General features: G+C 36.1%; 15 protein-coding genes and 2 long non-coding RNA genes across 20 annotated transcripts in view; 7 read left to right on the top strand and 10 right to left on the bottom strand.

Moving 5' to 3' along the window:
* Nucleotides 1–2,559, bottom strand: part of LOC124542356 (larval cuticle protein LCP-17-like) — a 7,516-nt gene extending 4,957 nt beyond the window's left edge. Inside the window, exon 1 of the mRNA XM_047120328.1 lies at nt 2,451–2,559. Coding sequence (XP_046976284.1) covers nt 2,451–2,453 — 3 coding nt within the window. The 5' untranslated portion in view covers nt 2,454–2,559. The remainder of the gene's footprint in view (nt 1–2,450) is intronic.
* Nucleotides 1–46,082, top strand: part of LOC124542353 (catenin alpha) — a 71,295-nt gene extending 25,213 nt beyond the window's left edge. For 2 of the 3 annotated variants that reach the window (XM_047120323.1, XM_047120324.1), the window contains exons 15-23: nt 30,907–31,058; nt 34,442–34,514; nt 35,875–35,942; nt 36,479–36,660; nt 37,786–37,891; nt 38,532–38,666; nt 39,934–40,050; nt 44,108–44,271; nt 45,390–46,082. In XM_047120323.1, the coding sequence (XP_046976279.1) occupies nt 30,907–31,058; nt 34,442–34,514; nt 35,875–35,942; nt 36,479–36,660; nt 37,786–37,891; nt 38,532–38,666; nt 39,934–40,050; nt 44,108–44,271; nt 45,390 (998 nt within the window). In that variant the 3' untranslated portion in view covers nt 45,391–46,082. Of the gene's footprint in view, nt 1–30,906; nt 31,059–31,900; nt 31,971–34,441; nt 34,515–35,874; nt 35,943–36,478; nt 36,661–37,785; nt 37,892–38,531; nt 38,667–39,933; nt 40,051–44,107; nt 44,272–45,389 lie in introns of all 3 variants that reach the window. The other variant, XM_047120325.1, reaches the window with a different exon arrangement.
* On the bottom strand, nt 9,934–13,760 carry LOC124542355 (esterase FE4-like). The gene is made up of 3 exons (XM_047120327.1): nt 13,537–13,760; nt 10,512–11,755; nt 9,934–10,145 (listed from the first exon to the last, which is right to left on the bottom strand). The coding sequence occupies exons 1-3, from the start codon at nt 13,714–13,716 to the stop codon at nt 9,956–9,958; spliced, it is 1,614 nt and encodes a 537-aa protein (XP_046976283.1). The 5' UTR covers nt 13,717–13,760; the 3' UTR covers nt 9,934–9,955.
* On the bottom strand, nt 18,071–23,571 carry LOC124542354 (esterase FE4-like). Its single transcript, XM_047120326.1, has 3 exons — nt 23,362–23,571; nt 21,145–22,385; nt 18,071–18,315 (listed from the first exon to the last, which is right to left on the bottom strand). The coding sequence occupies exons 1-3, from the start codon at nt 23,533–23,535 to the stop codon at nt 18,111–18,113; spliced, it is 1,620 nt and encodes a 539-aa protein (XP_046976282.1). The 5' UTR covers nt 23,536–23,571; the 3' UTR covers nt 18,071–18,110.
* Nucleotides 46,083–51,789: 5,707 nt separating the features above from the next.
* LOC124542342 (PCNA-associated factor-like) lies at nt 51,790–62,560 on the bottom strand. The gene is made up of 4 exons (XM_047120315.1): nt 62,416–62,560; nt 59,091–59,159; nt 53,050–53,208; nt 51,790–52,167 (listed from the first exon to the last, which is right to left on the bottom strand). Exons 1-4 carry the CDS (start codon nt 62,447–62,449, stop codon nt 51,863–51,865), a joined length of 567 nt encoding a protein of 188 aa, XP_046976271.1. The 5' UTR covers nt 62,450–62,560; the 3' UTR covers nt 51,790–51,862.
* A 1,865-nt stretch (nt 62,561–64,425) lies between these two features.
* On the bottom strand, nt 64,426–76,883 carry LOC124542079 (zinc finger protein 91-like). The gene is made up of 3 exons (XM_047120012.1): nt 76,571–76,883; nt 75,189–75,326; nt 64,426–74,175 (listed from the first exon to the last, which is right to left on the bottom strand). Exons 2-3 carry the CDS (start codon nt 75,298–75,300, stop codon nt 68,858–68,860), a joined length of 5,430 nt encoding a protein of 1,809 aa, XP_046975968.1. The 5' UTR covers nt 75,301–75,326; nt 76,571–76,883; the 3' UTR covers nt 64,426–68,857.
* A 15,602-nt stretch (nt 76,884–92,485) lies between these two features.
* On the bottom strand, nt 92,486–122,143 carry LOC124542174 (GTP-binding protein 2-like). The gene is made up of 18 exons (XM_047120110.1): nt 121,787–122,143; nt 116,190–116,313; nt 115,586–115,735; nt 114,652–115,081; nt 113,424–113,556; nt 112,681–112,893; nt 111,240–111,333; nt 109,084–109,199; nt 108,441–108,605; nt 107,217–107,378; nt 102,792–102,901; nt 99,674–99,785; nt 97,904–98,018; nt 96,972–97,201; nt 95,948–96,190; nt 94,702–94,797; nt 93,385–93,512; nt 92,486–92,770 (listed from the first exon to the last, which is right to left on the bottom strand). Exons 2-18 carry the CDS (start codon nt 116,305–116,307, stop codon nt 92,728–92,730), a joined length of 2,658 nt encoding a protein of 885 aa, XP_046976066.1. The 5' UTR covers nt 116,308–116,313; nt 121,787–122,143; the 3' UTR covers nt 92,486–92,727.
* On the top strand, nt 104,219–105,534 carry LOC124542176. Its single transcript, XR_006967310.1, has 3 exons — nt 104,219–104,465; nt 104,550–104,669; nt 105,004–105,534. It is a non-coding gene; the product is annotated as an uncharacterized LOC124542176 (long non-coding RNA).
* A 357-nt stretch (nt 122,144–122,500) lies between the features above and the next one.
* On the top strand, nt 122,501–124,302 carry LOC124542221 (ribonuclease H2 subunit C). Its single transcript, XM_047120168.1, has 4 exons — nt 122,501–122,739; nt 123,008–123,135; nt 123,401–123,505; nt 123,978–124,302. The coding sequence occupies exons 1-4, from the start codon at nt 122,589–122,591 to the stop codon at nt 123,990–123,992; spliced, it is 399 nt and encodes a 132-aa protein (XP_046976124.1). The 5' UTR covers nt 122,501–122,588; the 3' UTR covers nt 123,993–124,302.
* Nucleotides 124,303–126,189: 1,887 nt separating this feature from the next.
* LOC124542256 lies at nt 126,190–152,361 on the bottom strand. Its single transcript, XM_047120212.1, has 15 exons — nt 152,189–152,361; nt 151,890–151,989; nt 150,455–150,674; nt 149,144–149,227; nt 141,997–142,120; nt 141,299–141,425; nt 140,066–140,221; nt 138,987–139,144; nt 138,234–138,378; nt 136,895–137,001; nt 135,933–136,027; nt 134,478–134,636; nt 133,286–133,429; nt 128,417–128,961; nt 126,190–127,555 (listed from the first exon to the last, which is right to left on the bottom strand). The coding sequence occupies exons 2-15, from the start codon at nt 151,965–151,967 to the stop codon at nt 126,500–126,502; spliced, it is 3,198 nt and encodes a 1,065-aa protein (XP_046976168.1). The 5' UTR covers nt 151,968–151,989; nt 152,189–152,361; the 3' UTR covers nt 126,190–126,499.
* Nucleotides 145,510–148,137, top strand: LOC124542257. The gene is made up of 3 exons (XM_047120213.1): nt 145,510–146,005; nt 146,625–146,806; nt 148,044–148,137. Exons 1-3 carry the CDS (start codon nt 145,607–145,609, stop codon nt 148,135–148,137), a joined length of 675 nt encoding a protein of 224 aa, XP_046976169.1. The 5' UTR covers nt 145,510–145,606.
* Nucleotides 152,362–153,787: 1,426 nt separating the features above from the next.
* LOC124542282 (4-hydroxybenzoate polyprenyltransferase, mitochondrial) lies at nt 153,788–161,904 on the top strand. Its single transcript, XM_047120245.1, has 7 exons — nt 153,788–154,068; nt 155,128–155,501; nt 155,812–155,987; nt 156,931–157,078; nt 157,752–157,945; nt 158,766–158,954; nt 159,586–161,904. The coding sequence occupies exons 2-7, from the start codon at nt 155,144–155,146 to the stop codon at nt 159,769–159,771; spliced, it is 1,251 nt and encodes a 416-aa protein (XP_046976201.1). The 5' UTR covers nt 153,788–154,068; nt 155,128–155,143; the 3' UTR covers nt 159,772–161,904.
* A 2,222-nt stretch (nt 161,905–164,126) lies between these two features.
* Nucleotides 164,127–166,579, top strand: LOC124542319 (zinc finger protein 81-like). Its single transcript, XM_047120284.1, has 2 exons — nt 164,127–164,504; nt 165,759–166,579. The coding sequence occupies exons 1-2, from the start codon at nt 164,310–164,312 to the stop codon at nt 166,524–166,526; spliced, it is 963 nt and encodes a 320-aa protein (XP_046976240.1). The 5' UTR covers nt 164,127–164,309; the 3' UTR covers nt 166,527–166,579.
* An 18,656-nt stretch (nt 166,580–185,235) lies between these two features.
* Nucleotides 185,236–186,214, top strand: LOC124542231. Its single transcript, XR_006967313.1, has 3 exons — nt 185,236–185,254; nt 185,507–185,566; nt 186,191–186,214. It is a non-coding gene; the product is annotated as an uncharacterized LOC124542231 (long non-coding RNA).
* A 28,451-nt stretch (nt 186,215–214,665) lies between these two features.
* LOC124542359 lies at nt 214,666–220,588 on the bottom strand. Of its 2 annotated transcripts, XM_047120331.1 has the most exons (6): nt 220,477–220,588; nt 219,445–219,578; nt 217,884–218,017; nt 216,797–216,946; nt 215,922–216,039; nt 214,666–214,820 (listed from the first exon to the last, which is right to left on the bottom strand). In XM_047120331.1, exons 1-6 carry the CDS (start codon nt 220,535–220,537, stop codon nt 214,707–214,709), a joined length of 711 nt encoding a protein of 236 aa, XP_046976287.1. In that variant the 5' UTR covers nt 220,538–220,588; the 3' UTR covers nt 214,666–214,706. The 2 variants fall into 2 exon arrangements, with proteins under 2 accessions (XP_046976287.1, XP_046976288.1); XM_047120332.1 differs by lacking the exons at nt 219,445–219,578; nt 220,477–220,588 and adding an exon at nt 218,846–218,939.
* Nucleotides 220,589–223,717: 3,129 nt separating this feature from the next.
* Nucleotides 223,718–228,291, bottom strand: LOC124542284 (DNA ligase 1-like). The gene is made up of 5 exons (XM_047120247.1): nt 228,033–228,291; nt 227,163–227,312; nt 226,571–226,769; nt 224,869–224,957; nt 223,718–224,388 (listed from the first exon to the last, which is right to left on the bottom strand). Exons 1-5 carry the CDS (start codon nt 228,058–228,060, stop codon nt 223,757–223,759), a joined length of 1,098 nt encoding a protein of 365 aa, XP_046976203.1. The 5' UTR covers nt 228,061–228,291; the 3' UTR covers nt 223,718–223,756.
* Nucleotides 228,292–230,368: 2,077 nt separating this feature from the next.
* On the bottom strand, nt 230,369–263,354 carry LOC124542289. Its single transcript, XM_047120252.1, has 9 exons — nt 263,190–263,354; nt 243,391–243,474; nt 240,901–241,662; nt 235,861–236,048; nt 235,404–235,507; nt 233,370–233,522; nt 232,477–232,568; nt 232,026–232,186; nt 230,369–231,597 (listed from the first exon to the last, which is right to left on the bottom strand). Exons 2-9 carry the CDS (start codon nt 243,455–243,457, stop codon nt 230,920–230,922), a joined length of 2,205 nt encoding a protein of 734 aa, XP_046976208.1. The 5' UTR covers nt 243,458–243,474; nt 263,190–263,354; the 3' UTR covers nt 230,369–230,919.
* Between the last annotated feature and the right edge of the window lie 17,665 nt (nt 263,355–281,019).

Below are 281,019 nucleotides of genomic sequence, written 5' to 3'. Positions count from 1 at the left end.
CGGCGTCAAGATGTACCGCTTGCGTTACGAAATTCGTATTCCGTATAACGCGTGCCATGAGTCATGAGCGGAAGCGATTTTGGACCTTTTTTACTCATTGCATATGTATACACGGTACTTATACCAAAATAACATATTTACAATTTTTTTTTGTCTGTTAGACTGTTTGTTTCGGCTAATTTCTGAAACGACTGGGCCGATTTTGACGGGACTTTGAGTAACTTAGGCTACAATAATATTTATTTTTGTTAAAATTAAACGCGTACACGGTCGCGGGCACAGTTATAGTTTTAATATAATCTGTTACGATTATCGATAACTCCATTTGATTTGGTAATCATTACATAGTATAAAACAAAGTCGCTTATGTCTGATCCTATATATGCTTACATCTTTAATACGCAACGGATTTTGATGCGGTTTTAATAGATAGAGTGATTCGAGAGGAAGGTTTTTGTATACAATATATGGACAATATAGTAAAGAAACACTGATAATTTTAGAAGTTTCTAATGTGAGGTCGTAAATAAACAAATTCTGTAGTATATTTAGTATCAGTATTGCACCCGTGCGAAGGTACGGGTCGTTAGTATGATTATTTACCTTATTCATAAATAAGATTTAATTAACGATGTTAATCAAAATAGTAACTAATCAACGCTAAAGCTTCTGACTTGGATTTTGGGATCAATATATGTTTAAATGTCAAATATGTTGTTCGACCTTCCGTGGCTTAATGTAAAGAGTTAAGTATTTAATATGTTAATCTTCCAAGTTTAAATAATATAAAATTAAGTGAAGCTTTTTGGAAGGAGGTTCTATTACGCCGCTTAGAACGAACTGACAGATATATTCACGTATAGTAAGACACAAATTAGATGTAGCATCGGAAAATGCAATGGAATGAAAATAAAACCGATCACTGCCGATTTACACAACCAATAGAAATAGCTCCCTATCGCGCCATTCGACGCTATTCGTCGCTATAGATTCACGCGTCAGAGAAAGCAAGTGCATGTAAATCGACGCGTCAAATTGACGGATATATTAGGTCATATGATATTACAAGTTATTACGTTTGTGCAAAAATCATATTCGCGTGAGAAATAAATATTGATGATTTGGGATAGCGTACTAAATTCGGATGTGATCGGTTTTACGAATTTTGCCTCTCTTTTTTTTAGTTGTTTAATTGTTATTTATTATTATTTATTGTTATTTATTGTGATTTATTTATTTCATAATGTATAGCTTAAGCAACTTCATACCAACCGGATGTCTTACGATAACACCTTTTTTTAGTTTACACTATATTAAGAAATCCCTAAACCGATATACGTAAAACTTTTACCGGAGGATGCATCTTGTTTCGGAGAAGGTTTAATATTTAATATTACTATGAAACTTTGCAATTTAAATTTTTTATTTAAGACGCGGGTTCAAACCCAGACAAGTACGACGGAATGTAATTTTCATGTGCTTAATTTGTGTTTAGAATTCATCTGCTTTTCGTCAGTGAAGGAAAACATCGTGAGGTAATATGCATATGTCTAATTTCGACGAAATTCTCCCACTTTTGACTCCCACATTGGAGCAGCGTTGTGAAATATGCTCCAAAGCTTCTCCTCAAAGGGAGAGAAAGCCAGCAGTGGGAAATTTACAGGCTGTACATGTATTTAAGAGACTCAGAATTGAATTTGCTCACAGTGATTCAACCCCTTGCCAATGTTGTTGTGGTCAGAGATTTCGTGGAGGTCAAGTTGGACTACATCTCCTCAAAATATATTCTAAATTAACTTCTCAATACCAACGTGTCGAAAACTTTAACATGTTTAATATATTGTCAGTAAGGATCGTACTTCTTGTATATTTACTATATGTTTATGTTTCTTAAAGGATTTTAATTTGTTCCTCGTTTAGGTAATTACTAAAACATACAAATCAATAATACTTTTGAGTGTTTTTATAAAATAACTAGCTCGCGACTTCGTCCGTGTTTGAATTTAACAAAAAGGTTAACGGCGTTACTCCTTATTACATCAGCTATCAGCCAGTGTAAGTCCCGTCAAAATCGGTCAAGCCGTTCCAGAGATTGGCCAGAACATACAGACAGACGTATGAAAATTGTAAAAGAAGTTTTTTTCGTATGTATGTGCGAATAATGTGCTACCCTGTTCATGATTCTTTGGGGGACAAAAAGGAACCGGGTAACCCAATCTATACTAATCTGCTTTCATGGTTATGCTTGGGTAAATATTTTTTTAGATTTTTGATTTTGAACTAGAGCAAGGGGCATTTTGATCCCAATTAAACTAAAGACGCAAGGGACGTATGGTAGTGTTGTTGGTGCATTGGTGAAATGAGTGTACCAATGTGGATTTGAGGTGGTGAGAACATAACCAGTGGACTGGCTATTTGAAATTATAATGAAGTAAAAAAAAATTACTCACCATTTTTAAAGGCGGGTCGTACAGTTCAAGAGTTAAGTGCAACTGTGCGGACTGACGTACCGATCCGCCTTTTATAGTATATCTTGAGGCCCTGATGTTACGTTTCGTAGGTTGAATGTTTTAACCCGTTTGAACTCGCTGTCTGGGTCTCGGAGACCTCAGTAGTAACGAGCTCTCATTGACAGCTGATGGCGATATATATATATTTATGAGTGAGCTTTGTCGGTTTGCTAGTGTGTTTTACTTCTGAGAAATGTAGGCTGTGGTTACGTTATTGATTTAACAAATTGCATATAAATATTTACACGAGTGCCCAAATAAGTGGTTTAGTTTGTTTAATCTAATACAAGCTCCGCACGGATGCTATGGTGGTACTAAAAATACTACAGATTCATAATTGTTTCTTTGATATATTGTTCATGTATTATATACAAAAACCTTCCTCTCGAAACACTCAATCTATTAAAAAAAACGCATCAAAATTCGTTGTGTAATTTTAAAGACCGTAGTATACACAGGAACAGCGGTAAGCGTCTTTGTTTTATACTTCTCGTATGTATGTTTGAGTATGTGGTTTGGAGTATCGTAAGAACCGATAAAGCCTTTTGCTTTTAAACATAGCTAGTATATGTTATGTGTTCACATCAAATTCAAAATATATTATTACATTTGAGTAAGATTTTACGAGTACTTTTCGATCGTCATTTTCAAAGGTTAATTGAAAGGTCCCTTTCGAACAAAGTTTCGTTCTAAAAATCATGCTTTGCTACGATATAATGAAGACAGCACCTAGCTTGTTTAATATGTATCTATTTATAAAACAACTTCATAGGTCAGTGAATAACACAGGACTGGATAGCTGGGTGTTAATTATCCAAAATCCAACCGTCTATCCAATCCATTTCGTGGTTCTAAGCAAAATCCCAAAAGTTGTCATGGATCCATGTGCCGTTAAGAAAGTTATACAGGGTCAATGGTCTACCCTGACTATCACGTTGTGGTATACGTACCTCAGCGTTACCACGCTCGCATCAGTGTCTCCTCGATCTTGATTCGCCCGTTAATCATCACCAACAACGGCGATTGATGTCTTCGCCGCATATATTAGTCAGATCGTTTTAACACAGTTCACCACCATTACCCCTGATATCTCATCGAAATTTTATAGGCTATAGAGGCACTTGGGTCTTGAAGACCGATAATAGAAATTCTGTAATTAAATCTAACGCGATTAGACGTAGTGTTGAATTGAGAACTAATAATTAGTCAATTCGGTTAGAAATCCTTGGTGGATCACGAGGGTTTGGACGGAGATGGCGTGTTCTGAACCGCGTCAACAAAGACTAACTAAACTATTGGCGGTGGTCTGACCGCCTCGTAAGAAATGGCTATGCCAAGATATGTTGGATCACTCTACATTTTATAGCGATTAATTGATCTTTCACGAGGAATGTTTCGAGCTGAGATGCCCCTGGGGTTCGAACCCACATCTTAACCGATTGCGATTCAAACCGAGGCAAGCACCACTGATTCATGTGGTTAGTTTATGGTTCATGTTATGTATTCATCTCGTGCGCTGAAGGAAAACATCATGAGGAAACTTGCTTGAGTCTAATTTCATAGAGATTCTGCGATACGTGTATTCTATCAGACTGCATTGAAAGAACGTGGTGAAGTATGTTTCAAATCTACTCAAAGGGAGAGGAGGCCTTAGCCCAGCAGTGGGAAATTTACAGGCTGTTGTTGTTGTTTCGAGGATTTGTTCAGATTAATCCGGACTGCTGAATTTCACCGGACATCTCATCAAAATTTCAAGCTTCACTTAGATGTCCAAAAATTGACAAGAGCGCCACTTTATAAGATTTTCTGCCTCGCACAACCTCTATGTTGAACCAGCTTTCCACATTTTGTTCTCTGTTCTTTTAAGGTCGGCATAGCACCTACAAACCTGCTGCTCCTTTGTAGCCTATTTTTTTATGGGATAGGTTTGCGCCACCTGATGGTAAGCGGTCACTACTGCCCATGGATATTGGCGCTAACAGAAATATAAATCATTCCTTACATCGCCAATGCGCTAACCTTGGGAACGAAAATGTTGTCTATAGTGCCTGTAGTTACACTGGCTCACTCACCCTTCAAACCGGATCACATCAATACTAAGTATACCGCTGTTTGTCCCTATGTATGCGTAGATCTCCAAAATTACGCAACGGAATTTGTTGCGGTTTTTTTTAATAGATAGAATGATTCGAGAGGAAGGTTCTTGCATATAATACATAGACAATATAGTAAAGAAACACTGATAATTTAGTCATTCTCTACTATGTTTAGTATCAGCATTGGCGAGCGAAGCCGGGTCGGGTCGCTAGTTGTAACATAATACTTTAGAAGTATTTGCACTTCGCAGTTTCACGCGTTTTAGACTATGACGTGATCAGCATATTTTCCGTGTTCTAGGAACAGATAAAAAATAATTATTATGATTTAAATTATCGTTACTATCATCAAAAAACACAACCATATAGAGAATACTAAGTCATTAATCATTGAATTACATTTGACACATGGAGGTTTCCTTACGATGTTTTCCTTCACCACCGAGCACGAGATGAGTTAGACACAAATTAAGCACATGAGAATTCAGTGGTGCTTGTCTGGGCTTGAACCCGCAATAATCGGTTACGATGCACGCGTTCTAACCACTGGGCCATCTCGTTTCACTGGGTATTTTCTTCTTATCTCTTCTATATATTTTACTGTCAAACAGCAGTATTCAGCATAGATGTTGGCCGGTATAAAGGATTAGTGACTATAGTATATAACGTCTTAGTTCCTTGGTTTGGTGGCGCACTGGCGATGATCACTTACCACTACGTGGTCTACTTGAACTTACTTAAAACAAAGTTGTTTTCTCTATATATTATGTACAAGCAGTGCCCGCGACTTATAACAAACAAAAAGTTATGTGACCTAAGTTAGGTCACATAACTTTTTGTTCAACAGCTAACTGCCAGTGAAAGTCCCGTCAAAAACGATTCAGTCGTTTCCGAATATGTAAATAAATTTATTTCGGTATATGTACAGTGTATATACACACACACACACACACATATGCATTTAGAAAGAAAAAAGCTGTTATCTTGATGTTACAATCAGACAGTCCAATTTTATTATATGTATAGACTAGCTGTTACCCGCGGATTTACTCGCGTTTTCGAGTGTTTGTTGTTATGTTATAACATATGTCCTTTCTTGGAGTATCTTATATATATATATTATGTATATATGGGGAATAAAGTAAGGGATCATAGTAGTTCCGATCTATGATTTCAGTTCAATCAGTCGTAAATCTAAGAAGATTTATACAAACTTTCATCCCCTATTATGTCCCCTTAGGGATGGAATTTATCAAAATCCTTTATTATCTTCTTGGTGGTAGGGCTTTGTGCAAGCCCGTCTGGGTAGGTACCACCCACTCATCAGTTGTTCTACCATCAAATAACAGTACTCAGTATCGTTGTGTTCCGGTTTGAAGGGTTAGTGAGCCAGTCTACAGGCACAAGGGACATAACAGTTCCCAAGATTGGTGGCACATTGACGATGTAAGGAATAGTTAATATATTTCTTACAGCGTCATTGTCTATGGGTGATGGTGACCACTTACCATCAGGTGGCCTATATGCTCGTCCGCCAACCTATACCATAAAAAAATTATCAGCTGCCTACGTCATAACATCTAGCTGCATGCTAAATTTCATATCCATCCGTCCAGTGGTTAGGGCTGTGAGTTGATAGATCACTATGTCCTTCAGCCAGCCATCTTTGAGTTATATATATTTACATTAAATACCAGAAACATTTAAATGATATTGTTACATAACAACCCGTTTTCAACAAAAGATCAAAACATAATAAGTGTAAATGAAAGAAAGAGAAATACAGGGAAAGGTCACGTGGCTCGTAACACCTTTTTCCAATGTGTCAATTTCTTACAGTTCACTCTTCTGTTAGCCGTGGCTTTGTTTGCGTAGAAAATATGATTTTTTTAATAAATAATAAATATGAGACAACATCACATACATTACTCTGATCCCAATGTAAGTAGCTGAAGCACTTGTGTTATGGAACACCACCACAAACACCCAGACCCAAAACAACATATAAAACTAATGATAATCTACATCGACTCGGCCGGGAATCGAACCCGGGACCTCGGAGAGGCGTACCCATGAAAACCGGTGTAAACACCACTCGACCACGGAGGTCGCCATTTCGAGGTTAGGTCGAAAATATTTACAAATTAACTTAAAATGTTACATTTATGTAGGACCTCTTTGTAAAAATACCAAAAACATATTCCAATTAGTAAAATATTTTTTCAAAAAAATAACACCGACTTTAAAGTGATCACTAAAAAGTAATAAAATAGTTTGATTTAAACAAGTATTATTCAAATCGGCCGATCGTATGTAAATATTTCTACATTTTGTTTTTCAAAATCGTCCGACTTCTCCAGGATCACATCATCAGACTCTAATATTCTCATCATCATCATCAATCACCATTCCAGGAGTATCTTCTTACTAACTAAAAAAATCGGTTTATAAATGGCGAAGTAATCGGCGAACAAACAAAAAATATATACGGGTCGAATTGAGAACACTCCTTTTTTTGAAGTCGCTTTAAAAGTAACCTATGTTCCTTCTCAGGCTCTAGACTGTTTGTAAACCCAAATTTCATTTAAATCGGTACAGTAGTTTTGTCGTGAAAGCTAGACAGACAGAGTTACTTTCGCATTTATAACACTAGTAATCATCCGGCTTTACTGTCATGTGGCAGGCAAGGAAAATAGTCTATGTCCTTCCACGAAGTTAAATTTTGCTTCATACCAAATTTCACCAAATTCGGTTCAGCGGCTTGATTGTCAAAAACAGCGTTACTTTTACATCTATAATAATTAATACATATGGGAAAGTTTGTTTCCGTAATGTTTAAGAACATTATTACATTATATAGGTGGTTACAGGGCTTTGTGCAAGCCCGTCTGGGTAGGTACCACCCACTCTACAGTTATTCTACCGCCAAACAACAGTACTCAGTATTGTCGTGTTCCGGTTTGAAGGGCGAATGAGCCAGTGTAACTACAGGCACAAGGGACATAACATCTTAGTTCCCAAGGTTGGTGGCACATTGACGCCCGCCAACCTATACAATAAATATACAAATATATATAGACATTTGTCATTAGGGGTATAGAAGACATAGGGTACTTGATATCAGACAATCGACTTCCCACACACACAGAGGCGAAAACTAGTTTACTAGTTAACTCCGTGGAGTAGTTGTTAACCGGTTTTTATGGGTACGTCACTCCGAGGTCCCGGATTCGATTCCCGGCGGTACGATGTAGAAAAGCTCATTAGTTTTCTTGAGTCTGAATGTTTGTGGCACCGTAGTTGCTTCTGACTTTCCATAACACAAATGCTTTAGCTACTTACGTTGGGATCAGAGTAATGTATGTGATGTTGTCAAATATATATTTAGTCTGATAAGGCTTCATATTTAAATAAGTGCAGGATAATCTTCGCTCATCTCGATCGACCGGAGGCCGCATCCTCCCGACTATATCCGGTCGCCGTTTCCAAGCGGTTATGTTAATCGACTCGGCGACCCCTACTTTTACTTTCGACTAGCTGTGCCCGAGACCTTGTACGCGTTTGAATTTAAAAAAAATATCATTGTAGCCTAAGTTACTCCTTGCTATATCAGTCATCTGACAGTGAATGTCCTGTCAAAATGGGTCCAGCCATTCCAGAAATTAGCCGGAACAAACAGACAAGCTGACAAAAATTGTAAAAAGTGTAATCATTGTAAATTTTGGTATATGTACCGTGTATATTTATTTAGTATTGAGTAAAAAGGGTTATTTTAATATTACATAAAGACACTCCAATTTTATTATATGTATAGATTCTATGAACCATGGCATATAATGATATGAATTAAGTGTTTTTATGCCTTCAGTTACTCTGACACACCCTTCAAACCGGAACACAACAGTTCTAAGTACTGCCGTTTGGCGAGTGTTTCCTACCCAAAGGAGCTTGCATCAAGCTTTAAGACCAGGGGTTACTGGTATAATATATACATATGTATGTTGCCCAATAATTGTGTTATTGCGTTTCTTGCTGGTTCTTCTCGGTAGAATCTACTTTCCGAACCGGTGGTTTTTTTGATTTCAATATTACAGTGTCATTTTAATTAAATACAATTATTTAAATTAATATATTCTGCTTGGAAGTCAACACTTGTTAACTCGACGTTTATCAAGAATTTTTAAAGATCTAAGCATACATAGGGACAGAAAAGTAAGCGACTTTGACACTGTGTTATGATGTTAAAGTACCTGAATAATATACAAGATCATATAATATAATTTTTATTTGTTAAATAAATATGATCGATCTTTGCATAATAAATGTCATGTCTGTTTTTTTTTTTTGTTCAGAGGATCTGATCGAATGGGGTCAGTGTGTCAGATGTCACTTTCGTTTTCGTATAAGGGCAGACACAATCGGACGGACAAAGATATCGAAATAATTTATGTTATATATAGTAGATAAGAGTGGCATAAAAATTCATGTACCAAGGCACCAATGAATATTCATGTGCTTAATTTGTGTTTATAATCCATCTCGAAGGAAAACACTCTAAAGAACCCATGTGTCTAATTTCAACGATGTTCGGTCACATGTGTGCCCATCAATCCGCATTCGAGCTATGTGGTGGAATGTCTCAGGCCTTCTCCTCAAAGGGGGAGGTGGCCTTAGATCCGTGGGAAATTTACAGGCTACATGTTTAATGTTGTGGTTGTTGACCCAAGGTTGGTAGCGTATTGGCGATATAAAGTATGGTTAATATTTCTTACGACGCCAATTTTAATGGACGGTTGTCACTTTTGTCCAACACATATATATTTGAACTTTTATTGAAAACTAGTTGTCAGCCTCGGCTATGCTCTCGTTTTATGCTGTCGGTACTCGGTTGTCATGTGTCAGGCAAGAAAAGCAGCCTATGTCCATGTTGCTTGGAGTTCAAGTTTGCTTCATACGAAACTTCATCAAAATTGGTTCAACGGCTTGGTCGTGATAGAACGACAGACAAACAAACAGATAAGATTGACATCTGTTGTAGTAACGTTCGCAAAATAAAACAAATAAGTGCTTTACAAATAATTTAATAATAATATATTTTCTATTAATAAGTATGACTTAGATTTAGATTTTGACCAATCGATATAAAATTTTAACAATCGTATAATTATTATTATATTAAGTTAATTTTGAAAAAAGATTCCGAAATACAATCCTCAAATAGAACGCAATGTCTAACTGTAAAACTATTTAACCAATATAGATAATACTTGTACCAAAATAAGCTGCGCTTTTTGAAGGTTATAATAGACAGACAGTTTTGCTTTTATATTAATATTAGTATGGATGTCGTCAATTTTCGTTTCGATATTTGAGCTTCAGTTCATTGGCCCTGAAGAACAGTTCCCAGAAAGCCAGTCTCGCTTGGAACGGTCTCCTCTTCAGAGTCAGTTCATTGTCGATGTCCAGATAGCTGTACGTTTCGTTTGTTACCGGAATCCATTTCAAGGGTAGAAGTTCCGTGGTCTCTGGTGTTGGATTTCTGGAATTATACGATAAATTAGTTTGGGTTTGCTGTTAACTGATTCTCTTTAAGGATTTAAGTTGTTTGGAAATGTTTCGCCTTTGATTGTTGTCCATTTTGTGGAGAAGATGCTTCAATGGATTAATCGCAACGTTTTCTTTGAACGCGAGCATGATAATTATTACTCGTAGTCGTCCGCGGCATCGCCTGCGTTTTAGATTTGCGTCATATCAAATTTGATTAAATTCGGTTCAGTGGCTTAGCAATGAGAGCACAACAGACAGACAAATAGACAGACAGACTTACTTCCACATTTATAATATCAATATTGATGAATTCACGTAGAAAAACTGCATAGAAAAAAGGACGCCACTCTCAACTTACCCATATTTGGCAAAATTAGTCCAAAGTGTGGTGATCTGGTCAATGATCCTCTGATCGTCTTCTGATGGCGTTGCTTTGTCGTAGGACAGGTCGAAGAGGTAACCGATTTCGTCAGCATGCGATGCACCATCGCCAGTAACGTTTCCATCGTTCTTCGAAAAATTCCTTTTTCCATTGTATGAGAAGACGTAATAGAAGATGTCCTTGGCACCATTCTCGAGGAACTTCTTCAAACTCCTCTGGACGGGATACGTGAAACGGAAGTCTGAACTGAAATCAATGATGCCGCTCTTCACTTCCTCGGTCACCTCCTCATCACCGATGTAGAAGTGTCGGACGATGTCCTCCATCGCGACGAAATCGTCATCGTAGTTGAAGAGTATCTTCAAGGCATCAGCGAAATCGTTCAAGTATTCACCGACTGTTCTGTCAGCGTAATTGACAAGTTCCTCGTTACTGTTGAAACCGGTTAGAACTGGTATGTTTCTCACTTTGGGTACGTCCAAGTTCTGTGGGTGATCAGTTAGGAAACCTTCGTCGTCGTCGAATTGTTTTTCGACGCAAGCACGGAATTTTAAGTTCAAATCTTCAGTGGCTGCGATCACCAATTTCGTGTCAACATCTTTAAGGAACGCTATTGCTTCAGATATTTCTTCTGTTTGGAAACCTAAATGTTCAGCGATTTTAAGAGGAGCCGTTGGATCAGACTCTACTAAAGCCCAAGGACACATGGCTGACCCGCTCTGCAAGATTACCTGGTTGAACAACCTTTCTTGGTTTGAGTATAAGTGGTAATCGATAGCCGCAGCGCCCGCGCTCTCGCCCATCAACGTAATCTTATTGTTGTCTCCTCCAAAATAGCCAATGTTATCTTTCAACCAACGCATGGCCAACACTTGGTCTTTGAGACCTTGGTTTCCAGGAACGTCTGGTGTGTCTAAACACATGAAACCATATGGACCCAATCTGTAGTTAATGGTGACAAGGATGACGTCATGTTGAATGAGGAACTTTGGACCGTATAGGTATCTGTTCGCAAATCCAAAAGTGAAGCCCCCGCCGTGTATCCAGACCAGGACTGGCAGCCTATTCCTGCTACTGGCTTTGTTCGGCACGTATATGTTTAAATGCAAACAGTCCAGATTCCCGACGATAGTGTTTCCGAACTCTTCGACTTGTGGGCATATTGCTGAGTCGTCGTAAGCTTCGAAGATGTCATCGAATTTGGGGTAAGGCACCGCGTTCTGAAGCAAAACGTAATTCACACATATATTAAGCGTTTTTTTTTGTTCTAAATATTGGACAACAGCACATACATTTTCTCTGATGCCAATGTAAATAACTAAAGCACTTGTGTTATGGAAAATCAAGAAAAGTAATGAAGGTACCAGAAAATTCCAGACCTAAGATGACATAGAATACTAATAAACCTTCTACATCGACTTGGCCGGGAATCGAACCCGGAACCTCAGAGTGTCGTACTCATGAAAACCGGTGTACACATCACTCGACAACAATGCACAAAAAGATTTAAGATATTGTTCAGACCTGCCATCTTATATAGATCAGAGTGTTAGCCCATAAAAAGGATGAATGAAAGGCAACTGCATGTAGCGGAGATGAGAATGTTGAGAGGGATGTGTGGTGTTACGCGAATTAATGTTAGTAATGATTACATAAGAGGAAGACGAATGTCATGGTGAACGTGGCTGGATAAAGAGGAAGAGGATGACCGAAGAAACGATGGATGGATTGTGTGAAAGACGAGATGGCTGGAAAGAATATTACTTGTAAGATGATGCCAGACGAAGAATTATGGAAGTAAGACATACGCCGACCCCAAATAAAATTGGGACAAGTGCAGCAGAGATATTTCTATACATATTCGTTTCTGTTTTTCGACAGATTGCCTATTTTTTGTTTAATAAATGACAATTTTGAGTGTTATCATTATCAGTAGAAAATGTATATATATTTTCTATAGTAGCTTATTATCTTCCATAACGGTGTAACAAAATCGGTTGAAAATCGGTTCAGTAGTTTCGGATTTTATCACGAACTTATAGACAGGTGCGATCGGAATACTTTGTTTTAAAAAATATGTAGTGATACTGCCTTTTAAAATGTAAAACTATTTGTAACGGGGCAGGTGATGGCGATTCACCACCGAACTTTTAACCATCCCTCACTTCCTACGTCTGTAATTACACTGGGTCACTCATCCTCCATACACAACAATACTAAGTCTTATGATGATGTAAAATCAAAATTGGAACCCGTCCCCTGACCTTCATAGAAGGCGCACCCTGTTTTTATCAAAATCAAATTTTTCATCAGTAATCGCTCTCTGTAGTCAAGTGCTTACTTGACATATATATGTGATAAGATCTCGCTGCTGTGTGCAAATCTTGAGATTATAAATTTAACTAGGTGCTCCGCGCGGCTTCACCCTTAGGTCATAGATTGTTAAATCATTATCATTACATAGTATAAAACAAAGTCGCTTACCGCCGTCTGTCCCTATGTATGCTTAGATCTTTAAAATTATGCAACGGATTTTGATGCAGTTTTTTCTTTAATAGATAGAGTGATTTAAGAGGAAGTTTTTTGTATATGCATTTTATATTTTATATATACATGGACGATATAGTAAAGAAACAATGATAATTTAAGTTGTTTGTAATGTTATGTCGTGAATAAACAAATTCTGTAGTATATTTAGTATCAGCATTGCACGCGTGCGAAGCCGGGGCGGGTCGCTAGTATACTATAAGAAATAATACTTCCCGATATTTTATGTGCAGCTATTGTTCCATAATCACGGGGCAAAAATTGTCTTACGCTGTTAATTTATGATCATAAAGCTTTTAATTGTTCAAAATTAGTTTACGAAAAAATTTACATTGAAAATTAAAAAAATTCAGACTCCTTAATCGCTTGACCTAAGAAACTTTCTCAAAAATGGGAGGCCGTTTTAAATCATTTCGAATACCAAGAGTATCAATGTAATAGTAATATAACTTACCCCAAAAGGATTGTCTTCGTTGACCTTAGCGTATGGTATGCCCAAAAACATGGAGTAGTCGCCATCATCAACCCTCAGACCTCTTATCAGACCCTGCTGCGTGTTCACCAGGGGATCCAATCTGAGGGTACCTTGCGATAACCCAATCACGAACACCAGAACCCAAGCAGTTGCCCACATCTTAGAAACTCGGATAATGAAATCACATTGACTTTGAATGCATCTTAGGTGGTATTTATCAGATAAGATTATCGAATCTGAAAAATAGATTGACACATGTTGTTTAGCTGGAAACAATTGATATTATATTTTGCTATCTTATACTCTCAACACAATAAAAGTAAACGGTATATTTAATATACTAGTTTCTCTGTGCGGTTTCGCCTTTCATGAGGGTGAAGGGGTGTTAGATATAGGTTCAGCTGTACCAGAGATGAGATGGAAAAAAACAGACAGAGACAAAAATTGTAAAAGACGTTATTTTTGTATATGTATTGTGTATACATACGCAATTATTAAAACTCAAACAACTTTATTCAATATAGAAGCATAACACTTTCTTATTGATGGTCAATTGAAACACTACCACCGGTTCGGAAAAGAAAATACCCTGACATGAGAAGAACCGGCGAAAGAAACTCAGCGGGAGACGATCGTTTCATTCCCAAGGTGTGCTATTGATCATAAACTCATTAGTAATAAGCGGTTATTTTAATATTGCAAATAGATAGTCCAATTTTATTATATGTATAGATTTTGCCTTTTACAACGATTCACACTATTTTTATCTGTACTCTATACCAACCATAATAGAAGAAAGCCAAATAAACAAAATTTGGCAGGAAATTGACGTAATATCAGTGATCGAGAGCTTGATTAATCTATGATATTCAATGTGGATTTACGCTAAGATGGCGTTTTGAACGGCGACGAAACTTACCTAAATTTTCGAAGGTAAATTAAAGTGGGTACAAGTATTTAAATGTAGTAATGTTGTATCATACATTCCATCAAAAACATAAATGTAAAATGAGAGCCAAGTTCTGTATTATGGTATTTACCTTGGTTTTTGACTTCAACGACAAAAGATGATCTACATGGGTGCCAATGCCAAGTACAATGGCTGGCCATTGTATTTATAACTACAACTAACTACTTCTGAAATGTATTTATAACTACATATATTATAATTTGTTCCTATAACTTAGACTAATATATTCTAGCCTAAGGTCCGACTTGGCTAGTTCTCATATATTCATAAACTCAAAACATCTAAGAAGAATCAAGGACAGCTCTGTATTGCTTAGTGGGAATTAACATCACATCAAAAACATAAATGTACAATGAGAGCCAAGTTCAGTATTATATATACCTGTATATATATCTATATATATGTATATACCTTGGTTGTTCACTTCAACGACAAAAGATGTTCAATATTCCTTCCTGAAATTTATTTATAACTACTCATAATATCATTTGTTCCTATAACTAAGAATAATATATTTTAGCCTCAGGTCTGTCTTGGCTAATTTATTAAGTAGATAAGTTTGACACGTTATATCAAATAGTTTTATTTTTTTAATTTGAGGGGGTCAAAAATGGCTCCAAATGATTCGTATAAAATTACACACGGTGCTAGTCGCCAGTTCTGTTACCTGACACTCTAACATTACAACAACAGACTGTAAATTCCCACTGCTATGCTTATCCTCCTATCCCCTTAAGGAGAAGGTTTCGGAACATATTCCACCATGCTGTTCCAATGTGGATTGTTGGAATACATGTGGCAGAATTTCTATGCAATTATACACATGCAGGTTTCCTTGCGATGTTTTCCATCACCGCCGAGCACGAGATGTATTATATGCTCAAATTAAGCATATGAATATTCAGCGGTGCTTGTCTTGGTTTGAACCCGCAATCATCGGTTAAGATGCACGCATTTTAAACACTGTGCCATCTCGGCTCGGCTAACATTAACAACTGACACAGAGCTGTGATTGTTCAGTCGTTAGAACACATGCATCTTTATAACTAGGTACCCCATGAGCCCTCGTCATATTGTTTATGAACTACCTTATCTATACATATAATAAAATTGGAGTGTCTGTTTGTAAAATTAAATAAGGCCTTTTTTACTCAATGCATATCTACGGTACATATACCAAAATAAACTTTTTTACAATTTTTGTCGGTCTGTCAATTCCGGCTAATCTCTGGAACGGCTGGACCGATTTTGAATATATTGATATAATAAGGAGTAACTTAGGCTACAATTTTTTTTTTGTTAAATTCATATGCGTACAATGTCGCGGGCACAGCTTGTCACTACATAGTATATATATAGTCGTTTTCTCTGTCCCTATATCCTTTTGTATGTTTAAATCTTTAAAGCAACGCAACGGATTTTGATGCGGTTTTTTTATAATTAATTTTTATATTAATAGATATAGTGATTTAAGAGGAAGGTATAAGATATGTAAGACATGGATAATATAGTAAAGAAACGTTGATAAATTTAGAAGTTTCTAATGAGATTTCGTGAATAAACAAATTCTGTAATAGACTTAGTATCAGCATTGCACCCTTGGGTGGATTTACACAAGAAAAAATTCCTTAAATAAAAAATTCAAAAAATTGAAATCACGTTGTAAGGCTAGTAAAACTAGATAAAACAATCGCAGAATAACTTACATTCTCCTAAAATGTGTTTAGACTAATTTTTAACGCGTAAATCGGAAGATATAAGCATTTATATAGAATAAATAAAATTTTAACAAAAAGAAAAACCGACTTCAAACAAAACACTATTTTAAAACAAATGAATATGCACGAAAAAGTAATAAAAATAATTGCGTATTCAACATATTTTTTAGAGTCTTCCTAAGTTAAATGAAATGAAAAATATTAGACTACTTAAAAGTCGATTAACGATTATATCATGTAGTTATAGTTATTGGTATATTTGGAGCCGGTGTCAGCCACGGTGCCCTTGCCCCAACAATCAAAAGAAAGAAGCGATACGAGCCCCTTGATTGATCCAGTATATTATTGTGTAAAAGGTAATTTGTAAAAAACATATTTGTTAAAGTATTCTCGTATTGTTTTTTGATAGATATACTGCAGGGTTTTATTGGCTGACACCGACTCCAAATATAACAATAATTATAACTACATTATATAATCGTTAATCGACTTTTAAGTAGTCTAAAATTTTTCATTTCATTTAACTTAGGAAGACTCTAAAAAATATGTTGAATACGCAATTATTTTTATTACTTTTTCGTGCATATTCATTTGTTTTAAAATAGTGTTTTGTTTGAAGTCGGTTTTTCTTTTTGTTAAAATTTTATTTATTTTTTGATTTTAAGTGAAGCTGATGTTGACCAACTAATTTTTTTTAATATGGATAGATTAAGCGTTCCGTTTATATGAGTCAGAAACTAATTCGAGGACAATTTCAAAGGAAACTTGCGAATAGAGCAAAAATAGACTTTCGAAAATGCGGATTTAATACGTCACGCGGCGTGAACTACAAGGATCCCTCGAAAGAGCTGTAATCGAACTCAGCAAAAAAACTTTGAAAAAGACCAACTATATTTCGTACATCATATGACATCACATCACATACACAAAATTTGATTAAAGATAGTAAGAAATTCTGCCCCATATCGCACCCTAACTGCGAGCCGTATAGGAGTTCCATCACTACATAGTATAAAACAAAGTCGCTTTCTCTGTCCCTATATCTTTAAATCTACGCAACGGATTTTGATGCGGTTTTTTTTAAAAGATAGTGTGATTCAAGGGGAAGGTTTGTGTATATAATACATGAACAATATAGTAAAGAAACACTGATAATTTTAGAAGTTTGCGATGTGATGTCGTATATAAACAAATTCTGTAGTATATTTAGTATCAGTATTGCACCCGTGCGAAGCCGGGGTGGGTAGCTAGTTGATTATAATATTCGACTATGATAATTACATAAACATAACCACATTACGGAAGGTGACTCAAATATCCAAATTGCAATTGCAATTGCAAATTTAAGACCTATGTCGTTTTCACATGGATACCATCATCGGAAAAAAAATTAAAAAAAATGGGACCCCACGGGAAGCACTACCTTTCAAACAAAAAAAAATTTATCAAAATCGGTCCACCCAGTGAAAAGTTATGAGGTAACAAACATAAAAAAAAAAAAAAAAAAAAAAAAAAAAAAAAAAAAAAAAAAAAAAAAAAAAAAACAGACGAATTGATAACCTCCTCCTTTTGGAAGTCGGTTGAAAAGGTATGATGGTGTGAATGATGGCTGCGGTATGGCGATGATTTACGCATGGATGGTGATGATTTGAGTGTATGGTGACGACACATTATACATGAATTTTCAATTAAATGACAAATTTTAAGGAAATCAACTTTATTAATGATTAATCAACAACAAATACGTATTATAATAATAATCTTAGACATTTTTTGCGGGTGCGAGGCCGGGGTGAGCCGTTAGTATATAATAAAACTAACAAAGATCAATTAATCATTTATTTACAGTTGACATAACTATATGTCTAATAGTATATGTCGTCGTTTATCGTCAAGTCCCTGAGTCTGTTCTCGTTCGCCGTGTAGAAGAGTTCCCAGAAGGCGAGTCTTCTGTTGAAAGGTCTTGATATTATCGTTAGTTCCGAGTCTATGTTCAAGCAGGGGACGGTTTCATCGGTGATCGGATCCCAAGTCACTGGTAGCAGTTCCGTTTCGGATGGGACCGGTTTTCTGGAAAGTTGAAAATTTGTTGTTTACTTGATATTTTCGATGTAATTTTTTTTTAATATTGGACCACATCAGATTCATTACTCTGATCCCAATGTAGGTAGCTAAATCACTTGTGTGGTGTGTTGTGGAATATCAGAAGTAATGACGGCACCACAAACACCCCGACCCAAGACTACATAGAAAACTATTGAACTTTTTCTACATCGACTCGGCCGGTAATCGAACCAGGGACCGCAGTGTAGCGTACCCATGAAAAACGGTGCACACACTACTCGACCACAGTAATCGTCAAATCGAGTTGTCGATTGGGACAGTAATCAATCGCGTCTTAACAGATGTTTTAAAGTTCACCTGGAAATTATTTATTTATAGTAACTAAATACCATTATTCGCACTTACAGCCACGGCTACGCGCCCCAACAATCAAAAGAAAGAAGCTATACGAGTCCCTTAATTGACCTAGTATATTATCGTATAAGAAGTAAAAAACGTAAATTTCTTAAAGTGTTTTCGTATTGATTTTTGATAGATATACTGTCGGGTTTTCTTGGCTGACACCGACTCCAAATATAATTGCTGTATTTGGAGTCGGTGTCAGCCAAGAAAGAGAGATTATAACTTCATTATATATTCGTTAATCGACTTTTGAGTAGTCTAATATTTTTCATTTCATTTTAATTAGGAGAACTCTAAAAAGTATTTTGAATGTGCAATTATAATTCTGTAATATATCCGAAAATATTCCCTTAAATTACACGCAAGGCTCATATTGATCTATATTAATACTATTGATATATGGTCTAATTAATACAATACATGTTACAAACACGAGATGAATTATAAACACAAATTAAGCGCATGCATATTCTGTGCACGCGATATCTGTTAAGATGTACGCTCAAATAAAAATATTTATGTAAAGACAATTTCGACGTATAGCTAGCGTCCCTCTCCGACTAAAACGATAACATTCACTGTTTTTCGTTCGTTTCCATTTTTTCTGCTTAAAAGTAGAGGACGTATACAAACACGGACTTTTTTGAAGATCATTTCAATGTGTATAATACTGTAGTACATTATTGTGAAATCTGAGATGGTCCAGTGGTTAGAACGCGTGCATCTTAACCGATGATTTCGGGTTCAAACTCAGGCAAGCACCACTATATATATGTGCTTAATTAGTGTTTATAATTCATCTCGTGCTCGGCTGTGAAGGAAAACATCGTGAGGTAACCTGTATGTGTCTTATTTCATAGAAATTCTGCCACATGTGCATTCCAATCCGCATTGGAACAGCTTAATAAGAGAGGAGGCCTTAACTCAACAGTGGTAAATTTACGGGCTGTTACTTCTTACTCTTACTTATATTATTGTGATCTGTATCGTAGAGATAAGCCAGCGTTAGCATTGTAACCAAAAACGCAAAAATGTGTTTATTTACGACATCACTTGCTTGGTGGTTAAAAATAAAACTACATCAAAATGTGTTTTGTAATTTTAAATGTCAGTTTCTGATGTGATCTCATTAATAAACAAATTCTGTAGAACATTTAGTGTCAGTATTGCACACGTGGGTAGTCGGGGCGGGTCGCTAGTTAAATATATTTTGTTTTTGAATAATGGGAATTTTAAAGATATGTCAATTAAGTAAGGCATCGTGTAATATTCGTCATGTTTCAGAATATCAGTTCCATGATAAAGAGTAATATTTTTTAGGCAGTTCTTCTCGATAAGACCTGCGATGCGATAGCGTCGTGATCAATACTGTACTATAGGTATCATAAGAGTGTACAAGAATACATGGTAAAATCTATGTCAATTTTAATATTATAAATGTGAAAGTAACTCTGTCTGTCTGTGGCTCTTACACAACCAAACCAATGAACCGATTTTGATGAAATTTGGTATGAAGAAAACTTGAACTTTGTGCATGGAAGGACGTAGGCTACGCCTTTTACATAATACATGACAACCGAACCCATAAAACGCAAGCGAATCCCCGGGTGGACGTCTAGTAATATATAATCTACTAGTAATATCTAGTAATTTATTAAATATTAGAAAAGAGTAGATACTGATTTGCTAGCTGGTAGAAATTCTGAGCCTGTAATATTATGACATTTAGTTAACTTCTGTAAAATGACAATTAAAAAATGCTGGTAAGTCTGGTCTTCCAGAAACGTGATTATTCCGAAACAAACAAATAACAATAGCATCCTGTAATGTTCTCTTCTCCCTTTCGAGGTGAATATTTGAGCATATTCCACCACGCTGTTTCACATGTGTCAGAATTTCGTAGTACACGAAAGTTCATTGGTGCTTGCTTGGTTTAAACCCGTAATTATTGGTTAAGTTTTACGTGTTCTAACCACTGAGCTATACCGGCTCACGGATCCTTCGGAAACGTGAAAACTATTCCTTGATTTATAACGTAAGTGACGTTACGGACTCATCGAATTTTGACAGAAAGGATAATATGTATACCTGTGCTTGTACACAATAAAGGCCTAATGCCATGACCTAAATGGCTTAGGAAGATTAAAACCCGTCTGGGTAGGTATCACCCACTTATCAGTTATTCTACTGCCAAACAACAGTACTCAGTATTGTTGTGTTCCGGTTTGAAGGGTGACTGAGCCAGTGTAACAATAGGCAGAAGGGATATAACATCTTAGTTCCCACGATTGGTAGGGCACTGGCGATGTAAGTGGTTAATATTTCTAACAGCTCCAATGTCTATGGGCGGTGGTGACCACTTATCATCAGATGGCTTATATGCTCGTCCGCCAACCTATACCATAAAAAAGAACCAAAATTTTTGCATCGTACCCGTATTTGGCGAAGTTCGTCCAAATCGTCGCCATACGGTCAATGACCATTTGATCTTCAGCTGATGGAGTTCTATAATCACTCATGATAAACAGGTATCCGAGTTCGTCACCGTGCGAAGCGCCCTCCAAACTAATGTTATATTTATTCTTAATATGATTCAAATTCCCAACGTACGAAAACAAATATTGATACACACTATTGGCGCCATTTTGTAGAAGTTTCCTCAAACTCATCTGTAATGGGTTATTGTAAAAGTAATCGCTCTTGAAATCTATGATATTGCTTCTGTCGTCTTCGCTGAGGTTCGCATCGGCCACGTAGAAGTTGTGTACGATATTTACCATCTGGTCAAAACCCCCATCATTTTTGAAGACATATCCGAGGGTTTCGCGGAAGTAATTGGAACTTTCGAGGAAATCGTTGGGAATTTTCGCATTCATAACTAAACCTTCGCGGCTAGTGTAACCAGCTAACACGTTTATACCGTTAACTTTTGGCGCGTCTGTCTTGTAAGGCATTTCGACCAATATATTCTCGACATTCTCAAACTCCTTCTCAAGACATAGAGTCAATGTTGGTGATAGCATTGATGTCGCAGCGATTACTAATTTATGATTCGCTCTCGATAGGAACGTTAAGGCTTCGGAGTTGTTATCAGTTTTGAAACCTAATTGTTCGGCGATTTTAATTGGAAGATTCAGATCTGGCTCTGATATAACTTGTGGCTTGAACAGGGTACCGCTCTGTAGGATCACGTTGTTAAATAGTTTTTCTGTCTTGGATACGATGTGAGCTTCCACTGAAGCGCTGCCAGCGCTTTCGCCCATTATAGTTATTTTGTTGACATCGCCGCCGAACGCTGCGATGTTATCCCTGATCCAGCGTAAGGCTCTGAGCTGGTCTTTGATGCCTTGATTGCCCGGTACTTCTGGGGTGTCGAGGCACATGAAACCGTATACGCCAAGCCTGTAGTTGGGGCTGACGATGATGACGTCATGCTTGACTAAATACTGAGCACCGTAATTGTTCCGCTTGTTGTAGCCGATGTTAAATGAACCGCCGTGTAGCCAAACGATCACCGGTAGTTTGTTTCTCGAACTGGCCTTGTTCGGTACGTATATGTTGAGGCGGAGGCAGTCGAGGTTCCCTATGGGATCGTCTCCCAGCATCTGAGGGCATTCCGGTGGATCTTCGTACGCCTCGTATATCGCATCCGAATATGGGTAGGGTTCAGCGACCTGGAATGTATATTTGGTTATGTAATACTAGTCCGTAAATTTGCTAGAGTTTTGATGTGTTAGCCAAAAAAGTAACCTATGCCCTTCCTTTGAGTACAATGATACTTCATAGCAAATTTCGTCAAATTGGATCGATTGGTTTGACACTGGAAGAGCACACTACAGACAGACACACAGGGTTACTGTCACATTTATAACATCAGAAGCGTTGCTGGCTAAGCGGTTATGCTACGATTTTAAGCAGTCTCCGATTTGTAACCCGCGTGAGCACTACTAAGCTTTGTGCGTGTAAACACAGATGTGTGGCTGTGTTTGCACACACAAATATTGGTTCATTATCATAATCTGATAACACGGTATATCTGACCGACAAGAGTTCGGTAACAGAACCAAAGGTTTTGCTTGCTTTCCAAGGCAAGAACACACTTCTAACTTTCAGACTCCGGATTATCATTGAGTGCTTTCAACAAAACAAAACACGAACACACTATTTTTCTGGAACTACAGCCTTCTATCTACCAACCAGACAAACGAGGGAGTCAATCAAATATATTTTAGTATGGCGACCCGTCCCGGCTTTGCACGGGTGCAATGCTGACACTAAATATACAACAGAATTTGTTTATTTACGACATAACATTAGAAATTTCTAAAACTATATTGTTCATGTATGATAAACAAAAACCTTCCTCTCGAATCACTGTATCTATTTAAAAAACTGCATCAAAATCCGTTGCGTAATTTTAAAGATCTAAGCATAAGGACAGACAGTGATAAGAGTCTTTGTTTTATACTGTGTAAAGATGATATAAATAATTTAAATAACTAATATGTTCTACTTATCGCCCTGTGATAGTAGGGCGTGGTCATAAATTTTAGGTATAAAAACAACCTATGTGCTTCCTTAAGGTCTAAGAACTAAACATCATCAAATTCACTTATATAATATTAGTACATTAAAGATTATAACACGTACCCCAAACGGATTATCTTCATTGATCCTGGCGTAAGGTATACCCAGGAATAGGGAATAGTCCTCGTCAGTCCTCAGGCCTTTGACCAGGCCCTGGGTGGTGACCACCAAAGGGTCCAATCGGACATCGCCCCTGGCGTAACTAAGCGCCAAAAGAACGATCAGGCGCCCCCACATCGTAAAATGAATAATATCGACAACGCCTAAAACTGATACAGCTGTTTTTATACTGGGTTATTACGAGTGAAAACATACGTGACAATATTGCGTGCGTTCCCGACGCGTTCGGTTGAATTTTTATTTATTATTGAAATGAAAGAGTCGAGATGGCCCAGTGGTTAGAACGCGTACATCTTAACCGATGATTGCGGATTCAAACCCAGGCAAGCACCGCTGATTCATGTGCTTAATTTGTCTTTATAATTCATCTCGTGCTCAGCGGTGAAGGAAAACATCGTGAGGAAACCTGCATGTGACAAATTTCATAGAAATTCTGGCACATGTGTATTCCACCAACCCGCATTGGAACAGCGTGGTGGAATATGTTCCAAACCTTCTCCTCAAAGGGAGAGGAGGCCTTTAGCCCAGCAGTGGGAATTTACAGGCTGTTGTTGTTGTTGTATTGAAATGAAATTACTTTAGGCGACTTACAGCTGATTGAGAAGTTATGTTATTATTATCCAGGGATGTTCCCTCTCTTTTTCAGTTATGTCTGTCTCTTTCATATTATTTGCATCTCAATATAACAGTATTTAAACTATTTTTCTTGTATTGTTTTTATTCGCAAATGAGATGCAAGATACTAATTATCTTGCATCTCATCATAATTAAATTATTCTCATATATATTACGCAACGGTAATAAAATAACGGTATTAAAATTACCGTTTTTTACTGAATGTATATATATAAATAATAGCTAATAAACTAATAGCTTTTACCTCATCATAAAAAAAAATCATTATTGCTACAAATCACTTTGCTTGGATATATTTGAAAATATTTTATTTATAAATAACACTCATTTATTTATATAGATAGGTAGATAATAAATATTTTGTTTGAATAGTAGAATATATTGTAAGTTAGGTTAATTTATGATAAAATCTGTAGGTACATATAACTTGGCTTCGATTTTATATGAAAGAGGATGTGTTTGTATGACAACTAAGAATTCAGAAACTATATGACCGATCATTATGAAAATTAGTATGTACATATATGTTTTGTTCACGGAGGTTTGTATAGTATACCCATTGACTTAACAAGCCACCAGGCGGCGCTGCGATATATACCTAGACATCTACATCGTTCAACCGATTGTCATGAAATTATTAGTATAATCATATATTTTTTTATACAGAAGGTGGAAATACCATCCTCATTTATGTAACTCGCCACTAGGTGGCGTTAACTACGTTATATAATAGTAGACCGACTTTTAAGTAGTCTAATATTTTTCAGTTCATTTAATTAGGAGGACTCGAAAAATTATTTGGAATACGTAATTATTTTTATTTACTATTTATGTGCATATTAGTTTGTTTTCAAATAGTTTTTTGTTTGAAGTCGGTTTTACTTTATATTAGTATAAATAATATATGTATATATATTTGCAGAAACGTTTTCGCGTATGTATAGTAATGATCGTAGTCAACTCCATTATATGAACAGGTGTAACTAACCTTGATCTACAAATAATTTATCTTCAAAACTAAGTATTTCAACGAATTATTTGCCAAATAGAGAATATTTTCATTGTTTTTTGTTTTTGTTTTATATTGTTATTCAGCCGAATTGGCCCAGTAGTTAGAACGCGCGCATCTTAACCGATGATTTCGGATTCAAACCTAGGCAAGCACCCCTATATATATGTACTTAATTTGTGTTTATAATTCATCTCGTGCTTGGGAGTGAAGAAAAACATCGTGAGGAAACCTGCATGTGACTAATTTCATTTAATTACTGCCACATGTGCATTCCACCAACCCGCATTGGTAAAGCGTGGTGGAATATGTTCCAAGCCCTCTCCTTAATAGTAGAGGAGGCCATTAGCCCAGCAGTACGAAATTTGCAGACTGTTGCTTTATTATTGTTCGGGTTCATCTTGTTAGTTGTCAGTTTAAAATGAAAGAGAGAGCAATGAAACTACATATTTTACAGAAACAGTGTTGCAGAAGTCAGTCAATTTCTTTATCACTACACAGTATAAAACAAAGTCGCTTACCGCTGTCTGTCCTTTGTATTTGTACATCTTCGAAATTACGCAACGGATTTTGATTCGAGAGGAATGTTTTTGTATAAAGTGAATTGATTTAAAAATCCTATTTACCTGTCTGCATATCTTCTAAGGATACAGCTCTTCAAAATGATCCCATAACCGACTTTTCACGTACAGCTATCGACCCATAATCACTGGTACAAAAAATGAAAAAATCTATTGATATAACAAAATATCATATTAATATACTACCGAGCTGCCCCTTCGTACTGGTGCAAAACTGTTATATTATGTCTTTGGTATCGACCATAGTCACTCATCACAAGCTACTAACGCCATCTACCATACATTCCAAATATTCAGTTCTTGTCTACGACTCGTGTATTTCAATTAATTAGAAAAACTGATATATACCGAATTTATTTATTTACGACATCACATTAGAAACTTCTAAAATTGTCAGCGTTTCTTTAATATATCGTCCATGTATTATACACAAAAACCTTCCTCTCGAAACGCTCTACCTATTAAAAAAACGCATCAAAATCCGTTGCGTATCAAAGATCTAAGCATACATAGGGACAGACAGCGGTAAGCGACTTTGTTTTGTACTGTGTAATGATGATAAAAGCGAAATTAAGATCCGTATGTTTCGACACATTTGAGTGTTGAGATAAATGTGAGATATATTTTTTTATCTCAACTACGTATAGATTACTCTTGTGTCGAGCCAGTGTATCGCCCCAGCTTCGCACGCGATGAAGAAGTATTATATTCAAATCACATATAACAAGAACAACAGCCTGTAAATTTCCCACTGCTGGGCTAAGGCCTCTTCTCTCTTAATGAGGAGAAATTTTGGAACTTATTCCAATACGGGAAATACACATGTGGCAGAATTTCTATGAAATTAGACACATGCAGGTTTCTTCGCGATGTTTTCCTTCACTACCGACACGATATGAATTATAAACAATTAAGCACATGAATATTCAGTGCTGGCCTTAGTTTGAACCCGCAATCATCAGTTGAGATGCACGCGTTCTAACCACAGGGCCATCTCGACTCATCAATCACATTAAAAACCTCTTTTGCAGACTTTACTCGAATCGTTTTCGAATCGTCATTTGTCGAATTTGAAGTTAAAACAATTCTTAAGATGGTCATGAGTTTAAACAACGATATTCTTCCAGATTCATTTATTGACGCTATTTTCAGATTTATTTCACCCACTAATCCGTGGTTTTACATTAAGTACATCCCGGATTCATATCCAAATCTATATGTAGACTTACTATAAAATAGGAGTGTTAAAATGACCCTTTTTTACTCGATGCAATATGTATGTATACGCGATACATATACCAAAATATTTTTTTTTACTATTTTTTGTTTATCTGTCTGTTTGTTTCGGCTTATCTCTGGAACGACTGAACCGATTTTGACATGACTATCACTGGCAGATAACTGATATAATGGGGAGTAACTTAGGCTTTAGTAATTTTTTTATTTTTAATTCAGATGCGTACGAGGTTAAGGGCACAGCGAGCTTGGAAATATATTTAGTTTGAACATAAAATATTCGAGATTATTTTATATGTATATTTGGAACACTTAAGCGCGATACGAGCATTAAATCGACTGATATACTATTATTAGCTTGCAGTGTATTGTTTATTCAACTGGTGAACCGGTGTAGGGTATTGACATGTCATTATGACGTAGTTGAAACATTGATTACGTAAGAAATGCTATAAAATCTATACCATATATAATGTTATGAGCTATCTGTGCCCGCGAACTTAAACGAGTTTGAATTTAACAAAAAAAAAAATATCATTGTAGCCTTAGTTGCACCTTGTTATATCAGTTATCTACCAGTGAAAGTCCCATCAAAATCGTTCCGGGCGAAGCGATGAGCACGAGATGAATTATAAACACAAATTAAGCACATATATGTATATAGTGGTGCTTGCATGGGTTTGAACCCGCAATCAGAGTCCGATTTAAAGTTTGAGGCCCCGGGGCCACAAATCAGTGAGGGCCCTAGACAAACAGAAGCGTGAACACCCTAATAATTTTTTTTTATTTCAATCAGTAAGCTATGAATGGTTTCGTATTTGTATCGGTAACTTTTAAAATATTAAATGGTAACATTATTATAATTTGACTATATCTCAGTATTTGTTAACTTGCTGAAAACTGTGGCCCGCCCTCATGTGGAGGCCCCCTCTCATGTGGAGGCCCCAGGGCAGTTGCCCCGGTTGCCCTCCCCTAAATACGGCCCTGCCCGCAATCATCGGTTAAGATCCACCCGTTCTAACCACTAGGCCATCTCAGCTCATGCTTTATTGAGATCCATATAATCTTGTCTTCAGTAATATCCTTTATTTATTCATGTTTTTTTCAACAAACAATTTAAATTGATGAATCGACACAGTTAAAATTGCCTGCGTAATTTGTTTTTTGAATGATTTATCGATTTTGCGAAGTCGGAAGTTTGGCGTTATAAACTTATTCTTATGTCTTGTGTACATACAATGATTATCACTGATTCTATCAAAGTGATCAATGTTACTGTTAGGAAATGCCTTAATCATCATTACATTTTATAAAGCAAAGTCGCTTACCGCTGTATGTTTCTGTATGCTTAGATCTTTCAAATTACGCAGAGCATTTTGATGCAATGTTTTTAATAGATAGAGTGATTCCAGAGGAAGTTTTTTGTATATAATACATGGACAATATAGTAAAGAAACACTGATAATTTTAGAAGTTTCTAATGTGACGTCGTAAATAAACAAATTCTGTAGTATATTTAGAATCAGTATTGATACCGTGTGAACCCGAGGCAGGTCACTAGTTGTTAATATAATCCTGAAAAGAGTCCAGTTTTATTGTTAGAAGCCAGTCTATCTGTTATATATTTTAATATTTTAATTAACCTAATTGTTATAGATACAATATCTGTAGCGTTAGCACAAAAATGATAGCCAGTCCCGTACAGACAGCAGAGATTACAAGATTATTAATATTTTATTATATATTAATTTATTTAAATATGTTGTATAATATGAAGTTGTTCCTAGAAAAAAAGAAACAAAACAAATATTCAATTTAAATAAATTAACTGTGAAGGTCTGTTTATAAAGAGTTCAAGGTGCGTATAAATTTATTTAATTTGATCGGTACGAAATATTTGAGAGCCGAGATGACCCAGTGGTAGAACGCGTGCGTCTTAACCGATGATTCCGGGTTCAACCACAACTGGCTAATAGAGCTCTAGCGCTGTTGGACCAATTTTGAAGGGACTTTCACTAACAGATAGCTGATGTGATAATGAGTAACTAAGGCTACTCTGGATACTGCTTAGGATACTTAGGTCTGTCGTTAATAAAGTTTATGTGTCACTAGCTGTACCCGTGACCTTGTACACGTTTGAATTTAACAAAAACAAAGATTGTAGCCTAAGTTACTCCCTACTTATATAAGTTATCAGCCAGTGAAAGTCCCGTCAAAATCTGTCCAGCCGTGTCCAGATTTAAGCCGGAACAAACAGACAGACCGGAAAAAATTGTAAAAAAATGTTATTTCGTTACATATGCATTGAGTAGAAAAGAGCTATTTTAATTTTACAAACAGACACTCCAATTTTATAATAATAGGTTGGGGAAAAAGTTTCTTCGTATTTTATATGAAAATTCAAAAAGTTTTTTTTATACTTTATTTACATTTGACTAAAGTATGTAGGTGCCATTTTGTTCCATAACTTTTTGCCATCTTGTTGGTAGTGACATGATCCCATTGCTGTAAAAATTTTGGGGCTTCTGATCGAAAAACTGCGACAAGTGGTTTTGGCAGTACTCTCGTGATGTTAACCTGACACTGCCTAAGGAATTCTGCAGAGACCGAAACAGATGAAAATCTGAAGGTGCAAGGTCAGGACCATACGGCGGATGTATTAATACCTCCCAGCCAAACTCTCGTTATTTTTGTTGAGTGGCTAAAGATGTGTGAGGTCTAGCGTTGTCATGGTGAAAAACCACACCCCTTCTGTTGATCAATTCTGGCCGCTTTCTCTCAATTTCTTGCTTCAATCTCATCAATTGTTCGCAAGACAGTTCTGAATCGATGGTCCTGCCGGGCGGTAACAGCTCATAATGAATGATGCCCTTCCAATCCCACCATACACACAGCATTACCTTGTTGCGAGTTAATCCGGGTTTTGCCACAGTCTGTGAAGCTTGACCGGCCTTTGACCACGATCTTTTTCGCACGTTCATGTCGTATGTGATCCACTTTTCATCACCAGTTATCAGCTTCTTCAAAAATGGTTCGGTTTCATTACGTCGTAATAAAGAATCACAAATGAGTACACGGTTCATTAGGTTTCTTTCAGTGAGTTCATGAGGCACCCATATATCGAGCTTTTTTGTGTACCCAGCTTTATTCAAATGAGCCAAAACCGTTTTGTGGTCAATTGCCAGTTCTTCAGCTACATCGTAACTACTAATATGCCGATCTTGCTCCACTTTTTCAAAAATGGCATCAATTTTGTCCATAACAGGGCGACCAGAGCGAGATGCATCTTTGATATCAAAATTTCCGGCTTGAAAACGCTGAAACCAAACTTGCGCTACTCTCACAGATACTGCATTAGGTCCATAAACATCACAAATTTTTTTCGCGGCTTGAGTTGCATTTTTACCTTTTTTATAGTAAAATTTTAAAATGTATCGAATTTCTTCTTTAGATTCACTCATTTTAACAACAACAAAAACAAATGAAAATCACACAAATTCCTAATTTGAATTTGGAAGTGCCTTCTTTAAAATTAAAACTTTTTAATGATACCAAAACCAGCCAGATACAAATGGTATAGCCAAAGAGATTTTATTACAAGTTCATACATACTATATGCGAAAAGACTTTTTCCCCAACCTAATATGTATAGATTATGAAGCCGTTCGTCCAAAGTCATCGACATAGCCCACCGGATTAGTAAGCTGAAGTGGCAGTGGGCTGGTCATATTTGTCGTAGAACCGACAACCGTTGGGGAAAACGTGTTCTAGAGTGGAGACCGCGTCTCGGCAAACGTAGTGTAGGACGTCCTCGGGCACGGTGGAGTGACGATATACGCAAGGCGGCAGGAGCTGGATGAGAGTAGCCGGAGAAAGACCACAGTGGCGTGCACTGGGAGAGGCCTATGTCCAGCAGTGGACAAAAACGGTCTGAAGATGATGATGATGATGAAGCCGTTCGTTAGTAAATAAGGTTTAAGTATGTTATATAATTTGTTTATTTAATTTTAATGTTTCTTTTTCCAGTGATGTCAAAGTTCGCCGTTCGTGTCGACGCGGCAGTATCCGCTCTTGGCGACGGCGCGGGCGCAGGTCTCGACGAGAACGATTTCATCGACGCATCACGTTTGGTATACGACGCAGTGCGTGAGATACGTCGTGCCGTGCTCATGAATAGGGTAGGTCACCTATGCAAGCCTGGGAAGGTACCACCCACTCTACCACATTCTACCGGCAAATAACAGTACTCAGTATTGTTGTGTTCCGGTTTGAAGGGTGAGTGAGCCAGTGTAACTGCAGGCACTAGGGACATAACATCTTAGTTCCCAAGGTTGGTGGCACATTGACGATGTAAAGAATAGTTAATATTTCTTACAGCGTCATTGTCTATGGGTGATGGTGACCACTTACCATCAGGTGGTCTATATGCTCAAATAAAAAAAAAAGATACCACCCACTCATCGTATATGGTACCGCCAAGGAAAATCAAAATACTACTTTATTCAAGTAGGCTTTTACAAGCACTTTTGAGTCGTTATTTTACAATTAAGTGAAGCTACTAAGATTTATAGGATGATAATCAGACCTGCTGATTATATGGATGACAGTGTTGGGCCACAAAAAATATAGTTGTGGTAGTTAAATACAATTATATTGTATGTATTTCTTGCCGATTCTTTAACGACTAAAAACGATTTATTGCAAAGATTACTTGAATGAAATATGTTTGATTTGATTTTGATGGATCACTCCATACTCGTCCTTCAGTCTCTGCACGGGACGATATAATCAGATAAAATCTGAGCTTTCATTGTTAACCCATTGAGAATTTAATGGTTTAACAAACGAATTCCAAAAAATATTAAATAATTGAGTTATTTCACCATAAAATTAAATGCCAATAATACAGTCCGAGAGGCCACACGTATAAAAGGTCTCGGATTTATTCATTGGCTGATGATAGAGCTGACGTACAAAAAATATGTTCATTTAATAAAACAATAGATGATATTGCGTGTAGGATGAGGAGGAACTCGATCCGGAAGACGTCGATTTAGACGAACACTACACGTTGGAGACGAGGAGCAAATGTAAGACGTCACGTCTGTACGGATAGCGCTTTTGTCGTTGCATGTTTTCGTTTATGTGTTCGATAAATCAATGTTGGTAAACGGCATGCGTCGCCCGGACTAAGTCTGTGTGGGAATAGATTTATTGTTTTTTTTTTATTACATTACATGACAAAGTGTAAATAGTACGATTGGTATTGATTTAATGAGTTTTTTTTATGAAGTTCTTTACGCTACATCAATAGAAGGAAACAGCGTTACATCCCCTCAGGGTGAGTTGTCCCTTTCCTTCTTTCTCTCTTTGTCTCTTTCTATTGTATACGATTTAATACATAATTATAAAAAAAATACATTGTTTTTGAATATTCTGTGTAAATTAAAACATTAAAGATTATCATTACACAGTATAAAACAAAGTCGCTTACCGCTGTCTGTCCCTATGTATGCTTAGACTATAAAATACCGCAACTGATTTTGATGCGGTTTCTTTTAATGAATAGAGTGATTCGAGAGGAAAGTTTCTGTATATAATACATGAACAATATAGTAAAGAAACACTGATTAAATTCTGTAGTATGTAAGCATTGCCCCCGTTCGAAGCCAGGCGGGTCGCTGTTGTATAAAACAAATACAACTGAAAGAGATAGCAAGAGAAAGAAAGGGATAGATAGTTCACCTTGAAGGCGCATGATACTTTTCCCTTAGATGTCAGCCAGTTCTCCCTACTGTAAGCATTATAATAGTACCTCGTTTCAAAGACAATTAAAACTAACAGTTATACATAATTGATTATTTACACTTTGTTTATTAAATCTCGTTCATTTACAGCTTCCATATGTTGGGATTTTTTGTTGTTGTGTTAATGTTGTTTTGCAATCGCAGTTATTCAGTTCATAAGTAACATTGTGATTGGTGGAATATGACGTATTGGTATCAGGTGAACTGAGGTTATGTTAGGGTAGGAGCAAGGTGAGATTACCTAGGGAGATGGGATGAGATCCGCCGAGACATGAGTGGGGCATGGGAGACGTGGATGCGTTTTTTTTTTGTAGCATTTATTTGTGCCAAAAAGGCACAGATTATTTCGCCAATGTCACGTGCGATGGAGAAGACACGATGGAGATTGATCGGTTCGGTCGAGATTACATGCTCAAATTAATTTTGAAGGCATAATAGCACTAGACGAATTGGAGACCCATAACCTAAACAACACAACAATAATAATTACATAAAAAGTTAATAAATAAGGCAACTACTATTAAAATGCATAACAACAATCACAAAATAATTTACAACTTAATCTTATTACGTTCAATATATTTACATAGAAATTTACAAAATGGACTAAACACAAACATTAATATCGTGGATGCGTTATATTGGCACGATCCCGCAGCCTCTAGTAACGGATATTCCTTATCGTTTTAGTGGGTAGTTCGCACATAACCCGGCTACAAACACCTTTCGCTAAGGGCTCGTTACCACCGAGTGAAGAAAGTATCTCCTTAGTAATAATCAAAATTCATCTACATTAATATTATGTCTGTCGGTCTGATGTGCTATTAATATCCGCTGAACGGAATTTAATAAAATTTGGTATAAAACAAAACTTTAAGACAGTTTAACTTCAAGACAGTAGGCTTTTTTTTTTGCCTGACACATGACAACCAACATCTGAAAACGCTAGCAAAGCCGCGAGCGATATCTAGTACGTGATAATTATACAGTCATCAGCTAAGTAGTACATAATGTTGTCGCTAGATGGCGCTGTACATTAACTTCTACACTCAAATCAATGTTTATCAGACAGCCGTGTTGTAATTTATGTAATCATAACTAATAGTATAATTGCGATATTAAATGTTTGTCTATCACTCACAGCCAACTCGTATAATTTGATGTTGTCTGATATGAACAAGCTTTGAATTTCTAGTTTTTGATGCCTTTTCTGACACCCTACAAGGCAAAAACAGTAAATGTTCTATAACTTAATAATAATATGTCCCAACGCAAAAGTCTGTGATAGGAAATAGCACGTGTTTTTTTTTCATTAGGCGATATCCAATAATTTCGATAAAATAAAAGTTACTTTCAATATCCAACCTTATTTTCTTTCGCTCGAAAAACACATTACGCTCTTACCCTACGTTGACTCCTCGGTGCCCTGGACGCAGGAGTAGCAATTGAAATATCAACGGTACCCTCTCCGTCTTTCGCTGGGCGCTTGGGATCGCTTACGTATGCTACCGTGGCGCCCTGACATTTGACCCGCATATGGGGGCCTCCCAATACCTGGGGAATCCTGGAGTCTCAATATTCAACCTATCCCAATTCAACATAGGTTTATATCAGCTATTCGATAGGATAGGATTACTAGGATATATATATGATAAGGAGAACTTTGAGGAGGGGGGGTTGTCGCGAGTGTATTGATATTCCACCAATGACGTCACTCATCGCATGCCTCTCTGTGTTTGTCTTTGCATGTGTAGACGAGCGACGACCTCGACACCGATACGGAGTTCGAGCCCGTCGAGGATATGACGATGGAGACCAGGAGCCGCTGTGAGTACGACGTGGCTTTACGCGCCAATTTTTTTTTTTTATGGTATATTTCGTAAGAGCTATGTGTATACATTTTGAAGGCTTTAAAGTGCAAGCTTTTTATGTATGTATATTTGACTGGTTTTTAAAATCCATTTTATATTATTTAGTAGATGTTAAGGAACCCCGTAAGAGTTGCTTTTTTTATTTCTAGTATATGTTTACCAAAAAATATCATATTAAAAATTCCATATTTAAATAGCGCGCAAAAACGCTACTTGGACAATATGGCGCTGCAATGGGGTCGGTGACGTCACTTTGCTGTATTTTAATCTGTGGTACACATCGTAGAAAAGCAAGGTTAACAAGAAAGTGACGTCATCATAAGCCCGGCCAATCAGGAGCGTTTTGTGTCACGTGACAAAAAATGCATTTTTATTTATGGATTTTTGAATAAACTAAGTACTTTTTTCAACTTTCGTTAGTAAATAACCATTTTAAAACTCATAATATACAATGATTACAATAATTCACGATTTATTTTTCGCATTGTCAAATAGCCTATTGTTGCTTTGATTGCAACGTTTTTGTGTTACGATTTTACGTATAAAGGTTTCACTAATGTAATTTGTGCTGTATTGTAAGTGTTTGTAGCTTGAGTTGAGAATGGTTTCCGAAATGAGATCAAGTCACCTGGTTTGATCAAAGAATGAAGTGAAAACATAATCAGATATGGTAGTTTATTCGAAATGAAATAAAATAGTTCAGGCACCCAAAAACGTTTTCCTTAAAGGGAGGGGGAGTTATTTATCAGTAAGAAGGCTGTTACTGTGAGAACTAATGATTGTCCAGTGGTTAGAACACGTGCATCTTAACCGATGATTATGGGTTCCAACCGAGGCAAGCACCACTGAATATCTATGTGCTTAATTTGTGTTCATCTCGAGCTCGGCGGTGAAAAAAAACATCGTGAAGAACCTTCATGTGTCTAATTTCATAGAAATTCTGCTACTTGTTTATTCCACTACTCCAAATTGGAACAGCGTGGCGGAATATGTTCCAAGCCTTCTCCTCAAAGGGAGAAGAGGCCTTGGCCCAGTAGTGGGAAATTTACAGGCTGTTGTTGTACAGTGACTGTACGGGATGGGTATCTATCTATCTCTTTATTTAGACACTTCAGTCTCGACCGACAAGGATACAGAAAGCCATATACATTAATAAGGTTGGGGGGGTAGGTCTAATTACATTAAACTGTTACCACGTGACTTGAAAACATTTCCATAACGAATAAATCGATCATCTGTCCAAATTAGTGAAAATATTGAATCAGCTCTTCTGAAAGAAAATTGTAATTTTTTTTAAATTTGTAATAATGTTTCAGCAAGCGCTCACACCGGCGAGCACGGTGTGGACGAATATCCGGATATAAGCGGCATCACTAATGCCAGGGTAAGTTCATTTTTTTAACCGTAGTTAGAATTTGTAGTAGGACTTTAGGCCCATATGGGATCAAAATACGACTTAACTAAATATTTCTCTAACTAGGAGTATTTGACTATATGTATAGCACTCGTCTTAGAAAACATTGATAGCGTGATTCAGTTTTGCTAGAAGTACTTAGAGCAAAAGTACAGCCTGTAATCTGCTATGCGAGCCTAGATAGCTCAGTTAAAGAGAGGGTTCAATTTCAGGAAAACAACACGGAATTTCCATGTGATTAATTAGTGGTGACGAAAAACATCTTGAGGATACCTAATGTCTAATTTGAATGACTTTTGGCTGAATGAGTATCCCACTGGAAGAGCGTGGGAATTAAACGTTCTTCTTCTCTTTCAAGGAGATTTAAACTAAATGTCCCAACCGTCTTTGTTACAATGATTTATTTAAAGTAAAAAATCGAAGACAACTATAGCGCGATTTCAACACCTACTAACGCCATCTATTAGCGCCATCATAAACTAATCATTTTTATCCCACATCGACAGGAGGCGATGCGTAAAATGACGGAGGAGGACAAACGCAAGATCCTGCAGCAGGTCGAGTTGTTCAGGCGCGAGAAGATGACCTTCGACAACGAGGTCGCCAAGTGGGACGACGCCGGGAACGACATCATCATGCTCGCCAAGCACATGTGCATGATCATGCTCGAAATGACGGACTTCACCAGGTGAGCGATGGTTGAGGAATCCTCTTTCATTTTTGGTGTAATTCCTTTTAACAGATAGAGCGTTTCGAGGGGAAGGTTTTTGTATATAATACATGGACAATATAATAATAACAATAATAAACAGCTTTATTGCACACAGAAAATAAACAAAATACAAGAAAAGCTTAAAATCAAAATCACTATAAAAGTATGCAAAGGGCGGCCTTATCACTAAGTAGTGATCTCTTCCAGGCAACCCTACTGAAAGAAACTTACAAGGGATAACATAGTGGGCTAGTGCATTAACAATTTAAAAGTAAATATACATACACACAAAATACGATAGGCAATACAACAGATAGGTGTTATACTTAGCTGCTAGTAGTGAAAGAGTTGGAGGAGATTTAATTTAGTGACAGGTAATGATTAGTTAAGAAACACTGATAATTTTAGAAGTTTCTAATGTGATGTCGTTAATTAAGACATTTTTTGCGTTTACATTGCAAACGATAGGTGAATCCTACGAGATAGATCAAATTATTGTACGGTCAGAGTAAGAAAACCTTCGTCAAATCAAATTAATTCCTTTATCAAGTCTCAAACTCTTAGTACCTTTTGAATCTATACATCAAATCACTGCGACGCAATATGTCATTCTCGATCGGTAAAGCGGATTATCGCTCACACTGAGCACACGAAAATAGATTTTAAGATGACCAAAATCTTACCCCGAATGTAGTTTTTAAAAATGTCTTTAAAAAGGCCGTTATGGTATGTGCTCTCTTAGGGATACATGCAAAAAGCATTTTTTTGTCGTTTAGTTTTTACGGGACATAATGGCTTATTTTCGAATCAATTTTAAGCAATACAGCATTAATCCTTATCCAATTAAGTACCTTAAATTCACTGTGCATTTCATATAGATCAATATATTTATAGCATGTAATTTAAATGTATATTTTCTAAGTTATTAAAGATTTAAATCGCAGGGACATAGTGATTTGTATTGTAAGACATTCTGTAGTATATTTGGTATAAGCAATACACCCGTGCGAAGCCGAGATAGATCGATGCTAAATAAAAATAGACCTTATAACTGAAGCAATAGAACTCCAAATCGTAAAACATGTTCCGTCCTGTCAACAGAGGTCGAGGCCCGCTGAAGACGACCATGGACGTCATCAACGCCGCTAAAAAGATATCCGAAGCTGGTACCAAGCTGGACAAACTGACGCGCGAGATTGCTGAACAGGTGAGCTAGTGAAAGATTTTTCTACCTTCCACTGATCATCCCCTCCATTTTGCTGAATTTGGAAGCATATAGACTTTGGTCTTACACACTATGTTGAGTTTCATATCTTTGCTGTCATATCTTATATGACTGGAGGTAGTTCTCGTACAGGATGTGGCAGGTGCAAAGGTATTACGTGCTCTCAGGGGCACGGTAGGGAAAATACCACTTACCGCTACCAGAGACACGGTATTAGAAATGTTACCAGGCTAAATACTCAATAATTTAAAATAAATAATAATAAATATTGGGCAACATCACATACATTACTCTGATCCCAATGTAAGTAGCTGAAGCACTTGTGTTATGGAAGATCAGAAGTAACGACAGTACAAACACCCAGACCGAAAATAACATAGAAAAGTTAATTAGCTTAATTTTTTCCTCATTGATTCGGACCTCGGATTGGCGCATTCATGTAAACCGGTGAAAAGTAGTTGTACACACTCTCGCAGAGGTCGTCAAAATGTTGTTTTGGGTGCATAACCTTAAGATTATGAAATAGCCACGTTAAATGTTAAATAAAGCTTAAATCCTGATGATCAATAGTCTAGCAATGGCTTTCCAGTAAAAAATTACATTTGTCCCGTTCCGTTTCCAGTGCCCCGAGTCGTCGACGAAGCAGGATCTGCTGGCTTACTTGCAGCGTATCGCGCTCTACTGCCACCAGATACAGATCACCAGTAAGGTGAAGGCTGACGTCCAGAACATCTCCGGGGAGCTCATCGTCAGTGGGGTGAGATGACCTTTCGATTCATGATTCTTAAAGTAAAAAAAGTCTCTTGATTCATGATTCTTAAAGTAAAAAAAGTAAAGTAACAGCCTGTAAATTTCCCACTGCTGAGATAAGGCCTCCTCTTCCATTAAGGAGAGAGATTGGAACATATTCCACCACGCTGTTCCAATGCGGGTTGGTGGAATGCACATGTGACAGAATTTCGATGAAATTAGACACATGCAGGTTTCCTCACGATGTTTTCCTTCACCGCCGAGCACGAGATGAATTATAAACACAATTAAGCACATATATATAGTGGTGCTTGCCTGGGTTTGAACCCGCAATCATCGGTTAAAATGCACGCGTTCTAACCACTGGGCCATCTCAGCTCCATTTCATGATTCTTGATCTCTATTAATACATTGATAGATCTCTTTGGAGTTGTAGTTCAAAGCGCCGAGGCACGCAATTGGTCAGTTCATGCTTGTCGCCTATTGGTGTTTTACTTGTCATTCGACTGTTAACAATTGGCCAAAAGTGTAATGTCTTTTGGCCCCCACTACTGCCATCTGTGCCAAATATAATGATGATCGTCTGTGTAGTTTAGGCGTAACAAATATATAAACTTTCGCAGCTGATATGGCCCAGTGGTTAGAATGTGTGATTCTTAACCGATTAATATTTTTCACAGCTTAATTGTCTATGGGTCCACTAACCATCAGGTGGCCCATATGCCCCTCCGCCAACCTATACCATAAAAATAGATAAATTAATATATATTATAATTTACAAATTTTCCAAATTACTTTTCGTAAAGACACAGATGTATAGAACTAGTAAATTAAGCACATGAAAATCGGTGGCGACTGGTTTGAACTCGAAATCATCGGATAAGATGTTCACGTACTAACCACGAGTCGAGATGGCCCAGTGGTTAGAACGCGTGCATCTTAACCGATGATTGCGGGTTCAAACCCAGGCAAACACCACTGTTTCATGTGCTTAATTTGTCTTTATAATTCATCTCGTACTCAGCGGTGAAGGAAAACGTCGTGAGGAAACCTGCATGTGACAAATTTCATAGAAATTCTGGCACATGTGTATTCCACCAACCCGCATTGGAACAGCGTGGTGGAATATGTTCCAAACCTTCTCCTCAAAGGGAGAGGAGGCCTTTAGCCCAGCAGTGGGAATTTACAGGCTGTTGTTGTTGTTGTTGTTCTAACCACTGGGCAATCCAGCTAATGGTAAGGGTTGGGCTTATTCGTAATTGTCTGATTTCCAGCTCGACAGTGCGACGTCTCTCATCCAGGCCGCGAAGAATCTAATGAACGCTGTCGTCCTCACCGTGAAGGCATCCTACGTGGCCTCCACCAAGTACACGAGGCAGGGCACCATCGCTGTGAGTACCACACACCGCACATTTACTATTCACTTGGTGGTAGGGCTTTGTGCAAGCCCGCCTGGGTAGGTACTACCAGATATTCTGCCGCCAAACAACAGTACGCAGTATTGTTGTGTTCCGGTCTGAAGGGTGAGTGAGCCAGTGTAACTACAGGCACAAGGGAGATAGCATCTTAGTTCCCAAGGTTGGTGGCGCATTGACGATGTAAGGAATAGTTACTATTTCTTACTTCGTCATTGTCTATGGGTGGTGGTGACCACTTTCCATCAGGTGGCCCATATGCTCGTCCGCCACCATACACGACATACCGGCATCCAATCATACAGTCCTTCGATGCCAGGACGATTACAGATAAATATTACATTTATATTCCATAAGATGTTCTGATACTAAAATTCTTCTGAATGAATATATCTTTATAAAGACGAATTTACATCGACCTCCATGGTCGAGTAGTGCGGGCGGTCCCGGATTCGATTCCCGGTCGAGTCCAAGAAGAAAAATTTCAATAATTTTCTATGTCATTTCCATTGTCTATGGGTGATAGTGACCACTTACCATGAGGTGTCGAAATGTTCGTCCGCCAACCTATAGGATAAAAAAAGGCTTTTTAGCCGGGTGGATTCAACCCGCCCTAATGTTAACTGACATACTTAAAATAAAATACAAGTTTAGATAAATGGTTTAACAAAAATATTTTATGAATAAATTATATACAGCATGTGTTATATTATATTGTATTGAATACATCAAGCTTGGATATCGCTTTATAAAGCGCTGGAATCGCTTATAACGCTTGTGATATTGTAATTGGTACTAGAATTGATTAAGCTTTGGATTGCTATATAATATTATATAATCAATACCCCAAAGGACATAACATCTTAGATCCCAAGCTTAAGGTTGGTATTGATGATTTAAGGTATGGTTCAAATTTCGTAGGTAGTTCCTAGGTAGGTAACCCATATGCAGATCTACCTACTTACGAAAAAAAACATAATTATTGTTTTAAGTGGGAAAAGATGATCCTATATGTGGGGGGGGGGGTAAATTTTTATCTAGAGGAAATGAAAAGCTAATAATGCAAATGGATTGATGTGGATACATATAGGGAGTTTGTAACAATTCTGACGCTTTTTAATTGGGGTTGTATAGTACGACACAACTTAGACGTCGCATCGGCAAAATTCGTAAAACCGATCACATCCGAATTGAGTACGCTATCCCGAATTATCAATGTTTATTTCGCACGTGAATATGATCTTTGCACAAACGTAATAACTTGTAATATCACATGATCTGATATATTCGTCAATTTGACGCGTCGATTTACACGCACTCGCTGTCTCGGGTTGAACTGACGCGAGAGTCTATAGCGACGAATAGCGTCGAATGGGAGCTGTTTCTGTTGGTTGTGTAAATCAGCAACAATCGGTTTGATTGAATTTGCCGATGCTACATCTAAGTTGTGTCATACTATAATAAGGATAGATTGCTTCATCTACTTGATACCAGAAAAAATATGATTAATAAACTATTGGAGATTTTTTGGATTATTATTCCATTATTTTACTTGGTGGTAGAGCTTTGTGCAAGCCCGTCTGGGTAGGTACCAACCACTCATCATTTATTCAACCGCCAAATAACAGTACTCAGTATTGTTGTGTTCCGGTTTGAAGGGTGAGTGAGCCAGTGTAACTAAGGCACAAGGGACATAACATCTTAGTTCCCAAGGTTGGTGGCGCATTGACGATGTAAGGAATAGTTAATATTTCTTACAGCGTCATTGTCTATGGGTGATGGTGACCACTAACCATCAGGTGGCCCATATGCTCGTCCGCCAACCTATACCGTAATATATATATAAACTCGTCCTGTCTCGTCATTTGGGTTGGGCTGGCTATATTCTTGTGGTAAGTGATTCAGACAGCCAGAAGTAGTAAACTTAAATATATGTCATAGTAACGCATTTATAATATAAAGCTTTCGAATATATATTAATCGATATAATATATTTTTATTTCCTTGCGGGCAGAACAACTATGTAAGTTTGTGTTTATATTGAATGGTAATTATTATTATTATTTATTTATTGCATGACTTTCTTGCTTTCTTACTTTGTGCAAGCTGTATGGCACTACACAGGCTTGTGCAAAGTTAAACCAGTGTCTGACCGAAGGTGGATTTTTGGCCGAAGTCAAAGACTGTAGCAATGATGGTAGGGCTTCGTGCAAGCCCGTCTGGATAGGTACCACCCACTCATCAGATATTTATCGCCAAACTATAGTAGTGCAAACACAAGGGACATAACATCTTAGTTCCCAAGATTGATGGCGTATTGGCGATGTAAGTAATGGTTATTGTTTATAACAGCGCCATTGTCTATGGGCGGTGGTCACCCCTCACCATCTGATGACCTATATGCTCGTCCGTTAACCTATAGCATGAAAAAAACCAAACCCAAAGAAATTAAATTTATATTTTTCGATTCAAAAATGTTCAATGGCAATTTTCGGAAGAATCGGTAAATTTGTATGAGATTACAACACTAATGACTTGTTCGTTGATCACACACCTCGGGAATGAGATGATTGATGCTGTTTCAAAATAATAATTGTCAAATATTACATTTCAAAAAAACAAGCAGAGTTCCTTCCGCCGGGTCTTCTCAGTTCCGAGGTGCTCGTTTCCGAACTGGTGGTAGATTTTCCAATCAATAAACAAGTCTAATCATGCTCTATTGAATGAAGATTTCTGTCTTTGACTTTGGTCCAAGGTCATACTGGTCATAACTGGAGCAAAGCTTCGGTCAGACCAAGTATTCAAAATAGTGTAACGTCATTCAGCATTCTGTTGCTTAATAGCGAATGATTTGTATTCTTGTTGCCTCTTTAAATTTATTTATTATTTTTCTAACCGTACTCGCACTAGGTAATTGTTTTGCACACTTTTGTTAAAACACTAGTATTTGTTACCGGCGACCTGCCTCGGCTTTGTAGTGCAATGCTGATACTGAATATACTACAGATTATTTTCTTGTTCCTTTACTATATTTTCCATTTGTTATATACAGAAACCTTCCTCTTGAATGTATCTATTGAACCGCATCCAAATAGGTTGCGTAATTTTAAAGATCTAAGCATACTGGACTTAAAAGCAGATCATTATCGTTACACAGTATAAAACAAAGTCGCTTACAGCTGTCTGTCCCTATGTACGCTGAGATCTTTGAAATTACGCAACGGATTTTGATGTGGTTTTCTTATAGATAGAGTAATACGAGAGGAAGGTTTTTGTATATAAAACATGGAAATTATAGTAAAGAAACAAGAAAAATTCTTTAGTATTACAAAGCTGGGCGTGTCGCTATAATGAAATAATTAAAACGATTTGCATTGACAGCAATCTTTTTTCAATGGTTTACAAACGCATGCCGTGTCTTATATCCCCCTTCTCTAAAATCAATGTATTTTAACTTTTATTAACAATGTCTTACGGTCGTATTTCGAACAAAGGGCAAACATTGAATACTTAGTGACTTTTGCTCCGTTGTCTATGGTAACTCTAAACCTATACTCCAGCCACATTCGATCTGGAATTTTAGTAAACAAACCTTGAGTCATTATATATATTTTTCCATATTATTTATTATCTGTTAGCAGTGTGTCAATTGAAGTATTATAGATTACCCCATTCATTTTTATTTAAAACGTTCAGTAATATTTGTTTGAATGTTTTCTAATTTAAAATCTATGTTTATGTTTATTGTGATGTTCTATATGTATAAAACCGTAAAATAAATTAGATATATATAGCACATATAACACTATGAATTTGTTAATTGTTTCTTCCTTAAAGTATATTTGTTTAGATGTATATGTGTTTATATATAAGGGGTCGTTTCAAATCACCCGGTGTTACTGTTATGACGTCATCAAAACCTATTATTTTAAACTAAAAAAAACATTGCCTAAATTAACATACCGCGTGTTTTGCAAACGCTCCCGAAGGATTATGACGTCACACCACAAAACGATAACATTTTCAATTCCAGTCGCCGATAGTTGTCTGGCGCATGAAGGCGCCGGAGAAGAAACCGCTGATACGTCCCGAGAAACCCGAGGAGGTGAGGGCGAAGGTGCGCCGGGGCAGCCAGAAGAAGCAGCCGAGCCCCATACACGCGCTGGCGGAGTTCCAGAGCCCGGCCGACAGCGTCTAGTGAGTAACATGTAACAACAACAACAACAACAACAACAACAACAACAACCTGTTTTCCCACTGTTGGGTGAGGAAACCTCCATGTGTGGAATACAACCTGCGTTGGAGCGGCATGGTCATGTACCAAAAACCTTCTCCTCAAAGGGAGAGGAGGCCTTAGCCCAGCAGTGGGAAATTTACAGGTGATAACACCCTGTTGAAGAGAGTAATTTTAAATTCACTTAAGTAATAAATTTAGCTTTTGAATTTGTGTGTGTGAGTTTAACACACACTAACACTATTCGAGATGGCCCAGTGGTTAGAACGCGTGCATCTTAACCGATGATTGCGGGTTCAAACCCAGGCAAGCACCGCTGATTCATGTGCTTAATTTGTCTTTATAATTCATCTCGTGCTCAGCGGTGAAGGAAAACATCGTGAGGAAACCTGCATGTGACAAATTTCATAGAAATTCTGCCACATGTGTATTCCACCAACCCGCATTGGAACAGCGTGGTGGAATATGTTCCAAACCTTCTCCTCAAAGGGAGAGGAGGCCTTTAGCCCAGCAGTGGGAATTTACAGGCTGTTGTTGTTGTTGTTGTTGTAACACTATTTCACGATCTCATATTGACAAGGAAGTTGTACAATTTTTATTTATTATTATTTAACTTTTTCACCTAAATTTGTAGAGTAAATGCTTCCGAGCTGGCAATACTGCTTAGACGATATTAACTCGAATATTGATAAATCAATTTTAATTTTTAAAATTCACACATTTATTTAGTAACAATGATGTTGTAGTAAACAGATATGTTATTAATGCGCAAAAAGTGAAGACTAGAAAACGTCCTAATTGGGACGTTTGCCTATAGTTGTTTTACATACGTTATAATACATCATAATTACGTAGTAATACGTTTTGCGTAATTAAAACATCCAGTTATCCCTTTTACTTATTGTTTTTATCAAGCTATCCTTTTTACTAGTAACGAAATGTAAAATAAACGGCGCGGCACACTTTCTTCTGTTGTTTAGTATGGGTATAACATATCTGTTTATTAGAATATCATTGTTTAGTAAGTAATCTAATTACAAATATTTCAATGTAATTTTAATTGTGTGTGTGTCTATTTCAGATCGCTTTGAAGTTCATAAATTAAAAAGGACGTGATTTTATTTATTATTAAATAAATAAATATTAAATATGTATAATAATAAACGTGTGACGTATCACTAATATCGCTATCTCGTTCACACCGATGTATTGTCGTCGAATAAGCGAAATTCGGCGTCGCACTTGTGATTGGTTCACAGATTCATATAAAACTTGTATAGTAGTTCTGTCTCCTTCTATTCCATTGTCAAATTAGTGATGTGTGAGAGAGAAAGCGAGTGTATAATTTGTAATAATGACTTAAGTATATAACGTTCGGTCGTTGAGATAGTACGTTATGTTACAGTTGTACAAAACTCTGAGGGGAGTTCGTAATTACCCATTATAGTATTCGATTTAGTAGTTAAGACGTTAAAACATAACAAACATACATACGCATTTGTAATCCACAATACATGGTTTTGTTAGTAGATGTTAGTAGTGTTTTGTTGACTGTACTGTACTGTCGAAAGTAAACCATCTCAACAGCCGGACTTTATAAGGCGATTCATTTAAGGGGGGGTCGTGTGGTGTTCATAAAACATTTTTCAATAAGTCAATTGTTATGAGGACGTGTGTAAATTTAATTAAACATTCGCCCCTTAATATATACAGACTGACAAACCGATAATATATCAGCATTTATGTGTACAGTCAGAATAAGAAAAGATTCGTCAGTTTTCAAATTAATTCCTTTATCGAGTCTTAAGCTCTTAGTACCTTTTGAATCTAAAACAATAAACTGACAACTGTGTGTGACTGTGCATATAAAACTAAACTTACATAGAAATATGATATTTGGTTCAAAATAGTGTAAAATCTTTGGACTACGTCTAGCTTTATATCAACATAAAATAATCTTAATGGCATAATTAGTCATTAAAAATTTAAATTAGATATGATATCTTCAACTGAATTGTCAAAATATGTCTGTCAGTGTCGTATATTCTCGATCGGTAAAGTAGATTGTCGCTCATACTGAGCACACGAAAATAGATCTTTTGACGAACCTTTTCTTACCCCGACTGTGCTATGCATTATGTTTGTATAACATACGCTTATATGTAAAAGTTTTAGTAATTTATTTGGGCAAACATTTGACAATAATTTTGCTAAAGATTCGACATTCATTTGCCTGCCGACATTGGACAAACATTTGACCAAATGTTTACAGTTAGAAATTATTCTTTTATTGTAACACAAAGACAAATAAACGTGTGTTTATTTAATAAGTTATAATCGTATTGAACTATATAAATAGTATTTTTTTCGTTTAATTCGTTCAAAATCGCTCATTTTTTAATTTACTTATGGTTATTCCATAAGTAAATTAAAAAATATAATTATCCAAATATTTTTTTTTAAATTATATTTAAACTGGTGACTAATATAACTGAATTTACTTCATAGCTATTGAATTCTAATAATATTGGAAATGAATTTTATTTGAAATTCATTATATAAAATATGAATTAAGTATAATCGAATGCACTGTTATGGCACATCCGCCATATTGAATATGTCACTCTCCATATTTCTTTGTCAATTACATAATGACATTAGTACCGTTGTAGTAGGAAATAATAATCAATTAATAATGAAATCCTCTTACTATTAACTATGAGAAAATTAATTATTATGTAACTCTACTGTTTAAATGAATTAATTGATTAATTTCATCCAAATCTGTTCAGACGTTTCATAGTTATAGTGGAATAAATTAACATTCATACAAACATATACACATACATTACTCTCTATAGTAGTTGTGTAGTTAAATTAAAAATAAACAATGCATGGTATTTGTTTTTTTAATTTGCACACACAGACATAACATCGATATGATCACAGCTGATGTGCACAGCACATATAATATATTGCATAACTCATATATCTACATAGATACGCTTCTAAATTCACAAACACACTGTAGAAAAAGTACGTGAACTTTATGCTATACTTACTTCTGCCTACTGTTGACTCTTATAGCCTATGTAGTTCGATTAACATAACTTGATACTTTAAATAGACTTTTTAAAAGTGAGTCAGTCAGTAACAAGAGACAGTAAGTAACATTAGTTACCAAGGCTGGTGGCGCATTGGTGTAGTATAAGGAACTATTACTGTTTCTTATAGCGCCTATGGGCGATGGTAATTCAAATCAGATGGTCAAATTGGTGCCACCAGCTTTGGTAATTAAGATTAGTGTCTATTATGTCTGTAATTACACTGACCTTCCGGAACAGAAGAATACTAATTGTGACTGTTTAGTGGTAGATTATCTAATCAGTGGGTGGTACCACCAAGGAAACTATAATAGCAATCATGATAACAATTAAATGTACCTACTGAAGTTTTTGTGACAAACTCGAACGCTCCGTAACTAATTTGTTAAGATAAATGAGAGAGATTATGTCGTGCGTAACATATACATATATATATGATAAAATTTATATAGTATATTACAATGGCAGGCAGTATAAGGATAACTGTGACCTTGGACTGGTCAGATCATGATTGGATGACTCTTATATAATCTGTGGTCATTTTTAAACCCGGCGAAGGTATCATTGCAGCTTATATAATATATATTATATCTATATTATTTAACATATCTTCCGATATAATAGATATGGTATAAATATTAATAACATCAAAAATATATACAAGTATGAAATAAAAATAGTTACTGTATAAATCTTGACCGCGTGGAATGGTGGCAAGAACGCTAGCAGCATTTCCCCGTTGAATCGCAATTCCGATCCTCTGGACAAACGAACCAGCCCTCCTGTCACCAGTGGAGGCAATGAGGCGAGGTGTTATACTTTTGATGAAGCTTTTTGCACCACTACTCCAAGGGCCAAGCGTTTTAACGGCAAATTTTATGGATTAATGTAAATCCAGGTGTGTTTATTTTCACTCCTGCCATTGAGACGTAAATTAACTTAAATTTAAATATATTTTGACTGCTGACGATAATTTTGCTGTAACTTAGTTTACATTTAGTAAACGTTATTAATATTAACCAATATTTAGTTGATTAAGTTCAAATAATTCATTCCCAACAGTGATCATTTTGATTCAATGCAATAGCCTGTCAATTTCCAAATTTCCAATGCGGATGGGTGGAATATACATGTGGCAGAATTTCTATGAAATTAGACACATGCAGGTTTCCTCGCGATGTTTTCCTTCACCGAACACGAGATGAATTATAAAGACAAATTGAGTACATGAATATTCAGTGGTGTTGGAACCCGCAATCATCGGTTAAGATGCACGCGTTCTAACCACTGGGCCATCTCGGCTCAACGTTTTAACGAGTTCAACGAAATTGTAAACTATTTAAGCCTATTTATCGTAAATATAAGATCGCCAAAATGTCTGTATAGATTTCAGGCATAGTTTTCGTATTGTAACGCGTTTTATATCCGATTTTAATACAGGAAACTCTTTAAATTTTGAAGTAATTATATTTAATTCGGATGCTAGTGATGTGTGGTCTATGAAGATGGCAGGACATGACATCGAAAGGAATTCAGCCTTTGCTCAGATGTATGATAAGATACCAAAAATATATATATGTGTTACAGATGCAATAATACTTCGAATTTAAAGGGTTTTTTTATGAAATATTTAAAAAATAAACGATCTTTACGTCATTTTTATTAGTATTACGACACAGATAATAATATTTTAATTATATCTGTTTGGAAACGTCACGTTGACGTTTGAAATTAAAGGAGGTCGGTTATGTTTTAAATAATCGTAATAGTTAAAGGATAGATTTAAGAAGACATTATAAGTATTATTGATAATTTATAAATTGTAATATTCATTCTTGTTGGTAAAATGTTTGATAAATCGAATTTTTTTTTTTTTGAAGATACGATTCGAGTATGTTTCAAAGTTTTCAAAGAATTTTTGAAAAAAGAATCGTAAATAAAAAAAAACTAGCAAGCTACTTCCGGTACAAGAAACGAAAAGAACTATTATTTTTTTTTATGCAACATTTTAATATTTCTATGTATTGATTGGTATTCTAATATCACACATTTTGCTAATAAGAATAAATATATGTTCAAAAAACATTTTTCAAAGTATAGTAAATAAGTTTAGTGACGCATAGCAATATTTTTTTTTTGTCTGTATTATGTATTTATTTAATCTGTGGAGTTTTGAGGTAAGGAGACGCAACTAATCAGGTTTTTTTAAAGAGGTCTGAATAAACAGAATAATTAATGGTTAAGATTTTTATATATATAATATATGCATATTATGAAGAGAAAAGTCGTTTCAAATTTTCTAGCCGGGATTTCTTTTTTTTTATTTGATCTAAAAGTGACTTTCAGAACCTTATTCTATCTGTGTAGTGCTGGGACGGATAGCTCTGTATAAAGACCATACCTGAAAATATATGAAATTTCCCTTATGCTGTAAAACCCAATTAAAAACAGAACAGTTAGACATTCGTCTTTCAAATTTTTATGTTATTAAAATAGTCAATTTAAAAAAATACTCATAACAATAAAATTTTTAACTAATATTTCTCCTTACCTCAATACTCTAATTTATTCTAAGCGCTTGGTTGCGCGACTGGCAGCTCAACCGTATTTAAGCAGCTCATGGCCGCCGACCTTTGTCTTATATAAATTTATTTTTAGAAAAAAAAATACCATAAAGAAATGACAATTTGTTTTTTATGATTTACCTTGCCATATTTTTTTTACAATTAAATTTGTTTTGTTTTTTTTTTATATCAAAGTGTCAGTTATAAATGATTTTTATCTCAAAATTTTGCTTCAATATAATAATGTAGAATTATGATGAAACTTTTGTAGACATTTTCAATTTTCTAATGTTTTAACGATAGTATTGTCGTAACAATAAAATGTATACTCGATTTACTATGACTTTTTATTTCTACCTCCTGTAATTAATTTAAATTATGACATTGAAAAATTAAATCGGTCTACCAGTAATGTCCCTTCTGCCTGTAGTATACTGACTGACCAAAATTCTGCCTTCAAATACCAATTATAACTGTTAAGAAGTCTAAAATAAATAATAAATATGTTAGTAAATAATACCCTTTAAAAATTGTCTAGTGACACCTCAACAGCAGCTTTCCTCTAAATCCAAAATGGGTTCAGTGGCACATATAAAAGAATATACATACATTTTTATTTAGAAATGAATTAACTGGGTATTTCTTTTCGATATGGGAACAAAATGACACGAGGAAATTAAATAAAACAGCTATTTTATTCTTATTTATTTACAACTAAAATAAAGTTTAGCTTCCAATACATTAGACTTACTTAAATAGGTAACAAAATAATACTAATTTCACATAACATTTCTAGTAAAACCAAAAAAATATATAAAGACAAATACAATGAATGGTGTAGTTAAATGTGTTACTTTTTTTCTGATATTTTGGATTAGAGACATTAAACAATTCATTTAAATAGCCACAAAAAAAACAGGACATGTTGCCAGAAACAAAAAAAAATATTAATATTAACAATTAAGGGAAGTATTACCTGTTATTTTTCATTCTATATGTAACTTGTGTAACCAACATATTCAAACAGTGTGGAATAAATTACGAAGTTACTAATTTATAGGAGATTAAAGTATTAACATTTTAAAGTTAGATTTCTTGTTGCTTTATAAAAGAATTATGAGTGATATTTTATGAAGCTTGCCAATTCGGCATATTACAAAAATAAATTGTAATTTTGTGGACGTTTGTGAAAAAAAAATCATAGTAATTTATCAAAATTAATGAGTAGTATAATTTTGATAAACCTGCAAGACTTCTTTTCTAGACGCTTAATGATTTGCAAAAAAAAAAAAAAATTGTTTACTGTCACCCTGTCTGTTATGCTGTAATACTTTTTATAACAAAAACTCCATAATATTCATTAAATCTATTTTATTTCCAAACTCATCAAATTTTACTTGTAAATATATTTAATCATATTAACATTGTCCTATGCCAGTTGAAGTAGTTAAGATACACAAACCCAATATTTTCATTACAAACTTACTGATAGCTCTGCTGTATTATGAACTCTTACTTATTTATAAGACAACACTAGATCGTTACACAGTATAAAACAAAGTCGTTTACCGCTGTCTGTCCCTATGTATGCTTAGATCTTTCAAATTAGGCAACGGATTTTGATTTTGAGTGATTCAACAGGATGATTTTTGTATATAATACATGGACAATATAGTAAATAAACAAATTCTGTAGTATAATTAGTATCAATATTGCATCCGTGCTCACCCGGGTCCGGTCGTTAGTAAACTATTTAACTTTCAAAAATCCATTTAACACCAGAAATGATTCAGATCTTCACTTAAACCACTGTTTAACTTATCTCCTCATTGGGATCGTATACAAAGCTTAACTTGAACATCACTACATCAGAAGTCTTGATTAATTTAATTGACTTTAATCTTCTTAGTAACACGTTCACTGTCATCATCAAATGTATCTTCTAAGTCCCGTTTCACAGAATTCCTCTTGACATTACTGTCAAGATTTTCTTTATTCGCTGTCTTCTTCCCCTTTCCCTTCCCCTTGTCTTTGGTTGCATAGTATTCGTCTATTTTGTGACTGTCTTCCCCTGTTAATGGTTCTAGTTCAATGGTTTCATCCAGTTCTTTGTTTATTGGTTTTTCTGTTTGTTCCTCTTCGTCGTCTGATTCTATTACGTTACGTTTTGGTTTCGGCTTGGAACTGCTCGCTGGAATTAATATTTTTATTATTTTAAATTTAATTATTCCATTTTTTAAATTATCTATTTTTTTATCTATCTATCTTTCCTAAGCATTGGGCTTTGCTACTGATATTTCACTATTAAGAACTTCTTTTTTGTTCCCAAGTGACTAATATAACTAATTTTTGCAGCTCAAATACGTACACATTTACTATTGGTCAACATAATTATAATGAATAATCTATATATCTATTTAAATAAAACTAGTTATAACGGATTGTAATCGCGTATATTAATTATTTTGGACATCCCGACGTTTCGAGCACTTTACAGCGTTCGTGGTCTGCAACTACCGCCAACGATTTCTCAAATAATATTTCTTTGTTCTTCAAATAGACAAATGCCACCTTAGTCTAGCCGTGACCACGAACGCTGTAAAGTGCTCGAAACGTCGGGATGTCCAACTAGTTTTATTTAAATGTGTAATAATCGCGAAACTTTAAGACAACTCTATATATCTATATCTTTATATGACGAGTGACAGAAATATAACATTTCTACATATTGGGAGAAGGTTTGGAACATATTCTACCAATGCGGGTTGGTGGCATACACATGTGCTAGAATTTCTATTAAATTAGACACATGCAGGTTTCCTCGCGAAGTTTTCCTTCACCACCAAGCACGAGGTGAACTATAAACACAAATTAAACACATGAATATTCAGTGGTGCGCGCCTGGATTTGAATCTGCAATCATCGGCTAAGATGCACGCGTTTTAACCATGCGGCCATATCGGCTCTCACCATGAATGACTACCATAATTGAAAAGTACCATTGATATATGGACCTCTTGTGAGGTTTAAACTATTGTACAATTGGCAATAGAGTCTGGATGAAGAGTCTTACCGCTAGCATTGCTGTCTTCGGCGTCACTGCCCTCAGATTGCGATTGATTATTTTGATTCGTTATAAAGAAGTTGGTGATGGGTTTCTGCCATTTCGGGGTCTCCCGGGGACACACGGAGTTACCCCCACTGTAACTCCTTGATGACTTTTCACCATTACCTGTAATGAAGACAAGAATTTGTGGGTGAGCCCCACTGATGGTAAGTGGTCACCACGGCCCATAGACATTGCGCACACAATGCTGTAGGAATGTCAAATTATTTCTTTCATCTCAATTCCGCTACCGACCTTAAGGACTATGTAGGTATGTCCCATGTGCCTGTAGTTACTGATTTATTAGGCGTTTAACTCAATTCTACTTGTTTAAAAATATGATATTATAAGGAGTGACATCCCTACCATAATCAGTCCACCAGTTACAAACTATAAAACGCGTACGATTCTATGACTATAGGCTTACTTTCATTCTCGCGCTCGTGCTTGGCTGACGTCTCGCTGTCGGCACGTGAGCTAATTAAGTGTATCACATTGTTTTTATTGTCATCTTATTAGTGTAAATAAGATTATTGCGTTACTATTTGAATAAATAATTAATAAATTTAAAGTGATTTGTAAGGTAGATTGTTTTTTTTTTTATTAAATTACCACTTCTGATTCTTATAATATACTAAAACCTCCTCCGAAATGCTGCGTTTTCTGGTGTAAGCTTTATGTATATTCCTTTAGTAATATATACAACAACAACAGCCTGTAAATTCCCACTGCTGGGCTAAAGGCCTCCTCTCCCTTTGAGGAGAAGGTTTGGAACATATTCCACCACGCTGTTCCAATGCGGGTTGGTGGAATGCACATGTGGCAGAATTTCTATGAAATTTGTCACATGCAGGTTTCCTCACGATGTTTTCCTTCACCGCTGAGCACGAGATGAATTATAATGACAAATTAAGCACATGAATCAGCGGTGCTTGCCTGGGTTTGAACCCGCAACTATCGGTTAAGATGCGCGCGTTCTTACCACTGGGCCATCTCGACTCTCAGTTAGGTATAAAAAGAAATTCGTCTCTACATTTATTAGTATACTAGCGATCTGTCCGGCTTCACACGTGAAAAATACTTATAATAAATATACAGCTAAAAATGTTACATTTACAAAAACCTTCATCTCGAAGCAATCCATCTATTTAAAAAAAACCGCATCGAAATTCGTTGCGTTATTCTAAAGATCTAAGCATACATAGGGACAGACAGCTGTAAGCGACTTTGTTTTGTACTGTGTAATGAATTATTAATATGAATGTAGATCATTTACAAAATTGGTCCTTTCAACCGGATTTTATTAACAACTATTCCACAGTAAGTATCAAACAGCACAAAAGACGAGATGAAAGATAATCGGTAATTGGAGACAGTGGCGTAAATATGGCGGTGCCCAGGCACAGGGCGTAGACTTTCGAGGGCGCAAGAACAGACAGACTGGGCAGGACTATTGTTTTTTCGTTTTGTTCATGTTAAAATTCCACTGACCCCCTAGTACTCGATTCCAATACAAACGTACTTAAACTTACATGCTAGTATCATTAAAAACATACATCGCGCCCATTTTTTTGGCAGCGCACGAGGGCTTTGTGTTTATCATTAATGGGCAACACATTTGTTTGTTTATTTATTTGTTTATTGGGAAACAAACAGTATTACAGTCAATCAATTGAAAATAATTCATACAAAAATAAATACATAAACCAATTAAGTTTCGACCGATTACAAGTTAATTTGGAGCTAAGAAGAATAAAACGTAGATATAAACACACGTTGGCCAAAATAGAAACCACAGATTAAAATTAAAATATAAAAATTGATGACATTGAGCAAAATAATAATATGATCAATGAAAATTAAGACAATTATTCAAAAAACAAAAAAAAATAAAAATCATGAGTTAAACATAAATTATCAAAAATAAAATTAATTAATTACAATTTACAGGCATTACTAATTTCTTTTCTTAAACTTTTTTTTGTACACGTTGTAAAATCTATATTGGAAAAACATTTATTATACTTATCACAGGCACGGAAAATAAAAGTATTTTGAGCATATTTGGTTTTTATGATAGGTAAATGAAAAAGGGACTGATGCCGCGTATTAATTTTAGGACATCTAAAGCATACATTTTGTAACAGATAGGGTGAATCTACAAAATTTTGAAGTATCTTAAATAAAAACAATTGATCTCTTTCCATGCAACGGTATTCTAAAGATGGAATGTGTGAAACATTCTGATTATGCGGCAAAAACTTGTAACTCAAATGTTTAATAAATTTGCGCTAAATTTTCTCTAATTGCATAATATGGCATTTATAAAAGGGATTCCAAGCAGTTGAACAATATTCGAGGACCGATCTAACAAACGAATTATATAAAAGTATAATGTTGTCTTAAATTTTCGCGATTATTACACATTTAAATAAAACTAATTATAACGGATGAATCGCGTATATTGATTATTTTTAAACATCCCGACGTTTCGAGCACTTTGCAGTGTTCGTGGTCACGGGTAGACCGTCTACCCGTGACCACGAACACTGCAAAGTGCAAAAGCGATTCATCCGTTATAATTAGTTTTATTTAAATATATAAAAGTATTAAAGTATTTGCGTTTTTAAAATCCAAGCATTCGGAAAGCTTTAGCTGTAACGTAATCAATGTGGGACTTAAAAGTTAGTTTGCTATCAATGTAAATACCCAAGTCTCGCACCTCGGTAACTCGTGCAATAATATTGTTATCTAGATGGTAATTGAAGTTAATATCTTTAGTTTTACGAGTGAAAGAGATAACATTACATTTCTTTACATTTAAACACAAATAGTTGTCTGAGCAGTACTTACATAATCTGTCTAGGTCATTTTGTAGGAGTTTGCAATCAGAAGTTTGAGTTACTCGTCTAAAGATTTTCATGTCGTCAGCATATAGAAGAATATTTGAATTCTCGAAAACTATTTGTATATCATTAATAAATATATTAAACAGTAGAGAACCGAGGTGCGAACCCTGGAGTACACCGGAAGATATAGGCACGAAAGAAGAAGTATGTCCTTTAATTGTTACAGCTTGACTACGATTCTCAAGGTAAGAAGACAGCCATCGAAGTAGATCGCCATGTATACCTGATTTCTCAAGTTTATGTACAAATAATGCATGTGGTATCTTATCAAATGCCTTAGAATAATCGGTATACATGACGTCTACTTGGTATCCTTGATCCATTCCAGTAGATATATGGTGGATAAATTCACATAGGTTGCTTTCCGTGGATTTTCTGTTTATAAACCCATGTTGCTGATTAATTAACATTGGCCTAAGACAAGGGTAAATTTGGTCATAAACAATTTTTTCGAAAAGCTTCGCTATAATTTACAATTTTGAAATTGGCCTATAATTTTCAATATTATGCTTGTCACCAGACTTATATATTGGTACAACATAAGAGCGCTTCCAAGCGTCGGGCATAATTCCAGAACTTAACGATTTAGAAAATAATATTAAAAGTGGATAAGCCAAAGATTCATAACATGATTTCAAAAAAATAGGCGGCAACCCATCAGGCCCCGAACCCTTGTCTATTTGTAACGTTTTCAAATATTACTTAATGATGTTAGTACTCAGTGTAACAAAACCAATCGATAAATTACTGCAGCAAGAGGCATGATTACTCGATGTTATTCCGGGGGAGCCAAAGCTGGTAACAGGCTCTGCATAAACCGACTTAAAATAGTCATTAAATAACTGACATATTTTGTTACCATCATTACCCACCTCATTCCGAAAGAACATATGATCAGGTATACCAGTAGCAGCCTTTTTCGACTTAACAAAAGTCCAGAAAAACTTACTGTCTTTATTAATTTTTATCTCAGATTGATATATGTATGTATCATAACAATCAATTTGCACTTGTTTTTGATGATCCCGTAAAAGACTGAACGTGTCGTAGTCTGATGATCGGCCATAGATCTTCCATCGCCTATGAAAGTGCAATTTGTTACGAATAATTTTGATTAATCCGCGAGAATACCAAAAGGGGAAATGTTTATCGCCTTTCATAACTTTTGTTGGAACATGTTGAGATATTATAGAATTAATAGTTTCATCGGCATCGGAAACATTACAAGCGCTCAATAAGTCATACCAATCGGTTCTGGCTATAATGTTATTGATTTCGTCATAGTTGGCTTTTTGAAATAAGCGAATTTTACGAGGAACTGAAAAGTTTTGGGTAGTATTGGAAAGATTTAATTTAATATTAAGTGTCGGATGGTGAGCGTCTTCATTAACGAGATAAAAGTCACTTGGGCATACTGTACAATGTGTGTTACAAATTACTAGATCTAAGTATCGTCCGTTAACATTAGGAACACAGTTAAACTGCTTTAAATCAGAAAAGTTTAAAAAATTAAATATGGAATCAATACCTGGGTCGTTATCATTAAAATAACGTAGATTCATAAATTTTCCAACTCTATCCCAAACAGCATTAGATATGTTAAAATCACCAACTACTAAATAAATATCATCAGGATACAATAATACTTCATTCGAAATAAGTTCAAAACAATCACAAAGAGATTCACTATGGTAACTGCCATGAGGGAAATAACAACAATAAACATGTAATCGTTTTGATATGGGTTCTAAGTCAAGTGCGATAGAGACCTTAATTATCTCGGCTGCATGATTTTTAACCACAATTGATAATGATGAACGAACCGATATGTCAGACTTCACTGCAATTAAAACGCCACCACCCATACTATTACCGAGCTTATCATAGTTACGGTCATGTCGATACACTGAATATCAAGAATCAAAAAGTTCTTCACTAAAAATACCCTCGCAAAGCCATGTTTCGCTTAAACAAACAATATCATAATCAACATTTATTATTTTCCTGAAAAAGGAATTAGTTTTAGTACGTAAGCCGCGTACATTTTGATATAAAATTGAATAATTTTTAATCACTGTAAACACAAAGAATAAATATCATGTTACTAATTTTTATAAATATATTCGCAGGAGAGAGCGTATTTAGGTATGTGTTAATTATTAAAATCAATAATTTTTTTTGTCCAAAATCGTGTCCAAAATAGTAACATAAAATAATTTGACGTCCCATAGTTGGGCTCAAAATACTTGATTCCAAAAACAGAATTATTAACATATATAAAACAATACAAAATATTTGAGATAGACAAACAAAGCTACTTATACAATTTTTTTTAAATCACTAGACTTCACGAAATGCAAAACCGGACTTGTTTTAGAACGCCGGGCCATAATACTGCAGTTTTTGACCCACACGAACTCATAATTTTTTTCTTTTGCCGCTTTCTTCACAGATTGCAATAAGGCTTTATTTAGACTAGTGAGGTGGTCATTAAAAAATATTGAGTTATTGTTACCATTGAAGCCTATATCACAACATTTCAGTTTTAGTTTCCTAACCGCGGACAAAAATTCATCTTTTTTCCATCTACATATGAAACGCACAATAATTGGTTTAGATTTCTTCCCATCGGTTTTTTTAGAAGCGACTCTGGTGATGAAGTCTATATCCGTATTTATATTAAATTGTAAGTTTGTTTTATTAAAAATTGTTTCTAACAACAGATCAGGTTTTCATTTTTTCTTTCAGGAATTCCATAAACTTCAACATTAGATTTTCGGGCCCACTGTTCTCGTTTATTATTATGAAATTCAATTTCTTCCACAGAACTGCACAGCTTACCGATTTCCATACATTTTTGAGATAAAACATTCACTTCTCCTTCGCAGCATTCAATTCGTTTATTAATTTCTTCAAATTTTGAATTTATAAAATCCAAACTATCTTTTATTATTTGAAATTCTTTTTTAAATGTTTTGTAAAATAAGCAAAATGCTTAAATAGGGCGCAGTTATAGAAGCTTGCACAGGGCGCAGAAAAGGCTATTTACGGCACTGATTGGACGTATATTTTCTTTATATTTATTCTAAAATAACTTACTTGAGGAAGCTGCACTGCTTGGAGTAGGAGCTGCACTGCATCTTGCTTTACTGCTTTTACCAGACGACACTGAATAAGAAATAAACATTAATTAATACCTAGTTCAACAGTAGTTCAACCATCATCCTCATGCCCTTATCCCAAAACATGAGATTGGCGCAGCTTCTATTTTTAAATATAAATAAATCATCCCAATGTGAGTAACTAAAGCACTTGTGGTATGGAAGATCAGAAGTAACGACGGTACCACGAACACCCAGACTCAAGATAACATAGAAAACTAATGATTTTTCTGCATCAACTCGGCCGGGAATCGAACCCGGGACCTTGGAGAGCCGTACCCATAAAACCCGTATACACACTACTCGACCACGGAGGTCGTTCTTCTTCGGTCGGCCGCCTTCCACACAACTCTTCAGCTATCGGTGACACTTTCAAACTTCCTCTGATTGTTTACTCTATCTACACCCGTTTTCAATAACCTATCAAGATTACAGATAGATTGCTAGCCCCGATTGTCAGTTAGAATTTATCTATCGTTAGTGTGCGTTTCACAATCAAGGATAAGTGCCATCCATTCAAGTCGCAAGATATCATGCTATGATATCTTCGACCAACGATAGATTACTTTTCCCTCTCACCTATCATAGCTTCTTCGAATGGTTCGTTTTACGATAACCACGAAACAATGTCACGCTCAAAATTAGTTTTTCATATAATTATTTTTTATTTGTTTACTATTTCAAATTGAGTAATAAATTAATTTTAATAAAAATAAAATATCAAAATGTAATTAGGTATTTGTTTTGTGCGATTTTGCATTCTTTTTAACAAAGTCACGGTGATGTTATCCATTCAAACTCAATAACAAAACGAAACGTCTTGACAGTTTGAAGTTTCAATTTTGGTTTTCAGTTGGTTATCAATTTGTGTTTGCTTAATTATTTATGTATTTTTTAATTATTTCATTAATTTAAAGCACCTTTGCTCAGTCTGAATCGATATGCAAATGTGTAATCATTTAGCTTATTCGTGTAATTTATTCGTGTCTTATACTTCTTTTGTGATCGCACAATATTGGAATCACTGTCACTGTCTGTATCACAATAATTTATAATTTGTAATAATTCCATATCACTATCATCACTGCTACAATATTCCATCATTAATAAAAATTAGAGCAAATATATTTCAAAATTTTAAGTCGATCGGCCGAATTTGACGGATAAGCGATTGACGTTACTAGAGATAACTTTGTCTATCCGAGAGTAACGTCAAACGTATATAGAAACGTAACCACGAATCGTATGAGCGCTCCTATCTCTAGTAAGCTATCTGTCATCGGGAGGACAGATAGTTAGTTTCGATAGGAAATGCTCACCGCCGATAGGTAATTGAAAACAAAGTAAAGGTAGAAGGATAGATTAGGTTATCTTTAGTTACTGAAACAAGGGATAGATAGATTATTGAAAACGGTCGCTACTCAGTATCCAACCATGATTATAGAAAAAAATTGGAGAAACATCTTAAGTAAAGTAAAGTAACAGCCCGTAAATTTCCCCCTGCTGGGATAAGGCCTCCTCTTCCATTAAGGAGAGGGTTTGGAACATATTCCACCACATTGTTCCAATGCGGGTTGGTGGAATGCACACGTGGCAGAATTTCGATGAAATTAGACACATGCAGGTTTCCTAACGATGTTTTCCTTCACCGCCGAGCTCGAGATGAATTATAAACACAAATGAAGCACATATATATAGTGGTGCTTGCCTGGGTTTGAATCCGCAATCATCTGTTAACCACTGGGCCATCTTAGCTCCAGATCAAGATCGAAACGAGATCTTAAGTAAATAGTCTCAAACATTTTGTTTCTATTAATAGCACTATAGCTTGTCAATAGCTGAAGAATGAAAAAAAAATTGTTCTACAAACAGGCGAAGAATACACCAAATTGTTCTGTTTGCCTCTTTATGAACAGATGGGGTAAAACTGATGAAACACTTGTCAGCTCATATTAAGATGCATTGATTGCATGCTTATCGTGGAGAAGACAAGAAGATTGTAAAGGCATCTAAGATCGGAACAATATATTTGGAAAATATATATACTAGTAAGTTTATTTGATAAAGTAAGTAGGACTGACCATACGATGATAAGTGGTCGTCACCAAATATTGAAATTACAAATACCCTCATATTAACAAGAACATTTTCCTCTTTTTCCAACCGGCTCCAAATATAGCAATAACTATAACTACATTATATAATCATAAATTGACTTTTAAGTAGTCTAATATTTTTCATTTCGTTTTACTTAGGAGGACTAAAAAATATTGATTTGATTGAAGTCGGTTTTACTTTTTATTAAAATTTTTATTTATTACCTTATATTGATGATCAGAAAAAAATTAAAGAAATCAAAATATAAAACACGGAGCAAAATAAAAACTCTTATGTATATAAGTAATTATTACAACAAATAGCAAGTTTATTCTTTTTTAAGCAGCTTGATATTAAGTCCTGGTCAATCAATAAAAAATATCATAGTTTTTTATTTACACCATGTTTGAGAATTCCAACAACAACAACAACAACAACAACAGCCTGTAAATTCCCACTGCTGGGCTAAAGGCCTCCTCTCCCTTTGAGGAGAAGGTTTGGAACAAATTCCACCACGCTGTTCCAATGCGGGTTGGTGGAAAGAGAATTCCAAATAAAATTTTAATTTGACAAATCTTTTTTTATTTCTTTCCTACTTTTAATTCTTCCTTATGTCATATTAAAAACCCTATAAATTTCCTGTGCATTGTAATTCCCCGTAAAATTAGGAGTAAACACACGAATTGGCATTATGGAATCTGACTTATGTTCAAACTGGGAACAATACTAAAACTAGTTATTATTAGTTTTTAATATGAATATTGTACAGTAAAATTTTATGAACTTATTTTAATGATAAGAAACTTTATAGATTCATTTATATTTTGCAAATAAAGTTATAATAACAAATAATTATTGAACAACAATAATAACAGTAATATTAGATTTATAGATACAATACAACAATTATTACATTTGTTTATACAATTTAATTGTACGAACATTAAATTAATTTTAATGGGATAAATACTTGAGGATTAATTAAGATTGCAAAACGTAATTTAATTAAATATATGTATTTGAGTAAATTTAACATCACAGATCTCAATAATTATATATTTAAAGTGATTAATCATTTTAATCGCTAATTTTAATAACGTATCATCTCAAGATATGGTTGAAGAATACGAAAATAGTTTCTAATAATTTTCATTAGTTAACATTACCTTTAGCGCCTACCGATGCTTTTGTCCTTGCCATAGTTTTTGTTTATCTTTCACACATAACACTAATCAAATAGTTTAACAAAAAATAAATGTTTAACTTTGTTTTTTTGCAATTAATTATTAGTTTGCGAAATGTTAGCAAAATTGGCGCGAAATATGACATTGATAACTGAAGAAGTTTAAACTGTCAAAATAACTACATAGATAATAAAAAAACTAGTTCAATAAAATCAAAGGAAACAACACATAATATTATATTATTAGGTTCCATTTAATATCCCCTATTTTCACAAGTTTTGATAGATACTTATTCCAGTAAGCTAATATGAAATTTCTTTACTTTTACACTCTTTTTTACTTATGACATACAAAGCCTATAAATTACAATATAGAAATAAATTCGTCCGTTCGGTCTTCTAACGGCATCTAAAGTCATAATTATTTATTAGTCGTATATACTTACGTGTTTTTACAGGTGTCCCAGGATTAACGTCATGCCGACAATGAGTGAAAGGCAAAAGAAATTTATGGGGGTTATCAAAAAAACAAAGAAAAAAAATATTTATAATTTAAAAAAATATACATTTATTAGTATATTAGTAGTAAACGTATTTAGATTTTTCTTGTGTAACGGGTGCCTAAATAACCGTTTTATAAATTGTAATTCAAAAAACATACAAAATACCTCTGTTTTAGAAAACTAATCATTTTACTGCGCTACGCAATTACGCAAAAAAGAATACATAATCCATCTTTATGTAACTGTCTTGTAAAGAAAATGTGCTATGCTCCTTTAGCAAGTTGCTTTAAAAGATAGCGCATTTAGTCTGGATACTAAAATGGTACGACACATTTTGGATTACACCTACCATTAGGTAGAAACAAAAAATACCATATTTTATGAGTAATGAAACATTATATCATTTTTATTTATTTTTAATCATATAATATTAAATTTTTAAATATAAAATACAAACATATGTATAAAATATATTTAAAAATATAAAATACAGAGGCCAACCAGTGGCGGGAACAGGGTCTAAGCCACCGGTGGTCAGGGCTCCAAAGAGAGGAACTTCCTCACAATACGCGCCGTGCCGAGGAGTACTGCCTTCTGCATCAGGCCCTTGACCCAGCTGCCTAACGAGAGCCTCTTAAGATGTTTGTCGAGGCTCTTGGCCATTAGGCCATTCGCTGAAACAACTATCGGCACAATAACTGCTGTATCCACATCCCACATGTCGACAACCTCGTGAGCTAAGTCAAGATATTTTTTTTATACTTTATTAATGTAATCTAAATTACATAGTATAAAAACAAAGTCGTTTCCCGCTGTCTGGCTGTCCCTGTGAATATCTAAAATGAAGCATCTTTAATTAAGCAACGGATTTTGATGCAGTTTTTTTTACTAGATGCTTCTTGCAATTACTTACATTGTGCATTTACCTCACCTTAAATAAAATGTGCATTTAATATAGGTCAATGTGGCCCTTACAGCATGTAATTTAAATTAATATTTTTGAAGATATTACAGATTTAAAATGAAAGGACATCACGGTTTGTATTGTCTAACAAAAAGCTGTGAGCGTTGTAAGACATTCTGTAGTATATTTAGCCTTGCACCGGTGCGAACTCGGGTCGGGTCGCTAGTTTTACTTATATCAGATATTTATTAACATAAGAATTAACAACATTAAATGCTCAAATACATAAACATATGAACTGAAACTAGTTACTGTATATATCTTGACCGCGTGCAATGGTGGCAAGAATGCCAGCAGCATTTCCCCGTTGAATCGCAATTCCGATCCTCTGGGCAAAAAACGAAGCAGCCCTCCTGTCACCAGAGGATTTTTATTTTACTTTTTTATTTTTAGATAAACTTGGATATTTTAAAACTTCATATCGGATTTCAATACGATTACCATAAACAAAAATTTTGAGAGCTAGTATAACACATAACATTGAAACTACAAAACAAATTCAACATTTTTTTTATTCAAATGCAACTTTAAAAAGAGTATTCTTACATCTTAATCCTAAGCCTTACAAATACATGACAAAAAAAAAACATTAAAAAAATTACCAACTAGAACATTGAAATCTTTTATTTAATTTACACATGCAATTACATAAAATTTATTAATCTATTAAGGCATTTATTTCTGAGATAATTAAAATTATAATTATTCATAGATCTCGGTGACATATACGTATATCATATTGGTACAGACGTCTCTTTCTAACCCTATACGTCAGAATGAGAAAGATATATATTTTTTTAAATTATTTAATAAAATCGTGTTTTTAATGTTGAGAGTCGTAGAGGAAGGACTAAAATCGCAATGGAAAAGTAACTTTGAGAGGCAAGTTCAGCTAGGGTCTCGGAAAAACTTTAGATTTTTACTAGAAAAGTCCAGTAGGACACAAAATAGTATGAGCTAAACAAATCTTCACCCATCCGTAGGCAGGTCCAGTGATTAGTCAGGAGGCTTTAAAGATACCGTCATTTTATTGAAACAAATATAAATATGCCCAACAGAGAATGAATGGTGAATGTGTGTTGATACATATCACAGAATCAATATTGATAACTATATGGAAAATTTTAATCAAGATAAAGGAAAAGTGACATATTGAATGGAGTTTACTAATTATACAATATTGATGCATTAACAACCTTGGGAACTAAGATTTCACGTCTCTTGTACAGTCTGGGTAAGAAAAGGTTCGTCACCTTAAGATCTATTTTCGTGTGCTCAGTGTGAGCGATAATCTGCTTTACCGATCGAGAGTGACATGTTGCGTCGCAATTTGATGTGTAGATCCAAAACGTACTAAGAATCTAAGACTTGATAAAGGAATGAATTTGAAAAGTGACGAAGGTTTGCTTTCCCTGACTGTACATGATTAAAAAAAGGGTTAAAAAAAAGTATATCATGGCTCATTGGATTTTCTGGTAAGACCAATTCAGTCATTTCTCATTAACAACATACTGTGAACACTGCAACACAAAATTCCTTACAAATATAGCTTGTTCAGACTACATGACGTACTCTTGCAAAATAGTCGAAAGTATTGGTTTTATTTAAAACTAGCTCTTATGTATCAGATTCGATAGGTATTAAATTAAAAAAAAAAGGAAAATATAGGTAATATACAAATAATTAATAGCTTATAGCCATCTAAGGATGATTCTACGTTTTCAGTCTCCTCGGAATGAGATTACTAAATATGTCGGTATATATTTAGTAGTTATATTCATACAAATATGTATGCATATGTAGAACACAACATGATGATGGATAACGAATAGTTTTTCGTTAATGCTTATTAGATAAGTCAAGAGGGCGACATAATAACCACCCATAGTGATCGATGATACGGCAATAATTTTGAAACTTAAACTTTGTCTTGCTCGTTCCTGTGGTCAAGCAGATAATTCACATTTAAAACTGGAACACAACATTACTGTTGCTTATTGGTAGAATAAGTCATGATTGGTTGATACTTTGCACAAATGTACCAACAGGTCAACAATGACGTCATAACTGTCACGATCGCAAACAAATCTAAACTAATATACGTTTCAACTGCTCAATCGATCATTATGATATTTTGCATTCACATTGTCAACTACGGAAAAGGACCTTTCGTCCTTAACACCACCCTAACACCAAAAAGGACAAAAACAAGCTATATTTATAGGACTATCAATGAAATACCATAGCAAGACTAAATATGCTTTAACATAATTAAAATTGTACAACAACTTATTCTTAGAAACGCATTACACGTTCTCTTAATTGGCGTTTATTATGCTGCAATACATCTTCAAAACATTTCGACAGAGCAGACAAGGGGTAGGTATTACTTTTAGATCTCCAGCACTATTCCATAAGAACTCACTTCACGATTCGTGAAACAGTGATAAGTGACTTTTTCGATAAGAATTAAAGTCAATGTCGGATATAGGTATAGGGCAGGTTGATCGATTTGGCGGTATAGGCAACTACTTAGGTCTCCACCCCTATTCTGGTAAGTTAATGAATACGAAATAAGGTTCAAAATTGCATTGTTTATAAAATTGTTGAAGCCATATAATTTTCCATTTGAATAGAGATGGTATATTTATAATTATGAAAGAAAATAAACCGTTTTAGTAAGTGGTCCTTAAATATGCCTCGCCTAGATGCCCAATAAGGTTAATCCATCCCTGTGCATATCACTTTTCACTTACGATAGTGAGAAAATTTGCGACAAATTTCGAATTAGCTGTTACAGAATAGTTGCTCTGCCCTGTCTGTATAAGCACTAGCGCGCACTGGTGATTTTTGTCACGGTGACTGTTTCGTCACTCTTGTCAAGTCCGTGAATATGTGCAGACACAAATGTCACCCAATTGTCACGTCGTAACGTGCGCGCACTTCCATACATATTCATGGACTCGACAAAAGTGACGAAACAGATACCGTGACAAAAGTTACCAGTGCGCGCTAGTTCTAAGACCACAACAACACAGTCATCATTGTCATTTAATATTTAACGAATTTTAAAATGAAACCATCTTATCAACATAGTCATATCGACATTGTCGTGTATATTTCTTATAAATTAAATAATTAATAATCAAATTAATATAAAACAACACATACTAAAAAAATGCATCACATTTTTGACGTAAATGATTAACTGACGCTCATATTTTAGATAACTAAAGTATAATCTACGAGCTCTCTCACAGTTCGTTTCGAGAGAGAGAGACAACAATAAAAGCGATCGAACATAATAAACCTATCTTGTCGCATTCATATCACGTGGTACACCTCGTAGAAAACAAAATGGCACAATTTCAATTTTGTTTTTGGCACTTGTTTCAGCATTTTATTCTGACTATTGAGACATAATTATTATTAAAACGAATATATACTAATATCATAAATGTGATAGTTACTCTGCCTATCTTCTCCCTTTACTACCAAACCACTGAACCGAGTTTAACGATATTTGGTATGCAGCAAATTTAAACTCCAAGGAAGGACGACTACTTTTTTGCCTAACACATGACAATGGACGGGCAACGACTGGTTATTATTTAATTTAATAACCCAGCTGGGAGTCAATTATAAATTCTAACGGTCATTATACTTTCCTCTATCTAGAATGATCCAATTTCAAAAATTCCTCACAATAATTAAACCCGACTTAATCGCAACTGACCGATTAGAGTTATTTAAATCGATCACAATACGAAAACAGTCATGCTTCGATATTTAGTAGTAGTAGTAGATTAGGTGTCCTGGGCTATCTCATATGGCACTCAAGATTATAAGTGATGTTTAAATGGTTATTAAGTGTTACGAGAGTAACCTTAGCCTTAGGTCGATCTTGATCTATGATATTCACTATTATTTTGAGATGAAATGACGAAGGTCGACGAAACTGATCCAAATTTTGGGTGAAATTGAATTGTAAATAAGCAGTACCATATACTATAGCTTAGTTATTAGCAATTCACATGAAATACGTAAATCTAAGAATTGTCTATCTCTTTCCAACTTGCATTGAAGTAGGCTACATCTTTCTTTCTGATATGATTGTATAGAATAGTTCAATACATTTTTGGGTTCTGATATAATTTATAATGGTAACATAAATGATGTCTAAGAAAGTGTTACCTATTGTGACTAAAATGCGACAAGATGCAGGAATCTAAACATAATTTTTACAATCAAATGAGACATTTTATTGTATTGCATAACCTAATTACAAAACCAATATACATAAAGCTCATAGAAGCGACGCGTTTCAGACAAGGTTTCGGTATATTTTACACGACAGAAAAAAATGGTCTGACAGTTTTGCTATTATAGAAATAAATCGCAAGTACATTTAGTATCAAATTGAGTGTGAATTCGATAAATATCGTCGACAAAAATGTGTAAAATGTTCTTCAAATCAAATTTCCGATGATTTGGTTATCACTCCAAACATTTTAATGTTCGAGGGCCAAATCACTTATTCCTACGACTAAGAAAAGCTTGAATCGAGAAGTTAAACACCTTCTGTATTTCTCACAATCCTTTTAGTCCACACTTTTAAACTTAACACTAAAAAAATATCGTTTTTCAATCAAAAATATACTAATTTAGTTTTCATATATCTTTTACGTTTTAAAACAAAGTTTAGAAAGTTCTAGAAACGATATAAGTCTTGTATTTTCTGTTCTTTCTTAACAGTCATACTACGTAAGATTTCTTTTAAACTTCACTGGATTACAGTGCTTACGAAATTCTAAATCTCGTGCAGTCTTATTTGATCTACCGGCTGTATAAGCACATTGTGTCATCACAATATAACTCTGAAGATTTATATTATTTATATTTAATGAATCACAATCGATAGAGGTATATCTAACAGCGATCAAATAATATTTCTAATCTCAAGATATATCCGACGAAATTAAAGAGGTACTCTTAACTTCTAACATATTTTCTGCTTCTGAACTAGGCGCTGTTACGATCTCGACATCATTACCATCTTTATTTACTTCTGCATCATTACTTGGACTGTCGTCATTCGAAATGGCGTCATCGAGATAATTCGCTTTAGATTCCGTAATAGAGCCAGTCGAATCAACTGTGCTCTCGTCTTTTTCATTTTTCTCATCTTCCGTATCGAAATGCGTCGTCGTCGTAACTAGTTTCGATTTCAATCTGTCAGCTGCGGAATACGTATCAACTTTGATTTTTCCATCATTAATATGGTATTCTTCGACGATCAATTCGTCTATACTGAAAGTCTTTTCTCTGTGGCCTTTCATGTGACTTCCGAGATATTCGCATAGAAATTGCAAATCGCATAGTTTACAAGCTATGTACTCTGTTGGGTCTAGTGATACGTGATTAGTCACGTGATCTTGACATGCATCCGCGAACGTAAAGTAAACGTCACATCCGCTACATTTGTACAGCTTGTTTACTGTTTTATTTGTTTGTTGGAAATTTGTCGCAGCTTTAACTTCTTCAGTAACAACTGATTGAATAACATTCACGTTCGCTTCAGCATCATCAACGGACTTATCTATTACTTTTGGACTAGCTGTTTTACGAATTTGTGTTGTGGTATAATCTGGATAGTGGTGCAGTTTAAGATGACGCGTTAATGAATTCTGCGTGAATATTAAATCACACTGGGGGCACTTGAATTTTTTTTCGTTATGACGACCTTCGTATACATGACGATTAAGCGTCCTTCTATGTAAGAAATTTAGGTTACAGATCTCGCATTTGTAAATTTCTTCAATAAGACTATTACTAGGTGAACTTTGCACTGTCTTTTCTGAGCAAGACGCATTTAGTTTAATATTTTTCTTGGGAATTTCAACTTCGATACAGCTTTGTCTTTTAACAGTTACTTTTTTATCATCAGTTTCATCCAATTCAGGATCACAGTCGATATCGACTAATTCATTATTCGTTTCATTATTCAATCCTTTGTTAACACTTCTATTTACTTCGAATTCTAAACGATCAGAGGGTAACGATTTCCTTTCATAATGAGTAATCGATAAGTCGTCTGCATCGTGGTGAAGTTTAATATGACGCGTCAATGAATTTTGAGTGAATATCAATTTACATTTTGGACAATTGAATTTCCTTTCATTGTGACGACCTTCGTTGATATGGCGTTCCAATGTTCTCTTATGTAAAAAGTTCAGATTACATATTTCACAATTGTAAATTTCATCAATGAAATTTGTCACCGCTTTTTCTGAAACAGTACTCAGTTTTATATATTTATTGGGTATTTCTTCGTCGACACAAGTTTTCCTTTTGATAGCTCGTTTATCTTCAGCATCGGATTCATCCACATCATTTACATGATCGACAATATTAACTATTTTATTCGATTGATCTTTTAAAGCTTTAGTCAAACTCATATCGACTACGTCGAGCATTATGAGATCAGATAGACCTAAATGTCTGTCATGGTGGATTAATTTATGCCTCGGACAACTGTGACATGACATCAAAAGATTACAAACATCACATTTCACAGGCTTCAAAACAATGATGTGATCGCTTTTGACGTGATTAAACATGGCTCTGAATGATGTAAAGTGTATACCACACTTGTTACAACGATATAAAGACTTGGTATCGTCATATTTATCCCCATCTTTGGCGTCTATGGTGACGATAAATAATTTACCGCCTCGTGGGCCACATCTTTGCAAATTCTTGTGCATATTTATCATTGATTGATGGAAAATAAGTCCACATGAGTCACATTTGACGCCGTAATTGTCCGTCGAACAGGTGGTCAAGTGTTCCAGTAAGGCGGAAGGCGTTACAAAAAGCAAATTGCATTCTTTACATTTAAAGTTTCTCACGTGTGCGTATCTCAGGAATACCGGATCGTTTTCCTCGGTTCTTGGTTTGTTTTTAGTAAATTTCGTATTCCTCGAAATCACTGTTGCTTTTCTATATTTTGCAATCGTCAAATGAGTTGCTGGTTTTGGTTTTTGTGGGTATTTTTTCAGTACATCTTTGCTCTTGAACGTTTTTATAAGTACATTACTCTTCGTGAAATGCTTATCTTCGTGGAATTTCTCGTGGATTTGCATGCGAGAACAATGGAATGGCATTTCGCATAACCGACATACTTTCTGGTAGTTATCACTGATGCATATGTGCCTTTTTATATTCATTTCTCTATGCAAACATACGGAACAGTCTGAGCACTGATACAGGACCACCTGGTCTTCCTTGCGGCGTTCTCTTTCAATTTTGCCATTTTTAAATAGAAAAACGTTGATATTGTATTTAGTGAGCTTAAATTTATCATGATACATTAGGTGTTTGTTCATATGCGACGATCTGAACCACAGATGACATTTCGTGCACTGTTTCTTCTGCTTGTTTGTACTGCAGAAATGTTTCACGACGTTACTTCTGAAAACGCACACTCCACACTTTTTGCATTTATAGAAATTGTGTACTTTTGACAGATCGGCCTTTTTGTATTTGGAACGAACTAAGAACTTGGGCTGATTCTTGCCTTCCTTTGACGTTTTCTTGGCCATGTAAGTGTGATATTCGACGTGTCTTTTGTACTTTGATTTGTTTATAAGTTTACCACAATGCTGACACCGAATAAACTTGAGACTCTCAGGATTCATCTTCGATCTCAACGAATCATTTACATACAGATCTTTCTCATCATTGAAAGCGATAATTCTGAACGTTTTATTTGTGATCAAATGCTTTTCGTGCAAATAGCAGTGATTATTCAGAGAGGTTTTCGTTGAAAAACTTAAGTGGCACATTGAGCAATTAAATTTGATCGGATTAACGCAATTCAAACTATTCTGGGCATGTTCGGCGACTGCGTTACAATCAACGATGATTTTACATACAACGCATTGATAAATCGTCAAATCAATCGGCCCATCAACCAACAAATCCATTCGTACACTCCTCGTGTGTTTATATTTGCTTTTATTTAAAATCTGATCAACTTGCTCCTTCGCTAATCCTTTAAATATGTCAAACCAATCGTCAGTTAGAAGTGCATCGTAGTTGTATCGAAGAATTTTGAAGGAACTTTTAGTGACACTGTTCGCTAAATGCAATTGTTTATGTTTCTCGTAACACGTGCTGACAATTTGTATATCGCATATCGAACAACGATTTATAGTGATATTGTAGCTTTCCATGTTACAAAAGTGGTTCTGACTATGCTCGACTACTTCGTCGTAATCGTCGAGAATCGTGTCGCAGATTTCACAGAGGTAGAGAATATTCCAGACGATTTTTAGAGATTCGTATTTCTTTATCAATTCCGGTATATTCTCGGTGAAGACTTGCTTCTTCGCGCCGCAATATTCGTGAAATGGAACGTGTAGCTTATACGCGAGGTCACTGAACTTTTCACCGCAATAAACACATATCTTAGCTTCCTCGACGTCACACACGTGGCTCTTGAGAGCCATACCACTGAAGAACTTCACGTTACAATTGGAACACTTCTTGAAATCTGGAAACGGTGGGTTGATTTTCTTCAAACTCTGCGTGTTCTTGAAAGTGAGATCACGAAGTTTTAGGTGGGGGAATTTCTTGTGCTCCTTTTTATGCGTCTGAAAGCTCTTGGTCGAAAATTTGAGACCACACAACTTGCAAATACGTTTCATGAGATCCGTGTTGCATTTCCCAATGTTATGTTTGTCTGGTAACTTATTCACCTTCATGAAACACTGGCATGTGGGGCAGTAGTAGTAGAACTTCTCCTTCTTCATCTGACGTGGCTCTTTCTTAACACGACTTAACGCCATCACTTCGGGTTTCACCGTTGTCAATTGATCGGCGCTGACGAAATCAACGACGACAAACTGTTCCGAACCCAACTCATTGTGTATTCTTTTATGTTTCGTAATCGCATGCTCGTGTACACGAAAATTGCATAAATTACACTGCACTGAATTGCTCCCCATACAGCCGTTTATGTGGTATTTCAGCAGAGTTCTCTCATCGAAGCAAATTTTACAGGATACACACCGACACACTAGTTTGTTCAGAGTATCGTCTTCAATCGTTATAACTTTGAACCGATCGCTCGATTTATGCTGGGTGGTATGACTTTGACGATCGACCAGTTTGAATGAACGTCGACATTTCTTACACTTCCACTCCCCCTTTTTAAGCACACAGCGTTTCGTGTGTTCGACTGCAACGATACACGATACAAAGTGCAGTTGGCATTTATTGCATTTGAACAAAGTCGATTTTGGTATTGGTCGTCGATTTAAGTCAATCTTTTGAGGCGAAATTTTCTTGGGCGACATTGGTTCCAATTTTATCTGACGATTGATGACGTCATTCGGTTTACTTGTATGCTGCGCGGCCCGGTGGATCTTCTCCGAATAGGCAGACGGAAATGTTATATTACAAGGAAGACACTTGAACTTATCGTTTTCAACTTGGTCCTCTGTTTTGTTATAGAACTCTGGATGGTGGTACAGTATGTGACCATTGTAACTCTTATTGTTTTTGAACTTCGCGACACAGAAGGCACACTTATAGTTCGTTATCACGCGCTCCGGTATATCAGCGAGCTCAGTACGGTGCTGATACGTCACGTGACTCAATAATTTATTCACATATTTAAAGTAGCACGAACAAATAGGACAGCGGAAACATTCAACGCTCGAATGTACCATTTTATGTATATTACACGACACTTCACTTTCGAACACTAGATCACAGAAGTCACATGCAAATTTCCTTGGCAACAATTCGTATGAGTGTTTCAGTAGAGCTATCTCATCTGGAAACACGACATTACAATGATTGCAGAGATTGTCGCTCGTTTCTTCCAAATCCGGTTCGAATTTCAATCTGGCAGAAATGGAACTTTTGCTTGTACTCTTAATCGCCTTGTTATTCCTGACTGCTATAAGGAACGAGTGCGCTGTCATTTTGTGGGAGTCGAGCGCATTCTCGGTGGGAAATAAAATCTGGCAGCTATGACAGTAACAGGGATTGTTTGCCAGTAGAATACCCCAGTCTTCCAACACCACAAAAGTTTCCAGAAGTTTTGGCACAGTTTCTTCATCGTCTGACGACGAGTCGGACGCACAAGGTTTTGATCCGAGGATTATTCTGTTCTGATATAAATTAGGGATTTCGTCCTCGAGGTCCTCAGGGTCGGTTTCATACTGGAGCACCCCGTAGTTCTCATTATCGAAATCAATATTTTCTGAAAACATATATTCACGAATTTAAAAGGGATTGTTATTTACACTACCAAAGAAGTTAAATAAGTAAGCTTTGCTAATTATTGTTTGGGATATTATGTTAAGGAATGACTACTGTAAAAGTTCCTTTAGTCCAGTTTCTAGTTTTGGTACCAAATAGATTTATTAATAATGTTTAATGTTATCAATTGGATCCAATGTCAATCCAATATCATTCGAACCTGTCTATACAGGAGGTTATCACCTTTCTATACTAATACTTTTTTTGTATAACAATCTTGTAAGCTATTATAAAAATAAGATTATATTATAAAATATGGCAAAGAAATGGCTCTTATGACATTATTTGGCACTGTAAGAAATATTAATTGGACAACATTATCAACACTCCATGCATCTTGGAGAGTATTATGGTATATACATATTTAGCACAATGGCAATAAATATACACTTGGTGGTAGGGCTTTGTGCAAGCCCGTCTGGGTAGGTACCACCCACTCAACAGTTATTCTACCGCCAAATAACAGTACTCAGTATTGTTGTGTTCCGGTTTGAAGGGTGAGTGAGCCATTGTAACTACAGGCACAGGCGACAAAACATCTTAGTTCCCATGGATTGACGATGTAAGGAATAATTAATATTTCTTACAGCTTCATTGTCTATGGGTGATGGTGACCACTTAGCATCAGGTGGCCTATATACTCGTCTGCCAACCAATACTATAAAAAAAACACCAATTTAGAGAATGCATTAAGGCCTTACCCTCAAGTATATATAAAATAATTAAGTAAACTAGTTAATAATGCCAGTACCAAAAGTATAATAAATGTTAAGTCTCTCGAATTTCCTACCCCTTAGAAGGAATCTAATAACTTAGGCTAGTCATAAGGGGCCTATTTATGTGTGAGGGGAAAGTAAATAATTATTTCAAATACATATCAAAAGTAGTGATAAGTTGATTAGAGAACAATGATTACAAATAGATAAATTAATATTAGCCATAACAAATCATTACCTTCCTCATAGTCAATCACTTCAGTCTTGATATTTGTTATATCCGGAAAGATATTCTTGATATGTGGATTGTCTAAGACATCATGTTCCTCTATATCTATATCATCAGCCATGGTGACAGCTGAAGTCTAGATTTGTGCTGGAAAGTAAAAAATATCAATCAAAAACTTAATTTGTATTGGTAACGGTAACCTTATGTGGTAGGATCTATGTTATCCTTTACGAGAAAGCTTTGAAACAGATTTTAAATATGGAATAAAGATAATTTAATTTTTTTCCTGTGGTTTTATATGTGTGGTAAATGTATTTTTTATTTAGCTTTATTTCTCCTGTTGAACTCAATCTCATTAAACCTGTAACATTGTCAAATTTCAGTGCAAAGCAGACAAGGGAAGCAGACATAACATCTTAGTATACAAAATTGGTAGTACATTCGCAATATAAGAATTAATAATCCTTAGGGCAGGCTTAAATAACATGTAAACACACCTAAGTAGAGAAAATAAGTAAAATGTAAATTACTAAGGCTAATTTCTAATTATTAGAAAATACTCCAAATATCTTTATATGTTGGTTGTTCATCGTGTAATGACTGTCAATCTTTAACTAAATCAAATAACAATATTTTTATTCAAGACCTTTATTAAACCTTTCAAGCCTCAAGCCTTTGCTAGTTTAGAATTTCCAGATACAGAAAAACCAGTATGAGAATCAATGATACACCTTTTCTAGACATCAAATTTTTTTTTATTGTACATTACAAACAATGACTTATTTTCTACATAAGAAATTGTTCAAGTTTACTTACAAATGCTGCGAATATAGCCTGTTTGTTAATAATAACTACACATTACTCTTATAAATTTACTTAGGATTATAGTTATAGTTCATAATTAATAACAGTTAAAGAAATATAAAAAAAATATTATGATATAATAAATAATACTGTTACATATGATAACATACGAAAATTTTTCCATATATATGCAATGATGCAACATACTTAATACAAGTTTTGTAAAATCTCTAGTAAAGCTAGTTAATTTTACATAAAGGACCAAAACTGTTTTTAAAGTTTTTATTGTTATTAATTTTTGTGTGATATAGAACACAATCGAAATTTAAATTAGCTTAGGAAGTATACGTTTTTACGTTTTGTCATGAGCGAAAGTTGTGCTTTAATAAATATAATTCGCCAAATAGTGACCATTACAACTACATAATAATATTGTTGAAATAAATTTAGTCACCGAAACGAATACTTCTAGGTAACAATCTTGACATTATTATATATAACGTATATTTATTACTATAACATAAGCTTTTTAATGTACTTTTAAAAAGCCTTATATAAATAATTTGTAAAATAATAACTTTACTTACGTGTACTATTTAATTCAATGACTTCTTCCCGATTTATAGTTATATACTTCTTTAATCTATACTATAAAAAAATAGGTATTAATAACAGATAGCGTTGTATAGGTAAATTCGTATTATTAACGCCTCTCATAAATGTTGCCTAACGGGAATGTTGATGTATGATAAAAACGTTGACGATTTTATGTTAAATATATTTTTTGTGGTTTCATTTGTAACATTATATCAAATCGACGATTAATTTACTTTAGAAATAGTTTGAAAACAATATTTTATATAAAATTGAGAAGTAATTCTTTGACGTATAAAGCTACAGTTTTTTATAACCTATTTCATGTTTTGATATGCATTCCAGCATATTAATACTTACGATCAGAAAATAGGAACGGAATACACTTATAACATTGCATGTATATTTTTACTTAATGTTACATTCAATGTTATTTTTTTATTATATTAAGAAAGGAATGGAGATAAATTAAATATTAATAAATATTATGTAATACTATTGAAAGTAAATTTTTCAATTACTTAATTTTGTAAAAACGAAACGTAATGCCTATCACTTGCATTCGTACAACTACGATTTGATTTTGACATACTAGAGCTTAGGATTTATTTATTTACCTACTTTTTTTAAATTCAATCTGGGATTTGTTCTACATAAGTACGTTAGTCCTAAGGATTTGATATAGTGAAAATAAATATGCATTTGATGACTACCTTTGTTAATTTAGCTATTTTGTAATTCATAGTATAAATCAATCAATTAACAGAAAAATTAAATGTTACATACATGTTGAAGATTTTACCGAGTCTGGCAAAATTTATGAAGCTTTTTTCTCAAACTAAATCCATCATTTCTGACGACCTCCGTGGTCGAGTGGTGTGTACACCGATTTTCAATGGGTACGCCACTCCGAGGTCCCGGGTTCGATTCCCGGCCGAGTCAATGTAGATTATTATTAGGTTTCTATGTTGTCTTGGGTTTGGTTGTTTATGGTACCGACGTTACTTCTGAGTTTCCATAACAAGTGCTTTAGCGACTTACTTTGGGATCTGAGTAATGTATGTGATGTTGTCTCATATATATATATATTATTTATATTTATTATAATCATTTTTCTAGAAATCTGTTGTCAAATCTTTTATAGTATACGTTGTTACCATAAAAGAGTTATTAATCCTGTCTAATCTGGTAATAATAGTTACAAGTTTATACATGCTTATTCCTGTTGTTATCAGTACGCACGTCATAATTACAGATTACATCTTTAATCTATTTGTATACAACACGATCAAATATAAATTGACAGGTAACAGTAATGATTTTACTTTTTAAATTGATGTCTCACTGAATCTTCTCGGCTTAAGTTATAATTATATACTTGGTGGTAGGGCTTTGTGCAAGCCCGTCTGGGTAGGTACCACCCACTTACCGGTTATTCTACCACCAAATAACAGTACTCAGTATTGTTGTGTTCCGGTTTGAAGGGTGAGTGAGCCAGTGTAACTAAAGGCACAAGGGACATAACATCTTAGTTCCCCAAGGTTGGTGGCACATTGACGATGTAAGGAATAGTTAATATTTCTTGCAGCGTCATTGTCTATGGGTGGCACATATGCTCGTCCGCCAACTTATACCATAAAAAAATGTATGTGCAGAACAGAAATCGTACAAATGTCGATTGCTACACCTCCATGTAGACGATTATAGGATTTTATTGTAGAAATACCTCAAATACACTATAAAACACACAAATATATGGCAAGTCATTTATATTTAAATGAGGAAGATATATGGGCCAAGAATATATACTGGGATCCTCCAGTAACTGACGCACCAGGACATTCTTTCCTTTCACACAACCTACTCAATACAGCTTTTTAATGTGTTGTACCATTCGTACCTCGGTTAGTCAGAGTCACACTGTAATGATACACAAAAGCATATTTTAATGTGATACTGTTTATGTATTTTGTTTTAAGCATTTAATATACGTAGTGGTCACCAAGGCTCATAAACAATTATTACATTAAGTTAAGAATTATTAACCAGTCCAGATGACCTGGTGGTTAGACCGCGTGCATCTTAACCGATGATTGCAGGTTCAAACCCAGGCAAATACCGCTGATTCATGTGCTTAATTTGTCTTTATAATTCATCTCGTGCTCAGCGGTGAAGGAAAACATCGTGAGGAAACCTGCATGTGACAAATTTCATTGAAGTTCTGCCACATGCGTATTCCACTAACCCGCATTGAAACAGCGTGGAGGAATATGTTCCAAACCTTCTTCTTAAAGGAAGAGGAGGAATTTATCCCAGCAGTGGGAATTTACAGGCTGTTGTTGTTGTTGTATTAACCATTCCTTATATCGCCAATGCGTCACCTACCTTGGGAGCTAAGATGTTATGTCCCTTGTGCCTGTAGTCGCACTGGCTTACTGACCCTTCAAACTGGAACACAACAATACAAGTACTGTGTGTGGGTGGGAGCTATCCAAAAGGACTTACAAAAAGCACTGAAAGATTAGCCGGAACAAACAGACAGACAGACAAAATTGTAATTTTAAATATAAAAATAGACATTCTAATTTTATTATATGTATTCTTGGTACAGTCGGTGCGTCAGCTTAAGTAATAAAGGAATTCAATAAAACACCAAGAATATGTACTGTCATTGTTTTTTATTATTATCTAATAATGCGCTTAAAAAAGTTTGTTTTTTTTTCTTTAAAATCGAAAGAAATAATTTATACAGATTAATACTTTTTTTTAAATCTTGAATACACAGCATTTTTCTTAGTTAGTAAAATACATTGATTTAATTTATTTAAACTCCAAATCACACACTTTAGTTACAAGCAAAATTTAAAACTTACATTTTCAATAACAATTAAAAAAACATTTATTCCAAATACATCGTTTGTTTTTCTCACTATTTAGTAGTTTACTCACATCTCAAATTTAAATAATTCAAGCGAACTTCCACAGATTATATAAATAGGTTCATTCGCTGACCATTCGACTTTTAAATTAATACGATTATTTTGATAATTTGAGACGCATAATTGATCTAATAAAACATGTACTTAATACGGACTATTATTGCATGCAGAGTTAGAAGTGTTTTTTTTTAAATTTCGAATATGACAAGGGTAAAGCTAAAATGAGCTTTAAGTTAATTCGAATAAAACACAAATTTCTTGGTATTCAATAACTATAGAAAAAAATAATTTACAAATTATATATTTTCTTAGTAGGACTTATTTTATAGGTATTCTTTTATCTAATATGTTAAGAAATAATCGCAAGACCTCCCGAACATCGAGCGCTACCAAGAATTACCATACCGTGAGAAATAATCACACCATGCATTCCTTGAAGCTACCACCTGTTGCCAGCGTCGCTGCTTTGTTTCGCAAGACCTCCCGAACATCGAGCGCTACCAAGAATCACCATACCGTGGGGACCATTCAGTGATTTACCGATTTCGTATATAAATATGTAATTCAGACTACAGAACTTCACTTTTTGTTCTAACATCGAACAGACTGTCACGTATATTATAAATTAGAAATAATTAATTGTTAAATTAAATTATTTAAATAAACGTATAAGTTAAATTCGTTCGGTTTCATTCTGCATCCTCAACGGCAGCCCTACGTAATTGGCGCAGTCGGTAGGATGCTCGCGGAACGTTTCGCGTAGAAGATTTCCGTAATCGCGTGAAGCCCCGCCGTAGCTTGTCTAGCTGCTGCATCCGTAGCATCCGAATCTACGAGTAGTGCTGCACGAGAGGTATCCAGACATCGATAACGCAGAGAGACCGAAACATGTTCATGTGAGTACACTAGATTCTTTTTAGTGGTTGCTCAATCCTAGCCTAACTAACCTGTGTGTTAATAAAATTTGCCAAGATTTTTCATTTAAGAAAATCGAAGGAACCTAGGATAGTTATTAGTAGTAGGCAAACTTTCGTAGATAATAGAAGAGATATTAGTTTAAGTAGTATAGAAGAACAAACGGAAATGTCTGAGTTAGACACCATTTATAAAGCCTTAAGGTTGGTACCCGAGTTCGACGGGAACCCAAATGTACTTACTAGATTTTTAAAATTATGTGATCAATTGGTAGGACAGTTTTGTAGTGATAGTAGTAGTGAATTAAGTAGGTGTGCTCTTCTCAACGGAATTCTTAACAAAGTAACAGGCTCTGCTGCTCGCTTAATTAATTCTAATGGGATTCCATCCGACTGGCAAGGCATTCGAACTGCTTTAGTGAACAACTTCGCGGACCAACGAGATGAAACCGCTCTATATAACGATTTAGCTATTTTATCGCAAGGTTCTAGCACCGCGCAGGAGTATTATGAGCGTTGCCAGAATCTATACAGTACTATAATGACCTATGTAAGCCTGCATGATACCCTTGAGACCACCATTAATGCTAAACGAGATCTTTATCGTAAATTAACGCTTCAAGCGTATTTGCGAGGTTTGAACGATCCCTTAGGATCGCGCATACGTTGCATGCGCCCTGAGACCATCGAAAAGGCATTAGAATTCGTACACGAGGAGATGAATACTATGTACCTACAAAATCGGAACCAAAAATTACCTGACAAAAAATCTATAAATTCTATGTCCGTACCAAATCATTTTGTAAGTGCCTATAAAATGCCTAACCAACAGTTTTCAATGCCCACGCCTAAACCTTTTAACTTTAATATACCTGGCCCTTCACGCCCTCATTTCGTTCCACCATCTACACCGCAATGGAGACAGAATCGGTATCAACCCCGCCAATTCGGTCCAACACATACGCAACAAATTTTTAGATCGTCACCGCCAAATTATAACCCTCAACAAAATAACTTTCAAATAGGTTCACGTCTTAACCACCAAGCTGTTAACCAACCACGTCCTATGAGTGGAGTAAGCCATTATGTTACAAGACCATTGCCGCCTACACAACCAACAATTACAGGACATAACTGGGCAAAATCCGGGAACCCACCCCCTACGAACTACTTTAAATCTAAAGAAGTAAATTACAATAGTTTCATTGACAATTCTATATACGATGAATATGCCGATTATTACGATCCTTATTACGATATTAGCGAGTACGTAGAATACCAGCAACCCTATGAATATTCCGTACAGGAACCTTTAGAAAATTGTACAGAAACACCCCAAGTGGAAGCCGATAGCGTTAAAACAAACGAGCAGGATTTTTCGAAGGACCGGAAGTCCGACACCTTAAAATAGAAATTAATCTTCAAACCCAACGTCAGCTTCCGTACATTCAAATCGCATCACCTCCTATGAAACTATTAATAGATACAGGAGCAAATCAATCTTTTCTGTGTCCCGAGGTAGTGGAAAGATACTATAGTAACTTACCAGTAAATTACGATCCTTTTGAAGTTAAGAATATTCACGCCACCTCTAGAAATTACTATTCAATTACGTTACCTAGCTTTAAAGAATTTAATGATTCGGATAATACGACATTTTACATTTATAAGTTCCATGATTATTTCGATGGGCTTATTGGTACAGACCTATTAGATAAGTGGGAGGCTGTAATAGATTATAAGAACAAATTGCTAAAAACTAAAACCGCTTCAAATCCGATTAAGGTATATGATTCCCGCAACGCGAATTTGTATGAGGACATTATACCAGCGAATACTTCGAAATTACTTAGGATTCCGATAAATATTCATGACGGACATGCATTTATAGAAGAACAAACCGTTTCAAATTGTATTATAGGCGAATGCTTAACTACCGTTTCGAATAACAGGGGAATAGTTGAAGTAACCAATCCAAGTCGAAGCGACGTCATATTCTCTATGGACCGAGCAATCTCTGCAGAAATGTATAACGTACAGTGTACACCTGCCAATAAACAGCAAGATCGCATAAAAGAAGTAATTTCGCGTCTACGCACTGATCACTTAAATATCGAAGAACGTACGAACTTAGAGCTGCTTTGTGCGCAGTATGCCGATGTTTTCTACTTAGAAGGAGAGCCTTTAACTTTCACCAACAAAATAAAGCACTCGATTAAAACAACTGATGAGGTTCCGGTTTACACAAAAAGTTATCGGTATCCCTATGTCCACAGACAGGAAGTACAAGAACAGATAGGTAAGATGCTAGAACAGGGAATCATTAGGCCTTCGAATTCAGCATGGAGCTCCCCAATTTGGGTTGTAGCTAAGAAAGCAGACGCGTCAGGGAAAGCTAAATGGCGTATAGTAGTTGATTTCCGAAAACTCAATGAAAAGACCGTAGACGACAAGTATCCCATTCCTAATATAGCCGACGTATTAGATAAATTAGGTAATTGCCAATATTTCACAACCTTAGACCTTGCTAGTGGCTTCTATCAAGTAGAAATGAACCCCCAAGATATACCTAAAACAGCTTTTAATGTTGAACACGGCCATTTTGAATTCTTACGCATGCCTATGGGCCTTAAAAATAGTCCATCCACTTTTCAGAGAGTCATGGACAATGTGTTGAGAGAGCTACAGAATACTATTTGCCTAGTATACCTAGATGATATAATAGTATTTAGTACATCCCTTCAGGAGCACATAATTAACCTAGAAAAAGTATTTAAGAAATTACGTGAGTCAAATTTTAAAATACAGATGGACAAATCAGAATTCCTAAAACTAGAAACGGCGTACCTTGGGCATGTTATTAGCAAGGATGGTATAAAACCTAACCCTGACAAAATATCGGCAATTAAGAATTACCCCTTACCTAATACCCGTACAGAAATAAAACGCTTTTTAGGATTACTTGGTTATTATAGAAAATTCATACCAGACTTTGCTAAAATAACCAAGCCTCTGACCCAATGCTTGAAGAAAGGTTCCAAAATTGTCCAAGATCAGAATTATATCCAATGCTTTGAAAAGTGTAAAACTCTACTTGTCAATGATCCGATCCTTCAATATCCGGACTTTTCAAAGGAATTTATACTCACAACAGATGCTTCGAATTTAGCAATTGGAGCCGTTCTTTCTCAAGGCCCCATTGGATCAGATAAACCAATAGCATACGCATCGAGAACGCTTAATTCAAGCGAAATAAACTACAGTACGATAGAAAAGGAATTACTCGCCATTGTGTGGGCAACGAAATACTTTCGACCCTATCTTTTTGGTAGGAAGTTTAAAATTATGACAGACCATCGGCCTTTGCAATGGGTAATGAACATGAAAGAGCCCAATTCGCGCTTAACACGTTGGAGACTACGCCTAAGTGAATATGATTACACAGTCATTTATAAACCAGGGAAAATTAATTCCAACGCCGACGCCCTATCACGAATAGAAATCCATAATGAAGAGTCTAGTTCTATTGTCGTTAACATCTCAGACAAATCTGATTCAGAAAGAACCAGAAGTATCGACTCAAGAACCGACAGTATTCATAGCGATGCAGAAAGCCCTATACTAGAAGTCCCTATTACTGATGATCCCCTTAACAAATTTAGCAGACAAATCGTATTTAACGTTGTTGGCGATATTAAAAGTAGACCTCACATAACTCACCCTTTTGAAACTTACACAAAAACTTGCATACAAATCTCCAAATCAAACCTAGAACAAGATGTAATAGATGCCATAAAAGAATACGTTACACCACGTATAAAAACAGGAATCTTAATTAATCCCCCGCTTGAAATGTACAAAATTATACCGGTTATACAAAAGTATTTCAAAAATTCCGCAATGAACCTAGTTCTTTCCAAATTAGAAGTTGAAAACGTTAAGGATTACCTAAAGCAACAAGAAATTATTAAGAACTATCATGAAGGCAAGACGAACCATAGAGGCATTAATGAATGTTGTTTAGCTCTGTCTAAACGTTATTTCTGGCCAAAAATGAAAAACCAAGTGACAAAATTCATTAATGAGTGTCTTATTTGCGGTCAGGCAAAATATGACCGAAATCCTGTAAGACCTAGATATGAAATTGTACCACCACCTACCAAGCCTATGGAAGTTGTACACTTGGATTTATTCAGCGTAGATAGTAACAAGTACCTAACAATTATCGATGCATTCTCGAAATATGCACAAGCATATTCTTTGAGAGATGCTACAGCCGTTAGTGTAGTTCAGGCTTTATTAAAGTTCTCTTCCCATCATGGTATGGCTCTTAAATACATTACGGATAATGGCCCTGAATTTACAAATCAACTATTTTCTGAATTCATTAAATTACACAAAATTGAACATCATAGAATATGCCCCAATACACCCAATGAAAATGGAATGATAGAACGCTTTCATAATACCCTACTCGAACACTTGCGTATCTTAAAATTAGAACACCGCAATGAATCCGTTACCAACCTTATGACGTACGCTGTAATGGCATATAATAGTTCAATCCATTCTTTCACGAAATGTCGCCCAATAGAAATAATTACTGGTCATTTAGATCCGCGAGATCCTTTAGACATGAATATAACAGAGCACCTATTGCAGGAATATATACTAGATCACCGTAAGCGAATGTTAAAGGTATACGAAATCATTAATGAAACCGCCCTTCAGCGTCGTACTGAAATAACCGAGAACATTAATAGAAATCGCGAGCCTGAGCAAACATATGCACCTGATCAACGAATCTATGTCAGAAATCCCCTAGCTAATAGACAGAAATTAGCTGCCCGCTATACGAACGATACGGTTGTAACAGATTTACCTATACATATTTATACAAAGAGAAAGAGAGGACCCGTACCCAAGTCGCGCCTGAAACGGGTACCTAATAGTGCTCGTTTGTTACAGGATACAGAAAACACTACTCGCGTTAATGCTGGCTCAGATCCTGAAGCTGGGACAAGCAGACGTGATAACACTTGAAAGCTTAAAAAATGGACCGGGTATTCTCCCCTTCAACCTAGGACCTACTAGAATAATTTCCCATTTCCATTCTTTTGTTCAAATTATAAATTTAAATAATGTGCGAAATAGGTTAGAATCCGTTCGAGAGAAGTTAAGCAACCTAGCACCTGACTTAAATAATAAAACTTCGTTACTTTACGCCCCGCATATCAAATTTCTTGCAACGAAATTAAATGACATGTCAGAGCAACTGTTAACCTTTCAAGGAAAACGTTCAAAAAGAGGCCTCGTTAACGGTCTTGGTTCCATAATCAAAAGTATCTCCGGAAATTTAGATTATACGGACGCACTAAAGTACGAAAATGCCATTGCTATTCTACAAAAGAACGAAAATAACTTAGCCATTGAAATAAATCATCAAATAAGTTTAAGCAAGCAGTGGGCATCTCAGAGTTCAAATGTTACAGATAGGATAGTAGAAAACCAGAGGAAAATAGAGAACATTATTAAAACCATCCTAGATAATGATGTTAGGAAAGAAGAAGATGCAATTAAGTATTTTCATTTAGCCCAGCTACTTACAATACTAGGTGATGACATAGACAATTTGTCACAAGAGTTGTCAAAACTACAGAATCTATTGGCATTCATAAGAGCTAAAAGCATCCATTATTCCGTTCTCGATTACGACACTTATATAGTTATGTTAAATAAACTAAAAGGTTTATACAATTCAAATGTAGTGCTAGATATTAATTTTAGGGAATATTTAGATCTATTAAGATTAGGATATTATTATAAAGATAATGATATAATCTTGGTAATTAAGTTTCCAATCATGAATCCCAATAACTACATCCTTTACAAATTGTCCTTAGCCCCTAATAGTAATGATAAAATTATAATCCCTACCTATCCATACGTAGCAATTCACGAGAAAGATCTACTGTATATAGAGACAGAATGTCCGAAGTACAGTCACGGTCATCTTTGCGAGGACAACTTAAACCGACACTATGGAGAGCAAACGAGCTGCATTCAACATCTTATACTCCAGCAACATATCCATGAAACCTGTCGGGTTACTCCAGTAATCTTATCTTCTCAAGCCATGGAACAATTGGATGATCGTCACTATGTTCTGAGCTTTCCCAACTTAACGAAAGTTCATTTAACCTGTTCTCAAGATCAATACAAAAACCTTCTCGGAAGCTATCTAGCTGAAATACCTAAAGGGTGTGCTCTACAAACGTCCATCTTCACCATCACTAACCACCATGATCAAGTAAAAGGACAAGTTTTGAAAATGTTGAATATAGAATATAGTAATGAAGATCCATACAAAGCGACAGCGAAGAACATCTTGAAATTGAACAGTATAGATTTGACTCACTTACATTCAACCAATACCAGGATTGCCTCTCAAGAACCAGTGACTTTGGAATTGTCGAACTTAGACACGCTCTATCACACGACTATACCTGTCTACCTACTCATCGGTGCATCAGTACTCACTATTAGCATCGTCCTCATTCGTCGCAAATGTATGCATTTAAGAAATACCAACCAGAAGGACAATGAGGCAACCAGAACACAAGAAGTCCAGGACAGCCCCAGAGATCCTATGTCTCTATCAGCACTATTTTCGACAAAAGTCTCCAAATAGCTGCTGATCCTGCGGAGGGAGTTGTTAAGAAATAATCGCAAGACCTCCCGAACATCGAGCGCTACCAAGAATTACCATACCGTGAGAAATAATCACACCATGCATTCCTTGAAGCTACCACCTGTTGCCAGCGTCGCTGCTTTGTTTCGCAAGACCTCCCGAACATCGAGCGCTACCAAGAATCACCATACCGTGGGGACCATTCAGTGATTTACCGATTTCGTATATAAATATGTAATTCAGACTACAGAACTTCACTTTTTGTTCTAACATCGAACAGACTGTCACGTATATTATAAATTAGAAATAATTAATTGTTAAATTAAATTATTTAAATAAACGTATAAGTTAAATTCGTTCGGTTTCATTCTGCATCCTCAACGGCAGCCCTACGTAATTAATAAGTATACAATAAATAATTTCCTTAGTATTGTTTGTACTTACGCAAAGCAAAACAACCAATTATTTAAATAATTTTGTTCCCTTAAAAATGTCACAATTTCAAAAATGGCGTCACGTCAAATTGTTGTCAAAACTTATTAGAAATATTAGGCGGCCTAATTATGATTTCTTTTCTGAACACAGAAATGATATTTAAGATATTATGTTTGATCTTTTGATTTACGTCAGCTTACACAGAGCCCATTTCTTATTATCAAAATGGCGGCTTATAATAACGAACTGTCATTTTCAATTTTCTAAAATTGATCAAACGATATTTCTAGAAATATACAAAAATGTAAAATATAATCACAATTTAGTTTAAAATTTTCATCTAACTTCTTTATATTTAGTAAGTTAATAGACGGAATATAACTTTTATTCATAACTAATCACGGATTGGAATATTTCATGTTTTAATAATAAGATCTGTATTTATTTAAAAGACATAAATTTGCATCCACTATTCTTTTTTTATATGGTATAGGTGGCCAGCGGGCAGGATGCTCACCTGATGGAAAATGATTACCACCGCCTATGGACATTTGCAACACCAGAGGATTAGCACATGTGTTGCTGGCCTTTAAGAAAGGTTTAGTCTCTTTTTTAAAATTTCCAACTCCAATCGTCAAGTAAAGTATTGAGTTTCATATAAAATAAATGCCCCCTACCCCTTAAACTGAAAAAAAAACGAAACTCAATTATATGACATAGATTTTATATAAGTTTTTGCCGCATGTAATGGAAGTAGCGTCGATGTTTAGATACAAAAAGGCCCAAGTCCTTTCTTTAGGTTCTAGCTTGTTTACTACGAAACAGAGTTACTTTTATAATAGTAGTTTTATTAAAGTTAGAACTTTAATTGATTTTAAAATTATTATTACCGATACCACAGATAAGAAATAGAGATTGCTTTTATAAATTGACGACTTTTTAAGTCATTGTTATGTCATTTTAATTGAACCTATAATGAAATATTCCGATCAACGGTAGTTACTTATACATAAATATGTATAATTAAATTAAACGCAAGTAATAACCGCTTACAGGAACTAAATACATCGTTGATATTTATTATACAAGATTAATTACTAAATGAAAAATACTAGAGGTAGTGTTAATATTAATCGCGCCAAAAAAAAAAAAAAATGGCGTCGTGTCGTTTGCGTAATTTAAAAAAATCAAGCTTATTTTTTACGAAATGTGTTAGTATTATTTTTATTAACAATAAATAGTTTTTATCTTGTATTCATTTAGTAGCAAGTTATAATTGGATTCTAATATATGAGCGTGGCTTAGCTTAGAGGAGCGTTTGCATAAAAACTAAATTAAATAAAAAAATACCATCTTAAGAATTGATTGTAGATTCTTGGGACTTAAACGGTTACTGCTAGCGCGCACCGGTGATTTTTGTCACGGTGACTGTTTCGTCACTCTTGTCAAGTCCGTGAATATGTATGGAGTTGCGCGCACGTTACGACGTGACAATTGGGTGACATTTGTGTCCGCTAGCGACAAATTTGTCACTCTCGTCGTCAGTCTTGCGCTATCGGCACTTTGACTGCCGAGTTTGGCGCGCGCAAATGGCGTCACCATCCATTCAAAACGTAAACATTCGTGAAGACGATACCGATAATGATGTTCTAATAGAAGAAGTGGAAAAGAGACCAGCTCTTTATGATAAATTTAAAGAGTATTCAAATATTCACGTGAAAATTAAAGTCTTTTTCTGTCGGGTCTCACGAGTACACAGAGAACCACCGTCTCTTCGAAATCAATAGTGGCAAATGACACTTCGATTTCGAAAATGTTTCGTCACTGTCTCTATTAATGAGCGCACTCCGCTTTGTAAACGTGACGTGACAATGACAAACACTTTAGAGTCACCGTGACAAAAATCACCGGAGCGCGCTAGCTCTTTCTGTCATCATTAAATCGATGACATCTGATGTGCCGACGGTGTTAGTTTCGATGTATCGGAATCATGACTAATATATAGTCTTTTCCAAACATAATCGTCACGGAGGCGGCCGAGACGTCAGTAAAATCATTCAGTGTTAGAATCACACCCCACCGACTTCGTTCTGAGCCGAGGTGAGATCTCATAGGAGACACCCTCAGGACGAACTTTAAATTCGAGCCCCGCGCTCAACCTCAGGGCTGAGGACATTAGTTCTCGCCCGAAAGTCCGGTGACGCTGTAAAGGCCAGTAGTGCCACAGCAATACATCACACGTGTTATGTATCCGACCCTATGGAGGTACATTAGGGCATCGCGTGCGCCGAGGCCACCGATGACGGTGGTACCAGCAACCCTTGTGCAACATCACGCCGCCCAACAACGGACCACACCGATCTTGAAATAAAACTAGTTTTAGCGGATTTAAATCGCGTAAATTAATTTTTATCATACAATAGATATAATATCATACAACAGACTGCAAGACCTATAAAGACAGTTAGTGCCTTCTGCGTGCAACCGGAACGTTACTCAAGATAACAATTAAGAAATCGTTGGCGATAGTTGTAAATAATAATTCTTTTGTACATCAAATAGATAAATGTCACCTCAGTCTACCCGTGACCACAAAGGCTGTAAAGTGCTCGAAACGTCGGGATGATAAAAATAAAAATAATTAATATACGCGATTTAAATCCGTTAAAACTAATTTTATTTCAATGTGTAATAATCGCGAAAATCTAAGACAACATCACACCGATCTTTCTTTATAATTTCTGTGTCTCTTAGTATTAGGAAAAGTATTAATATTATTTTATAATAATTGGTTCTGAGGGCATTCTGTGTTACACATGAAGTAGTCTAATTAAATTAGTATCAATAAGTTTTTGAATTAAAATAAATTCACTTTTAAAGTATTTTCGGTTTTTTTAAGTCCTTCTGCGAACGACGTAATTCACGTAAAAATAAATAAATAAGATACGCGAAATAAACAACATCTGACAGCGAATTGAAGCGTTATCATTGGTCGAGAGCTTGATTAGTCTATGATATTCACTATGGATTTGTAATTTTTTTTTACATCGATGAAGCCCTTATCGTAATATTAGCAAAATAAAGTGTATATAAGTAGTTAAGTGTTATTGTGTTGTATTATAAATAAAGATACATTAATGAAGAATTGTTTGCCGTGCAAAATATAGCTGAGTTATTATTAATCGCCTGAAATACGTTAATATAAGGCTTGTTTAACTTTATTCCTATTTCGATTGAAATAGGCTATATGTAGTTAAGTGGGTTAGTTGATAAATAGATATATTTTAAACAATAACGGTTTGTAGTACACAATACTGCAGTTATTAAAAAATAATGAAATATGTAGAAAAAGGTTTGTTTAATTTTTCTCCTCTGGGGATATAATGAGCAATATTAGTTATTGTGTGTGCTTTAAAATAAGGATAAGCTTATAACGCCAAGACTCCTACTCCGCAAAGTCATTAAATCCTTCTTGGGGCAAGGTATCAGTTTGTATAATTAAATTCCGCAGACATTTTTAACTTTGCCGTTTCATAAATTAAAATCATTTGTAAAAAAATACATTATTCAATATCTTGTATTGAATAATGTATTTTTATACAGACGATACAAAAGAGTGGAATTAATACTCGTTGACTTCCAAGCTGGATAAATTACATACATATATAATTGTATTTAAATAACATGAAAAAAGAGTAACCACTGAGTTTCTTGCCGGTTATTCTCGGTAGAATCTACATTCTGAATCCGTGGTAGCTTCACTTAGAATAGTTGTTAAATGACGATTCAAAAGTGCTTGTAAAAGCCTACTTGAATAAGGTATATTTTGATTTATAAATTGTGTGTAATTTTCTTTCGAGACTATTAAACAATCCCATAGAGTAAAATTAAATAAGTTAGCATTTTAACAATTTAAGATATATACGTTCATATGTCGCACTAACGCCACGAAAAGGTAGGTAAGCGAAATGGTATAAGTACAAAAAATCATTTTTTAGAATATATATTTTTTTAAATATAATTCTTATAATTTTTTTAATTTAAATAGGTATATAGATTGGCAGATATGGCTGATCGAACTGGGATTAGTTTCTAATGTTATAAACCTTGTGCTTGTATACAAGCTACATAAACATATTTAATATTAGTCGTTGTTCGCGGATTTGCTCGCGTTTTAAGGGTTTGTTTACATGTGTTAGAAAAAAACGTAGCCAAGTTTGCTTCACACCTAATTTCATCAAATTTGGGTTCATTGGTTTGGACAGACAGACAAAGTTACTTTCACATTTGATATATTAGCATAGATTAAATAATTCTAAAATTGGTATGTTTTTTTGTGTTGTACAAATAAATCATTAGTTCCAAAATGTTCTATTCAATAGAACAGATGCTTTTTATAAATTTTATTTACTTAAGTAGCCTTATCCGCGCCCTTGTGTGCGTTTGAATTAAACAAAAAAAAAAGTTATTGTTATAGACTAAGTTACTCCCTATTACATAAGCTATCGTAGTGAAAGTCACGTCAAAATCGGTCAAGCCGTTCCAGAGATTCGCCGAAATAAGCAGACAGTCGGTAATTGAAAACAAAAGTTATTTTGGTATGTGTGCAGTGTATACATGCATAAGCATTTAGTAAAAGACTGTAATGTGAATAGTACAAACATACACTGCAATCTATATTTCTAAACTAATATTATAAATGTGAAAGTAACTCTGTTTGTCTGTCTGTCGCCTTTTCACTACCAAACCGAATTGAATGAAATTTGGTATGAAGCTAAATTTGAACACAAAGGAATATCAGAGGCTTTGTTTGCCTAATACATGACAAACAGCGTAGCGGCGGGCAACGACTGTTTGTAGAGATAAAACTGTGACAGACAGACAGAGTTACTTTCAAATTTATAATATTAATATAGATTTATCACCTAAAAGGGTTAAATAGGGGACGAAAGCTTCTATTAATATAAGAAACGTTGATATTCCGATGTCATATAATCAACTAATTCCACGAATGGAAGTTTCTCGAAATAAATTTTCAAATTAAGAACACTATCCCCACCCAAACATGTAGTTAACACGACAAGAAAACGTTTATATATAATTAATATATTTAATTTATCTAGAATATTCTAGAGAGATCTCGAATTTTATATTGGAGCTTCGTACTGGATTCATGGTATGTAGGGGAAGGTCTGGGTGACACGGCCGATGGCTCTGTAACAAAGAAAAAAATAAACATCTAAAGTATATTATAATCTTATATATTAACTAGAGCTATACTAAATAAAACAATATATTTCTAGTCTACAACACATGCGTTAAAAATAACAACCAGACGAATTGGGATTCCCCATAAACCGTAAATGAAAAGGGTTGCCAATTTGGGAGGTATGATTCCCCACTATTTTATTTAAAAAAAGCAATATTACTAACGTGTTGTGTTGTTAATACCTGTTGACTTCCAGGCAGGATATATTAATTTAAATAATTGTATTTAACTTGTTTAAATTGTAACTACTGAGTTTCTTGCCGGTTCATCTCTGTAGAATCTACTTTCCAAACCGGTGGTAGCTTCACTTAATTGTAAAATGACGATTCAAAAGTGCTTGTAAAAGCCCACTTGAATAAAGTATACTTAGATTTTTTTTTGTAAGAAAGACCTCCCCCCCTTAGAGCGTTCAAGTATTACGTAACGCACTTTGGGGGGGGGGGTTTTACGTTTTGCGGTTTTACGAGACACCTCCCCCCCCAAAGTGCGTTACGTAATACTTGAACGTCCTAAGGGGGGGAGGATGTCTTCACGATGTGATACCACGCTAGATACGGACCTGGTTCCAAGGCCGGCCGTGAATAGCAGTCGGCGGCCGCGGACGAGGTACTCGGGGCAGCGAGCGAAGCGAAACAGTACGGACGCAGCCTCGCCCGCGCGTAGCACGCTGTTTGGAGACATAATGCCCTGGAACAGTAACACAGAAATCAAATCAAATCAAATCAAATCAATTTTATTCAAGTAAACTTCACAATGAAGCGTTTTTGAATCGTCAATAATCAAATACTACCAAATATGGGACAAATAAATATGGGACAACATCACATACATTCAGTTTAGGAGCATCATTGATGCTTCTTCTTTTACTGAGCGAATCTCCATTTGGTATTGTTGTACTGCAGCACAATTTTTTTTTTTCCCTTTTTCTATTATAATATTATTTTGTTTTTTTTTTGTGTAATTTTAATTTATTTTGTTTTTTATACTGTTTTTATATGTGAATAAGATTGTTATTGTGTTGTAGTGCAACTTGACCAATAAATCTTTATTATTATTACATTACTCTGATCCCAATGTAAGTAGTTAACACTTGTGTTGTGGAAAATCAGAAGTAACGATACCACAAACACCAAGACCGAAGACAACATAGAAAATGAATGATAATCTATATGGACTCGGCCGAGAATCGAACCTCGGGAGTGGCGCACCCATGAAAACCGGTGTATACACCACTCGACCACGGAGGTCGTCAAAGGCAACTTGCCGCTGTCTGTCCCTATGTATGCTTAGATCTTTAATACGTAACGGATTTTAATGCAGTTTCTTTTAGTAGATAGAGTGATTCCAGAGGAAGGTTTTTGGGTATAATACTTGGACAATATAGTAAAGAAACAATGAAAAAATCTGTTATATATTTAAATTAAGCATTGCATCCGTGCGAAATTGGGGGGGTCGCTAGTTAAAAAATGTTACTGTTTTTGTTACACATTGTTTTGTGATTCGAAAGGAAGGTACATAATACATGGACAATATAGTAAAGAAACAAGAAAAAATCTGTTAAAAAGTTAGCTGGTCACAAGTTTAAAGTTTTTTAGAGGTAGACCAATGGATAGACTCCACGGAACACTGCAAACAATCAAACATGACTGGATGGGTGGTGCTTAGCTTGTGTTTATAATTCATCTCGTGCTCAGCGGTGAAGGAAAACACCGTTAGGAACCTGCATGTGTCTAACTTCATAGAAATTCTACCACACGTGTATTCCACCAACACAGATTGTAACAGCGCGGTGGAATATGTTCCGAACCTCCTCAAAGGGGGGGAGGAGGCCTTAACCCAGGAGTTTACAGGCTGTTGTTGTTGTTATTGTTGTTACCTCAATAATGGCGGTCTGTCGTACGTTCCCAACGTGTACAGAACACTGGAACCCTGGATATATCGCCGTCGAGTGTCTGAGCACGTGAACGGACGCCTGAAGAAAACAAACATAGTTATCGTTACACAGTACAAAACAAAGTCGCTTACCGCTGTCTGTCACTATGTATGCTCAGATCTTTGATACGCAACGGATTTTGATGCGGTTAAGGCGGGTCGTTAGTGTATTATATAACAGACTATATATATATGACAGGACAAAATCGTTATCGTTATTATTTATTTATATTATAAAGGCGAAAGTTTGTATGCATGGATATTTGTTACTCTTTCACGTAAAAACTACTGAATGGATTTGAATGAAACTTTACCACAATATAGCTTATACATCAGAATAACACATAGGCTACAATTTTTGAGGTTTCTAATGTGAGGTCGTAAAAAAACACATTTTTTGCGCTTACATTGCAAACGGTGACTGAATCCTACAAGATAGATCAAAACAATGTACTACAGTATTGTACAACTTAAAAAGGTCTACAAAAAAGTACGTGTACATATACCATATATGTTTATCTCTTAGGAATAACCCACAATAACCATTTTTTATCCTTTACTTTGTACGAGAAATAATGACTTATTTACGAAGCGATTTTAAGCGATTACTAGACTAGACGGGACGAACCTGAAGTCCACGCGAACGAAGTCGCGGGCAAAAGCTAGTCGTTATTAAAATCACGTATGAATTGAAAAATTAAAAAAATAACAAAAAAATAGTTAAAAAACAACGTATATCAAAGAAAACCGAAAGCATGAGGCGCGTGCCTCCTCACCGATGTCTGCGGGTTCAAACCCAGGCAAGCACTGAATATTCATGTACTTAATTTATGAAAACAACAAAATTCTGCCACATCTGTATCCACTAAACTGAATTTGATGTTCCAAATCTTCTCCTCAAAAGGGAGAGGAAGCCTTAGGCCGGCAAAAATTCAGCGATGCTTGCCTAAGTTTGAACGTGCAGTCACCGTTATGACGCATGCAAAATCAAAATATACTTTATTCAAGTGGTCTTTTACATGCACTTTTGAATCGTCATTTAACAATGAAGCTACCACGGATTCGGAAAGTAGATTCTACCGAGAAGAACCGGCAAGAAACTCAGTACTCTTTTTCAAAATTTAAAAAAAAATACAGTCATGCGCTCTAAACACTGAGCTATCATACAATCCAGGTGTGTATCAGCTGACCTGGAAGTATATGCAGCCCCGTGGGTCGTTTGGGTCCTCAAGGAAGACTCGTTCGTCGCACACGCAGCGTCCCGGCGCGTACTTGTCGTCGTCGCCCACGAACACGTTGGCGCTCCTCGTGTCCGAACTCTTGGCGAGGCTGTTCTTCGCGTTGGCTATGTCCTGGAGGATATTCTTGTTCTGCCTCCTGGCGTTCTTGCGGTTCTTCTCAGAGGTCTGCGACGATTGGACCAGTTCTGATATCTGTAACGATACGTTCAATGGTTATCGCTGTTATTCAATATAGAAGCATTACACTTATGGAGTTGAGATGGCCCAGTGGTTAGAACGCGTGCATCTTAACCGATGATTTCGGGTTCAAACCCAGGCAAGCACCGCTGATTCATGTGCTTAATTTATCTTTATAATTCATCTCGTGCTCAGCGGTGAAGGATGTCATCGTGAGGAAACCTGCATGTGACAAATTTCATAGAAATCCTGCCACATGTGTATTCCACCAAACCGCATTGGAACAGCGTGGTGGAATATGTTCCAAACCTTCTCCTCAAAGGGAGAGGAGGCCTTTAGCCCAGCAGTGGGAATTTACAGGCTCTTGTTGTTTGTTGTACACTTATTTGTTGTCAAATTAATCTAACACCGATTCGGAAAGTATACCTTTAACTTCGTGGTAGATCTCACACCACGCGAAAGCGATCCTGTGGAAAGATGGCGTGGGTACCGCTGATGGTTTAAGCGGGAATTCCGGTGTACTAGGACTGCTCTGGGTACCGGTGGTAAAGAAACGCGAGATGCGTTTTTCCAGCGAGAAAAAAGAGCCCACACACACTCATCAGATATTCTATCGCCAAACAGTAATACTCAGTATTCTTGTGTTCCGGTTTGAAGGGTGAATGAGCCAGTGTAACTACAGACACAGGGGACATCACATCTTAGTCCCCAAGGTGGTAAGGAATAGTTAATATTTCTTACATTGTCTTTGGCGATGTTTGCTTAAGCCTGTTAAATAATAGGTTGGTATACACACCTGTCGTCCTCTGCACGTTCCAGGTGGACAGCCCCCAAAGGTAGGTCGCTCGTGTCCCGCAGCGTAGCCCCCGGGGCGCGCGAGAAGCACCATCCCCTGCCGCAGCCCCGGGGGGAAGTGTCCCAGGCCGAGCGAGGCAGACTGCCCGGCGCGCACGCTTCCGCACGGAACGCGGTTCCGGTATATCGTCCGCACTGTGATCTCCGCAAACTCGCCGGACTCCAGCGGCCCTGGGGGGGGGGGGAGGTCTACGTATAGTGGTTTCCGAATCCCATACGAAAACATCTCGGTACAGTTTAACAAAATCAAAATATATTTTATACGAGTAGGCTTTTGAAGCACTTTTGAATCGTCATTTAACAAGTATATTAAGTGAAGCTACCACCGGTTCGGAAAGTAAATTCTATCGAAAAGAACTGGCAAGTAACTCAGTCAAATCTTCTTCAGTCAATTCAAGAACAACAACAACAACAGCCTGTAAATTCCCACTGCTGGGCTAAAGGCCTCCTCTCCCTTTGAGGAGAAGGTTTGGAACATATTCCACCACGCTGTTCCAATACGGTTTGGTGGAATACACACGTGGCAGAACTTCTATGAAATTTGTCACATGCAGGTTTCCTCACGATGTTTTCCTTCACCGCCGAGTACGAGATTCATCTCGTATAAAGACAAATTAAGCACATGATTCAGTGTTGCTTGCCTGGGTTTGAACCCGCAATCATCGGTTAAGATGCACGCGTTCTAACCACTGGGCCATCTCGACTCCTTAAATCTTATTCAACATTTAAAAATATAGTCATGTTAGTTAATTACAATTATATATGTATGTAATATACCCTGTCCTAACTCAACAAGTATTAACTTCACGCTTTTTTATCGTCTGTATAAATGATAGGCAGGCAGGATATACAAGTATTAATTCCTGAACGTACCTATGATGAGTTCATCGCCCTCGTACAGCCGCCCTCGCGCGAGCAGGCCCCCCACCACGGGGCCAGTGGAGTCCCCCACGTGGAATATTTCGTCGATTTGAAACTCACACGCCTCCTGCGAAGCAACACCGAAACTTAATTTTGTAACAACAACAAGTTAAAAAAAAATTACCTGTTGCCTGTAAAGTCGGTATACGGGCGAAAGTTTTACGTGACAACGACTTTGAGTGGTAAAATAATTCTATATGTCTGTCTCTCTCGCTCTTAGGCGGGCTAACCGCCCGAGTGGAAGGCACGCGTGCCTCTCACTCGCTCTCGTTGTGAGCGCATACCGTGAGCGGAGCGTAACGCAGTTCCTTGAAGTGTCACCCGGCAAACCAATTTATAAGACGTTGTCACGTCAATATTCAGGTCTGGTCATAGCCGAGTCGACATAGAATAACTTCAATAGTTTTCTGTGTTGTCTTGGGTCTGGGTGTCTGTGGTATCGTCGTTATTTCTGATAATCCATAAAACTAGTGCATTTTGTTAGTAGGGCTTTGTCTTTGTGGTAGGGCTTTGTGCAAGCCCGTCTGGGTAGGTACCACCCACTCATCAGTTATTCTACCGCCAAATAAAAGCACTCAGTATTGTTGTGTTCCGGTCTGAAGGGTGAGTGAGCCAGTGTAACTTCAGGCACAAGGGACATAACATCTTAGTTCCCAAGGTTGGTGGCACATTGACGATGTAAGGAATAGTTAATATTTCTTACAGCGTCATTGGCCCATATGCTCGTCCGCCAAAAAATTAGCACCAACGTAGTTGAATATGTCCTAAACCCTCTCTTCAAAATGACAGATAATTGTTGTTGTTGTTTTGTTATTGGATAGGCACCGTGCAGAAACAATAGAGGGCGTTATAATCCCAACAGTAGAGACACCGTGCGAGTAAAAACAGAAACTTCCCAGGCACATTAGTGCAGACTGGCAGCTGTCAAGTCTGTAAATATGATTTTACAATGATTAAAATTATAAAATATGGTTTTTTACCAACAAACAACGATCGGCAGCAGGGTCAAAATGTATCAAAAGAAAAAAGCTATTCGAGTCAGGACATGTTTTCGATGTCACAGAAACAGTTGGCCAAGAACAAGAAACAATATTAACTGGAAAAATTGTTGCTCAGACGAAAATTTCAAATGTATATGATGTTAACATAACAGTAAGTACTTTTTAAAATTAATTGTTAATACAATATCTTTTGAAAACCATTATTTTTATTTTATCCCTCTTTTTTCAGCAGTCGCAATTTGTCAATGCAAGGAAGGTCTATCAGGACAATGTAAGCACGTCTGTGCCTTAGTCTATTACGTGAATTCTGCAGAAGGTGCAGAATCAAAAACTAATTACGCACAAGAATGGGGCAAACCGTACGACAATTACTGGGTTATGATAAAGGAGTGACAGTAAAATTTTACACCCTTAAAGTTGTTTTTCGGTGTTTTACAGCATCCAGAACTACAACAATACATTTCGATAGCTCAAATTAACAAAAATTAACACGAAAATTCAGAAATTTTTTTCGTGGTTTGACAGCAGAATTTCTGACATTGAGGATCAAAGTTTTGAATATGAGTCACGAGATGGCAGAGTCATCGCTACGCACGGTGCCTATAGATTTCCGATCTGGAACATGTGTTTTGCGTGCTCTCTGAGGCACAAAGTGACAACATTATTTTTCAGTGTTATAGTATGTGTATATGTGTGTGTGTGTGGGGGGGGGGGCACTGACGTCTTCAGGTCGCTGGAGTAAGTCCCGGCGCGGCTGCAGCGCCAGGAGGCAGGCGTGCAGTGCGTTGAGGCCGGCGCCGCGCACGCAACTCACCGGGAACACGGCCACGCGCCTGCGGGGAGCGCCATCGTTACTGACAACTCATTACGCTAATTGTACCATTTATACTGTTACCTACATTTGATTAGAAGGTGTAAATTCCCCCCATTTCGTTTCATAGATCAAGTATATAATGGGGGTAGCCCCAAGTATAGTACGACACAACTCAGATGTATCATCAGCAAAATTTGAAAAACCGATCACATCCGGATTGAGTACGCTATGGCAAATTATCAATATCTATTTCTTATGTGATATATCTTTACACAAACTTGTAATATCATGTGACCGATTATATTCGTCAATCGACACGTCGATTTGATTGACGCGGGAATCTATAGCGACGAATAGTGTCGAATGGCGCGATAGGGAGCTGTTTCTATTGGTTGTGTAAATCAGCAATAATCGGTTTTATTTTCATTTCATAGCATTTTCCGATGCCATATCTAATTTGTGTCGTACTATAAATCTACGGTATGTTTATCTTTATTCCTACTTCCATTGGAATACGTGGAATAGGCTATTTGACTGGTTTTTAAAATCCATTTTATATTATTTAGTAGAGGTTAAGGAACCCAGTAAAAGTTGTGTTTCTTATTTCTGGTACATATTTGCCGAAAAATATCATATTAAAAATTCCATATTTAAATAGCGCGCGAAAACGCTACTTGGATATGGCGCTGCAATGGCGTCGGTGACGTCACTTTTTTTGTATTTTAATCTGTGGTACATATAGTACAAAAGCAAGGTTTACAAGAAAGTGACTTAATCATAAACCGGCCAATCAGAAGCGTTGTGTGTCACGTGACAAACGTTTGAAAAAATGCATTTTTATTTATAGATTTTTGAATAAATTAAGTTTTATTTTCAACTTTTGTTAGTAAATAACCGTTTTTAAACTCGTAATATACACTGATTACAAAAATTCACCATTTATTTTTCGCATTGTCAAATAGCCTATTGTACCATTTTTACTGTTACCTACATTTGATTAGAAGGTGTAAATTCCCCCCATTTCGTTTCAAATATCAACTATACAATTCGGTATTTGACATTGCTAACAATTAAATGAGAATCTAATTGAATTATATAGATTTCAAGATGCTTATTCAGAATAACTATGTCAATTTACAAATTAAACATTATAAATATTTTTATTTCTTAAAAATAAATAAGAAATTTTGCATCTGTTCAATAACAAAACTCAAACGGCTCACTAGCCAATCAGAACGCGTGACGTCACGATTCAATAAACAAACAAATCTTGTTTGGTCTGTCAAACAAATTGCACTGTTACTTTTGTATGGTGATGTTATTTTATTAATAATTTTGTGTTGATTTTATTAGTTGTTCAGTCAAAATGCAAGTAGAGAAAGACTTTATAAAAGCTGATAGTGCTAATCTGCCAAAAGTTGATTCGTTTATGATTGCAAATTTCTTTGCATCAAACCCGGACTTCTGTTCTGCAGAATTTAGAAACGTGAAAACTTAAGTGTAAGTATAAAAAACGGTATCTATCTAATATACATATATTCATAATGTTCTAATTCAATCGATGTCCTTAGCCTTAAAATTTTGATATTTTTTGTCATTATTTACTGTGTTGGTTCTGTTTGTCAAAAATATATTTCGGGTTATATTGCGGTAGGTTATAATTTATAATTAACTGAAGCAGTTTTAGAATGCAAAATATGCGTAACATGGTCTGCTGACAATTTACAATTTTTTTTCATAATTATTTTATTGAAATATTTCTATTTACGGATCATCAAGACAGTCCTATGGTGATGATGCTATTGGTTATGTTCAATTAAAACGTGACCACACTCTGTGCACAGTGAAATGCAGAATATGCCCTGAGCATAAAGTTCGTCAGCCACTTTTTACGAAGATGCCCCGATTGTGGCACATGAATAAATAATTTATTGGGACTTTTTAGTGTTGTACTTGTACAGCAAGGAACTTTGCAGACTTTATATGATGACGAAGCCATTTTTTCGAGATTTCAAGAAAAACAAGAAAAAAACAGTTTACACAGGAACTGTGCAAACTTTGTATGATGACGAAGCCATTTCTTCGAGATTTCAAGAAAAACAAGAAAAAAACAGTTTACACAGGATCATTCACTAACTGTTTATTGAATCATGACGTCACGGCCTAATTTGTCACGTGACTTGCTGTTTTGGCGGGAATTTTGAATCGTATTATTTAAAATGACTGTTTTTGTTATAAATTAACTTTAAAAATGAAATAAACAATTATTAAACGTATCTTTAGTGTCCTAAGAATACAATAAAATACTTTTTATAAAATTGTCAAATACCCAATAGGGGTAGCCCCAAGTATAGTACGACACAACTTAGATCTTATCATCAGCAAATTTAAAAACTCATCAGAAGTTGTTTCGCTTACCAACATTCGTTACAAAAACAAAATATATTTTATTCATGCTTTTTCACATTTTTAATCTTATATCTTAATTCTTGCAGTGTTATAAATAAAGATATAGATAAAGATATAGATAAAGATATATCTGAGTAGTGCACAATACATTATTAGCAAATCGCATGAAATACGTATAGTACGACGCAACTTAGATGTCACATCGGCAAAATTCGTAAAACCGATCACATCCGAATTAAGTACGCTATCCCAAATTATCAATATCTATTTCTTATGTGAATATCTTTGCACAAACGTAATAACTTGTAATATCACATGACCTAATATATTCGTCAATTCGACGCGTCGATTTACACGCACTCGCTGTCTCGGGTCGAACTGACGCGGGAATCTATAGCGACGAATAGCGTCGAATGGCGCGATAGGGAGCTGTTTCTATTGGTTGTGTAAATCGGCAGTGATCGGTTTTATTTTCATTTCATTGCATTTTTCGATGCTACATCTAATTTGTGTCGTACTATATATAAATCTACGATTTGTTTCTCTTTATTCCTGCTTCCATTGGAATACGTGGAATTATTATTATGTATTAACGCAAGCGCGTTCGGATACTCACTCCTCTTCCTTTTTGATCTCCTCGTCTGCATTGTCTATGGTGTCTAGTAACGACTTCTGCGGCGCGACGCAGTTCCTCGCCATGTTTTCGTCCGTTATTAAAAGAGGTTTCTGTAACAATAACATTCATTTATATTAATTAAACTGACCTCTTAATATAATTCATACATGACACTATATACAACTATACATATATATCTTTGTTCATAGTATTATTATGCACAACTTGGTCCACATGGTCAGTGATAAAATACTATGTTATAACTATAGTCTGTTCGCGTTAAGAATGCAGTGAGTTGTCATTCTTTACCGGCCTGACTCCGCCCCCTTTGACCAATCAAATATTTTTAACCGACTTCAAAAAAAGGAGGAGGTTCTCAATTCGTCGCGGCCTTTTTTTTTTTTTTTTTATTTTTTATGTATGTTACCGAATTACTCGAAGATGGCTGGGCCGATTTTGACAATTCTTTTTTTGTTTGAAAGGGCATGTTTTACAGGTGGTCCCATTGTCAGGAGATCAGGATCTGATGGTGGGATCATGGAGAAATCGAGGGAACTCCTCAAATTTTATAGGCACACCTATAGTGATTTCGGTTTTATTCAAAGTGCCTTGGTCATATGCTCACGAAAAGTGACATTTGATGAAGTAGAACTGATGATGAAGACCACAACTGGTAATCAGAACTTATTAGTAAGTAACTATTTTACGGGTTTAGTTCTATTTCTTTAAGATAGTCGTCAAGCAATTGATGTTAGTAAACATGCCTATGATGAAGTCTAGCTGATGGTGGACTACCAGGAGAACTCCTCAATGATTAACGGCATTGCATCGAGAAAAATGGTATTGTCTAATTGGCGATGAGACAGTTAACATTAGGCTATGATAACTTAGGTAACGCTTAATTTGAGTTGCAGTCCACATCGTATTGAAACGGCGTTGAGTTATGTTTAGAGTCGAAAGGCGAAATGTACTGAGTATAATAAAGTGAATGACAAACACTACCAAAGAAAGAAAGAAAGAAAGAAAGATATGTTTATTAGGACACAGTACATAATAAAAGAATAAGAAGTATAAAAATTTAAAACAAAAGGAAGAAAAAACAAACAAAAAAGATATAAACATATTAACTAACTATAACTACTTGCTAACTAAATATACAAAAAAAAACAACAATACAAAACAACACAATGATCTTAACATGTCCTAAAAGGTGTACCATTCAGCTTCCAAGTTGGGTTCCAAGAACCCAACGCTGATTTTCAATGGTACCCTGTGTGGTTGTGACGGGTTGTGACAATATATGATAATATATTATAAAAAAAAAAATAAAAAATAAAAAAAATCTACAATTTGAATGTACATACAATATACACATAATAACAATACATAACTATAAATATATAAATACATACATATTTTATGAACCCATTAGCTAATGACAATTTTGTTCCATTAGCTAATAATCGTTCGGGGGGTGACGGGGGAAGGAATGCAAGGCCTCCCGCCTCAGTGAGGCGCGCGCGCCGGCAGTGTATCGACGCTGTCACGCATCCTTCTATTGCGTATTACTTTCAGTTATTTACTGTTTCCCGTAATAAAATACAAAATAAAACAAAAAACTTTACAATATAAAATCTAATGAGCTTAATCCGAAAGTTGTAATTTGTTAAAACGGTAAGTTGAATATCCAATTATTATATCTTACGTAACTCAATTGTATGCTTTATTATATAATTATCTGTCATTCAAACCATACAGCACAATATGTACGACCACGAAGAAGTCGTACAAAAAAAAAACAAGAAAGCAAATAGCAGCCTTTGCAGCAGCGCGTTGCTAGACCAATCTGAGCTATAAGCTACGGAGCCATACCTTTAGGTAAGATATAAATAATTATTATAATAAATATTAAATTATTAAATTAAATTATACCTATAACATATATACTACAAGTATTTATATTATAATAATAAAAATTATTCATATAACGAGATAAATATATATATATAAACCAACTTGGTCTACACATATATATCATTTTGATATATGCATACTACAATTGTATTTACTATTAATTGCATAATAGTTAACTAAATTAAAAGAAGAAAAGAAAAAAATAATAATAATAATAATAAAAAACAAATTATGACTGAAGCTGTAGATTACGTAAATATGATTTGTATCTAAAACGAAATATATTAATGGTTTCCAGGATCCGAAGGGGAGGCGGCAGATTGTTCCAGCACTTCGTCGCTGCATAGCGGAAACTACCACGAAAGGCTGCTGATCGATGAAGAGGCACGCTAAGCATATAAGACGACGCCCTCGTGGGATATGTTTTGTTACTTTCTTTTGCCCAACGCAACTTACTGTATAGATATAAAGGTGCTTTATTTTGAATAACGCCAAATAGGAGGGTAGCAAGATGTAATTGCCTTCGGTATTCCATCTTAATCATCCGTGCGGTATTAAGGTATGGGGATACATGTGCGCGAGGCGGAATGTGGAAACAATACCTGAGACATGCATTTTGTACTCGTTGTATTAGGTTTTTTGAGCGAGCTAGCAGTCTGGGTCCTAGAACGGCATCAGCATAATTAAGTTTAGACAATACCAGGCTATCACAAAGTTTAATTCGCATGTCTTTACTAAGAACATCTCTTATCCTATACAATACTTTTAATCTGTAAAAGCAATTACGAACTGTATTAATGGTGTGCTTTTCGAATCTCAATTCCTCATCGATCAACAAACCCAAGTTTCGCGCTTCTTTCATGCGCTCGATTTTCTTTCCTTTAATTTGTATGTTAGGGTTTAAGTTACCAATTAGATTGATTTGTTTCTTCGTTCCTAATATGATATACTTAGTTTTGTCCGGATTCAGTACGAGATTATGAGATTCTGACCATTGCGTAATATAACTCAAGTCATCATTCAACTTTTGAATAGCCACGCTAGCTTCAGATGGCTTAAACGATATATAAATTTGTATATCATCAGCGTAAATGTGGTATTTACAGTGTTTAATGCTGTTAACAATGTCGGCACAATATAGCGCAAAGATAATCGGTCCTAGTATAGAGCCTTGTGGAACGCCTGTATTACCAATTGTATAAATTAACCAATTGTAATTATAAATAACAAAACAACACTGAAAAGCAGTAAATAAATTTTTATAAATAAAAAAAAACCGCCTTCAAAAATGAACTAAAAAGAAAAAAATAATCTGTTACATCCATATCCAATTTACGATTTTTTAATCACCTTTTGAAGTCGGTGCCAACAAAGTTAATAAATTCCTATATTGAAATCATTTAATTTGTATCGATAGTAAGGTTTGTCTAATGGTGTAATCTATACAACAAAAAAAAGATTTAGTTTTTGTATGTATGTATTATGTACCTATATTAGCAATGTTGGCACCGACTTTGAGAGGTGATTAAAAAATCGTAAATTGGATATGGATGTAACAGATTATTTTTTTCTTTTTAGTTCATTTTTGAAGGCGGTTTTTTTTTATTTATAAAAATTTATCAAATTACAAAGTCAAGTTCACATTTAATCAATTATTAACTGATATTTTTATTTTTATATATTTATATTTAATTTATTCAAGCTGTACACGTAATAATAAATGTAACCTATAGCTACTAGATGACGTTATGTCAAAATATGTAAATTTCTACATCGCGATGGCAAGATTCGCAAACGATTGTATATAGTGTTAAGAATTTTGTTGATTATTCACCCCAATTCGATTTTTTATTTTAATGTGTATTTTTTAAATTCATTATACTTAGTCTTTAAAACAAATATAATTTGTTGGAATTTTAACACAAATATGCATACACCTTCACCCTGCTGTTAAAAAAGATTTGATTGGTCAGGGGGCGGAGTAAAGCCGGTAAACAATGACAACTCACTGCATTCTTAATGCGAACAAACTATAGCGACCGGCTTCGCAAGCGTGCAATGCTATCAGCATTCACTAATTATACTACAGAAAATTTACGACACCACATTGTAGCATAAGCTCGTTCGTCAAAAAAACATAACCATAATTGCAACCAAGAAGTTTTTATACCAATAACTTTCTGTTTGGTTCCTTCATATTCAATTTTTATTGTTTTTTTTTTTCTTTTAAATTATATCTTTTATCTGTCACTGCTGTCAGTAATGACATTAGGAAGCACTTATTACCATTTCTTTTCTAAGTTTTTTTTTTCTCTTTTGTTTTTTCATTTTTTGTATCACATAGAATAAGTGTCGTTTTGTTCTGTTTTAATAACTATACATTTTGGGTCTGTAGTAGTGTAATTTATTCAGCCAATAAAGGTTATTATTATTATTATAAGTCCTAAGGTCTTCTAGACGTTGTAGACAGTCAGCCTACATATTTAATCTGTCATAAATAAGGCCACTGACCTTATTAGCGGGTTCTAACAACTGCGCCAGCCTCGCGACGACTGCATTGATGTTGTTGACGAGCTCGCACTTGTTGATGACGGCGAAGAAAGGCATGTCCAAGGCGAGTAGCAATCCGATGTGCTCTTCCGTGATGCGAGTGATACCCGCCGTTGCTGATATCTACGAATAAAATAAATATAATATAATATAAATATGAGACAACATCTATCAGAGCAGAGATGGCCCAGTGGTTAGAACGCGTGCATCTTAACCGATGATTGCGGGTTCAAACCCAGGCAAGCACCGCTGATTCATGTGCTTAATTTGTCTTTATAATTCATCTCATGCTCGGCGGTGAAGGAAAACATCGTGAGGAAACCTGCATGTGACAAATTTCATAGAAATTCTGCCACATGTGTATTCCACCAACCCGCATTGGAACAGCGTGGTGGAATATGTTCCAAACCTTCTCCTTAAAAGGAGAGGAGACCTTTAGCCCAGCAGTGGGAATTTACAGACTGTTGTTGTTGTTGTATGAGACAACATCACATACATTACTCTGATCCCAATGTAAGTAGCTGAAGCACTTGTGTTGTGGAAATCAGAAGTAACAACCACAAACACCCAGACCCAAGACAACATAGAAAACTAATGGTAATCTACATCGACTCGACCGGGAATCGAACCCGGGACCTCAGAGTGGTGTACCCATGAAAACCGGTGTACTCACCACTCGGCCACAGAGGTAGTCTTCATGTCACACTACACAACAGTTAATGGGTAATAAAGAAACAAAAAAAACAACAAATGGTGCGCAAAGGCGGTCTCATCGCTTATAGCGATTTCTCACAGATAATGATTACAATTTAAGTATACTTATATTACAGTATAATAATAAACTACATACTCCAAAACTACTGAGCGGATTTTCATAAGGCTTTCACTAATAGACAGAGGTAATTATAAGGAAGATTAGGTATATAATTTATTTGGGTTTTTGTGTAAATAAGTTGAATTAGAACGACAATTGTTAAGCATTTCGGAAAAATCAACTATAGACTATTTGACTGGTTTTTAAAATCCATTTTATATTATTTAGTAGAAGTTAAGGAACCCATTAAAAGTTATGTTTTTTATTTCTAGAACATATTAGCCGAAAAATATCATATTAGGCAATTTGACAATGCGAAAAATAAATTGTGAATTATTGTAATCAGTGTATATTATGAGTTTATTGCTCACAACGAGCATGGCGTAGTGTGGAGAATAGCCCGTGAGGCCGTGCAGCGTGGTGCGTTGGTACTTGCTGTGGCCCGCGAGGTCGAGGAACGAAACCAGTTTGGCGCTCCTCTCCCCAATACGCTCCGCAGTCATCAGCTCGGAACAGCCATAGTTGACGACGTTACCCTGGGTTTATTAATACTAGATACTAATAGATGTTTGTATCATAATACAGATAATGATTATAATAATGATGATGATTCACTTGTTGGTAGGGCTTTGTGCAAGCCCGTCTGGGTAGGTACCACCCACTCGTCAGTTATATTACCGCCAAATAACAGTACTCAGTATTGTTGTGTTCCGGTTTGAAGGGTGAGTGAGCCAGTGTAACTACAGGCACAAGGGACATATCATCTTAGTTCCCAAGGTTGGTGGTACATTGACGATGTAGGAATAGTTAATATTTCTTACAGCGTCATTGTCTATGGGTGATGGTGACCACTTACTATCAGGTGGCACATATGCACGTCCGCCAACCTATACCATAAAAAAAATGATGATTTACATGGCGCTCCAGTTGGCATTTTACCAATATCTTCAATAATCATCCCCATACTTCAACCAATACACACAAAACCTGCTAAAAAAAATATTTCTCACTCACCTGAGCATCGAACCCGAGTATCTCGTGGCTGAGGGAAGACGTCCTCCCGCTCTTCACTTCGTGGAGATGTCTGAACATGTTCAAACGAGCGCTCCCCCTGCCATTATCAAGTTCACCTGAAAAATAGTACACATACTATGTTTAATGGAAGGATTAAATATAAACCTCAGATTGATGTATAGTAAGACACAAATTAGATGTAGCATCGGAAAATGCAATGGAATGAAATTAAAACCGATTGCTGCCGATTTACACGACCAATAGAAATAGCTCCCTATCGCGCCATTCGACGCTATTTGTCGCTCTAGATTCACACGTCACAGAAAGCAAGTGAATGTAAATCGACGTGTCAAATTGACGAATATATTAGGTCATATGATATTACAAGTTATTAAGTTTGTACAAAGATCATATTCGCATGAGAAATAAATATTGATAATTTGGTATGGCGTACTCAATTCGGATGTGATCGGTTTTACGAATTTTTCCGATGCGACATCTAAGTTGTGTCGAACTATACTCTATTCACATTAGCGATCGGTACATGTACATCAATTAGTACGTATTGAGACAGTATATTTACAACAATATTATGTATATTTACAGTAACATTGATCACTTTGATAAAATCAGTGATGATCATTGTATGTGCACTAGGAGTAAGGATAAGCTTATAACGCAAAGTTTCCGACTCCGCAAAGTCAATAAATCCTTCTTGGGGCAAGGTATCCGATTCTATAACAAAATTCCGCAGACATTTTTAACTTTGCCGTTTAGTAAATTCAAATCGTTTGTAAAAAAATACATTGGTAGAAAAGGCATATTATTCGATACAACAAAAGCGCGGAGTTATTACCTGTTGACTTCCAAGAAGGATATATTAATTTAAATAGTTGTATTAAATAACGTGACTATTAAGACATATTAATATGTCATAGCTTTGTAGCTATGAATTATTATAAATAATACTATTTATAAATAATACGATACTATTCCGCCTAAATTATTTCCTTTGTGGTAAGACTTTTTGCAACAACATCGGAGTAGGTACTTACCTTCAAACAGCAATAATATTTAGTTTATTGCATGTTTATTAACCAAGAAAGATAAGAACTTAAATCTTAGGAGTGAATTGTCAACGGATATTTCTGACAAGTAAAATCTTAATTGTCTAACATGGAATATATAGCAAAGACTTTTAGTTATACAGCCTAATAATAAAATAATAATGTATGTATAAGTTAATAATTACTATAGATTCAAACATGATAGTCTATATTATTATTATAAATCCCAAAGTCATTCTATCCGTCTGTAGCTCTTCCATGACCAAACCGTTGAACCAAATGATGAAATTTGGTATGAAGCAAACAGACTCCAAGAAAGGACATAGGCTCCTTTGTTTGGTAATTTGTTAGGCAAAAAAAGCCTATGTAGGTCAAGCTTGCTTTACAAATTACATGGAATTCGGCTTAGTGAATTGACCTTGAAAGAGCAACAGACCACTTTAGCATGTGATACTTAGCGCCATTACTTTGGCTAAAACAACCAACATCCTAAAACGCAAGCAGAGTCGCGGGCGACTACTATAATAAATGATAATAAACGATATAGTAGCGGCACGCTATGATGGCCGTTTTAACGTTTGCCCGCTCATGAAGTTTCGTATTTAATTGTCAATAGTGACGTGCAGTTTGTCATAAAATTTATCGAATGTGAAAATGTGTCTAAACTACAAATGTTAGGATACCGTGAAGATAACTTTTTAACGATTATGAAATAAATGTGAAAATAGATAATATTTTAGAAAATGTATTTATAATTAATGTGAGTGACGATAGCAGTGAGAGTGAAAGCAGCAGTATGGACGACTCCGATTAAATATAGCCACTAGTGTTTTTGGTTTCTTTTTTGTATCAATTTATTTCTTGTATGTAATGTGTTTATAAAGTTATTCATTCTAATTCCAATTTTTGATTTAAATTGATTTCGTTCGAATATTACTTAAACTTATTTTATACTTTGCAACAAAAACTTGAATGAAATGACTTGCGAAAAACAAAGATTTTAATATTATATCGATAATAAATTTTCATTTCACATCACTTTTTTAATGTGTCAAAACGGCCATCGTATCTTGCCGCTAGTATAAGTACCTTGAGTTAAAACGCCAATGAGTGTCGACTTGCCGGCTTCGTTCGCTCCCATAACCGCGACCCGTAGCTCGACGCTTTGCTGCGTGTCCGCTAACTGGGAAACAATTGAAGTTTTATCATTATTAAACTTTTGTCCCCTCTTATCACTTTTTTTGGCAACCGTACTGCTAGTCTTCCCGAACCATCGGTATCAGAGCGGCAAACTTATATTGTGTAAACTGTACCTATACACATAATAAAATTGGAGTGTCTGTTTGTAATATTAAAACAACCGCTTTCTATTAAATACATAATATGTATTCATACACGGTACATATACCAAGTTTTTGTCCATCTATATGTCTATTCAAAGTAATCCCTGAAGAAGCTGATCCGATTCTGACGGTACTTTTACTGGCAGATATCTGATTTAGTAGCTAACATAGGCTACAATTAGGAGTCGAGATGGCCCAGTGGTTAGAACGCGAGCATCTTAACCGATGATTGCGGGTTCAAACCCAGGCAAGCACCGCTGATTCATGTGCTTAATGCAAATGAAGGAAAACATCGTGAGGAAATCTGCATGTGACAAATTCTGCCACATGTGTATTCCACCAACCCGCATTGGGTCAACGCGGTGGAAAGAGAGAGGAGAGGAGGCCTTTAGCCTAGCAGTGGGAATTTACAGGCTGTTGTTGCTTGTTGTTGCCTGAAACGGCTGGACCGATTCTGACGGTACTTTCACTGGTAGATATTTGATTTAGTAGCTGACATAGGCTACAAAAACAGCGTCACAGTAGCATGCGTAAGCGATCCCGTGGCGCCCGCCGAAAGACGGAGAGGGTACCGCTGGTTTTTTAGTGGGTAAACCCGGTGGGCCTGGGCGCACTCGGCGTCCAGGAAACCGGGGAGTCCCACACACCCCCCCACTTTCCATTTCATGGGGGAAGCGTGTAAAGCGTTTTTCCAGCGTAAAAAAAGGCTACAAAAACGACTTCTGTTAAATTTAAACACCCTTCAAGTCACGGGAACAGGTATACAATATGGCCGGTCTCACCTTGCGGATGTAGACCTCGGCGACGGCGCGCGCGTTATGTTAAATTCAAACGCTCTAGCAGTTGCGGGATCAGGTAGTATACAATATGGCCTGTTGTTATAGGCTACAAAAACGGACGACGCATGCATTTATGGTATGGGTAGACTAATATTATAATTTATAAATATGAGACAACATCACACACATTACTCTGATTCCAAAGTAAGTAGCTGAAGCACTTGTGATATGGAAAATCAGAAGTAACGACGGTACTACAAACACCCAGACCCAAGACAACTTAGAAAACTAATGGTAATCTACATCGACTCGGCCGGGAATCGAACCCGGGACCTCAGAGTGGCGTACCCATGAAAACCGGCGTACGCACCGCTCTACCACGGAGGTCGTCGTCGTAGACGGTCTCACCTTGCGGATGTAGACCTCGGCGACGGCGCGAGAGGGCGCCACGCGACGGGCACGCGCGGACACGAGCACGGCGCCCAGCGCGCGGGCCATCTCCCGCAGTGCGCGGAGTGACGCGCGTAGCGGGCCCGCTCGCAATCCGCGCAGCGCTCCGCAGTCGCGCACGCCCACAACGTACACCGCCGCGCCGCCGCCCGAGCGCAGACGCCACTTCAGCTGCGGGCATAGCGGACGACATACTAATGAGACTGTTACTGATCGATGTCGATTGATTAAGCTGGTTAATTAGTTTCTTTTCTAACAAGCAACCCGCTCTGGCTTTGCACGGGTACAATATTGAAACTAAATATGCTATAATACAAATTTTGTTTATTATCGCATCACATATGAAACTTCTAAAATTGTCAGTGTTTCTTTACTATATTGTCCGTGCATTGTATACAAAAACCTCTCTCTCGAATCGCTCTATTTAATAATAAAAACCCCATCAAAATCCGTTGCGTAATTTTGAATATCTAAGCATACATATGGACAGACCATATACATAAATATACCATATACCAGATACCATCTAACGGTGGCAGGGAGTTAGTTGGGTAGTTGAGAGATCCACGGAATAGTAAGAACTTTACTTCATTTAGACTAAAATGAGGTAAAATTCGTACATAGTTACCCCTCCCATTTCCCAGCTACCCACTCCCAAATTCCCTTCCTTAAAGTTGAAATTTCACCTTCCACCTTCTCACCTGCGTCACTAGATGCTGGAAGCGCCTTTCGCACGGCGATACAAGTTGCAGTTTGTACTCGACGTTGCCGAATCGAGGCTCCGGCGGCAGGCTCCCGTAGCACTCGTCGCCAGAGTCATCAGCATCGGATGTTCTGAAGGCGAAAGGGCATATCGTTAGTTGTCCGTCAAATGATTTACATCAAAATAACTTTGCGATTGGAAGTTAGACTAGTCGGTAGAAAACACATTCTTAGCATTTATGATCTCCTGGTACGGTCAGAGTAATAAAACGTACGTCAGTTTTCAAATTCATTCCTTTATCAAGTCTTAAACTCTTAGTACCTTTTGAATCTACACATCAAATCACTGCGACGCAATATGTCATTCTCGATCGGTAAAGCAGATTATCGCTCGCACTGAGCACACGAAAATAGATCTTAAGGTGACGAACCTTTTCTTACCCCGACTGTACATGAATACTGCAATTGTTGTTCTAAAGAGATCTAGAAAGTCGAGTCAGTCAATCCAATATCTGGATGACTTTTCCAGCTTATCACAGTATTTATACGTATTTCATACAAATTAAAGTGCGCTCAATTTTAAAGACGAAAAATTTTACCAAAAAGTTCTTACCAAAAATTTAATTACAGTTATCAGTAACAGTAACAACCTGTAAATTCCTCACTGCTGGGCTAAGGCCTCCTTCCTATTAAGGAGAGGGTTTGGAACATATTCCACCACACTGCTCCAATGGGTTGGTGGAATACACAAGTGGGAGAATTTCGATGAAATTAGACACATGCGAAATTATCGGTTAAGATGCACGCGTTCTAATTACTGGGCATCAAAACAACAACAACAGCCTGTAAATTCCCACTGCTGGGCTAAAGGCCTCCTCTCCCTTTGAGGAGAAGGTTTTGGAACATTTTCCACCACGCTGTTCCAATGCGGGTTGGTGGAATATACATGTGGCAGAATTTCTATGAAATTTGTCACATGCAGGTTTCCTCACAATGTTTTCCTTTACCGCTGAGCACGAGATGAATTATAAAGACAATTTAAGCACATGAATCAGCGGTGCTTGCCTGGGTTTGAACCCGTAATCATCGGTTAAGATGCATGCGTTCTAACCACTGGGCCATCTCGACTCCCAAATTTTTTTTTAATTTAATTTTCATGAAAAGGAACATTTTTTTTTAATTATAATTTTTTTTATTTTTTATTTTTAAATTAAAAACCTGACTCACGTATCATCACAGAAATCCTCCATATCATCAGAGCTGTAGAAGAAGTCACTCTCCAGATCCTCAGAATTGAAGTCACCAGCCAGATACATGTCGTCTTTGATCCTTACTTTCTCCAGCTTGTCGATCACGTTGTAGACACGATCGGCAAACTTCGCTCCACTCCTGGTCGCATCCTCATCATCATTGAACGGTTTTCTCTTATTCTTCTTAAAATCGTCTTCCGATTTCAGATCGTTGACGTTTTTGCCAATCTTCTCATCACAGATCTTCGGTATTGACGACTGATTGTTCAAGGTCTCCGGTGGCTCCGACGGACCGGTCTGCCACGCTGGGCTCGGAACATCTTTCGCTGGCGATATTTTATTCTTCTTGCGTCTGTTCTTGCGGCCCGAGTTTCTTCTGCGTGGCTTCTTCTCGTCTTCTTTTGTATCTGGAAATTATGTTACATTGATGATGAAGAAATAAATTGCCAGTAATATTTTTGGACATGAACTTTCTCATTTTCCTCTTTGGGTACTGTTTTCAGTACCCAAAGAGGGGACTCACGCCCACCTATTTTGTTGCATTTATCCTTAAAACCATACAATTTATCAACAACTGACTAAATTCGTGACATCACATGCTTAAAAAACAGTCCCATAAATCTTTGAAAATCATCACGGAGCTTGCAGAAACAGACTTTGAAGCTTGACCTTATTATTAATTATATATAATTCTAAAATAAAAGTAAGTTATTCCTTATTACATCACTACTATCTGCCGGTGAAAGTCCCGTCAAAATTGTTTCCGCCGTTCTAGAGAATAGTCGGAACAAACAAACAAACAGAGAAGCAGACAGATTTTTTTTTAAATGCAAATGGATTTAGTGAAAAGCGGCTATTTTAATATTACAAACAGACACTCCAATTTTTTTATATGTATAGATCAGACCAACCTTCATCCCTCCTATTCACTTCTATGTAGTTCTCAATGTAGCTGTAGTCCTTAACTAATATCTCCGTGCTGAGATCCGGTTCACACAAGAACGAGGATTCTTCTGGTAGAGTTTCATTCTTCCCCTGGGAACGGCGACCTCTCCGTCTCCCTGTTCGAAAGAGAACTTCAATAGAATCATACTAAGGTAGCAACAATTCGAGATGGCTCAGTGGTTAAAATAGGTGCATCTTAATTTGCGGGTTCAAGACCAGGCAAGCATTACTGAATACCCATGTGCTTAATTTGTGTTTACAATTCATCTCGTGCTCGGCGGTGAAGGAAAACATCGTGAGGAAACCTGCATGTGTTTAATTTCATCGAAATTCTGCCACATGTGCATTCCACGAACCCGCATTGTGCAGCGTGGTGGAATACATTCCAAACCCTCCTTAATGGGAGAGATTATTTTTATTGCTCTAATTAAATTTCGATAAGATTCGACGGTGAATTTCTTTAAAAAATCAAATTATAATATTAAAAACTTTTTTTTCTATGGTAACATTGAACTTTGAACTTAAGGTGAGGTTAGACAAGGTTTTAAGAAATTAGTGAAATAGTCGTACCTTTGGGTGCGTCTGGGTTCTTCCTTACATTTTCTTGATCGTTTTTATGTCTTTTCTTGTTATTCTGTTTGTTCGTATTGCCATCTGACGGATCGAAGAGGCTGAAGAACGAATCCATGTTTGTCTGTTAATTAAAATAAATACTTTCAATAAACAAATAAATTTTAGAGCGGCCTTATGAGACAATCTCCAATTAATTTTAAATAGAAAAATGTCGTGAGACACCTCCTTGGACACTATTTAGAAATAATAACCAAAAAATAATATCCGCAACGTTTCGGAATAATTAATTGAAAAGAAATAGAAATCTTATTAAAATTTTTCGAATGAAAGCAATAACACATAATAGTATAATGTAGAAAGAGACAGGAATAGAAAGGAAAGAGAGGGAAATATGGGCACATAACGCGTTTTCAACCGACTTCAAAAAGGAGGAGGTTATCAATTCGTCTGTATTTTTTTTTTTTTTTTTTTTTTTTTATGTTTGTTACCTCATAACTTTTTACTGGGTGGACCGATTTTGATAATTTTTTTTTTGTTTGAAAGGTAGTGCTTCCCGTGGGGTCCCATTTTTTTTTAATTTTTTTCCGATGATGGTATCCGTATGAAAACGACATAAGTCTTAAATTTGCATTATGTATATGCGCGACAAATAGGTGAATAACTCAAAATCACGTTAACCAATTTCGATGATTCTTTTTTTATTATAAAGGATATACTTTAAGGGTAGTTTGGTGAAAGTTTGGTAAGGTTCTGAGCACAGGATCCATGACAAATTAAGGGAACGGGAGGGAACGGAACAATTCTGAGGAGCACGTTAGCAATACTCGGTCGAATCTTTTATTTATGGGTTACTTGGATATTTGAATCACCTTCCGGAACGTGGTTATGTTCATGTAATTGTCATAATCGAATATTATAATCAACTAGCGACCCGCCCCGACTTCTCACGGGTGCAATACTGATACTAAATGTACTAAAGAATTTGTTTATTTACGACATCACATTGCAAACTTCTAAAATTGTCAGTGTTTCTTTACTATATTGTTCATTTATTATATACACAAACCTTCCCCTTGAATTACACTATCTATTAAAAAAAAACGCATCAAAATCCGTTGCGTAGTTTTAAAGATATAGGGACAAAGAAAGCGACTTTGTTTTATACTATGTATTGACGGAACTCCTAAACGGCTTACAGTTAGGGTGCGATTTGGGGCAGAATTTCTTTCTGTCTTTCATTAAATTTTGTGTATATGATGTGATGTCATATGATGTATGACATAGCATACGAATAGCTCTTTTGCAAAGTTATTTTACTGAGGTCGATTACAGCTCATTGAAGGGTGGTACCTTGTAGTTTATGCCGCATGACGTATTCAAGCCGCATTTTCGAAAGTCTATTTTTGCTTTATTCGAAAGTTTCTTTTGAAATTGTTCCTGAAGTAGTTTCTGATTCATATAAACGGCACGCTTAATATATCCATATTAAGAAAAAAATGTTAGTGTACATCAGCCTCACTTAAAATCAAAAAATAAATAAAATTTTAACAAAAAGAAAAACCGACTTCAAACAAAACAGTATTTTAAAACAAATTAAAATGCACTAAAAAGTAATAAAAATAATTGCATATTTAAGATATTTTTGAGAGTCCTCCTAGGTAAAATGAAATGAAAAATATTAGACTACTTAAAAGTCGATTTACGATTATATAATGTAGTTATAATTATTGCTATACTTGGAGTCGGTGTCAGCCAACCCTATACTATACCTATCAAAAAACAATACGAGAATACTTTAAGAAATGTTTCTTACAAATTACCTTTTATACGATATTATACTAGGTCAATCAAGAGGCTCGTATCGCTTCTTTCTTTTGATTGTTGAAGCGTGTGCCTGTGGCTGACACCGGCTCCAAATATAACAATAACTATAACTACGTTATATAATCGTAAATCGACTTTTAAGTAGTCTAATATTTTTCATTTCATTTTACCTAGGAGGACTCTCAAAAATATCTTAAATATGCAATTATTTTTATTACTTTTTAGTGCATTTTAATTTGTTTTAAAATACTGTTTTGTTTGAAGTCGGTTTTTCTTTTTGTTAAAATTTTATTTATTACGTGTCGATTTCTGATATTTCGATATTACTGTAAGCCGCGTTTCAAAACGAAAGGTATGCCCAATGCTAGGCGCAGGAAAAGAGAAAAATGATTATTTTGACATTGAAATGACGCGATGTTATTGGTCGAGGTCTTAATTAAATAATAAGTCGCACCTATTTGAATGTAATAAATATAATGAGGCTCAGTCTGATAAAACCTTGCCATTACTACGATAAAAAAAAAACAAAATTGTCGAAGTCTGCGTAGGGTATTAATTTGACATCCTAGATAAAAATTTCGCGACCCATACCCTGTTCATTTGTCCTAAACTTCTTCGCCCCATCTACGACATCCCTTAAAGTCCCTTGCCCTATAAATGTTGAGTGTTTATTGACGTGTGTTTAGTCCACTTTTTTTTATAAATATTTGTGGTATATCTTAGGATATATAGAACTAACAATTACTTAATGAACCTTAATATTAGCCCTCAATGTTTGTGTTCTAGGTTAAGGACTAACAAGAAAATTGCTATGCTAGTCTTCAAAATCTAATTGAGTTTGTTTCCTCAACCAACCGATCTCTTTCGTGTATTATCCAACCTACATAACATTGGCGAAATAATCTGTGCCTTCGAGGAAAATTTAAAAAAGAAATCGCATGTCTTGACAATAATATGAACATAAATTTTAAAATTATGTGTTATAATGTATTTGTAACGCATATAAATATATTATTACACTCCTTATCTTTATAAGCTTCAACTATGATTTTTCACGCCTCCGTGAGCGCAATTCTTTACATAATACTTCCATATGTGTACATGTCACTGAACTTCTAATCGAATGGATCGATTTTGATGGCTTACATTGAAACTGGTAGGCGCTGCTTCGAGTCCCATGATTTATTTTGTGTAAATAAGAATAAACGGCTTGTTACTAAATATATAACTTGAAATAGAGGTCAATGACACGATGAAAGCAGAAAAAAAACTGGTTTTAATAAGACTTATTTTCATAAATGTATAATTAATCTGGTTAATTCTGGTATTAATTAGTGTAAATACCGAGCTTCGTGTCAGTTCGTCATAGTAGAAATAAGATTTAATTTAATTATTTATAATTATTTACAAAATGATTATATATAATTAAACTCTAAACCCGGGACTTCATGGGCGTTTGAGTTAAGCTTAATTTGTATGTATATTTCTAAAATAAGTACGAAGCCAAAGTTGCTCCTTATTGCATCAGCTATATGCCAGTGAAAATCCCGTAAAAATCGGTCCAACCGTTCTTGAGATTAAAGTAAAGTAACGGCCTGTAAATTTCCCACTGCTGGGATAAGGCCTCCTCTTCCACTAAAGTGAGAGTTTGGAACATATTCTACCACGCTGTTCCAATGCGGGTTGGTGGAATGCACATGTGGCAGAATTTCGATCGAATTAGACACATGCAGGTTTCCTTACGATGTTTTCCTTCAACGCCGAGCACGAGATGAATTATAAACACAAATTAAGCACATATATATAGTGGTGCTTGCCTGGATTTGAACCCGAAATCATCGGTTATGATGCATGCGTTCTAACCACTAGGCCAACTCAGCTCTTTCAGTTCCAGAGATTAACCGGAACAAACTCGGGTCTAAATATTTCGTGTTATTACGTTTGCAAACAAATATTACGAGTTATTAATTCTATTTTTGGAAAAAAAAAACTTATTAAATTGTTTTGGCACCATACCTTACATTTCTGGCATTGGTTTTGATTTTTTTTTAAATGGTATATTGCCAATTTCTGTATTTATTTTTGACGTTCCTAAAATGTTATTTTACGTAATATTATAGATGAGATATGCCTGCGACTTTTTGCGCGTTTGAATTTAATATAATAGTTGATATTGACGCCTAAGTTATACCTTATTACATCAGCTTTCTGCCAGTGGAATTCTTGTAAAAATCGGTCTAGCCGTTCCGGAGATTAGCAGTAAAAAACAGAGAGACAGACACACAAATATTGTAAAAAAGTATTATTTTGGTATGCATTGCATTCAGTAAAAAGCAGCCACCTCGTAAGTTGTCACCTTTGTCCAATAAACACAGTTTTTACACTGTCAACTACAACATATTTGATGCTATTCAAGGGTTATTCATGTAATTATCAAATAAAATCTATATAAAAACATAAATCTACAACTTTCCATTTGACTATGAAAAATTTTTGGTAGTAGGGATGAGTTTCATCCTGGGTATGTACCCTTAAGACTCATCACTCATTAGTTATTCTACCGCAAACAGCAATACATAATCTACAGTGTAACAACAGTAAGCCGGGGGAATAACTTCTAGCTTCTAAGGTTAGGGACGCATTGGTGACATAACCAATGGTAAATATTTCTAACAGCATCAATGTCTACGAGCAGTGGTCACCACTCACCATCAGTAAGTTTGACCGCATATTAAATTTTTTTTTTTAAGAAATGAACGGAAATGGAAAAATTTTTTATCAAAATAATCACAACAGATAACCTTTACGGCATTTAATATATTTTTTAATCACAACAGATTAAATAAGATAAAGTAAAAATTTTATCTTTCTGTATGTATACAATCAAATATGTTTATAAATATAATATTATAAGTAATGACTCAAATAGTAATGGTATAAATTTGTTTCTAATTTTGAAAAACTTTTTTTTTTTTCGGTTTGCTATTCGAGCATATAATATTCTGCCAAAAAAAAAAAAACTTTATGCATAATTATAACTTATTAAATTAATATAATATATTTGAAAGTTATTTATGTGTGTTAGCCCATCAATTATTGAAAGGTAATTTGGGAAACTGACATATAAATAGACCTGAACAGGGGCAGACTTACTTAGTTGCACTTATAAGTAATCAAGGCATTCAATTCCAAATTTAGCTATGAAATGACAAATGCATTTTTTATAGTGCTCATTAAGGTAACAACCTACCATATCATCGCCTAATTTGTATTTCACCATGAAGAAAATAAGATAAGAAAATTGTGCAATCATGAGAAGTTAATTAAAAAAGTTTATTTTATATAATATTATTTACACCATTATGAATAGTTATATAATCAATTATTCAGTCATTTTTAAGCTTTGTTTTTAATGTTGTTTATATTAAGTAAACAATGGAAGAAATGTGTTCAGCTTTCCAATAATTTAATTGCACATAATTATATAAAGAATGAAAATAAATTGAATTAAATGTCGTGAATCAATCATTATTTTGTATTATATTTGTGAAGAAACAAAGAAACTATATATGACTCAAGGTTATAAGGTTACAAAACGATAAACAGTTTCTTTTGTAAAAATGCATGAATAGAAACTGATTACGAATGTAATTAAAAAAAAAAACAATAAACAAAAAAGCACTTCAATTTTTTTTTTCTAATTAGAATCAAGACCAAGACCTTAAAAATGAATTTTAAAAATGTTCTTAAAATAGTTCCAACGTACTTACACTTAACAGCTGTTTTGATCTGGGTTCAAGGTCACATTAAACCTATTGCTCTCACCAACACGATTCAAGTGAATAAACAAATTGTACACAAGCCAAACCGCTGCCAAACTATTTACAATGACGTAACAAAAACAATAATATTTTCAACTGTACAAACAACAATGAAATAAGCACAATACTATGAGTATCGATTTTGTGACAGGAACTTCGGATAAATGTGTCTTTAACGCGCCCGGCTAAGAGTTAGCTGTTACAATTACACAATATAGAAATTGTTGTGCATATTATGAAATATCTTTGAAATCCCCACTTCGGCTGATGAAATATTTTGACATAATTATAACTTTCCGAATTTTGAATCGATAATATTTGCTATGGCAACTTGCTAACATTGCCATTTTTATTTATTTTTTAATATCATTTTATACTAAATTATATTTTTGAAATTAATTCAAAATATAATAAATAATTTTACTGTAGGTATATATGTGTTGCGGTAAATTTAATTAAAAATGTTGTTAGCTAACTAAGATATTAAAACGTATATCATACATAATTTGAGCATCTTAAAATTTAAACCGTAAAATTTATAAATAAAATTTATACTGCAAGAGGCCAAAATTGTAATTTCTCCCTATATTCTGGCATGGTAAATATTGTTAATTGTAAATTTATAACTGTGATGTCTATTCATTTGTGTTTATCTGTTGTCATTGTCACCGTTTAAAAACTTGCCGGGAGGCGGGAAACGACAACCATTAACATCATTGCAATTCGCTATATTTAATTTAATATTTTGAAAATGTCGATACAAGTTGAAAATAATTTAAACAAAAGTGAAAACCAACAAGTTTTCGAGCAACGCGTCCATTATATACCTTGTAAAATTGAAGAAGATGGCCCCGCTAATGTAAAGAAATATTTCGAGCCCTACGTAACGGAAAACGAAGAAGGTAAAAATATTCTATTTAATTAATAACTTTAAAAATATATGATTATAAATATATCTAATGACTTTAGATCATCTTTAGTGGATATGATAGAGTAGACTTGCGTATACTTTTAAATGAAATAAAATATACTAATCTGGGATCTTGCAAGAAATCATTACTATGGATTATGATGTAGGATCTCTTTAGAAATAAACAAACTTAACGATTTAATATTGCCACAACACATACATGTTACACAATTTAATGACAAGTTATAATATTATAACAGAATTATCAGCAACCTTTCGTGGTCACCATTTGGATGGTATTAAAATGAAATTACCAGATGGTTATAAAGCAGTCGTGCTTACCGAAGCAAAGAGACCGCTCTCCGAAGACGCTGAACGTAAATTTCAGGTATGAGTTATGATATTTAAGGAAACAGAATCGTATTACTTCACTTGATATCTGACTTTTGTGAAAAACTGATCCTAGTAGTCCATCATGAGGTAACATTATATTTGGAAGATATTTAAATGCTTATATACCTTAATGTATTTGATTTTTTTTAATTTTTTAGATTACGTAATTAAAACTAATTCTCTGCTTACCAATTGTGATAATTTATTTTGATGAACCATTAAATTTTTTGCTATGAACCAAATTTTTATTATAATTTTAGGTGGCTGGTGGATTTAAAGAATTATATTACTGGAATTGGGATAAGAAGCCGTCTAAAAATGATAATTTAGTAAGAGCTTTGGAATGGGTTGATATTGCTGAAGCTGTGAGTATAATATGTCTACTGATAGAGCGTCATAACATATCCAATCAATATCTTTAGATTAATAATTCTTATATTACCAATGTATATTGACGGTGATGACGACTCACAAGTGGCATACTTCGCTGTCTTCTCACCTTTTAAATAAAATTATATTCATGGGTTAACAGAGAGTCTACTACTATTGTGCCCTTAAAATTAATTTAAGCCTGCAATCTCGACTGTACCGTTCAATCTCCATCGTGTCTTCTCCATTGCACGTGACATTGGCGAAATTATCTGTGCCCTCTAGGCACAAACAAAGCCATAAAAAAGAAATTATATTCCAAATTTTCAAGATAATTCTCTTAAACCTTTCTCGATAGAAATATATCAATAAATTTGTCTATACATCAAGTTTTATAAAATTAGTTGCATTGTAAGTTTTTGTTCATATATTTGAGGTAGTTATTAAGCAATGTATTTTTATTTTCAGATACATGGAGACTGAAAATTATATAAATCTTGAAATAGGCAGGATACCTAGAGAATGTACCAAGAGATGGAGACTGCAAAAAAATTTAAATAACCTTATGGGTGGACCAGAATACACTATACCTACTATTATACTACTATACCTGATATTAAGTGGTCACCTCTACTTAAAATACATTACCACTGTTAGAGAAATTTACCATTCCTTACATCAAAGTGTTCTGTCCCATGTGTGTGTGTAGTTACACTGGCTCACTCAGCCTTAAAACCGGAACCCAACAATCTTGAATACTGGCTTGCACAAAGGCCTGCCACCAAGGAAACTTAAGGCAAAAAAAAAAAAAATTATCTTCTTTTATTGTTCATTTTATAAAATATTGGTGAAAATACTAACAATCCATTCAGTTTTTATGAGTATTTGAGTGAAATTTAAAAAAAAGCCATATTTCTAGTTAACTGCAGGCACAAGTGACATAACATCTTAATTCCTAAGGTTGCTGGCGCATGAGCAATGTAAGGAATGGTTAATGTTTCTTGCACGGCCTTTGTCTATGGGTGGTGGTGACTACATACCATCACATGGCCCAAATGCTCGTCCTCCAGCCAATATCCTAAAATTCTCGGTAAATGAATACAAACTTTCAATTTATATAAATTACTTTATTGACAAAAACTTAAAAATCAATACTAAGTGAAACTTTGTTATGTAATAAATTAGTTTTATATTTTTAGTTTCTTTACTGTATTTAAGTGGAGGCTATCAGCTATGTTATTAGTTAATCACCCTATTTTATGTGAATTCTTATATATATATTGTTTGGTATATCTCAATTTATACACATATATAAGACCAGACCTTTATGCAAGAATTATTATTGCACAAGTGTGTAACAAATTAATAAATTATTATTGGACAACATCACATACATTACTCTGATCAAAATGCAAATAGCAAAAGCACTTGTGGTATGGAAAATCAAAAGTAACGATTGTACCACAAATACCCAGACCCAAGACAACATAGAAAACGAATGAACTTTTTCTACATCGACTCGGAGTGGTGTATGCATGAAAAAAGGTGTACACACTAATCGACCACAGAGGTCGTCACGTGTCTGTGTATACACAGATGCACTGTTCTATTTCTATTCTAATTTAATGAGTCTGCATATTTGGCACAATCAAAAAGAATTCTGGTACAGAAACAACAGTTTTATGTGCACGACAGTACACACCGACTTCTCTGCGTTGGATGTTGGTGTACTACACTATTCAAAAGGGGAAAAACTAAATAAAAAACAATTGGCAGTCAAATTGACGCGATATTTTTGGTCAAGAACTTTATTCTCTATGGATTTGTGAACAAATGGCGTATCGAGGAAACTGTTACAGGAATTTTGTATGAAGAAAAGTAGAAATAAGTTGTCAAGTGTAACAATGTTGTATTATAAATAAACATATAATAATCATTGAAGGAGCTGAGATGGCACAGTGGTAAGAACGCGTGGATCATAACCGATGACTTTGGATTCAAACCCAGGCAAGCACCACTATATATATGTGCTTAATTGTGTTTATAATTCATCTCGTGCTCGGCGGTGAAGGAAAACATCGTGAGGAAACCTGCATGTGTCTAATTTGATCGAAATTCTGCCACATGTGCGTTCCACCAACCCGCATTGGAACAGCGTGGTGGAAAATGTTCCTAACCATTTCCTCAAAAGGAGAGGAGGCCTTAGCCCAGCAGTGGGAAAGATACAGGCTGTTACTTTACTTTAATCATTAACTCCTGGTAGTGTTCAATGTAACTGATTTATTATCAAAACGTATATAATACGAGACTAAGGTTTGTTTACAAATCTAAATGAATCTTGGCATAGAGATAGATTACTATCTAGTATGGCACGTAGGCTACTTTTTTCTCATTAACACATGCTTCCCTCCGTTCTCACGCGCTAATTAGTTAGATATAATTAGTAAATATTCGAATCAAAAGTTCGCAAACATAAGTTACATTTCCAGTGAAGATACTTTGAGACAAGTTAGGTCATGCGTCGTCAAAAATTCCATTGACGCAATTGTAAATTCCAATTTAACTCATAAATCTGAATTCCAGATACACATGACACCTTCTTGCTATAATATTATTCTGCCAATTTATGGAATATACATTTCGTTGGACACTTTTAAAATGGAGAAATGAGGCATACTTTTAATCTCCTTATTCTTAGTCTATTTCAACCTAAAGTTCTTTCAAATATCGAATGTCTTAAGCTGCATTCACATGAGTAAATTTTAGTCTACTGACAAGCCCAAAGCGAAGGAACAAAACATATTGGTTTTCTGATATCAAATTAAAAATTAGATTATTTACATGTATATAAGAAATATCTCAATTTTACGTCCTCATTTAATCTTCAATATAAAATGCTACTTTTAGCGCATATATTCTTCAACTAAAATCGCTTTATAGGAACGCAATATCAATCTCACAATACAAACATATTTACAATGTAACCAAAACTACGTCCCGACTGTGGTATTTGACAATTTCCGCCTCAAAACATCGATCATCGCTTGCCTCTTCTCGTGATTCCTCTTACTAATCATTATAGTTCGTCTAAACGCATTTCTAGTTCTAGTTCTAGTCTTTATCGTCCGTGCTTCACTAAACTTTGTCGCTTTCTCCTTGACCCCAGTCTCAGGCAAGCTGAAATGTATACCGAATTCCCTACGATTTTCCAAATCGGCAAAATCGTTGACATTTTCTCTCGACATCTTATTGAATATCTTCAGAAACTGCCAGAATTGTATATCGCCTCCTTTTATGTTATTCTCGTAGAATTCTTTCAATTTCGGATCGCACTTGTGTTTATTGACAATCGGTTTTGGATCCTCGTATCGATTGAGATTTTTTATCTGTGGCTTGTCGTTTAGTTTTATCAGATCCTCTTTGCTCAATTTATGCTTCCATACTTTCTTCTTGAACGGCTTAGCGTTCGGGTCGTGTTTTCTCGAGTGCAACTTCAAAGCGCTGAGCGTTTGGCATATTTTCACGCACTTATCGCACGGAAACAGCATCTTTTGGCCGTTGTTCTTCGCTTTCCTGTACAGGAGCTTCATTTCGTTCAAATAATCTTCACTATTTGGCAAGTTATTTATCTTTGGCACAATAATATTGCTCGATATGTTCACTTTCTCCTTTTCGACGATCCATTCGCCATCTTTCTTTACCAATTTAGTTTTAGTTAAGCCTTTTTTGTCCAATTCCCGTTTCTTCCTATCGAGAGCGACGTATGCCCGCTTATTAAGATTCTTGACGCTCGGTATGACTTCGATTTCGGTGAAATCATCGTTATTTATATTGTAATAGAATCTAGAACGGTTGTTGTTATCTTTCCTATCTTTTATTCCGTCGAGGGGTAGTTTTACGTTTAGTTTGTGAACTAAGAGCATGTGCCGGGGTAGGTTTAGTTTGGTCACGTATTCGCACAGAGGACATTTCTTTAACATGTTATCATTACACACGTCGAAATGTTCCTTGCAGTGATTTATTAATTTATCTCGCGTTTCGTACAACTGAAACAAATAATAATATTTAATTATTTATCGTATGAAATTTGTTTAACTCTAAAGGTAAAACTAAAAAAAGGTTGAATGTCTCTTGACGGTTCTTCTCAGGTTCGAAGTGTTAGTTATTAACACACAAAAAAATTAAATGGAGGTGCTTTTTAACGGAATAGGTTGGCGGACGAGCATATGGGCCACCCATAGACAATGACGCTGTAAGAAATATTAACTATTCCTTACGTCGTCAATGCACCACCAACCTTGGAAACTAAGATGCTATATCCCTTGTGCCTGTAGTTACACTTTCTTACTCACCCTTAAAACTAGAACACAACAATACTGCATAATATTGCTTAGCGGTAGAATATTTGATGAGTGGGTAGTACCTACCCAGGCGGGCTTGCACAAAGCCCGACCACCAAGTAAAGTGCTTGCCTGGGTTTGAACGCGCGTCTTAAATAATTTAAACAGAATTGAAATCTTGCTTGTACATCAAGAGTAAATTTATGAATGTCATTGTTTAATTCCTATAAAACGGAATATTGTTGAATCGCTAAAATAAGCCATTATTTCTCGAAAAAAAAATGATAAAATATGGTTATTGTCGGTATTACTGTAGTATGTACGACATCACTTTAGAATCCTCTAAAATTATCAGTATTTCTCTACTACATTGTGCATGTAATTATACATATAAACCTACCTCTCGAATCACTCAATCTACAAAAAAAACTGGCGCCCAAATCCGTTGCGTATCAAAGATCTAAGCACACATAGGGGACAGCGGTAAGCGACTTTGTTTTATACTATGTAATGATTAATGTAAAAAAATCTTATGTACATTTTAAGAACTACGTGTATATAACTTACCTTGAAACAAACATAGCATTGATGAGTATTGAACTTAATCCTTTTAGACTGTGAAGTTTTTCCATTATCAACATATTCACTATTATTTAAATCGCCATTTCCAATAGTTTCTTCATCACCGTTTTCATTTCGTTCCATTATAGACACATCCTTATTTGCGGTATTTACATGTGATTTGGTTAGATTTGTTTTACATGTAAACGATTCATTTTCCTTTTCTATTTCTTCTGTGTCATCACAATTTTCAATAGCCTCATTACTATAATTATCATTTACAGTTTCAATGATTCCATTTGATTTGATGAGATTTGTTTTACATGTTAAAGATTCATTTTCCTTTTCTATTTCATCTGTGTCTTCGTAATTTACAAAAGACTCATCATTATTATCATTTAAAGTTTCAATGATTCCATTCGATTTGGTTAGATTTGCGACACATGTACTCGATTCTCGTTCGTTTTGTATTGCATTCGTATTTTCTAGTATTGCATTATTGTTAACATTATCAGGCTGTGTTATAGTGTCTTCATGAATATCGACATTAGCTGAAATACAAAATACAGGGTTAATAAACATTGCAGCTATACAGAGTGTTTAAATATGTTTATGTACTTAAAACTTGAATAAATATGACGGCGCCACTGTATTTTGAGAGCGTCAAGAAACGTCAAAAGCGACAATAACATCGGATAGCAACCTTTTTTTAAATTATGGCGGTTTTGACGTCTCTTCGCTCTGACGCGACTTCAGTCTCTTTTGTAGGCGAAGTCAAACGGAATACAATCCATTTGCATCTCGCAGAAACAAAACGTGCCTGGTGGAGCGTCATTACTTGAGTTGACTGTATTACTGATAATATTTAGTTGTAATAATTATTGGATATTGTAAAACAGTCTCATACGCGTGATTTTAATTCTCTTCGCCCGACAACCCACGATCGCTCGGCAGCACATATGGGTACCAAAAATAATGATAACGGCATTGTGCCGTTTAATATGTGTGTAAAATATATAACAAAAATACTGTAATGTGTACACCGATACATGTAACATATATGCGTCAATTACTAGATCTGCAATGTTATCTGCTTAAGGTAACAGCGTGTATATATTGGCTTATAGTAGTCGCCCGCGCTTTGCTTGCGTTTTAGGGCATTGGTTGTCATGTGTCAGGCAAATGGTAACCTAATTGCCTACAATATCAAAAATTATTTTACAAGTAATGTTACCAAGGATCATATGTATAATAAAAATAATAATTTAATTTATATTAACACCGACAAAATTAAAAATACTCAAATTAATAGTTTAAACTAAATAAAACGACAACATCTGCGCCCTCTTACTTAAATATTATACATCAAAATATACAGGGCATAGGTGGCAAAGATCATGAAATAGAATTATTTTCGGAGTATTATAAAATACATGTATTTTGTTTCACAGAACATTGGGTTAAAAAATTTGACATATTTAATATTTCAAACTTTAAACTGTCAAGTTCGTTCGTAAGAGGGAGTGCTATTCGTGGTGGCTCATTAATATTAGTACGGAATGATATCGTTTGTAAATCTCGAAAAGATATTGTGGCCCTCTCTATCGAACGTACTATCGAACTATCCTGCGTGGAATTTCCACAGTACATTATAGTCTGCGTGTACCGGCCCCCATCGGGAGATTATTATTTGTTTGAAACCACTATGGAGGACATTCTTAAAAAGCTATGTAAAACTAATAAATATATAATTGTATGTGGGGACTTTAACGTCGACTTACTTAAAGAAACTACGTTAAGTGTTCGGTTGGTTGCCTTGTTTATGTCATTTAATTTAACTCATAGAGTTAATGAACCGACGCGAATAACCGACGGCACTTCTACGTGTATTGATAATGTGTTCTGTGACTGTGAAATATATGAAGTATCAATTATAAATAATTTAACTTCTGACCATTGTGGTCAGAAGTTTTCATTAAAACACAAAGAAATAAATCATTTAAAAAAAATAACATACAGGCCAATAACGGCTAACAAATTACATTGTTTTAAAGATATTGTGGCGTATAAATTGTCTAATCTAGATCTTACGACACAGGATCCAAATGAGCTTTATAATTCATTTTTTGAAGTAATACTAAAAGAATTTAACAATATATTTAATATGAAATCATGTTATAGTAACACAAAATTAAAGTTTAGTGACTGGGCTACTGTTGGTATTTATAAAAGTAGAAATAAATTATACGACTTATATGATATGAGGCGGTGGAATCGAAGCGTAGCCTTTTTAGAATACGTCATTAAATATTCAAAAATTTTTAAAACAGTATGCATTTCTGCTAAGTCCTTATATTTAAAGAAAAAAATCCTGAATTCTGATAATAGAATTAAAGCCACATGGGATGTTATTAGTAGTGTTAGTGGAAAACACAAAAAGGAAATGATACCAATAGAATTGAACACAGGTAGTAGATACACGAGTTCTGAATTAGAGGTTGCTAATTTATTTGAATCATTTTTTGATAAAGTACCCCATAAAATAACATTTCATTTAAAATCATCTACATCAAATGCAGCTAGGTTATTAAATAATAGTGTTTCTAAATGCGTTATTGATTTTTCATTTGAAACGGTTTCTGCAATAGATGTCATAAAAGTATTTAAAACTATAAATATTAAAAAAACTAACAACATATGGGGCATTTCGGTAAATTTTTTTAATAACATCATATACGATATTGCTCCGTATATAGCAGTAATTTTTAACAAGAGTTTGGACACGGGTTCATTTCCTAACTTGTTAAAATGTAGTAAAGTTTTACCACTTTTTAAAACTGGAAACAGAAGCGATCCCGGTAATTACAGGCCTATTTCAATACTCCCATCTTTAAGTAAAATTTTCGAAAAAATTATTTTAAATCAACTTCTCGTCCATTTCGGTACAAATGCTATTTTTCATGGTGAGCAATTCGGTTTTAGAAGAGGTCGCTCGACAACTGATGCGGGAATTGCGCTTCTCAAACATATTTACGATGCTTGGGAGAAATCACAGAACGCTATTGGAGTATTCTGTGATTTATCTAAAGCATTCGATTGTGTAGAACACGAAACGCTTCTTTATAAGCTCAAATATTACGGTGTTAAAGGTAAAGCTCTTGATCTCATCGCTTCATATTTAAGTCAAAGAATCCAGCAAGTTTTCATTAATGGAATAAAGTCTTCTGGATCTACGTTAAAAATGGGAGTTCCACAAGGTTCAATTTTGGGTCCCTTTCTATTCCTAGTATATATAAATGATCTTCCTTTCTATGTTAAGGGTATTTGTGATATAGTGTTGTTTGCTGACGATACTTCGCTGATTTTTAAGGTTGACAGGAAAAAAAATGACTATGACGATGTGAACGATGCATTATCACAGATACACAATTGGTTTACAGTAAATAATTTAGTTTTGAATGCTCAAAAAACAAAATGTGTAGTTTTTACCCTACCTAATGTTAGCAAGCAAAATTATAATATATCTTTAAATGGTGACCGTCTTGAAGTAGCTGATACTACGGTGTTTTTAGGAATAGAATTAGATTCCAGACTTCAGTGGACCTCTCATTTATCATCCCTAACAGGAAGACTCAGCTCCGCAACATACGCGGTTAGAAAAGTTAGACAACTAACTGATATTGATACCGCTCGTTTAGTTTATTTTGGTTATTTTCACAGTATTATGTCATATGGCATATTACTTTGGGGTAACGCTGCAGATATTGAATCTGTCTTTATTTTACAAAAGAGAGCAATTCGGTTTATTTATAATCTTGGAGCTAGAGACTCTCTTCGGGATGTTTTTAACAGAGTAGGAATACTTACTGTTGCGTCGCAATATATTTACAACAATATCATGTATATTCACAGTAACATTGATCACTTTGATAAAATCAGTGATAATCATTGTATATGCACTAGAAGTAAGGATAAACTTATAACGCCAAGTTTCCGACTCCGCAAAGTCAATGGATCCTTCTTGGGGCAAGGTATCCGTTTCTATAATAAAATTCCGCAGAAATTTTTAACTTTGCCGTTTAGTAAATTCAAATCGTTTGTTAAAAATACATTGGTAGAAAAAGCATACTATTCGATACAAGATTTTGTAGATGATAAAAAAGCGTGGAGTTAATACCTGTTGACTTCCAAGCAGGATACATTAATTGAAATAATTGTATTTAATTAACATGACGTTGTATTTTTTAAATGTTAAAAAAGAGTAACTACTGAGTTTCTTGCCGGTTCTTCTCGGTAGAATCTACTTTCCGAACCGGTGGTAGCTTCACTTAATTGTAAAATGACGATTCAAAAGTGCTTATAAAAGCCTACTTGAATAAAGTTTATTTTGATTTTGATTTTGATTTTGAATAACGTAGTATGTTGTTTCTTGGAGTTCAAAGCTTAAATAAAAAATTAATAACAGTCAGACTAGCAGGATAGGACCTGATGATATTTTGATCACTACCCAAAAAGATTCATCGCTGTGAGAAATATCAAGAATCCCTCATATGTTCAATGCGACCCCAACCTGTATTACTGAGTATTATAAAATAACCCAAAATACTCAGGACAAATTCAATGTACAGTCGGGGTAAGAAAAGGTTCGTCACCTTAAGATCTATTTTCGTGTGCTCAGTATGATCGATAATGCTGCTTACCGATCGAGAGTGAAATATTGCGTCGCAATGATTTGATGTTTAGATTTAAAAGGTACTAAGAGTTTAAGACTCGAAGGAATTAATTTGAAACCTGGCGAAGGTTTTCTTACTCTGACCGTACATAAATTCTAGTATATCTATTAATTAATGTAATATTACAAAAGAATTGTCTCACCTTCTTCCGGTTCTCCTGCGATGTCTATTTCCACTACCATACGATTCTGTCTCTTTCCAACCGATGAGTTCGTCCCTTTCTTACGTGTGACGTAATCTATGCTTGTCCTGGCTTCATTCTGATAATTCGTATCATATTCTGAATCTGTATAATTTGGGAGAAAAAAAAATACAGATTAAAAACATATAAAAGTGTAGTACGACACAGCTTAGATGTCACATCGGCAAAATTCGTAAAACCGATCACATCCGAATTAAGTACGGTATTCCAAATTATCAATATTTATTTCGCATGCGAATATGATCTTTACGCAAACGTAATAACTTGTAATATCATATGACCTAATATATTCGTCGATTTACACGCACTCGCTGTCTCGGGTTGAACTAACGCGGGAATCTATAGCGACGAATAGCGTCGAATGGCGCGATAGGGGGAGCTGTTTCTGTTGGTTGTGTAAATCGGCAGTGATCGGTTCAATTGAATTGCCGATGCTACATCCAAGTTGTGTCGTACTAGATAAATTAAACAAGTATAATCAATTAACAACAACAACTGTAATTTGAGAGTTACGTATAAAAAACACCGTGTGTTACTGAAACGCGTGTGAAAAAACGGCTAATCAATAAACAATATAAGAATTCCCCAATGTAAGCTTGGTGGTAGGGCTTTGTGCAAGCCCGTCTGGGTAGGTACCACCCACTCATCAGTTATTGTACCGCTAAACAACAGTACTCAGTATTATTGTTTTACGGTTTGAAGGGTGAGTAAGCCAGTGTAATTACAGGCACAACGGAACCTAACATCTTAGTTCCCAAGGTTAGTGGCACATTGAAGATGTAAGGAATAATAATAATTAATATTTCTTACAGCTTCATTGTCTATGAGTGATGGTGACCACTTACCATCAGGTGGCCCATATGCGTCCGCCAACCAAACCATGAAAAAGTGCAGCACTATTTTCTCCACTGTTTGTAAACTGGGATACTCATCTCATCATAGAAACTCATACTAGCCGATCCTTCTTGATCGCCTGGCTACCCAATATCACTGCATCAATTCAGTGACGTCACGGAATCGCATGCGCATACTACCCTGATTCTAAGATCGACTGGCCCAACATTTTGACCGTAGAACAGTCCTTGTACGAAGCCCTACCAACCGTCTAATACGACTAAGTAGAAAATCTTACCTGGAACATTCGTATCGGGTCGCATAATATGTTCTATGAAGAAATCTTCAAAGCGAGTCGCTGGAGTCATCTTCTTCGCCTTATTTTCGACGGCTCTCGAGATATCCTCGGAAAACACGCCCTCCGAATACTCCGTCACCTTTTGATCTGGATCCGAGTCTGTTCAAATAAATATAACTACTAGCTGCGCCTGCGACCTTGTACGAGTTTGAATTTAACAAAAAATAAATATTAAGTTATCTGCCAGTGAAAGTCCCGTCAAAATCGGTCCAGCCGTTCCAGAGATTAGCCGGAACAAACAGACAGACTGGCAAAAATTGTAAAGAATGTTATTTTGAGATATGTACCGTGTATGCTTACATATGCATTGAGTAAAAAAGGGCTATTTTAATATCACAAACAGCCATCCAATTTATTATATGTATAGATTTCAAAAAGTCGATAGGATTTTCATTATTTTCTGATATAAAAAAATCTTAATTTAATAATGGTTATATTCTGGTACTAAGTAACTTATATATTTCTTACAGCGTCAATGTTAATGGACGGTGGTGATCACTTACCATCACGTGACCAGCCGTCCGCCAAGCTATATCGTACAGATATCTTTTTGGGAAAATTATTGTTGTAAGATGTAAGCTTATTACTGCCGGCACTAGGGCTCCTATCCCTTTGAGGAGAAAGTTTGGAATAAAATCCACAACGCTGTTAAAATGCTGGTTGGTGGAATACACATGTAGCAGAAAATCGATGAAATTAGACATGCAGGTTTCCTCACGTTTTCCTTCACCGCCGAGCACGAGATGAATTATAAACGTTAAATTAAAATAAAATAGGGCACATAAATATTCAGTGGAGCTTGTCTGAGTTTGAACTCGAAATCCTTGTTTAAGATACATAATTCTATTTAATTAATATGATTTTTAAATGTTGAAAATTAGTATCTACAAAGTTTCTTACCTAATGTGGTAGCTTCACTTAATAGTAAAGTGAAGTAAAGTAACAGCCTGTAAATTTCCCACTGCTGAGATAATGCCTCCTCTTCCATTAAGGAGAGGGTTTGGAACACATCCTTCACTTAATATAGTTGTTAAGTGACCATTCAAAATTTCTTGTATAGTCCCAACTTTTTTCAGATATTCAAAAGGAAAAAGACAATGATGTTCTAGTAAACAGATATGTTATTAACGCGCAAAAAGTGAAGACTAGAAAACGTCCTAATTGGGACGTTTGCCTTTAGTCGTTGTTAATTATGTAGTAATACGTTTTGCGTAATTAATACATCCAGTTATCCCTTTTACTTATTGTTTTTATCAAGCTATCCTTTTTACTTGTAACGAAATGTAAAATAAACGGTCCCCGGCGCGGCACACTTTTTCCTGTTGTTTAGTATGAGTATAACATATGTGTTTATTAGAATATCATTGGAAGAAGAGTTAATAATACATGACTTACCACTTAAGGGTTCAACTTTAACTTCGTGCAACAGCTCTATCTCTTTCATATCGCTGTGATCTTCTTTTATGATAATTTTAATCTTCTTCGGTTTCCTAGAATATTACAATATATCACTAATTATACATGTCCTGCCATCGTGTCTGTTTGACCGGAAATTTCATACATTTTTCAAAAGTGGAATGATACCCGAGGAAGTTGTATAAGGTGTATAATTCATAATGGTTTTTGTAATAATAGGCTATTTGACTGGTTTTTAAAATTAATTTTATATTATTTAGTAGAGGTTAAGGAACCCAGTTGATTTTTTTTATTTCTGGTACATATTTGCCGAAAAATATCATATTAAAAAATTCACAATTGAATAGGGCACGAAAACGGTACTTTGACAATATGGCGCTGCAATGGGGTCCATGACGTCATTTGCCCATATTTCAATCTGTGGTACATATAGGCAAGCAAGGTTCATAAGCAAGTGACGTCATCATAAACTCGACCAATCAAGAGTCACAAAACGCTTAAAAACGATTAAAAAAATGCCTTTTTATTTATGGATTTTTGAATTAATTAAGTATTATTTTCAACTTTCGTTAGTAAGTAACCGTTTTTATACTCATAGTCACCGATGAACCGAATTTGATGAAATTTGTGTGTTAAGCAAACTTGAATTCCAATAAAAGACATATGCTACTTTTTTGCCAACCACTTGATAACCAACCCCTAAAACGCAAGGGAATCCCCGGGCGACAACTAGTAGGGTACATAAATGACCCGTGCGAAGTCGGGACGGGTCGATAGAGTTGACCATTGAAATAAAACTAGCTATAACGGATTTGAATCGCGTATATTAATTATTTTTAGCATCCCGACGTTTCGAGCACTTTACAGCGTTCGTGGTCACGGGTGACAGACTAAGACTAAGGTGACATTTGTCAAGAGTTGACCATAATAACAATACTCACGGCCTCCTCAAGGACATATTGTATTTGATACAATGTGTATTCCAGTAATGCATCTTCAGATATTTGTGCATCTTGAAGTTTTTCTTGCAAATCTTACACTGTCTGTCCTGAAAGATAATTTATATAAAAAAAACACAACATTCGTTTATAACTGTTTGTCTATGATATATGTCAGTGTCACTACTTGGTGGACTTTTTGCAAGCCCGTCTGGCTAGGTACCACCCACCCATCAGATATTCTACCGCCAAACAACAGTATTGTATTGTTGTGTTGCGGTTTGAAGAGCGAGTGAGCCAGTGCATCAAGGGACATAACATCTTAGTTCTCAAGGTGGAATGGTTAATATTTCTAACAGCGTCATTGTCTATGTGCAGGCACTACCACTTACCATCAGGTGGCTGATATGCTCGTCCGCAAACCTATATCATAAAAAAGAGTATCCTGTGTAAGGTCAGAAAACCATTTTGATTTTGTTTCAAAGGAAAGGCTATCTTGAAAGACAAATATTAGTAAAAAAACAGATTTTTGTCTATGACGGGTTTTCTATGAATAGCGAGTATTGTCACTGTCACTGTTGCGTGTATCGCTATCTATGGTAACGAGGTGGTCATTTTGTTTAGGAATAATTACATATTATAAAACAAAGTCGCTTACCGCTGTCTGTATTTATGCTTCTAGAAATTACGGATTTCAACGCTGATTTTTTTAATAGATAAGAATTGATTCGAGAGGAAGGTTTTTGTATACAATACATGGACAATACAATAAAGAAACACTGATAATTTTAGAAGTTCCTAATGTGATGTCATAAATAAACAAATTCTGTAGTATATTTAGTATCAGTATTGCACCCGTGTCAAGCCGGGGTGGGTTAATAGAACGTAATAAAAGGAATGATTTGATTATTTATGTCTAGATAGACTGTCAAAGTTAGTTTGACGTTTGGCAAATATAGTGACGTAGCTGTCACACAACGGTATAGTAGGACACAAATTAGATGTAGCATCGGAAAATGCAATGGAATGAAAATAAAACCGATCACTGCCGATTTACACGACCAATAGAAACAGCTCCCTATCGCGCCATTCGACGCTATTCGTCGCTATAGATTCTCGCGTCAGTTCGACCCGAGACAGCGAGTGCGTGTAAAGCGACGCGTCAAATTGACGAATATATTAGGTCGTGTGATATTACAAGTTATTACATTTGTGCCAAGATCATATTCGCGTGAGAAATAGATATTGATGATTTGGAATAGCGTACTCAATTCGGATGTGATCGGTTTTACGAATTTTGCCGATGCGACATCTGAGTTGTGTCGTACTACAATCAACTCACCTTCTCGAAGGCGTGTCCGTATTTGATGTGCATGACGAGGCTCGGCTTGTTGTACGTGAGGAACCCGCACTCGTCGCACTGGAAACGCTCCCTGATGCAGTGCTTCTTCGTTATGTGAGATCGGAGGTAGTTCTTACTGTAAAAACTGAAATGGAACATTCTCGTCACTATTAACATCCCCATCATAAGCACTAATAATACCATCATTATTAACTTTCTTATCATTATCAGGATTTGTTTAGCTGACACTCTCCGAAGATATAATTTATAAATTAATCCGTGGACATTAAAAGATAGATAAAAGGGAGCGTTCAAGTAATACGTAACGCAATTTGGGGGGGAAAGGGGGTCGTCTTGTAAAACGTTACGATGCGTTACAAGGGCGGAGGGGGTCTTTCTCACAAAACGTAACATTTTTTTTTTAAATTACAAATAAGGGAATTAAAACTCCAAAATTGGCAACCCTTTTCATTTACCTTTTGACGGGGAATGCCTTGATTGTATTAGTCTGGTCGTCATTTTTGATTTGTTCTCGCAAGTTGGCAAACCTTTTTGTTTAAATTTCACGGGGTAACATACTTTTTTGCGACATTAGGGTAAAAATGGTCACTTGAGTGTTAAGTAACGTTTAGAGAGTGGGAGGGGGAGTACCGTTACGGTGCGTTACAAGGGGAGGAGGGGTCAAAAATCTTCAAAACTTGCGTTACGTAATACTTGAATGCCCCCAAAGCGGGGTGGTCGAACCCCACTCACCTCGTACCACAATAGTCACAAACCGCACACTTCTCTTTGGCCCTGTGCTGTTTCATGTGGACGTTCAAACGATTGACACGCGTGAAGCGTTTCTTGCACAGCGCACAGACATACTGCTGGTCCGGGTAGTGAATTAATGAGTGCTTCTTAAGGGTACCCTGAAATAAAAAATACCCATCCAGTATAAACATAAATAAATAAATATGAGACAACATCACATACATTACTCCGATCCCAATGTGAGTAGCTAAAGCACTTGTGTTATGGAAAATCAGAAGTAACGACGGTACAAACACCCAGACCCAAGACAACATAGAAAAGTAATGATAATCTACATCGACTCAGCAAGGAATCGAACCCGGTACCTCGGAGTGACGTACCCATGAAAACCGGTGTACACACCACTCGACCACGGAGCTCATCAATCAACAACAATCGAAAGTCAATCGTCAACAGAAATGATATTTTATCTGCTATATGCTATATGAGCCGCGTGAATCTTAACGGGTGATTGCGGGTTCAAATCCATTCCAGCACCACTGAATGTGCTAGTCATGTGCTAAATTTGTGTTTATAATTCATCTCGTGCTCGACGGTAAAGGACGGTAAACGTGTGTCTAATTTCATAGAAATTGTGCCGCATTGGAACAGTGTTTTTTTATGGTATAGGTTGGCGGACGAGCATATGGGCCATCTAATGGTAAGTGGTCACCATCACCCATATACAATGACGCTAAAAGAAATATTAACTATTCCTTACATCGTCAATGTGCCACCAACCTTGGGAACTAAGATGTTATGTCCCTTGTGCCTGTAGTTACACTGGCTCACTCACACTTCAAACCGGAACACAACAATACTGACTACTGTTATTTCGCGGTAGAATAACTGACGATTGGTGGTGGTACCTACCCAGACGGGCTTGCACAAAGCCCTACCACCAAGGAAAAGATTGGTGGAATATGTTCCAAACCTTTCTTTTACGAAATTTACCGATGCTACATTTAAGTTGTTTCGTACTATACCTATATATATAACACAAAGCCACATCCTACTAAATCAAACCAGCTCCAACTCACCTTATCCTTGAACCTTTTCGTGCAGCCCTCAAAGCTGCATTTGAAGGGTTTGAAGTGGACGTGTTTCGTGAGGTGAGCTGCCATATTATACTTGTTACTTATCTCGACGCCGCATATTTCACACTTACACGAATATATCTTCTCGTGAACCAATTTCTGAAGGCAATCGAATTATACACACAGTATAAAACAAAAGTCGCTTACCGCTGTCTATCCCTATGTATGCTTAGATCTTTAAACATGATTGACACAGCAAATTATCGTATAAAAGGTATTTGTAAAAGACATATTTCTTCTTGTATTCTCGTATTGTTTTTTAATAGATATATTGTAGCGTTTTCTTGGCTGACACCCACTCCAAATATAGCAATACTCCAAATATAACTACATTATATAATCGTAAATCGACTTTTAGGTAGTCTAATATTTTTCATTTCATTTTACTTAGGAGGACTCTAAAAAATATGTTGAATACGCAATTATTTTTATTGCTTTTTAGTGCATATTTATTTGTTTTTAAATAGTGTTTTGTTTGAAGTCGGTTTTCTTTTTGTTAAAATTTTTATTGTATATAAAATATGGACAATATAGTTAAGAAACACTGATGATTTTAGAAGTTTCTAATGTAATGTCGTTAATAAACAAATTCTGTAGTATATTTAGTATCAGCATTACACCCGTGCGAAGCCGGGGCGGATAACTGATAATTAATTAAGATCAAGATAAATTCAACATACACATTTAAATAACGTGCTTTAAGGGGTTTTATTGGTCTATATTACCTAAATGCACAATGTATTTAAAATACTTTATTCGATAAGAATTAATACTATATTACTTAAAATATTTTTGAAAATAAGCCATTATTTCTCGTAAAAAAAGGATAAAAAATGATTGTTTTGGGTCAGGGCCGTATTAAGGGGAGGGCAACCGGAGCAACTGCCCTGGGGCCTCCACATTAGTGGGGGCCACAGTTTTCAGCAAGTTTACAAATATAAATATAATAATGTTATTATTTAATATTTTAAAAGTAACCGATTACCGACAAGTAAATAAATCATAGCTGATTGAAATTAAAAAAAAGTAATTAATTCATGATAATATAATTATTAGGTTGCTTACGCTTCTGTTTGTCTAGGACCCCACTGCTTTGTGGCCCGGGGGCCTCCAGACCTTTAAATCCGGCTCTGTTTTGGGTAATTCCTAAGAGATACTCTACACTAATATACTTACCACATGAGAGTTCAAGGTGGTATTAGATTTGAACATCTTCCCACAGTGACCACACGGTTTCTTCTTTACTTCCATGTCCAAATGAGTCTCGGCTATATGGGCTTTCAGCACTCTCTTCGTTTTATAACTGGAAATGAAAAGTAGCGTTGGAAGAATATATCGAACCTCAAATATTGTAAAAATCAAAATCAAAATAAACTTTATTCAAGTAGGCTTTACAAGCACTTTTGAGTCGTCATTTTACAATTAAATTAGATTGATTGATTTTATTTGAAAGTAGATTTTATCGAGAAGAACCGGCAAGAAACTCAGTAGTTACTCTTTTTCAACCGACTTCAAAATGGAGGAGGTTATCAATTCGTCTGTTTTTTTATGTTTGGCTCCAAATATAACAATAACTATAACTACGTTATATAATCGTAAATCGACTTTTAAGTAGTCTAACATTTTTCACTTCATTTTACTTAGGAGGACAAAAAAAATTATGTTAAATATGCAATTCTTTTTATTACTTTTTAGTGCATTTTTATATGTTTTAAAATAGTGTTTTGTTTGAAGTCGGTTTTTCTTTTTGTTATAATTTTATTTATTAACATTTAAAAATACAAAATGATCGATGTCACTGTGAACATACATAATATCGTTGTAAATATATTTCGACGCAACAGTGAGTACTCCCACTTTGTTAGGATACGAACCTCTTATCACACATCTTGCACTGATAATGTTTCCGTATTCCCAGGTGACGTTCGTGATGCTTCCTCAACGTTGAGCTATCACGACACGCGTAATCACAGAATTGACACTTAAACGGTTTTATATCTGAAAGAAAATTTCTGTTATATCATCTGTGCTTATAGAAAAGTTTTAAAGAGTTAATTTAAATGAGCAACGGGTAAAGGGGCATTGACGACCTCCGTGGTCGAGTAGTGTGTACATTTGGTTTTCATGGGTATAACTCGAGATCCCGGGTTAGATTCCTGGCCGAGCTGATTAAGAAAAAGTAGTTTTCTATCTTGTCTTGGGTATGGGTGTTTATGGTGCCGTCGTTACTTCCGATATTCCATAAAGAGTAATGCATATGATGTTGTTTAATATTTATTTATTTATATTTATCGTAGTAGCGGTGTGATGAGATGGCCCAGTGGAAAGAACGCGTGCATCTTAACCGATGATTGCGGGTTCAAATCCAGGCAAGCACCACTATGTATATATGTGCTTAATTTGTGTTTATAATTCATCTCGTACTCAGCGGTGAAGGAAAACATCAACCGCAACAACCCGCATTGGAACAGCGTGGTGGAATATGTTCCAAAAACCTTCTCCTCGAAGAGAGAGGAGGCCTTTAGCCCAGCAGTGGGAATTTACAGGCTGTTGTTGTGAAAAAAAACACGCCTGTATCTTTAGCTGATATTTCCCAGTATTTCCTTTTCCGAACCTCCATCACCGAAAGTGTGATGCTTCTATATTGGATGAAGGAATTTGATTTGATTTCTGAAGTGTGATGTGATGTGTTTATACCAATTACTCCGCAGTATTCGAGTATTTTTAAATAATTATTATCAGCCGTGATTTGGGGAAAACAACAACAAACACTGACGGAGCAATGCCCCTTCATAATAAACTAGCTGTCGCCCGCAGCATAGCTTCGCGGGGAAATCGAATTTTACCGATTAACTTAAAATATCACATTTATTTAAGACCTCTTTGCATACCACCACCGTGTCACCCTTTAGGGTAGAAAATCCAGAAACGCTAAAATACGTATATAACTAATTTTTAATCAGTATCCCAAATTTAAGCTTTCATTTGTAAATCAAAAACGGTACTTCTGGCGGACTTAGTGGATGTCTAATCAATAAAACGATCACCAAATTTCATGGTGGGAAAAGATTCTACGTTTTATTGAATTAAAAAGTTACCATAAAATACAGTACGAACCCAAAGTCCATTTAATTACAGAGCAATTACGATAATCATTGATTCGACCAGATTATAAAACAGTTAATTTAGTTTTATAGCTTCACTAGCAAAATATCCTGACATTTCCTCTGTTTTTATTAATGGCGTACGTAAGAAAAGTGGATATCAACATACAAGGACATTGGCGCTTCTTACATTGCGGTACCAACCTTGGTAGCTTAGATTTTATGTCCCTTGTGGCTGTAGTTATTGCATAAATACTTTTCTTTTTTTTTTACAATATCCACAGGCACGCAGATGGCCCTGCCTTTTTACATTCTACTTTTAAGCGACTTCAAAAAAAGGAGTGTTCTCAATTCGACCCGTATAATTTTTTTTTTTTAAGTTTGTTCGCCGATTACTTCGCCATTTATGAACCGATTTTGATGATTCTTGTATTGTTAGAAAGAAGATACTCCTGGAATGGTACCATGATATCAGAGTCTGATGATGGGATCTTGGAGAAATCGAGGGAAACCCTCAATTTTTTTAGGGACATGTACCGTGTTTTCTGAAGTTATATTGGCATTTTCTTCTGGCAATCATAATGCTATACTGCTGAGCTGATGATAGTCCTCAATTACTAGGAGTTAGGAAATAGTTCTTTCAACATTAATCTATGGATTTATACTCCTCTTCGTAGCTTTTATGAAGAGAAGTACAGGTTCACTAAACATTTCTTTTGTTATGTTATTGTTTGGTATATCATGCCCCAGAAGTGGTCCCATATAAGTTTTATTGGAGTAGGTTTAGCGCTTTTTGAAAAAATCAACACTTAACCATTTGTTTCAATTCAATGTTATGATTCAATTTCAATTGAATACATTGGCGTTTTATATTTTATACTAAACATCAGCAGATCTTCGCTGGATTTCATTCGTCTTTTGGGAGACCAGCAGCGTTGCCAATGTGTGGGGAATTCCCCAAATTGCGGTGAATCGTACGTCGATCGGGGATTAGAGTGGGGATTGTCACATGTGGGGAAAATGAGGGGAATTTATACTTATGCGTTTTATACCAAAACGGTCAGTAATTGATTGTTTACCCGTCTTTTAGTTAGTACAAAAATTGAATTGTAGTCGATTATTAGTTGGCATAGTAACAAAAACACACAATATACAGACGTTAAACACGACTAGTCTGATTCAACGAAAAAAAAAATCATTGGCAACTCTGGGTATAATATATGATGAACGTGTGTTACTAATCCAGACTGGATTGCAATGAGCCCTAACTGATAGTGCAGCAACTACCACATATATAATATATGATAATACTCAAACAACCATCATAATTATTCAGCATATTACTCTTAACGAACCTCGTAAAGCAGTCGTTCATTAACGAAAGCTCTATGAAAAACAGCTGTTCCCGCAACCTTGTACGCGTTTGAATTTAACCAAAAAATATTATTGTAGCCTAAGTTACTCCTTATTATATAGTTATCTGCCAGTGAAAATCCCGTTAAAATCGGTGCAGCCATTCCAGATATTAGCCGGAACAAAGAGACAGACAAAAATTGTAAAAAATATTATTTTGGTAATATTAATATTACAAACAGACACTCCAATTTCATGTATAGATAGATTTAGTGGCACTTTTAAAAACGTAGATACAATTAACAAAACACTTACGATAACATTTAGCAAATCTTTCCAAAACATTAGACACAGCAAAATAATTAGGCGTGTTCACATAGATGACCAATTTGGTGTTTATTTGGTTGATATTTTTAAGACCAGCGCTCTATATGATCGAGGCTAGAGTATATTGTGAGGATATAAATAGTAACCCCTGGACACCTATTGGATTTTCTTGTCCCGTTCTATGCGCAAGCATCAAAAACGCAATTGAAAGGTACTTTTATATCGTTTAAAAATTTACTGCAGTAACTCTTATAAAGATACCAACAACAGCCTGTAAATTCCCACAGCTGGGCAAAGGCCTCCCTTTGAGAAGCTTTGGAACATATTTCACCACGCTGTTCCAATGCGGGTCGGTGGAATACACATGTGGCAGAATTTCTATGAAATTTGTCACATGCAGGTTTTCTCACGATGTTTTTCTTCACCGCTGAGCACGAGATGAATTTTAAAGACAAATTAAGCATACCAATCAGCGGTGCTTGCCAGGGTTTGAACCCGCAATCATCGGTTAAGTTGCACGCGTTCTAACCACTGGGCCATCTCGACACATAGTAGATATTGAAAACAATATGATATTCAACTTTTTAATTACAGGTTGATAATGACAGACTACAATAAATCAATTAAAGAACAATTGGGACATCAAAATATAAATAAGAAAATATTTAAAGATGATTTCGTTAATGACAATATATACACCATGCGTGGCCTAAGACAAAACTCTATACACCATAAAGAACCTAGTGACGACATTAAAGAACCTTTTCGAAATGACATTTCATCAAACGTCAATTTGCACTCATCACACATACGTAACAATAAAATATTTAAAACCCTACAAAATGAAAAAGATACGTCCCGTCTAAATAAAAGTATCAAGGAAATCTACAATAATAACAGTGAGGATTATAAGAACAATAAGACAGCCAAAAAGTGTTGGCATTTGGTGAAATTCAAACCGAATCAGTTGATCGGTAAAATAGTTCGAAAAGAGTGTTCTAGACGATCAAACTTCGACGCTAAATTCGTATCTATAATGACGAATGTCTTAAACGAATATGCGAACACGATGTTCAAATTCACCGACGAAATGACTGAGGTAAAAATAGTCCCATTTATATGTATTAGAAGCTATAATTAGTATGCCTATTTAATTTTCCAGTGTAACTACAGATACAAGGGATCTTACATCTCAATTGTCAAGATGGTGGTATAGGGAATGGTTAATATTTCTTAGTGTCATTGCAAACTAGAATTATTATGCTTATTTAATCTTCCAGTGTAATTAAAGACACAAGGAACCTAGTACCTCAGTTTTTAAGATGGTGTCGTAGGGAATGGTTAATATTTCTTAGTGTCAATGTTAATGATTACTTGGTGGTAGGGCATTGTGCAAGCCCATCTGGGTAGGTACCACCCACTTATCAGTTATTCTACCGTCAAACAACAGTACTCAGTATTGTTGTGTTCCGGTCTGAAGGATGAGTGAGCCAGTGTAACTACAGGCACAAGGGACATAACATCTTAGTTCCCAAAATTGGTGGCGAATTGACGATGTAAAGAATAGTTAATATTTCTTACAGCTTCATTGTCTATGGGTAATGGTGACCATTTACCATCAGGTGGACCATATGCTCGTCCGCCAACCAACACCAAAAAAAAATCTACAAGTAATCATCACCATCCTCAACTATATTGGCCATCTCCAAAATTTACAGATTCTCTTGGACACCATATTCGGTAAGAACACCGATCTCCGCAACAACATTTTCGACGTCAACAAACTCCTCAAATACTTGAGGAAGTCCGTCGACCTGCACAAGAGCCATTCCAATGTGATCACATTGAAATCTTCACATTGCCTCACGATATCACCACCTGGATGCTTCTGTAAGGCCGGGTGAGCATTACCAACTAGCTTATATCCACAGAGTATAATAAAATTGGAGTGTCTGTTTGTAATATCAAAATAACCTCCTTTTACTAATAGCATATAAACGGTATATATACCAAAGTAACATATTTTACAATTTTTGTTTGTCTGTTTGTTCCAACTAATTGCTGGAACGACTGGACCGATTTCGACAACCAATATCCTAGAAGGCGAGCGAGGCTGCGGACGACAACCAGTAATTATTATCTCTTAAAGTACTTTATTCAATATGAAAACATTACACTTATTGATAGTCAAATCAAAAACTACCACCGGTTCGGAACAAACCGAGCCGTCAAATTGAGCTGAGATTGCCCAGTGGTTAGAACGCGTGCATCTTAACCGATGATTGCGGGTTCAAACCCAGGCAAGCACCACTGTATATATGTGCTTAATTTGTGTTTATAATTCATCTCGAGCTCGGCGGTGAAGGAAAACATCGTGAGGATACCTGCATGTGTCTATTTCATCGAAATTCTGCTAGATGTGCATTCCACCAACCCGCATTGGAACAACGTGGTGGAATATGTTCCAAACCCTCTCCTTAATGAAAGAGGAGGCCTTATCTCAGCAGTGGGAAATGTACAGGCTGTTACTTTACTTTTACATAATTTGAATATGAATAGAAATAGCCAGGAGGCGATTGTTTCATTCCCTATACTGTATGGGTAGCCAATTATCATAAGGTAGAAAGAAAGAAGAGAATATACCACAACTGGGATTTCTTTTTCTTATGAGAAGGTTTCAAGGTTGTTCAAATGTTCCAAGACGAGTAGACCCAAAGACCACAGGAATTAATCCAAGATAATTTTCTTTTTACGAGATTGTTGATAAGAGGCGAGATGGCCCAGCGGCTAGAACGCGCGCATTTTAACCGATGATTACGGGTACAAACCCAGGCAAACGCCACTGAATATTCATTGGCTTAATTTGTGTTTATAATTCATTTCGTTCTTGGCGGTGAAGGAAAACATCGAGAGGAAACCTGCATGTGTCAAATTCCAAAGGAATTCTGCCACATGTGTATTCCACCAACCAACCAACCTTCTCCTCAAAGGGAGAGGAGGTCTGACCCTAGCAGTGGGACATTCCGGATGGGTTAACTATTGTTTATATAGATTCAGAGCAACTGCTTGAAGATTAGGTCCATAAAGAATAGTGTTTATAATTTTTGTTTTTTTTTTTTTTTTATTAATCGTTTTAGATACGTGGAGAGTTCTGGTCAATGTGTAAAGCCTTCTGATTGTGTCGACGATGCTTACTATAAGAAATATTTAAAGAGAATCATTGTTATTTAATAAAAACGTAATTATAATTTGCTGTTTTTATTACTTGAAAAAATTGTCTGATTCAATTATTTTCAAAAAATATTTAAAATATGAGACAACATCTCATACATTACTCTGATCCCAATGTAAGTAGCTAAAGCACTTGTGTTATGGAAAATCAGAAGTAAGGACGGTACCACAAAAACCCAGACCGAAGACAACATAGAAAACTAGTGATAATCTACATCGACTCGGCCGGGAATCCAATCCGGGACCTCGGAGTGGCGTACTAATGAAAACCGGTGTACACACTACTCCACCACGGAGGCCGTCGTTTGACACATCTAATTAAAGTCATATAGTTCATAGACAGCCGCCATCTTTAAATAGAAAAGTGCGGGAAAGTCTACGGCACAGATAATACGGACAATACAATGTCATGTTACAGTGTACAATTTGTACAGCTACCACCGTTTCGGTAGGTAGTCTGCCAGAAACAACTTGAAGAAACTTAGTTACTCATTTCCACCTTTTTAAAAACCATTTTATATTATTTAGTAGAGGTTAAGAAACCCAGTAAAAGTAGTTGTTTTATATTTTTAGTACATAAATGCCAAAAACATCAAATAAAAAATTCCACATTTATATAGCGCGCGAAAACGCTACTTGGACAAAATAGCGCTGCAATGGTTTCAGTGACGTCACTTGGGTATATTGTAACTTGTGGTACATATAATCTACATATAGTATGCAAACGAGGTTAAAAAGCAAGTGACGTCATCACAAACCCGACCAATCAGGAGCGTTTCGTTTCACGTGACAAACGTTAAAAATGGCATTTTTATTTATGGACTTTTAATATGAGTAAATTAGTTATTATTATCAACATTCTTGTTAATAAATAACCATTATTAAACTCATAATACATACTGATTACAATAATTGACACTTTATTTTTCGAATTGTCAAATAACCTATTTCCTTCACTGCAAATGCGTTAAAAAACTTTGAGCACAACAAAATTGAAATATGTTACCTGTATGTATATATTTATGTGTGTTCAACGAATAGGTCGAATTAAAGCCCTTGCCACAGACGTCACACTTAAACGGTCTCTCATCTAAAAAAAAAATGAAAAAATAAAGTGTTATGAGTGACTTCATATAAAACACCATTTCAAAATAAATTAATAATTACATATTCAAAATATTTCTGAGTTATCTGAAGTAAAATGAAATTTAAAAATATTAGACTACTCAAAAGTCGGTTCACGATTATATAACAATAACTACGTTATAGTTATTGTTATATTTGGATCCGGTGTCAGCCACGGGCACGCGCCTCAACAATCAAAGGATAGAAGCGATACGAGTCCCTTGATTGGCACAGTATATTATCGTATAAAAGGTAATTCGTAAAAAACATATTTCTTAAAGTATTCTCTTACTATTTTTTCTAGATATATTGTAGGGTTCTTTTGGCTGACACCAACTCCAAATATAGCAAAAATTGTAACTACATTATATAATCGTAACTTGCGAGTAGTCTTATATTTCGCATTTCATTTTACTTAGGAGAACTCAAAAAAATATTTTCAATATGTACACAATTATTTTTATTACTTTTTAGTGCATATTAATTTGTTTAGAAATAGTGTATTGTTTCAAGGCAGCTTTTTTTTGGTGTAATTTGTGTTTATTTTATTCCTAAAACCAATTGCCTTACAATTTCTTTATTCCCTAATTATTTAATCAAATTACACAATAGGCTATTTGACAATGCGAAAAATAAATTGTGAATTATTGTAATCAGTGTATATTATGAGTTTAAAAATGGTTATTTACTAACGAAAGTTGAAAATAATACTTAATTTATTCAAAAATCCATAAATAAAAATGCAAATTTTCAAACGTTTGTCACGTGACACAAAACGCTCCTGATTGGTCGGGCTTATGATTAAGTCACTTTCTTGTAAACTTTGCTTTTTTACTATATGTACCACAGATTAAAATACAGGAAAGTGACGTCATCGATCCCACTGCAGCGCCATATTGTCCAAGGAGCGTTTTTGGGCGCTATTTAAATACGAAATTTTTAATATGATATTTTTCGGCAAATATGTACTAGAAATAAAAAACACAACTTTTACTGGGTTCTTTAACTTGTACTAAATAATATAAAATGGATTTTAAAAACCAGTCAAATAGCCTATTGAATTATTAATAATTGTATTGTCAACATTCTCTGGGTTTTGTGGTAAGCTCAGACTCACTGAAATATATCCCTTAAAATACAATGAGGTCAAAACTACTAAGCCATCTTAGACAGACAATCCTCCACAACTAACCTGTGTGTATGTACATGTGTTTATCCAGGAGACTCTTGTAATGGAACTTCCGGCCACAGAAGCGACACTCGTGTTCTGTAGCCGCATTGTGCACCCTCTTTACGTGCTTAGTTAAATACTTCTTAGTTTTACACGTGTGCGGGCACAGGTGGCAGGAATACGGACGTTCCGCTGAATGGAGCTGAACGTGATGGGCCAGCCCTGACTTGTCTGAGAACCTCTGAAAAATGATTTATAACTGTTAGGCAGACAGAACAATGGGAAGTAACAAAATTGTGGTGGGTGATCAAAGTCGAGATGGCCCAGCGGTTTAAACTCGTGCATCTTAATCGATGATTGCCGGTTCAAACCCAGGCAAGCACCGCTGATTCATGTGCTTAATTTGTCTTTATAATTCATCTCGCGCTCAGCGGTGAAGGAAAACATCGTGAGGAATTCTGCATTTGACAAATTTCATAGAAATTCTGCCACATGTGCATTCCAGCAACCCGCATTGGAACAGCGTGGTGGAATATGTTCCAAACCTTCTCTTCAAAGGGAGAGCAGGCCTTTAGCCCAGCAGTGGGAATTTACAGGCTGCTGTTGTTGATCAAAGTTCATGGTCGATAGCATTCTTATAAAATGTAATTATAATGATGTTTAATATAGAAGCATTACACTTCCCACTGATTGATTATTTTATCTACAATGGAAAGCTAGGACTGGTGAATTAAATTTATCAATGTATGTAACGAATCACAAGTATATCATGTTTATATACACAAATAATTATCTACCCTCAAAAAAAAATTATTGTGTACCAAAAAAAAAACTATTTCAGAATTCCTGTACTCTCAGTCTACCTATATGTTTGTTACACTATGACAAATAAACCACTAAGCCTAATTGGAATTTAGTATGAAGCAAGCCTTAATCCCAAATCTTTGCTACAAGCAAAATTAAACAAATATTTTAATCTTAGTATCTTTATCTGCAGATTACAGTGTTATAAAAGATTAGTATCTACATGTTAGTTTAACTTTTTTTTTTTTTATTCATTCAGTGTACACAGCAAAACCTTGTAAGGTTTTTGTTGGAATAATAATTTAAATATTATTAATATATTTTACACATTTTATATATGTATATATCTATACAAACACATACAATGAAGTTTATTTACATAAGAATTATTAAAATTAAGTCTAATGATAATCATAATAAAATAATCTGTTTAAAACACATTTTGAAAGGTTTCATTCTTTATTTCAAAAAAGCAAACAGCCAGAAAAAATTTAGATGTTTTTGACTTAATTAAATTTTTTCCCTGCCCTAGTAATTATTGAATTACTTTATTTTAAGACAAATAACAACTTTGATAACAACTTGTCGTATAAATAATTAATTCTATAATGAACATATTTTAAGTTTCCGTATCTTGTTAAATTAATATTACCTTAGTACATATTGTACATTTATGATCCCCAAAGTTACTTTTGGTTTTAACACTTTTCTTCGAATTGTCCTTTGCCATGTTTACCTAATTTACTAGCATTCTGTAAAAAAAAAAACAATTATGAAGAGAATAACACATTAATTTAAATTATTTTCTGATAAAATGTTTTTAATAAATACATTTTAAACATTACTTAGAAATAATTGTTATTGTTGTACTTTCGTACGTATGGCTTGATTCATTTAGCGAAAAGTAAATAAAAATATAATTAGTTTTTTTTTTTTTTAATTTATACGTACTTTTCAGGCGTAAGTTATTATTAAAAAGTTCATTCACAGGATGACTATTTAACACTTTAGTGAACTTTGTTAAACAATTATAATTATTATTTTATTACTGCAGCAATAAACAATATACATCGAAACAAACGACCGTCGGCTGTTTTTCAGATTTTTCTTCTATTAAGAAATATGACAGCAGCCGTCAATTGTCATGGGAATTGTTTGATAGGGACAACTGACAGTACTACTGCAACATTACACTGTACTATTTAATTCTTAAGATATGCAAATTGCATATATACTAATAGAACGAGAAATTATTTTAAAAAAAAAATGTGTTTTATGTTTATTAATATTTAATTTTTATTTTAATGACGGACCTTGTCGTAATAATGAACGCAGACTTAATAAATATCACGAGATGTCAAAAGTTATTTAATCTTTAACCATAGAGTGTATGGTAAGGAAAAGTATCTCATAAGGATATACCGGCCCCAATCTCATTCATCCTATATATGACGTTCTCCCTCCTAAAGTCCCTCGCCCTATTAACGTTGAATGTTTGTTAATGTTTGTGTTTAGTCCATTTTGTAAAATTCTATGTAAATATATTGAACGTAATAAGATTAAGTTGTAAATTATTTTGTGATTGTTGTTATGCATTTTAATAGTAGTTGCCTTATTTTATTTACTTTTTATGTAATTATTATTGTTGTGTTGTTTTAGGTTATGGGTCTCCAATTCGTCTAGTGCTATTATGCCTTCAAAATTAATTTGAGCATGTAATCTCGACCGAACCGATCAATCTCCATCGTGTCTTCTCCATCGCACGTGACATTGGCGAAATAATCTGTGCCTCTTTGGCACAAATAAAAGCCACAAAAAAAAAAAAAAAAAGGATATACCGAAATAACATAATGGTTCTATAAATTGCCACAATGGGGTTAGTATACACAGATCCAGCTGATAAATGACCGCTAGTTCAGTTTTCGTCGGCGTCATTTATGATGGTAATATTTGGTGGGGTGGAATTACTTGAGTCTAAAAGAAAATTTAGATATAGAAACGTTTTTGAGGATTTATGGCTAAAGATGTCTTTTTCAAGGCTTTCGTGAATTTTTATAGGTTTCTCGGAAAATGATACTGATATTGCATTGCCAACTTTTTGGCAAATAAGTCAACGTTTATTTTTTCTCCATAATCGGAGAACATGAACTTTTCTTAAAAAAAATAAACTTAGTGTCGATATTTTGAGTCTCATACGGTTTCGTGGCCAATTAGAAGAAAAAGCAAAATTGCCATCTAACAAGTTTGTGCTTCTCAATGTGAAACAGTATTGCAAGTTTGCTTATTAACTAAAATAAGAGGCAAATTTAACATCCGATGAAGTTATATTAAAGGCTTGCAATGTACTTACAAGCCTTTTGGTGTTACAAACGTCCATGGTTGTTAATAGTCACTTTCTAATAGGTGAGCCTTTTGCGCATCAAGCATTTCTTTAATTTTGACTCTGTTTCAGCAGCGATCGCTAAATTTCGTGGAACATTTTTTGTACACGAATGTATTTCACATAACTCTATAGTCTATGGTCTTTGACGTAACATGTGTAATAATTATTTTCCTATTACAATATTGTTATGTCAAATGATTTTGATATAACGCGGTTCATTCGATTTTCCGAACGAATTTTATAAAAAATAATTAAAAATAGAATATTGTTGTGAATTTAATGCATGATATAATAAAACATTTAATTTTCAATTAATGTTTTAGCTTCATTTGTGTGTCAGTTTTAATTGAGTTGTATTTTTTTAAATGTCAGTACTCATAACCTTGTATCAGGAAAAAATATTTCACTTATTAACTGGATAAGCCGTAACTATATCATAAAAAGGAAGGTCAGTCGGTTTTAATACTACTTTTGGATTAGATCTTGGCATTGAAATTTTATATGATGTCATTAAAAAAAAAAATTGGAAAAAATCCACTTCCTATACGCTTTTAAAAATAAAATCAACATTGATTTATATAATATATGATTGAATATTTTTAATATTATTGTATTCTTAATTACATAAAATAATCAATCTTGAGGTTACTTAGTTATCTAAAATTGCTTGCCTATGTAAACTATCACATATAAATAATATATACATAGGTATCAATAACTTATTTATTGAACCTTTTAAAGTCATAAAGGGATTATTGCATATAAGCATGGCTAACAATGAATAATAATAAATTTACTCGATTTTTTTAAAATTTGTTGTGCAATAATATTTACTTGGCTTAAAAACTCATTTGAAAGTAGAAAAATGTATATTTTGCTAGTGGGATTTGTGAAATATTTCATTGCCATACTATATCATTGCCTAAGATTGGATATGAGAAAGAGAAGTGATTTATCATAACACTCATAAATTTTGCATTTGATTAGGCAATATACAATTATTTATATATTTTCATGATTTTTTTTTCTATTAGCACATAATAAATTCTATTTTTAATAGATTTTAGTTACGTAAATTATTTTGATTTAAGTTTTTATGGATTAATTTTATACTGTACCACATTTTTCAATGGTTTTAATTGAGTATTGTTTGAAATACAATTTTTTCTGAAAACTAATATTTCTTTTTTTAAACCTTATCTGTAAAATAAACTGAAAATCCTTCAAAAGTTTGGAATTTTTGTTTCATAATAAACACAATTAAAAAAGATTGTAAAAATATAGTTTGTTTGTTGGTAATCTGTTGACTAATGATTCAATTCTATGAGAACTACATGATTCCTCAGTAGAATTGGGTATACCTATTACTGGCCATCAAACAAAGCTGGTACCGGGGATGTGTCAATGGGCAGTGCACAATAATGCAGATCTTAAAGCTGAGAATATTTAATCCAAGATATGATTTGTACTCCTGCTGTGAGATTAAACTAAACAATTTTTGTTTCAGCTTACCTTAGATAATAATGTTTAACTCCAGCTTAAGAAGCTACAAGATCATAAATATTAAAACATTCTTGCTAAAAGCAAATCAATATTCAAACGGTTCAATTAATATAACGTCATGTTTATGTGGACATTCTTATTTGAAAAACAAAAGAAGTTTAGACAGAGTTCAGTTGAAGAATATAAGAGTTCATTCAACGCAAAGCGATCAACACAGACAGAAAGTCGTTATCGAAACGTCCACTCCTAAGATTGTGATACACAAAATTAAAGATAAGGTGTTGCCAGATGAAAAAGATGTTGAGGCGAGTTTAAGACTCGCTTGGAAGGACAAAATTAATCCATATATAAAGCTGGCGAGATGGGATAAACCAATTGGTAAGAAATATTTGTATATTTGTCTTTGTAACATTAATAAAGTGACTTACTCATTACTGTAGTAGTAGTTCATGCTACAGTGGGCTTAAGAGGAAAATTATGACCTCTCGTAGGTAGGTGCACATTTAAGGTACCCTCCCTATGCATTAGAAAATTACGCTACACACAATTGCTATACTACTTGCGACCCGCCCCAACTCCGCACGGGTGCAATATTTATACTAAATATACTACAGAATTTGTTTATTTACGACCGCACATTAGACACTTCCAAAATTATCAGCGTTTCTTTATGTCATCCCCATTCCAGGTGTATATCTCCTATATTGGCCATGTTCATGGTCGATAGCCTTGGGTTCCTTATCGGGTACAGTTCCTTTGAGCACGAGTTTGGAGACAGCGGGACTGTTTCTTATAGGTGCTGGTCTGATGAGGGGAGCTGGGTGTACTATTAATGATTTATGGGATAAGGATGTGGATGCACAGGTGAGGATTAGTGGATTTATACACCAATTACATTTTACAACTATATGTATGCTACCCTAAGATAACAAGCATTGTTAGATTACAATCTATCTCGTGAGATTATAAACTGTCGAAATATTGTGAACGTTTATAAAACTGACAATAAAACATAGCATTTCGATAGTTCATAATATTTCGGTTAAGTTAGAGTTTTTATAATTGAAATGAAATTTACTTCGATAGATTACAATCTACCAAAAAGTAATGCGTTAAATTGTAAACAGTACGTTACGATTCACAAACTTTCGACAGTTCACAATCATGCGAGATAGATTATAATCTAACGGTATTTACAATTTTGCGGTGAGATATACATATGACTTTTTTTTAATGAATTTTTTGCAATGCCCCAAATTTCTTAAGGTATTACTAATATTCATATTTACCCCTCCTTTTAAGATTATTACTGTGATCTTGCGACTTTGTAAGTCCCTTGGTGACCCGTAAACCATTGCGCTATTGGGACTTCTAAATATAGTAACAAATTGTAATTACTATATATATTATTAATATTATATATTGTAATTACTGCCTTATATGGCATTCATTTTACGGTTCCATCTGTAATATTCCATGAATCAAGTAATTTACTTAGTGGTAGGGCTTTGTTCAAGTCCGTTTGGGTAGATACCACCCACTCATCAGATATTCTACCTCCAAATAAGAGTCCTCAGCATTATTGTGGTCCGGTTTGAAGAATGTGTCAGCCAGTGTAACTACAGGCACTAGGGATATAACATCTTAGTTCCTAATGTGGTAAGAAATGGTTAATATACCTTACAGCGCCACGTCTATACGCGGTGACTGACGCACTGACCCAAATGTTCCACCGCAAACATTTGCCACAATTACATTTCGCGCTTTATGTGGTCTGTTTTACGATATTTTTGTAAATATTTCGAAGGTGGAAAGAACGAAAGATAGGCCGCTGGTTTCCGGAGCGGTGTCAAATAAACAGGCGGTCGGTTTCCTGGCCGCGCAGTTAAGTTTGGCTCTCGGAGTGTTGTTACAATTGAACTGTTACAGCGTGGCCTTGGGAGCGACGAGTATGAGTGAGTAACTTTTTTTCTCGCTGGAAAAACGCATTACGCGCTTCCCCCACGTGATAGAAAGTGGGGGGGGGGGGATTGTGTGGGACTGTTTTGTCCATCTGTGTTTGTTCCGGTTAATTTCTGGAACGGCGTGATCGATTTTGACGGGTCTTTCACTGGCAAATCTATAATAATCTTATAAAGAGGTAAGATTTGTATGTTTGTAAATTTGTATGTACGGGGTTATCTCTGGAACTCATAATCCAATTCTAAAACTTTTTTAAATGTCAGAAAGCTACATTATTCCTGATTGCTATAGCCTATATATTGTTTCTATAACATGTATATTTACCGAGCTATCACAACTTTTGTCTAGCAAGTTAGATAAAAATACCTCATAAGACAGAATTATTTGCGTGCGCTGCCTAAACAGTTACTTAAAATTAAAAACAATGTATGGCTACCTGGTTCGACTTAATTATTTCTACAAAAAAATCCGCGATACCATATCTGTATCTTTTATATACTAATGCGCGAGCGAAGCCGCGGGCGGCCGCTAGTAACTGATATAATAAGGAGTAACTTAGGCTACATTATTTTTAGTTACATTCAAATGGGTACCAGGTTGCGGGCACAGCTAGTTTATAATATTAAAATAGATATAATAGCTTCCGATATGTTTCTTTCTTTCCAGTTCTAGTCATAACCTACCCCCTAGCTAAGCGTTTCACGAATTACCCCCAAATCTTCCTCGGAGCTACCTTCAATTGGGGGGCCTTGCTCGGCTATTCCGCCATTACGGGATACATACAGCCGGAAGTGTGCATACCTTTATATGTATCGGCTCTGTCTTGGACGGTGTTGTATGACACGATTTATGCGCATCAGGTATAATATATATATTTTTTAAATAATAGTAGTCTATCTAGGATATGATTGGTGACTAAGGCTATACTAATGCTATGTCACTTACATTCAGCTGTTTCACTGCTCCGCATATCTTTATAGAAATAAATGATAAGTTATACTCGTTGTAAAATACAAAATTACATATAAAAAAAGTCTTCCATATGTGTATACAGATAGAGCAGAGATGTCCCAGTGGTTAGAACGCCTGCATCTTAACCGATGATTTCGGGTTCAAACTCTGGCAAGCACCACTATATATATGTGCTTAATTTGTGTTTATAATTCATCTCGTGCTCGGCGGTGAAGGAAAACATCGTAAGGAAATATGCATGTGTCTAATTTGTGCATTCCACCAACCCGCATTGGAACAGCGTGGTGGAATATGTTCCAAAGCCTCTCCTTAATAGGAGAGGAGGCCTTAACCCAGCAGTGGGAAATTTACAAGCTTATACTTTACTTACTTACTTTACTATATGTGTATACTAAAAATGAATTAGTACCTAATATTGATCCTTGTGGAACACCTATTTTCAGTATAATTCTAGAACCAATGAATTTATGGGAATTTCAATGAAAAAAACAATCTCTTGTCAATAAAACATTGATAAATCCTACTAATATTATAAATACGAAAGTTTGTGAAGATGTATGTGTGTTTGTTACTTTATAATGAAAATACTACTGATCGGATTTGGATGAAACTTTGCAGTAATACAGATTAAACATCAGAATAACATATAGGCTAATTTATAATGATGTTATGTAATTTGCTAGTCATTAATAAATATAACAATTTCAGGATAAATACGACGACGCACGTCTTGGTATAAAATCGACAGCGCTAACGTTTGGCGAGCATACTAAGCCCGCTCTAACCGGAGCTCTGGCAGTCAGCCTATCTGGCCTGGCACTGGCAGGCCAGGCGGCCAATATGTCGCTGCCCTATTATCTAGCGCTTGCTATGTATGCAGCACATGCTGGTAGACAGGTGTGTATATTATTTTAATATGTTAGAAAATAAATTGTGGAGGAGATGTGGGGGGTAAGGGGGTTGTTGGCGCGTCCTTACAACTATACTAAGTACTACTGTTTGATGGTAGTAGTAGTATAATAGTAGGCAGTAGATGGTGGTAGTATTTAATTATCAACGATTCATAAACGCTTCATTGTGAAGTTTACTTGAATAAATTTTATTTGATTTGGTATAATTTCTGAGTGAGTGGTACCTATACAAAGGTCTTAACAAATCATAGGACTTTAAGGTTCATTATTTACTTTGTCTATACATATAATAAAATCGGAGTGTCCGTTTGTAATATTAAAATACTCCTTTTATACTCAACGTATACACGGTACATATACCATAGTAACATTTTTTACAATTTTGTCTGTCTGTTTGTTCCGGCTAATCTCTGGAACGGCTAGACCGATTTTGACGGGAGTTTCACTGGCAGATAACTGATATAATGAGGATTAACTTAGGCTACAATATATATGTATATTGTTAAATTCAAACGCGTACAAGGTCGTGGGCACATCTAGTCTATCTATATATTTATTGTTTTTGCTTAATTAAACTTAATTTAAGGTATTGTTAAATTTTAACCTTTTATTTTCAGATATACACACTAAATCCAGATAGTGCGGACGATTGCGCGAAAAAATTCAAATCGAATTCAATGGTAGGTTTAATTATACTTTTGGGCATTTTAGGAGGGGGGTACCACCAATATATAGATAATAGGGAGAGGAATCGTGGTAAGGAAGACCTAAGTGTAACTAAGAGTTGTTTTTTTAGCTCGTAAGGTTCGCAAGTAACGAATGTTGTCATGGAAACAGGGTTTTGTAATATGGCTGCTTTCCGCCATTTTGATGTGAAAATGTTTAGAAATATTCGAATACCTACTTAGTTAAATTCGGAATATGGTCGGAATTAATGCTAAACTTTGCATCAATATAATTGGGACAAGTTTTGTTATATTATGAAGTCCAATGTGTTTTGCGCATGAACGAGTAAAAATATGTTTGCACAGTTAAACGCTTTGCGCAGTTACAAGCGTCCTTGATTTTGTGATATGTTATAAAACCTACATAAAAATATTTATCACTTATAAAATTTTGGAATAAAAACAAGTATACGCATTATTCTTCTTAGTCGCGTTGCAGTTGAGTAAAATATATTTGCTCGGTTAATTGTACTCAAAATTCTTGCTTGCTTTTAGTAATACGTGGTTTGTAAATATGTACTTCAATTTAGTTTTATAGATATAATAATATTAGTCAGCGCTGCGGGTCAACTCGGGTTATTAGTATTAACGGTAAGTTATAATAACCCGCTAATATATTATTATTTTGTGGTGTTTATTGAGAATAACACAGATCTATATCTGTGCCTGGTGGTAGCCTTGACCATCCTTGTCAAACAGAGCTGAAACACAGATGCAGTAACCATACACCGATGGTATCCTTTGATTAAATTACTCAGTACTCCAGCAAAGATTACTCTAATTTTTTTTTTTTATGTATAGATTGTTTAAAATGGATTTAATTCATCATAACCAAAGATAATATATACAACGATGTGTTATAATGATATGTGGTTTGGCTGAAATAATGAGATGCGGGTTTTAATTAATTACTACCTCGATGGAGAAATTAATTGATATAAATTATATATACATGTTAATAATGACGATTTATAAATATTTCGATATATGGCATTAAATGTTTAGTATGTATTTTTTACTTAATGAAACGCGCAAACTTACGTTGGTCTGAGCAAACATGTACGTGTGTAAAAATGTTAGATTTTAATTATCTGTCGTAAATATTCGAATAATCAAAGATTATTTCAAGTAATTTGATTGTTTATAGTAAGTTTTAAATTACGCAAAAAGTTGCACTGTTTTCGAACGTATTTGTGACAAATGCTATTATGACAGTGGTGTAGCTATTGTAGGGCCAGGTGGTGTAGTGCGCCAGGGCCCTGGAGTTCAGGGGGCCCTCTAAACAAAACTTTAAGCTTCTGAAGCTAGAAAATCACTTTCTTATTTGTATCTATAATTTCAAAGGGTAATTTTTAGTTAAAGAGAGACTTGAAAGAGGGGATGAGGGCCCGATTCTTTTTCTATGCACCCTTCCTCACCTAGCTACGCCCTTGCACTAAGATATAAGCGTAAAAAGTCGTAAAATCATATATCGTAAAATTATAGTTTTTCCTATTTGATTGTACGTTGGATTACCTTTGTAATGAAATTAAAATAAAAAAAAACTATCGAGAAACTACAGCTGATGTCTGTCGCCTCGGGGTTAAGACCGCCATTAAGCATGTGTCCGATGTATCGAAAATAATCTAAAATCGGCTGTCGTCCGAACATTAGATGTACATCTAAAAAACTATGAATTTCGTTTTGGTACGTCAAAGTACGATAACATTAAACTCATGAATTATTCGCCCTATCTCTCTTTAGCATTACAGTAACCCATCTGCGAGAAAGAGGTGAATGGTAAACCGATTTCGATATCACATTAATTTCATCTCTTTCTCACATACCTTACAAAGTTAAGTTAGACAAAGACAGGGCATCTGAAATCGGATGTGAACACCGATATTCAATCAAAATACGAGTATACCAGTGGCGGATTTACCAATAGGCTAAGTAGGCTGGAGCCTAGGGCGGCAGATTTTGTCCAAATTTGTTAATATCACTACGTCCGTAATTCGTATACCTACTTGTCAGTACATAGCCGGTACTGACAGAAATATCACCTAGTTCATAATCATACTAATAACGGGAAAAACCCATGTAATGAGGACGATAGAACACAAGTCGTAAACTATAGTTATTAATTTCGGGATATATACCATGTTTTTTATTGCTTGAAAGACAATTTTTTGTTCTCGTGAAGAAGACATTCGTAGATAATGTCGAAATATCGAGCTCCACCGAGTAAAAATAAAAAACATGGCAAATATCCCGAAATTAATAACTAAGCAATAAAAATAACCATGTTAATTTAAAATCTTATACAAATCATAAAGTTGCAATTTCGAAAAAAAATGTCATCAACATGATCGTGAACTAAACTAACGTATTGAATTTTAAAAGTCAGTAGGGGCGGCAAAAATTGTATAGCCTACTAGCGGCAAATTTGTAAATCCGCCACTGTAATATACACAGCCGATGTCATAAAATTCGCATATCTATTTCTTATCTGTGTGTGTGTGTGTGTATGACTATATTAGGCTTCGTTGCTTTTAAATGTGTGTGTAGTCGTTAAACATTATTCTGTGTAGGAGCCTAGAGTAGCGTTAATAGGCTGTGATTGCGTTTAGTTATATTTAAATATATCTATTTCACTGTTAATTTCATTTTTAAACAAATCCTAAGGTGATTTGTTAAGAATGATTTTGAAATTAAGACTACACTATGTAGAAAAGGGTTTTTCAAAATAGATCACGAGATAAGAAATAAAAAAAATAGTAGGCTATTTTGTTTTGTATTTGATTTATCATCGAATCGAAGGTATTTCGACCACTTAGGTCATGTACCTATTACTATGTAATTGAAGATTATATAGGTGACCGTAAGATTACAAAATTCGTTAGATTACAATCTGCCACGTCAGATAATATTGTGAACTGTGAAATATGTTTGCAATTTAACGTATTATTTTTTCGCTATATTGTAATCTATCGAAGTTAAACTGTTAGATTACAATCTGTCCCGCGTCAAACTGTCAACTGTCGAAAGCTCTCCCTGATTGGCCGATCTTATTGTAAGAGCGACCAATCATATATCACCGTTATTTTTCGGTAATTTACGCGGGAAACTCTTATCTCAATTCGAAATTAATACGAATAACGTTCTGAAATCGGTTACATTTTTTTTATAAAATCGGATACAATAACGAAATATGTATATATTAAAAAATATTAATGTTAGCATTAATAAATAATTCTAAAATATTGTAAATACTAAAAAAAAAGAGGTTTTATATAAACAAGTTCGTAAACAAAAGTTGTTTTTCTTATTGTAATTATATTAAACCGTACAAGGCTGTTGAAATATATTGTGTAAATAAATGTACTAAGTATTGTGATTGTTAAAATCGTTTTAAAATAAATGTTCTTGCCATATTAAGTTGTTATTTATTTGTCGCCTATGTGTAATAAGACCTCTTTCTTGTAGCTTTTTTTTATGAACGCAATTATATACATGAAAATTAAAATTTAAAATTTTAGAAGAAATATTAATCAAACAATAAATTTTATAGCAGAAAAAAAAGTTTTGCCAAAAATTTCCTATATTATAGTTTGTATGGAATAGGTTGGCGGACGAGCATATGGCTATATGAGAGCTGAGATGGCCCAGTGGTTAGAACGCGTGCATCTTAACCGATGATTGCGGGTTCAAACCCAGGCAAGCACCACTATATATATGTGCTTAATTGTGTTTATAATTCATCTCATGCTCGGCGGTGAAGGAAAACATCGTGAGGAAACCTGCATGTGTCTAATTTCATCGAAATTCTGCCACATGTGCATTCCACCAACCCGCATTGGAACAGCGTGGTGGAATACGTTCCAAACCCTCTCCTTAATGGAAGAGGAGACCTTATCTCAGCAGTGGGAAATTTACAGGCTGTTACTTTACTTTACTTACTTTTTACGAGCATATGGGCCACCTGATGGTAAGTGGTCACCGTCACCCATAGACAATGACGTTGCAAGAAATATTAACTATTCCTTACATCCTCAATGCGCCACCAAACATGGGAACTAAGATGTTATGTCCCTTGTGCCTGTAGTTACACTGGCTCACTCATCCTTCAAACCGGAATACAACAACACTGCGTACTGTTGTTTAGCGGTAGAATATCTGATGAGTGGGTGGTACCTACCCAGGCGGGCTTGCACAAAGCCTAAATACATTTATTTAATTAACAAGGATTATTTATAGTTATTTAATTTTGGATAAGTATTCGAATTTTGTTTAATAAAAAATTATTTATTAATGTTATTCGATGTTTATTACATACTATTTTAATTACCTATTTATAGATATATCTATTTCATGAAAGCTTTTACAGATTTATTTCATACAAAGTATCCGATTTATTCTATAATGGCCGCGCCAAGCAAGTCATTTGATTGAAAAAAATGTTTGACATTGACGTTAGTCATACGTATAATACGATGTAAATACAATTATAAGGCAACAAAAACAATTTATATTAATATGGAAAAATAATTATTATAAGTTATGATAAAAGAGAAAAAGTAACATATTTCTTAAACCAAACAAAAACACCAATTTTAGACTTCGAATTATTTAAAAAAATGTTCCGTTCAGCATCAGATATAGTTAGAATTAATAGAAGGGAATCAACTAGCATAAATGGAGATGAATTGTATGGCTGTGAATTCTGCACTGAGGGCGGTTGGTCCAGCGAAACTGAAGTTGAAATTCACAAAAGTGCGAAACACAAAAAGGAATTAAAAAGCATTTTGAATGAAGCAGATAATGTATGCGGCGTAAGTACATACCCTACCCTACACGACACGATTCGTAATTTTTTTTTTACTGAAGAAAAATATACCGTTTTATTAAAGGCTTGATGGAATAACTCCTTTGCCTTGGTCTATTACAACAATTTACTACTTAAAAGTATGTCGTTGTTGGATGTATTGTTCATAAAAAATAAGAATATTTTAGCAACAAGATTAATATAAAAGTAAATTACAATAATTAAAAAAAATATTTGGGCAGAATACTTTAAGGTCAACTACTAACCAAATAAAAAAATTGTAGTTTATATAACAGTGTTTTAACCACTGATAGAATATTTTAAATACTTTTTTTTTAATAAAAGTAATTATACAGTAATGTAATAAAGAAATTAGCAATATATTGTTTTTTTATTGAGAAATAATTAGTGGTATACTATGTAAGTCAAACATTGACACAAGCATTGTAAGGAATATAAACCATTCTTTCAATTACAGCCAACTGGAAACTAAGATGTTCTGTCCCTTGTGCCTGTAGTTATACTGGACCATTACCTTATATGTGTGGTACCTACAGATGGCTCTACACAAAGCCCTACTGCTATGCACATATGTATCATATTAAAATTGTTCATCTAATATTATGCAATACACAATTATACAGATAATAAAAAAGTGTGGAATTAATACTCGTTGACTTTCAGGCAGGATATACTAGATACATATATAATTTTACTTAATTAACTTAAATACATGACTGTAATTTTGAATATTGAAAAAAGAGTAACTACTGAGTTTCTTGATGGTTCTTCTCGGTAGAAGAATGTGGTAGTTTCACATAATATAGTTGTTAAGTGATGACTTATAAGTGCTTGTGAAAGCCTACTTGAATAATGTATATTTTGATTATGATTATAAATACAATTAAGTCAAAAAATATCTGTCGAGATGGCCCAGTGGTTAGAACGAAAAGTGGTGAAGGAAAACATCGTGATCGTCATCCTGCATGTGTCTAATTTGATCAAAATTCTGCCACATGTGCATTCCACCAACGCGCATTGGAACAGCGTGGTGGAATATGTTCCAAACCCTCTCCTTAATGGAAGAGGAGGCCTTATCTCAGCAGTGGGAAATGTTCAGGCTGTTACTACAAAAAATATCACAATATTTCAAGTATTTTCATTACACATCTGTCCATCCTTAATGTCAGACATGAAATATTAACATAATGTTTATTTTTAATTATTATAATGCAAGTAATTGTTTGTTACTTATTTCCAGATATGCATCAATGAGTTTGAAGACGGCAAAGAGTTGCTGAATCACATTAAAACTGATCACTTGTACAGCTCGGAGAATGCTTATAGAGTGGAGCGTGAAATATTTGTCTGTGACGACTGCTGTCAGTTGTTCTTCAATAAATTACACCTCATCGTGCACATAAAACAGAACCACGGGAGTGACAATTACAAAACGGAGATTGTTGAATGTCCACAGTGTCACGACAAATTCAAACGTAAACAAATTTGGTTACACACACACACTCATAACATTCAGAGTATATCATCCTGTCGCCTCTGTTTCATAAAATTACCTAACCGAAGAGAGCTGAAGGAACACTTAGATAGACACGGTCATTATTTCAAATGTGATATGTGTGGATATAATTCAAAGAAGTCATATCTCTTCAATCAACATATAAAAGATAGTCATAAAAAGAAAAAAAATGATGTCAAAAAGGTTAAAAAGGTTAGGAAATACTTCATTCCGCGCGAGGACGTATTAGAGGGGAAGGGTCAGATCTTAATGATATTTCGTGGTGTGTATTTGAGTAACTTAGTGAAAATATGTGTCATGTGTCGAGAGATATGTGTCGGTTATCGACAAATGAGCGATCATATTACACATGATCACAACACTAGTATTGAAATTGTTAAGCATGAGTATCGTTGTGTTTGCGGGGAGGTATTCGATAACAAAGTGCTGTTGAAACATCATGTGTTCAAACTGAAAGGTGATCATGGTATTCCGAAAGCTGGTGACGAATAAGATATACAATAGGCTATTTGACAATGCGAAAAATATATTGTGAATTATTGTAATCAGTGTATATTATGCAATAATATTCTAATAAACAGATATGTTATACCCATACTAAACAGAAAAAAGTGCGCCGCGCCGGGGACCGTTTATTTTACATTTCGTTACAAGTAAAAAGGATAGCTTGATAAAAACAATAAGTAAAAGGGAAAACTAGATGTTTTAATTACGCAAAACGCATTACTACATAATTATGATGTATTATAACGTATTACTGGCATAATTACGATGAAAACGACTAAAGGCAAACATCACAATTAGGACGTTTTCTAGTCTTCACTTTTTGCGCGATAACGACATATATGTTTACTACAACATCATTGATATTATGATTTTAAAATTGGTTATTTACGAACGAAAGTTTAAAATAATACATAATTTATTCATCAATAAAAATGCATTTTTTCAAACGTTTGTCACGTGACACAAAACGCTCATAAACATAATTGGCCGGGCTTATGATGAAGTCACTTTCTTGTTAACCTTGCTTTTCTACTATATGTACCACAGATTAAAATACAAGATAGTGACGTCACCGACCCCATTGCAGCGCCATATTGTCCAAGTAGCGTTTCCGCGCGTTATTTAAATATGGAATTTTTAATATGATGTTTTTCGGCAAATATGTACTAGAAATAAAAAAATCAACTTTTACTGGGTTCCTTAACTTCTACTAAATAATATAAAATGGATTTTCAAAACCAGTCAAATAGCCTTTTGTTTTTAAAAATATCAATGGAATCATTAAATAGATAATTTTTATATAGTTAAGTAGGGTTTTATGTGAGTAGAACCTACTCATGACTTATTCCAATCTCAAACAGTAATATTTAATTTTTTATTCGTACCGGTTTCACAATGTGTTTGTCAGTGTAACAGGTACAAGAGATTATATCATCTTAACTTGACTATGATCGGTATTGTTAATATGTGTCACTGATATTTAAATGCCAGGATCTCTTACCATCGAGTGACCCATTTGTAAGTCTGCCTACCTATTATAAATGGATGGAGGATGAAATGGAACAACAACAACGGACTGTAAATTTCCAACTACTTGTCTAAGGCCTCCTCTTGAGGATAAGATTTGTAACATATTCCACCTCATTGTTCCAAACCGGGTTGGTGGAATAGACATGTGGCAGAATTTCTAAGAAAATTGACACATGCAGGTTTGCTCACGATGTTTTCCTTCACCGCCGAGAACGAAATGAGTTATAAAGACAAATTAAGCACATGAATATTCAGTGGTTCTCGCGTGGGTTTGAACCCGCAATAAGAATATAGCATAATTAAATATCTCATATATTATTTTCCTTATACACAAAAAAAGTTACTACAAATAAAGATGTTATCGAAATATTGCCAGACCTGTTTTATATAATTGTATATTATAAGTTTCATAGCTGTATTGTTTATATAATAAAATTCATTTATTGCAAATTGTAGTTTATAATGTTGGTAGAACTGCACAGCAAATCATCATGGTAGTGTGCAATTTTAATTCGTTAAACTTAATTATTAATGATTAACTTATGTTTGTAAACATTATTAAAATGATCTATTGATACAATATAACAAAAATAAATCAAATACAACAGAATCTTATTGGTTGTTTTTATTGTTATTGCCTTTATTCCTGCATCTGATTGGTTGATTAGCAAACAACTTGTCAATTTCCCATTGCTGGGCTAAGGCCCTCCCTTTGAGGAAAAGATATATACATATAAATACAGTATACTGTGTATGTGTATACAGTATATGAATGGCAATAATGAACAGATATAACATATTCCACCACGCAGTTCCAATGCGGGTTGTTGAAATACACATGTGGCAATATTTCTATGAAATTAGACACATGCAGGTTTCCTCACGATGTTTCCCTTCACCGCTGAGCACGCGATGATAATGATGATTATAAGCCCATGTGTATAGTGGTGCTTGCCTAGATTCGAACCCGAAATCATCGATTAAGATGCAATAATTTGTAAATATATTCATATTTTCTATCCGAACAAAGGTGCGGGTAGCGGCTAGTACACATATAATAAAATTGGAGTGTCTGCTTGTAATATTAAAATAATTGCTTTTTACTAAACATACATGAACATTTTGGACGTACTTTGGCATCAGTGTTGATTTTGCAATAAAAGGCTGTTTGTTCACCTGTTTTTGGGAAATTAGTCATATTATGTGCATTAATAATTTATTCACGGGTGTGCAATTAGTCAGCAATACGAGATCCATCTAGAATCTAGATAAATATTTCATTAATTTTCCTTCTCTCCCATTGAAGCGGCTTGGAGTTAATTTGCCGCAGCTGTAATGGTTGCTGGATACAATTGTAGCTTACTTAAATGAACCAAGATGGCCCAGTGGTTAGATGATTAATAACCGATGATTCTAGGTTAAAACCTAGGCAAGGACCACTGAATATTCATGTGCTTAGTTTGTGTTTATTTTTGATTTTAAATTTGAGGAAACCTGCATGTGTCTAATTTCATTTAAATTTTGCCACATGTGTATTTCAACCACCCGCATTGGAACAGCGTTGTGGAATATGTTCCAAACTTTCTCCTCAATGGGAAAGAAGGTTATTCCCAGCAGTGGGAAATGTACAGGCTGTTGTTGTTATTAGATAAATATTTTGAATAATGATTTGGCAAAAGTATAATGTAGAACGACCTCCAACTCGCTGGTCCGATGACATTCGCAGGATCGCTGGTAGAAGCTGGATGAGGGACGCAGAGGACCGAGCAACGTAGTGCGCTCTGGGGGAGTCCTATTTTCAGCAGTGGACAGCAGTGGGCTAATAATGATGATGATGATGAAATATCTGTAAAAAGTGTGAATCTTACGGTCTCTTAGTCTAACCGAAGAGTCACGAGTGGGTATTTTTGGTGGTGTGAGGTATCTGTCGAGGACAAAAAATACCAATATTGACCACCAATCGTGTTTGATGGCCAAATACTACCTCTGCGGCACATATGAAAGATATAAGCGCCTTTGCGTACCATTTGTTGAACTTTTCGTCATGTACTTATTCATGTAGATTTTTATTCATTTTTGGAAAGCTAAGATTACACTTATGTTTTTAAAGTTATCTGTAGAACAAGTTTTATAATGAATTTTTTTTGTTTCTTTTTGTATTTTTGTGTATTTTTTTGGCTTCAAGCATTGTAGCGGAGACTGCTCAATTTCTTACATAAATACACGCCCCCTTTTATATCGAATTTCATTTGTTATCAATTTGTTATTTCCTCCATATCAATTATCTATTTTGGCCTTGGTTACTCAGTGGAAACAATAGCATACACTCATTATATTTATACAATTGTTTAAAAAATATAAAACATCTGTCATCGTTCTTTAATATTGGGCTATTCAAGAGATTTTATTTTCCATAGAAATAAACCCAATACCGTTTTATTGTATGTACAAGTATGCTTTTACAAGCACTTTTGAATCGTCATTTAACAACTGTACTAAGTGGAGCTACTACTAGTTCGGAAAGTAGATTCTACCGAGAAGAACCGGCAAGAACATCAGTAGTTACACTTTTTAACATTTAATAAAAAACAGTCATATACAACACTATTACACTTAACATATTATTTCCACATAATTTTTTCTTTCAAAATTCCGAAAGATAAGTCTTTCTTTCTTTCTTTTCTTTCATTACCAAACGAATGAACTGAATTTAATGAAATTTCTTATGAAGCAAACTTGAACTCCATGAAAGGACATAGGCTACTTTTTTGCCTCACACAACATTTTGGTTACAACCAACACCCTTAAAAGCGAGAGAAGCCGAGGGCGACTACTAGTTCATTATATATTACAAAACAAAATATTCTGCTGTCTCTCTGTCTCGACGTGATAAACTCAAAAGCTACTAAACTGATTTAGATACGTTTTTCTTCAATGGACAAAGTTGTTCTCGAAGGTTTGGGTGTATAAGTCATTTTGGCTTAGTGTCAACATCATCATCATCATCAGCCCGTACCCGTCCACTGCTGGTCATAGGCCTCTCCCAGTGCACGCCACTGTGGTCTTTTTCCGGCTACTCGCATCCAGCACCTGCCTGCCGCCTTGCGTATATCGTCACTCCGCCGTGCCTGAGGACGTCCTACGTTTGCCGAGACGCGGTCTCCACTCTAGAACGCGTTTTCCCCAACGGTTGTCGGTTCTGCGACAAATATGATCGTCGATCCCACAGTGCCTTAAGACGAAAGTCTTCAATCAGTGCGTCCTACCCGTCATGACTTACGGAGATGAAACGTGGACACTCACGACAAGGCTTAGTGTAAATTGGCTTAAATATGCTGATGATACGGCTTCGTCCGGGTGCAATACTGAGACATCACATTAGAAACTTCGAAAATTATCAGTGTTTTTGAACTATATTGTCCATGTATTATATACCAAAACCTTCCTCTCGAATCACTATATCTATAAAAAAAAAGCCTTATCAATTTCCGTCGCGTAATTTGAAAGATTATACATAGGGACAGATAGTGGTATGCGACTTTGTTATATACTATTTTATGATATATACGTTTTATGTAGATCCTTAATCTACCCACGTGAAGCATGAACCAGTAGTCAGCAATGCGTAAATAAAGATATGCATTTGAAAGAGCCGACATTGCCCAGTGGTTAGAACGCGTGCATCTTAACCGATGATTGCGGGTTCAAACCCAGGCAAGCACCGCTGAACGTGCTTAATTTGTGTTTATAATTCATCTCGTGCTCGGCGGTGAAGGAAAACAGTGTGAGAAAATCTGCATGTATCTAATTTCAAAGAGATTCTGCCACACGTGTATTCCACCAACCCGCATTGGAACACGGTGGTGGTATATGTTCCAAACCTTCTCCTCGATGTAAGAGCAAAACGTTTATTTACTATATTGTCTAACACCAACAACAATAATAATAGCCTGTAAATTTCCCACTGCTGGGCTGAGGCCTACTCTCTCTTTAAGGAGAAGACGCTACTCTCTCTTTCACGAGACGAATTATAAACACAAATTAATAATTATAAACATAAATCAATTATATATAGCGGTGCTTGCCTGGGTTTGAACCCGCAATCATCGATTAAGATGCACGCGTTCTAACCACTCGGCCATCTCAGCTCATATACATATAAGTGCTAAGTAATTTATTCTTTACAAATTTGTAATTAAACTTATATCCGTAATTTATTCTATAGCATTTGTAATATGCTATTTGACTGGTTTTTAAAATTCATTTTATATTATTTTGTAGAAGTTAAGGATCCCAGTAAAAGTTGTGTTTTTTATTTCTGGTACATATTTGCCGAAAAATATCACTTAAAATTCCATATTGAAACAGCGCGCAAAAACGCTACTTGGACAATATGGCGCTGCAATGGGGTCGGTGACGTCACTTTCCTGTATTTTAATCTGTAGTACATATAGTAGAAAAGTAAAGTTTATAAGAAAGTGACATCATCATAAGCCCGGCCAATCAGGAGCGTTTTGTGTCACGTGACAGACGTTTAAAAAAAACGCATTTTTATTTATGGACTTTTGAATAAATTAATGTTACTTTAAACTTTCGTTAGTAAATAACCATTTTTACACTCATAATATACACTGATTACAATAATTCACCATTTATTTTTCGCATTGTCAAATAGCCTATTAATCCGTAGCTGATATTATACGAAGCGTTCGGACAATGTATACTAATTTTATGTTTGTGAAATTGATAAAAATGGGCGTGAAGGTAGTTTTTTAATTTTAGAGAAGGTCATAGGTTAGGTTTTTTTTTATGGTATAGGTTGGCGGACGACGGATATGGGCCACCTGATGGTAAGTGATCACCATCGCCCATAGACAATGACGCTGTAAGAAATATTAACTATTCCTTACATCGTCAATGTGCCACCAACCTTGGGAATTAAGATGTTATGTCCCCTGTGCCTGTAGTTACACTGGCTCAATCACCCTTCAAACCGGAACACAACAATACTGAGTGCTATTATTTGGCGGTAGAATAACTGATGAGCGGGCGGTACCTACCCAGACGGGCTTGCACAAAGCCCTACCACCAAGAAAATTATTGTATTAACAAAACTATAGCAGTGTTTCTTTCTTATATTTTACATGTATTATATACAAAAAGCTTCCTCTGGAATCACTCTATCTATTAAAAAAAAACAGCGTCAAAATCTGTTACGTAATTCTAAAGATCTAAGCATACATAAGGACAGACAGCGGTAAGCGACTTTGTTTTATACTGTGTAATGATGACAATTAACGACCACACTGAAAGAGCATGTGAAATTTTGAGTACCAGTCTACTATAAATTGTGGCCAAGTAAAGCTGAAGGTTCAACTATTCCGAAATAATTTCGTATCCGTAACCGTATCCGAAACCTGTAGAGAATTAATCATTTATCCGAAAAGACATACTGGCGTCGTATCCGAGGTTTCGGAACTGATGAATCGGTTAGCGACAATTATTTTACATAATAACAGACATCAAAGATATTCTATGGACATATTTTAGCTATAACAAATATATATTTGTTTTATAGCTGTTTCTTAAACATACAACAAACCATCTGATTAAATACTATATTTTTAATTGTTGCAATGAGTATATATTCGGATGGTTTCGAATTTATTGCATAATTTTCACGCTCCAACCGTGAAAATGGTCTCTTTGAAGCTCTTGATCGTGGTAGCGTTAGTGAGTATTTTCATTTTTATATTATTTATATATAAAAAATATTGGCCTTTGTGAAAGTTTATCTGGGTAACCATACATCTTATTCTACCGCCAAATAGCATTAGTTAGTATGGTTGTGTGCCGGCTGGGCTGGGCTGGAAGAAATGGTTGATATTTCATTTTCATTCAGATATTACATAATATATTTAAAAAAAACCTATAATTATATATACAGGGTTATTGGTAATTCGACGTGTATTCGTTAGTAGGGGAGGAGGGACACGTTTAATCCTTTTCATAAAACAAAAGAAAAAAAAAATGATTTTATTTGATACTTTTTTTTAAATAAATTATTGAAGTTGCATTTTTGACCAATTATGAAAAAAGCTAAAAAACGTGATAACTCAAAAATGGTTCACTTTTGGATTATGCATGTGGGGTTTCAAAATGTTGCAAATAGTCACCCCTATCACCTCCTAACGGATATACGTCGAGTTACCAATAACCTTGTATATATGACGACCTTCGTGGTCAAGTTGTGAGTACACCGGTTTTCATGGGTACGCCACTCCGAGGACCCGTTAAATAAAAATGAATACAATTTCGAAGAAATTTTAATTTGACATTTTATGTCGCCATCGAAGCCAAATTAGTTTAATTCTATACAAAAGAACGAATAAAAAAAAATTACATAATATAGGTATGTACATTTTTAAATATTTATTTACTCAGCTCTTATGAAAATTCCATCTGGTTTTTAAAATATTTCTTCCTTCTCAATAGGCAATTGTTTTTCTTACCCAGACACGAACGTCTCTTGGATATCATATTCAAACTTTACGTGGCATAAACTGAACAATTTTACCTTTTCCCTAACCAATCTCAACAACAACAACAGCCTGTAAATTTCCGAGCAGTGGGGAATGGAGGCCAATATGTTCTTCGATGATGCGAGTGATACCAGCTGTTGCCGATATCTAGGAATTAGAGTTATATGTTAACAAATAACAACAACAACAGCCAGTAAATTTCCCACTGTTTGGAGTAAGGCCTCCTCTTTCTTTGAGGAGAAGGTTTGGAAGACATTCCACCACTCTGTTCCAATGTCGGTTGGTGGAATGTGGTGGTGCACGTGTGGCAGAATTTCTATGAAATTAGACACATGCACATTTCCTCACGATGTCTTCCTTCATTAACGAGCACGAGATGAATTATAAACACAAGTTAAGCACATGAACAGTCAGTGGTGCTTTTCTGAGTTTGAACCCGCAATCTTCGGTTAATAACGCTTTCTAACCACTGGGCCATCTTGCCCCAATCTCACTTATTATATATTTTAAGGCCAAAGAGTAATAGTTCCAATTTAAATCGAGTGAGCATAACTACAGGTATATCATTGTTATTCCCAAGGTTAAAAAATTTACTGAAATGTATTCCCGCCTTTTTGGAAGTGAAACTTCTTTAGTTGCTAACTGTTTGAATTTTTTTCTAGGTTGCCACTGTAGCTGGCACTCCCACCTTCAGACAAGGCCATGGAAAAAGTCATGGATCAAAAGCGGTGAGTAAAATTTTACATTAAAATTGCATTAAACAATATTCACATAATAAATATTCACGAATTATTCTGGAACCATCATATCCATTATGAAATTTTCAGAATAATTCGGTCAGTTAAATCCGCTGAATATCGAATATGTACTCAATCATGTATAAATAGTTAAGTGCCATATTGTTATATAGTTAATAAAGATATATTAATCATACCTAATGCATTCACCTAATCAGGCATATAGAGCTCCGTAACCGTAATCCAAAGTATCGGAGATCCGAAATAAGGATCTATCCGAAACCATTACCAAATCCGTTATATTTTTTAACATTATAGTTTAATTTTTGGATCGTGTTATACTTAAGGAAAGTAGCTAAAATTGGCTGTTCTTTCTGCTGTAATGCCTAATATCAAGCCTACAAATATACTTTAATATGTAAACCTTGTAATTATCTCTTTTGAAATGTCTAAATAATCTAATAACGAACTAAAAGTATTCGAAACAATCGGATAATCTGACATTTTTGTATCCGTAACCTTATCCGAAACAGGCAAAATATTATTCAGATATCCCTGGCCATATATACGTAATAACATATTTATAACACCCCTGAGAACCTAAGGGTTGTTCAACTTTACTAATGTTGCCATTAGATGCTATAAAAATATTTTAAGCTACTATATTTTTTTATTAAAATTTAAATGATTTATTTCACAGCGATTTACGATTTCTGCAGGGTTTAACGCCATTTTCAGCGGTTTGAAACGTAAGTTGTTTTCTTTTTTTTTATTGTATCCTTGTCACAAACATAATTCTCAGGGCCAGCACATAGTCTAGATAAGCCGCCTGTCTACTAATAGCTACAAACTATGTCCGTAGATGACAGGATAGTACGTTAATTTAGAATAATTGGTTATTTGAGGATAATTAGTATTTTATGTATGGTCTTACTGTTTTGACGACTACTTTTTTGCAATTGGAGAGAACTTAGATTCTGACTATTACTGGTATATTATTAAAATATTTTCAAGTAATTTAATGAGAGATATTATTGAACTTTACTTGGTGGTAGGGCTTTGTGCTAGCCCGTCTGGGTAGGTACCACCCACTCGTCAGTTATTCTACCGCCAAATAACAGTACTCAGTATTGTTGTGTTCCGGTTTGAAGAGTGAGTGAGCCAGTGTAACTACAGGCACAAGGGACATAACATCTTAGTTCCCAAGGTTGGTGGCACATTGACGATGTAAAGAATAGATAATATTTCTTACAGCGTCATTGTCTATGGGTGATGGTGACCACTTACCATCAGGTGGCCCATATGCTCGTCCGCCGACCTAAACCATAATAAAAAAGAACATTAAAGGGTAATATATTAAATATTATATATAAGGTTTGATATGATTACTCTTATAACCATTGTTTTCTTTTTCCAGCTTCACCAAAAGTATGTGATGCTCAATCTCTGAACTATCTCCAAAAAACAAGTAAGTATCAAATAAATAATTACATGAAAGGTTTATTTTCGATTAGTAGTCGCCTGCGCCTTTAGGGTGTAGGTTGTCACGTGGCAGGCAAAAGAAGTAGCCAATGTCCTTTCTTCTTCGCTTCATACTAAATTTCATCAAATTCGGTTCAGCGGTTTGGTCGTGAAAGATCTACAAATAGACAGAGATACTTTCACATTTATAATATTATAAAGAATATGTCTTTGCCGTTTGACATTAATGGGCTTTACAGCGTCATTAAGCGGTGTAATATTAAAATAGCCCTCTTTTACTCAATGCATATGGATACACGGTACATATACTATATATATTTACAATGTTTCTCAGTCTGTTTCCTCCGGATAATTTCTGGAACGGTTGGACCGATTTTGACGGGCCTTTCACTGGCTATAACTGATATAATATGGAGTATAGAGTTGTGTAGTTCGCGAACGAACTAGTTCGAAAGAGTCGCTCCCACAGATGAACTACGCGAACTAGATCTCCGATTTTTCGATCCATAGTTCGTTAGTTCGTTGCTGAGCGAGGAAAGGTTGCGCCAAACAAACTAATGTTGTCTCGCTCGCTCGCGCGTTATTCTACCTGACACTCGCTCATTTTTGATAATTTCTAAAAAGACTAAATTTCAAAATAATCAACGAAAACTTATACATATTCTCTTTCTTGACAAGCATGTAAAAGTCAAACGAAAATAATCAAATTTTAATATTCACCACATTAAATTATTTTAATATCAATATTATTATTTATTAATTAATAAAAAAAATAAAAGCAAAAATACTAAAACATTAGAGCTTTTAATTACTATCTAAATAATAAACCTAGTTGTTTGCAATAAATATAATATATTTCACGAATATTCATTTCATTTATCTTTTATTTTAAGTCGAAAATATTAATTTATTATTGTCACAGTAAGTACAGTATCAAAACGAGCGAACGATCTGCCCTTTTTTGAGTCAATAAGAGTCAGATCGCTGTTTTAGATCATCTGTCCTCAGTTCCCAGATGCTCGGTAGTCGGTAAGCAGTTGGGAGCTGAAGAACTAAAAGAGCGAACTAGTTCGTTTTGGTTCGGCGAACTAAACCGATCGATCTCAGTTGCGAACTATTATGCCCAACTCTAATGGAGTAACTTAGGCTACAATCTTTTTTTGGTTATATTCGAACGCGTACACGATCGCGGGTACAGCTAGTATAAACTATATATACCCCAGTGAAAACATCTTGCCTGCGCGATTCAAAAACACAGAATAAACAATAAGCGCCATCTATTGATTGCCTTGCTGACTTATTTATCAAATATTTTTGCTTTACAGGAAGACCGACGAACTTCAATGGAGTCCTGAATTTCCTCGTTCACCGTAAGTTTAAATAAAATATAAGGATGTTAAAATCTTCAATACTAGCAACCTGCCCCGGCTTCGCACGGGTGCGATACTGATACTAAATATACGACAGAATTTGTTTATTAACGACATCACATTACAAACTTTTAAAATGATCAGTGTTTCTTGACTGTATTGTCCATGTTATTATATACAAAAACCTTTCGAATCACTCTATCTATAAAAAAAACCTGCATCAAAATCCGTTGCGTAGTTTTAAACATTTAAGCATACATAGGGATATAAGGACACAGAAAGCAACTTTGTTTATACCTACTATTGAATTGTTTATTAAGAATAGGGTACTTGCTAATTATTCAAAAAGAGTACCCAAGTGTCTTGTTGGTTCTTCAGTATTTCAGAACCGGTACAATAATTAATTACCGCAACACGTCGATCGAAATGTACTTAAATAAATAATATTTTAATTTTTTTATTATCTATTTCCAGTGTCACAAGGAGTTGGAGGCATCATGGACAAACATTACGAAGGCTGTAAGTTTTCTCTCTTTCTAATTCTGTTACTTCTCTTTCTAATTTTTTGTAGGACACTTTTTTCACACAAAGTACGTTCTCCTTCCTGATCTTCCTACCTGAGATAAGGCATCCTTTAAAAAATATAAAAACACGTAATTCAACACAAGAATATATATATAGATAATAAAAAATCGTAGAGCTAATTCTTGTTGACTTCCAGACAGGATATATTATAAACATTAAATTGTATTAAACTGACACAGCTTTGTATTTCAAATGTCGGATACAATTGCTGAGTTTCTTGTCGCTTCACTGTAGTATCTTCCTTTAGAACTTTATATTTATTACGATTCTGTAGAATGATTTTCAAGTCCTCTTAAAAGCCTACTTGAATAAAGTACGCTTTTGTTAAGAAGATCAAATTAGTATTAAAACTCATCAATATTAAGATACAAATTTAATTTAAGTTGTTTTCATATATTCCTAATATTATTTATCTTATATTAATGCTATATTTTTCATTACAGTGGGCTCTCTCTCAACGAGAAGTAAGTTATTTTTTATATATATATTTCAAATTATTTAAAGGTAATTATATAATTATATTATATAATTATATAATTCTCTATAGACAATGGCACTTTTACTATGAACAATTTTTATAAAGTAATAATTCGGTAGAGTTGGCGCCCAAACTGGGACCATTCACACGTTCGTTACAATGTTATTGCTAAAATGCCTCTACTTTTGATGATTTGAAGACGATTGGAGTGTTTGTTATTTTAAATATATCTTTCTCTCTTTCTAGTGGCCATTGCCCTCGCAAGGATAAGCGTTTGTCATCTGGGAGCACACAGTAAGTTTGTTTCAATATTATAAAGGTAAAACGTATAAATTATCAGCTTTTTTTATTTGAAGAAATTTCTTTTATCATTCGTTTTGCGATTTGTATTTCGATTTCGACTTAATCGATTTTAATTAAGTTCTATTAAAAGAATAAACTCTAAAGGTGAATTAAAGAGCATTGATTACTTAACAGATATTTTTAATATCGATCTTAAATGCACCAAATGCCATTTGTTGATTGTTAAATAACCTGTTTGTTAAAATCCATTTAATATTAATTAGTAGCGCTTAAGGAACCTAGTAAAAGTTGATTTTATATTTTTAGTACACGTTTGCCAAAAATATTATATTAAAAATTCCATATTTAAATAGCGTGCGTAAACGCTACTTGGACAATATGGCGCTGCAAAGGGATCGCTGACGTCACTTGCCCGTATTTTAATCTGTGACTTCATCGTAAACCCGGCCAATCAGAAGCGTTTTGCGTCACGTGACAAACGTTTAAAATAATGCCTTTTTATTTATGGATTTTTGAATAAATCAAGTATAACTTTCAACTATCGTTAGTAAATAATCATTTTTAAACTGATAGTATATACTGATTACAATAATTGATACTTTATTTTTCGCATTGTTAAATAGCCTATTGTGGTTTAAAAATAAATATCAACTTCACTGTTATTTTTTCCAGAATTCCATTCGAAACCTGACTTCTGTTCATGGAACTTCCAGCAATTCGGAGTGAAGGGTAGCGCTCAGTCAGTTGACGATGTCTATTCCAGATTCAAAGTAGTCAAGGCCACAGAACAAGTCAATTTCTACATCAACAAGTACACAAACAATAAGGGTGAGAATTCAACTAATCAATCACCAGGTGAAAATTTGTCCGCGTTGAACTAAACCGCTTCTGTTTCTCAAGTGCGATCCCATTGGTCAATGCGCGTGACCGCCATTGGTCGAATCATTTCATAGGATGGTATTAGATGCCGGATTGCAGCGCTTACTTTTAGTCGTAAATATCGACCAATGAGGAGCGAGTATTTGGTTCCGTAAGAGTTTATCTTGATTCCTGTACCTTAACATTGTGATTAATTAATTAAATGCAGACTTGAAAATATATCATTATTCGTCTCTATAACATACCCATACAAACGATATAAGTATCTTTTACAATATAATTAATTTGACATTGTTTTTTCCAGGAATCGGCTCCGTCAGCGGCACTGTTAAAGTATACTTCAGAGTTTGCCTTAACTTGGCCGCTTTACTTGACAGTAAGTACGATTTCAATACGTTAGAAAGCGACTCATAGAGAATGAGTTCTAATTTTAAATAATAGATGGCGTTACTGGTATGCTAAATCACGCTAATGAGTTGTTAACTCGAAAAGTATATGAAGAAAATATTAATAATTTTAAGTTACGGCAATATAATTATTAAAATACTACTTCAATAGTCTAGCAGAACACATTTGCTGACGAAATCGATAGAGCCAGCAATATTAACGATTATTACCAATAAAAGCGGCCCGCCCCATTAACTAGACCCTCATTAAGAATTAAAATGATTATGAAATGGATTGTGGTGCACCTGTAAAATTCCCACTGCTGGTCTCCTCTCCCTTCGAGGAGAAGGTTTGGAACATATTCCACTACGCTCATGATGTTTTCCTTTCACCACGAGCACGAGATGAATTATAATCGCAAATTAAGCACTATTCAATAGTGCTTCTCTGAGTTTAAACCAATTAATCATCCTTCTAACCACTGGACCATCTCGGCTCTCCATCGCCTTATTACGCATTAATTCTCAATACTGGGAGCATGTTACTAAAGCACATAGAAGTCTTTCACAGTATAGTTCAATTTTTGTTACTATTTTTGGTATGGGCTACCCCAAAAAATCTCAACTTTTCGCTCTTTCTTTATTTGTGGTAAAGTTTGTCGTCTAATTGTAAATGGTAACCACTGTCTAATATTGGCGGCTAATATTTGTTACAGAACCAATGTGCCATTGACCTTGAGATGTTATGTCCTTTTGCGTGTAGCTTCAGACTTCAGATCTGAACACAGCAATATTAAGTATTTCCGCTTGGCGACAATATATAATATCAACAATATCTGATGAGTGGGTGTTACCCAAACGGGTTTGCACAAAGCATTACCACCATGCGCATCTATCACTTTCTTAACAAACTTTTAGATGTGAAAGTTACGCCATCTATAATAAATATTTTGTTTACATTCGAAATGTACGTACAGTCGGGGTAAGAAAAGATTTGTCACCTTAAGATCTATTTTCGTATGCTCAGTGCGAGCGATAATCTGCTTTACCGATCGACAATGACATATTGCGTCTCAAATATTTGATGTTTAGATTCAAAAGGTACTAAGAGTTTAAGACTTGATGAAGGAATTCATTTGAAAACTGACGAAGGTTTTCTTACTCTGACTGCACAAATCTATGATTGTCACTCTAAATTACTAATTTTGTATCTTTGTATTTCCAGATAAGGACCATTTGAGCGCCGATGCCTTCAGCTCACTATTCGTACAAGGTAGGAATCGTGACACGTTCAATTCGAAATGAGGTCAAACACGCCTCGTACGAGTCTCCCTTGCGTACGGTCTAAGAAAAACATATATTTCTCTGTCGTGTGGAGATCGTTACGTCTATTTAATATATTGTAGGAAAGTGATAAATATATTTATATGATGCCTATTGAAAATAGAATGCTGTAAAAAAAAAAGTAACAGCCTGTAAATTTCCCACTGTTGAGCATTAGCAGGCCATTAGGCCTCCTCTCGCTCTAAGGAGAGGGCTTGGAACATATTTCTTCCACGCTGATCCAATGCGGGTTGATGGAATGCACATGTGGCAGAATTTCAATGAAGTTAGACACATACAGGTTTCCTCCCAATGTTTTCCTTCACCGCCGAACACGAGATGAATTATAAACACAAATTAAGCACATATATATAATGGTGCTTGCCTGGGTTTGAACCCGAAATCATCGGTTAAGATGCACTTGTTCTAACCACTGAGCCATCTCGGCTGTGGTGTACCTATATAATACGGGGTTTCTTTGACCACCTACAACACTGAGGAAATCAAATTCGATAACATCACATCATCACATCATAGCGTGCTTTAGTTTCTTAAACGTTAGGCTGTCTAATAAGCCCCGTGCCGGTATTATGATACTTTTCATACGAGGTCGTAATCGCCCCGTACCGCGGGAATGGAAAAAAATAAAAGAAATTGATACAGATGCCAACGTGTTAATACGTAATTGAAGAAGACTTCGAAATCTATTTACATAAAACTTATATCAAGAGACACAGTGCGCTTCGGAGAACGTTTTACTAAAATATTATTATGTTACTAGTTGCACTTCTCTTTTCAATGAATACTACTACAATTGTCATATAATCCAATATTATAAATGCTAAACTATATCTGTCTGTTGCGCTTTCTCGGCTGAATTGAACTGAATTTGATGATACCCCAAGAAGCACAAAGGCTATTTTATAGCATAAACCTGCGACGCCCCGTATACGCTGGATAAAACTACCAGTTAGGAGCTATATGTTTAATAATCTTTGAGTACTGATTTTAAATCCAAAATCCTGTCAAAAATATCTTCTGTCAAGAAATATTCAATTCCAGTGGAAAGTTAAGATTTGGAACACTTTCCTCCCTAACTCCTTATGTTCGTGTTGGATATACTGGTTTAGTTTATAAGCTCTTTTTCAAAGGTATTAATGATCGTTTTCTTTCCAGTTTCCATCGCGGTTGGAGCAATTGCAAACGGATACAAATATTCACGTAAGTAACATCCTTACCAGCACGAGATTAAGAGGAGTTTAGACCTGAGGCCTCCATGATTAAGAGACCGCAATATAATATATTAAAGATATCACATGGTACTTTATAAATCATTTTCAATTTAACATTGTCTATTAAATTTGTTTGACGACAGTTAATACCTTAAAACTCTAGTAACTAATTCAAGACAAATCGAATCACAACGACGATTAATTTATTTTAAATTTTATATTAATTATTACTTTTTTATTTCCAGTTGGCAATAAATTATCATACCAAATTATCAGAACCTGCAATCCGATTATCGTCAATAACGGTTTCCCTGGTGAGTGATACTTTAACGCAATTACGATTGTAACATTTAAATAAAAATCATAAAATATTAACGTAAATGAACTTTTCAGGAGTTGTTGACAAAATCGATACGGTAAAGAAGACCATTGTCGTTTGTAACGGTAACGGCGGCCCGGTGAGAGGACCTGACGCTGACAAAACCAACGACGACCAAGACGACGACGACTCAGACAGCGCTTGGGACTCGGACGAACAAACTGATTCCGATAATGGTGCCGAACAAGGCTCAGGAGCAGGACAAGGCTCAGGTACCGGACAAGGTGCAGGTGCCGGAAAAGGTGCAGGTGCCGGACAAGGCTCAGGTGCCGGACAAGGTGCAGGTGCCGGAAAAGGCTCAGGAGCAGGACAAGGTGCAGGTGCCGGACAAGGCTCAGGTGCCGGAAAAGGCTCAGGAGCAGGACAAGGTGCAGGTGCCGGACAAGGCTCAGGTGCCGGACAAGGCTCAGGTGCCGGAAAAGGCTCAGGAGCAGGACAAGGTGCAGGTGCCGGACAAGGCTCAGGAGCAGGACAAGGTGCAGGTGCCGGACAAGGCTCAGGTGCCGGACAAGGTGCAGGTGCCGGACAAGGCTCAGGTGCCGGAAAAGGCTCAGGAGTAGGACAAGGTGCAGGTGCTGGACAAGGCTCAGGTGCCGGAAAAGGCTCAGGTGCCGGAAAAGGCTCAGGAGCAGGACAAGGCTCAGGTGCCGGAAAAGGCTCAGGAGTAGGACAAGGTGCAGGTGCAGGACAAGGCTCAGGTGCCGGACAAGGCTCAGGTGCCGGACAAGGCTCAGGTGCCGGAAAAGGCTCAGGTGACGGAAAAGGCTCAGGTGCCGGAAAAGGCTCAGGTGCCGGAAAAGGCTCAGGGGCAGGACAAGGTGAAGGTGCCGGACAAGGCTCAGGTGCCGGAAAAGGCTCAGGTGCCGGAAAAGGCTCAGGAGTAGGACAAGGTGTAGGTGCTGGACAAGGCTCAGGTGCCGGAAAAGGCTCAGGTGCCGGAAAAGGCTCAGGAGCAGGACAAGGCTCAGGTGCCGGAAAAGGCTCAGGTGCCGGAAAAGGCTCAGGAGCAGGACAAGGCTCAGGTGCCGGAAAAGGCTCAGGTGCCGGAAAAGGCTCAGGAGCAGGACAAGGCTCAGGAGCAGGACAAGGCTCAGGAGCAGGACAAGGTGCAGGTGCTGGACAAGGCTCAGGCGCTGGACAAGGTGCAGGTGCTGGACAAGGTGCAGGTGCTGGACAAGGCTCAGGTGCCGGAAAAGGCTCAGGTGCCGGAAAAGGCTCAGGTGCCGGAAAAGGCTCAGGAGTAGGACAAGGTGCAGGTGCAGGACAAGGGTCAGGTGCCGGACAAGGCTCAGGAGCAGGACAAGGTGCAGGTGCTGGACAAGGCTCAGGTGCTGGAAAAGGCTCAGGTGCCGGAAAAGGCTCAGGAGTAGGACAAGGTGCAGGTGCAGGACAAGGCTCAGGTGCCGGACAAGGCTCAGGTGCCGGACAAGGCTCAGGTGCCGGAAAAGGCTCAGGAGCAGGACAAGGTGAAGGTGCCGGACAAGGTGCAGGTGCCGGACAAGGCTCAGGTGCCGGAAAAGGCTCAGGAGTAGGACAAGGTGCAGGTGCAGGACTAGGCTCAGGTGCCGGACAAGGCTCTGGTGCCGGACAAGGTGCAGGTGTCGGACAAGGCTCAGGTGCCGGACAAGGCTCAGGTGCCGGAAAAGGATCAGGTGCCGGAAAAGGCTCAGGTGCCGGAAAAGGCTCAGGAGCAGGACAAGGCTCAGGTGCCGGACAAGGCTCAGGTGCCGGAGAAGGCTCAGGTGCCGGAAAAGGCTCAGGTGCCGGAAAAGGCTCAGGCGCTGGACAAGGCTCAGGAGCAGGACAAGGCTCAGGTGCCGGACAAGGCTCAGGTGCCGGAGAAGGCTCAGGCGCTGGACAAGGCTCAGGAGCAGGACAAGGTGCAGGTGCCGGACAAGGGTCAGGTGCCGGACAAGGGTCAGGTGCCGGACAAGGCTCAGGTGCCGGCCAAGGCTCAGGTGCCGGAAAAGGCTCAGGTGCCGGACAAGGTGCAGGTGCCGGAAAAGGCTCAGGTGCCGGACAAGGTGCAGGTGCCGGAAAAGGCTTAGGTGCCGGACAAGGCTCAGGTGCCGGACAAGGTGCAGGTGCCGGAAAAGGCTCAGCTGCCGGCCAAGGCTCAGGTGCCGGAAAAGGCTCAGGTGCCGGCCAAGGCTCAGGTGCCGGAAAAGGCTCAGGTGCCGGACAAGGCTCAGGTGCCGGAAAAGGCTCAGGGGCAGGACAAGGTGAAGGTGCAGGACAAGGTGCAGGTGCCGGACAAGGCTCAGGTGCAGGACAAGGCTCAGGAGCAGGACAAGGTGCAGGTGCTGGACAAGGTGCAGGTGCCGGAAAAGGCTCAGGTGCCGGACAAGGTGCAGGTGCCGGAAAAGGCTCAGGTGCCGGCCAAGGCTCAGGTGCCGGAAAAGGCTCAGGTGCCGGACAAGGCTCAGGTGCCGGAAAAGGCTCAGGGGCAGGACAAGGTGAAGGTGCAGGACAAGGTGCAGGTGCCGGACAAGGCTCAGGTGCAGGACAAGGCTCAGGAGCAGGACAAGGTGCAGGTGCTGGACAAGGCTCAGGTGCCGGAAAAGGCTCAGGTGCCGGAAAAGGCTCAGGAGTAGGACAAGGTGCAGGTGCAGGACAAGGCTCAGGTGCCGGACAAGGCTCAGGTGCCGGACAAGGCTCAGGAGCAGGACAAGGTGCAGGTGCCGGACAAGGCTCAGGTGCCGGAAAAGGCTCAGGTGCCGGAAAAGGCTCAGGTGCCGGAAAAGGCTCAGGGGCAGGACAAGGTGAAGGTGCCGGACAAGGTGCAGGTGCCGGACAAGGCTCAGGTGCCGGACAAGGCTCAGGTGCCGGAAAAGGCTCAGGAGCAGGACAAGGCTCAGGTGCCGGACAAGGCTCAGGTGCCGGAGAAGGCTCAGGCGCTGGACAAGGCTCAGGAGCAGGACAAGGTGCAGGTGCCGGACAAGGTGCAGGTGCCGGACAAGGCTCAGGAGTAGGACAAGGCTCAGGTGCCGGACAAGGCTCAGGTGCCGGAGAAGGCTCAGGCGCTGGACAAGGCTCAGGAGCAGGACAAGGTGAAGGTGCCGGACAAGGTGCAGGTGCCGGACAAGGCTCAGGTGCCGGACAAGGCTCAGGTGCCGGAAAAGGCTCAGGAGCAGGACAAGGCTCAGGTGCCGGACAAGGCTCAGGTGCCGGAGAAGGCTCAGGCGCTGGACAAGGCTCAGGAGCAGGACAAGGTGCAGGTGCCGGACAAGGTGCAGGTGCCGGACAAGGCTCAGGAGTAGGACAAGGCTCAGGTGTCGGAGAAGGTTCAGGTGCTGGAGAAGGCTTTGGTGTCGGAGGAGGCTCTGGTTTAGATGGCTCATACTCTTTAAACGACTACTGAACTATTTACCACCTACTCGTCATTTAATATATAGTCCATTCCAGGAACCGAGCTTCTCGTCAGCGTAATACTTACACCTCATTAGTCAAGACGAAAAGTGATTACGTGATAGTCGCTCGCATTAGCTCGTATCATGGAATGTATTTGTTACTACGAAAAAACATTAGCACTTATTTGCTCTAAATGGTCAGTGATTCAGTGTAATAAAACACTGGCTTACCTTAATCAGTAACGTTATGTGATCGCTATTTTTTTTGTACCACTTACTTTACAACATTTCTGCTTTTCCGTATTCAATAAATTTGTGTTTAAATAAAATCTTGTTTGATATTTGATGTAACGTTTTAAAATAAATAATGAATTATCTGACATTAAAAATTTGAAATGGATTTCTGTTTGTTTTTTTGTTACCTTGATATATTGATAGTTTGATTGATATAGATATATATATAGCAACAACAAAAATAACTGCCTGTAAATTTCTCACTGCAGGGCTAAGGTCTCCTCTTCTCCCCTTGAACCCGCAATCATAGATTAAGATGCACGTGCTGTAACCTCTGGGCTATCTCAGCTCATCATTCCTCGGCAGTATAGTGGTCAATATCAGGTTGCCTGTCTGTTGCCCTGCCTGTCTATATCAGGTTGAAATTAAATGTACTGTCTAACGTGATGCCTATATCGCGAATCATTTCAATTCTATTTTTTTACATATATATTTTTTTTAAAGTAAATTTTATTGTACCCGTTGTTAATATTTCAAATATTTTTGTTATTATATTATTATTCAATTAACTTGCACAGCTTCTGTCGTAAAAAATTAATATCAGAAAATGTTTTATTTATTATAGTTAATTTTAGATCATCCTGATATTGGAACAACACCTTAATAAATATAGTGAAATACAATGGTCCTAACTGAGAGCCTTGTGGCACTCCTAAGGAAATATTAAATGGCTTAGATTGGTTGCCATTAAATAAGTTTTGCACTACTCTAGCAGGCGATATGATAGCCATACGATTAAAATAATTCTTATTTTTAACAAAGTAGAAATACTCACTGTTGCGTCACAATATATTTACAACGGCATTATGTATATTCATAGCAACATTGGTAAAGAAGGCATATCATTCGTTACAAGATTATGCAGACGATGAAAAAGGGTGGAATTAATACTTGTTGACTTCCAGACAGGATATTAGATACATATATAATGTATTTAACTAACATGACTGTATTTTTAAATATTGAGAAAGAGTAACTACTGTGTTTGTTTCCGGTTCTTCTCGGTAAAATCTACATTTATTTATTTATTTTATAGGATCACCAACTGAACTGACAATAGTATTACAAATTTTATATAGTTAACAATTGAACACACTTGATAATTGTATTTCTTTTATAGGTAATCACAGAATGCACTAAATATATTAAACATTAGTTATTACCACAAGATTGTTTTCTTTGGATCGATTATATAATTAAAAAGAAATTGAATTTTTTAACAGTTTTATAACAATATCAATTGATTTGCATTTTAATGAACATATTAAATGCAAAATAAATAAAACAAAAAGTAAACATTTTTTAAATTTTGAGTTAATAAAAATAATTAATAATTTTAGTTTCAATGATTTATATTGTTTTTTAAGAAACTTAACAAATTTGATTTAAAAATAGGCAAATTATTACAAGTAATATCTAGGTTAGAGATCTTCGAGGAGCGATCATTATATGTGCGTGCTAGTCTAGCTGGTGGGGAATATTTTCCTAAGTTAGATTTGTGTAGCGGTACACGAAATAAGGCGCTCGGTTTTCTGGGTAATCTTTAGGGAACATTGAAATTAAATAATTGCAATATAGCTGAACAATCAATATTGTTGTTCAATATTTTGTGTAGGAATAATAGATCTGATATTATTCTGCGCGACTGTAATGAAGTAATGTTGAATCGTCCAAGCCTTCCTTCATAAGAATTATCGTTTGGATTGCAGTTCGAACGATACGCAAGATGACGCAATAGTTGTTTTTGTATCATTTCGATTCTATCACTATGAATTTTGTAGTGAGGATTCCAAATTAGGCTGCAATATTCCAGTTTACTTCTCACTAGACTACTATCAAGTTTGATGGTAGTAGAGGGCTGTCTGAACTCTTTGGAATTCTTCAATACAAAACCTAATGTCTTTGTTGCTGTGGTAATAATATTATCAATGTGGCTGGTAAATCTTAACTCGCTGTCCAGTACGACGCCCAAATCACGCATCGCTCGAACTACCGTCAGTTTTTCTGTCTCGATGTAATATTGGCTCTGAACGTAATTTTGTTTTCTTGTAAATCTGATTGAAAAGCATTTCTTGGGATTCAGTGTCATCTGGTTATGGGTATTGATACACAACCTGTTCAGATCTTCCTGTAAAAGTGCGATGTCAAAATTGTTTGTTATTGTTTTAATAATTTTAAGATCATCTGCGAATAGGTAGACTTTTGAGTGCTAAAATATCGAAACAATATATTTTATAAAGATGTTGAAAAAAGCTGGTCCTAAGACTGAGCCCTGCGGAACACCAGACTTGGCAATGTATGGCTGAGAAGAATATCCATCTATAGAGGATCTACTTTGTAGGTAGGAGGAGCACCATTTTAAAATTGTCTCATTTAGTCCAAATTCCCTTAGTTTGTTAACAAGTAATGTGTGGTTTACTTTGTCAAAGGCCTTAGAGAAGTCTGTGTATATAGCATCGACTTGCAGTCGATTATCGACATTGCCAATTAATTCAGTGACATATAAAAAGAGGTTTGTGGCAGTAGATCTACCTGACAAGAAGCCATGCTATTGCCCGTTGATACGTCTTCCTAGTACCTTAAAGCTTAGTTCATACACTAAACTCTCAAAGACCTTTGACATAGTACATAAAATGGAGATAGGTCTATAATTTACAATATTCTGACCAATTCTGAATTTCACTTTTGTAAATTGGCACTATACGCGCCTCTTTCCACTTTTCGGGGAAAATACCTGAATTCAGGGAATTATTAAATATTATGTTTAACGGAACAGACAATGAGGCTGCGCACTTACGTATAAATAAAGACGGAATATTGTCTGGACCAGCAGCTTTCGATATGTCAAGTCTTTTTAGTCGTTTCTCAATGTCTCCTTTGGATAATTGAATGTTGCCTATATAAGTTTTGGATATGTTCACTGACGGTAAATCAAAGTTATTGTTTGAATTATTATTATTATTAAATACCGATGAAAAATTATTAGCAAATAAGTCGCATATTTCTTGCCTATTGATTGTCTCACGATTATTTAAAGTCATTTTATTGGGGTAATTCGAACCCTTACGTCGCATATTTTTCAGATGTGTACAAAAATATTTCGGTTGTTGCCCAATAACTTCTTCAATATGTAAAATGTAATCATAGTAACATTTTTTAATAAGTTTACATTACGTATTGGAAATTGACTATCACTAATGTTCGTGGTTATGTTAGATAGAATTAAGTCTAAAAATTTTCCACTTTTGTTTTTAATATTATTATATTGGTTTAGGCCGTGTAAGGCAAAGAAATCTATTAGGCTAATTTTAAGGAAACAATTTGTGTGGTTCCTTGGGGATGTGTACTGAACATTAGGTTGGACTTCCCATGTGATAGAACTCATGTTAAAGCCACCAAGTAATAAAATTGAATTATTTAGAACATCCAAGTTGTTATTATTTATTGTTTTAGTTGCATTATTAATAAAAACGTCTAATGTGTTGAGAGTAACTGGTGGGGGAAAGTATAATAATAATAATAAATAATAAATATGAGACAACATCACATACATTACTCTGATCCCAATGTAAGTAGCTGAAGCACTTGTGTTATGGAAATCAGAAGTAACGACGGTACCACAAACACCCAGACCCAAGACAACATAGAAAACTAATGGTTATCTACATCGACTCGGCCGGGAATCGACCCCGGGACCTCAGAGTGGCGTACCCATGAAAACCGGTGTACACAACACTCGACCATGGAGGTCGTCGAGTATACTGCGCAGATATGTAAATGTTTTGTTATGTCCTCGAATCGAGAAAGAAGAAGAAGAATCGAGTTCTATTGTGACCCATAAGTCTTCGCATTGACTCTCCCATCCAAGTTGTCTGCGTGAACTAAAGCCATCCTTTATTACCGCTATCAAAACTCCACCACCAATTTTCTTATTGTTAGAAATGGAGGACGTTTCGGGATCACGTCTATATATATAATATCTGTCATCGAAGATCTCAGCATCGTATATACTATCATTGAGCCAAGTTTCCGTTGGTATAATGATATCATAAGTCGAGTTAAGGACTTCATTTCGTACTTCAGTTAAGCTTAACAACATTCCGAATCCATTGTAGCTTCACTTAGAATAGTTGTTTAATGACGTTACAAAAGAGCTTGTAAAAGCCTACTTGAATATAGTACATTCGGATTTTGATTTTTGACCTTGTCAAAGGCCTTTGAGATATCTGTATTTATGGCATCTATTTTAAATCAAAAATATTTGAAATATGAAGCGACTTGGCGATCGTTAGTAATTAATTAACTCTTACTTACCACGTTAATATATAGTAACTTTGGGTGTCTCTGTCCAAACTTCAGGAAAATGTCCAGTTTTAATGATATTTTATAAACTATCGACTGGTAAGTATATTTTATCATGACTAACTAAAAATATTGCAGGAATATTTTCATGTCCCTTGGATTTAAAGATATTATCTCGTATAACTTTAAAAGTAACTTTAAATTGTATAAACAAGTATTGAAATGTAGGCATCGCTATCAGCAGTAGCGTAATCGTAAATTATTCGTAAATTTTTCACAAAAAATATTACATTCACAATCTTCACGTAGCTATTGAAATTCTATTGGTACTTTTTATTTGTTTTCAACAGACTTCAAAAAGGAGGAGGTTATCAATTCGTCTGTATTTTTTTTTTATGTTTGTTACCTCATAAATTTTCACTGGGTGGACCGATTTTGATATTTTTTTTTTGTTTGAAATGTAGTGCTTCCCGTGGGGTCCCATTTTAATTTTATTTTTTCCCGATGATGGTATCCGTATGAAAACGACATAAGTCTTAAATTTGCATTATGTGTATGCGCAACAAATAGGTGAATAACTCAAAATCACGTTAACCAATTTTGATGATTCTTTTTTTATTATAAAATATATACTTCAAGGGTAGTTTAGTGAAAGTTTGGTAAGGTTCTGAGCATAGGATTCATGACAAAGTAACGGAACGGAAGGGAACGGAACAATTCTGAGGAGCACTTTAGCGATACTCGGTCGAAACTTTTATTTATAGGTTATTTGGATATTTAAGTCACCTTCCGTAATGTGGTTATGTTTATGTAATTATCATAGTCGAATATTATAATCAATTAGCTACCCACCCCGACTTCGCACGGGTGCAATAATGATACTAAATATACTACAGTATACTACAGTTTTTGTTTATTTACGACATCACATTGCAAACTTCTAAAATTATCAGTGTTTCTTTACTATATTGTTCATGTATTATTTATACAAACCTTCCCCTAGAATCACACTATCTATTAAAAAAAACCGCATCAAAATCGGTTGATCGGAAATAAATAAGTAAAGTTATTACACTCCCCATATACGTAAATATTATGATGCTCGGCCCAAAGGTTGTCTGGAAGAGATCGCTTACCGATAAGGCTGTTGCACCTCATGCAACTTTTGCGTACTAAAAATGTAATTTCTAGATTAAGTTTGGGTGAAAAACATTCTGTACTATATTTAGTCAGGAATACTATCAAATCCTATCATAAAATCATCATTAATCAACATATATACTTGTCAAAATCGAAGTTTGTTATTTGTGTATTGCGTACTATTTTATTATGTATTTATACTACATATAAGTAAAAAGTTACTGTACCCTTCCCATTTATATCAACCCCAACCCAATGATTGCCTGGAAGAGATAGCTGCTTAGCGATAAGGCCGCCTCTGTTGGACCTCTTGCAACTTTTATGTAACAAAAATGTTATTTTTTTAGTTTTAAGATTGGGTGCAATAAAGAATAAATAAATATGAAATATTTATTCACTGTAAAAGTATTAAAGTTGCTTATCTGTACATTAATAAATTGAAGTAGTAAATTTACCAATAAAACGTTTTTTACAAATTTTGTCTGTCTGTCTGTTTGCTCCGGCTAATCTCTGGAACGGCATTACCGATTTTGACGGGACTTTCACTGGCAGATAACAGATATATACTAGGGAGTAACTTAGGCTACAATAATTTTTTTTTGTTAAATTTAAAAGTGTACAATGCCTCGGGTACAGCTAGTTGATAATTAAATATGTACCAGTGTTTCAGACTTAAGTCATATTTAGTGTATACTTTTCGAAAACGATATAACATATTTTTGTATTTTGAAACAGCCTGGATTCGATCATCTCACTCCTAAGATGTGATACACTAAGATAGTAGATGTCTTTTTCGCACTACTTTTAAACTTGACGTTTACGGAGATCCTGATGTAAAAACGTGTAAAAGTTATACGAACTACTGTAACATACTATAAAATTGATAAAAAATTATTGGCTTAGAATATAGCAGAACACTGTATTAGCAAATCGTACGAAATTTAACGACTGAAAATTGTTTGGATTAAGAAATGAGAACAAGAAAATTACGATGCTTGATTATTTATTAATATTGACACAAAAACGTTATATACATACATAATACAACATAGCTTCTGATTTACACAACACTATTTAGACTTCTACTTCTTGTAATTGTAGTATTGACCATTGGGTCCTTCGAAGTCATAGTTGTAGGCTGTTCTATATCCGTGGTTGTAGTTATAGCTTTGACCTACGTTGAATCCTTGCTCATATCCCGCTTTGTATCCTTGTTCGTAGCTTAGACATTGAGAGCCTTGTCCGGCGCCTGAGCCTTGTCCGGCGCCTGAGCCTTGTCCGGCACCAGAGCCTTGTCCTGCTCCTGAGCCTTGTCCGGCACCTGAGCCTTGTCCGGCACCTGAGCCTTGTCCGGCACCTGAGCCTTGTCCGGCACCTGAGCCTTGTCCTGCTCCTGAGCCTTGTCCGGCACCTGAGCCTTGTCCGGCACCTGAGCCTTGTCCTGCTCCTGAGCCTTGTCCAGCACCAGAGCCTTGTCCGGCACCTGAGCCTTGTCCGGCACCTGAGCCTTGTCCAGCGCCTGAGCCTTGTCCGGCACCTGAGCCTTGTCCGGCACCTGAGCCTTGTCCGGCACCTGAGCCTTGTCCGGCACCTGAGCCTTGTCCAGCGCCTGAGCCTTGTCCGGCACCTGAGCCTTGTCCTACTCCTGAGCCTTGTCCTTTTCCAGAGCCTTGTCCAGCGCCTGAGCCTTGTCCGGCACCTGAGCCTTGTCCTGCTCCTGAGCCTTGTCCGGCACCTGAGCCTTGTCCTTTTCCAGAGCCTTGTCCGGCACCTGAGCCTTGTCCTTTTCCAGAGCCTTGTCCGGCACCTGAGCCTTGTCCTGCTCCTGATCCTTGTCCGGCACCTGAGCCTTGTCCGGCACCTGAGCCTTGTCCGGCACCTGAGCCTTGTCCGGCACCTGAGCCTTGTCCGGCACCTGAGCCTTGTCCGGCACCTGAGCCTTGTCCTTTTCCAGAGCCTTGTCCTGCTCCTGAGCCTTGTCCGGCACCTGAGCCTTGTCCTTTTCCAGAGCCTTGTCCAGCACCAGAGCCTTGTCCGGCACCAGAGCCTTGTCCTGCTCCTGAGCCTTGTCCGGCACCTGAGCCTTGTCCGGCACCTGAGCCTTGTCCTGCTCCTGAGCCTTGTCCGGCACCTGAGCCTTGTCCAGCACCTGAGCCTTGTCCGGCACCTGAGCCTTGTCCAGCGCCTGAGCCTTGTCCGGCACCTGAGCCTTGTCCAGCGCCTGACCCTTGTCCGGCACCTGAGCCTTTACCTTTTCCAGAGCCTTGTCCTTTTCCAGAGCCTTGTCCAGCACCAGAGCCTTGTCCAGCACCAGAGCCTTGTCCGGCACCTGAGCCTTGTCCTTTTCCAGAGCCTTGTCCGGCACCTGAGCCTTGTCCTTTTCCAGAGCCTTGTCCTGCTCCTGAGCCTTGTCCGGCACCTGAGCCTTGTCCGGCACCTGAGCCTTTACCTTTTCCAGAGCCTTGTCCTTTTCCAGAGCCTTGTCCAGCACCAGAGCCTTGTCCTGCTCCTGAGCCTTGTCCGGCACCTGAGCCTTGTCCGGCACCTGAGCCTTGTCCTGCTCCTGAGCCTTGTCCGGCACCTGAGCCTTGTCCGGCACCTGAGCCTTGTCCAGCGCCTGAGCCTTGTCCGGCACCTGAGCCTTGTCCAGCGCCTGACCCTTGTCCGGCACCTGAGCCTTTACCTTTTCCAGAGCCTTGTCCTTTTCCAGAGCCTTGTCCAGCACCAGAGCCTTGTCCTGCTCCTGAGCCTTGTCCGGCACCTGAGCCTTGTCCGGCACCTGAGCCTTGTCCTACTCCTGAGCCTTGTCCGGCACCTGAGCCTTGTCCTGCTCCTGAGCCTTGTCCGGCACCTGAGCCTTGTCCTGCTCCTGAGCCTTGTCCGGCACCTGAGCCTTGTCCGGCACCAGAGCCTTGTCCGGCACCTGAGCCTTGTCCGGCACCTGAGCCTTGTCCTGCTCCTGAGCCTTGTCCGGCACCTGAGCCTTGTCCTGCACCTGAGCCTTGTCCGGCACCTGAGCCTTGTCCTACTCCTGAGCCTTGTCCGGCACCTGAGCCTTGTCCGGCACCTGAGCCTTGTCCGGCACCAGAGCCTTGTCCTGCTCCTGAGCCTTGTCCGGCACCTGAGCCTTGTCCGGCACCTGAGCCTTGTCCTGCTCCTGATCCTTGTCCGGCACCTGAGCCTTGTCCGGCACCTGAGCCTTGTCCTGCTCCTGATCCTTGTCCGGCACCTGAGCCTTGTCCGGCACCTGAGCCTTGTCCGGCACCTGAGCCTTGTCCAGCGCCTGAGCCTTGTCCGGCACCTGAGCCTTGTCCGGCACCTGAGCCTTGTCCGGCACCTGAGCCTTGTCCGGCACCTGAGCCTTGTCCGGCACCTGAGCCTTGTCCTTTTCCAGAGCCTTGTCCTGCTCCTGAGCCTTGTCCGGCACCTGAGCCTTGTCCTTTTCCAGAGCCTTGTCCAGCACCAGAGCCTTGTCCAGCACCAGAGCCTTGTCCTGCTCCTGAGCCTTGTCCGGCACCTGAGCCTTGTCCTTTTCCAGAGCCTTGTCCGGCACCTGAGCCTTGTCCTTTTCCAGAGCCTTGTCCTGCTCCTGAGCCTTGTCCGGCACCTGAGCCTTGTCCGGCACCTGAGCCTTGTCCTTTTCCAGAGCCTTGTCCGGCACCTGAGCCTTGTCCTGCTCCTGATCCTTGTCCGGCACCTGAGCCTTGTCCGGCACCTGAGCCTTGTCCGGCACCTGAGCCTTGTCCGGCACCTGAGCCTTGTCCGGCACCTGAGCCTTGTCCGGCCCCTGAGCCTTGTCCAGCGCCTGTCCCTTGTCCGGCACCTGAGCCTTGTCCAGCGCCTGACCCTTGTCCGGCACCTGAGCCTTTACCTTTTCCAGAGCCTTGTCCTTTTCCAGAGCCTTGTCCAGCACCAGAGCCTTGTCCTGCTCCTGAGCCTTGTCCGGCACCTGAGCCTTGTCCGGCACCTGAGCCTTGTCCTGCTCCTGAGCCTTGTCCGGCACCTGAGCCTTGTCCGGCAACTGAGCCTTGTCCTGCTCCTGATCCTTGTCCGGCACCTGAGCCTTGTCCGGCACCTGAGCCTTGTCCTACTCCTGAGCCTTGTCCGGCACCTGAGCCTTGTCCTGCTCCTGAGCCTTGTCCGGCACCTGAGCCTTGTCCTGCTCCTGAGCCTTGTCCGGCACCTGAGCCTTGTCCGGCACCAGAGCCTTGTCCGGCACCTGAGCCTTGTCCTGCACCTGAGCCTTGTCCGGCACCTGAGCCTTGTCCTGCTCCTGAGCCTTGTCCGGCACCTGAGCCTTGTCCTGCTCCTGAGCCTTGTCCGGCACCTGAGCCTTGTCCGGCACCTGAGCCTTGTCCGGCACCAGAGCCTTGTCCGGCACCTGAGCCTTGTCCGGCACCTGAGCCTTGTCCTGCTCCTGAGCCTTGTCCGGCACCTGAGCCTTGTCCTGCACCTGAGCCTTGTCCTACTCCTGAGCCTTGTCCGGCACCTGAGCCTTGTCCGGCACCTGAGCCTTGTCCGGCACCAGAGCCTTGTCCTGCTCCTGAGCCTTGTCCGGCACCTGAGCCTTGTCCGGCACCTGAGCCTTGTCCTGCTCCTGATCCTTGTCCGGCACCTGAGCCTTGTCCGGCACCTGAGCCTTGTCCTGCTCCTGATCCTTGTCCGGCACCTGAGCCTTGTCCGGCACCTGAGCCTTGTCCAGCGCCTGAGCCTTGTCCGGCACCTGAGCCTTGTCCGGCACCTGAGCCTTGTCCGGCACCTGAGCCTTGTCCGGCACCTGAGCCTTGTCCTTTTCCAGAGCCTTGTCCTGCTCCTGAGCCTTGTCCGGCACCTGAGCCTTGTCCTTTTCCAGAGCCTTGTCCAGCACCAGAGCCTTGTCCTGCACCTGAGCCTTGTCCGGCACCTGAGCCTTGTCCTGCTCCTGAGCCTTGTCCGGCACCTGAGCCTTGTCCTGCTCCTGAGCCTTGTCCGGCACCTGAGCCTTGTCCGGCACCAGAGCCTTGTCCGGCACCTGAGCCTTGTCCGGCACCTGAGCCTTGTCCTGCTCCTGAGCCTTGTCCGGCACCTGAGCCTTGTCCTGCACCTGAGCCTTGTCCGGCACCTGAGCCTTGTCCTACTCCTGAGCCTTGTCCGGAACCTGAGCCTTGTCCGGCACCTGAGCCTTGTCCGGCACCAGAGCCTTGTCCTGCTCCTGAGCCTTGTCCGGCACCTGAGCCTTGTCCGGCACCTGAGCCTTGTCCTGCTCCTGATCCTTGTCCGGCACCTGAGCCTTGTCCGGCACCTGAGCCTTGTCCGGCACCTGAGCCTTGTCCGGCACCTGAGCCTTGTCCGGCACCTGAGCCTTGTCCGGCACCTGAGCCTTGTCCTTTTCCAGAGCCTTGTCCTGCTCCTGAGCCTTGTCCGGCACCTGAGCCTTGTCCTTTTCCAGAGCCTTGTCCAGCACCAGAGCCTTGTCCAGCACCAGAGCCTTGTCCTGCTCCTGAGCCTTGTCCGGCACCTGAGCCTTGTCCTTTTCCAGAGCCTTGTCCAGCACCAGAGCCTTGTCCAGCACCAGAGCCTTGTCCTGCTCCTGAGCCTTGTCCGGCACCTGAGCCTTGTCCGGCACCTGAGCCTTGTCCTGCTCCTGATCCTTGTCCGGCACCTGAGCCTTGTCCGGCACCTGAGCCTTGTCCGGCACCAGAGCCTTGTCCGGCACCAGAGCCTTGTCCGGCACCTGAGCCTTGTCCTGCTCCTGAGCCTTGTCCGGCACCTGAGCCTTGTCCGGCACCTGAGCCTTGTCCGGCACCTGAGCCTTGTCCTTTTCCAGAGCCTTGTCCTTTTCCAGAGCCTTGTCCAGCACCAGAGCCTTGTCCAGCACCAGAGCCTTGTCCTGCTCCTGAGCCTTGTCCGGCACCTGAGCCTTGTCCGGCACCTGAGCCTTGTCCTGCTCCTGATCCTTGTCCGGCACCTGAGCCTTGTCCGGCACCTGAGCCTTGTCCTACTCCTGAGCCTTGTCCGGCACCTGAGCCTTGTCCTGCTCCTGAGCCTTGTCCGGCACCTGAGCCTTGTCCTGCTCCTGAGCCTTGTCCGGCACCTGAGCCTTGTCCGGCACCAGAGCCTTGTCCGGCACCTGAGCCTTGTCCGGCACCTGAGCCTTGTCCTGCTCCTGAGCCTTGTCCGGCACCTGAGCCTTGTTCTGCTCCTGAGCCTTGTCCGGCACCTGAGCCTTGTCCGGCACCTGAGCCTTGTCCGGCACCTGAGCCTTGTCCTGCTCCTGATCCTTGTCCGGCACCTGAGCCTTTACCTTTTCCAGAGCCTTGTCCTTTTCCAGAGCCTTGTCCTTTTCCAGAGCCTTGTCCTGCTCCTGAGCCTTGTCCGGCACCTGAGCCTTGTCCGGCACCTGAGCCTTGTCCAGCGCCTGACCCTTGTCCGGCACCTGAGCCTTTACCTTTTCCAGAGCCTTGTCCTTTTCCAGAGCCTTGTCCTTTTCCAGAGCCTTGTCCTGCTCCTGAGCCTTGTCCGGCACCTGAGCCTTGTCCGGCACCTGAGCCTTGTCCGGCACCTGAGCCTTGTCCTACTCCTGAGCCTTGTCCGGCACCTGAGCCTTGTCCGGCACCTGAGCCTTGTCCTACTCCTGAGCCTTGTCCGGCACCTGAGCCTTGTCCTGCTCCTGAGCCTTGTCCGGCACCTGAGCCTTGTCCTGCTCCTGAGCCTTGTCCGGCACCTGAGCCTTGTCCGGCACCAGAGCCTTGTCCGGCACCAGAGCCTTGTCCGGCACCTGAGCCTTGTCCTGCTCCTGAGCCTTGTCCGGCACCTGAGCCTTGTCCGGCACCTGAGCCTTGTCCTGCTCCTGAGCCTTGTCCGGCACCTGAGCCTTGTCCTGCTCCTGAGCCTTGTCCGGCACCTGAGCCTTGTCCGGCACCAGAGCCTTGTCCGGCACCTGAGCCTTGTCCGGCACCTGAGCCTTGTCCTGCTCCTGAGCCTTGTCCGGCACCTGAGCCTTGTCCTGCTCCTGAGCCTTGTCCGGCACCTGAGCCTTGTCCGGCACCTGAGCCTTGTCCGGCACCTGAGCCTTGTCCTGCTCCTGATCCTTGTCCGGCACCTGAGCCTTTACCTTTTCCAGAGCCTTGTCCTTTTCCAGAGCCTTGTCCTTTTCCAGAGCCTTGTCCTGCTCCTGAGCCTTGTCCGGCACCTGAGCCTTGTCCAGCGCCTGAGCCTTGTCCGGCACCTGAGCCTTGTCCAGCGCCTGACCCTTGTCCGGCACCTGAGCCTTTACCTTTTCCAGAGCCTTGTCCTTTTCCAGAGCCTTGTCCTGCTCCTGAGCCTTGTCCGGCACCTGAGCCTTGTCCGGCACCTGAGCCTTGTCCGGCACCTGAGCCTTGTCCTACTCCTGAGCCTTGTCCGGCACCTGAGCCTTGTCCTGCTCCTGATCCTTGTCCGGCACCTGAGCCTTGTCCGGCACCTGAGCCTTGTCCTACTCCTGAGCCTTGTCCGGCACCTGAGCCTTGTCCTGCTCCTGAGCCTTGTCCGGCACCTGAGCCTTGTCCTGCTCCTGAGCCTTGTCCGGCACCTGAGCCTTGTCCGGCACCAGAGCCTTGTCCTGCTCCTGAGCCTTGTCCGGCACCTGAGCCTTGTCCTGCTCCTGAGCCTTGTCCTGCTCCTGAGCCTTGTCCGGCACCTGAGCCTTGTCCGGCACCTGAGCCTTGTCCTGCTCCTGAGCCTTGTCCGGCACCTGAGCCTTGTCCTGCTCCTGAGCCTTGTCCGGCACCTGAGCCTTGTCCGGCACCTGAGCCTTGTCCGGCACCTGAGCCTTTACCTTTTCCAGAGCCTTGTCCTTTTCCAGAGCCTTGTCCAGCACCAGAGCCTTGTCCTGCTCCTGAGCCTTGTCCGGCACCTGAGCCTTGTCCGGCACCTGAGCCTTGTCCTGCTCCTGATCCTTGTCCGGCACCTGAGCCTTGTCCGGCACCTGAGCCTTGTCCGGCACCTGAGCCTTGTCCTGCTCCTGAGCCTTGTCCGGCGCCTGAGCCTTGTCCGGCGCCTGAGCCTTGTCCGGCACCAGAGCCTTGTCCTGCTCCTGAGCCTTGTCCGGCACCTGAGCCTTGTCCTTTTCCAGCGCCTTGTCCTGCTCCTGATCCTTGTCCGGCACCTGAGCCTTGTCCTGCTCCTGAGCCTTGTCCTGCTCCTGAGCCTTGTCCGGCACCTGAGCCTTGTCCGGCCCCTGAGCCTTGTCCAGCGCCTGAGCCTTGTCCGGCACCTGAGCCTTGTCCAGCGCCTGACCCTTGTCCGGCACCTGAGCCTTTACCTTTTCCAGAGCCTTGTCCTTTTCCAGAGCCTTGTCCAGCACCAGAGCCTTGTCCTGCTCCTGATCCTTGTCCTGCTCCTGATCCTTGTCCGGCACCTGAGCCTTGTCCGGTACCTGAGCCTTGTCCTGCTCCTGAGCCTTGTCCGGCGCCTGAGCCTTGTCCGGCTCCTGAGCCTTGTCCTGCTCCTGAGCCTTGTCCGGCACCTGAGCCTTGTCCGGCACCTGAGCCTTGTCCTGCTCCTGAGCCTTGTCCGGCACCTGAGCCTTGTCCTGCTCCTGAGCCTTGTCCGGCGCCTGAGCCTTGTCCGGCGCCTGAGCCTTGTCCGGCACCAGAGCCTTGTCCTGCTCCTGAGCCTTGTCCGGCACCTGAGCCTTGTCCTTTTCCAGCGCCTTGTCCTGCTCCTGATCCTTGTCCGGCACCTGAGCCTTGTCCTGCTCCTGAGCCTTGTCCGGCACCTGAGCCTTGTCCGGCACCTGAGCCTTGTCCGGCACCTGAGCCTTGTCCAGCACCAGAGCCTTGTCCGGCACCTGAGCCTTGTCCGGCACCTGAGCCTTGTCCAGCACCAGAGCCTTGTCCGGCACCTGAGCCTTGTCCTGCTCCTGAGCCTTGTCCGGCACCTGAGCCTTGTCCTGCTCCTGAGCCTTGTCCGGCACCTGAGCCTTGTCCGGCACCTGAGCCTTGTCCTGCTCCTGAGCCTTGTCCGGCACCTGAGCCTTGTCCGGCACCTGAGCCTTGTCCGGCACCTGAGCCTTGTCCTGCACCAGAGCCTTGTCCGGCACCTGAGCCTTGTCCAGCACCAGAGCCTTGTCCGGCACCTGAGCCTTGTCCTGCTCCTGAGCCTTGTCCGGCACCTGAGCCTTGTCCGGCACCTGAGCCTTGTCCGGCACCTGAGCCTTGTCCAGCACCAGAGCCTTGTCCGGCACCTGAGCCTTGTCCGGCACCTGAGCCTTGTCCAGCACCAGAGTCTTGTCCGGCACCTGAGCCTTGTCCTGCTCCTGAGCCTTGTCCGGCACCTGAGCCTTGTCCTGCTCCTGAGCCTTGTCCTGCTCCTGAGCCTTGTTCGGCACCATTATCGGAATCAGTTTGTTCGTCCGAGTCCCAAGCGCTGTCTGAGTCGTCGTCGTCTTGGTCGTCGTTGGTTTTGTCAGCGTCAGGTCCTCTCACCGGGCCGCCGTTACCGTTACAAACGACAATGGTCTTCTTTACCGTATCGATTTTGTCAATAACTCCTGTAACGTTCATTTTCGTTAATATTTTGTGATTTTTATTTAAATGTTACGTTCGTAATTGCGTTAAAGTAACACTCACCAGGGAAACCGTAATTGACGATAATTGGGTGACAGGTTCTGATAAAGTTGATTGATATTTGATTTCCAACTGAAAATGAAAATATTTGATTAAAACATATTCCAGTAATATTCTGTATAGTCCTGATTTGATCACATTTGTCTAGAATTGCTGACGAAAACAATCGCTTATCAAACTTTTAAATAATTTTACTTATTATAATTTTATAGCTGATGGTTTTGCAAGAGAATCCTACAAAGCGACAAAACCTCACAGAAAGGTAAACTTTGTTTTGTAATGCGTCACGGTGCTAGTCAGTCTACCTTAGTTTCAAATTAATATTACATAGTTCAACTTGGATAGAAGTTATCATTTCTGTAATATTTCGTTGTATAATTTGAAGAAGAAATGATTAAAAAGTACCTTGTCACCATGTCATATCTATAATATATAGTATGGAGTAGACCCCTTAATCTGGTCCTGGTAAGGATGTTACTTACGTGAATATTTGTATCCGTTTGCAATTGCTCCAACCGCGATGGAAACTGGAAAGAAATCGATCATTAATACCTTTGAAAAAGAGCTTATAAACTAAACCAGTATATCCAACACGAACATGAGGATTTAGGGAGGAAAGTGTTCCAAATCTTAACTTTCCACTGGAATTGAATATGTCTTGACAGAAGATATTTTTGGCAGGATTTTGGATTTGAAATCAGTACTCAAAGATTATTAAATATATACATAGCTCCATATACATGGCCCATTCTTGGCTCCATATGCAAAACTGGTAGTTTTTTCCAGCGTATACGGGGCGTCTTAGGTTTATGCTATAAAATAGCCTTTGTCCTTCTTGGGGTATCATCAAATTTAGTTCAATTCAGCCGAGAAAACGCAACAGACAGATATAGTTTGGCATTTATAATATTAGAATAGATAACAATTGTTATAGTTTTAATTGAAAAGAGACTAACATAATAATATTATATGAAAACGTACGAAATGGGCTCCGTCTCTTGGTATAAGTTTTACGTAAATTGGTTCAGATTTTTTCAATTAGGTACTGAAATGTGTCTTGTTATTTATACAGATGATCATATTTCCTTACCTTGCACAAACAGTGCACTGAAGAGATTGGCGCTCAGATTGGCCTTGTCTGAAAATACAAAGATACAAAATTAGTAATTTTACAGTTGTAATCATAGAATTGTAAAATAGAAGAAAAGTATACCAAAGCCCAATTATAGATGGCGTTAGTTGTTTTACCCTAGAAAGTGATCTAACTAGCATTCGCTTGTTGCTATAAAGTCGATTTTAAAATAGTTATCATTAATTTTTTCATAATTTTTTTCAGATAACTCATCACGTCACGTATAATGAATCACGCTGATTCATTATACTAGTAACGCCATCTATTATTAAAAATTAGAACTTGTTTGCTGTGAGTCGTTTTTGATATTATTTAAATTGTACTTACTGTCAAGTAAAGCGGCCAAGTTAAGGCAAACTCTGAAGTATACTTTAACAGTGCCGCTGACGGAGCCGATTCCTGGAAAAAAAAATGTCAAATCAATTATATTGTAAAAGATACTTCAATTTGTATGGATATATTTACAAATGTTATATTTTCCCTTTTTTACGTTCAAGCCTGCATTTAATACATTAATTACATTTGTAAGGTTCGGGAATCAAGATAAACTTTTAGGAAACCAAATACCCGCTTCTCATCGGTCAATACTTACGACTAAAAGTAAGCGAGACGAATCCGGCATCTAATACCATCCTAAGAAATGATTTGACCAATGGCGGTCACGCGCATTGACCAATGGGATCGCACTTGGCGCACAGGATTGCTTTAACGCGGACAAACTTTCAGCTAGTGATCTATCAGTTGAATTCTCACCTCTGTTGTTTGTGTATTTGTTGATGAAGAAATTGACTTGTTCTGTGGCCTTCTGTACTTTGAATCTGGCATAGACAGCATCAACTGACTGAACACTACCCTTCACTCCGAACTGCTGGAAGTCCCGAGTACAGAAGTGAGGATTGGAATGGAATTCTGGAAAATATAATAATTAACAAATGACATAAAATTTACGATCGAATGTAATTTCTTATTTTTTACCACTTCAAAAAAAATGGTTAATAATTCATACGTTTTAATTTTTTTATAATATAAAAAACAAACTTACTGTGTGCTCCCAGATGACAAACGCTTATCCTTGCGAGGGCAATGACCACTAGAAAGAGAGAAAGATATATTTGAAATAACGATCACTTCATGTTTTTACAATCTCTTACAAAGGTTTTTTGGAAAAGTTGCAAACATAAGACCGATTTTGCACTCATTATACTAGATTAATTTTACATCTAGATATAATTGTGAGTTTGGCACTTCTGGTGATCCAAGAACTGCTAAAGTGCCTCAGAGACTAGCTGTTCAGAGTGATCATAGTGTTAGCCTGGTTACAGTGCCACAAATAATCGCCAAACAAGTATGTCTATATAGCTCCCTTTATATCTTTCATAGTTTAATTATAAAACTAGTTACTTCTTATAAAAGTTGCATAAAGAAAGTTTTCTATTTGGTGTTTATGTGCTCAAGTATTTTTTTGGAATAGCCTCCAAATTTCTCAAGACTAGAGGCTTTTTAGAAATAACTTTTTAGCAATGTTACAAATGAATGGTCCCAATTTGGGCGCCAATTCAAACGAATTACTACTTTATAACAGTTGTTTATAGCAAACGTGCCATTGTCTATGGAGAATTATGCCTTAAAAAATTTGATATATATATAAAAGAATAACTTACTTCTCGTTGAGAGAGAGCCCACTGTAATGAAAAAAATAGCATTAAAAGACGTTATATAACATTAGGAATATATGGAAATAACTTAAACTAAATTTGTATCTCAATATTGGAGTTTTAATACAAATATTGTTTTTGTAACAAAATCAAAGCGTACTTTATTCAATAAGGCTTTAAGAGGACTTTAAAATCATTCAATCATTCTACAGAATCGTATTAAATTAAAAATTCTATTTGTAGATTCTACCGTGAAGCTACAAGAAACTTAGTATTTGTATCCAACAGATCAAATACAAAGTTGTGTCAGCTTAATACAATTAAATGTATATAATATATCCGGTCTGGAAGTCAACAATAATTAGCTCTACAAATTTTTTTTTGTCTATATTCTAGTGTTGAATTATGTGATTTTTTTAATAGGAACGAATACCTTGTCTCAGGTAGAATTTCAGATCGGGAAGGAGAACGATCTTTGCGTAAAAAAGTGTCTCTCAAAAAATTAGACAGAGTGGTAATAGGATTAGAAAGAGAGGAAACTTACAGCCTTCGTAATGATTGTCCATGACGCCTCCAACTCCTTGAGTGACTGTAAATAAACATTAGAACAATCAGAATATTATCTATTTAATTAGACAAAACGGAATCAGATTACACTATAATTAATGTAATACTACCGGTTCAGAGTGTAAGTTTTATCGAACCGACATGACACTTGGGTACATACAAATAGCCCGTTATAATAGGCAATTAGATATACTATATCGATTTCTTTTTAATTATCAGTAGAAATTTAAATTAAACTTACGATGGATGAGCAAAGTCAGGACATCATTGAAGTTCCTTGGTCTTCCTGTAAAGAAAAAAAGTTTGGTTAATAATTTAGCAAAACTATCAATAGATGGCGCCCATTGGTTATTTCGTCTTTCTGAATCGCGTTTGCAAGTTTTTTTAATTGAAGTATATATATACTTTAGATCCATGTGTTATTAGTTTATTTTTGTTTTCAACTTACTTGTTTTATGAAGACTATTTAGAGCTTGAGCGTCGCATACTTTTGGTGTAGCTGGAAATATAAATTAAAATATGTTAAAATTTATAAGATTAAAAATTTAACGTGCATTGTTTTTTATGTATTCGATATAAATAGGTTCAATTTTGAAAAATCGAAAATTGTTTATGTTACAAATTGAAACTGATAGATGTCGCTTTTTAAATATCTCGTGTTCCTGAATCGCGCTGGCTAGATTTAATTTACTAGGTAGTAATAGTCTGGACCAGAAGAAAAATCATAGAAATCAATTCAAACCTATTATTATTATATATCAGACATAAAATCTTGAAAAATATTTCTGAAATAGAAATTTTCATTTCGAAATGTAAACAATAATAAAGATATTATGGGATAGTCAAAAATATATCCAAATAAATAGATTTTCTGACGACCAGTAACAGGTGAAAACAGTACGAATTTATAATGAACAACAAAATTTATTAATAGGTTGGCACAGAAAAGACCTTTTGTTCAAGGAAAATATCATGAACGATAATAATTATTATATATGAACGATATAATAATTATACATAATAACAGTCCAAGTAACAGGAACAAGTAAAGCCTTTCATACCAGTCTCCTAAATAAAAAATGATAATTAGCCGGGCGGTTTATCCGAACTATGTTCCGTTTGTAAAATGCATTATGTATGTGTAAATAACTTACGTTTCAAACCCTTGAAAATGGCACCAATCCCTGCTGAAACTGTGAATCCCTGTGAAATAAATCATTACAATTTTCAGATCAAATTACAATCAATTAAAATATAATTGGTATATTCTGTTATGTCATGTACTACAAACTGTTATTGATTTATAGATATCTTTATTTATAATACAACACTATTACACTTAATTACTTATATGCACTTGAATTGAAAAGCTTTACCAACTATCCTTATAAAATCAAATCAAATTAAAATAAACTTTATTCAAGTAGGCTTTACAAGCACATTTGAATCGTCATTTTACAATTAAGTGAAGCTACCGCCGGTTCGGCAAGTAGATTCTTCCGAGACGAACCGGCAAGAAAATCAGTAGATACTTTTTTTCAAGATTAAAAAATACAAAGTCATGTTAATTAATACAATTATTTAAATTAATATATCCTGCCTGGAAGTCAACAGGTATTAACTCCACGCTTTTTTATCATCTATAAAATCTTGTATCGAATAACATGTTCTTTTTTATCAATGTATTTTTTACAAATGATTTGAATTTACGAAACGGCAAAGTTAAAATTGTCTTACATAGTATAACAAAGTCGCTTACCGCTGTCTTTCCCTATGTATGCCTACATCTTTAAAATTACGCAACGGATTTTGTTTTTTATTAATAGATAGATTCGAGAGGAAGGTTTTTGTATACAATCCATGGAAAATATAGTAGAGAAACCAAAACGGGTGCGATGCTGATACTAAATCTGTAGTATATTTAGTATCAGCATCGCACCCGTGCGAAACCGGGCGGGCTAAATCATAAGTTCATAATGGATACTCTATCTTGTTCCAGAATAACTCATAAAAACTTAATTACGATAATTACATATATGATAATATTGTTTAATTAAAATCGAAATCGAAATATTCCTTACCGAAAACACTCATAAAAGCACTCATGTATCGTCATGCTACACATCAAATGTTAGCCTTAGTATATTTGTCATGTAAAATGTGACTTACCACTCGTTTTCCATGACGGGCGCCATGGCTTACTCTGTGGTGGGGACTGCAAGCTACTGTGGCAGCCTGTAAAAAAAAAAAATTAGTGAAACCAAAGTCACAAAAATAGTACAAAACCATATCACTTAAAAACACAATCATTATTAATAAATAACATACATAATGATTGAATTTTAAGAATAATTAAATTAAAAAAAAAAACTAGAAACTGCTAGAGAACTAAAAATATAAATATATATATATATATATATATATATATATATATATATATATATATATATATATATATATATATCTCAGAAACTACGAGACCGATTCTAATGAAACTCACACTGTCCCCTAAGTTGAAGTGTATCTAACTTAGATTAGAAATGATCATCTCAACACAAATTAAGCACATTAATATTCAGTGGTGCCATATATTGAACCCGAAATCATCGGTTAAGATGTTCACGTTCTAACCACTGGGTCATCTCAGTAACATATAATTACAGTTGACAGTTTGACGCGGGATAGATTATAATATAACAGTTTTTCGATATATTACAATATAGCTAAAAATGAGTTAAATTGCAAACATATTTCACAGTTCACATTATTTCGTTAGATTACAATCTGTCTAGTTAGATTGTTATCTAACGAATCTTGTAATATCACGGTGACATATATAATATATAAATTAATATACTCACTAAGGCTACCACGATGAATAGCTTGAGGGAAACCATTATCACGGGTGGAACGTGACAATTGTAGATCAAATTTGAAAATTAACCCAATATATAGTGATCGCAACAATAGATAATATTTAATCAGATGGCATATAATATGTTTAATTAACAGCTATAACACAAATATATCATATATATGTTATTGTTGAATTTTTTGATAGAACACGTCAGACTATTGTTATTTAGATTCTTTTGCGTTTCCCGATTCACTAACGAAACAGACTTCGGATAGAACGCCGGGATGTTTAGAACCAATGATGAGAGCCGAGATGGCCCAGTGGTATAACGCACGCATCTTAACCGTATATTGCAGGTTCAAACTCAGGCAAGCACCACTGATTATTGATGTGCTTAATTTGTGTTTATAATTCATCTCGTGCTCGGCGGTGAAGGAAAACATCAAAATCAAGTCAAAATCAAAAATCTTTATTCAAAATAGAAGTGATTACACTTTTTTATTGATAGTCAATAACTGGTTCGGAATTTAACACCTCGGATCAGAGAAGAACTGACGAAAGAAAGCGGGATCAATTTCTTTTCATCATCATTGAGTTTGAGTTTCATCGTGAGGAAACCTGCATGCGTTAAATTTCATATGAATTTTGCCACATGTATATTTTTGGAACAGCGTTGTGGAATATGTTCCGAATCTCTTCTTCAAACGGGAGAGGAGGCTGGCCCAGCAGTGGGGAATTTACAGGCTGCTGTTGTTGATGTTTAGAACAGGGGTGTTACGGATACGAAATTCGGATACGGATACAAAAATAATACTTTATAGGTTTCAGGAACTTTATTTCGGATTAGCTGAACACGTATGTAAATAAAATGTAAATATAACACTAGCTGTTGCCCAAACTCTGCTCGTTTTAAAGTTAATATTACCAGACTAGTTTTTGCTCGCGGTTTAACTCGCGTTTTAGGGGCTAATTTGTTGTGTGTTGGACAAAAAAAGTCTATGTCCTTTCTTGGAGATCAAATTTGCTTCATATCAAAATTCGGTTCAGCGGCGGTTTGGTAGTGAAAGAGCGACAGACAAACAGAGTTACTTTTACATTTTTATAATATTAGTTTGAAAGAATTGATTAATTTAGAATATAACGATATATTTGTTGGTATACGTTATTGTGTACAGTGCTTAGGTAGTAGAACATCCAGAAACCCTTATTTAGATACTATTATTAGATACTCATTATAGATCAGTATCCCAAAAATATTTCTTCATGTTTCCATCTTGAAAAATGGAGTTCAATACAAAGTTTCAACCCTTATTTCACTCCCTTAGAAAAAGACATTTCAACTGACATGTCTTCTCAACCATCTCCAAATATCATGGCCTTAACTTAAACGTGCGATGATATTCTACCACTAAACAACAGTACGCAGTATTGTTGTGTTCCGGTTTGAAGGGTGAATGAGCTAGTGTAACTACAGGCACAAGGGACATAGCATCTTAGTTCCCAAGGTTAGTGGCGCATTGACGATGTAAGGAATAGTTAATATTTCTTACAGCGTCATTGTCAATGGGTGATGGTGACCACTTACCATCAGGTGGCCCATATACTCGTCCGTCAAGCTATTCCATAAAAAATAATGATAAATCAGTCAGTTAGGACAAGTTATTTTATATAATATAGGCTTAGGGTCGATCGTTCCGGCTCCAAATATAACAATAACTAAAACTACATTATATAATCGTAAATCGACTTTTAAGTAGTCTAATATTATTCATTTCATTTTACTTAGGAGGACTCTAAAAATATGTTGTAAACGCAATTATTTCTATTCCTTTTTAGGGCATATTTATGTGCTTTAAATTTAGTGTTTTGATTGAAGTCGGTTTCTCTTTCTGCTAAAATTTTAGCGTTTTATTTCAGCGTTGCACCCTTACGAAGCCGGGAGGATCGCTAGTGGTAAATATTTCTTACAGTATCATTGTCTATGGTGGTGGCCATACCATCATATGCCCATCCGCCAATAATGCCATAAAAAAGAATACCTCTTATTAATCTCTTAATACATTCTCGGCCATTTCTCCTTCATAACGACAGACTTTCTGCTCATAGTCTGTAGAGGTGATTGAACTTATTTACATATGAAATAATAATTGTACGAAGACATTATTTAAAATAATATAATTCGGAGAGAGCGAGATAGAAAATGACCATAGTATACTTTGTTACGAGAGAGTAAAAGGGATGTAGAATAAAAAGAAAATTAACTAATATTTAATTTTGCGTTTTCAATCTACATTTTGACTTCAAAAATGATTCATTCGAGGTAGTCCAATGGTTTGTTAGTGTGCGTCTTAACCGATGATAGCAGGTTCAAATCTAGATAAGCAACAATTTTTGTTCATAATTCATCTCGTGCTCGGCTATAAGAAAATCTGTATTGTATATGACACGTGTACCCAACTCGCAAAGAGCAGCGTTGATGAGCTTCAAACCTTCTCCTCTTAAGGAGAGTATTATCGTCTTGACCATAAGGGTGCAAGGGGCCCAGGGCCCCCATACTGAGAGGGCCCCGAAGAACCAACAATATTCCTCATACGTTGCTGCTGTCGTTGACTGTTATGTATTTTTTCGAATTTGCCATATTTGTAAGATATAACTAATATATTTATCAAAAGGTTAGTGATAGTTGATAAGAAATTTGAAAGAAAAGACGTGCTTTTCATGATAAACATAGAAATACTATGACTATATGTTTGTAGAACCGATTAGAATCGCTAATGTCTGGCTTGTTGAAGAGCGCGGTTTAGTAAAATGGCTAGGCTATTAATTAAAAGGCTAATTTGATTTGCTTTAGATGAAAATCGTACCAAATGTATTTTTTCTTTTTATAACAAATAAATAAATATGGGACAACGTCACATACATTACTCTGATCCCAATGTGAGTAGCTAAAGCACTTGTGTTATGGAAAATCAGAAGTAACGACGTCACAAACACCCAGACACAAGACAACATAGAAAACAAATGAACTTATTCTACATCGACTCGGCCGGGAATCGAACACGGGACCTCGGAGTGGCGTACCCATGAAATCTGTACACACTACTCTGTACCACGGAGGTCGTAAGATATAATATTTGTTAAATAATGTTAAAAAACTTTAAAGTTATTCAATTTTTATTTTCAATGTTTAATTATTATTAGTAATTATGAATATTTGTTCAAGGGAACCTTGCTTAGTATAAGGCTATTTCACTAGTGGCGTGCTATAGCATGCGATAATTATCATTACACGGTATAAAACAAAGTCGCTTACAGCTGTCTGTTCCTATGTATGCTTATATCTTTAGAATTACATAACGCATATTTTTGTGGCCTTATTCAACAGATAGATTGATTTAAGAAGAAGTTTTATATGTATAACACATGTACAATGTAGTAGAGAAATTTTTTTTAGAGGTTTCTATAATGATGTCGCAAATAAATACATTTTTGGAGCTTACATTGCAAACGCTGGCTGAACCATACGAGATAGATCAAAATAATGTACTACAGTATTGTACAGCTTGAAGAGGTCTTCAAAAAAGTCCACAATGAATATCGATAACATGAGTTTTAAATTATTAAATAGGCCATAGAGAAGTTATAGTACATTAGCGACCCGGCTTTAATTAAAATTTTTAAAAGAGAATTTGTTTTATTTACGACATCACATTAGAAATTTCTAAAATTATCGGTGTTTCTTTACTATATTGTCGACGAGTTAAGTAGTACGCCCCGGCTTCGCACGGGTGCAATGCTGATACTAAATATACTATAGATGTTTTTTGTTTTTTTACTATACTGTCTATCCATTATATACAAAAAAAACCTTCCTCTCGAATCACTCTATCTATTAAAAAAATCGCATCAAAATCCGTTGGGTAATTTTAAAAATATGAGCATACATAGGGACAGACAGCGGTAATTGCGACTTTGTTTTATACTGTGCAGTGATGATGATGTATCTGCTTGACTATCTAGAGTACCTTTGCCAAGCACTGGGATTAAAATTATCGTAAATCGATATGTTATATGTTTTCAAATTTAGTGGAGGTAAGTCTTGCGTTCTGCGTCATAGTATATGTCTTATTATACTATGTTATACCAAATAATTTCTTCAGTAAACACATGTGGTCATTGAATATATATTCACATATAAAAGTTGACTATTGTTTTATTAACAAATAAAATATCTTTTGTTAAATATGTAAGTTATTAAAAACATCTTAATATGTATGGTTATTTGCTGTTTTGCGACTTTTCTCGCGTTTTTCGAGCTGAATTAGGTGTAAGGTTACCTTTTACACCATCAAAATATAAATATTTTATGAGAACCAAGTCTTATCTTATCGATGATTGCGGGTTCAAGCCCAGGCAAGCACCGCTGATTCATGTGATTAATTTGTCTTTATAATTCATCTCGTGCTCGGCGGTGAAGGAAAACATCGTGAGGAAACCTGCATGTGACATATTTCATAGAAATTCTGCCACATGTGTATTCCACCAACCCGCATTGGAACAGCGTGGTGGAATATGTTCCATATCTTCTCCTCAAAGGGACAGGAGGCCTTTAGCTCAGCAGTGGGAATTTACAGGCTGTTGTTGTTGTTGTTGAGAGCCAAGTTCAATTTTATTATATGGGCCCTAATTGATTTAAACGACAAAAGAAATGAGATCTAAATGGGTGCCAAGATCAATGGTCAGTCCTGAAATTTATTTGTAACTAAATAAAATATAATTTCTTCTTGTATCTTAAGAGAATATATTGTAGTTTAAGGTTTAACTTAGATAGTCCTTATATGTTAATAAACACAAATTATAATTTAATTTATTATCTTAACGCTCTGGACGAGAGTGGCGAGATACAGAAATAAGGCATTCGTAGGATACCCACATTTGTTTAGTAAAACATAGTAAGGAAACCTGCATTTTTCTAATTCACCAAATCCAAATCTTTTCTAGAGCAGCGTGGTGGAATATGGACCTAATCTTCTCCTCAAAACCATAACATACCTTAGCCCAACAGTGGGAAATTTACAGGCTGTTAGTATCATTATATATTATTATTGTATGTGTTTAAGTCCCCATACAATTTAGATTAGACACTGTACGTAGTATACGATTAGATTGTAATTGAAATATAACAAGTTATTTTTCCAATCTTAGAAATTCTGGAAGAATAATCTTATGTTTAACTTAGTTTTTGTTTCATCAAAATCGGTTCGGCCCATCAAAAATGATGATAATTTATAATTTGCATATTTATTTCATGTTCAAACACGAGTCAGATCAGGTCTCAAAGCGAGTAGCTTCTTACTTGTTTGAGGAACCATGTTATTTGTTTTATCAATTTAAAACACCTGTATAAATAAAACGGCTGGGTGTTATTGTATCCACTGAGTAACCAAGGCCAGAATAGGGATCACTGATAAGGAATTAACGAAATTAAAAAACAATTCATCACCCTTATCCCAATTTTATTTGGGGTCGGCGCAGCATATTTTCTTCCATACTACTCTGTCTGACGTCATCTCACAAGCAACATTCTTTCATTATCGATAGCCATTTGATGACCTCCGTGGTCGAGTAGTGTGTACCTGTTTTTATGGATACGCTCATCCGACGTCCCGGGTTCAATTCCCGGCTGAGTCAATGTAAAAAAAGTTCGTTAGTTTTCTATGTTGTCTTGGGTCTGGGTGTTTGTGGTGCCGTTGTTACTTCTGATTTTCCACAACACAAGTGCTTAAGCTACTTACATTGGGATCAGAGTTATGTATGTGATGATGTCCAATATTTGTAATATTTGTTATATCGTCCTTCACACAATCCATCCATCCTTCTTTGGTCACCCTCTACCTCTAAATTCATCTACATACTCAAGACCTTCCTCACAATATGTTCCTCATTCCTCCCCATAACATGCCCATACTACAGCCGCCTTCCACATAACTTCTTAGCTATCAGGTGCCACTTTCAAACAGCCTCTTATGTACTCATTCCTTACTCTATCCATTCGCATAACACCACACATGCCTCTCAACATTCTCATCTCCGCTACATGCAGTTGTCTTTCATTCATCCCTTTGTGGCCCAGCGCTCTGATCAACACAAGATATTCAAAAACAATTAGGTATGAAAGAGCCAGTTTTCTAAACGGATAAGAAGGTATAGCTTTCATTTTTTTTCAATTACTAACTGTGCTCGCGACCTTGTACGCGTTTGAACTAAAAAATATAGTAGCCTAAGTTACTCCTTATTATATCAGTTATCTACCAGTGAAAGTCCCATCAAAATCGGTCCAGCCGTACCAGAAATTAGCGCGAACACATAGACAAACCGCTAAGGACAGACAAAAATTGTAAAAAATGTTATTTTGGTATATATTATGTACCGTGTATACATACCAATGCATTGAGTAAAAAGGGCTATTTTAATATTACAAACACGCACTCCAATTTTGTATATGTATAGATTTATTTTCTAATAAATGAAAGACTTATGTGAACGTATGTATGTACTATTCAATGTTTTTAGCTTTGAAGGTCCGAAGAATAGCGCGAGCGACGGTGGAGGCACGATATTCCCTTTCAGTTGTGGGGCCGACCTCAGGCGTCTCTGTCAGTTCAGTTACCTGCAAATAAAACAAAACAAGTTACTGATAGCCCAAGTTTAGAACCTCCAGAAATTATCTTAAAGCTGTTAGCCACTTTAGAATGCGTGCATGTTAACCGATGATTGCGGGTTCAAACCCAGGCAAGCACCACTATGTAATTGTGCTTAATTTGTGTTTATAATTAATCTCGTGCTCGGCGGTGAAGGAAAACATCGTGAGGAAACCTGCATGTGTCTAATTTCATCGAAATTCTGCCACATGTGCATTCCACCAACCCGCATTGGAACAGCGTGGTGAAATATGTTACAAACCCTCTCCTTAATGAAAGAGGCCTTATCTCAGCAGTGGGAAATGTACAGACTGTTACTTTACTTTTCTGTTACCCACTGTGCTCGCGAAGATATTTACATTGTTCGTTGATGTAAGACCTCTTTGTGTACCACATTGGTGTGTATTTTACCCATTTAGGGGTAGAAACACTCCTTAGTGGGTGTCACGATATGCTTTTTTATAAGTGTAGATCAACAGCCTAAAATATAAGTTTAATTGTTCTAGTTCTAAAAATGACAATACTTTCATACGACCTTTCATCCCCCTTTCAAAACTTCTTCAATTAAAAAGTAGCCTATGTCTTTTTTCAGGCTTTAGACAATATTTGTAACAATTTACAATCGGGCAGAAGTTTTGGCGTGGACACGAGACAGACAGAGTTACTGTCACATTTATAATATATAGAATATAATATACCTACATGTAGCATCGCCAAAATTCGTGAAACCGATCACATCCGAATTAAGTACGCTATCCCAAATTATCAATATCTATTTCTCATGTGAATATGATCTTTACACAAACGTAATAACTTGTAATATCATATGACCTAATATTCGTCAATTTGACGCGTTGATTTACATGCACTCGCTTTCTCGGGTTGAACTGACGCGATAATCTATAGCGACGAATAGCGTCGAATGGCACGATAGGGAGCTGTTTCTATTGGTTGTGTAAATCGGCAGTGATCGGTTTTATTGAACATGCCGATGCTACATCTAAGTTGTGTCGTACTATAGCTTGGGCCTTTATAGGATTTGTTTGCCAAGATCAATTTTAGGTAATTACGTCATGATGATGCTTCGGAGTAAACCTATCTGGCAGATCGCCACCACCAGGTAACTGCGTCGATAACGGTATGCCGTCGTCCTCTGCAACGTTCTCCATGAAGGCATGAATACTTCGTCTATAAATAACAAAATCATATTAGTGAATTGCGGAAATAAAATGGCGACACTATTTTTATATTTCGGAAGAAGATACTGAAAGATATAGTTTAAACAATTAAAAAAGTTCGGTAAGACCTGGACTGGACCTGGTCTTTAACCTAGTGGAGGTCTTGGTCATATTCAGATAATGGGGCCCCATATGACTTTGACAGAGCAGAACAGAACACTATTTTGTTAGAATAGATAAAAAAAATTATTAAAAAAGAAAATTATACATTCATTTTTTATTATCAATCACATATTTATATTATGTATTTAGTCTGAAGGGGCCCCTATATCTTAACCGGTGTTCCCCTTAACGAGAGAGGCTTCTTAGCCCAGCGGTGGTAAATTTACAGGCTGCTGTTGTAAAGAAAGTTATAGATTTATTTTTTATTATCAATATTCATATTACAATATATATTATATATTCATATTACGCCCCTATATCTTAGCCGGTGATTTTGGGTTCAAACTCTGGCAAGCACCGCTGAATATGAGCTTAATTTGTGTTTATAATTCATCTCGTGCTTGGTGAAGGAAAACATCGTGAGTAAACCTGCGGGTGTCTAATATCATAGAAATTCATCCACATGTGTATTCTACCAACTTGCATTGGAACAGCGTGGTGGAATATGTTCTATTCGTCAAAGAGAGCGAGATTCGTCTTAGCCCAGCAATAGGAAATTTACAGACTGTTGAAGATGCAAAAATCTGTCAAAACAAAACACTTACCCAAAGTATTCGTATGCTAAGTTTCGGACACGGTTCGCCTCTTCTACACTGAGCACTGAAAACTTTTTGAGATAATTGTCAAGTTCGTCAACAGGTGACGGTGTCGTATCAGATTTTAAAAAAATCCTTTTTCTTTTCTTTATATTGTTGCTAAAATAATAAAGATAGTCGTGACAAATGCAGCATCTGATATGTATATGTTTTAACTAAAAATATATTGGACAACATCACATACATTAATCTGATCCCAATGAAAGTAGCTAAAGCACTTGTATTATGGAAATTAGAAGTAAGAACGGTACCACAACTCCCATGATGACATACAAAACTAATGAACTTTTTCTACATCGACTCGGCCGGACGAACCCGGGACCTCGGAGTGGCGTACCCATGAAAACCGGTGTACACACCACTCGACCACGGAGGGCGACGTATTAAATTGTCACCACCACAGAGACGCTGAATATTTAACACATAAAACCTCTTTTCTAAGTAACTTCCCCTAAAAATCCATCTGGATAGGACCTCTTCCTTTGATAAGGTTTGGATCTTATTCCACGTGGCTTCCATGTATGATATGACACAGGATTCCATTTAATTTGGATGCGGGCTTACTCACGACATTTTCCTTCATCGAGCACGAGAATTATAAACAAGAATTATGACCATAGTGTTATTTTTTTTTGTTTCATGTATGAAGCAGTGTTGTTGGCCCTTTATAGCGTCACCAAACGTTAAGGCGTGTACTAGACTCAGCCTTGAAACTTGACCCCTTTCGAGCTCGTAAGTGACGTTCGTCCTGAAGGTGCCTCCTATGAGATCGCACCTCAGCTCAGAACGGAGTCAGTGGGGTATCACCGCCCCCTATAGTGTTAAACATCATAAGGTGACTTATAATGTATTGTCTTTTTTACATTCAGTAAAAACACGTTTTCCCCTCTTCTTCTAACCTGGGTGCCTTCAAAAGAGGCGCGAAGAGGCATCTTGCGTGCCAGCGTCACGAGTGACTAGTGCAGCTCATTCTTGCTGTTGAGTGGAGTCATATCACACGGATAGTAAAAAAAACAACTTATTAAAAAAAACTTACTCCAAGGAGTTCAAAGATCGGAGCTTAGTGGTGTTATCTCCAAAAATTTTGGCCACCTCAGTTTCCAATTCGTGCATATAGTGAAAACTGGTTTCTGTATAAATCCGATTTATTGAATTCGACAAATCCTCCAACTGAAACGAATGTATCCTTTAAAGTCGTAATATATCCACTGTTCTTTAAATGAAATACCAAATATGTATTAAATTTTAAATTAACATTTAATTTAGGACTTTGTGCAAGCCCGTCTGGGTAGGTGCCACCCACTCATCAGATATTCTACCGCCAAAGAACAGTAGTATTGTTGGGTTCCGGTTTGAAGGGTGCCAGTGTAACTACAGGCACAAGGGACATAACATCTTAGTTCCCAAGATTGGTGGCGCATTGGCGATGTTAGAAATTTCTAATGTTTCTTACAGCGCTATTGTGTATGGGCCGTAGTGATCACTTATCATCCCGTGATCCATATATAAATGAAAACAGGATATTTACCACGTTTTTAATTCTTATTTGGTTAAGCTTGATATTTCGACATTATCTAATATAATATTTCTTGTTCACGAGTCTTGTTTTGTGTCTCTTATATACTTGTAGCGAATCTATATTGTTTGATTATAAGGACAGCCAGTGACTACAGGCACAAGGGACATAATATCTTAGTTCATAATTCTAGTATTGGCAATTCAAGGAATGTTTTATTTACTGTGCCAATGACTATTGGAAGTGGGGACCACTAACCAGTAAGTGGCTAATTTATTAATTAGAAGACCAAATCTAATTAGAGAGTTAGAGATTTTCCTGAATATACTAAACATTAACAGCCTGTAAAGTTCCTATTCCCGGGCCAAAACCATCCTCTCCCTTTGAGGAGAATGTTCTGTGTATATTCCATCAGATCTAATGCGTTATTGGATACATGTGGCAGAATTTCGTTGAAATCAGACACATGTAGGCTTCCTTACGATGTTTTCCATGACCGTTGAACACGAGATGTTTTTAGACACAAATTCATCACTTGAAATTTCGTTGGTGCGTCCCTTGTTAAGATGTACGCGTTCTATCCATCTCAGCTCCTGAATATACTAAACGTATGTAAACTTAAACGTAAACCGCGCCTCATTGCCTCCACTGGTGACAGGGCTGGTTCGTTGGCCCAGAGGATCGGAATCGCAATTCATCGGGGAAATACTGCTAGCATTCTTGATACCATTGCACGCGGTCAAGATTTATACACTCACTAGTTCTAGTTACTATTTGTATGTATTTAAGCATTTAATGTTATTAATTCCTATGTTAACTTTGGATAACATAATATATATTGTTGGAATGAACAAGCAGCATCTCCGTCACGTCACACAAATTCCTTTAAAAAAAGGCGGGAGTTTTGCGATGGCGGGAGATTATTGATTGTTATTTGTGTTGTTTATTAAATGGTTTTCTTTTGTGGTGGGTTGATTGTTATTGTAAATTAAAGATAATCGTTTAAGAGTTTAACCTACTTCCTACTTCTGCTTTTAAAAATACTAATAAATTTTTCACCTTATATAAAAAGGAATGGTACCTTGTGATTTAATATTTTCAAATATTCCGGAGTCCTCCTGAAACTCTGGATTACTGAGTTCAAATCTTCACCGTACAGTTTGTGGGCTTCTTCCATTATATCGTATTTTCTACATCGCGTTGTTGTAAATAATACTAAAATTACAGTAACATTGATGTATTACATGCTAAGTACATACGACCGTCGAACTCCGAGGACGCGTTCCGAATAAGCCAAACCAAATACTGTATTTCGTATATATAGTGCGAGAGCGAGAGAGCGTATATGGTGCTCACTTGTCTCTTTCTTACAACATTAATCGTAATACTGAGTCTTTGCTTGTGTCACTAATCTTAGGAACAAATAATCTAAACTAATGTTATATATGTGAAAGTAATGTATGTCTGTCTGGCACTCTTTCACGACCATACCACTGAACCGAATTTGGTGAAATTTGGTATGCAGCAAACTTGAACTCCAAAAAAGGACATAAAGTAAAAGTAAAGTAAAGTAACAGCCTGTACATTTCCCACTGCTGAGATAAGACCTCCTCTTCTATTAAGGTGAGGGTTTTGAACATATTCCACCACGCTATTTCAACGGTGGAATACACATGTGGCAGAATTTCGATGAAATTAGACACATGCAGGTTTCCTCACGATGTTTTCCTTCACCGATGAGCACGAGATGAATTATAAACACAAATTAAGCACATATAAATAGTGGTGCTTGCCTGGGTTTGAACCCGTAATCATCGGTTAAGATGCACGCTTTCTAATCACTGGGCCATCTCAGCTCTTAAGGACATGGGCTATTTTTTTACCTAACTCATGACAACCGAACCCCTGAGACGCGAGCAAAACAGCGGGTAATAACTAGTCATAAATATTTCTGCTTAAGAGTAGGTCTATCTCACCAGACGGCCTTGCAAACTCCTACCATCAAGTATATCATTTGTAGTTTGCTTATAGGCCTAGGGCACGGAATTAATTCGAATTAAAGAAGTTCAAATATATAACTTATGTCTATATAGTGTAAGTTAATATATCTCACCGAAAACACAAATAATGTAATACTTTATGTGTTCCAACATGTTTTTATAAAACCAATGCATTTAGAATTGTAAGCCATAAATGTGAAAATTTAACGACTAACAATATTTTTATATCTTCTTTACATAGTATGAAACAAAGTCGCTTATCGTTGTCCCTATGTATGCTTAGATCTTTGATACACAGCGGATTTTGATGCGGTTTTTTTAATAGATAGAGTAATTCAAGAGGCAGGTTGTATATAATACATGGACAATTTAGTAAAGATTTATTGATAATGATAGAAGTTTCTAATGCGATGTAGAAAATGAACACATTATTTGCGTTTACATTACAAACGCTGGCTAAACCTGATCTATTGCTATTATGTTGTACCCGTGTGAAGCCGTGGCGAGTCGCTAGTTTATATGTATATTTTTTGTAAGTGACGTATTTGTTTTAACTGACTCGTTGCTTTAGATATATAGCTGCAGGTTTCGTGGGCTTGGGTTCAAGCCCAAGGTCGAGCCGGTAAAAAATTATTGAGTTTTTCTAACCCGATTTGTGACATCCCTTAGTCTGAAAGATTGTGAAGATGGTTCTTTTTATGGTATAGGTTGGCGGACGAGCATATGGGCCACCTGATGGTAAGTGGTCACCATCACCCATAGACAATGACGCTGTAAGAAATATTAACTATTCCTTACATCGTCAATGTGCCACCAACCTTGGGAACTAAGGTGTTATGTCCCTTGTGCCTGTAGTTACACTGGCTCACTGACCCTTCAAACCGGAACACAGCAATACTGAGTACTGTTATTTGCCGGTAGAATAATTAATGAGTGAGTGGTCCGCCAACCTATTCCATAAAAACAAAAAACAACAAAATACTATATACTATACAATAGTAATAACGACCTCTGTGTCGTCCTATGAGTCGATAAAAAAGTTCATTAGTTTTCTATGTTGTATCGGGTCTGGGTTTTTGTATTACCGTCGTGTACCGACGTCGTATGTCAGGACCTATAACAGAGATTACAGTGCATAAGTTTGTCCAAACACAGATGTCCCCTCATAATCCGATGGAATAGCAAATCAATCTAAAGATGTGTTACAGAACAAAATAATAAATAAATGTTGGACAAAGTCATATTCATCATTCTGATCTCAATGTAAGTAGCTAGAACACTCGTGTTATGGAAAATCAGAAGTAACGACGGTAACACACAATGCAGGCATAATTGACAAATCTCTCTCAAGATTTTGGCGAAATCAATCGGCAGCAAGTGATTTGAATACTTTTACAACAACAACAACAGCCTGTAAATTTCCCACTGCTGGGCTAAGGCCTCTTCTCCCTTTGTGGAGAAGCTTTGGAATATATTCCACCACGCTGTTCCAATGCGTTTTTGTGGAATACTCACGTGGCAGAGCTCGAGATGAATTGTAAACACAAATGAAGCACATAAATATGTAGTGCTTGTCTGGGTTTGAAACCGCAATCATCGGTTAAGATGCAAGCGTTCCAACCCTTGGGCTATCTCGGCTCATCAGTCATGATTACAACAAATAATTAGAATTTTACAAGTTAGGTAATTCATTTCGAAAATGTTGACTACAAACCTGTTATTTAAACACAACTTAAAAATTGAAGTATTTTTTCGTTTAAACATTATTGTTTGTTCAAGTGTGTGAATATTTGTTTTGTTTAACTACTAATTACATTATGTGTTAGCTATTATTACGTCCTCGGCCATACACCTTGGTCATACATAACCTTCGTAACGTATCGCCAAATACAATAGATGCTTATCACCTATGATATTTAGACAAAGATAATATTACCATATTTTACTAATCGTTATATCTAGCGCTGTATTAGAGCCGTTTCAAATTATGCTGGATGAATTTGGGGCAAAGAAACAATTTCAAATTTCATTTCAAATTCCAGGACCCCCTGAAGATGAGGTCCCTGGTCACGTAAGCCGTGTGCCTTTATGGTAAAGACGATAATGCACTTTATCTAATTTTACAATGACGAAAAATTTTTATTGACGAATTTAAGTTCTTTTTTGTTCCATTGCTGTCGAAACGCTTGACCCTTGGAGTAGTGGTGCAAACGGCTTCATCAAAAGTATAACACCTCGCCTCATTGCCTCCACTGGTGACAGGAGGGCTGGTTCGTTTTATGCCCAGAGGATCGGAATTGCGATTCAACGGGGAAATGCTGCTAGCATTCTTGCCACCATTCCTGCGGTCAAGATTTATACAGTAACTAGTTTTAGTTAATATTTGTATATATATATTTAAGCATTTAATGTTGTTAATTCTTAAGTTGTGAATGTTTACATTTTTGAGGCCTTATTATATAAGTATACTATACTACTATAGTAGTATGGTATACCTTTGGTAAGTTTCAACCGTAGCTATCGTGAAATTCGTTGGAAATCTACATTTTGGTTAAAGTTATCGCACCCTGTCGCGTCATCCAACAAAATTCATTTAAAGATTAATTCATAAATTATTTTTTCAGAAATTCAATTTCCTACACTTGTATCTCAATTTCCCAAACGATTTCCAAACGAAATTAGCTACGTACATTTTTTTCGATGTCAACGCCATTCATCATTTGCCGATATGTTACTTATATGCGGCATTTAATGTATATATAATTATTATCACTAAAAGTATTTTCAGGGGTTTATTAAAATTCTTCTTCATAACATAGTATAAAACAAAGTCGCTTAGGTATGTTTTTTTTTATGATATAGGTTGGCGGACGAGCATATGGGCCACCTGATGGTGAGTGGTAACCATCACCCATAGACAATGACGCTTTAAGAAATATTAATTATTCCTTACATCGTCAATGTGCCACCAACTTTGAAAACTAAGATGTTATCTCATTTGTGCCTGTAGTTATACTGGCTCCACTCACCCTTCAAACCGGAACACAACAATACTGAGTACTGTTATTTGGCGGTAGAATAACCGATGAGTGGGTGGTACCTACCCAGAAGGGCTTGCACTAAGCCCTACCACCAAGTATGTATGCTTAGATCTTCAAAATTACGCATCGGATTTTGGTGCAGTTTTTTTTAATAGATGGAGTGATTCGAGAGGAAGGTTTTTGTATATAAAACATGGACAATATAGTAAAGAAACATTGATAATTTTAGAAGTTTGTAATGTGATGTCATAAATAAACAAATTCTGTAGTATATTTAGTATCAGCATTGCATCCGTGTGAAACAGGGGTTGGTTACTAGTTAGAATATAAAATGAAACAAGATTTAGTTGAATTATTTATCGTCATAAATACCCTTCTTACCGATAAACGGTATGGAAGTTCTGCCGTAGCTGAAATAGTCTCTCTTGCTATCGATTTTAGGTTTTCTATAATTAAATTTAGGCTGACGCTTGTAATTGTCATCTCTTTCTATTACAGGCTTATCGTATATTCTTTTCTCTCTCCTATCGTCCCTTTCTATTACAGGTTCATCGTATATTCTCTTCTCTCTCCTATCGTCTGACTTTTTGTGTTTCTTCTCTTTCTTTTTCGGAGCTTTATACGGTTTCTCGATTTGAACTTGTTTTATCGATATATCTTTATCGATTTTCTCATTCGAATCGACCCAATCGATCTTCTCTCTTCTGACGAAACTATTGTCATTTTTCGCTCTACTGTTGTGCTCTTCGGGAAATATATTTGTTTCGTCATTTGTTTTGGATAGTATTTCTTTGACAACGTCTTTTAAATCGATTTTCTCTGGTTGTATTTGCACTGTATCATCATCGATTAGAGGTTGTTTTTCTTGAGCATAATCAGATAGGAGCGTTTGAGTGGTTTCAAGTGGTGTTTCATTTATTGGTTCTTTGTATTCTAGTGACTCAGCTCTGTCAAAATCATTTGCTTCTGATAGCTCAGTTGATGCTTTAATAAAATCTGTTATTAACATGTTAACATCTATTATTTTTTTATGGTGTAGGTTGGCGGACGAGCATATGGGCCCGCTGATGGTAAGTGGTCACCATCACCCATAGACAATGACGCTGTAAGAAATATTAACTATTCCTTACATCGTCAATGTGCCACCAACCTTGGGAACTAAGATGTTATGTCCCTTGTGCCTGTAGTTACACTGGCTCACTCACCCTTCAAACCGGAACACAGCAATACTGACTACTGTTATTTGGCGGTAGAATAACTGATGAGTGGTTGGTACCTACCCAGACGGGCTTGCACAAAGCCCTACCACCAAGTATCTTTATCTTAATTTAATTTATTAAATATATTTAAAAACACATATCTAGTTATTTAAGATTTCGTAGTTCTTCGTGTTACGTCACACATTGTGACGTGTTAGGTATCTAATACGGCAAATGGAAACTTTTGGGTAAACTATACTTATACCTGTTCTAAATTGTGAACGCCTTTTTGATTCCTTCGACTCTTCACGATCATCTCCATTAAAATCAACTTCTTCAGAGTTTAAAGGAAGACTGTGGACACAAAGAAGATGTATATTTATATGTACATGTTTTTATATGATATTAACAACTTTAGATTTGATGGTAAGTGGTCGCTGCCTGTCAATGATATTATAGAAGAAGAAATTATGAGGGACTTCCATTCAAATTTCAACCCTTATTCCAAGCCTTAGGGCAGAAATTCCAAAATTCCTTCCTTAGCGAGTGTCTGCTCAATAAAACGACCTTACTCGCGAAATTTTGTTAATGTTGTTTTATAAGAATAGATAAAACATACTTTCAGGCATATATTGGGATACGGGTCACGTGATGGTAAGTAATCAAGTCCACCCATAGACAAGGGCTCTGTATATTAATCATTTCTTACATCGACAATATAAACCTTGGGAACTATGAACGAACGCAGCTACAGGTATAATATATCTGTAGTTGCGCTGATCTAGTGGCGGATTTACAAATCTGCCGCTAGTAGGCTAGTTGGCTATTCAATTTTTGCCGCCCCCTTTTTTTTTGCAACATTTATGATTTGTGTTCTATCGTCCTCATTACATCGGTTTTTTTCCCGTTATTAGTATGATTATAAACTAAGTGATATTTTTGTCAGTTACTAGATTATTTTTCCAACCCGCTATGTAGTGACGAGTATACGGATTACGGCCGAAATGTGTTGTATAAGTATAAGTTTTTTTTTAATTTCTATAAGATAATAACAAATTTGGGCAAAATTTGCCACCCCTCTAAATCTGCCGCCCTGGTCTACAGCCTACTTAGCCTATTGGTAAATCCGCCACTGCGCTGATCAGTCAGCCTTCATACCGGATCAAAACAATACTGAATATTGCTGTATAGAGGTAGAATATACGATGTGTGGGTAGTTTATACTAGGCATGTGCCCGGTAAATCTAAAGTTATATAAAATCGGATTTCATCGGAAAATAAGATTTTGATGATTACGAGTAACCGTTATTACCGCATCTAAACAACTATGAATATCATTTTAGTACGTCAAAGTACGATAACATTAAGCTCGTGAAACTTTACCCTATCTCTCTTTAACTTTGCAGTAACTCATCTGTGAGAAAGAGATGAAGCGAATGTTAAGCCGATTTCGATATCACATCAGTTCCATCTCTTTCTCACATATCGTAAAATATTAAGTTAAACAAAGACAGGGCATATGAAATCGGATATCAACACCGATATTTAATGTCCGTTACACAAACGATCCAAATTAGTTTTACATTAAGTATTTTTTAGAGATGAAATGGCTAGCAGTTTGGTCGGAAACCGGATACCGGATATTCGGCCGACCATGTGGCCGGATATCGGTTATTTGGAAAAAGCGAGACTTTTTTCTGAGGCTGGCCTTATTTATGAAGAGAAACCCAACCGCTCGCTACCTCTCAATGCAGAGAAATTAGTATTTATTTACCATAATTACCCCTTATTGCAATATTTCCGAAATTTCAATTCTTTCCGACTAACTAAATGAAGCAAATAATTGCTTACAAATATTTTTTATTTGACCGGATAGATATCCGGCCTAATTGTAGCTATCTGGCCGAATACCGGATAGTTACCGATAACCGTTTCATCTCTAGTATTTTTGGTCAAAATGTACTCACATCTTTTTCCTTTTCAAATAATTTCTGTATTCGTCCAGTACATCTGGATTCTTTATAAAATAAAGTCTGGCACCAGAATGTACCGGATTCTTCAGTAAGTCGTCGTAATGCTTCTTGCCATTGTAATTCCTCTTCAGCAACTGTAATATTTCTTGTAATTTCTTTTCCTTTTCGCCATCGGATAATTCGTCAGAATTGTCTAAATTTCGTAAATTGTTAATCAGTAAAAGTAATATTGTATAGACGATTATATGTTTGTCTATGACCTTGATTATTTTGATCAGACCCTAGGTACCCCTCGCGGTATCCCACCGCCCGAGTCTTATCGGTGACCGACTCAAGCTCCCGTTACCCACGATGAGGTGACTGACATATACCCCAACCTAACGTACCTAACCAAACATTACAAAGTCAGCTACATCCCATTCAACGACTAAGCTAAATGGCGTTTAGTTATGACGTTGAACGTTACGTTAAACAACTTGACGAGTACTCATTTAGTCATTTAATTAAATAACGCGCTAGACATACAATCAAATAGCAGATTCTACCAGATGACTGCGACATATATACAGATTGAACTTATAAGTACCTTTGTGTGTGTCTCTGATAATTTTAACTTCATTTTTATCCGTCTCTACGTAATTCAAGGCTTTTATTATTTCAATTAAATCCTGTTTATATTTTGCCGAATCCGTATTATCAAAGTGACCTTCTATTAACTGGTGATTTGAAAAGAAGACTGAAAGGAAAAAAAATCATTATGAATCCATTCATTTTAATTTCTATATACTTGATTTGTATATAATGCATGCAAGGCGGCAGGCAGGAGCTGGATGCGAGTAGCCGGAGGAAGTCCACAGTGGCGTGCACTGGGAGAGGCCTAAGTCCAGCAGTGGACAAAAACGGGCTGATGATGATGATGATGATGATGATGATGATTATGATGATGATGATATAATTCATTTCGTGCTTAATGAAGAACATCGCGAGGAAACCTACATTTGTCGGTTTCCTCACGATGGTAATTGGACCAACGTGGTGGAAGTAGATCCAAACCGTCTCAAATTGATAAACCAAGAAGTAGGATTTTTTTTATGGTATAGGTTGGCGGACGAGCATATGGGCCACCGGATGGTAAGTGGTCACCATCACCCACAGACAATGACGCTGTAAGAAATAGTAACTATTCCTTACATCGTCAATGTGCCACCAACCTTTTGAACTAGATGTTATGGCCCTTGTGGCTGTAGTTACACTGGCAACAATACTGAGTACTGTTATTTGGCGGTAGAATAACTGATGAGTGGGTGGTACCTACCCAAACGGGCTTGCACAAAGCCCTATCACCAAGTAAATTAAATAGGATCAATAGGATATTTACATATTTAAATTTATATAAAATATTTACAGCTATTAAATGGCTTAAATTAAATGGCTTAAACTTATAAATAAAACTTACCAAGTGTGAGAACAATGTTTAAAATCATGGTGTTGTTTTAGTTTCAATTTCCCATTTTGAATGTATATTTTATTTAAGTAATAAATTTATTCAATATAAAAGTTTATGATATGTTGAAACAAAACGTGATCTGGCTTATTTAAATGGGAAGTGGATTTCGTCGAAATCCTTTATTCAATGCTCGTGGGTCGGCCGTGAAAATTATTAAAATAATTATTTTTTTAAAAGAATTAGTAAAATTGGATTTTTTTATTTTAATAGTAAATAAACATTGATAATAATAGTTGTCAAAGTGATGTCGTAAATAAAAACATTTTTTTGCGGTTACGGCTAAGGCCTCCTTTGAGAAGGCTTGGAACATATTCCACCACGTTGTTCCAATGTTGGTCGGTGGAACAATGCAGGTTTCATCACGATGTTTTCCTTCACCGCCGAGCATGGAATGAATTTTTAAACACAAATTAAGCACATGAAAATTCAGTAGTGCTTGCCTGGGTTTGAACCCGGAACCATCGGTTAAGATGCAAACGTTCAAACCACTGCGCCATCTCGGATCTATATGCATAACCCACAGTGAACAGTTAATGTGTGGTACTGAGAAATAATGGCTTATTTTCGAAGCGCTTTTAATCAGTACACCATCAATCCTTATCTAATTAGGCACATTAAATACATTGTGCAATCAAATTAAATCAATATGGCATGGCAATCCATTATAGCGTGTAATTTAAATGAATATTTTCGCAGATTTTACAGATTTAAAACACAGGGACGTATCGTCACTTAAAAAACAGTGAACTTCACAAGACATTCTGTAGTATATTTAGTATCAGCATTGCACTAGTGCAAAGCCTGGGCGTGTCACTAGTATAATAAAAAAGTCTATGGTGACTGAACGCCTGTCATTAAAAAATAGTTTTTTTATTTGCGATCGCAAATTAGCTTTTATATTCTATCAGGCGTCGAGCATAGATATTTAAAATTAAATCAACACAGTAAATAAATAATATATTATTATACTGTATTCATTAAAAACTTATGAAATTATTAAGAATATCAATTATATTAATAAAATAAATGTGAAATATGGCTGAATTGACTTATGAACTCGCTAAGAAACTAAAGTAGTATGTGTTTTATTTCTGTCTTCAGATCTGTCAGTTCAAGTGAAGAGCAGCTTCAGAGCTACGCCTTGTAGAAGAACATGCTATATATAAAAAAAAAGTCAATTGAAATCCATGTAAAATTATTTAATTTCAGCTAAAATAATTATTTATTTTACAAACAAATACACATCATATTTAATTATCCATATTGAAAGGCAGTCTGAATATTTGGCCAAGTACAGTAAGTACCGACCACATATATTGGCACTGTTGCAACAAATTCACCCTACTAATTAAGTTTCTGTATTCGTGTAACACTGACTCAACATTCAGAACACATCAAGTGTTGTTTCGTGGTCCAAACTTCATTTCACGAAACGATCACCCAAATGATACCGTCCTCGAGTGTATATTCGTTAACACGTTTAATGCGGAGCGAGGTCTAATCCACCTCGTATGTGTAGAGACTTCTCTGTTGGGGAAGGCAGCAACATCTATTTGATATGTCGTGGAAAGCCAATCATTTTGATTATGAGAAGCTTATATGATTATTATAGTAGCGGGTAAACGCGGTGACGTCACGGAATGTTAAAGTCACGTGGACAGAGTCGTGTTGGAGAGTATGCGGGATGGATAACGACACTTGCGTTTGAGTCACTGACCAGCCCACACCTCCAAGGCGAAGCTGTCGGTTTACCTACTTAAGAACAAAGTTGTAAATCCGTAATAAAACTTCTGTCGCTATACCGCGTGTTATTTTAATTAATCGTGAGGCACCCCGTACCACCGAACACAGAAAAGGACAATTCTATCGCTCAGCCTAGCTGCCGCCGATATTGTAAGAAATTGATAAATATTTATATGATGACTATTGAAAACAAAATGATATCGTGTGCCTATATAATACGGGGTCTCTTTGACCGTGTACCGCACTGAAGAAATAAAAATCTATCACATCACAGCATCACACCACATCGAGTTTTATTCCTAAACATTACAGGGGCTAGGAAGTCTTGTACTGGTATTATAGTAGTTTTCATACGAGGTCTTAAACGCCCCATCCAGTGGGAATGGAAAAATAGAAAAATATTTCAGCGAACGTGTTAATACAAATAACGTATAGTACGACAAAACTTGGATGTAGCATCGGCAAAATTCGTAAAACCGATCACATCCGAATTAAGTAGGCTATCCCAAAGTATCAACATTTATTTCTTATGTGAATATGATCTTTACACAAACGTTATAACTTGTAATATCATATGACCTAATATATTCGTCAATCTGACATGTCGACTTATACGCACTCGCTGTCTCGGGTTGAACTGACGCGAGAGTCTATAGCGACGAATAGCGTCGAATGTCGCGGTAGGGAGCTATATCTATTGGTTGAGTAAATCGGCGGTAATCGGTTTTATTGAATTCACCGATGCTTCATCTAACTTGTGTCGTACTATAATCATGTGTTAGGAATGTCAAACATACAGTAATGGTCTCATCTCTAGACGCGCATTGACCAATGAAATGAGGGTATTTATTTCCCTAGTAATTCTATTCGTGGAATGAACTAGAGATTAAATGGCGGTGGTACCTAGGTGGGTACAGTCTTACCACCAAATAAATATACATCTCTTGACAATTATAACGAAATATAAACAAATACAATTATAATACTATGACATACATTTTAACTTAAAAGTTATGAATCATATATTTCGTAACAGTCTTTTAAACAATACTTGAGTCTCGTTTATTAACACACACAAACACAGACACAAATATTACGTCCACCACGCTCTACCACCATTGTAATACGGATTACCGTCAGCTTGGTAATCCGGTATACGATCGTCCTCGTAATCACTGTAATGATTCTCGGGTCGGTCGTAAACCGTTCGTATCGTCGTACCTCTTTTGTTATTATATTGTCCGTTGGAATTTTGATAACTTTGTTGATTACCGTTATTCGATTGATAAATATTACCGTTGTTTTGTTCGTTTCTACGATTATTACTTGATTGTCCGGTATTCTGTTGATTCCTGTTCCATTCTGTAGTGGTTTGTTGATTACCGTTCCATTGTTGATTGTTCCATTGATTGTTATTGGTTTGTTGATTCCTGTTTCGTTCTGTGGTAGTTTGTTGATTAACGTTCCATTGTTGATTGTTCCATTGATTGTTATTGGTTTGTTGATTCCTGTTCCGTTCTGTGGTGGTTTGTTGATTACCGTTATATTGTTGATTGTTCCATTGATTGTTATTACTTTGTTGATTGCTATTCGTTGATGATGGTTTGTTTTGCACCTGTTCACCAAACACTACAGCCGATATGAATGCTCGTTGCACCAGAGCGTATAGAGCGGGCGTGTGTGGTGCCCCACAAGAACGTCCCAGAGAGGTGACAGCAACAACACGCCATATGCAGCCATCTTGGATTTGTGCTGGGCCGCCAGAATCGCCCTGTAAGAAAAATCAACTTGATTATAAATTAAGATAGATTTTAATGAATGACATTGTCGTGAGCCGTTTTAATTCAGGCATAGGTTTTGATTTTGTTTAAGAGTAACTTCACCAGCGCCAAGATACCGGCATTTCGCTATCAAGTATTTATATGCCTATTTATATACTTATATGTTTTCATATAGAACACATTTTATATATTTAGAAAAGGCCACTGTCTGGCTTGTCTGGCTTGACTGGCTTGTCTGGTATTGAATCTGCGATCATCGGTTAAGTTCACGCGTTTTAACCACTGGACCATCTCGGCCTGGTAACTACCAACACTATCCCTAACTATAAGAGTTATGATGGATATCATATCAGACTTGTAAATTGCTTGTGTTTTTCTTAAATAGATTAACATAAAATGGATTGGTGAACCTTGTTACCTGACAAGTATCCTTCCCCCCTCTTTTTTCTCCAGCACATATTTGGCTGTCGCTCGATGGACCGTTTGGGATCTTTCTGGACGTACCCAAGACGCTGTAGCATTCCGACATCTCCCAAACCGGCACCGAAACGCTGCGGAGTTCCTGTGATTGCTCTCCACCTGAAATAATTTCCGTATAAATAATTATATTATAGTAAGTCTGTAAATTTTCCACTGCAGGGCTGAGATCTCCTCTCCCTTTGGTGATAATTTTGGGAGCATATTTTATTTCAGCGGTGCTGGCCTGGGTTAAGATGCACGCGTTAAAACGCATTGAATTTGAATCTTAAAAACATTGAATCTTGAAATATTTAAAATCAGTGCAATGAATCTACTAATTGGGACCCTGCTTTTCGGCAAAAATGCAAACCATCAAGTTCTAAAGAAATAAGCAAAAAAAATATACTTACCGAATTCAGTTCTACCCCACCCACTAGCGATGATGGGTTCACCTGGCGGTGGTGGTATCCCCAAGCAAGCTGGTCGTATCACGTTTGAGAATCTATAACAAATTCTAGACGGTTAAGTAACTGTCATATGCCCCATTTAAATCAGGTGTGCTGAGAGATTACGTCTTAATGAGAATATTTGAAACGTAGTCCACATTCGATTCATTCAACTCAGTAACGATAGATGGCGCTCATTGACATATGTAGACATATACTATCGTGTAGTGTTTGAAGACCTTTAAAGGGTACGTAAGGTTCAGTCATTGTTTGCAATGTAAGCGCAAACAAATGTGTTTATTTACGAATAAATAAAATTAAGAAAATTATTACGAACAAATAAAAGAAAAAATAAAGATCTCCAGAATTATCAATGTTTCTCTACTATACTTGGAGAATCGAGTCCAACAGAAGGCGGGTAGGCGAAAACCACCAACAATCGAACGCAAGGGTGACGTCACACCGAATCACGATTGGATTCGGCCGTTGGAAGGGAGCTGACGCTGATTTGAAAGCGGTCACAGAACGGAAGTGTTTGTTCGAGAAGCGCTATCTATACCTTTTATTTTGCTTGAGGTACCCTATCATGTCAGAACCGAAAGAAAATATGTGCCCACTAAGTCAGGATTACCATGCTGCTTCGATATACATAAATTAGCCACCCTTTTGAATCAATCTATTCATTGAAAATTTTATAGATCTTTATCTAAGCATATACAGGGACAGACAGCGGCAAGCGATCATTACATAGTATAGAACTTTATTCTAAAGTAAAGTATTTCAGGCAGGTTCTATACTATATAATGATAATGATGATGATGATGATGATATTGACTTGACTTGTTTGTAACACTTACGAGACAGTGGAAGCCATCTTGACAATCGCAAGATCGTAATAAGACTTCGGCAGCTTGTACTTCGGATGTCGAATGACAGCGGCGACCTTCACAACCACAGCGGTCGGGTCGTCCAGATACGATGAGCCCAATTGTACAGCCCTTGGAGCACCCCTGGGAATATAGAAACGGTACTGTTATATATTAGCTAATATTCAAATATATACAGTATATTTACAACAATATTATGTATATTATTCGACACAAGATTTTATATATGATAATAAGTGTGTAGTTAATACCTGTTGACTTCAGAATCAAAAATCAAAATTTTATTCAAATAGGCTTTTACAAGGACTTTTGAATGGTCATTTTACAATTAAGTAAAGCTACCACCGGTTCGGAAAGTAGATTCTACCGAGAAGAACCGGCAAGAAACTCAGTAGTTACTCTTTTTCAACATTTAAAGAATACAAAGTCATATTAGTTAAATACAATTATTTAAATTAATATATCCTATTAGGAAGTCAACAGGTAGTAACTCCACGCTTTTTTAACATCTAACAAATATGGCGATATACAAAAACTTTCCTATCGAATCACCTAATCTATTAAAAATCCGCATCAAAATAAAAGTTTTATTAAAACCGCATCAAAATAAAAGTTTTAAAGATTTAAGCACATATAGGAATATGGGGACAGAGAAAGCGACTTTGTTTTATACCATATAGTAATGACTTACTACCCAGATATTACAATGCCCATGATTCTGCTGCACGCAGAAAGGGTAAGCATCATAAGGTTCATGATTATCCCACCCAAAATCGTATACCCAAAATTAATAAATCTACTATAAATATACATAACGTGGTATGCATGCATATTATGGTAGAGTAAAGTGGAAATTTCAAATTTCTTTATTAACCTTAGCATATATGTCACATATTATTGGTGTCTCTTACAATAAGACCGGCCAATCAGGAAGACCTTTCGACAGTTGACAATTTGACGCGGTACAGATTGTAATCTGACAGTTTAACTTCGATAGATTACAATATAGCGTAAAATAATGCATTAAATTGCAAACATATTTCACGGTTCACAATATGTCGACAGATTACAATCTGTCAAGATAGATTGTAATCTAACGATGTTTGTAATCTTGATGATATACACACACTTATTGTACTAATGTGATGTAAGTGTAGCTAGTATATTAAATATTGTCACGTTGGTTGACTGCTGCTGAGAAATTCTTGAAATCCCTAAATATTTCAATAACTTTGATTCATTAAATAAATGCAGGGCTTCGAATTTACAGCCATATACTGTGACACGATGCATAGGAATTATATTACACTAAGGATCCGCCCCGGCTTTGCACTAGTTCAGCATACTACAGACTGTCATTATACACAACGTTCAAAGCTTGTTTAGATGTGTCTTATAGCTGTCATGTCTTCGACAATATTCAGATAAATTAAATGCTTCAAATTAGGTCATATTGATTCATATTAAATTCACAATGTATTTAAGGTACTTTATTGAATTATGATTAATGCTGAATTGCTTAAAATCGCTTCGAAAATAAGATCTTATTAAAGAGTTTAGCCAGCTTTTGATGTAAAAAAAGGTAAAATAACAGCCTGTAAATTCCCCACTGCTGGGCTAAGGCCTCTTCTCCCACTAAGGAGAGGTTTTGGAACATATTCCATCACGCTGTTCCAATGCGAGGTGGTGGAATGCACATGTGGCAGAATTTCGATGTAATTAGACACATGCAGGTTTCCTCACGATGTTTTCCTTCACCGCCAAGCACGAGATGAATTATGCACAAGTTCTTACCACTGGGCTATCTGAGCTTCTAGCGTTGGATGTGTAAGCACAAAAAAATTGTTTGCTTACGACATCACCAAAGAAACCTCTAAAATAATCAGTGTTTCTTTACAATATTGTGCATGTATTATACATATAAACCTTCCTCTTGAATCAATAAGAATACATAGGGACAGCAGTAAGCGACTTTGTTTCATAATATGTAATGAAGTAACTTACGATACAACAGTGTTATCTCTCTCCTGGTAAACGCAGTGAGCCGCTGTCAACACGTACCGGTTGCTCACCAATGACCCCCCACATTTCCAGGAATATCCACCGAACTGAAATCGTAAAACAGTGTAAATACAGGCACATAAAACATCTTAGTTACCTAGTTTGTGTAGCAAATGGTCTATGGGCAGTGGTGACCGTTCACCGTCGAATAAGGTTTTTCCAGAAAATAAAACTTACTATCTAATAAAAAATATCATAATTATTAGTAATTATTGAAAGACCAAACATAATCTATATATGAGTTTCGTCTGTTCTCAAAACTGAGGATCAATTTTGATTCATACCCATCAAATTCGGTTCAGCATTCGGCTTGTGAAAGACAGACAGACGGTCAGAGTTACTTTCACATTTATAATATTAAAATAGATTTATGCTTTTTCAAAATAATAATAATACCTACTCGTAATTTAGGCCATCCCAGCAACGCCATATGTGGGAATTCCTTCACGGTTACCACCTTACCACCCACCACCAACGGCACGGTGGTCGGTGTACAGGATGATACGTTAACTCTGACGACATCCGGCGACGGTACGAGTGGTATTGCTTGAATTTGTGTGATGTCCAGCGCCTTATACTTGTCACACACTGTAATACAAACAAACATTAATGATTTTTTTAACTTGGTGGTAGGGCTTTGTGCAAGCCCGCCTGGGTAGGTACCACCCACTCATATATTTCACCGCTAAACAACAGTATGCAGTATTTTTGTGTTCCGGTTTGAGGGGTGGGCCAATGTAACTACAGGCAAAAGGGACATAACACCTTAGTTCCCAAGGTTGGTGGCGCATTGACGATGTAAGGAATAGTTAATATTTCTTACAGCGTCTTTGTCTATGGGTGATGGTGACCATTTACCATCAGGTGGCCCATATGACCGTCCGCCAACATATTCCATAAAAAAAATTTAATAGTCAGTTAATACCTAAATTTAACCAAATAAGTATAATTGAGAAAGGACTTTAAACTCTAAACTCTAAACTCAAACTCCGTTATTCAATATAGAAGCATTACTCTTACTTACTACTAAGTTAGTAAGACAATTTTGCTATAGTATGTTCGCATTCCTTGACATTTGTTTTTAATTTAGCAAAAGAAGCGTTTTGAACGTTTTCTTGGATCCTGTTGTAGAAGCGTATTGATACATTGCCCCACAAAGGAGGTACTGACTCTATAAAGTAAAGTAACAGCCAGCTCAATAAATATATTGTAATGTTATGTATGTTCGGAAAAATATTAATAATTTTATGAGAAAATGTGATTCTCATAGTATCGGTACAAGGAACAAATACAAACATGTTACTCCAGTTACTCGACTGCATAGAGTCAATGAGCTGAGATAGTCCAGTTGTGAGAACGTGTTCATCCTAACCGATGATTGCAGGTTCAAACCCTGGCAAGCACCACTATATATATACTTAATTTGTGTTTATAATTCATCTCGTGCTCAGCGGTGAAGGAAAACATCATGAGGAAACCTGCATGTGTCTAATTTCATCGAAATTCTGCCACATGTGCATTGCACCAACCAGCATTGGAACAGCATAGTGGAATATATTCCAAACCCTCTCCTTAATGGAAGAGGCATTATCCCAGCTGTGTGAAATTTACAGGCTGTTACTTTGCTTTTTTACTATAGATAGCTGATGTAGTAAAGAGTAACTTATGCTACAGCGGTAACTTTTTTGTTAAATTCAAACGAACAGCTAGTCATATAACATAACAGACGTCTGCCGATGACTTTGCTCGTAAAAAAGTTATATTGATACGATTGAGAGCACGTACGTTTCCAAGAAGTTATCTCATAATACGGAAAAACCGAATAATTTCATTTATCAAATAAGAAATACAAAACTTGTCTAAACAATATTACCATATAAATAGCGATATAAATCTAACATAGAACGCATATAAAAAAATACCTTATTTTGATAGATATAAGGTTCGAAATTGTTTATTAAACACATAATGTATTCATTAAATTAACCGCAAGGGAATTTAATTAAATTTAAACGAGGTGAGTCATTATAATTGTTTTTTTCTATTTTCGTTCGACTACGTTGTATCAGTGAGTTGTTTGGATCTTTAACAAGACACGTGGCACGCCAGACGTGATAGCTGAATCATAATACACTGTATTGTATATTATGTTCTTAAAATCACATTAAAAAACAACCAAGAGACACATGAAAGGGTTCCGTAGCCATAAGATGGAAATTTAGCAATCTCTATTTCTACCCTGGCCCACTTCTGTATGTAACATTCCTACTTATTTTCATAGCTTGTAGGTAGTTATTTCCATACATTACTACTTAGTTAGGGCAACTGCACGTCATAAGTTGGTCGAGTTGTATAAAAATAACTATGTATACAGAGTCCGCTATAGTTTTCGTTGAAAGTACTTACTTGGTATACAGCACATTTTTTTCAGAATTATTGTACCTAATAGTATTTCAAAAGTTAAACGAGGGACTTTTTTAACTTTGTATTAATTTATCTCGAGACTGGGGGTTTGATCCACATGGTATCAACGCAATTTTTGTTGTATTTAAGGATACCTTTTTTATCGATACCTCACACGATGGGTGGAAGTCGATTTTTTTTTTTCGAATTAACTTTTCCAGCCAGGACAGACAGACGGACAGACATGACGAAAGTATAAGGGTTCCTAGTAGACTACGGAACCCTAATAAAAGAGACTATAATGTCACGCTTGTCAATTTAATAAACAAAACTTCGCAAAGTCAATAAATCTTTTTTTTGAGCAAGCTATCCATTTCTATATATGTCGCAGAAGGAGGCAGCGGGGGAAGATCGGGGAGGGGGATACGCAACGCACACCTTCTCCCTCTGCCTGAATATACGCGGCAGGGACTAGGGAGGTTTTCAGTAACCCGGGATTTCACCCTAGGAATTGGAGGCCCACATAGGCGGGTTGACCACCAGGGCGTCACAGTAACATTCGAAAGCGATCCCGTGGCGCCCACTGAAAAGACGGAGAGGATACCGCTGGTTTTTTAGTGGGTATTCCGCTGTGCCGGGGCGTACTCTATGTCCTGGGCTCGCTCCGACGAGCCCCACATACGAATATAAACAAACTCGTATGTGTGTGTAATATTATTACATACCTTTCCAACATTAAGTTAGTATTTTAACTCGCTTCATCAAAACTTGACGTGCCCGTCTGGGTAGGTACCACCCACTCAGCAGTTATTCTACCGCCAAATAACAGTACTCAGTATTGTTGTGTTCCGGTTTGAAGGGTGAGTCAGTGTAACTACAGGCACAAGGGACATAATATCTTAGTTCCCAAGGTTGGTGGCACATTGACGATGTAAGGAACAGTTAATATTTCATACAGCATCATTGTCTATGGGTGATGGTGACCACTTACCATCAGGTGGCCCATATGCTCGTCCGCCAACTTATAACATATAAAAAGTCATTGAGATAATTTTTGTCAATTGATTAAATAATAAATGATCGCCTACCGCTTATCCACTTAGTTGTAAAGTATCAATCATGATCAACCTCTTCAAATATCAAGATTTAATGAGGCAATGTTCCGAGTATGGTTTGCGGATGCTCTCAAAGAATTGGTCATACAAAGCAAAAAATAGCTCTCGAGTTGATACTTATGAACACAGCGTGATTTCATTCCGTCTTCAAATTTTCCCCGAAAATCTGTCACTACCAGTGGCGGATTTACAAATCTGCCGCTAGTAGGCTTCTAGTAGGCTTCTAGTAAGAATTTTTGCCGCCTCTACATTTTTTTGCAACATTTATGATTTGTGTTCTATCGTCCTCATTACATCGACTTTTTCCCGTTATTAGTATGATTATAAACTAGGTGATATTTCTGTCAGTTACTAGATTATTTTTCAAACCCGCTATGTAGTGACGAGTATACGGATTACGGACGTAATGTGTGTACATATAATTGCAAGTTTTTTTTTTTATTTCTGTAAGACATTTGGGCTAAATTTGCCGCCCTAGGCTCCAGCCTACTTTGCCTATTGGTAAATCCGCCGCTGATCACTACATATTATAAAACAAAGTCCTCTGGTCGCGTCTGTCTGTCTGTATGTTTGCGATAAACTCCAAAACTATAGAACTGTTTTTAAAAACATGAAAACCGATGTACCCAACCCGATTTTGGAGGTCCTATTAATAAATAACATGACAATACGATCTTAGCAGGTTTATATATATTTTTTTCTTTTCCTATGAGGGAATATCTATACATACAATAAAATTGGAGTGTCTATTCGTAATATTAAAATAGCCCTTGTTTACTCAATGTATATTTATGTATACACGGTACGTATACCAACCAAAGTAACATTTTTACAATATTTGACTTTTTGTGGCGGCTAATCTCTGGACCGGCTAGGACAGCTAAATATTTTGACAAGACAGTTTTTCACTGGCAGATAACTGATATAATAAGGAGTAACTTAGGCTACAATATTTTTTTTTGTTTAATTCAAACGCGTAGAAGGTCGCGGACACAGCTAGTCTGACATAAAATCAATCGCAATGTATTTTATTATATCAGCGACACGAGACGCCTTGTTTAAACAATCCATCTACTCGCTTCATTCAAGCCGCAATTTACACGTAAAAACAATTCAGGCGCTATCGGAAAATTTCAGGAATATTTTCCAGCTTATTGGAGAAATAATTGTATACAAAAAACGTTCACTAGATGGCGTTAGTAGTCTTTTGCATCGCGCTTACATGTTGTACAGACTTTTTACATAGTAATTTAGGTTCTTTTCAATAAATACCAACCCCACCGTCTTTGTTCTGAGCCGAGGTGCGATCTCATAGTCATAGGAGACCTCTGTAGGACGAACTTAAAATACGAGTCCCGCGTTCAACGTCAGAGCTAAGGACATTAGTTCTCGCCAGTTCTCGCCCGAACTTCCGGTGGCGCTGTAAAAGCCAGTAGGGCCAACAGCAATACTTCACACATATAAATAAAAACAATAAACACAGTGGATTGAGTGTGAAACGTTCCTTTTATCTTTTAGCTAGGCAGGAAGTTCGTTAAAGCTAGCCACCTCTACCTGTCTGGCAGAACTATCGATAATTGACCATGAAAACTACTTAGGACATCGATAGTATCCTATATAGTTAATCAATACTATCGATGCTCTCGATGGTATTGACCCGAGACAATATTAGCGATATGCAACACTTTTCTAAAGAGGTATTGAGTTCCTCGATTCGTTGTAATAAGTGAGGTCATATTAACAGAGGGGATAGAGAGTATACCTATAATTGCGCAAACAATTATGTACTAAAGGATGTACTGAATAATTGGCTGATAGAGATTTGTCGAATTGACCAGGATATCATTACCATGAATATTTATTAGTAGAATATAATAATACTAAACTTTAAAGTAAGTATTAATAAAGTCCAAATTGCTTACTTTTTTCAGCCATTTCTATATACCGTTTCTTCTCGACGGTTGACATGAAATCTTCATTCGGACCAATGATCAACTCAGGGCTCACTGTAGTATCGTCTGGTATAGGTTTTGGTCCAAAACTTGGTCTCTGTGTTGGCGGCTTGTTGGTGATTGGCGGTCCACTCACCACAGCCGGTTTGACACCGGGTCGAATCGTAAACGGATATTGAGTGGTGTGATATGCGTTCGGATATTTCCTTGAATCGTAATCCTGGTAGTAGGATTTCGTTGTGTAACCTTGTCTTGATGTTTCGTAATTTATAATGGTATTTCTTTTACCATCTTCAAATGTTATTCTTTCATTAAATGTATCCCTATTAGCAGCTTGAAGCGCTTCACTGTACGAGTACGTCCTAGAATTGGCTGTTCTAGCATTATCAATAACAGGTCTTTTATTTGGTTTAATAGCACTGACAACTCGTTCTTTCGGCGTTTTATTTCTTGACGCTTCTCTATTTGAATTGATATCATAGCTTTGACTAGAACGCGTGGTTGCTTTCTTTAATGGTTTAACAGTTGTCACGTGTGAAGCTCCGAATATGATTTGTGAGTTTTGCTTATGCTTTTGTTTATCGCCATCTCTGTCTAACTCGTCGAATTGGAAAGGGGCAGCTGTTCTATGTTTGCTGGTCGTTCGTTGATCTGTTCGCGGCCTCTTCGTTGTAACGTCAAATTGAAAAGGTCTTAAAGTTGGATGTGATGGCTGGAAGGCTGAGAAGAAATCTGTAAATACAAAAGTCCTAATTACAATTTGTAACTATTGGCACTGAAAAACATATCAAATATCTCTAAAAATTAACAGCCTGAATATTTCACACTGCTGGGCTAAGGCCTCCTTTTCATTTGAGGAGAAGGTTTGGAGCATATCCCACCTCCAATGCGGGTTGATGAATACACATGGGGCATAATTTATTTGAAATTGACATGTAGGTTTGTTCAAGATTTTTTCCTTCACCGCCGAACACGAGATCAATGATAAACACAAATTAAGCAAAAAAATTCAGTGGTGCCCAGACAAGCACCAGTTTTTGAACGCAATCATTGAGCCATCTCCTCTCAGATAAACGTATACCTACTTTAATTCTTATACATAATCTATCGCTAAATGGACATTCCAATTTAAGGTCAATGAACCAGTCAAAATTAACATATTAAGCTCCTTTACATTAAATACAACAACAACAAGTGTATACCTGTATTTTTGGATTCTAGCTCACTCACACTTCAATCTTACACTGGTATCAATTAATAATAATGGTTTGAATAAATAAATATAAAAATTTCACAACATCACATACATTACTTTGAATCCTAATGTAAGCACTTGTGTTATGGAAAATCAGAAGTAACGACGGTACCTCAAACGGTACCCAAGACACCATAGAAAACTAATGAACTTTCTCTACATTGACACGGCCGGGAATAGAACCAGGGTGGTCGGAGTGGCGTACCAATGAAAATCGGTACACACTACTCGACCACGGAGGGCGTCACATTGAGCTGTCCCAGAGTTACATTGCTGGTCAATTGTCCGAGACCTCTTAACAACAACGGACCTCGCCTTATATCAACAAAACTATTCACGAATTCATTACATTCTGACCCTTAAAACAAGTTTGAAAGTCAAATAAAGGCAGGACATAAACAGACCAGTACTATTTTTGGATGGTACATATAAAGTCTTATATCGAAAAAAAAAGGTTTTATGCTTCCCACAGCAGTTGCAGTTTAATTTGTTAACTAATTTAAGCCGGAGAAAATGCCTTAAAGCTAGCCACTGACAAGTCTGTTTGGAAGGCTTCTATAATTTTTAGACTATATTTTTAAAAGAGATAATAATACTGAATGCTTAAATATATATATAAATATGGATTCAAAATAGTCACTGTATATTGACCGCGTGGAATGGTGGCAAGAATGCTATCAGCATTTCCCCGTTGAATCGCAATTCCGAACCTCTGGGCAAACAAACCAGCCCTGTCGCCAGTGGAGGCAATGACGCGAGGTGTTATACTTTTGATGAAGCTTTTTGCATTACTACTCCAAGGTGTTTTCATAAATGTTTCGAAATAGAATATTTCATAATGAAACTACTCCATATTATAGGTACATTGTAAAAGTAAAGTAACAGCCTGTAAATTTCCCACTGTTGGGCTAAAGGCCTCTCCCTTTTTGAGGAGAGGGCTTGGAACATATTCCACCACGCTGTTCCAATGCGGGTTGGTGGAATACACATGTGGCAGAATTTCTATGAAATTTGTCACATGCAGGTTTCCTCTCGATGTTTTCCTTCACCGCTGAGCACGAGATGAATTATAAAGACAAATTAAGCACATGAATCAGCGGTGCTTGCCTGGGTTTGAACCCGCAATCATCGGTTAAGATGCACGCGTTCTAACCACTGGGCCATCTCGACTCATGCCGAAATACAGTTAGCAATATTTAACGTACCATAAAATTGGGTCCTCACGTCCGATATAAGCACGATGAGGAAGATTGCGGAGACAGTTCGAAGCATTTTAACATTCTCTGTATCTGGAAAGAGAATAATCCGTATTAATACTATAAATGTGAAAGTAACTCTGTTTGTCTGTCGCTTTTTCACGACCAAACCGCTTAAATGAATTTGATGAACTTTGCTATGAAGCTAACTTGAACTCCAAGAAAGATTGCAATTTAATAAACTGTTATGATTTAACAAAGAATTAATTTTAAAGAGAGGTGCTAAGGCTGGAAAAATTTGAAAAACGTGAACAAAATTTAAGTAAATTCCTATCGACAATCTCCAATTGTAGCTGAAATAATTTATCCTATTTGACATTAAAAATTTCATTTGAAAAAGGTTTCATCATTTTGGTTGGTGCCAGACTGAAAAGACGGAGAATGTAGCGCTGGATTTTTAGTGGGTATACCGGTGTGCTGAGACGCAGTCTCACATACCCCCAACGTCATGGAGGAAGCGCGTAATACGTTTTTCCAGAGAGAAAAAAATAAAAACCTAAAATTCCTAAAAAAAATATTTGTTGCTGGCAACCCAATATTTTTTTTTATTTATTATTATTATTGTCAATATCGAATGTCACATCTCGTTGGTCAAACTCGTATTCTGCGATTGGATTTCGAGTTTAATGAATAACTCTGATCTAAAAGCCGTTGAACTTTATAAAATTTAAGGCAACAAGGTTATTTTGAAAAGGTCAACAACAAATCCGGCGCCATTTTGAATAATAATACATCGATATTTTTGTCGTGTATATTCGTATAAATTAAGGAGCCCGGGCCGAATTTGTCGCGGTAAGATTTTTATTCGGCTCAAATATAAACGTACATTCAAATACATACAATAATTCATCGTCCTTTAGATAGATATATACAGAAGATTTATATAAATGCAAAATTGGCACATACCGTCTGTTTGTAACGCTGTCACGACTAAACTACTGAACCCATATTCATAGAATTTCTTTCAAAGCTTGAACCCCAAGGAAATATATAGGATACGATGTAACCGAATTCTAAAGAAAGGAGGTTATCATTTCCACAAATATGTATGACGGCGTCCGCCAAATGCGGTTTGGGTAGTTACACTGCCTCACTCACCCTTCAAACCGGAACACAACAATACTGAGTACTGTTATTTGGCAGTAGAATATCTGATGAGCGGGTGGTACCTACCCAGACGGGCTAGCACAAAGCCCTACCACCAAGTAATCTATTGGTGACAGTTATTGCAACTGTACAAAGATATTTCATATAATCTGTGATAATGAATGATAAATCTGTATCATATAGATATAATTACTCAATAGAGCAAAGAATAGTGTTTTTTTTCTATTAGTAAAATATTTTTGAAATTGTATCTAAATTTTCAGAGCATTTTACAAAATTATATCTGTACAAAAATATACGCAGCTCAATCAATGAGGCATAAATAAATAAAAATTAACATATTAACTGTTGCTTTTAAATATATTATCTGTAATGTTATATGTTTACGACAAGATATTAATGATATTATGTTAAAATGACATATTATAACATTTCTATAACGAATAAACAAAAACCTGTTTCTCCTGTTACTTGTGTGCATAGAGTCAGTAACTATTTTGTGGTACAGAAGGTATGGTTCTAGAACAGGATCCCAGGAAACGTTCAATATGAATCCGTTACAATATATATATATATATATATATATATATATATATATATATATATATATATATATATATATATATATATATATATACATGTAATAAAATTGGAGTGTCTGTTTGTAATAATGTGGGTTTAAATATGGTTACTTTCTAATAAGAATGTTGGAAATAATAATTAATCTATTCAAAAATCCATAAATAGAAATGCATTGTTCTAACCTTTGTCACGTGACACAAAACGCTCCTGATTGATCGGATTTATGTTGACGTCACTTGCTTGTTAACTTCATTTACATACTATATGTGGATTATGTACCGCAGATTACAATACAGCAAGTGACATGTAGATGATAAAAAAGCTTGGAATTAATACCTGTTGACTTCCAGGCAGGATACATTACATACATATACCATTGTATTTAACTAATATGATTGTATTTTTTAAAAGTTTCAAAAGAGTAACTGCTGAGTTTCTTGCCGGTTCTTCTCGGTAGAATCTACTTTCCGAACCGGTGATAGCTTCACTTAATTGTTAAATGACGATTCAAAAGTGCTTGTAAAAGCCCACTTGAATGAAATTTATTTTGATTTGACATCACCCATTGCAGCGCCATTTTGTCAGAGTACTAATATTTAATTTGATATTTTTTCAACAAATATGTACTAGAAATAAAAACTACAACTTTTACTGGGTTATTTAAACTCGGTTGAATAATATAAAATGGATTTTAAAAACCAGTCAAATAGCCTGTTATCGAATAGAAGCTACCATTGGCTATTCATGTGCTAAATTTGTGTTTATAAATCTATACTTAAGACTATTTAATTAGCGTTCAGAGGGTGAATCTGTGGCGGATTTGCCAATAGGCTAAGTGGAGCCTAGGGCAGCAGATTTAGAGGGGCGGCAAATTTAGTCCAAATTTGTCTTACAGATATTAAAAAAAAACTTATAATTATATATTTACACAATACATCCGTAATCCGTATACTCGTTACTACATAGCGGATTGGAAAAATAATCTAGTAACTGACAGAAATATCACCTAGTTTATAATCATACTAATAACGGGAAAAAGCCAATGTAATGAGGACGATAGAACACAAATCATAAATGTTTGCAAAAAAAAATTAGCGGTGGCAAAAATTGAATAGCCTACTACTACTACTACTACTACTACTACTAGCTCTACTAGCGGCAGATTTGTAAATCTGCCAATGGGGTGAATATATTTTTGCACAGCGAAGTCCGATATCTCAATAGAAAATATAAAAACTTTTTATAACTGTGTTTACGCCTTAGTTATTAACCTATTGACACACAAAATGAATCATTCATCTTAAAGATAATGAGTGAACAATTTAACGGTACCGGTAATCTCATACAATTCAGTTCAAAATTTGATTACCATTCACCGCCTCGCGAATGTAATATCTGTAATAATATTATGACTGCGAAAGCAACCTCTTTTTATTTCAAAGACTAGCTGTGCCCGCAAACTTGAACGGTTTTGAATTTAACAAAAAAATATATTGTAGCCTAAATTACTTCTTATGAGAAATTTATATTTTCCAATGAAAGTCCCGTCAAAAGTCCAGCCGTTCCAGAGATTAGCTGGAACAAACAGACAGACATAGAAAAATTGTAAAAAAATGTTATTTTGGTATATGTACTGCGTATTTCATAGGCATTGAGTAAAAAGGGCTATTTTAATATTACAAACAGACACTCCAATTTTATTATATGAATATACTACAGAATGTCCCTGCTATTTAAATCTGTAATATTTTCTAAAATAATCATTTAAATTATATGCTGTAAAGGGCCATATTGATCTATATTATATGTAGGTAACATTTATTTAAGAGACAGCTGAGATGGCCCAGTTGTTAGAACGCGTGCATCCTAACCGATGATTCCGTTTTCAGACACAGACAAGCGCCACTATATATATGTGCTTAATTTTTGCATATAATTCATCTCGTGCTCGGTATTGAAGGAAAACATCGTGAGGAAACCTGCATGCAGCGTGGTGGTATTAATGGAAGAGGAGGCCTTAGTCCAGCAGTGGGAAATTTACAGGCTGTTACTTTATTTTTTTATTTAAGATGGTTAATTAAATAAGACGCTACAGCATTGATCCTTATCTTTACTTAAAATCTCTTCGAAAAAAGACATTATTTGGATAGACAGACAGTTTTTACCCTTTGAGGGTGTAATTTTGGAGATAAAGAATTGTATACAAATTATACAGAACCCGTATTAATTTCACGCGGACAATTCCAGATGGTCTTTTATAAATAGACTCTTATAATGAGTCTGGTTTCATGCCTAACTCGTTTGTAGTGGAAATTTTTGGCCTTTGAAAGTAATTAATTTGAAGCCTCTAGCGGTTCTTTTAAATAGACTTTAATAAAAAAAGGCCCTCAAGTGGATTGTGTTATTTTCAAACGACTTCAAAAAGGAGGAGATTATCAATTCGTCTGTATTTTTTTTTTGTTTGTTACCTCATAACTTTTCACTGGATGGACCGTCATTTTTTTTGTTTGAAAGCTAGTGCTTCCCGTGTTGACCCGTTTTGCTTTGTCCAGTTCTGATAATGGTATCCATATATAGCCAAGAAAACCTTCTAGTATATCTATCAAAAAACAATACGAGAATACTTTAACAAATATGTTTTTTACAAATTACCTTTTATACAATAATGTACTGGGTCAATCAAGAGGCTCGTATCGTTTCTTTCTTTTGATTGCTGAGGCGCGTGCCTGTGTCTGACACCGGGTCCAAATATAACTATGACTACGTTATATAATCTTAAATCGACTTTTAAGTAGTCTAATATTTTTCATTTCATTTTACGTAGGAGGTCTCTAAAAATAATGTGGAATACGCAATTATTTTTATTACTTTTTAATGCATATTTATTTGTTTTAAAATAGTCTTTTGTTTGAAGTCAGTTTTTCTTTTTATTAAAATTTTTATTTACCAAAACTAGCGACATGGTTTCGCACGGGTACATAGCTATGGGATCACAGTAAAAACTTCTAAAATTATCATTATTCTTTACTAAACTGTCCATGTATTATACACAAAAAACATCCTCTCGAATCAGTCTATCTATTAAAAAAAACCGCATCAAAATCCGTTGCGTATTAAAGATCTAAGCATACATAGGGTCAGACAGCGGTAAGCGACTTTGTTTTATAATATGCAATGATATAGATTTAATAATAAACTATTTCCTGACAATATTATGTTACTGCACTTTGATAGCAAACCTCCCACACAGCATAACAGTGGCGATAAAAAACGATTAATAAAACAAGCTACTTGATTTTAATTAAATCAGACATAATAAATGTAATAAAAACTACATTCCATTCATTTGTATACTATCAACCCGCCCTGGCTTTGCACGGGTGCAATGCTTATAGCAAACATACTACAGAATGTCTTACAACGTTCACAGCTTTTCGTCATTAGACAATACAAACCGCTATGTCCCTGCGTTATAAATCTGTAATATCTTCGAAAATATTCATTTAAATCACATGCTGTTAATTATCGTATTGATCTTTATTAAATACACAGTGCATTGAAGGTACTTAATTGGATAAGGATTAATGCTGTATTGTTTAAGATGACTTTGAAAGTAAGCCAGTTTTTCTTTCACGCGCACTTTTATAAAGATCGTTCTGTCTCCTATAGCTTAGCGATCGGCATACTCAAGAACAGACAGTGTTAAGTGACTTTGTTATATTATTATCATTACATAGTATAAAACAAAGTCGCTTACCGCTGTCTGTCCCTATGTATGCTTAGATCTTTCAATTACACAACGAATTTGCATGCGGTTTTTTTAATAGATTGAGTGATTCGAGAGGAAGGTTTTTGTATATAATACATGGACAGTATATTATCACTGATAACTTAGAAGTTTCAAATGTGATGTCGAAAATAAACACATTATTTGCGTTTACATTGCAAACGCTGGCTGAAACTGATCTTTTACTATTATGTTGCACCCGTGTAAAGCCGGGACAGTTCGCTAGTATTGTTAATAAACCAGCTGACATAAGTCTTTTTGAATAATTTTAATTTTCATTATTCTTTTGTTTTCGTTTTTTTTTTAATTGTGCGACTTATCAAAAGATCTGTAAACAAGTAATATTCTCCCATACATTGTTTTATTATATCTCAAAGGGACAGCGTTTCCGATGAAAACTTTTTGGTGGCATGTTTAAGAATTTTCGTTCTATTTCAAACTATTGACACAAAACCTTAATAAATTATATACCTAAATTTTCCTCATGAATCAATCTATCTATTAGTGACAACCAAATGAAAATCCGTTAAATAGTTTTGGAGTATATTACGAACAAAAAGACAGACGCGGCCGGAGTACTTTGTAATGATAAATAATTATATATTGCGGAATATCCTTAACTATTCATTTTAAACGTACTTCAATTAAAATGTATTGTAAAGTATAAAAGTTGTCTGAGATCAGTATTATATTAACTTATCGTAGTACGCCGACATGGCAAAGCAGTGGAAAGTTTTCACCTTTACCGATGGTTTTTCATTCAAATTCAAAGACATCACGCTACTATAAAATATCCATCTGTTTAATTTGCTTTTATATAAGATTTTTTTAAGATACAATTCACGTTTTTTTATATACAATAGTATATTATTTCGATGTATCTCATAGGGTTCAGCCAACGTTTTCAATGAAAGCGCAGTAAAAATTATATAAATGTATATATAATGTTGTCTTAAATTTTCGCGATTACACATTGAAATAAAACTAGTTATAACGGATTTGAATCGCGTATATTAATTATTTTTAACATCCCGACATTTCGAGCACTTTACAGAGTTCGTGGTCACGGTAGACTAGTCTACCCGTACTAGTTTTATTTCTATATGTATATATTCTGCATCGAACCCGGGACATCGGAGTGGCGTACCCATGAAAACCGGTGTACACACTACTCGACCATAGAGGTCGCCTCTCATATTATAACGCGCCAAAATAGGTATAACTTTAAAAATATCTGTGATTAAATCTTTACGAGTAAGTAATATTTTATTTGTGTGTATATCTGAATGCATAATGAGCTTGTTGTATTAAAATTGTATATTTATGTATTGTCTTTGGTATACGATCGTGGGAGTTAACATTAGAAACAAGTTGAAATAATTCTGTACACTTAACAAATCATAGCCTGCCGGTTTCATTACACAGTATAATACAAAGTCGCTTAACGCTGTCTGTCCTTATGTATGCTTAGATCTTTTTTTAATGGAATAGGTTGGCGGACGAGCATATGGGCCACCTGATATTAAGTGGTCACCGTCACCCATAGACAATGACGCTGTATGAAATGTTAACTATTTACATCGTCAATGCGCCACCAACCTCGGGAACTAAGATGTTATGTTCGGAACACAACAATACTGAGTACTGTTATTTGGCGGTAGAATAACTGATAAGTGGGTGGTACTTACCCAGATGGGCTTGCACAAAGCCCTACCACCAAGTAAGTGATCTATCGCAGCCGCCGTCATATAGGATAATTAATAGAATAATTACAATCACGGGATGATTAGAACAATTACTGATGTGTACTTAACATTATAAAAACATCACTTCCGGTGTAAAAACAAAACGTTGCGTAGTTAAGCAATTATTATCTTCATATAATACAAAGTATCAATTGTAGGCCTTGAAAGTTTTCCTCGTAAACGCATAATTAAGTTAAATACGTAAATACATTCTTAGGGTGGTATAGTACGACGCAACTTAGATGTAGCATCAGCAAATGCAATAAAACCGATTACCGCCGATTCACAAAAACAATAGAAACAGCTCCCTATCGCGCTGTGCAACGCCATTCGTCGCTATAGATTCTCGCGTCAGTTCAACCCGAGAAAGCGAGTGCATGTAAATCGACGTGTCAAATTGAATATATTAGGTCATATGATATTACAAGTTATTACGTTTGTGCAAAGATCATATTCACATAAGAAAAAATATTGATAATTTGGGATAGCGTACTTAATTCGGATATGATCGGTTTTACGAATTTTGCCGATGAAAGCTACTGGACCGATTTAAATGAAATTTGATACACGAATAGACTAGAACCTGAGAAAGGACTAGCCTACTTTCTAATTTTGAAATAGTGTATTATTTAAAGTCGGTTTTTTATGTTATTTTTTTATTTACTATGGAATGAAAATTGATTTCACAGTAACTTTGTTGGATAATTAAGACAAGTGTATGCCAGAAGTATCTGTAGTAATAGTTAATACAATTATAGAGTCATTAGTAAATAAACTAGAACGCTTAACAGTCATTAAGTAGTGACTCCAACAATTTTAATGAAGTATTTTTTAATTTAAAATAATTATTATGTAATCTATACTGATATTATAACGAGGTCAATTTTTTGTTGTTTGTATGTAAGAAATTAATTATGGATTCTAATCCATAATTGTTTTTGACAACGTTAGGTGGATGAGCAAATTGGCCACCTGATGGTCGCCCCACAAACAATGGCACTGTTAAAGTTATTAATTTCGGGATATTTACCATGTTTTTTATTTTCGTTCGGTGGAGCTCGATATTTCGACATTATCTACGAATGTCTTGTTCACGTGTTCAGTCTCGAAATTAATAACTTTAATAATAAAAATAACCATGTTAATTTAAAAATGGCACTGTTAGTAAAATTAAGCATTTCTTATCCACCAAACTTGAATCGGCTGTTGAGCCTGTAGTTACACTGGCTCACTCACCCTTCAAACCGGAATACAACAATACTGGGTCCTGATTTTGGTAGAATATCTGATGAATTGGTGATTCATACCCAGACGTTAGTACAAAGAATTCCACCTCGCGTTTTAATAATTCTAAAAACTTTTCTATATAATATTTTCTTATCCGGTTAATATGTTTTCTATTTTTGTTGTTTTTAAGATTTTTGTAATTTCATTGTGTTGTGTCCTAATAAACATTTTTTCTTTTACTACAAAATTTGTTTACTTACGACATCACATTAGAAACATCTAAAATTATCAGTGTTACCTTACTATATTTTCCATGTATTGTATACAAAAACCTTCCTCTCGAATCACTGTATATATTAAAAAAACCGCATCAAAATCCGTTGCGTATTAAAGATCTAAGCATACGTAAGGACAGACAGCGGTAAGCGACTTTGTTTTATACTATGTAGTGATGATTGAAACCACGCGGCTCGCCCGGATTCAAGCAAGTCGCTAGCAAGTTATATGCGGAAGAAATGCGAAGGCTCTTGCCCGTTTCCGGTTTAAAGACTCAATACAATAACTGTTCATCTGACCTTCGTTTAAATTGGATGAAACATGGATTCTGATGAAAGGTTATAAGTTCAACAAAATAATAAGGATTATTTTCTGCTTTTGGCGTTTTTTATTATTACTGAGCATAAAACGAAACGCTTAGCGCTGTCTGTTTAATGTTTGCATAGATCTTTAAAATTACGCAACGGATTTTGATGCGGTTTTTTATAATACATAGAGCGATTATAGAGGAAGGATTTTGTATACAATACATTGACAATATAGCAAAGAAACACTGTTAATGAATATACTAAAGAAAGACAGTGAGTGCGCCTTTTTTCATACTATGTAATGATAATGATAATAAACGATTTTTGGTTACGAATAGTATAATTGTCTAATTAATAACTAAATATTTAAAAATAACTATAGAATAATAGATTTTTTTATAATCTTTCTCTGTCTAACACATTAAATAGCACGCTATCTCGCTCTTACGCCACGAAATGCAAAAACCTAACAATGGCGAACCAAATTCGTATAACAAGTATTCCGTACTTGTTTAATTATTTCGTCTAATATAATTGCGCTTGATTCACGCCTTTTTCTGTTTATTTGAAACAGCATCGGCATATTGACAAAAGAACAATATACTAATATTATAAATGTGAAAGTAACTCATATTATCTGTTGTATTTACGACCAAACCGTTGAACCGAATTTGATGAAATTTGGTATGAAACAAATTAAAACTCCAAGGAAGGCAGAGGCTACTTTTTTGCCTCGCAAAACGCGAGCGAATCTGCAGGCGTCTACCAGTATGTCATAAAGGACCGTATCATTTGATTATGTTGACAGCTCCAAGGAATCACAGGCTTGGGTATTTAACATTATTTTACCACTTGATACCTGCAAGCGTTCTTGAGAAAAATTGTCATGATGAGTATAGTTAATCAACCGGCTTCAAAAAGGAGGAGGTTATCATTTTTTTTTTTATATTTGTTACCTCATAAGTTTTCACTGGGTAGACCGATTTTGATAATTTTTTTTCTGTTTGAAAGGGAGTGCTTCCCGTGGGGTCCCATTTTAACACCGGTTCCAAATATAACAATAACTATAACTACGTACTATTACTATTATAAAATCGTATATGAACTTTTAAATAGTCTAATATTTTTCATTTCATTTTACCTAGGAGGACACTAAAAAATATGTTAAATATGCAATTATTTTTATTAGTTTTAGTGCATTTTTATTTGTTTTAAAATAGTGTTTTGTTTGAAGTTGGTTTTTGTTTTTGTTAAAGTTTTTATTTATTGAGTTTATAACTCATCTCGAGATCAGCAGTAAATCAAAACATCGTGAGGAAACCTGCACGTGTTTAATTCCAACAAAATTCTGCCACGTATGAATGCAACAGGTATTGGAATAGCGTGGTGGAATATGCTGAAAAACACCTCCTCAAATGTGAGGCCATATCCCAACAGTGGGAAATTTACAGACTACTATACATAAAGAAGCGATCCTGAGGGCTGGATTTGTTCTTTCGTGATACGCAACCCTAAAAACCAAGATATTTTGTCATATAATCGCACAGTTTTTGTGACGTATGTTAATATTGATGTCAATCGAATCTGTACTTTATTCTCATCCTATAAAGCACGTTTTGGTTCGTATATATTTAATTACTGACATCAAATTTGTTGTCAACTTCGTCAATTTTACAACTAGCGTGTTTAAAACCGGATATAATTATAATTCGTCGGTGTAAGGCAGACGAATATGATGGCAGTCTTATTGCAGTCGAGGGAGTATTTTAAACCTTTTTCTCGCTTGGAAAACGCGTCACGCATTAACCCCTATTACGTAGGGGAATATGGGACCTGCCGGTGTGGTATGGTATAGTATGACACAACTTAGATGTAGTATCGGCAAAATTCGTAAAACCGATCACATCCGAATTGAGTACGCTATCCCGAATTATCAATATTTGTTTCTCATGTGAATATGATCTTTACACAAACGTAATAACTTGTAATATCACATGACCCAATATAATCGTCAATTTGACACGTCGATTTACATGCACTTGCTTTCTCGGGTTGAACTGACGGGAGAATCTATAGCGACGAATAGCATCGAATGGCGCGATAGGGAGCTGTTTCTATTGGTTGTGCAAATCGGCGGTAATCGGTTTTATTGAATTTTCCGAAGCTACATCTAAGTTCTGTCGTACTATACACCAGAAACACAGGCACAGCTTTTACATAATTATAGTTGTCACTCGCGGCTTCACTTGCGTTTAAGGGATTTTTATTGCGATTTTAACATGATTCGTAATAAGTATCATCAAAATCGGTTCAGTATTTTAACCGTGACAATGAAACAAGCATACAGACAACATACATTCATAACATTAATATAGAATTAAAATATTAACATACAAGGAAGGTCCTTGTAAATAAAATCATATATATATGCAAATATATATATATTAGATATATTATTCGTTGACCTTGTTAAATGACAGTTGAATTTTAATTAAACCACAAGTTTTCAACATTCAACAACAAGAGTCGAGATGGTCCAGTGGTTAGAACGCGTGCATCTTAACCGATGATTGCGGGTTCAAACCCAGGCAAGCACCGCTGATTCATGTGCTTAATTTGTCTTTATAATTCATCTCGTGATCAGCGGTGAAGGAAAACATCGTGAGGAAACCTGCATGTGACAAATTTCATAGAAATTCTGCCACATGTGTATTCCACCAACCCGCATTGGAACAGCGTGGTGGAATATGTTCCAAACCTTCTCCTCATAAGGGAGAGGAGGCCTTTAGCCCAGCAGTGGGAATTTACAGACTGTTGTTGTTTCAACATCTGTAATCACTACATATAAGTAACATAGTATGTCTCTCTGAACTTGATAAAGTCAGAAATTCTATACCATCATACGTGTTCCTCTTATAACTTGGATTCCTTCTAGCGAAGAAACATCTTACAGGTAAGAATGACGAAGGCAACTAGTGCAGTTCACATAATGTTGTCTTAAATTTTCACGATTATTACACATTGAAATAAAACTAGATTTGAATCGCGTATATTAATTATTTTTGACATCCCGACGTTTCGAGCACTTTACAGCGTTCGTGGTTACGGTCACACTAAGGTGGCATTTGTCTATTTGAAGAACAAAGAAATATTATTTATAACTACCGCCAACGTATATTACAGTACTCTACTACATCCATCCGCCCACAAAACTGAATATCCAGCGTTTTTAAGGCACATCTACCTCGCACAACGACTGCATGGAATCAACTTTCACCAGCGGTTTTTCCGAATCGATACGACTAGGGAATTTATTCCTTTACCCATCTACAAGCTCCCTTTACCGATATTCATGCCTGGTATTGATCACTTTCCATCAGATGAGCAATCCTTTCACCATTTATTCAGGATAATGATATACCTGAGACGAAGATGTTCATGACTATGCCCTTTTTATCTTATAGATTGGCGGACGAGCGTATGGACCACCTGATAATAAGTGGTCACCATTACCTATAGACAATGACGCTGTAAGAACCTTATAACCATTCCTTGCATCACCAATGTGCCACCAACCTTGGGAACTAAGATATTATGTCCCTTGTGCCTGTAGTTACACTGGCTTACCAATCAAACCGAAACACAGCAATACTGCGTACTGTTGTTTGGTATAACTGATGAGTGGGTGGTACCTACCAAGTAACTACGAACTATCTTATCATTTCCTTTTTCTTTCTCACATATGTTGATTTAGAAACTATTATATTGGTTTGTATTGTCTAATGGAAAAAAGCTGTGAGCGTTGTAAGACATTCTGTAGTATATTTAGTATCAGAATAGCACCTGTGAGAAGACGGGGCGGGTCGCTAGTCTATTTATAAAGAACTAGTTTTCTTTGACCGCGTGTGGTTCACGCTTGCTTTATTGTTGATCTTAATTTCACATTTACAATATTAGTTTATATAGTAAACTTGTCTATACATAAGCCTCATTGTCTCGGAATCTAATCAGTATTAATTGATCCTTACTGATACTTACATAGTATAAAACAAAGGCCTGGAACACGCAACGCAACGGATTTTGATGCGGTTTTTTCAATATATAGTTTGACTCAAAAAGTAGGTTTATACGTATAATACATGCACAATATAGTCGCAAAACACTGCCTATTCTATAGGTTTCTAAAGTCATATTACAAGTTTATAATAAAATATGTATTTTATTTAGTATCAGCATTGGACCCACACGAAGCTGTAGTCTATTCCAATGGGAATAGGAGAAAAGATAAATAGACAAATTTGACCTTGAATTGATATGTGATTTCAGTTACACTAGTGCAGAGAAAATTTTATTGATGACTGGATAACGAATGCTTAATTATGTAAACAAACGTAATTATGTTATTTTTTAAATAATTTTTATATAAATTAGGATTTTTAGTCTTAAATAAAAGTTAGTTCGTTAGTTTCGATTTGGATCGTCGTTATTCGCAAATAACCTTATTAACTTATAAATAGGTAATTATTTTCAGTGATAAGTCATAGAAACACACTCATAATTTTTATAAATAATAAAAAATATAGCATATTAAAATAACAGCATTTTTATCGGACATTAGGTAAATTTTTACATTATCTTACAACTATTTCTTATTCCATAATTTAACCAATTAAATAATAGTATTAAAATATATAATATTATAATAATATTAAAATGTACGTTGAAACTTTAGTTTCAAAAGTACATATTAATTATACTAAAGTTTTTTAAATAATATTAAAGTGTACATTTTAATAAAATAATACATTTTAAAAAATGTATTATTTTAATTTTTTTTTTTTAGTTTAGTTTAGTTTTTTAGACGCAAAGCTGCCTATAATGCAGGCTGCATTTCCACGCTGTACGGCAATGGACAACCTCTGCGCCAGGCAGGACCCGGAGTTGACTGTCTGTGTTTTAATAATATACAATTTTTACTGTATAAATTTATACATTCTCCATTCGTTTAGCGAACATCCTCAGACGAGGCCGCCATTTTAATTGTTCGTTCATCGAAAAATGGCGATTTGAATGGCGGCGAATCTGTTTTCGTTACTTTAGACGTAAAATTAATGTGGATTTACATAGATAAGTGAAATAATGTTGTATTACAAATGAAGATATATTAATCAAGAACTGCTTATAGTAAATCATATAGTGAACTTATCAAAACTCATTATATTAAAAAGTACGGTGTGTTTTGATTGTTTTCTATTGTCATTGGAATGCAGTATAGGGTTGCTAGCAATGATATTCTAATAAACAGATATGTTATATCCATACTAAACAACAGAAAAATGTGTGCCGCGCCGGGGACCGTTTACTTTAGTTTATTTTCAACCGACTTCAAAAAGGAGGAAGTTATCAAGTCGTATATAATATTATTTTTTTTTTACATTTCGTTACAAGTAAAAAAGATAGCTTTATAAAAACAAAAAGTAAAAGGGATAACTAGATGTTTTAATTACGCAAAACGTATTACAACGTAATTATGATGTATTATAACGTATTACTACGTAAAACGACTAAAGGCAAACGTCCCAATTAGGACGTTTTCTAGTCTTCACTTTTTGCGCGTTAATAACATATCTGTTTACTACAACATCATTGGTTGCTAGTTATTAATAAATTTATGTAATAAATAAAAAAATTAACAAAAAGAAAAACCGACTTCAATCAATACACTGTTTCAATATATACAAATAAATATGCACTAAAAAGTAATAAAAATAATTGCGTATTCAACATATTTTTTTAAATGAAAAACATAAGACTACTTAAAAGTATATTTACGATTATATAACGTAGTTATAGTTACTGCTATATTTGAAGTAGGTGTCACATTCAATTCAGTCCATAATTACTACCAAATATACGGGCAAATTGAAAAACATATTATTACTGATCAAGTCTAATTAGCGCATAACTTTCATAGATGAATTAATATTAAAATTGGTTCAGTAATTTTAGAATTTATCGTTCACAAACAAACACTTAAGGAGAGGGTTTGGAACAGATTCCACCACGCTGTTCAAATGCGGGTTGGTGGAACGCACATGTGGCAGAATTTCGATGAAATTAGACACATGCAGGTTTCTTCACGATGCTTTCCTTCACCGCCTAGCACGAGATGAATTATAAACACAAATTAAGCACATATATATAGTGGTGCTTGCCTGGGTTTGAACCCGCTATCATCGGTTAATGTGCACGCGTTCTAACCACTGGGCCATCTCAGCTCTTATGTATGTATCCATAGTACATATATCGAAATAGCAATTTTGTCTATATGTTTGTTCCGGCTAATCTCTAGAACGGCTGAACCGATTTTGACGGGAGTTCCACTGGCAGATAGCTGATGTATTAAGTAACTTAGGCTATAACAATTATTCTTAAATTAAAACGTCACAAAACTGCTGGCACAACTAGTATGTATATAGTATAAAAATCCTGCTTAATATAACTTTTATTTTTAATAGTTTTACGCTCGTGATTTCGACCACTTTTTTATTATATAGGTAAGTGGATGAACAAATGGACCACCTGATGGTAGGTGGTGATAACCTTAGACAATGACAATGTAACAAACATCAGCCTTTACATCAACAATGCGCCACCAACCTAAGAACTAAGATGTTATGTCCCTTGTGCCTGTAGTTACACTGACTAACCTTTCATACCGGAACACAACAATACTGACTAATGCTCTTTGGCAGTGGAATATTTTATGGATGGTACCTATCCAAACGCTTGCACAAAAGCTACCACCAAGTTAAGACAGTAAGAGATTCCTACATGCCAAAATAGAATTAATAAATGAGTATTCTGTTTAATTTAGATTCAAGCAAAAATTTAAGATTTTAAGACAAAACATTCGTAGATAATGTTGAAATATCGAGCTCCACCGAACGAAAACAAAAAAACATGGTAAATATCCCGTAATTAATAACTGTTATATTTTAAATTTGTTTTTAAAAAAACTGTTACTTACGAATTTATAATATTAGCATAGATACAACATTATTCCACTTAACTTATACAACGTAGCTTTCAAAGTCTCAAAAACAATTTTAACTTACCATTGATAACAATGAATAACATTAAATGCTTAAATATATACAAATATGAACTAAAACTAGTTACTGTATAAATCTTGACCGCGTGGAATGGTGGCAAGAATGCTAGCAGCATTTGAACCCGTTGAACCGCAATTCCGATCCTCTGGGCGAACGAACCAGCCCTCCTGTCACCAGTGGAGGCAATGAGGCGAGCTGTTATACTTTTGATGAAGCTTTTCGCACCACTACTCCAAGGAGCAAGCGTTTCGATATTCATATGTTTCTTAAATTCAAATGATTTCTATAAGAATTTTTTTTACAAATTCCTTTACTGTTCAAGCTATTCGTCTGTGCAACTCTCTTCCTGTAATGTTGTCTTAAATTTTCGCGATTATTACACATTAGAATAAAACTAGTTATAACGGATTTGAATCGCGTATATTAATTATTTTTAACATCCCGACGTTTCGAGCACTTTAAAGCGTTCGTGGTCACGGGTAGACTAAGGTGGCATTTGTCTATTTGAAGAATAAAAGAAATATTATTTACAACTACGTATTACTATGAGAAAACTACTATGAGAAATCGTTGGCGGTAGCTAGTTTTATTTAAACTCTCTTTCTGTTGAAGTAAGACGTGCACAATCACTTGCTTCATTTAAAACTATGTTGAGACAATACTATCTTGCACTTTAATTGATGTACTAAATTACTTCTATCTTCTTTTTTTTTTCAAAACATTAATTTAATTTTATTACATATTATTTTATATCTGATAAGATATGTACATATGTGTACGCATTTTCGATATCAGGTACCTACCGTACATTATTTTATTTTTACCTTATTTTTCACTGTAGTTATTTATTATGATTATTTATATTATCTGTTTCTCTCCTCTACCTTAAAGTTGCCTGGAAGAGATCGCTACTTTAGCGATAAGGCCGCCTCTTGTGCATCTTTCTCAATCGTGTTTAAATTATTTATTAATTGGTGTACAATAAAGGGTACTTTGATTTGATTTGAATTTGTAAGAAACAGTTTATATATTGAACTGCCTTCAATATAAGAAACAGCAAGTTAACTAAAGATAAAATATATATATGTATATCTATGAAACTACTACACCGATTTGATTAAACTTACACTTGTCCGTAATTTGGAGTGTACCTAACTTATATTCAAGAGCTGAGATGGCCCAGTGTTTAGAACGCGTGCTTCTTAACAGATAATTTCGTATTCAAACCCAGGTAAGCACCATTATATATATGTGCTTAATTTGTGTTTATAATTTCATCGAAATTCTGCCACATGTGCATTCCACCAACCCGCATTGGAACAGCGAGGTGGAATATGTTCCAAAACCCTCCCCTTAATGGGAGAGGAGGCTTTAGACCAGCAGTGGGTAATTTACAGACTGTTACTTTACTTTAACTTATGAGTTTTAGTTTTCGAGAAACTCGTGGACAAACATACATACAAACACACACTTACGAAATGAAGCACACGTGCTTCGAAGCCTAAATGGGTCATCATACACAAATATTATTCAATTCTAACAGTGTTACATACATACTCGTATACATATGTTGAACTGAGAACCTCCTTTTTTAGAATTCGGCTAAATACATTGGTAAAGAAGGCATATCATCCAAGACAAGATTATACAGATGATAAAAAAGTATAAAGCTAATACTAGTTGACTTCCAGGCAGGATATATTACATGCATATATAATTGTATTTAACTAACATGATTGTATTTTTAAATGTCGAAAAAGAGTATCAACTGTATTTCTTGCCGTTTCTTCTCGGTTGGCATTTCGAACCAGTGGTAGCTTCACTTAATATTTTTGTTAAATGACGATTCAAAAATACTTATAAAAGCTATCATCATCACTACATAGTATAAAAGTCGCTTACCGCTGTCCCTATGTATGCTTAGATCTTTAATACGCAACAGATTTTGATGCGGTTTTTTTAATAGATAGAATAAATCGAGAGGAAGGTTTTTGTATATCATACATGGACAAGTAAAAAATAAACAAGAAAAATTCTGTATTATATTTAGTATCAGCATTGCATATATGCAAAGCGGGGACGTCGAAAGTCATTAGTATTGAAAAAAAGTATATTTTGATTTCGATTCAAAACGCCTTTTTACTTTATCCATAAGTGTCGTAGATTATTCAAGATCTCCGCCAATGATATCCCTTCATTTCAATGCCGAAGTTGTTTACATGCCTTGTGGTTGGCAATAGTTTGTTTCCAACTAATACATCTGGATTGTTTTGTTTAAAACAATATTTTTATACGACGTCGTCATTACAAAGTACAAAACAAAGTCGCTTACCGCTGTCAGTCCCAATGTTCGCTTAGATCTTTAATACGCAACGGATTTTGATACGATTCTTTTGCAATAGATACGTTGATTCAAAGGAAGGATTTTGTATATAATATCATGCGAAATATAGAAGACACTGATTATTTTATAGGTTTCTAAAGTGACGTAAATATACACATATTTTTGCGCTTACGATAAAAACGCTGGCTGAGCCCTATGAGATAGATCAAAATGAAAGATCAGTATTGCACCTGTGCGAGGCAGGTTACTAGTAATTATCACTACACAGTATAAAACAAAGTCGCTTACTGTTGTCTGTTCCTATGTATGCTTAGATCTTTAATACGTAACGGATTTTGATGCTGTTTTTTAATAGAAACATTGATTTGAAAGGAAGGCTTTTGTATATAATACAATGACTATGAAGTAAAGAGACACTAAAAATTCTGTAGTATATTTAGTATCAGCATTGCACCCGTGCGTAACCGGGGCGGGTTGCTAGTTACTAATAAAATTGCTTAACAAGATTCACTGACAAGGTTTTAAGCCCTTTTGAAACTACTAAATGTTTAGTACTAGGTAGTTTCATCATGCGACTTCGCCCGCATCTAAGGAAGCAATGTTATCTACTCTTTGTGTTATTATGTTAACCTGACGTGTATATAAATTAAAGTTACGTTATTTAGTTAAACTGATACTCTAATTTTTAATATTAACGATTAATATTTTCATTAGAAAGAAGAGATTAAGTTATCACAACATAGTATAAAACAAAGTCGCTTTCTCTGTCCCTATGTCCCTATGTACGCTTAAATCTTTAAAACTACACAACGGATTTAGATGCTGTTTTTTTACAGATAGAGAGATTCGAGAGGAAGGTTTTTGTATATAATACATAGACAATATAGCAAAGAAGCGCTGATAATTTTAGAAGTTTCCAATGTGATGTCGTAAATAAACAAATTCTGTTATACACTTAGTATCAGCTTTGCAACCGAGCGAACCGGGATGGATCACTAGTATGTATCATGTATGACACTCCATTATAAAAACGTCTAGTTCAACGCAAGGATAATAAAATAATACTTTAATAATATAGCATTTTATTTTAACATAGATAGATAATAACAGCTATAATTAATCATAAAGTTACATTTATGAAGTTGAATTCGGAATATTTTAACGTCGTATATAAACATTTTTTTAAAGAACGAAGAAAAAAAACATTAAAAACATCGTAAATTATGAAAACAAAAAAGAATATGACAATCAACTCACCTGCGTAACGATTTAAAAATTCCACAGATAAAAATAACACTTTATTTTTTTTTAATGCCACATATACACAAAGGAACAAATTGTTTATGTTAATTAATTACAGACGAGATAAAGATTTATTAATTAACTTTTATAATACACGTCTCTCTTCTACGTCGTATAGAGTTACACTGACTGACTGAGCTAGTACGACGTCACGAGCGTTCAACAAACGGTTGTCAGTAGGGTTGCCAGTTATCATTTAATTAAATGTCATTCTTGATTTTAATTCATTTGTTAATAATATTAGTGTGTCATTATAAATCGATGAAACTATTAGACAGATTTTAATGTAACTTACACTGTTCCTTCTGTTGAAGTCTATCTAACTTAGATTAAAAATGAATGTCTCTATACGACTTTTAGTTTGAGTATAATTATATTTTAACTATGTTACTTACATACATGTCGAAGTGATAACCTCCTTTTTGAGAAGTCGGTTACTAATACAAATATACCTTATTGTGCTGTGCTTAGCCTCAGCTAGTAGGCTGGAGCCTAGGGCGGCAGATTTACAGGGGCGGAAAATTTAGTCCAAATGTGTCTTACAGAAATAAAAAAAAGCTTATAATTATATGTTTACATATTACGTCCGTAATCCGTGTACTCGTCACTTCATAGCGGGTTGGAAAAATAATCTAGTAACTGACAGAAATATCACCTAGTTTATAATCATACTAATAACGGGAATAAGCGATGTAATGAGGACGATAGAACACAAATCATAAATGTTGCAAAAAAATGTAGGGGCGGCAACAATTGAATAGCCTACTAGCGGCAGATTTGTAAATCCGCCACTCTGTTGGTGAGCGTTATATCGCTAAGAGAGCAGTAACCATGGAAACTAAGATGTTATGTCCCTTGAGTCTGCGAGTTGAAGAATGAGTGATACTCTCCCATAAAACTAAGTATTGTTTCTTGGTGTGCTGGTATTTACTCAGACAGACTAGCACAAAGCATAATATAATTTACTTGGTGGTAGGGTTTTGTGCAAGCCAAAGCAAATAACAGTACTCAGTATTGTTGTGTTCCGGTTTGAAGGGTGAGTGAACCAGTAACTACAGGCACTATGACATCTTAGTTCCCAAGGTGGCACATTGACGATATAGGAATTGTAATATTTTTTACAGCGTCATTATGTATGGGTGATGGTGACCACTTACCACCAGGTAGCCCATATGCACCTCCGCCAAGCTATACCATAAAAAAAAAATTAGCAGTTTTTCTTCTGGGTTACTTTACAAACAGTATTATTACTGAAATGAAATATAGCACCTGTTATTTCTGAATAAAGTACCTTCACAATGGTGAAAGAATTATTGAAAAAAAATATGTAGTTTTATCGATTGCATACCAACGAATCTTTCCACTAAAAAAAATATTAAAATATTTCTTTTTTAAATTAAATACTAATGGAAAATTAAAAAGCAACTTATATTATATCTTTGTGATAAATAAAACAACATGTAACCGAATAAAAAAAAACCACGTGACAGCCCTAACGAACTTGGCGCCATTAGTTATAAATCGGACGTCGATATAAAGAACAAGCGGAAGCGATAAGCGATTTAGTAAGTTCACTAACTAGTTAACAAATTCAATAATAGATGGCGCTCATAAAATAATTATCAATATTCATAATACCTACATTAAATGGAATGAGTAGAGTAAGGAATGAGTACATAAGAGGAAGTTCGAAAGTGGCGCCGATAGCCGAGAAGTTATGTGGAAGGCGGCTATAGTATGGGCATGATACGTGGAGGAATGAGGAACATATTGTGAGGAAGGCCTTGAGTATGGATGTGGATGGATACAGAGGTATGTGACCTAGGAAACGATGGATGGATTGTGTGAAAGACGATATGGTTAGAAAGAATGTTAGTTGTGAGATGACGTCTGACAGATAAGATAAGATAAGATCTCGCTCTTAGGCGGGCTAACCATGCCCGAGTGGAAGGGACGCGTGCCTCTCACTCGCTCTCATTGTGAGCGCATAACGTGAGCGGAGCGTAACGCAGTTTCTTGAAGTGTCACCCGGCAAACCAATTTATAAGACGTTGTCACGTCAAAAACCGCACCAAAATCCGCTGCGTATTAAAGATCTAAGCATACATAGGGACAGACAGCGGTAAGCGACTTTGTTATATACTATGTAGTGATTATATGAAGCTATTTTTAAACCGCTAATAACTTATTACTTATATCAATGTACCTTGAAATTTATACTCAGAGAGAGGTTTTCCCCTCAGCCCTTTATAATTAAATATTATTTTTTTAAAACGAATTGTTTACTCATATGAAGATTCATCGATCAAAATCCAATGGGACTTCAAAGTTTTCGGAGTCGAGATTCCATACGTCATATTGAACTGACACGTGAGTCATAGATAACAGGTTTCCGCTTTGTGAGTGTGTTGTACATTTTCTGGGATAAAATTACTGTATGACCTCTTCCAGAATATAAGCTATCTCTGTGGCAGATTTCATTCAAATCTGATCAGCTCTTTTGACGTGATTGAAATTCAAACATTCCCATTAATAATTAATATAAAAATTTAAATTAATTATACTTGGTGGTAGGGCTTTGTGCAAGCCCGCCTGGGTAGGTACACTCATCAGATATTCTACCGCTAAATAACTCTACGCAGTATTGTTGTGTTCCGGTTTGAAGGGTGAGTGAGTCAGTGTAACTACAGGCACAAGGGACATAACATGTTAGTTCTCAAGGTTGGTGGCGCAGTGACGATGTAAGGAATAGTTAATATTTCTTACAGTGTCATTGTCTATGGGTGATGGTGACCACTTACTATTAGGTGGCCCATATGCTCGTCCGCCAAACAATAGGCTATTTGACAATGCGAAAAATAAATTGTGAATACTTAATTTATTCAAAAATCAATAAATAAAAATGCATTTTTTCAAACGTTTGTCACGTGACACAAAACGCTCCTGATAGGCCGGGCTTATGATGAAGTCACTTTCTTGTAAACCTTGCTTTTCTACTATATGTACCACAGATTAAAATACAGGAAAGTGACGTCACCGACCCCATTGCAGCGCCATATCGTCCATGTAGCGTTTTCGCGCGTTATTTAAATATGGAATTTTTAATATGATATTTTTCGGCAAATATGTACTAGAAATAAAAAAAATAAACTTTTACTGGGTTCCTTAACCTCTACTAAATAATATAAAATAGATTTTAAAAACCGGTCAAATAGCAATAAAAAAATCTTTATTGCAACACAATTTAATTACAGATATATTATGTGCCTATAACTCTTAAACAACAACAACAGCCTATGAATTTCCCACTGCTGGGTTAAAGCTTCCTCTCCTTTTGAAGAGAAGGTTGTATGTTGTATGTTCCAAACATATTTAAAATCAAATTCAAAATATACTTTATTCAAGTAGTCTTTTGAATCAACAACTATATTAAGTGAAGCTACCACGGGTTCGGAAGGTAGGTACCGAGAAAAACCGCCAAAAAACTCAATAGTTACTATTTTTCAACTTTTAAAAGCACAGTGATGTCAGTTAATTACAATTATGTACGCACGAACGATCTACTGAGATGTTTTTAAAAAAATCTCTCCCAGTTTGGGTTTTCTGACGGAGATGGCTAATCTATTACATGTAATAAAATTGGAGTGTCAGTTTGTAATATTAAAATAGCCCTTTTCACACAATGCATATTTATGTATACACGATACATATATCAAAATAACATTTTTTCAAATGTTTGTCTTTTTGTGACGGCTAATCTCTGGAACGGCTAGGATAGCTACAGATTTTGACGGGACTTTCACCGGCAGATAACTGATATAATAAGGAGTAACTTAGGCTACAACGACGAGAATAACAACAGCCTGTAAATCCCCACTGCTGGTATAAAGGCCTCCTCTCCCTTTGAGGAGAAGGTTTTTGGAACATATTCCACCACGCTGTTCCAATGCGGGTTGGTGGAATACACATGTGGCAGAATTTCTATGAAATTTGTCACATGCAGGTTTCCTCACGATGTTTTCCTTCACCGCTGAGCACGAGATGAATTATAAAGACAAATTAAGCACATGAATCAGCGGTGCTTGCCTGGGTTTGAACCCGCAATCATCAGTTTAGATGCACGCGTTCTAACCATTGGGCCATCTCGACTCTCGACTTAGGCTACAATTTTTTTTTGTTAGATTCAAACGGGTACAAGTTCACGGACACACCTAGTTAGCCATAAGTTCGCCCGTTGTACAACACCTAAAATATTTGTTTATATTTTTGTTAAGAGCATCAGTTCGACACCTATGTATGTAACACTGTTAGAATTCAATTATATTTGAGTATGATTATCCTTTTAGGCTTCCAAGCACGTGTGCTTAATTTCGTGTATGTTTGTATGCACGTTTGTCCACGAATTTCTCGAAAACCTTTAGTTTTCAAGAAATTCAAGAGTCGTATTGAGATTATCATTTTTAATATAAGCTAGCTATTCTTCAACATAGGGAACAATGTAAGTTTCATTAAAATCGGTCAAGTAGTTTCATAGATATATTTTTTTATCTTAAGCTAACTAGCTGTTTCTAATTTTGAAGTCGGTTTAATTTATTATTATATTTAATTTTGGTTTATTATCATCTGTATTTTATGTTTTTGGTATACATATAAGTATATTAACAATTAGTATACCTATAGGTTCTTTTACGCGCTTTGCATAAATTAACTCAACTAATTGTTTTTGTTATTGTTTCAATTCTCACGAGATTTTAATATAATTATAATATTGTATTATTATTATACAATTTTTGTTTCTTGATTGTTGTTTTGTTTTTAATTATATAATTGTGTCACTTTGAAACAATACACAGGTGTAGTCCAAAAACATATATATTTATTTTTTTTATCTTCAGTTCCAATTTAAAAACTCTTTCATTTGATACCCATACTGTAGAAATGCATTAAAAATTACTCTTCCGCCATCTTGGATCGTCCGCCATATTGAATTTAGAATGACAACTAATCGTGTATTGTCATCCGATCTAAACGTGCATACAAAATTTTAGCTGTATCGGTTGTGAGTATCTGCTTCAAAATCTGGTCGCAAAATTCTACCCGAACATTCTTACATAATATATGACAATATGAGACAACATCACATAAATTACTCTGATCCCAATGTAAGTAGCTGAAGCACTTGTGTTATGGAAATAAGAAGTAACGAAGGTACCACAGACACCCAGACACAAGACAACATAGAAAAATAATGATAATCTATATCGACTCGGCCGGGATCGAAACCCCGGAGTGGCGTACCATTGAAAACCGGTGTACACACCACTCGACCACGGAGGTCGTCAAATAAATAAAAGCTTTTTAAAAACTAGGGGCCTCGACCATGTCTTGTTTTCTCATAAGGGAGTGGGAAGATGTTTCGATAGGTTTTATGTAAGATCAATAAAATGCGCACAGCTAGAATTATTTGAAAACCATGTAACCGTATGTTTGCCGAGGTTCGCTCGAATGCGTACCTTTAAACCACTTGAAATTACAAATAAACATTTCAATAAATGTTTACTTTGAAAAATAAAATAAACTATCCATTTTCCATTTTCATTTAGGGGGAGGGGGTCGGTCTATTCTTATTATACAGGGGGTTACAACCAAGTGAAAATACTCTTACGAAATAAATAAATGGAATGAACAAGGATGAAAAAGGAGTGGATATAACACTCCTTTTTTATGGTATATGTTGGCGGACGAGCATATGGGCCACCTGATGGAAAGTGGTCACCATCACCCATAGACAATGACGCTGTAAGAAATATTAACTATTCCTTACATCGTCAATGTGCTACCGACCTTGCGAACTAAGATATTATGTCCCTTGTGCCTGTAGTTACACTGGCTCACTCACCTTTCAAACCAGAACACAACAATAGTGAGTACTGTTATTTGGCGGTAGAATAACTGATGAGTGGATGGTATCTACCCAGACGGGCTCGCACAAAGCCTTACCACCAAATAAATAATGTGTCTGTAATCATTAAGAGATTTATTTATGAGCAGACCCTTCTTTCCCAGTGAGCACTTTGGGCACGTGCCAAAGGCCCAAGAGATCAAATTAAAAACATCTGCATATTTTCAAAATAAAGACTGACTTTTCCGATACAGAAACAAACAAAGTAATAAATCAGTGACTACGTATTTCAAAAGATCATTATTAATCTGCAAATTAAAGAACGATGACAGTTTCCTTGTCTATAGTAACAAAACAGTCTTCTGTCAAACTCATAGGGGGCATCATTATCTTCTTCTCTATGTGCCAGGGCCAATGTTTGTGATGTTCTAGGTTAAGGATTAACAAGGAAATTACTACGAGTATTCTAATTTTAAAAATTTAATTGAGTTTGTTTCCTCAACTGTATCAATCAATCTCTTTCGTGTCTTCTCCATCTTTCGTGACATTGGCGAAACAATCTGTGCGATATCGGCACAACTAAAAGCATTTAAACCAAGAATTGATTGATGCCCAGGGCCTCCAAAAGGTACGAGGACCCTGTTTGTAAGTTTTTCAGAGTATTATTTGAAGTAGCATGAGCATTTTTAATGAATGTATTTTAATTAACAAGTATTAAATTTTCCACAGTACGACTAAGACCGCTTAACCTCTTGAGGAAGTTCAGACCATAACGCTGCTCCAATTCAGCTGGGTTGATAACTAATTGTAATATAATCGATGTTTTTATTAGTGTTGCCCAAATGCAAGACCAAGACGAGACTTAGCCAGTCTTGGTCTTGGTCTTGCGCCAATACACCTGGTCTTGGTCTTGGTCTTGGTCTTGCGCTCCCAGTCTTGGTCTTGGTCTTGCAGCAAGAGTCTTGCAAGTCTTGCAGTTACCTATTAGTCTATTACTATTTATTAAAGTTTATTTTAAATCTCAGAAAAACGTATTAGAATTGGAACATTGTGAGCTTGAATTAACATAGCCATAGTAAAGATCAAGCAGATTAATAAATTGCTGAAGATTTGATAAGAAATTTGAAAAATCAACTCACAAACACAGATTATTTATTACCTACTTGTTCAGAGTCGACGCGTGAATAAAATATAAGAAAATAATTAGTGCCAATCACTATCCTTCACATATAAGTGAATGTTTTGGCGTACATCTATACTAATATTATAAAGCTGAAGAGTTTGTTTGTATGTTTGATGACAGAAGTTTTAAAATAAATAAATAAATCCTGAACGTCACTATACCTCCAAAGTTACTATTCCTCGTGGACGAAGTCGCGGGCACTGCTAGTAAATACTTACTCTCCATCTCTCTCAGAGATATTCGGGCTGGTAAGCAATACAAAACTCTTATCGCAGGCTTTTTGTTTTATTAGAAGGTAAGTATCTACGCTTTTTATATTATTAATATTGTAGGATTGTTTTACACGTTTCAGGTATATTTAAAAGTGGCTACAATATTTATCAAACGGGTGATATTTGAACACTTTTTTGCTATTTTGTCTTGTAAAAACTTAAGAAATATAATGACTGAATGTACAATAATAGTAAACCTAAGTGATTATTATATTATAATGTGTACTTACTAAGTAGAATAAATTATTATGACATCTACTACCTATTCTTACCATTTTATCGTAATCATAATACTACTTGCGTGATCATTATAATGTATTCATTTTCATTCTGAGAGCTGAGATGGCCCAGTGGTTAGAACGCGTGCATCTTAACCGATGATCGTGAGTTCAAATCCAGGCAAGCACCACTATATATATGTGCTTAATTTGTGTTTATAATTCATCTCGTGCTCGGCGGTGAAGGAAAACATCGTGAGGAAACCTGCATGTGTCTAATTTCATCGAAATTCTGCCACATGTGCATTCCACCAACCCGCATTTGAACAGCGTGGTGGAATATGTTCCAAACCCTCTCCTTAACGGAAGAGGAGGACTTTCTCAGCAGTGGGAAATTAACGGGCTGTTACTTACTTACTTACTTACATTTTCATTCTAAGCTCTCTGAAACTTATTTATTCTTTGGAACACCTGTAGGTACTCTTAAAATTCGAAATTATTTTGCATGAGTATACCTACGCCCTGTGGCGGCCATAAAGTAGTGTCAAATGTTGTGATTTCGGTGCGGCGGCAACGATAGTTGTATATGATTTCAAATGAAGCGCGTGTATCATAACCATGTACTTCCAAAAAACGGCAAATTTCTTTGAGAAGTAACTACAAAACCTTTGATGCCGCATTATCAAAGTGCCGATGATTAAAACATAACTATGCATGCATTCAGTTTGATTTTAATGGATATTTTTTTATACGCTATGTAGGTATGTTTATAGTATTAGTCGTAATGCGCATAGGTCCAGTTTTTCATATTCTTTGATACAGTTTTTTTGCGTCTCATAGATTTCCTAAGCGTACCTATACACCGAACTGTTACACCTAACTACTCCGTGAAATAGCGCTAAGTCCTAGCTGCAAGACGCAAGAGTCTTGCAGGCTATGTCTTGTTCTTGCGCAAGTCTTGCATGGTCAGTCTTGGTCTTGGTCTTGCTAAAAATACGCGGTCTTGTTCTTGGTCTTGGTCTTGCAAAAACGCAAGAACAAGACCAAGACTGCAAGACCAAGACTGAATTTGGGCAACACTAGTTTTTATTCACGACCACGAGATACATATATACATATAACACAATTGGAGTGTCTGTGTAACATAAAAATAATCGCTTTTTACTAAATGCATATGTATGTCGAGCCAAAATGGCCTTGTGGTCAGAACACGTACATCAAAACCGATGATTGCGGGTTCAAACCCAAGCGAGTATAACTGAAATTTAATGTGCTTAATTTGTGTTTATAATTCATCTCGGGCTCGGCGAATGAAAACATCGTAAGGAAAAATGCATATGTCTAATAGGCTACTTGAATGGTTTTTAAAATCAATTTTATATTATTTAGTAGAAGTTAAGGTTAACCCAGTAAAAGTTGATTTTTATATTTCTAGTACATATTTGTCGAAAAATATCATATTACAAATCCCAAATTTAAATAACGCGCAAAAACGCTACTTGGACAATATGGCGCTGCAATCGGGTCGGTGACGTCACTTTCCTGTATTTTAATCTATGTACCACAGATTAAATAGTAGAAAAGCAAGTTTAACAATAAAGTGACTTCATCATAAGCCCGACCAATCAGAAGCGTTTTATGTCACGTGACAAAATTTTGAAAAAATGCATTTTTGTTTATGAATTTTTGAATAAATGAAGTATTATTTTCAACTTTCGTTAGTAAATAACCATTTTTAAACTCATAATATACACTGATCACAGTAATTCACAATTTATTTTTCGCATTGTCAAATAGCCTATTCCAACGAAATCCTGCCACTGAATTCACTAAGCCGCATTGGAGCACCGTGGTGGAATATGCTCTAAACCTTCTCCTCATAGAGAGAGGAGGCCTTAGCTCAGCAGTGGAAAATTTACAGGCTGTTGTTGTTATTGTTGTAATTTATTGACGGTTAAAAACGAAATGATAATTGTTAAATTAAACGAAACACAATCACGATTATGAATAAAAACAAAAGTGTTTCCGAGAAATTTATCTTGGTAGAAGGAAAATCGAGGCGGTATTTTGAGTTTTGTGTTTATTAAACATCAATTGATTACAAATAGCTTGGGCTATTTCCATAGATAGATAGGATAGATAGATCTTTGGTTATTAAGTATAGATAGACTTGACTTGAAAACTGATAACGTATTGATATAATTAGAGCCTACTATAATTAACCTAACCATTGATAACTAAGTATAGTAGGACATAACTTAGATGTCACATCGGCAAAATTCGTAAAACCGATCACATCCGAATTAAGTACGCTATGCCCAATTATCAATATATATTTCTCATGTGAATATGATCTTTACGCAAACGTAATAACTTGTAATATCACATGACCCAATATTCGTCAATTCGACACGTCGATTTACATGCACTTGCTTTCTCGGCTTGAACTGACGGGAGAATCTATTTCTATTGGTTGTGTAAATCAAAAATTATAAGAGATAAGGAATAGCACAGCAAACAAAACACAATAGGCGATAAGCTACAATATTCAACAAGAGTTGGTCTGTGCACGAAGTACGAATGTCAAAAACATAACCTAATTGTTATGACACTTCGTTGAAAAAATGCCCTGCGATTGGCTGGCTATAAATAATAAGATACAAATTCGAATTATTTAAATTATTTTTGAATTATGAATTAATTAACGGTCCTGCCATCGCTGGATTCCGCTATTCCCAATGATATTCTAATAAACAGATATGTTATACCCATACTAAACAACAGAAAAAAGTGTGCCGCGCCGGGGACCGTTTATTTTACATTTCGTTACAAGTAAAAAGGATAGCATGATAAAAAAAAAAGGGATAACTAGATGTTTTAATTACGCAAAACGTATTACTACGTAATAATGATGTGTTATAACGTATTACTACATAAAACGACTAAAGGCAAACGTCCCAATTAGGACTTTTCTAGTCTTCATTTTTTGCGTGTTAATAACATATCTGTTTACTAAAACATCATTGGCTATTCCTTATACCTTATCTCTTATTTTTTTCATCTTGTCGTCAATGGCCTCAATGGGGTTTTATAGTATATTTATTTTTACACTATTTCAGACGCTATACCGTCCGTTTTATGCTTCTCGACATCTGACTTTTTTATTTTTTTAACATGACAAACAGCGAGTGAGCCACATCCAGGATCAAATCTAAAAACTGAGTTATTACAAAAGTATTGAATCTGACGCTGCATCATATAACATATATAAAAGGAAAATACCACACACTCACTGATTAAAAACGCAAACTCAGACACTTTTCTTTCTAATACGTTAGCGCTGTAAATATACTAAACATTCCTTATCACCAATGCGCCACCAACCTTGGGAACTAGGATGTTACGCACCTTTTACGTGTGGTTACACTGGCTTACTCACCTTTCAAACCGGAACACAATACTGAGTATTACTGTTTGGCCGTCGAACATTTGATGACTGGGCGATAGACCCACAGGGCTTGCACAAAGCCCTACCACTAATTATAATGAGTAACGCTCGTGCTTACACGATGTCTTAGTGTGTGTGTGATGACTAAACGTCATTATCATTACAAAGTAAAAAACAAAGTCGATTACCGCTGTCTGTCCCTGTGTATGCTTAGATCTTTAATACGCAACGGATTTTGATGCGGTTTTAATAGATAGACTGATTAAAGAGGATGGTTTTTGTTTATAATACATGGACAATATAGCAAAGAAACTCTGTCAATTTTAAAAGTTTCTAATGTTATGTCGTGAATAAACAAATAGGCTATTTGACAATGCGAAAAATATATTGTCAATTATTGTAATCAGTGTATAATATGAGTTTAAAAATGGTTATTTACTAACGAAAGTTGAAAATAATACTTCATTTATTCAAAAATCCATAAATAAAAATGCATTTTTTCAAACGTTTCTCACGTGACACAAAACGCTCCTGATTGGCCGGGCTTAAGATGAAGTCACTTTCTTGTTAACCTTGCTTTTCTACTATATGCAACATAGATTAAAATACAGGAAAGTGACGTCACCGACCCCATTGCAGTGAATTTTTAATATGATATTTTTCGGCGAATATGTACTGTAAATAAAAAAAAAAACAAATTTTACTTACTTACTACTAAATAATATAAAATGGATTTTAAAATCCAGTCAAATAGCCTATTCTGTAGTATATTTAGTATCAGCATTGCACCCGTGCGAAGCCGGGGCGGGTCGCTAGTTAATAAATAATTAGACTTACGAGCAGGACATGTTTTACTCGCGGTAGTATGTGTAAGCCATCCCGTGTTGGCCCCCGAAAAGACGGCGTGGGTACCGTTTGTTTTTCAGCAGGTATTCCAACGCCTTCAGCGCGGCCGAGCCGCACATACCCCCCACATCATGTGGAGGAAACGCATAATGCGTTTTTACAGCGGAAAAGGACATGTAATATATTATAATTGTATTTAAGTGACATATGTGTTTCAAATGTCGGAAAAGAATAAATGCAACGTTTCTTGTCGGTGAGAGGTGAGATGGCCCAGTGGTTAGAATGCGTGCATCTTAACCGATGAATGCGGGTTCAAACCCAGGCGAGAACCACTGAATTTTCATGTGCTCAATTTGTGTTTTTAATGCATCTCGTGCTCAGCGGTGAAGGAAAACATCGTGAGGAAACCTGCATGTGTATTATTCAATAGAAGTTCTGCCACATGTGCATTTCACCAACCCGCATTGGATCAGCGTAGTGGAATACGTTCCAAATCTTCTCCTCAAAGGGAGAGGAGGCCTTAGCCCAGCAGTGGGAAATGACAGGCTGTTGTTGTTGTTTCTTGTCGGTTCTTCCCGAGAGAATCTACATTCCGAACCGATAGGAACTTCAAATTTAATACTGTATGTAATATACCGATTCAAAAGTGCGTTAAATACAATCGAGGAAAAAAGTCGTTTTTTTAATTAATAAAACTACCATTAATGGCCTGTTGCTTTATAATATAGCCACTAAACCATTTGAAACGAAAGAAAAAAAACAAATACTATCTTAAATTTTTTTTCCCCTTTTATATTTTTACTTCCCCTACTTATTATATCATTTCGTTGCTATCACGACACTCTCTTTTCTTTTTGATATATCGGTTGCCATGGCGAAAGTTCCTTTTAGATAAACTCATTAGTGGACGGTTGAAAAAGAATGGCTCGGCTTTTCAATTCCAAGGCTTGGCTTGGCTTAGCTTACTTTGGCTCGGCTTAGCTTATAGTAATGTGTAAACATTACTATTTTCATAACAAATGGAACTTGTTCCTTGGATCAGCAATGTTAAGAAAATCTTATACCGCAACTGATACTAAATATACTACAGAATTTGTTTATTTACGACATTAGACACTTCTAAAATTATCAGCGTTTGTTAACTATATTTTTAGAACCAGAAGTAAGAAGTAGGTTAACCTCTAAAACAATTATCTTTAATTTAAAATAACAATCAATCTACCACAATAGAAAAACATTTAGTCTACAACACAAATAACCATCAATAATCACATTACACCGTAATAATTATAATCGGCATCTCAATGTGTCAACCACGAATCTCCCGCCTTTTTTCTTTTTTTTAAAGGGAAGTTGTGTGACTTGACGCAGATGTTGCAGTATGCATATGAAATGAAATGAAATGAAATGAAATGAAATGAAATGAAATGAAATGAAATGAAATTTATTTGCAAGAATATGGTTACATAAGATCTTACAGTAATTATGTTATCATATTCAACCGTTTTGGTATGCAAATATTATACTATATTACACTGAATCATGCAATCAAACTACACAATTGGAATAATTAAGGCAAATAGTATACTATGTAATTAGAGTACTCTGAGACCAGAGGGGAACACTAGAAAGGTAACTTAAAAACATTATTTAAATAAAGGGCCACATTCTTATGTATCCTGGAACCTCGAGTTTTCTGCAACAGTTAGTGGGTTACTGTTGGCGTACGAATCTAGAAATACAGATCATCGAAGCAGCAACAGATACCTGTGGAAGGTAGTGACTACTTAGCATCTTGTAAAGCATTTCTCCGCCAGCCTGTGTAGATTATATATCCCATTAAATACATAAATGTAAAATGATAACCAAGTTTAATGTAATGATTAAACCATGGTTGTTGACTTCAGAACTAAATTTGTGCCAAATTCTGTCCTTGAAATTTGTTTATAACTACAAACAATATTATTTCTTCCTATACCAAATTAAATGAAACTTTATTCAAGTAGGCTTTTACAAACACATTTGAATCGTCATTTTACAATTAAGTGAAGCTACCACCGGTTCGAAATATAGATTCTCCCGAGAAGAACCGGCAAGAAACTCAGTAGTTACTCTTTTTCAACATTTAAAAAATACAAAGTCATGTTAGTTAAACACAATTGTTAACAATTTTAAAATAATCTATTAAATATTTAGAATATTATGATAATACGTGATTAATAATCTATAAGTAATGTTTTTTTTGTAAATGGTAATACCAAAGACAAACTTCCGGTTTCCGCCAATTTTCTCTCATGGCGGGTAAGTTAAAATGACTATCCTCATGGCGTTAACTTCGACAGTTCATCTTTGGTGATAATTGTTAAATAATGTTCTTAAGAGAATAAAACGTGTACAACAATATACGAGAACAATATATGTAAAAAATGTTTGAAATAATATACGAGTAAGTACCTTTTAAATTGTGTTTGCTTTATTAGCTATAAATGATTCCCGCCACAATCTGAACTGATAAAATTGCCCTATAGTTCAATGTTATTTCAATATTAAATGTAGTTTTAGTTTTTCCGCTAATTTATCAATTCAAACTGTGCCGCCCTGAATAGTAGCTTAACAGTAAGCCTCATAATCTACAATCGGACTCTGTAAGACGAACGTATAACCATGTATGTGTACAACAACGACAACAACAGCCTGTACATTCCCACTGCTGGGCTAAAGGCTTCCTCTCCCTCTGAGAAGGTTTGGAACATATTCCACCACGCTGTTCAAATGCGGGTTAGTGGAATACACATGTGGCAGAATTTCTATGAAATTTGTCACATGCAGGTTTCCTCACGATGTTTTCCTTCACCGCTGAGCTCGAGATGAATTATAAAGACAAATTAAGCAAATGAATCAGCGGCTTGCCTGGGTTTGAACCCACTGGGCCATCTCGTCATGTATGTGTAATTTGATTTAAAGGCGGTATCGATTGAAAGGAGCTAATGTCGTTAAGACAATTATTTAAATTAATATAACTTAGAATAATACATATGTATTACTGAGTAGTTTGTGTAGATTAATAAAATAAAAAAGGGAAAAACAAAATAGTTCTATAAAACGGAAATATTTCGTGTATGTTGTTCATCCGAATTTCTTTTGTCTTTTCATTAAAAGCTCAAACATTTTGACATAACACTTAATATGGGTTGTCATTAAATAAAACACAAAACATATATATTTATTATTGTCGCCAAAAATATATTAAGCGTAATTTTCATACAAATATTATTAATAAATATAACTTTATTAATTAATTTTATTATACATGCATAAATATGGCGTTTTAAAAGTGTAACTAATAAAAATACTTGTTCACCTTGTGTAGCGTTAGTTTAATTATAGTTAATACATAAAAAAGCTATAAATATTTGGCATTAAGGCTTCATATGTGTGCCAGATTCGTATTATGATATCTGGAGGCCTTAGGCCCCTTCGTTTTACAACAAATATATTGAATATTTGTTTCAGTGGTACATTTGAAAAATTAAAAAAAATTAAAATAATAACTATTTATTTTGGCGACCTCCGTGGTCGAGTAGTGTGTACACCGGTTTTTATTAGTACGCCATTCCGGGTTCGATTTCCGACCGATTCGATGTAGAAAAAGCTCATTAGTTTTCTAACAGACAAAGTCTTGGGTCTGGGTGTTTGTATCGTCGTTACTTCTGATTTTCCACAACACAAGTGCTTTAGCTACTTACATTGGGATCAGAGTAATGTATGTGATGTTGTCCAATATTTTTATTAATATTTATTTTAATACTTTATAAACTATATGATATATTAAGTAATATTTATTCGACGTGTTTTGTTTTAGAAATTACTTATTACTTACTTAAAACCGGCACTGTATATCACCTTGTGTAGCGCCGTGTTAAATAAAACAAGTGTAAGAATACATTAACACATAAGGTCCTTACAGTATTAAGCGTGTAGTTATTCAAATGTGTTGTGTATGCAGACCTATCGTAGGCCAGCGAACAGGGACACAACATTGATTATGGTCAAATCTGGCCCTATGGTTAAGGCGCTCCAGGGAGGGGAGGGGGAGGGGTAGACCCTAATAACATTGCTTGCATCCGGAGCCTTGTTGTGCTTAGTATATAACCCTGGTGGTTGTATGGTATGTCAACTTAAATAAAATTATATATATATCAATAAGGCTTATAAAAGTTCTTTTATAAGCCATATATATATATTACTGGCCGTTCGGGATGTTGAACACTTAAACCGTTAAGAATCTGACTAGTTCCCACTGCTGGGCTAAAGGCCTCCTCTCCCTTTGAGGAGAAGGTTTGGAACATATTCCAACACGCTGTTCCAATGCGGGTTGGTGGAATACACATGTGGCATAATTTCTATGAAATTTGTCACATGCAGGTGTCCTCACGATGTTTGCCTTCACCGCAGAGCACGAGATGAATTATAAAGACAAATTAAGCACATGAGACAGCGGTGCTTGCCTGGATTTGAACCCGCAATCATCGGTTAAGATGCACGCGTTCTAACCACTGGACCATCTCGACTCGTTAAAGAGTTTATCTATGAAAATATTTTTTTTAAATGGAAAATAACAATTTAACTTCACGCTTTTTTAACGTTAGTGTAACCTTGCCTTATTTTTTTTTAATAAAACACTAATTGATATCATATATAAGAAAATGGATTTAAACGGTCTTTGTGAATGTTGCCTAATTAGTGCTTGTCACAGCTTCACGTAACAGAGTTCAATAACCTTTACAAATACAAAAACACTAATAAATGACGGACAGTTAGCAAAATAATTTATAATCTGCAGTCGATCTTATTTCTATCTCACTCACACACTATATATAACACACTCTTACATATAAGGATGCAAATCCATTAAATTTAAATACAATATCCAAAAACACACTGCTTCCCGAAAATACAAGCTTATATTTAATATAATTTTCGAGACAGAAAGCCTTTTCTTCATACCCCCTTCAACTAGGGGGCCTCAAGTAATAAGGCCCCTAAAATTTAATTACAGTCTTAAAAAGACTGTTATCGAGACATAGGTTGGTAACATCCCATATATTCTACCGCCAAACAACATTACTCAGTATTGTTGTGTACCGGTTTGAAGAGTGAGTGAGCCAGTGTAACTACAGGCAAGGGACATAATAACTTAAATTTCCAAGGTTTATGACGCTAACATGAACAGTTTTGACCACTTACCATTATATGACCTACTAGCGGTCGCCCGCGGCTTCGCCCGCGTAGATAACGGTTCATAATCAGTCTTCTAATATCCCTACTGCTGAGGCACGGTCACATTTGAAGAATTACTGCAACCGGCGCTTGGATCTATTGAGATCTAAACTCCCCTCCCGCATGCGCACCCCCGCCAATGCGACGCCCACTTTGCAACGGGACGGCCGTGCAGCAGAATAATATTTTAATTTCGCCATAACTTGAAAACCAAACGTCCAATTTTAATCATTCAAAGACCAAATATTATCTACATAAACTTTTCTTAGTGATGAAATAATTTATTTTGAAAAGGATTAGTAGCATGAGTAAAATAAACGCGTTTTAATGTAGCCCAAAAGAAATTCAATTTTTTTAAATAAAAAAATGGTTGTTGTGCTTCACCCGACATAGATAGGTATAGTGTGTCGCGGACTTTTTTGTAGATATTAATGAGATCTACACTTAATTAGAACATTTTATAATTCTATCTTTTATAGTTTAGGCATCATACGCAAAAAAATCAAGTAGATTTTTCCTTTTTTGTCCGAAAAACCCAAAATATCTTACGGAACCCTATTTTTTTTCGAAATAAAATTTAGCCTATGTTATGCGGGATTGGTGAAAGAATGGTGAAAGAATTTTTAAAATCGGTCC

This window comes from Vanessa cardui, chromosome 30, assembly GCF_905220365.1.
Source record: "Vanessa cardui chromosome 30, ilVanCard2.1, whole genome shotgun sequence".
Classification (NCBI taxonomy): Eukaryota; Metazoa; Arthropoda; class Insecta; order Lepidoptera; family Nymphalidae; genus Vanessa; species Vanessa cardui.
Note: the sequence above shows the minus strand (reverse complement) of the source record. Positions and strands in the feature narration are given on the sequence as shown.

Coding starts and splice junctions, on each gene's coding strand:
- LOC124542355 (XM_047120327.1), bottom strand. CDS start 13,716: ATGTGGGCAACTGCTTGGGTTCTGGTGTTCGTGATTGGGTTATCGCAA. Junction 11,756..13,536: donor ACGAAGACAATCCTTTTGGG/GTAAGTTATATT, acceptor GTTTTGCTTCAG/AACGCGGTGCCTTACCCCAA. Junction 10,146..10,511: donor ACTAATTTTGCCAAATATGG/GTAAGTTGAGAG, acceptor GTATAATTCCAG/AAATCCAACACCAGAGACCA.
- LOC124542354 (XM_047120326.1), bottom strand. CDS start 23,535: ATGTGGGGGCGCCTGATCGTTCTTTTGGCGCTTAGTTACGCCAGGGGC. Junction 22,386..23,361: donor ATGAAGATAATCCGTTTGGG/GTACGTGTTATA, acceptor TATACATTCCAG/GTCGCTGAACCCTACCCATA. Junction 18,316..21,144: donor ACGAACTTCGCCAAATACGG/GTACGATGCAAA, acceptor TCAACTTTCCAG/AAAACCGGTCCCATCCGAAA.
- LOC124542342 (XM_047120315.1), bottom strand. CDS start 62,449: ATGGCAAGGACAAAAGCATCGGTAGGCGCTAAAG. Junction 59,160..62,415: donor AGCATCGGTAGGCGCTAAAG/GTAATGTTAACT, acceptor TTTCTTATTCAG/TGTCGTCTGGTAAAAGCAGT. Junction 52,168..53,049: donor CGAAGACAGCAATGCTAGCG/GTAAGACTCTTC, acceptor TATTAATTCCAG/CGAGCAGTTCCAAGCCGAAA.
- LOC124542079 (XM_047120012.1), bottom strand. CDS start 75,300: ATGGCTGATGATATAGATATAGAGGAACATGATGTCTTAGACAATCCA. Junction 74,176..75,188: donor AGTGATTGACTATGAGGAAG/GTAATGATTTGT, acceptor ATATGTTTTCAG/AAAATATTGATTTCGATAAT.
- LOC124542174 (XM_047120110.1), bottom strand. CDS start 116,307: ATGGATTCGTTCTTCAGCCTCTTCGATCCGTCAGATGGCAATACGAAC. Junction 107,379..108,440: donor CACACTACGCCATGCTCGTT/GTGAGCAATAAA, acceptor TTTTATTCGTAG/ATATCAGCAACGGCGGGTAT. Junction 99,786..102,791: donor GAGATCAAAAAGGAAGAGGA/GTGAGTATCCGA, acceptor CGCTCCCCGCAG/GCGCGTGGCCGTGTTCCCGG.
- LOC124542221 (XM_047120168.1), top strand. CDS start 122,589: ATGTCGATACAAGTTGAAAATAATTTAAACAAAAGTGAAAACCAACAA. Junction 122,740..123,007: donor CGTAACGGAAAACGAAGAAG/GTAAAAATATTC, acceptor ATATTATAACAG/AATTATCAGCAACCTTTCGT. Junction 123,136..123,400: donor ACGCTGAACGTAAATTTCAG/GTATGAGTTATG, acceptor TTATAATTTTAG/GTGGCTGGTGGATTTAAAGA.
- LOC124542257 (XM_047120213.1), top strand. CDS start 145,607: ATGCGTGGCCTAAGACAAAACTCTATACACCATAAAGAACCTAGTGAC. Junction 146,006..146,624: donor TCACCGACGAAATGACTGAG/GTAAAAATAGTC, acceptor CAAAATTTACAG/ATTCTCTTGGACACCATATT. Junction 146,807..148,043: donor GGATGCTTCTGTAAGGCCGG/GTGAGCATTACC, acceptor TAATCGTTTTAG/ATACGTGGAGAGTTCTGGTC.
- LOC124542256 (XM_047120212.1), bottom strand. CDS start 151,967: ATGGCAAAGGACAATTCGAAGAAAAGTGTTAAAACCAAAAGTAACTTT. Junction 141,426..141,996: donor TGCAAGATGTGTGATAAGAG/GTTCGTATCCTA, acceptor TTTCATTTCCAG/TTATAAAACGAAGAGAGTGC. Junction 133,430..134,477: donor ACCCGATACGAATGTTCCAG/GTAAGATTTTCT, acceptor CAAATTATACAG/ATTCAGAATATGATACGAAT.
- LOC124542282 (XM_047120245.1), top strand. CDS start 155,144: ATGTTTAACTCCAGCTTAAGAAGCTACAAGATCATAAATATTAAAACA. Junction 155,502..155,811: donor GAGATGGGATAAACCAATTG/GTAAGAAATATT, acceptor TCCCCATTCCAG/GTGTATATCTCCTATATTGG. Junction 155,988..156,930: donor ATAAGGATGTGGATGCACAG/GTGAGGATTAGT, acceptor AATATTTCGAAG/GTGGAAAGAACGAAAGATAG.
- LOC124542319 (XM_047120284.1), top strand. CDS start 164,310: ATGTTCCGTTCAGCATCAGATATAGTTAGAATTAATAGAAGGGAATCA. Junction 164,505..165,758: donor AAGCAGATAATGTATGCGGC/GTAAGTACATAC, acceptor ACTTATTTCCAG/ATATGCATCAATGAGTTTGA.
- LOC124542359 (XM_047120331.1), bottom strand. CDS start 220,537: ATGCATTGGTTTTATAAAAACATGTTGGAACACATAAAGTATTACATT. Junction 219,579..220,476: donor TTACATTATTTGTGTTTTCG/GTGAGATATATT, acceptor CTGTAATTTTAG/TATTATTTACAACAACGCGA. Junction 214,821..215,921: donor CTCCGAAGCATCATCATGAC/GTAATTACCTAA, acceptor TTTTATTTGCAG/GTAACTGAACTGACAGAGAC.
- LOC124542284 (XM_047120247.1), bottom strand. CDS start 228,060: ATGATTTTAAACATTGTTCTCACACTTG. Junction 224,958..226,570: donor TATTTGAAAAGGAAAAAGAT/GTGAGTACATTT, acceptor TTGTGTCCACAG/TCTTCCTTTAAACTCTGAAG. Junction 224,389..224,868: donor GCGTTCACAATTTAGAACAG/GTATAAGTATAG, acceptor ATTTTATTAAAG/CATCAACTGAGCTATCAGAA.
- LOC124542289 (XM_047120252.1), bottom strand. CDS start 243,457: ATGCTTCGAACTGTCTCCGCAATCTTCCTCATCGTGCTTATATCGGAC. Junction 233,523..235,403: donor AGAGATAACACTGTTGTATC/GTAAGTTACTTC, acceptor CTATATTCCCAG/GGGTGCTCCAAGGGCTGTAC. Junction 231,598..232,025: donor GGGGGAAGGATACTTGTCAG/GTAACAAGGTTC, acceptor TTTTTCTTACAG/GGCGATTCTGGCGGCCCAGC.